This window comes from Sarcophilus harrisii, chromosome 4 (assembly GCF_902635505.1).
Source record: "Sarcophilus harrisii chromosome 4, mSarHar1.11, whole genome shotgun sequence".
In the NCBI taxonomy this organism is placed as follows: Eukaryota; Metazoa; Chordata; class Mammalia; order Dasyuromorphia; family Dasyuridae; genus Sarcophilus; species Sarcophilus harrisii.
Window position 1 is genome coordinate 429,770,033 of NC_045429.1, and position 288,358 is coordinate 430,058,390.

At 41.3% G+C, this 288,358-nt stretch overlaps 1 protein-coding gene and 1 pseudogene across 2 annotated transcripts; one reads left to right on the forward strand and one right to left on the reverse strand.

The window, feature by feature from the left end:
* Nucleotides 1-20,671: 20,671 nt before the first annotated feature.
* Nucleotides 20,672-140,491, reverse strand: TMEM132E (transmembrane protein 132E). 2 transcript variants are annotated; one of them, XM_031967599.1, is made up of 9 exons: nt 138,648-140,491; nt 35,330-36,275; nt 32,633-32,779; nt 31,979-32,174; nt 30,828-30,971; nt 27,531-27,736; nt 25,990-26,272; nt 25,494-25,685; nt 20,672-23,175 (listed from the first exon to the last, which is right to left on the reverse strand). In XM_031967599.1, the coding sequence occupies exons 1-9, from the start codon at nt 138,718-138,720 to the stop codon at nt 22,123-22,125; spliced, it is 3,240 nt and encodes a 1,079-aa protein (XP_031823459.1). In that variant the 5' UTR covers nt 138,721-140,491; the 3' UTR covers nt 20,672-22,122. The 2 variants fall into 2 exon arrangements, with proteins under 2 accessions (XP_031823459.1, XP_031823461.1); XM_031967601.1 differs by having other exon boundaries at nt 31,979-32,171; nt 138,648-140,490.
* Nucleotides 140,492-168,512: 28,021 nt separating this feature from the next.
* Nucleotides 168,513-174,004, forward strand: LOC100918649 (annotated as a pseudogene).
* Nucleotides 174,005-288,358: the final 114,354 nt, after the last annotated feature.

Sequence of the window (288,358 nt, forward strand, 5' to 3'; positions counted from 1 at the left end):
CAGTCTTCTCAGGCTTAGAACTCAAAGCAATTAGGGAAGGGTGGCTGATAATCAAGGAAAATAGGTTGGACCCTGTGCTGGGCAAGAAAGCAACGTAGTATAATGGAAAGAACTTTTTCAGAATACTAAGATTGGAATCCCAGCTAGGGCACCTAGGACCTGAGTGATTTTAGGTAAGCACTCTCCTTCTCTGGTCCCTAATTTCTTCATCTCTGAAGGTAGGGGAGGGGAGAGTTGGACTGTGTAATCTGTAAATCCTTCCATGATATGACTGTGTGGGATTCTGTGAGATGAAGGTCTGGGGTGTGAATGCAGCCTGCAATGTGGGTCAATTTTGAAATAAGTTTGGGGGAAATGCTTTGATCTGGTCCCATCTTATGTGGACCTGGTCATCTGGAGGATAGAGGGTAGAGTAGACCTGAAGTGAGTTTGGGGAAAGCTATTGGTCCCCACTTTCCCTCTCCCAGATCCTATGTCATGCTCAGATGGAACATGGCAGGACAGACTATGAAAAGTTGACAGTAGTAAGGTTTCCTGCTGGGGCAAAGAGGCTTGGGAAACAAAATCAGTATCATCTGGGAAATATGAGGATGCTGGCTGAATCCCCAGCAGCTCAGAGAGTTTTCTTTTTGGCAGAAGCTGTGTTTGTGGTTGGCCAGAGACATGTGGCAGAGAAGACCATGTGTGTAACAGACAAGAGCATTAAATATAAATCCTGAATGGATTTATTCATTCATCCAAAATTTACTAAGCACCCGCTGTCTACAGATTACTGTGCTATGAATGGAGGGGACATTGGGCTCAGCTGTTGCCTTTGCCTTCATAGAACTTACAGTCAAGTAAGGAGATATGATGCAAACACCAATCAGGGTAAGTGTTATTGCCTGAACTGGGAGAAAATAATCAGATCATATTGTTATTAGGAAACTTGGCAATGCAATGACTTTAAAATCTTCTGGAAATGAAAATCCATCTTCATTTATTAAGCACTTGCTATATGCTGGGTGGTTGATATTAATATTCTTTCAGAGATGCCATTTGGCTACAAGTCATGAAATCTTACAGCCACTAAACAATTGAAGCTGGGGTTCACCGAGGGAGAGGTACGTGGGGGACATACGCTTGCTGCCACATGTGAACAAACCACCTAAAGGATGCTATCAGGGAGACAAATGACTGATGGAGAGAGTGGGCACAGGAAGGTGTGATAACTGATGCGTGGCCTCTGAGTTCCAAAGGAATCCGCTGAAATGTAAAGAAAACTAATGGAAAGACCCCACATGTTAGATCCCCCCACCATGGGAGGATTTATGGGAAGATACAAATAAGAGCCATATGGGATTAAAGGATGTGAATGGGCTGTGAATTCGATTATTAAAAGGAGTTGGTTTGTCCTCCATTTTCAAAAAAGACCAACAATGACACCGCGGGGTGATGTCTTAACTCCTGTATGAATAGAATTTAAATGAGGCAAAATGGTACAAACTCTATCCTCTCCTTCAGAGTCATCAGAGCCCACTGTGAAGGTGAAACTCGGGGTGACTGGTGATGATCCAAGATGAAGTGGATGACCTTCATGAAAACTGAGCTGTGAGTCCTTCACAGTGTCTGCTTCAGCTGTTGGAACAAAGTGTTCTCATCTACTCATTCCACTGAGGGGAAATCTTCACAAGCTCGGGGGCGGACACCCCCTTAAATCACTGGGTTTGTGGTCTTTTGGTTGACTTTAATTTGATTTAAACCAACTGTCAAGATGGTTTACTGGGGTATGCCCATAACACACACTACATACAGCTTCTTGGAGCCATAGGTGAGAGTACAGTGACCAGGTGGCCACCAAAGGTGGATGAACAAATCTAAAAAGAGCTTGGCAAGCCCTTACACTAGTCCTCCCTGAATACCCACACACCCCATTAAATGGAGTATTCATATGGAGGAAATCAGAAAGCCAGTGCAGTGTCTTAACAAAGGACATGATCAATATGTTAGAGAGGTGTGAGATCCATGAGGTTTTATGGTTGTTAAAAGGCAATCGAGGAAGGCTTCCTGGAGATGACATTTCCATTGGACTTTAGTGGATATAGATAGAATATTGGACTTGGAGTCGGATGTGCATTCAAGTTCCTGACTCTGATCAAACTCTTTGGTTTCAGTTTATACCCCACCTTTCCTTTCCATTTTTGTGACCCATATCAGGTCATTCTAATTATCTCAGCCTAGGAAATCCAGGAGAAGATTTTCAGTGGATGAAAAGGAAAACACTCTACCAGGTGAAGCTGTCTAAGAGTTGACTGTACTACCTGAAGAGCTCAAATGGAAGCCAAGTGCCCACTCATGATGAATGGTGGAGAAGAAAAGCCTGTCTGTATAACAGGAAGGCTGTCCTCTTCCAATTATGAGATTCTATAATCAATGTCCTTCCTAAAGGAAGAGATAGCTTCCCCTTGCAATGTTGTTTCCCCCTGAAAAGTTGGGGATTTTTGCCTCCCTAAAGTCATACTTTGGGAAGGAGAATTAGGCTCTCTAATTTTTAGAGGACAGGGATTATAGAATTATTATTAATTGCCATATAGTATGTAATTATTAGTAATAATGAACATTTACATTGCACCTTAAGGGTTGAAAAGATCTTTACCTATATTATCTCATTTGATGCTCATGAAAATTATATGGGATAGGTATTCTTCTTATCATCCTCATATTACAAATGGAGAAACTGAGGCTGACATCAGCAGAAGAACATTATAATTCAACCTCCTCATTTTGAGGATGAGGAAACAGTCCCAAGAATGGCAAGAAATTTTTGCCAAGATGACACAAATAATAAGGGGCAGAGCCAAAATTAGAGTCCAATTCTCCTGACTTTGCCAAATTCTTTTATTATTGCTACCATATACCCCTCATCATCCTTGGAAGTGACTCTGACCAGGATAGGGTAGGGATGGCTCTAAGACCTGGTTCTCTGGAGTAAAGAGGAGCCTATTCCTCCAAATCCCCAGGGAACACCCCTCCCCCAGACCCCCTTTCTTTCCTTCATCCCTCCACCCCCATTCTCCCACCCCAAGCATCCAGCTTCATTACATACCCAGCCAAAAAGAAAAAAAAATCTCTCAGATGGGAAATTAGACTCTGCGAGAAACAGGAAATGAACCAGAGATAGGAGACAGCCCCTTTCTGAGCTACCTGTAAAGAGCTCAGGAGAGCCCCAGACGGAGAGGAAGATAAAGTCCTCTACCATTCAGGCTGAGCCTTATCTCTGCCCTACAGATACACATCTAACACATCCCGGCCAATGACAGGCTGCAACAAGCTCATAATAGCTGCCCCTCTCTTTTGCCAGTTCTGGGGAGTGTTAGACTGAAATGCATAGTGGACAAAGACCTCGCTGGGAAGCTGGGCCTCCCCTTGGCTTCCAGTTTAAGGTCTACATTTCTCCTGATTCAGCCCCTTACAGATTTCCTGTAGGTTTCACGTACCCAGTCAGTAGCGTGAGCCCTGTGGTCCAAGTGAGAATCATAAGCCTTTCTTTGCATCCTTGCATCCCTTTGAGGTTGGCTGGGTAGAAATTTGTTCCCGTTTGATGAAAAAAGAAAGGGGAAGAGGCTAACCTCAAGTCACACAATAAAATATGGCAGTCAAGAGTTCGACTTTGGCTTCCTAATTTCCCGTCTTTTCCACATTGTCCTTCTCTCTCACCTCAAGTTTCCAGATTGGTCTCTCTATGTGAATTCTCTCCTGCTCCAGCCAATCTCACCAAAGTGACCTTCCTTAAGCATGGATCTTATTCTCCTACTCAACGGAATCCAGTGGCTTGCTATTGCACTTCTTCCTTACTTTCATCTGACCAATCTCTCCAGCATCATTGGACATTACTGTCCCTCTATAATCCAGCCAAATAAATCTTTCTGTTGCTCATTCATGACAATCTCCTGCCTCCAAGCCTTTTCAGTGGCTCTGTCCCCTATGCCTAGAATGCCCTCCCTCTTTACCTCTCTACTTCACAGAGACCCTATTTTCAATTAAGATATTACTCAGACATTATCTCTGGGAAGAAAGATTTTCCCCAAATGCTCAACTACTGATTTGCATTTAAGTACTTTTTGTCTTTGCATGCATTTATTCACCTTGTATTTATGCTGTCTGTATTTTGATATGTACTTGTCCTCATGATTCAAATATAAGCTGCATGCAAGTAGGGATTGTATCACTCTTTGTATTCATATTCCTAGTGCCAGACACAGTTTCAGGCACATAGGAAAAGCTTTCCAAATACTATTGATTGATTGATTCAACCAGACTGTAATTAGGATCCAGAAAGGAAAAGGGAGGAGGTGGGCTTCCTCCCAAGAGTTTGCAGAGATAAAGAGACATTTCAGCCAAAGAAGAGGATTGGAGACCAGCTTTTCTCCTCATCAGTTCCTGGCTCTTCCCCTAATGCCATGAGGCTTACTATGAGTTGAAATGAATCATCTGAGAAGCATGGGGCTCTGATGGTCTCATAATTCTGCAGGCTGGTGATTGGCCAGAATGCTATGCTCTGCCCCGGTCTGGAGGATCCTACTCCCTGGCTAGAGACTCCTTGGCCATGGGATTTTTGGACTACACACCACTTACCACTATGGTCCTGAGCCTTAGCCATATGAAATATCTTCCCTGGACTGTACTTCTGATGAGAGATAAACAGGAGAATGTGGCCCAGAAGATACAGCTATGACTGAAAGTTGGAGGGAGATAAATATGAGTGATTTGAAGAGGAAAATGGCAGTTTGTGAAGAAACAAAAAGAGGGCAGATGTGGGGATGAGTTGGATGTGAATAAGTGAGAACGAGGTAGGGAGAAATCAGGGAACTGAGAAATAGGGTAGCTGTCACAGGAAAGAGATGGGGCACATATGAGTGGGAGCTTAGAAGTTGGGGAGGGGTGAGGAGATAGAAAAAAAGAGGGACAGGTGTAGAGAGAATAAAGAAGGGACAGAAAGATGGCTGGTATAGGGGACAGGAAAGAATAACTGTGAGAGGAAACAGGCAAAGATGGGAAATATGGGGCAGAAAAGAGGGAAAAGGTAAATTTGGGGGAGAACAGAGATGGGCTAAAGGTAGGAAGTACAGGGAAGGGATCATTGTAGGAGGAACTGAAAAAGGGGGGTGTGAGAAGAGAACAGGGAAAAGGACAGAAAGGAAGAAACAAAGAGGAGGAAACTAGCTGGGTCAATTCCAAATTTGTCTTTTGACTCCAGTATGTATGTGAGTGGTGGAGATAGGTAAAAGATAGTAGATTCTGGGGTTGCTAAGCAAAAATAAATCCCATTGAGTGGAAGGGGGCTCAGATGCACCAAAAGAAAGAGGGCAGAAATATGGTCAAAGTGTCACACAAAACCTCCTTTCTTCCCATTATTAGGACTTCCCTAACCTTTGTGTTACTGTTCAGTCATTTTTCAGTCACGTCTGACTCTTTGTGACATAATTTAGAGTTTTCTTGGCAAAGCCACTGGAGTGCTTTGCCATTTCCCTCTCCGGTTCATTTTACAGATGAGAAAACAGAAATAAATAAGGTTAAGTGACTTATCCAGGTGCAACTAGGAAGTATCTGGTTAGTTTTGAACTCATAAAGCTGAGTTTTCTTGATTCTAAGCTCTATCCCCCATGCCACCTAACTGCCCAACTTAACTTGGAGGGGTTTAAATTAAAGCTCTTTAATATTCATATAAGGCTCAAAACATGTGTCCCATTTTAGTCTCACCACAATCATGTTTGGTAACTATCATAGATTTTAATGCTCCCTTTTCATAGAGAAGAAGCAGAATCTCTGCAGGGGAAATCCCACAGTCACTTGGATAACACTAATAGTAATAACTAGCATTTAATAAAGCAGAGCATTTTTATGTACATTTTATATTATTTGTTCTTCACCAGAACTCTTTATGTGTTATTATTATCCTGATTTTATAAATTAGGAAATTAAGGCTGAGGAACTTGCCCAGCATCATAGTAAGTGCCCAAAGTAAAATTTGAATTAAGATCTTGACTCCCAAGTTCAGCATCCCATGCTCGATACCTCCTCCCTGGCCCTAGTTGATATCAGAGTAGAATATGGCCATTTCCTGTCTTTCCTGATTTCAGAATAGAAAATTTCCGAGTAGAAGGAACCTCAGAGACTAATTATTCCAACACATATCAGAAAAAAAAAGATCCTAACTACAATATGTCTACCATTTAATTCTCTAACTTTTGCTTGAAAACTTTCTCTGAAGGAGAGCTCATTCCCTCCTGAAGTATCCCACTTTTCTCTGCCCATTATACCACATTGCTTTTCCAAGTAACGATGGTTTTTACTGCAGATGGCAATTCAAAGAGAAATTAGAATGGGTTTTGGCTTTCCTGCTCTCCCCTGAAATAACACCGGCAGGCTGCCCCTACTCACCCTATATGAGATAGTAACCCATCTGTCTCTGTCTCTCTGCCTATCTCTTTCTGTCATAGAATCACAGGATTAGAGTTGGAGGGGACATTAAAGATGATGAGATTATAGGTTTGGAGATAGAAGGACTGAAAGGCCATCTTGCCCATGCCTCTCCTTTTGTAGATAACCCCTCTATTTCTTCAAATTGCCCCATTCCATCCAGTCCCCTCCAACACAATCACCACCCCGTCATTCTCATTCTTTCCCTTATTTTCAATCTCTCCTTCCCTACTGTCTACAAATTTGTCCAAAACTCCTTTATCCTTAAACCCTTATTTGCTCCTTCCATCTTATTGTCCTATTTCCCTTCCTAGCTAAATTTTTTGAGAAGATACCTATACTTTCTCTTTTTAATCCCTTATAATCTGGCTTCTGATCTTCTCATTCCACCAAAACTTTCTCCAAGATGACCAATGATTTCTTAGTTGCCAAATCCCCTGACCTTTTCTCAATCCTCATTCTGTAAAGCCTTTGCCCTGTGGGTCAAGAGCCTCCCTGACACTCTATTCTTTCTACATTTTGGGGATAATTCTCTCTACTGGTTTTCCTTCTACCTCTCTGACTACTCCTTCTCTGTCTTTTTTGGTGGATTTTACTCCAGATCATACCCTCTAACTGTGGTTTACCTCAGAGTTCTATCCTGGGTCATCTTCTCTCCCTCTGTACTACTTTGCTAGTTATTTCACCATGGATTTAATGACTATCTCCATGCTGATGATTTTCAAATCTACCTATCCTGCCCCAATTTCTTCTTCCAGTTATCTTTCAAATATCTCGAACTAGATATCCAGGAGACATCTTAAACCCAACATGTCCAAAATAGAATTTATCCCCCCCCACCCAAACTCTCTCCTGCCCCTATCATCCCTATTAATACAGACAGCAATTCCCTTCTCAGTTCTTTGGGCCCTTGACCCCTCGCCATCTCTCATCTTCCCATATCCAAACTCTTGCCAGGGTCTGAGATTTCATCTCTGCAACATCTTGTGAATATGTCCCCTTCTCTCTTCTGACTCTGACATCCCTCTGGTGCAGACTCTCATTATCTCATGCTGGTGGGGTTACCTGCTTCTAATCTCTCTTCTACTCCAATCTATCCTCAGCCACTAAAGTGATTTTCCTCCAATTCAAGTCTAATCAAATCACCTCCCTCCACTGCCTCATTACCCCCTGAGGCTCTCCATCACTTCTAAAATCAAATACAAGATTCTCAGTTTGGCATTCGAAGCCCTTCATAACCTACCCCCCCTTCTCCCTTTCCATATTACATATTACTCCCCGACATATACTGACCCAGTGACATTGTCTCCTGATGCTTTCAGGAGTGAGATGGTCCCTCTTTTAGCTCCAAACTCTGGCCATCCCCTCATGCCTGGAAGGCTTGCCTTTCTTTCCTCTGACTACTGACCTTCCTGGCTTCCTTTAAGTTCCAACTAGAATCCCAATTTTTTACTGGAAGCCTTCCCTGGGCCCTTAATGTTAATATTTTACCTCTTTAAATTATTTTCTAATTATCCTGCAAGTAGCTTGCTTTGTATCAGTTTGTTTATTTATTGCCTCTCCCATTAGACTGTAAGCTCCTTGAGAGCAGATTATCTTTTGCCTCTTTTTGTGTCCCTGGTGCTTAAGGCTATCACGTATTAGGAGCTTACTACTTTTTTATTGATTAAGTGTGAAGAAACTGAGAGTTAGAGAGATGAAGTGGTTTGGCCAAGGCTGAGCAACAAGGAAGTGGGAAAGCCACTGCAAATCCTACACATTTCCCCTGGAAAACTGTCTAACACCATTATTTTCAGTGGATGAAACAGAGGCCCCGAGAATAGAACTGAGATGGCAATTCACCTTTTTTGAGGACTCATTTTATTCATCTGTAAAGTTGAAGGCATTGGAGCAGATGTCCCTTTCAGTTCTGAATCTATTAAGTTCTGATCTCCTAAAGATGAAATTGTTATTGTTTGTTCTCCAGACACAGTTCTCTTTTTTACTGACCTGGAATCTATACTGTTGCTTTCTGTGAATCTGTTCTCTTACGTAGGAAAGGATAAATTTATTTCTAGCATGAATACGGTGCTGAAGTGTAACTAGGGAAGGGCCGTTGGAGTTTTGTATAAGGTTGAGAAATTTAAAAGGTGCTGTTGCCATGGTTTAGAGATGTCTCTTCTTTCTGTCCTGCTCAGAAAGTGGCTGGTGTGTGTGTGTGTGTGTGTGTGTGTGTGTGTGTGTGCTGGAACATACATCCCAGAGGTGTTTCCTTCTCTTTCAGTAGCTTAGAAATGTTGTGATGTCCTAGGGCACTGGTATCAAATTCAAATAAAAACGGGGCCACTAATCTGCACATAAGGATCCCTGTGGGCTACATATTGACTTAGTTTTAAAGTGTAATGTTATCTATTTTTATTGTATTTTTATTTATTTTGTTAAATATTTCCCAATTACTTTTAACCTGGTTTAGGGCCCCATCAGGGAACGTTACAGGCTGCTTGAAGCCGGCGGGCTACATGTGTAACAAGTCTATCCTATGGTTTGTTTTTCTCCTCTCTGCTTTCCAGTTAAACTAAATTTTCCTATACCTGCCCACTTTTCCCCTCTCCTTTCTATAACACACACGCACACACACACACACACACACACACACACACACACAAAATGTATACACATGAACACATGTACATATCCACACCCAGGTGCCCTCACTGCTGCTGTTTGCTCCAGGTGCAGAAATGGCTGGCTCTGTCTCTAAGTGTCTGGCCCCTGCTGGGATAGAATATGTAGCAGGTGGGGTCGATAGCCTCTCCCCAGCCCTTCAGCCCCCCACAATAACATGGTTAGGCCACCCCTGAGTGCATTAGGTCCCTCTGCTTAATGTATTCTGGCTGCAAATCTCCAGTCGGTGCCGTCTAGCCTTTCTGTTGCTCCTGCTCCAATGGCCTGGATGTGTGTGTGGCTCTCTGGGTCCCTAGATGCCTGAGTGTGCAGCAATTTAATCACCTGGCACGTTTGGTGTTTTGTTGTGTCTGTTCTTGAACAGGGTTTTCAGGGGAGGAGGATTGAAGGATAATGCTGGGGACTCTCTCTCTCTGTGTGTGTGTGTCTCTGTCTCTCTGTTTCTCCCTCTTTCTTGCTTTCTCTTTCTTTCTCTTTTTTTGACTCTCTCTTTCTCTGACTCTGTCTCTCTGTTTCTCTTTCTCTGTCTTTGTCTCTGTCTCTTTATCTTTGTCTTGTCTCTGTCTCTCTGTTTCCCTCCCTCTTTCTCTTTCTCTACTTCTCCCTCTTTCTCTCTCTCTACTTCTCTGATTCTTCTCTCTTTTCCTCTCCCTTTCTCCATCCTCCCCTGCTCTGTGTGTGTGTCTGTCTCTCTGTCTTTCTCTTTCTCTGACTCTTTTTTCTCTCTTTCTCTGTCTCTCTCTTTCTTTCTCTGCCTGTCTCTCTCTGTCTTTCTCTCTTCCTCTTTTTTCTCTCTCTCTGACTCTTCTCTCTCTCTCTTCCTCTTTTTTCTCTCTCTTTCTCTAACTCTTCTCTCTCTCTGAGATGATGTTACTTGTCATTTATAAGATAGTGAGAATCAAATGAGCTATAAATGTTGTGGGGGAGAGGGGAGTTGATCAGGACAGCCCTAGTCAGCTAATCCCCTCCTCCCACCATTGATGAAATGACAAGAATGTAAGGGGACAAATAGCAGAGCCAATAAGATATGGAGATGGTAAGCTAAATGGAAAGAAGTCTATTAGGCAAAGTGGGTGGAATTATAGGGGGCTTTTTGATGACTCCTTCAGGGGTCGTGAGCCAATCTTCAAACCAAGCCTGATGGAATGAGAAGATGGTAGTCATTGAATGAAAACACAAAAGAAATTTGCCCTTCGGTTTGGCGCTTCCCTCCCCGAGCCCAGCCCTTTAGGAAGGATCTCAGTCATGTCTCATCTCTCTTGGCCCTGGTCTCCTCCTCACCTGCTGCCTCTCCACCCAGCCTTACCCTTCCCTTATTTGTCATCTCCCCTCAAGCACTGGCTAATATGATAATAATGATATAACAAGGATCGTAATTACTAATGCTTTAAGGTTCTCAGAGCACTGTACATATATTGACTCATTTGAGCCTCACAACAACTCTGGTAAACAAGTGTTGTTATGATCCTTATTTTATGGATGAGGAAACTGAGACAGGGATGAAGTGACTTGCCTAGGGACACACAGCTTGGGTCTCTAAAGCTGGGTTTGAACTCAAGTCTTCCTTGGACAGCTAAGTGCTTCAAATCTGGTCTCAGATACTTACTGGCTGTGTAACCTTGAGCAAGACACTTAACTACCACTTTCTTCAGTTTCTTCATCTGTAAATTGGGGATAATAATATCTTCAGAGAATAATAGCTCCCAGGGTTGCTGTGAAGATCAAATAAGACAATTAGGAAGTGCTTAGCACCATATCTGTATCTAGTAGGTACTATAAAAATATTAATTATTATTAATTACAGTTCTGTATGAAACTATAGATTTAGTTAGCAAATCTACGTATATCTATAGTTACATGTAGATAAATATAGAGATGGATAGGTCAACTACATTTCAATATAATCATGTTCTTTTATAATCCTCTGTGTTTTATATTATTCATTTAAGAATGTCATTCTGAAAAAAGTTCTGTTAAATTTTACCAGCCTGCCCAAAAGGTTCAGGACACAAAAAAGTTTATGACCCCCTATTAGTGCTGTGTTCTCTAGGTCTATTATGATAAGAATGATGACAATAGGAGTTTTTTTGGGACATGACCTGTGATTTCATGTGCATAGGGAAGTCCCCTTGAGGAATGTTCTCCACTAAGGCAGAGAGATACTGTCTTTGTAATTTGCAGTCAGAGAAAATTGTCTGGGGGCACTGAGAGGGAGATTGATTGGTCCTGGGTCACACAGATGGCATGTGTCAGATGTAGATATCAAACTCAGCTCTTCTGACTGCATAGCCAGCTTTCCATCCATTGTTGTTATCTGTCCTTCATTTTTGAAAAGGAGCATGAGATCAAGAAGGTGGTGTCTTGACTTGCAAGTGGGTTGGATTTGAGTGAGAGATGATTGTGCAAAATCATCAACCTCATTCCTCTAGGACCATCTGGGGCCCCGGACAAGATACAGATCAGGTCTTGGAAAATCCTGGAAAGATTTACATGAACTGATGCTGAGTGAAGTGAGCAGAACCAAGAGAACATTGTATACAGTAACAAGAAGATAACATGATAATCTGTTGTGATGGACCTGCCTCTTCTCAACAATGCAGGGATTCAAGACAATTCCAATAGATTTGTAGTGGAGGGAGCCATCCACATCCAGAGAGAGAACTATAAAGACTAAATGTGGATTGAAACATTGTATTTCCGTCTTTTTCGTTGCTTGCTTATTTGTTTCCCTCTTTTGATCTGATTTTTCTTGCACAACATGGCAAATAGGGAAATATGTTTAAAATAATTGCAGATATTTAACCTATATCAGATTACTTGCTGTCTTGAGGAGGGAGAAGGAGGAAGGAAAGAAGGAGAAAAATTTGGAACACAAAGTCTTAAAAAATGAAGGTTGAAAACTATCTTTAAACGTATTTGGAAAAATGAAATACTTAAAATTTATAAAAAGATAGATCGGGATAGTGAACAAAGAAATTAATGTACATGTATTAATTGATGAGGGCAAATAAAGACTATTGCCTGATTACATCACTTTTGCAGAGCCCTTTTGGAGACAGTATACCCAGGTTCATCTGACCGTTTAGATCCCAATGGCAGAAATTTTTGGACACATAGGAGAAAAGGATGGGAAATGCTATTGCGTAATATGGCCATTAATTTTAAAATAATCTTATAATGGAGGAAGGATCAGATATGGTGTCCAAGGAGACTTGGGTTCAAATGCTGACTTCTTCATAGTCAGCAGATGAACTTCTTCCTCTCTCTGGGTCTGTTTCATCTTCTATTAAGAAAATAAGAGTAGTCTAGTGGACTGGATGATCACAAAAGTTGTCCTGAAGGTCCTTTATAGCACTAAATGCTGTAATTTCTGGGAAGAATTGTTGACATCTTGCATGTTCCTCTCCATGAAGCAGACAGGAGAGATGAAATGTTTTTGTCAAAGGACAGGAAAGAATACCTTCCCACACTTTGAGTATTTTTGCTTAATCCAGGAAGGACACTGCATCATGCTACTTTTTCCCAAAATAAATAGATCTCAGTGGATTTGTCAAGTCCAGTGGTCACTAGACTTCTAGGATTAAGCATGTCTAACTTAGATCAGATAATTATTGTACAACCCGACTTGGACCAGCTCTATTTCCCTTCCACTTCCTTCCTCTCTCTCCTTCTCCATTAGGAAATTTCTCTCTGGGCTTACTGACTTCCAGGGCTCCCTCCCCTGCCGAGGACGAAATACCAGATGCCAGCCAGGGGTGCTCCCAGCTCTCTTAGCTGGCTGACATCCCTTTCCTGTCTATAGCCCTGCCCACACAAGCTGTGTCCTCTCTGGAGGGATTCCAGTCTGGCAATCTAGTCCTGACCTGACTGACAGTCTCGCTTCTCTCAATTTTTTCTGGGACAGCAAGAATGTTTCTCACTAGCTTCATTGTCCACCTCAGCATAGTCCTTACACCCCTGTCCCACCCTCTCTTTCTCCTTCTACTCTAGTAGAGCAGGAGGAAAGAGGAAATGATGAAGGAGATAGCCTGAGGAACTGGAAATACTAGTTGACATCTTTTTTTTTTTTTTTTTTTGAAGAGCTCATTATCTCCTTTGTGAGTGGAAAGAGGTAGAGCTAATCTCCTGCCTCCAGATAGGGGATAATGGTAGTGGTCATGCCCTCCATAAGACATAGACTAGAAGAAACTGGGTTTGATTTTGGGGGGAAAAGAAGGGAGAGATGAAGTTCCAAAAATAAAATTAGGCTGATTGCTATGGGATTCTTTACTCTTACCTCACCTGGGGTTTGACATTTGGTTCTGGATGCCATGTTTAAAAGGTATGACAAGCACAAGCATCACTATAATGGTGAAGGAACTCAAATTTAAAAGAATCTGGGGTATTTAGCCTAGAGAAAACTTAATGTTCACTTGGGGAGGTGGACACCCAATTATTCTTTAAATACCAGGAAGGATTGTTATACAGAAAAGGGGTCAGACCTATTCAGTATGGTCCCAGAAAGCAAAGGAATTAGATTTTCATCAATAAAAGGAACTTTTAAACTGTTAGAACTTTTCAAGAACACAATGAGTCTATGTTGTATGGTTGTGGATTTCTCAAGTATATCTGATGACACGCTAGGAATATTTTGGAGAACAGTCTTAAATTGAATAGAGGATTGGACTATGATAGGTGTCTCCAAAGTTCATGCTATCTCTGGGATTCTATGAGTTGCTAGAATGGATTCTGAGGATTCTTAGGCTGAGGAAAATCCCTTGGGTTACCTGTTCCTCCTTCACATACTACACTCTCTGATTCCATCACTAAATCACCTTTATTGTCTAATCTTCCAAATCTCAGTCCTTCAGCTTTGTCCTTAAGGATCTTCTTTTTCTTTCCGAATGCTTTTTCAAGTTTTATCTCATTTTTATTTCCTAAAAGGACTCTTCAGATCCAGGCAAGTCCATCTCCCTATCTCTTCCTCCAACCCCACTCTGGCAAATCTTCCTTGTTCTTTCCATAGAGTTAGATTCATATATTTCACAGGGTTGGAAGGGATCTTAGTGGCCATCAGTAGTCCACTCCATGCCTGATCAAAAATTCCTTCTACTATATCCCAAGATATTGTCTTAACTTCTCTTGGATATGACAAATGAGGGTGTACCCACTATTTCTCAAGGAAGCCAATTTGGGAGTATCTTGATTAGAAACTTTTCTTTTATAGATAGATAGATATAGATATGTAGATAGATCTATATCTACATCTATATATATATTTAGATATATCTACATCTATATCTATTTAGATCTATCTATCTATATTTAAATCTATCTATATATTTATATCTATCTATCTATCTATTGACTTGGCTTATCTTTCTATCTATCTATCTATCTATCTATGTATCTATTTATATGTAGATACATCTCTATCTCTATCTATCTATCTATCTATCATGTCTCTCTGTGTGTATATGTATGAAAAATGTATGTATATGGGGTTGGACTGGAGCCCTTCCCAAAGAACTAGGGTTGCATTCAAGTCCCTTCCCGTGAGATGTGTGTTCTGTTCCCAGCTTTATGGGAAGGGTTGTGTTTTACAATCTTCTGTTAAACTTAATAGCAAACTTAAATATTTCCACCTTCCACCAATTTTTCTTAATTGTCCCCTCTTGAGTAGAGCAGGATAAATCTAGTCTTTCTTCCACAAAAGAGTCATTAAAATGCCTGAAGACAGCTATTATATCCTCTCTGAGTCTTTTCCAGGTTAAACAGCCCTGGTTAGCATTCGGATGGCATGGGTGCACTGGTATGACATAGCTCAACTGTAAGGGGACTTCACTATTGATTTTGCTTTATTTGGACAACAGCTTGTCAAATTAGTAGTACACAGAACTAAAAATAATTCACAAGCTAGCTCCTTATCCTGGGATACCTAATTGGTAGAGATGGCCTCTACTGGTCCTAAGAGCATTGGATTTAGTCAAAAGACTTGACTTCTCTGATATTTACTATGTGACCTTGGGAAAATATCAAATTTCTTTGGGTATCAGTTGCCTCATCTTTCACATGAGACAGAGATAGGAATGAGTATGTCTCAGATTCTATGGCTTCTGTCACTCTAAATCTATGATCTACCCCTCTTTCAGCTAAATAGGAAAATACTGAGGATATGCGAATTAGCTTAGCAGGTTGGAAAAGGTTAATGAGACTAAGCCTTCCAGGAAGAGGTGATTTTTGAAGGAAGCTCCCAGGACTATTGGACTCAAGGCTAAGGGGGTTGGGAGTGGGGTTTTTCTCCCCTCCCTCCTTCCCTCCTTCCCTCCCTGGCTCATAGCTCTTCATTAGCCAGAGTCCCCAACTTTCCAGGAAATCTCATTTTAGCAGCAGGTCTGATTCATGGGCTTAGTTTCCCAAGCGTTCCCAGAGCAGCTCTCTGTCAATAACAGTTCTTTACAAGGTCCCCTGATTCATTTTCAGGTTGAAGACAAATTTTTAAAGAGGAGTTCAATGTCGGAGCCATTCCAAAGGGGCTGTTAACTTAATGTCCCTCCTCATTCCCCACACTTACGCTCCCTCTCCAACTACAGGAGGGTCAGACCCTGCTGGTTTCCAGGAACTGTTTCTGCTTCTTTGTTAGGAAAGGGAAGAAAGGTGAAGGGAGAAAGAGAGGAGGTGAAGTGATCCAGGGCTGGAATTTGGGGACTCAATGGCTTTGCTTGTGAGACCTGACCACAAGCCCCTCACTGTCCCCTTGGTCCTTAACCTATTGCTTTGCAAGAATAGGTATGATCATTTAGCCCTTCCCCTTCTTCCATGCAGTCCTGCCCCTAAATCCCAAGTCCCCTTACAGTGGCATCCTATTTGGCATTTAAAACCCTCTACCTTCTGGCTCCCATCTACCTTCCCGGACTTTTTGTATATTCCTCTTTCTTGCATAATTTATGATAGCTAAACGGTCCCTCTGCTGCTCAGCCTTCCATCTCAGATCCCATGTCTTTGCACAGATTGTCTGGCCCCCCCACCTCTCACTCCCCATGCCTAAAATGCCCTTTCTCCTCATCTCCAGCTCCCTTCAAGGCTTAAATGCCATCTTTTCCATGAAGCCCATTCTGATCCCTCCAGTTTTCCTCACAGAGATTCCTCTGAATATATTTTGCCTTTTCTGTATTTGTGTTTTCTCCCCAGGAGAACCTAAAGTCTTGAAGGCAGGACTGTTTAAATTTTGGTCTCTCCGGTACCTGGCACATATTAGGGCCTTAATAAATGTTTGCTGAATAAATCAAATGAATGACTTTCTCTGTTCTCAGTCTTTGAAGAAGGCAACCCTTATTCCAAAATCTCATTCTTCTTATGGGGAAACTCTTCCAGAAATCATCCTGGCTTTTGCCGGAGCACGCCTGACACCGGGAAGATGGATGAGATAGTTAACTTGAGGCTGTTTGGGGAATAAAGTCCAAATTTCTCAGCCTGGCATCCAAAACTCCTGCAACCTGGCATTATTTCATATCACTACTGATGGGCAGCCCATTGTGCTGGGGTAAGGAGACTTGAGTCTGAATCCTCCATGGTTATGCACCAAAAAAGTGCCTTCCCCTTTCTAAGCCTTAATTTGATCCTCTATAAAGTGGAGATAATAATGCCCTCAGTGCTTACCTCACAGGGTTGCTGTGAGGTCAGTGCTTTGAGAAACCTTAAAGGGGAATTATTACTATGACACTCCAGCCAGACTGTTCACTATTGCCCAGATTCTTCCCTCATTTCCTAGGGAATGCCTCTCTTTGTGTACTCTTACTGTCCCCAGCATCCCAGCATGTTGAAACCCTAGCCTGTTTCCTAGGTATTCCTCCTCCATGCATCTTTCTCCAATTTCTTTAGCTTAATGTGACCCCTCCCTTTTCTGAATCTTTCTAATATTCTTACTTGAGCTCTGAGACAGTGCTTTGCACACAGAAGCAATTGATAAATGTTTGTTTCATTCATTCATTCATTCATTCTAATGTCTCAGCTAACTTTTATCCGAGCAACTGGAAAGGGAAGAGGAATTATTTCTTGGCCACTGGGTTTTGGTGGTATCAATAGGAAATGAGACTCAGGTCCTGAAAAATGGCAAAGAGAGGATGAACAAGATCAGAATGGCAGAGCCTGAAACATTCCCAGGATGAGAACCAGATGAAAATATTTAACAAAATCAATAATAGCACAATTGAAAATAGATGATGTTAATAGGTGATTTTTCTAAGTTAATATATAGCTGGTAGGGATCTTTACGTGTGGTTTTAGTGGTCCCTCTTTTTATTTGAGTTTAATACCACTAGTTGAGATGACCTCTTAGCTCTTTTTCATTAACTACAGACCCATGATCATTAGATTGATCATAGGGTTATATATTTGGTGGTGCTATAAAAACTCTTGAAGACCAACTCCTGAGTTGTTGAAGGATCATAAGATTACAGATTTAGACCCCTCTATTTTTATTTGAGTTTAATACTACTAGTTGGAATGGCTCTTAGCTCCTTTTCATTAGCTACAGACTTATAATCATTAGATTTACCACAGGATTATATATTGGGGAGGGGGGGCTGGAAGAACTCTTGAAGATGAAGTCCTGAGTTGTTGAAGGATCATAAGATTACAGATTTAGATCTGGAAAAGAACTTACAAACCATGTAGTTCAACTCTCTAATTTTATAGTGGAAGAGTACAAGTTTCAGAGAGGTCAATCAACTAACCTAGGGACATACAACTTGTTAGTGTTGGAGAAGGTGTCATGGGTACAAGTCCTGAGTTGTAGAGGAGCTATTGTTGTGATAGGGTGGAACAAGTGTCCATAATGATGGGTGCATATTATAGTGTTAAAGAAACATCTTTCCCAAGTTCCATGCATGTAATGGATTTGTCATCTCTGCTCCCTGCCATAGGTCTCCTTTCTACCTGTGCAAATTGTGACTCATTTACATTCTCTCATCCTGCACAGTTCCCTTTTATTCCTTTCTGGAAATCTTCTATGCATCTACTCATCATCTTTTTTATCCTTTAATATTTTATGGCAAGCAACAAACAGTCCAACACTTGGGCTATCTACTTGTTGACCCCCCTGCTCTCCACCTTTGATACATGAGTTTACTTTGGCTTTGGAATGTGTTTTTGCATTTATGTTGGCACACAGGAGTATCTGCCATCTTATGTAGCTCCCTTACGGATGGGTGAGGGGATTTTGACGTGAATTGTACAAGATGAAAAAGCATAAATGGATCGCAATCTACATTGGTGGAGGGAGTGCCTACCCAGGAATTTCAAGAATCACAGAAGTATCGGTATGTCTCCTGTTCTTCTAAACAACTTCCAATGAAATAATGAAACCGCCCCATGAAGATTTAAAGTTACCCTGAGATTAATCCTTTCCTGAAATTCAATCTACATTAAAAATGAAAACATCACCTCTAAAAATGATTCCACTCTACAATCTCATCGAAACTTCCTGCCTGGCTCACACCATCCCTGGACACTTAATTTTTTGGCTTAAAAGAATTGCCCCTGATACAAACTCCCTGATGGGGAGTGAGAGTAAACAATGATGAAGACAAAGTCAGTAGAAGCTTAAACTGGCAGAATAGATGGCTGTGTCAATAAGACTAATACATATTTTCCTGGCACAATTAATCACAAATGGAAAGTGGAATAACATCCCCATATGTGTGACAAAGCTGGCAACAAAACTATAATACCAAAGCAAAGTTTGTCCCCTTGAGGGTCTTTGGGTTTCTGCAGATGTTACTTTGATTTATTTATTTTCTTGATGATGTTACTTTAGACTCCTTCCAATGGGGGCTCAGAGCCCAGGAGAGAGAAAGTGCTAGGACATGTCTGTCTGTTTTAGTTGGGAATCAAACTGAACTATTTTGAAGTATGTGTCACAAGTTCATCTGTGCAAATTCACTAGTTCCTGGGATGTCTAGAATCACAGAATTGGAAGAAAACCTAGAGACCTTCTGGCCCACCTCTCCCCCATTCCTTTTCATTTTATCACAGAAATCAAGACTCAAAAAAAGGGAATGAGTTGTCTATGGTGTGATAAGTGACAGAGCTGAGAACTGAACCTAAACCTTAAAAAAAAGGGTTTCCATTCCAGAGATAATGTTGTACATCATAGGGCCAATCACTGTAGTCCTGTAGTCTCTCCTGTTTGTTCATAAACATGAGAGACCCTCATTGGCAATAGTTCTCGGACTCAGTTTTTCCAGTCAGCCTCTGGGGAAGACAGAGTTGATAACCAGACATCAGAAAATGGAATGGAATTATTTCCTAGCCCGTGGGTTTGATGGAGGGCAATAGGAAAAGTGACTTAGATCCTTTAGGAGCTCACCCAGAACCCTCCTCATTTCATCCCTTGGAAAGTAGATTGACTTATAAAGAGAAGACCAACTATTCTGTAGAGACCAGATTTCAAAGAGAATTGGTCATAGAATGAAGTTAATAAGACCTATACTGTCAATCTCTAGCAGTGGTTTTCAACTTGGAATCCTTAAACTTTTTTTTTGGCACTTTATTTCAAGATTTCCTTTGTAATCCTATGTATATTATTTTATAGTTAAATTATTCTTCTTAGATGGGATCCATAGGCTACCCATGGGTTTCATGACATCAAAAAGATGAAAACTCTGTTTTTCAGACTTGTTGCATGGAAGCTTGCCTCATGCCCTACCTCTTCAAATAATTTAAGAGAAAAACTCTTCTTCAATGCAGAATTAAGGGAAATCAGGAGAGGGAAGTCTGGCAGGTGGTCGGTGAAAGCAGCTTACTTTCTTAAGTTTTAATCAAATTGATAGGCAGTGGATATTGTCCTTTTTCTCAAAGAGGACCAAGATGGCATCCCTAGGTTGGGGTCAGAGAACAGTGTGTCCGACTGTGGCTGATCAGACCAAGAGGAGCTCTGGAGGTCGTGGGAGCATTTGGGGGTGGATTCTCTAACTTTGCACATGTCATGTTTCTTTTGAGCTGATTCAATTGTGTTTTGCTCACAGAGCCTGGAACCTTCTCTGACGAGCCCGCCATACTGGGTGTCCCGAGCCAGAGTTTCCCGTGTCACTCGATCGATTCCAAAGTTCTTAAGAGAGACCTTGAGAATGCCTTGTCTCTCTTTTTCTGACCACCATAAAAAGCATGATGGACAGCGAAGACAGCTCTGAGAACTTTGAGGCAGAATGGTTGGATTAAAATCTTCCCTCTGATACTTAACTATGTGATGGTGAGCAAGTCACTTAACCTGCTGAGGTCTCAGTCTTCTCATCTACAAAATGAGGGGGTTGGGCTACGTGGTCTCTGAAGCCCCTACCATCCCTGCTCTGTAATCCCTCTTTCTTTTTCCCCATTATCTGTGTCCAGTTGCACACTAGAAGAAGCATTAGTAAGTAGTGTCTGCTAACCTTCCCAATTATGTGTGTCTTTTCCCTTCCCCTCACCCCATTTCTAGTTGAGTTTCCTGTATCTGGGAGGAAGTGGGGGTTGTACATGATCACACGTGTGTGGGTGTCTATAGAACAAAACAGAACCAGGTGCGAGCACATCTGTTCTCCGGGTCCCTCTGCTCCAGCCCCATCCTGGTCTCTTCCATTTATTTATTTAAGAAAAATCAGACACAGTGGTGGGTTAGAAACCCAAATGGAGAAATCACATCTGAGAAGTCACATCATCCAAACCAGCTGTCCCGGGGAGGGAGGGGCGGGGATGCTGGTGCCCTCAGCTCCCACCCCTAAAGACAATGTGTCTCCTGGTGCCTTTGGACCCACCCCATGGGGGTCTCTGTTGGCAGAAGGGGAGAAAGGCAGTCTCTCCTAGCGCCTCGCTCACCCTCCCACCCCACCCTGGCCCACCCGGAAAGGGAATAAACAGCTGGCAAACCCATGACAAGTGGCTAAGGCGTGGTGAAGACCTAGCTGAGGAAATCACAGGGTTAGAAGAATTCGCTCCTAACTGGGAATTAGAGGGCGGTGAGTGCCCTTGGGCTGGGAGCAGGGGTGAGATGTTGTGGGGAAGCCACAAGAGCGTGGGCAGAAGGAGCTCCCCTTTTCTCTCTTCTCTGCCTTTTTCCTTCACCCTTTCTGGGTCAGTCTCAGTGCCAGCGCCTCCTCTCTGGGCAACAGATTTCCAGGGTGGAGGGGAATGGGTGTGGACAGAGCGGACACTGCCAACACACCAGTTCCCTGCCCCGGGCCTCCAGGAAGGAGGGTATGGGCAAGGCGAGGGTGCCGGAGTCGGACTCCAACCTTGACCCCCTTCTGCTGACCCTTGTGACCAAGAGCTCCCACGGGGACTCCCATAAGTAACCTAGGGAGGTTCCCAGCTCTGAGGAGGGACTCCCTAGGGATGGAGTCTCCCAGATTATCAGGGGCTATGAGTTCCCAACCCAGCCCCAATTCTTCAGCTCTGCAGCTCCATCCCTCAGGAGGGCTGGGGGGAGGCCCCTCGTCCCCATCCTCAGGACAGAAATCCCTGAATGTAGGTTTGAGAAAAGTCATTGTGCAGCTTGGGGAAAGGGAAGGAGGAGAAATGGGGGACATGGGAGGAGAGGGAAGCAGACCCCAAGGAAGGGATAACCCTGGGAACAGATGAAGCTTGGGAGGGGCACACAGGGCAAAGCCCATGGTTCTCTCTCCTTCTCCCAACTCGATTTTTGTCTCTCTTGTCTACACACTGCCTCCACTCTCTGGGGAAAAAAAGAAGCATTAGATTTTAAAAGGCAGTGGAGACACTGAGAGAGGGAAGATAGGACCTCTCCTCCAATCCCTTCCTCTGGGCTAGTCCCCCAGAGGGAGAACCGACTGCAAAGGGAAGGGGTCCAGGCTTCAGAGCCAGCCCTGACCCAATGCTGGGAGGTGGGGAGAGGTTAGGATTTATAAAACCCAATCCAACAAGGCCCAGAATAAGCCCGGGAGGCTGAGGCAGACTCTTCCCGGAAAAGCAGCTGAGTGGGGCCAGGGTGGAGGCTCGGGGTAGTTGTGGGAGGGGCACACACATCTAAGCAATCTCTTTGATTCTGCGGATGTAGTTGTGCAGGTCCTGGGGGGCAGCCAGCGTGCCCCCTGCCACATCTGGGCAGCCCCATCTCAGGTCCTCCTCCTCCTCCTCCTCCCCAGCGGGCACTGAGTCATACGCTAGCTCTTCAGAGGGCATTGTGGTGAAAGTGGTGAACTTGACCCTCTTGCGCTTGGATGTGGGAGAACTGGCCGGATCCTCAGCCTGGTCTCGGGCCGAGCCCCCTGAGCTGCCGTCCCCTCTCCCGTGGACTTGACTCTGGACACTGGTCTGGGAGCTGCCACTGCTGTGGTGGTCCCCATGGCAGCAGGCGGGCACGGCCTCCAGAGGGTTGCCGGCGGGGGGTGAGAGCTCACCCTGGGCCCTCAGAGGCTGTCCGTTACCCAGAAAGACCCAGTGATGGGAGTGGTCCATGCTGGTCTGGCCCTCAGGGGGGATCCTCTTGTGTCGGTATCGGAGTACAAATACAATGCAATTGATGAGGAAGACGAGGATGGCCAGGCAGAAGACCCCTAACAAGGCGTACATCCCGATCTCCAGATCCGTCAGCCCCCGGGGCATCTGGGTGAAGCCGGTGGGGATGGGGGGGAAATCCTCTGTCGGAGTCTGCGGGCTGGCGGTCCCCGGCGTGGGTGGCCCCTGAGGGGAAGCAGTGCCCGGGTAGCCGGCCCCCATAACCTGGTCCTCGCCATCTCCACCATCCCCTCCTGGACCAGGCTGGCTCGGGCCTGGGTAGTCATATGTGGGGTCCTCTTCCTCATTCCCAAAGTGGACTCGGAGCCCCACGGCTGCTGTGGCCAGGATGCTCTTCCTCTTGGATTTCTGACAGCTCTCTGCAATGGTGAGATCGGCCTGGAGCAGCAGGCCTTCGCCCTCAGCCTCGGCCACCACCAGGGGGAAGGCCCGGTCCTGGGTCACGGTGGCCACCCGCTCATCCCGGCTGCTGACCAGCAAGGAGTAGTCTCTCGGGCTGTACAGGGACAGTGGAGCCGTGGTTCCGTCGCTGTAGGACAGCCAGAGGCTCAGGAGGGCTTCCTGAAAGGGGGCAACCAAGGGAAAGGGAAGGCGTCATTATTATGGCATCTCTGTTTCTATCTATAATCTATATCTATATCTATCTATCTATAGATATGTCTATCTATCTAGATCTATCTTAATCTATATCTATTTATATATCTATAGATATGTCTATATATATAATCTATATCTATACATATAGCTATCTAAATATAGATATATTTACTTATCTAAATTTATATCTATCTTAATCTATATCTATAGATAAGTCTATCTATATCTATATCTGTCTATCTATAGCTATATCTATTTAGATATAGATATATTTACCTATCTAAATTTATATCTATCTTAATCTGTGTCTATTTATATATCAATATTTATAGACATGTCTATCTACCTATATCTATAATAAATATCTATATCTATACCCATATCTATATTTATCTATCTAGATATAGATATATCCACCTATCTAAATCTCTATTTTAATCTATATCTATTTATATATCTAGAGATATAGATATGTCTATCTATATCTATATCTATAATCTATATCTATATGTAATATATCTGGCAGCTAGGTGACTTGGAGGATAGAGCACTGGGCTTCTTCCTGAGTTCAAACATAGCCCCACCCAGTTACTACCTGTATGATCTTGCCCAAGTCACTTAACCATATTTACATTAATTTTCCCATCTGTCAAATGAGCAGGAGAAGGAGACGGCAAATCACTTCAGTATCTTTGCCAAGAAAACCCCAAATGGGCTCACGGAGGCGCTGCTAAAATGACTGAGCAATCACCCCCACCGCCATCTTTAGTGATCTGCCTTATCTCCAGTACCGCTGTGTGCCTTAATATGCTCAGACCCCCCGGTGTATCCTAAGGACTTCTGTGTCTTACAACTACAACCTTAGGATTTACAAGCCTTTCTATTGGCCCTGAGATTGAACTTTCTAATATGTTATTTCTTTGAATTGGAAGGCAAGCTCCTCGAAAGCAGGGACTGTCTCACACTTTCTGTTTTCGTACCCAGCAATTAGCACAGTGCTTGACTCACTGTAAGCAATTAATAAATGATTTTCCACTTGCCCATCCGTTCATTGAAAGCCTTCCCTCATCACATCCCTACCACCCCATTATCTTTGTGGAGTTCAACTCAAGTCTCTTGTGCTCCGAATCAGCCTCATATTTCTTTGTCTGGATTTGGAGAATTTGATAAAAAATCTGTTTTTACTTCCCCTTGACATGGGTAGGGGGCTCTTATTATCTCCTCTATTTTCTGGCCCGAGCCTTCCTTGGCCTTCTAGCCTACACCTAAATCACTGTGAACTCCATAGAGAAATCAGACCTAAAAGGGATTTTTTACTCTTTTAAAGAGTAGGAATTTGAGTCCCTCAAAGAATAATTCATTTGCTTAAAGTTGCACACCCCAAATAACTGTAAATTCCTTAGAGATATCAGACTTAAAGGGATTTTAGAAATAACTCAGCCCAACCTCCTCATTTTAAAGAGTAGGAAACTGAGTCCCTCAAAGAATAAGTCATTTGCCTAAAATTGCACATGAAGTCAATGCCAGGGGCAGCAGCAGAACTTGAATAACCTGAATCCATTGCCCAAAAGTTCTTCCTGTCTCACTAGCTGTGTGACTCACTTAAATTCTCTGAGCCTCAGTTTCCACATCTGTAAAATAGGGATGGTGGTCTTCACAACATCTGCCTGAGGTCTTTTCTTCTAAGTCAGTGGTCCTGAGATCCCCTACTTGATGCTAGAACTTGATTAGCTTTTCTGCATCAAATTTTGATTCCCCCTCCCTCTTTTTCTTTTTTCCTGTTGCTATTGGATAGGGAGAAGAGGGGAGCAGCTATACTTGGGGCTTAGGAGTTGGCTGGAATGAGGGAACCTGAGTGTCTGGTCCTCCAGAGACTTGGGGACTTATTTTTCAACTTTCCAGAAGTGCTCTCTAGTCAGTGGGTGCAGAAAGATGGATGGCTGGACTTTCCATAATTAAATCTTTTTTTTTTTCTTTTTTTCTGAGGCAACTGGGGGTAAGTGACTTGCCCAGGGTCAAACGGCCAGGAAATGTTAAGTGTCTGAAGTCTGATTTGAACTCAGGCCAGTGCTCTATCCACCATAATTAAGTTTTAAGCCAGCCAGGATACAGCAATGGGGTGAATAGGAGAGTAGTTCAGCTCCCCATGGTTGGGCCCCCTGGAGCCAGGAGGGAGCAGTAGGGGAAGGGTGAATAAAAAGCCACCTGTAGTTGCCCCAGTTGGCAGAGGCTGGGAACGGTGTTTCTCAACAGTCCTTCCCTTCCAATCATCTCTCATTCACCTGCTTGAGGAAGCTGAGGGTCTGCTGGGCTGCTGTAGTAGCCAAGATGGTGTGACTATTCCCAGGGCTAGGGCGGAGGGAGAGGGACAGGCTGGCCACCACCTGGCCTCGGAGCTCCGTGATGCTGACCTTCTCCTCTGTCACCGTCACCATCGTCTCTCCCAGGATGGCCTCCGTCAGAGGGGATACAACCTGGGGAGCAAATGGGATGCTGCATACTCAGAGGGCCCAGGGGAGTGGGGGGATGGGGCGGGTGACTCACAGCCCTCCCAGCTCCAGCCCTTTCCCTGATCTCCTATCTCTCCCCCCCCGCACCCCCCCCAAGAAGGCTCCTTCTGTTGGCTACAGGTCATGGCTTCAGAACCGTGAGTCAAGAACAGATATAACAGAGGGATGGAGGGAATGGGAACAATTAGGGCCCAGAGCATGGGGGCTGGAGGCAGCTTTGGGAGAGTTTAACATAGGAAGTTGGGGGAAAGTGGGAGCCAAGTCCTACCTTAAACGGAGTAGTCCCAGGCTCCAGGCCAGCCAAAGTGCTACTGTCCACCAGCTGGGCCACGCGGGGGTCGCCCACCCTCATGAAGTCACTGACCAGATCAGTCACCTCCACCAGCCAGTCCGGGCCCAGCATGGTGACCACTTGGTCAGTGCCCTCAGAGGACGTGGTGTGGAACTGGGTGAAGACCTGGAGGGTGGAGTGCTGGTACTGCAGTGTACAGCCCCGGTTCTGCCGCCTCTCTTCCTCTTCCTCCTCCTCGTCCTCACTCTCCCTAGCTGACCTGGGCATAAGCAGAGAGTGAGCAGGGTTAGGGTGGATCCTGGGCCTCCAGCCCTGTGTTTTATCTCTGTGCTACAAGAGGGCAAATGCACGTGTACATGTAGTGTGCACGTGTGTGCGTGTGCATGTGTTTGTGCTTGTGCACACGTGTGCAGGTGTCTAAGTGTGGTAAAGAGGAAAGGAAGCAAAAGGGGTAGGGGTCACTTGGGCTAACTCCCGTCCCATCAGACCCTCCACATCTTCTGTGATCTCACTTGCCTGAACTCTAGAGAAGTAGAACTTACTGTGTTAGGGGGTTGGGGGAGCTGGCCCCTCTCCCTCGGGCTCTCTGCTTCTCCCCTACTCAATGAAATATCCTACTTACGAAAATGTTTCCTTCGCCTCCCCCAGGCGTTTCCAGGGTTGGACAAAAGGGTTTCTGAGGCTCCTTCAGACTATAAATCTATAATCCCATGTTTCCCCTGCCCCTCCCAACCATACATCCTCTTCTCTTGTTTGTATTTGTTACTCCCTTTTTTCACCTAAATATTCCAGAAAAATACTCAAGCCAGCATCCTCTACTCCAGCCCCATTATCCGAGGAGCCCAGCATCTCTCTCAATAGTGTGAGACAGAGTAGAATCTTCCATTTGTAGTCAGGAGAACCAGGGTTCAAAGCCACTGACTAGTCACGTGGTCTTGGGCAATCACTCAACCTCCAATCAGTAAAAATGATAGGTTTGGGTTCATGTCCTGTGAATATTACTTTTTCTTTTCTTTTTCTGGCCCTCTTTCATGTTTCTCTCTCTCTCTCTCTCTCTCTCTCTCTCTCCCCCTATCTCTCTATTTGTCTCTCTCTGTCTGTCTCTCTTGCTCTGTCTCTCTTGCTCTCGTTCTCTCTGTCTCTCCTTGTCTCTCTTTCTGTCTTTCTCTCAGTCTCTGTCTCTGTTTGTCTCTCCCTCTTTCTCTCTGTCTCTCTGTTTTCCTCTCATCTTCCTTTCTTTTTTCTGTTACTTCTCTTCCATCATTCTCCTTTTTTCCAATCTTTCTTTTGAAGTTTTCCACCCAAAAAGTTCAAAGTGGGTATAGACAGATATGACCTTGAACATCAACATATGTGTAAGTGGAAGCACATGCTTGTTCCTGTGTATGTGCGGGAATGGTGTGTGTGTGTGTGTGTGTGTGTGTGTGTGTGCTGGTGAATATGCTGGAGGCTGAATATGGCACTCAACAAGGTCCACTTGGGAGTGGGAGCCTGTGTCCCCAGGCTCACACCTGTACCTTCTGTCTGGGAGAATGGGTACCCTCCAGCCCTTCACTTGGCTGAGTCGGGCATCGGAGAGCTCAATGTGTAAGGGTAGTTTGGGGACCCAGACGGTCATCTCCAGGGGGGCGCTCAAGATGTCATATCGGAAGGTCACCCGAGCATTCATGGAACCCCGCGACTCCTTCCCACTCACAAACACATAGTCACAGCTGCTGGACACCTGTAGGGAAGGGAAGTGAGGATGTGAGTTAGGAAACCTTGTTGGGCTGTAAAGATCCTGGACTGGGTCTTTGGACCCAGTCGGAAAGAACAGATGACTTGGTCGTGAGGAGGCTGGAGAAGGGGGCTGCTAGAGATAGAGGAGGGGGGCCGGAGAAGGGTTGAGGCAAAGAGGATCCTGGTGGAGAGGGGGCAGAGCCGAGGGCCTGGAAGGAGAAGTCCCTGCCTGGATAAGTTGATGTAGTATTCATAAATTGGAACGATTGGACTGGCCGGTCTCTGATAAACTAGATGGTCACTTCCAGTTCTAAAGGTTTAAAAGTGTGATCACTGCCTAGGAGCTTGAAATCACAAGAAACATTCCCTCAATATCTCCCACAGACCACGGGAAGAGTCAAGGGGACCCCCAGACATGCATAAGCACACACATGTTCTACGGTCCATACACATGAGCGGAGTGGGAAGGATGGGATGGCAGCACAAAGCAGGGAGAAAAAGATCGAATATTCTTCCAGGCTGCATTCAAGCCTGCTTCTGATTTCCAACTGGCTGGGTGACTTTGAGCAAGTCCAATACAATTAAACTGAAGAGAAGGTACTGATGTAGAAAGACTCTCCCCCTCTTAATGAAATCATAAGTGCAGTACCCTTCCCTACAAGTGCCTGGCACATAGAAGGGCCTGTATAGAAGTTCATTGAATTGAATTAAAACACACACACATAAAATTCATTGAATTAAAACATATACAAACATGCATCTAAACTTATATATATGTATGTATGTATAACACACACACACATACATAGAATGTGTTGGGGGAGGATGTGGGGAGGGTGGAAGAAGTGGGGAAGCTGTCTGGATTCCTCCTCCTAACTTCTCCCTTTCCCCCTCCCCTGCAATAGTGTAGGGGCTGTTAGCCCAGAGTCCCTAAAGATATAGATCATCATTGTCACAGTGGTTGGAAGAGGGATGCTAAAGTAGCACATTTCCCCATTAAAAGTCAGTGGACTAAATGTAATTTGAAGCATGGTATTTTCAGCTTTTTAATTTGTTTGCTTGCTTTTCTTTGTCGTTTTTTTCCATTTTGATCTGATTTTTCTTGTACAACATGACAAATATGGAAATATGTCTAAAAGGATTGTACATATTTAACTTGTATCGAATTTCTTGCTATCTTGAGGAGGGGAATGGTAAAGGAGGAAGGGAAAAAAATTGGAACTCAAAATCTTACATAAATGAGTGCTGAAAATTATTTTTAATGAAGTTGAAAAAATAAAATACTATTGAAGGAGGAGGGGAATGTCTGTGAAGAACCTTCCAGATCTGGGTGAATCACACTGTTAAAAAAAACTCACTCTATTCCCATCTCAGAGAACTGGATCCTTGGATTGCTTGCTGGAGGGGCTGGGGGCCAGGGGATTCTAGCCTCCAGGATCCAGGGGAATTAAGTGGTCTAATTACTTCTCTTCTGGGCTCTGTGGCCATGGATATCAGTCATCTCAAGAAATATCTCTTGGAGACAAAAATTCGGTTTCTGAGAGCATGAGGTTCTCTACATTTGAGGGGGTTTGAGGAAAGTTGGCAGTGTGATGGATAGTGCACTGAATCTGGAGTCAGTAAGTCCTCTGTCCAAACTGACCTCAGACACTATTGTATGATAAATTACTAAACTACTGTCTGCCTCAGTTTCCTCATCTATAATATGGCAGTGCTAATAGCACCTACTTCAGAGGATTATTAAGGATAAAATGAAAAAGTACTTGTAAAGTTATAAAATTTTAAAGTGTTATATAAAATATTAGTGATATGATCCTTCCTAGAGGCAGGAGTCTGTAGATGGCATGAATTACATAGAAAGAAATTACAAAGAAAGAAATAAAATACAAGGGAAAAGGGAGAGAAAGAGAGAGACAGAGACAGAGAGATAGACAGAGAGAGATAGAGAAAGGAAAAAAGAGAGAGAGAGAGACAGAGAGAGAGCAAGAGAGAGCAAGAGAGAGATAGCAAAGGCAGAGTGAGAAGGATGAAGAAGGAACAAAACCCCACAGCTCCCCCTTCTTCTGTTCTCCTTAATGCTGAATTATTTACAGGAACAGAAAACAGATCCAGCCATGTAATCTTTTGATTTATGGAGCCCGCCAGGAATCCTGACACTGTAATCATGGCTCTCTGGCTCCCCAGGTAAGAGGCCTATGCCAACTTCCCTCCCCTCCCTCTTCCTCCGTTTCTCCACTTCCCCATTTACTCCTTCCATTCCCCACTCCTTTCCCTGCTTGCCTCCAAGCCACTTTCCATACTGGGCAAGAAGGATAAATCAGGGGGCTCCCCTGGAGGGAGTCTGACAAATGATTTATCACAAGCTGGGCCTCCTACATTCCTGGAATGCTGAGGACAGGCTATATCGAAGATAGTTTTGTTTAAAGTAAGCAGTTTGAGGTATTTATGGCTGGATCAGGGATGGAGGGATGGGGAGATACAGATGATCACAGCTTTATAACTGGAAGGGACCTTAGGAGTCATTAAGTCTAACTCTCATTTTGCAGATAAAGAAACTGAGGCACAAAGAGATTGACTCTGGATTACACAGTTATTAAGGTATCTAAGGTGACTAGAATCAAGTCTTCTTGAGCCCACATCCTTTGTCCCATCTATTGTAATGTTGGTTTTATAAGTTAAGAAAGGAGAATTCTGTCCTTCTATATCTACAGTAAAAAGTTCTCTTCAATTATTCCCTGAATTGGTGCCAAGCCATCTCTCCCTTATTATTCACACATCTAAAAGGTCACCTCCTCCAGGTAGCTTTTCTAGACTCATCAGAACAAAAATACAGCACCAATCCTCCTCAAAACAAAACCAAACCCCAAAATAACAAAAACCAATAATTTCCCCCAACTTAAGACAGAGGACATGAAACTCTCCTCCTTCCATCCTTCCCTTTCCCCACTGTGATGCTGTTTGGGTCATCTGGTACCCCAGCCAACATAGGTTTGTCCCTGAGTATTAGTGTATGCTGATTTAACACCTTGTGGCTCAGGTCCCCTGCCATTGGGATAGCTGCTCCCTTGGGGGATCTTGAATGACACAGTACCCACCTTGATGATGTCCTCATTGTTGGACTCACACTCCACCAGGGCTGAAACATCCAGGACCACGCCCGTCACTTCAATAGCGATGACCTTGACGGGTATGGCCACTGTCCGGCCAGTCAGGATGGCCGTGTTGATGATCTCGGTGTCCTGTGGTGGGAAGAAGGGAAAGAGATAATGTTTTTTAAAAAAAACAGGTTGTTATGTTTCTATCAAGACCTCAACTTACTTCCTCTGTCATTCTTGGAAAAGTATCAGTCGTCCTCATCGTCCCTTTTAAGTCTTCTCCCTCACCTTCAATGCTCCTCCCTCCTATTCTTCACTCCAGACTGGCAGCAAATCAAGTGTGTCTACCCTTGCACCAACATGCAGGTCCAGATTCACAAGCAAACTCAGATACACACATCCACAGGTGCGCAATTCTCAGGTAAATTGTATCACTGAGGTATCCTTCTAACTGGCCTCCTGGATAATTGTTGAATTGAATTAATATTAAACATCACTCTCAGGTATTGTCTCACAAGTTCATTCAGTCACTCTGATCCTTAGTCCCTTAGTCTTTTACTTTCTTCCTCTTCATTTTACTTCTGTTTCTCTCTGTCTCCCACTTCCTCCTTTCTCTTTCTTACCTTTAAGGCTGTCTAGTTTTCTTCTTCTAATTTTATAAATGAGGAAATTTAGAACCAAAGATTAAACAACTTGCTCATCGTTAAAGAGGTTAGTAAGTGACTGAGTCAGAATTTGAACTCAGGTCCCTATCTCCAAATACTCTGCCCTTTCCACTGTACCACACTGCCCATTATGACATGTATGCACCATAGATACGTAATCATATGCACATGAATACACACAAACATTGGGGAGTGCGTATATGTGATTACACAATCATATAAGAACATTCACCGATCAATCAATTAATCAGCAAGCATTTATCAAATCCCCAGCACTATGATAGATGCTATGGATACAAAGGCAGAGATGAAACAGTCCTTGCTCTAATCATCAGGGAAAACAAAGCGGACATAGGCAATTGCGTATGAAACACGGCGGGGGACATTGGCAGCCCAGGGTCTCCATGGAGACCTCTATCATTTAGGAAAGGGCATTATATACACAAATTCCGTCACAGCCAGTCCGGCACTTGGGGTGTCTCTCACCATGGCCAGAGGCAGAATTGCCTGCACATCCCTCTGGATGACGGTCAGCTCAGTCACTGCCCTCTCTAGATCGGGCAAGGGACTCCTGCCTCGGTAGTCGATGTGCCACATGATCCGACGTTTCACGGACTGGCTGGTGAAGTTCTCCATCTCAAAGTCCAGCTGCAGGATCTCCAGGGGTCCCTCGCCCTCCCTGCTAGGGAGGTGCAGGATGATTGAGCAAGAAGGGACGGGTACCATTCTTCCTCGGGGGGATGGGGACCCCAGAGAGCAATGTCACTGCTAGCAATCTCCCTGACCCTTGACAAAGACTAAATAATTGGGACAGGGATCTCTCCCAATCCGGCTCCCCCACACCCCATCTCCAGTTCCTGGCTGTAAAACTTTCTCAGCTTTCTAATTTTCCAGGGTCTAAAGTATTCATGCGCACTGCTTCTTCCCTTCTAGTTTGTGTCAGAAACAGAAGCTTCTCTGTTGGCAACAAGGATCTCTGGTTTTGCCTTATCTGGGCTTAATTTTTTTTCCCTTCTAAAACTCCTTTCCCACTCCTGCCTGGCAATTCTTTCCTGCTCTCTTCTCTAACCTCCCCCCAGTAGTGGGTGCAGGAAGAGAAGGATAAGCAGAGGGACCACCCTCCAGGAGTTCAAGACTGACCTGGGGAGTAAGGGGGCACTTTGAATTCTGGACACATCCACGGTGGCGGTGGAATGCTTTCCCCCAGTGAGTAGCTCTGAAGTCACCTGCCACTGGCCACTTCGGGCCTTGGTGCCCAGTAAGGTTACTCCTTTCTTGGCCTTCACCCTGAGGACGAAGAGGGAAGAAGAAGAGGCTGGGGGTCAAGCTGGGGTCCAATGCTCCTTCCAATTCCAGAGATCACTAAGCAATACCATTTGCCAGGAAAACTTAGTCTAAGGCACGGTGATGAAGGCAGGATAAACTAACTCTCTCCTTTGAACTCAGAAGTGTTTTCTCTCTGCGTGGGGGAAGACAATGCAATTAGCTCCTTTGTGGAGGGGAAGCTCAGAGTATCTGGGGTACTCTCAGCTCCAAGGGTTCAGAGGACTCGCCTCCTTTACTCACCAGCCTGAGGCTGGTTCTGGTGAGCTTTCTCACTTTCTCACACTCAGGTGTTAGTGACTTGTTAAAGCTGACACTTCCCAGAGGGAGTCTTATTGGTAATTCAATTCAAACAATATCCGCTAATCACCTATCTAGTTCAAGGCTACTCTACCAGTTGGTTCAAGGATGAAGAGGGCTCATTTCTTACCCTCAAGGAGTTTATAATCCTATTAGGCTAAAAAGGAGACGGTAATGCTTGATCCAAAGATTGTGGTCCTTTGTCAAGAGGACAAGGGCATCAGGAAGAAAATGCCTTGACTTGAAGATGAATTGGATTTAAGGGAGGGAAGGCTGGGTAAAGTCAGCAGCCTCATTTTTTCCTCTAAAACCACCTGGGTGCAATGTCAGATGTAGATCAGGATGATTAGAGAGGGTCCTGGATGCAGTGGCAGTTGACCCAAAGGAGTGAATTACTATAGGTGGAGTCTCAGACAAAGAATTGGGTGAGGAGACACTTTTTGAGTGTTGGGAGAATGGAAAAGGAACTTCCCTTTGTTCCTAAATGTGTACTCTTCAGTGGAAAGATTGTTGATGCTGGAGAGAGAGAATGTGGGTTTAAATTCTAACTAATTGGTATTGTGCAGAAAGCTCCTGGCTTGGAGTCAGGAAGCATCAAATTAAAATAGAGCTTCAGAAATTTCCTAGCTAGGTGATCCTAGGCAAGTCACTGTTTGCCTCAGTTTCCTCAACTATAAAGTAAGGAACAGCGCTTACCTTTTGGGGTCATTGTGAGGATCACTTGAGATATTATTTGTGAAATACTCAGCCCAGTGTCTGACATATAGGAGTCACTTAATAAATACTTACTCTTGGCCACTTACTACCTATGGGATGTTAGGAAAATCACAATCTCAGTTTTCTTATCTACAAAACCGAGAGACTGAACTAATGCTTCCAATGTGTCTTCCAATTGTAATCTATGATCCTCTCACTTCATGTAAACATCCTTATGGGACTGTGATCTATTCATAAAGGCAGTTCTTATTGGGTTTTCCATTATCTGGAAGCTCAAATTTTAGGAAGTTATGATTTGATGGGACTATATTGACCTGCAATGCAAATGAAGCTGTTGAAGTGCGGATCATGCACCAACAGATCTTCAATTTGCTGAGATACTCCCTGGGAGAGCTGCTGAATCTCACTCTGGAAACTAAAGCTAACGGCTAAAATCTACTTATTCTCCCTTCTCCTTTAGGGACCAGGAGATTGTTGTGACCTTCCACTAGTCCACTCTGACAACAGAAGTCAATGTAATCAACCTCACAACTTCCCAATGGTGCTTAATGAATATGGAGAGAGGGTTTGACCTTGGCAGCTAATTCACCTATTGGAACCTGGGCGAGGCAAACACAGGGAATTTTCCAGACTTTCCCCGATCAACTTTACAGACCCCAACGCTCACCTCTCTGGCCTCCTCCAATTCCTCCATTAATAGGCAACTAGGAGACTCAGCAGATAAAATGTTGAACTTGAAAACCAGAATTCAATGTCAGCCTCTGACACTTATTAACTGTGTGACGGTGGGCAAGCCACTTACACTCTCTCTGGCTTAGTTTCTCCAGCAGTAGAATAAAAATAAAACATCACCCCCCTCACAGGGCTTTGTAAAGATCAAAAAAGGGAACATATATAATACTTTGAAAGCCTTAAAGTCCTATATTGGTTTATTATTATTATCATTATTATTAATTAGTGCTAACGTTTCTCACATTCCTCAATCTGGGTTTTCTTTCCTCAGCCCAAGCCTTCCCCCACTTTTTCTTTAGTAACCCTAAACAAAGGGGCAGGGGATGGTCAATGAGCTAAGTGGGAGGAGTAGGATAATTCCCATTATACAGATGAGTACACTGAAGTTCCAAGGGTGAATTGACTTGCCCAAAGTCAAATTAAGGGGTGAAGCAGGGACTGGAACTCAGCTCTTGAAAGGTCAAGCTCAGCCTTTCCTAAAGGTAACAGGAAGGAGGAGACATTTGGTGAGCTGGACCTCTGTTGGTTTCTACAACTCTCTGAGATCCATATTTTCTAAATCAAGAAGAGGACAGAAGGACTTACCTGTATTCAAATCCTGCTTCTGACACATTAAGTAGGTGACCCTGGGCAAGCCTCTTAACCTCTCTGAACCTCAGTTTCCTCATCTGTAAAATGAGGGATCTGGGCTAGTTGGCTTCCAGGGTGGCTAAATCTATGCCCCTAGGACTATGCCCTGAGACAGGGAGGCCGCATCCCTTGTACCTGAGGGTGAAATGTTCAACGCTGGGGCTGGAGGAGGAGGAGGAGGAGTTGGGTGCCAGATAGAGCAGGATGCTTAACACCTCCCCGGGTTTCAGGGGTCGGTCTGGGAGGCGGATGATCAGGTTACTGTCCAGCCGGTGTTCCTGGAGAGCCCGCTTGGGCGGAGGGCGGAAAAGACTGATGCTGCCGATTCGGAGCAGCGGGTACTGGGTGGGGCCCTCGGCCCGGGCTCCTCCCCCGCCCCGGCGGACCCCCTCCCCGCCACAGCCCCCGTTGGCGTCAGGGGAGTGCAGTCTATAGTAGAGCTCGGCCTGCTGGCTTTCCCCGCCGGGCTCGGGCTCCAGGCCTTCCGGAGCCTTGCGCCGGGCCGGGGGCGGTGCGGCCGGAGCGGGCGGTCCGAACCAGGCCAGGGGCAGCTCGGCCCGGACCAGGCAGGTGGCCAGGCCCCCGCTCAGGCGGCAGGAGCTCTTGACTTCGTGGGCGTTGCGGAAGGCGTGCAGGCGGACGCAGGGCAGTCTCTCGGTGGCCCCGAAGTCGTCCCAGTCCCGGCCGGCCACGTAGAACAAGACCTGGGCCACGGGCTGCGAGGCCGGCACGCGGGGGTGCACTATGAAGGCCCGCACCTTCCAGTTGACCGTCAGCCTCTCGGGGATGTCCAGAGTGCTGGCGGGTTGCAGCAGTTCCCGGGCCAGGACCTGGCTGGTGCTGAAGGGCCCCAGGGACACGTTGAGGATGGGCAGCTCCTTCGTCTGGAAAACTACGAAGGGCTCGGAGCGCTGGAGGGCCCCCCCGCCACTGCTGTTGGCTGTCGGCGGCGGCGGCGGCTGCACCTCTCGAAGGAAGAAGGCCAGGCGCGTGTGGGACAGGCGGTAGCTGACGGGCAGCACCGGGGCAGCGGGCGCTTCTGGGGGCATGGGTGTGGCCGGGTGGGCAGAGCGGCCGGAAGCTGGCAAGATAGAACAGGAGAAAGGCAATCAGCGAGCCGCACCCTCCCACCGTCGTCGGCCCCCTTCCCATCCCTCGCCCCCCATTCCCCGACAAATACGTCAAACAAGGTCCCGTCTCCTTGCCCCTGGAGGATCCAAAACAGACTCCGGGGTATTCTTTCAGTCACGAAAAGCATTAGGAGGGGGTGGTATAGCGCAGAGAAAGAGAAGCCGGGAGCCAGGAAAACCTGAATTCAAATGGTCTTTCTTGTACTGACCGGACAAATCATTGAATTTTTGCAAAGCTCTAGGCCAAAGCTGTCGCGACAGAATGTGGAGACTGCGCAAAATTTGGCCACAGTAAAAGGGATCAGATATCCCACCGAGATTTAATTCTTTAAGTAAAAAAACAAACAAGCACATCCATCTCATAAGTATGCAAATTTGTGCTGTCTTTAGCGAATAGTAAAATTATATGTACGCCCGAGAATTGTTTTAAAATACATTTCTTTATGATTTATTATCAGTAAATTTTGATTTGTATATCTGCTTTCTATGCCTATATATTCGGAATCGTGAAAAAATTTTCAAGTGAAAAGGGACCGTGAATGGAAAAAGTTTAAGGAACTATGTTCTAGGCAAGTTTTTTTTTTTTTAAATTTACTTATTTAAAGCTTTTTTATTTAAAATATATATTTATACATATGCATGGGTAATTTTTCAACATTGACCCTTGATAAAACCTTATGTTCCAAAATTTCCCCTCCTTTCCTTTATCCCCTCCCTTAGATGGCAGGCAGTCCAACACATATTAAATACGTTACAATATATCTTAAATCTAATATATGTATACATAGTTATAGTTATCTTGTTGCACAAGAAAAATCGAATCAAGAAAAAAAAACTGAAAAAAAACAAAAAACAAAATGCAAGCAAACAACAACAGAAAGAGTGAAAATGCTATGTTGTGATCCACACTCAGTTCCCACTCTCTGGGTGTAGATAGATGGCTCTCTTCATCACTGGACAATTGGAACTGGTTTGAATCATCTCATTGTTGAAGACAGTCATGTCCATCAGAATTGATCATCATATAGTCTTCTTGCTGCTCTGTATAATGGTCTCCTGGTTCTTAGGCAACCTTTTAAGACTAAATTTCAGAAAAGATGCTCACTTTCACTGGTAGAGCAAATCCCTTCATGGGGGGTGGGGGTGGAAGGTGGGGGGTCGGTTAGGTTGTTTGCCTGGACTAAAGAAATCCCAGAGCCACTCTCTGTCCTATGGAATTATTTTCACTCTAGTTAAACTAATCATTCTCACACCATCAAACTAAGCATACAAGAGATCCTGAGTAATCAGATCTGTGGTGCAAATAGCAGTGATTTAGAGGGTTTGGGTTCCAGTTTTGGCTCAGTCACTTATTCCTTGTGTGACCGAGCCAGATTCAGTGAAGGCTTGATTAATGTTTTCCAGAAATGGTGGAAGATAGCAGGATAAATCCCAGAGAAGCAAAAGAGATTGCCAACACCATGTTCACCGGGAGATTTACAAGAGAAGGTGGGAAGTATTGCTGAGAATGCTGCTTAAAGTATTTTCCAACTATTTACCCGGCATTTCTATTTTAAGTAAATCATCTCCTTTTGCAAGATTTACATAACATATGGCCTATAATTAATGTTATCTGGTTGGTGGGAGAGGTGTTCAGAGAGGGGGAAAATAGGGGTTTTTAAAACAAGTCTAAGAAGATCTGAACTCAAACTGGCCACAAATAGTGAGAGGTAACATAAAGGGGTGTTACACTTACAAATGAACAATTTCATTTTTTTATAAATCCTTCTCCTAAGACTCCAGAATCTTCCTCTCTTTCGGGGCTTCCAGCACTTGGACTTTAAAGCACTAAAAGAAGTGCTTACTTTTACTATCATTTAAGGACAGTGTGGGAAGGCCATTCCCCCATCCCCTCTCCTCCCACTCACTTCCAGCCAGGTAATTCTTAAAGTAGATAGATTTCAGTAGTTCAAATCAGAAAGACCCAAATTTAAGCTGTGAGACCCTGATCAAGTCTTTTAAGCTCTATATTTTATCTTTTATTCCCATTTTACAGCTTCTTCGTATATAAAATGGAGTATTTACTTTATGGGATCCTGAGATCAATTGAGTTAACACAGAAATTTGCAAATTTTAAAGCATTATACGCATGCATACATATGCCACCCAGTTTTTTTTTTCCTAGAATTTGGCCCTTTCACATGATCAGTTTAATGGCCTTTTCCCTTGAGTTGAGGCTTGGCTCTTTGGCAAGGTCAATGAGCATGGGTGGGCAGGAGCAAACGGAAAAGCAATGTTCTCTGAGATGAGAACAGTGGGCGTCCTCATATTTGGGATGACTTGGGAGAGTCTGGGGAAATGGACTTGAGTGGGGGGATCATGAAGGGCATGGAGCCCAATTAGGGACTGAGCCCTATATCCACTATGGCACTCAGCCCAGCGGGCTAAACATCCTGAACATTGGGGCATTTTGCATCAGAGCATGCTGTCTTAAAAACAGGACCTACAAACTAAATATAAAGCAAAGGAGTTGGACTGTGACCTCTTGACTTTAGATTCTAAACTCTAACATGTTCAGAAGAGATGTCTTCATTGTGAGAATAGATGCATCTGAAGCTGGAGTTAGTGTGAGTAGGTCGTGTGTGTGTGTGTGTGTGTGTGTGTGTGTGTGTGTACACAGCAGGTTAGGACAAATGGGGAAGGATATTAAAAAACTTCCAATCTAGGCTGCACTGATAGATGATTTCTTTGTTCAGCTTGACCCTTGTCTCTTGACTGCTACTTTTGGTAACATTTCCAAGGCTGAATTACTTGAATGAAAAACACGTATAAAAGACATGTTCTCTCATTAAATAATTCAACCAACTTTTATTAGTCACCCACTATATCCCTACCCCCAAGAGGCTTAAATCCAGATGAGGGACAGCAAGAACATAACACTTAATAGGATTAATAAATGAAAAATCATCTGTAGAACAAGGAGACATTCTGCTCTCCTCCCTAGTATCCTGATCTGATGCTCAAGTTAGGAACCATTGGGGCAGGACATAAGATTGTTTATCAGGAATGCAGTTCCTCACTACTCAGGTAACTATGATTTTTGCCACCATGGCCATACACACCTTTCCTTAAGTGTGATCTTCCCCCATTAGAAAGTAAGCTATTTGAAGGCAAGAACATTCCTGTCTCCTTGTACTTGTATTCCAAGTACTTAGCACACTGCCTAGAACTAAGGACTTAATACCGATTCTATCTACCTACATTGCTTTCCTTCTCTCTCTCTCTCTCTCTCTCTCTCTCTCTCTCTCTCTCTCTCTCTCTCTCTCTTTCTTCCCATCTATCTCCCTGTCTATCTATCTGTCTATTACAAAGAGTGGGAGTCATAACCTGAGGACCCACAAACCTAATCTCCTTGGGGGCTAAAGGGCACAGCTGTGTAACATAGCAGACACTTCCTGCACATTAGGGACCCTGACATCATACCTGGGGCGATAGAAAGTAGGAGAGAGGAAGTTGTCAGAATCAGTGACCCTTCCCCACTTCATCCACCCACAGGGGATCCTAGAGCTTGCTAAGTGGCACTTAGCTCTCCTTAGCCCCGTCCCCAGTTCCCAGAGCTCTAGTCTGACCATCTGGATGCCTGCCAGGGCCAGTTGAAGGGAGGGAGGAGATGGCCAGATGGAGTTAGATCAGCATGAAGGAAAAAGATGGATAAATATACCTGCTTTGCCCAAGGGTGGAGGAAGAGGTGGGGGATGGCAACACAGGGATGGACCTGAATCTGTGTGTGTGTGTGTGTGTTTGTGTGTGATATCACAGTAAAGAGCACAGGACTAGGAATGAAGAAGCCTAGGTTCAAGTCTCAACTCTTCTACTTACAAGTTGGGAAGGTAGGTGATAATTAGAGAACCTGGCCTAAAATCAAGAAAATGCAAGTTCAAATTTGATTCAGACATTTACAAGCTGTGTGATCCTAAGCAAGTCACTTTACCCTGTCTACCTCAGTTTTCTTATCTGTAAAATGAGCTGGAGAAGTAAAAAGCAAACCACTCCAGTATTCTTGCCAAGAAAAGCCCAAATGGGGTGACAAAGAGTCAGAGGTGACAACAGCCATCTTGGATTACAAAATCACCTTAGTTTCCACTGCATAACAAGGCACTTTCACTTATACTGTCATATTTGATCCTCTCAGCAAGTCTGTGAAGTAGTCGGGACAGATGTGATCATACCCATTGTACAGATAGAAAAACTGGAGGCCCATCATGTGGCATGATTTCACCTTGCTTCCCAAAGCCCTGTCCCAGAGAACAGCAGACTTCTAAATTTAGCCCTATTTATGCCCCCTGCACAGACTTTCAGCATGAAAAAGAGGACAAGACTGGACTGAACTCGGAATGAATAATTACTATTCATCTGCTCTGTACTAGACAGAGGGCTACATCCTGAGGGAAAGAGAAGGAAAACAAAACAATCCCTGCTGAGCTTACACTCTTGGAGGAATAGATGATATGTATACAGAGAATTAGAAAGCAAGCGAGAATGAAAAGGTCCCAATGAAACAGGCTAGGAAATTTCAAGGAGGAAGAGAACAGTTTTATTTGGGGGTGCGATAAAAGGTCCATGGAAGGATAATAGGGGATAAGTGCCTTAGAAGAAGAGGAAGATTTTGCCAAGAGAAAACGGAGGCGTGAAGGACAGATCTGGAGCTTCATGGCGAATGCTCAGGGCCAGGCGAGGCGCACTGATTCTGAGAACAGCTGGCGGGCTAACTTTGTTTATTTGTAGGGAGCATGGAGAGTCCCTCTGGCAGAGTGAATAGAGAACCGGCCTTGGAGCTGGTAAGACTGTCTCTGGCTGGGTGAGCCTGGCTCCATCTCTCTCCGTTCCCAAGGAGGCTGCCCTCACCCTGACTTCTGAGATCCCTGCCAGTTCTGGCTTTGTGACCCTGTCATCAGCCTCAGCCTAATTCACTGGGGATACCCCAATCTTCCTGCATCCAAGCTTGAAGGCGCTTCTCTGCTCCAAAAAATTCTCTTAACCTGTCTCCCTTCTCCATTGGAGCGGTTACCAGTCCCTTAGATTCTCCCTACAAAGGGTCTCTTCCTCCACACTCCCATAAACACTATCCCCATTCCGAGCTCCCCTTGCCCTTCTCAGGAACTGCCTCTTCACGTGGGAGAGGGAAGGGGGAGGAGAGATTGATATATGAAATAGATGGCCATTTCTGGAAAGAGAAATCACTAACAGCTGCCAGGAATCCATGTCTTGGAAGACGTGGCAGGGAAGAAGGAGAATATTCCGCTCATGGAGCAAAGGCTGGGTGATGGGAGAGGGAGGAACCAGTATGGGGAACAGTAGGTGAGTCTGGCTGGAAGGCACAGTCAGAGTCTATTAATTGACTTGCTTGAAGCCATTTGGCCAGATAGTGGTAAAATCAGGTCTTGCAAGTAACATCTTAGAGAAATGTGGTGTAACTGGTCTTGAAACTAAGATCCAAGTTCAAGTTCAGCCTTTCATCCAAAGGGGTTATGGGGCCCCGAGCAAGTCAATTAACCTCTCAATTTTGGAAGCCAGAGGTATCAAGCTCAAATAGAAAGGGAGCCATTAAGCACTTGATTGTTGATCCATATGTAAGGATCCCTGCAGCCACACACTGACTTAAAAATTACACAATAATACCTATTCAATTTTTGTTTATTTTGTTAAATATTTTCCAGTTATATTATAACTTGATTTAGGAGTAGTAGTGGGTGGGGTGAATTTGACAACTCTGCCCTAGACAAGTCTCTAAGACAATTAATGGCAGAGAAGATGCTGACCTTCATTGATAGTTTCCCAGTTTGGAATTCCCCATACTGGTGAAATAAATCACGGGTTCAAACTCTATCCTAAATATGTTTACACTAAGGCAGAAGCCTGAATTGTAAGAACTCTGGAGGTTTCTACCACTTTCTTGGGATAGTTTTGCACCAAACTGGGAAGAGAATCCGGGAATCCCAATTCCCGGCTAGGGCTTGCTAGACTGTTCATCAGCATCCTCGGGTAGAATGTGTGCATAAGCATGTCAGTGTACACTTCTGCGTAGAGTGCCTTGCACACAGTTGGGGCTCTATACAGTTTTTTTTAAATGAATGGAAGGATGAAAGAATGAATGAATAAATGTACACACGTATGTGTGTGTCAGGCTGCGCGCCACTGGGCCCACTCCCTGCATTTCTGCGTAGAACTTCATACAATTGTTCTCCAGTCATCAGGGTGCCTGGAAAGGGCAAAAAGGGAAAGAGCTGGGAAAGAAAAACTCTTTGAATGTTTCATAAGGTCAGATGCGGAGGAGGGAATCAGCCCAGACACAATGAGAGCAGCAGCTGAGAGCGTGTGGCTGCGTGCACCTCAGAGACGCTTGAACCTAGACACCTACAAACACAGAGATATAAACACTCTCTTATCTCTCTTCTCCTTCCATTCCTCTATCTCTGTCTGTCTGTCTCCCCTCTTTCCCTCCTTCTCTCTGTCCTTTCCTCATTTTTCTTTCCCTTCCCTCTGTCTTTCTCTCCCCACATCCTTACCTTTTCTCTTTTTTTCTCCTTTCTTCCTCCTTTCCTATTTTCCTCTCCCTCCCTTCTTTCCTTGATCTCTCTTACACACACACACACACACACACACACCCCACAGACACATTCAAATACACCTCCTTTAGATATAAGGATTACACAGAGAGACTATAATTTTCTTCTCTAGGAACCTTTAAAGATTATATAGTATATATTTAGAGCTGGAAAGGATTCTGAAACTATTTATTCTGACATTTCCTTTCCCCTCCCCCTATTTTATAGATAAAAAAATCCTGAAGTTGGGAGAGGTTGGATGGTTTCCCCATTATAGTCAAGGAAACTGTGGCACTTACAAGCGGGTGACTGGTCCAGGGCCACACAGCAATTAAACAAAATCCAGTTCGTCCTGATTCCAAATCTGCCCTAACCATCGTGCAATCATGCTGCATCTTTTTTGTGTGTGGGGTGGGGTGGGGTGGGGGGAAGAACATAAAGATTTTAATCCAGTTCTGATTCCCAATCCAGCACTATTTCTACAGTGGAGGAGATGCCTCTGATTTTTTTTTTCATCTTTCCCCTCAAGAAAAAGCCATTACCTTTTTCTTAGCACCTAAACTTAGAATAAATACAATCACTTCCTAATTTGAATGTTTTAAGTGTCTTCCTTCTCCAATTCATCCCACACATTGCTGCTAAAGTGATCTTCCAAAACGATCTTCCCACAGCACAAATCAGATGGCTATTCTTCTACTTAATAAACTCCAGTGGTTCCCTATTACCTTTAGAATTAAATACAGGTCCCTCTGTTTGCTCATTTTAAGTTATTCAAGAACTTGGCTTCAAATGACCTTTCAAGCCTCATTATACATTAACAGCATCCAAACTCTAAAGTCCAGCCAAAATGGCAAGAATACTGTTGTTGGTATGAGTTGTTCTATCTCCCCTTTATGTGCCTTCGTATCATCTGTCTCACAGTTCTTCTTCGATGCAATCTCTTCTTACCTCTAAATGCTAGAATCCTTATTTTCTTTCAAGACTCAGTTCATGTTCCAGCTCCTAAAAGCTTTTTTTGAGCCCCCCCAAAATGAGTACCTTCTCTGACGTTATCTTTATTATTTAATTTTTATATTTTATATAAACCTTGTGTCTCTCTTTTCTATCTCTTCATATATCTATAAAGTCTGTATCGATGTCTCTGTCTATATCTCTTTCCATGTCTATGTCTATGTCTATGTCTATGGCCATATCTCTACTTTTAAGCTCCTCGATAGCAGAATGTTTCATCTTAGTCTATTATTTCCAGCTCCTAGCACAGTGCTTAAAATGTAGTAGGTGCTTAGGAAAGGTTGTTTGATAAATTTAAATATGCTTTAGGAAAAAAAAAGAAAAAAATAAATATGCTTTAGGAGCAGTTCAGGTTAGAGACAGGAGGATGACCTTTGGTCCTTGGTAATTTTTGAATCAGAAGGAATTTGATAATTTCTAGATCTCTTTTTAGTTTCCTAAAAGAGTAAGATCATCATGTCACCTTTGTCTTTGACAGTGGTCTATAGCGATTAGTCATAATCAATATTTAAGTAGAAAAAAGGGTTCCCCTTAGGGGGCTTGCAGTTTTACATCAAGAGGCTCCTAGTCTAAAGGGGGAGCTCAGGGAGCTCCCAGTCTGACAGGTGCAGTCTGCCCTCAGGGAACTAACTCCAAGTCTTACAAGTGGACCCAGAGTTCCTTCCCTGTGAGTGTTCCCAGTGTGATAGAAACTGATGATCAATTTCCAGAAAAATGCTCAGACTAAGTGAGTACAAAAGACCACAAGCCTTTTGTTAAAAGTCACCCTAAAACCAAAGTCTTGAGAAAAGATTGGCAGATAAAGTAAAGAGACATGAAATCTTGTAGGGCTTTACTTTGAAAGATGGCTTGTACTAGTGGGTAGAGAGCTGTTCTCAGAACCAGGGTCCTGGGTTCAACCTCAGACACACAATGACTTTCTAATTTTCTCAGACTTTAGAAAGGTTCCAGCTTATATTTGTACAGGATTGGAGTTTGCTCTTCCAATGAAATCACCAATCTATTCTCTGTCCTCATCCCTGTCTCTTCTTTGCAAGAGAACCTTTGGATCAAGATTGGCTCATAGTCATCTTCATTGGACGGGTGATGGTGTGAGCTGATCTTGGTGCATAGATTATGGCTTGGATCAGAGGAGGTTTTGGTAGGGAAAGATTCCTCTAAGTGATTGAGACCATAAGATTGCAGGAAAGGTAATGTGAAAGGAGCTATCTTTTTTTTTCTTAAAACACACTTTATTTTTTTTTATTAAAACTTTTTATTTTTCATAACATATGCGTGGACAATTCTTCAACATTAGTCCTTCCAAAACTTTGTGTTCCAATTTCCTCCCTTTCCCCACACCCTCCCCTAGATGGCAAGTAGTCAAAAACATGTTAAACATGGTAAAAATATACGTTAAATGAAAGGAGCTATCTTTAATCAACAAGCATTTTTTGAGTACCTATTATATGCTAAGCACTGTACTAAATTCTGGGAGGGACACAAAGAATGAAATTCATAAAGGCTTCATATTGAATAGAATTCTTAACTTTTTTCTTTTTTTCCCATCTACTCTTGGTAGTGTCAGTCAATAGACACTTATTAAGCACCTACTACATGCCAGGCATTGTTCCAAGTGCTTAATAGTACTGTAATTTGTTGCCCACATTCCTAACTGAAGGACATGCTAAATTTCACTTAGAAGTTAGTCTCAATAAAAATGTAATTTTTCCCCATTTAAGTTCATGTACTTATCCAGTCTATGGACTTCAGCCTAAGAACCCTGATATGTGGCAACTAATCTGAGTTTTTCCTGATTATTGCCACTACACATATCCCGACCTCCCAAACCAGGTCCCTCTCTTTGGGTTGGCAGAGAATGGGCAGAGAGGAGTCTGCTTCTGGAAAGAATCATAGATTTAAACCATGGATCTAATTTATCCTAAATTCTTCATTTTACAGATGAAGAAACTGAGTCCCAGAGAAGTGAATAAATGTGAATAAAACTTAGCCAAGGTAACAAGGGGCAGAAGTGGTAGAATCTGGATTTGAACCTGTTTCTATATTTGTCTTTGGTGTTCATCACAGTGCCAGACCACATAGTAGGGACTTAAATTAAGTACAAGTGGAGTTGACTCTGCACTGTACTACTGGTACATATAAGTATATATATATATATATATATATATATATATATATATATATATATACTATATAATAGGTGCTTAATACATGCTTATGACTTAAAGCATGTATTAAGCACCTATTATATACCAGGCACTAGGCTAAGTACTAGGGATTCAAACAACAACCAAAACAGGCAACGGCTTCTGAGATGCTGGGGGTCAGATGCAAGCTTGGGAACGAAGGGGAAGAACTAACTAGCTCTGCACTGGGAGGAGAAAGATCCCCATCCCAGGATGAATCATCACTTCCACCAAACTCCACAAATCTCTCTCCAACTATCCCCCCCAACCCTCCTTCCTCCTGAGATCAGAGATGCTCCCTGTCCCAAACAACCCAGCTAACAGCCTGCTCCTCGCCGGGGAGGCTGTAACCTTAAATTATCTCCTCTAATCGCCTGCTATTCCGGCTAATATATTAACTACTTGGTCAAAGCACAGGTCGTCCTAATGTAAGAAGCTATCGGTGGAAGCAGAATTTGCATTCTGTGGCCTGCAGAGAAATCCACTAATTCTTCTAAATTGCCCAGTTCGGAGAAAAACCATCCCTCCACCCCTCCACCCACCTCTCTCCTTCGCCCGCTGACTGAGGAAGGGGGGGGGATGTAATGTTGGGAGAAAAGAGCCTTGATTTCTCAGTCTGATTTTCCGATGGGTTTCTCTAAGCCATCTATGTCCCCTGCTTGGGACTCCAGGTGGCACTGTGAAAAAACTAGCTTTAAGTAACAAGCATTTATTAAGCACCTATTATATGCCAGACACTAGGCTAAGTACTAGGGACTCAAAGAATAACCAAAACAGTTCCTTCCTGGAATGGGCTCTTGGATTTGATGTCTGATTCAAATCTACAACCTTATATTCCCTTTATGATTTTGGAAAGTAACTAGAGTCCCAGCTTTGAGGTTAGAAACCTGGATTCAAATCCTACCCTGTGCTGACCCTGGCTGAGTCACTACCTGAGAGAACCACAAGCCTCAGTCAAAAAATGTGGGAATTGGTCTAGATGGACCCATCTTGCTGCCCCTTTCAGCTCCAGACCAGATCTTTGCTTCCTCTTATAAAATGTCCCCATCCCACATAACCTGTTTATGAGGGGGAATAAGGGGAAGAGGGAAGTCATGAACCAGACTCCATTTTTCAGAGAGAAAATCCCTACTACTTCCTCATTTTCCCTAAACATCTCTCTCTCTCTCTCTCTCTCTCTCTCTCTCTCTCTCTCTCTCTCTCTCTCTCTCTCTCGTTTGTCTCTGTCTTTCTGTCTCCTAGCTTCTATCCTCTCAGTCTCTGTCTATCTGTGTTTCTGTATCTTCCTCTGTCTCTTCTCTCTCTGCTTCTCTCTCTCTCTCTCTCTCTCTCTCTCTCTCTCTCTCTCTCTCTCTCTCTTCTCCTCCTCCTCCTCCTCCTCCTCCTCCTCCTCCTCCTCCTCCTCCTCCTCCTCCTCCTCTCCTCCCTCCTCTTCCTCCTCCTCCTCTTTGTCTCTCTGTCTCTCTCTGCTTTTCTCTCTGTCTCTCTTCCCCTCTCTGTTTCTTTTCCTCTCTCTGTCTCTCCTCTGCCTCTCTCTCTGTCTCTATCTTCTATGTATGTATATATTTTCTTTCTTTTTCTTTTCTTTTAAAAAAGTTTTTATTCTCAACACCTAGTAAAGCACTCGACACATGAGAGGTGCTTTAAAATGCCTGCTTATTGATTGATTAGAGGTAGATCATGCAAATATTAGAACAGCCAGGGGACAAAGTGGATATAAAATGCTGGGTCTAGAGTCATCACGCTTAATCTTCCTGAATATAAATGTGACCTCAGACACTTCCTAGCTGTGTGACCCTAGACAAGTCATTCCATTCTGCCTCAGTTTCCTTATTTGTAAAATGAGCTGGAGAAAGAAACGGCAAATTCCTCCAATGTCATTACCAAGAAAACTTCAAATGGGGATAGAGAGTGGGATACTAACTGAACAACAATGCCAATATTATTATCCCCATTTTACAGAAGAGGAAAAGGAGAATCAGACAAAATGACAGACCTAAGATCACAGAGCTCTGAATTCTGCTGCCTCAAACATGAAGAGTGAGTCATTCTCATGGTATTGAGCAGTGGGACAAACCCCCTCTGCCTTCTGCCCTCCTAACTGTCCTGAATGAGAAGGGCTGGACTAGTGCTTTCTGGGAGGATGGGCAGCACACGCTGGCTGACTAGACAGAAGAGAAGGGTGGTTCTGTCCTTTTTAGGGGGCCCCATTGCGTGTATAGAGGCTCAGGCAGGGACCTGGAGATAGCCAATGTCTGGACAAGCTCATAGCTTTTGAGATGCTCGGTCACTGATCCACTAAGAATACCTCTTCTCTTCCCCGCCTCAGAATGAGAAATGGCCACTTCTCCATGAGCCAGATTCCAATGCAGACATTTGAGTAGTTGAGACCATAAACCTCCTTGTTTTAGAGACAATCCTGCGGTATTTATAGTTATTTGGCAGTGTTTGGTGTTGAGGGGTGGACCCAGTAGGGGATTAAAAATCTGTCAGGAGATTTCCTTTTTTTTAAGTGGGTACTCAAGATCCAGAACAGACAATTTACATATACACAAGATCCCTGAATTCAGATCTGTTGGGTAATCTTGGACAAGACATACACTCTCTCTGGTCTTCCCTTTCCTCCTCTTCCAAATAAAAGCAACAGATTAAATAGTCATTAAGTTCCCTTCAGTCTCTAATAGTCTGTTAGCCTAAGTAAGTCTATAATTTACTTCCCTTCCTGAGCTTCAGTTTACCTATCTATAAAATTGGGGAGGAGAGGAGATTGGTGGTGGTAAACCAACAAAGAGTTTTGGCCTTGGAGTTGGAAAGATCTGAGTTCACATACTATTTCAGATACTTACTAGCTATATGGGCCTGTGGAAGTCACTCGAATAAATGTCTCTTAGGATCTGTTTTCCCATCCATGAAAATGGGGAATTGAACTAACGAGCTCCAAGAAGCTTTGTGGTTTTATATCTGTGATCTTGTGGTTCTTCAGGTAGAGGAGGGGACAGGGGATGGGCTCGAGAGTCAGAACTCCCAGATTTCTATGCTGTTACTTCTACTGGCCAGTTTTGTAGATTATTTTCCAATCTACAACATGGGGGTATGACTTCATCAGATAAAGGGATGTGATATAACCCCCTCACTCTGATTACAGAACAGGAGGAGGATTCCACTTGCTTAGAATGCCCTCTTATTCTGCTTCTTCCACTTTGCCAAACTCTATCTAACCTTCAATGCTCTGCTAAAATCTCCTCTGCTTCATGATGCCAGTGGGATAGTTTTTTCATTTCATTTGAGACTTCCACCTGAAAACCCTTTGCTGCCAGTGGGCTGAGGCCACAGGCAGAGAGAGAAGGGAGAAGGAAAGGGGATGGCAGGAGTGTGAAAGAGAGAAGGGGAGGAAAGAAAAGGGGATGGCAGGAGTGTGAAAGAGAGGAAGGGAGGAAGGAAAAGGGGATGGTAGGAGTGGGAATCGCCCACTTTTATGAGTTCTAATGATGATCAGATGCTTTGTTTCTTTCCCACTAATTGCCCCCAAATTAAAACTAATCACTTGCAATTAAAAAAAATTCTCATTAGAGTTTTGTTTTGCTTGAAGGCAATCAGCACTGTAAGTGACCAAGGAAGGAGGTACAGGAGGGGAGGGTTGCCTAGGAAAGGGGTGTGTATTCAGGGGCAAGGGAGGATGTCAGGGGCTAACAAAGGAGGCACCAGAACTTTGCTTAATGTGCTTGGAGATCTTCAAGAGGATAGAGCAATAAAGCGTCTTGGGCATGTGATCAATAACACATAATAACAATGATCTATAGCATTAATGAGGATGATGGATATTAATGGTGGTGAGCAATAAGAATAAGATTGATGATAGATGATGGTAATGATAACAGTGATCAATGAAATGAGGCATAATGATGATATAGACTCAGTATTAGTATCTGATCAACAGCTTCCTCCTGTGTCTCCAGGGTCCTCCCTAGGAGGAGGAGGAGGGAGTTCAGGGATAAATATGCCCAGACATAGAAGAAACTAGGTGGCACAATGCCAGACCTGGAGTCAGGAAGCCCTGAGTTCAAACCCAGCCTTAGATACTTACTAGCTATGTGACGTTGGGCAAACCATTTAATTCAGTTTGCCTCAATTTCCTCATTTGTAAAATGAGCTGGAGAAGGAAATGGCAAACCACTCTAGTATCCCTTCCAAGAAAACCTCAACTGGGGTCACTGAAACTACTGAACAACAACAATGGCCAGACACAGTTATTAGTGGGGCAACTAAAGCAGAGAGGATATCATGACATTAAAGACATTAAAACTATAGGTTTAGTGCAGGAAGGGCTGCCTAGCCTAATTTCCTTACTTAACAGATGATGGTCCTGAGGTTAAAATACTTATCCAAGGTCACACTCATTCCTAGGTCCACAGGTTCAAGACCAAGTAATGTTTCCACTATATCTCATGGTATGGTAGAAAGGCCACTGACTTGGGAATCAAAATCTAGGTTCAAGTCTACTTCCAGCAGCTGTCACTGATATGTAGGTATAATCCTGGGATGGGTATTTTTTGAGGCAATTAGTGTTAAGGCTTGCTCAGGGTCACACAGCTAGTAAGTGCCTGAGGCCCCATTTGAGCTCAGATCCTCCTGATTCCAGGGCTGATACTCTATTCCAGTGTTCCTCAAACTTTTGTTCTCAATATCTTTATCCTATTAAAAATGATTGAGGATCTGTCCAAAGAGTTTTTGTTTATGTGGTTTATAGTTAGAGATATTGATCACATTAAAAATAAAAACTAATTATGAATTTGTAGACTCTCTGAAAGGATTTCAGAGATTCCCAGGATGCTCTGGACCAGACTTTGAGAACCACTGCTTATTCACTGAGCTACCTAGCTGCCTCTGGGATAGGTAACCTTGCAACTGTCCTATGACCAGCTCTGACTATAATCCTTCAGAGAAGTGAACTTGACTTTCAGAAGGTCCAAAGTCTCTGCTGAGCAAGAACGGAGCCCCCTTGATGGCCGCATCTACACATCTGGGCAGTCTAGCACCATGGCGACAGATGCCCGAGAAGCATCCAGGGGACAAGGGCGGGACATGCCCTACTGGGTTCCCTGACCAGAGGCAACAAGAACACAAGGATAAACATGTCGTGGAGAATGGCTTCTGCTGAGCCAATCCTATTTGACCCATGGAGTCTTTGAGGGTCTGTGTGGAACATGGAACAGTCCTGTCCGGCTCAGCCACAGAGAGGAAGAATCAGGAAGAAGAATCAGACTTGGAATGGATCTTATTGGTCAACGATTCCAATTCCCTCCATTTTATGGATGTGGAAACTGAGACCCAAATGGGGGAGATGAATTTCCTGTGGTCACATAGGTAGAAAGTGTCAGATTTAGGAACTGGACTCCTCATCTTTGAAATGGAGATAAATAATAGCCCCTCTCCCTACGAGGGTTGTTTTGAGGATCAAATGAGATAAGTAAAATAAAGTGCTTAGCAAAGTGCCCCCGGTGAGTGCTGTGCTATATAGCAAGCACCATATAAATGCTAGATATTAAGTTACAGTTATCTGAGAAAGAATTGGTTGGCTCAGGAGGAGGCGTGTAAGCTACGGCTAAAGGTCTTCAGGTGAAGACTGCATGATCATTTGTTTGGGAAGTTGTAGAAGGGATTTTAGGTCAATTTAATTCACTTCGAGGAGCGTTTATTATCATCAGATATCATTAGGGTCAGTGTTAGCCTTTGGTGTGTGTCAAGGACCCTGTTAGCTGTCTGATGAAGCTTAGAGACTCTTTCTCAAAGTCATGTTTTAAATGTGTGAAATGACTAAGTATGGGGATGCTCCACTGGAGCCCCAGCTAAGGGAAGGCTGAAGCTGTGGATCACCTAAACTGGGGAAGTCTCAGCCAAAGAGGGTTAAACTGATTGGGATTAAACCTGGAGCCTCTAGGCCACAGAGGGCGTGTGTCTGGGTGGGAGGCTGGCGCGGGAGGGACCACCTGGTAGGTTAGGGAAGGGCCAACCAGCTCAGATTGGAAATGACATAGATCGAAGCAGTGTGATCAGGCCTGCAAGTGGTCCATGTACCAACGCCTGTCAGGACTAGACAAGCTGATCAAGGAAAAACCTCCAAAAAATAAAAAGGCAAATAAATGAATGGATGAGTAAAATAAGTTACATAGAATTACAAAGGAAGAACAATTATAGTGAAATCCAGTTATCAAAACTTTCTTTAACTCTTTGTCTCTGTCTCTAACTCCTCTCCCCTCTGTCTCTGTTTCTTTGTCTCTGTGTTTCTCTCTCTCTTTGTCTGTCTGTCTGTCTCTCTTTTCTGTCTCTGTCTTTCTCTGTCTCTCTCTGCTCTGTCCTCTGTTTCTCTCTCTCTCTCTTTCCTCCCTCCCTCTGTCTCTCTGTGTGTCTCTGTCTCTGTCTCTTTATCTCCTTTCTATCTCTGTCTGTCTCCCTGTGTCTCTGTCTCTCTGTTGTTTCTCTCTCTGTCTCTGTCTCTCTCTTAAACCGTATTCACGGACAACTCCTGAAAAGGGAAGTTTCCTCTATCCCTTCCAGCTCTGACCTTGTATGTCTTGTGACTCCTTCCCCCTTGGCTTCTGGACACACACAATTCCTTCTAAGGGGCAGGTCTGGCAATCATCAGTAACGACCACATCTTTTTTCTTGATCAAGTATAATGACTTGATGGCATAGGTAGAAATAAAGTGTACAGAGAGTGGAGAGCGAGTGCTGATTTCTGATCAGGAGGACCTGGATTCAAATCCTGCTCAGATACTTACTAGCTTTATCACTCTGGGTAAGTCACTTTGGGCTCAGTTCCCTGACCTGTAAAATGAGGTGTTAAGCAAGGTTCCTTCCAGCTCTAAATCTCTGCTTCTTTCCCCCAAATTAAATTGAATCAGGCTCCCTTCCCAAGCCCATGATTCAGCTGGCTATATTGCCTTCTTTGCTGTGATAAGACCAACTCAACAATACTATCGATCCGCCCCTGCTCTCCAGGGGGAAAATAAAATATAACTGACATTTGATTGTCTAGCAGTGACATCCCCATCCAGACCTGAATCACCCCACCGGCTCACAAGGCACATGTTTAGGGACCACCAAGGTGAGCCAGAAGCAATTCAGTTAGCTTGGGTCTTCTCCTAGGTGGAGAAATGGGAAAGCAGGAAGCTGAGCAATTCTCCTTACTCTGCCGGTGTCCCGGAGGGCAGACTCATTCACCTGGAGCCTTTGGCCAAGGCATGGGATGGGAGCATAGTGAAGCAACAGCTATAATAGCTAAAATGGGGAGCTTGGTCCTTTGAATGCAGAACTCCCTAGGGGCTGGGCAGATACTCTGGCTCATTGTGGGAGCTTAGTCCTAACAAGGATGGCCGTGAGAAAGTGAGAAAGACTGGTCTGTATCCCTGGGGCCCATCCAAAAGGACTGGTGATTGAATCAGGAGGTCTCACTTGTCCAGGTTTAAGAAGAACAGAAAAGTTCCCTTTCTTTTTGGCTTCTGGCTGCTTTCCTCTGGAATTCCAGGGAGTTAGGGGACCCTCCCAAAGGATAATGGTAGAATGAAATAAGTGTTTATTGAGCACCTACTATATGTCAGGCCAAAAGAGGAATGGAATATGGGTTTCTTAAGCACCTACTATGTGTCGGAATAATGGTGGAATAGATTGTGTTCATTAAGCTCCTACTATGTGTCAGAATAACGGTGAAATAGAATAAATGTTTATTTATTAAGCACCTATTATGTGTACAGTGTTAAATCTTTTTCAAATATTATCTCACATGATCCTCACAACAACCTAGGGAGATAATTACTATTCATATCCCCATTTTCCACTTGAGGAAATTGAGGCAAATAGATGTTAAGTGACTTGATTAGTTACTAGGTATCTGAGATGGTATTTGAATTTAAGTTTTCCTGATTACAGGCTCAGTGCTCCGTCCACTGGGGCACCTAGCTGGTGGAAAGGGACAGAGAATAATAATCCACTTTCTTGACCCATCAGAGACCCTCCTGGGAATTTTGTAGGAATTGAAAAGCTTTCCTTATCTCAGGGTTCTTCCTGGTTATTTGAATCAAAGTGGAGGAATGAGACATACTACTACTGGGCAGAAAGGGAGAAACACAGGGTCCAGTTTAGAAGCAATAAGTTTCCCATCACTCATTCCCTTCCATTCCCTGATGGTCTCAGAGTTCCCCTTCTTAAGTATGAGCTCCATCCTTTCAAAGAATCCTGGGGAATATTCATCTGGGGAAATCTGAGGCCCAGAGACAGAAAGTCATTTTCCCAAGGTCATGCAGTGAATCGGCAGAGAAATTAATGAGGGTATGGAGCTGACTCTGGAAGACTTCTCTGCAGAGAAAGGAGGAGCTGCAATGAAGCAATTGGGCATATTGGAAAGAGCTGATTCAGGAGTCTCCGAGGACCTGGGTTCAAATGCCATCTCAGATATTTATCACTTGTGTGACCTTGACCATATCCCTTGAATGGGTCTCAGTTTAGTCATTTGTAAAATGGACTCCCTTTCTAGATCGGGGATCCAATACTTCAGGCTATGTATGATTCCTTTCCCACCTCATTCTTGGATGGATTTGGTGAGATGGAATCCATACCTTTTAGAATTTGGACAGGCTATATAGGAATGGTGGCAAAAGAAGGAACCTCCCCAAAATCTGAACCAATAGAGCATTAAGAAGATAATTTCCCCAATCCAAGACCTCTCCCCATTATCTTTCTGATGTTCCCACTGATGTTAGGAAAATTTCCCTTTAATTGGAAGCCTTCCCTGAAGATGTTTTTAAGAATATGAGGCAGCTGGGTGGTGCAGTGGGTTTGGAGTCAGGAACACTCATTTTCCTGAGTTCAAATCCAGTAGCAACATGACTTGCAGGACAAATCACTTCATCCCTATTTGCCTTAAATCCCCCAGAGGAGGGAATGGCAAACCACTCTAGTATCCTTGCCAAGAAAGCCCCTTGCCAGCGCTGACTAGCTGCGGCCGACTGAATAAAAACATCCCTTTGGGCTTGTGGACATGTTGTTCCCAAGTCAGTTCCGTGCATGCATTTGTCTGTGGGTCCCGCTTCAATCAATCAAACCCTGCATTTTGCTGGGCTCACGAGAGGCTTATGAAAGTGAAAACAGTTCCTGCCCTCAAGGAGCTTACAGTCATCTGGGAAAACCAAATTCACCTTTGAGGGAAATAGCTGCCATGGGGAGAGGGGTAGGGAAGCCCACTGAAGGAGAGTCTTGAGCTGAGTTCTGAAAGAAATCAGAAACTTCCGATAGTCTAAGGCCCAAAGTGATAGAGCTATTCGTCTCCTCCCACTGGGAATTTTCTAAGGACAGGGGCTGTCCCCCCACTCAGTGGGGAGCTCTTAGGAGACAAAGACTATCTCTCCATCTTGAGCTGCAGTTCCTCGAGGGCAGGGTCAGCTAGGTTTCCCCCCTTTCCACCCAGCCTCAGACTACTAGCTCCCCTCCCCTCCCTCACCCCCTTCCTACCTTTTAATACAATTCTCCCTTTGGTGGCCCCCACAATGCCCCACGGTTCCGTGCCAAGTTTATATATAGGCCTGCAGTATAGAAAGGTAGAGGAGGGAGGGAGCCAGCACTGGATATATCACACACAGGCTGCGTATAAATCCAAACGAGCCCGGCCCCATCCCACAGCTAGCAGCAAGGAAAATGAAATGGTGTTTCTTCCTAAAGGCCCAGAATGGCAGGAATAAAGCCGGGAGCCAGAGATCCCCAGGCCAGGGTCCCCCTCCCCCATGGCAGCATCATTCCCGAGCTGGCTTGGCAGGTCATAAATCCAGTAGATGCGACTTCCCGGCACCACAATCCCCTCCCCATCCCCCCATCCTGGACTATAAAATAAAATGCCGTAATCAGTTGACTGGGTGGTGAAATAATTCCCCTGGAAATTCTGAAGGATCTCAGGTTTCATCTGCAGGGGCACTCCCGCCACTCATGTGGCCAGAAACGCCTCCTGGACATGGCGACTCCCTACTGCAAGCATCCTGTCTAAAAGACAGAAGGTGGGGCAGGCTGAACCCCTTTCCCTCCCCAAGGGCCCCCTTTGCTCTATATGCAGTGGAAAGAGACGCAGATCAGGAGCCGGGGGAATTGCGTTCTGTTCCTGGTTTTGTCCTTGCTGCCCATTTGGATGAATCTGGGCAACTCGCTTCCCGGGGCTTTTAGAAAGAGATGGGACAAGATCAGGAGTTCTTAATCTGGTGGCTGAATTTTTTTTTAATAACTCTTTTAGCATCATGTTTTTTTTTTTTCTTGTAAATTTGTATTTTTTATGCATTGAAAAAGGCGATGAGCAGGGATTTGTGGATCCCATTAAACTGACATCATCTTTAATAAACACACATATATACATCATCATCATCATCAACAACAACAATGTTAAGGTTCCTGGTCCTACATGGTCTCTAGCAGTCTTTGGCCACTTTTCTAGGTCATCCACCTTGCCCATGTGAATGCTCACTGGCCCCTTCTCCTTCTGCTTTTTGGCAGGGATATTTCAATCTTATCTTCCTCCATGATACTGGGAGTTCTCCAAGGGCAAGAAGAATATTTCTTAGAATCATGGAACATTGGGGCAGCTAGGTGGTGCAATGGATAGAGCAGCAGCTTTGAAGTCAGAAGGACCTGAGTTTAAACCTGGTCTCAGACACTTAACATGTCCTAGCTGTGTGACTTATTCTTCTCACTTGCCCCAAAAGAGAGAGAGAGAAGAGGAAAGGAGAGGAGAGGAGAGGAGAGGAGAGGGAGAGGAGAGGGAGAGGACAAGAACATTACAAAGGAGGAATTTTGTATAATCCAATTATGTGTCAGATTAACAAACTCAGATCAGAGGGGGAAGAGACTTTGTCCTAAGTCATTCAAAAAATTAATACCTGGGCTAAAACCTGTATGGAATCAGGTTGAATGGGATGACTTCTGCCTGGCATGGGGAAGATGTAAGCGTCACCTGAAGTATTTCGAGCCCTGAAATGCAAGTGAATTGGATTTAGGTGAGGAAGGCTGTGCAAGGTCACCTGCCTCATCTGGGGCCAGTGGCCAGATAGAGATCAGGACACCTGGAGATGGCCCTGGACGAAAAGGGAGACTTTGGCCTTTTAAAGCTAAAATCTAAAAACAAGTCTCAATCTGACTGAGGTTGCACCCATTCAGTGATTAAGGCTAGGTAACAACTGAGGCAAAGAATCTCCTCTTTCACCTAAGAGTGAAATTCAGATTCAAAGAATCTGAATGAATGAATGAATAAATGAATCTGGGAGGGGAAGACCCTCAGGATTTCTGGCCAAAGCAGAAATGACTGCTATTTACATTCAGTCTGAGTCAATGGAAGAAGAATCATGGAGTAGTGGATAGGGAGAAGGTCTTGGTGTCCGGAATGCCAGCTGGATGTGCAATGGACAGAGTGACAGACTATGGAGTTAGAGACACCTGTGTTCAAATTCTTCCTCAGGTACTTACTAGCTGTATGACCTTGCACAAATAACTTCTGCTTGCCTCAGTATTCTCATATGCAAGGATAATAATAGCACCTATCAAATGAGATAAGATTTATAAAGTATTTAGTAAAACATAGTGATATAAAATTGCTAATTATCGCTGTAATTATATTAATCCTCCTTCTACTACTTCCTCCATCACTACTACCACTCTCCTCCTATTCCTTCAATTACTGTTATTTACTACTACTACTACTGCTACTGATATTTCTACTACGATTATTGCTACTACTACTACCACTATTACTATTACTATTACTGTTACTACTACTACTATTAATGCTACTACTACTATTGCTACTGCTTCTATTACTACTATTACTGCTACTACTACTACTATTACCACTATTACTGTTATTACTACTACTGCTACTACTACTATTACTACTACTATTGCTACTGCTGCTGCTATTACTACTACTATTGCTGTTATTATTATTACTGCTATTGTTACTACTACTGTTGCTACTGCCATTACTACTACTACTACTACTACTGCTGCTACTGCTACTACTGCCACTGTTATTACTGTTACTACTATTACTGCTGCTGCTACTATTACTGTTGCTACTGCTATTACTACTGTTGCTACTGCTATTACTACTACTATTATTATTACTTCTACTACTGCTACTAGTGCTGCTGCTGCTGCTACTGCTGCTGCTGCTACTACTGCTATTACTATTACTACTACTACTACTGCTATTACTATTACAACTACTACTGCTACTGTTACTACTACTACTATTACTGCTACTGCTATTGTTACTACTGTTACTACTATTACTGCTGCTACTACTATTATTACTATTACTACCACTGCTGCTGCTACTATTCCTATTCCTATTCCTACTGCTACTCCTACTCCTACTATTATTATTACTACTGCTACTACTATTACTGCTACTACCACTACTATTACTACTGCTGCTACTACCAGTCTATTATTACTATTACTACTACTTCTACTACTGCTACTACTATTACTGCTACTGCTATTACTATTACGACTATTATGGCTACTACTACTACTACTACTACTACTATTACTTCTCCTACTCCTACTGCTACTCCTAGTACTATTACTGCTACTCCTACTATTACTATTACTGCTACTATTACTACTACTACTGCTGCTGCTGCTGTTGCTGCTTCTACTACTGCTATTACTACTACTAATGCTACTGCTATTAGTACTACTACTGCTACTATTAATGCTACTGCTACTACTGCTATTACTACTACTACTACTACTGCTACTGCTACTGCTGCTACTATTACTACTACAATTACCACTGCTACTGTTACTACTACCCCTACTACTGTTACTACTACTACTATTACTGCTACTGCTATTACTACTACTACTACTATTGCTACTGGTATTACTACTACTACTACTATTACTGCCATTGCTATTACTACTACTACTGCTACTACTACTATCACTATTACTCCTACTGCTATTACTGCTACTGCTATTACTACTACTACTATTAATGCTACTACTGCCACTGTTATTATTGCTACTGCTATTACTACTACTATTACTGCTAGTACTACTACTATTACTACCACTACTGCTACTGCTACTGCTATTGCTACTATTACTATTACTATCACTACTACTATTATTACCATTGCTACTACTCTATTATTACTATTACTACTACTACTATTACCATTGCTACACTACTATTACTACTAATACTATTATTGCTATTACTACTACTACTACTACTATTACTACTACCACTACCACTACTGCTGCTGCTACTACTACTATTACTACTACTACTGCTACTGCTACTGCTACTGCTACTACTACTACCTGGGTTACCATACATAAGTCAATCAAGTGACTAAGACTTTTCAGTTACAGTTGAATTGTTTGTCTGTAACTGGGCGGAGACTCTTACCTTTATGAAATAACGGATTTTGACCCTCTCACTTAAACAAATTGAAACAATTCACAAAAGACCATAGGCTGTGTTTTGAGGGACACGGTGCCCAAAATGAGGGAAGTAGATGTTCTGGTTGGTCCATATCTATAGTATTTATTCAATTTGGGGCACCACACTTTAGGAGTGGCCTGACCAGCTGGAATAGGTCTAGAAGAACTCAATGATGATGACGAGAATGAAGGAGACCAGGTCATTTTAAGATCAGTTGAAACAATTGGGGAAGTTTATATCAAAGAGGTGGCTCTAAGGTGACGTGGCTATCTTTAGATAACTGAAAGACTATTGCCTGAATAAGGAATTAGATTTGTTCTGTTTGACCATAAAGGGCAGCAGTAGGGATAATCAATTCATCCATCTATCAATAAACATTAATTAAGCACCTACTGTGTGCCAAGTGTTTTGTTAAGCACTTTCTAAGCTATTTTATAATGGGGGAACTACTGCAGAGATGTGGAATGTAGGCTGTATGCAAGGAAAACCTCCCTAACAATTAGAGCTCTCTAAAAACATTGCTGTCTTGAGAAATAGTGGGTTCTCCCTCTGGGATTTTTGAGCAGAGGCTAGCTCAATCAATTGACATTTATTAAACACCTATTATGTGCCAGGCACTATGCTAAATGCTGGCTTTCTACCTTGGAAAGAATTATTAGTTAAATATGTTTTGGAGTAAACAGTCTCTAGAAATCCTTCTGGTTTGGAAGTGCTTGGGAATTTCTATCATTACACAATCTGATTTAGGGGGCTCATATCCCAGTCTTTTATTTAAAACCCCCTTTAGAATCATGAGTTCTAAAGACAGAAGTGATCTCAGAAACCTTCAGTTTTCAGATGAGATATAGAAATATTAAGCCTGGAGTCACACGGCTAGCACATATTTGTGATGGGATTTGAGCCCATGCCCCTCTTCCCTATACTACACTGCTTCTTCCAAGTAAGGAACTTGCAGCCTGTGGTTCAGGGCTCCTGCAAACCCCTTTCCAAAGCTATTGAAAGTTCTCTTCCTTCTCTCTTGCTCTCTCTCTGGCTCCCCACTTCATTCCCCCAGAGAAGTTGATAATTCTTTATTCTCAAGCTGTTCCTTGGCTTGGAGGATCAACATGGCCCAAGATTGTAGTACTCATGTTCAGGGAACCTTGGAATGCATCTTCTCCCTCCCACATTACCCGAAAAACATGGGAAGGTGGAGGAGGCTGGGCAGAAGGTGCCCCACCCACCTCCATTTGCTTTCATCCGGCAGTGAAGGGGAGGACTTGACCGTGACTCATAGCCTTTGGAAATGAGAAGAGAAGAAAGATGGGGAGAGGAGCACACATTCACATACAAAAAGAACTGGTAAGCCAAATATAAGACAGCCTTCACCTCCACGAGCCAACCGGTCCATCTCCAGACACCAGCTGAGCCCAGAACTCTAGGGAACAGTGTGCCTTCGTGGTTCAGGCTACCTGGGGTGCATGGTGGGGGAGATGGGGAGAGATGATGCAGAAGACTTAAAAGAGAAAGACTCACTGGTTCTATTTCTGCCCACTTCTACATGGGAGAATCTGGTCTAGGGAAGTACCTGTTTGAGGCAGCCCCGGGGGAGCATAATTAGCAAGGCCTTCATTAGTTAACAGGGGTGTTTCTTAGCAAATGATGCTGTCACTAGACTCACCTCTCACCTTGCTACTTCTTGTGGAAATGCTAATTAGCTTTTAAATAAGGAGCTGATGGAAGTGGGAAAGGAGGCAGAAGGGGATGGGGGAAGGGTTGCTTCTTCATGAATGGAAAGGCCAGATACATCTTCAAAATACCCAGTTATCTCAGGTCTGGACTTGGAGACTTGGAGTTCCGTTGGACTGGGTCCTGAGTCCCCTCAGGATCACCGGGGATGGAAGTTAGGTTACTCTGGGATTATGAGGAAGGCTTTTCCTTCAGAGGATGATGGTGGGGGGATGAGGTTGTAGGAGGGCTTTCAGCTACATCCGGTCTCTGAGATTCTCGCATGATGCATGAAAAGGAGGAAAGGGAGGCAGGAAAGAGAAGGAAGAAAAACCTTGTTTCTGACCTTAGGGAGCTCCCGGTTGGATGGGGAAGGCTTCTTGGATTGGCACATAAAGTCCCTGCCCTCCCAGTCTGAGGAGGCACTTCATTTCTTCCCTCATCTTGAGTAGAAATTAGTCCCTGCCTAGGAAGGTGGGCAATCTGAGCAGGGGATGCTGGACTCCGTCCTCAGGGCACTCTCAGTCTGATGGAGGGGGTAAGACTCAGTCACCAGCTTCAGTAGCCACATCTCCTCCACTATAGGTGTTGGCATTTCAGGCCAGGTCACTACTGAATGGCTGCAGACCTGGCCAGGGGCCATGACAGCGACAGTGGAAGCCCCTGTTCTGTGTAGTTCCTGCCCTATCTTTGCGGAGCAGGAAACAAACAGCAATGTTAGCGCAGGGAGAGGGTCTGAGCAAACGCTGATTGGCAGACGACTGAGGGGTCAGGGAGAATGATGCTGGCTGGGGGAGCGTGCCATCGCTGACAGACCAAGGCTGGAGAAAGGAAGAGCTGGTTCATCTAACCCCAAATAGCCAAGAGAGCAAGCTGCAAGGCATCCTCCCCTGCAGATCACACCTCAGGGTATAAGGGTTAGCAGCGGTCTCCATCTGTGCCTCATGTGGCTTCTTGGGACAGAAGCCCAATCTGTCCATTGGGCTCAGCCATTTTCCCTCCAGCTGAGCCTTTCTTCTCCAGCACCCCTTCCCCTTATCCTGTCTTCCTCTACCTGCCCAATCTCTGGGGGTGAGCAGAGGGTGGGTTCTAGGGCAGTAGAAGTAGATAACAGAGGAAATATAATTACTTATCCCAGCTTTCACACCCATCCACAAAGTCAAATTCCCCTCCACTGGAATTTCCCTGTCCTCCCCCCAAATACACAACCCTCACCTCCAATTAGCCATGGCTCCAGTTGACACTCACTGAAATATAACTGCGCAAGCTCATAGCCCTTGGATAGACATGTCCACCTCCCCCCAAATACAGAGCTCTACCTATATTCCCACTCCTGTTCCTGACCGTGGAGAATGATTTCCATATATACATACACTCCCACATGATGTTGGACAAATTATTATCCCCTTTCTGTTCTTCAGTTTCCATTTTGCTAAAAAGAGGGGGCTGGATTAGAGGAACTCTAAAGCTATAATCTTTTGCATCCTTCTCTTCTCACTATAACCAGGATCAGATTTCCCCCTTTCTGCCTCCCATGGGCGAGGGGTTGAGCGAGGGGTTGGGCGAGGGTGGGGAGCCGGTCGAGCTCCTTTTCCAGGGCCACACAATCCAGACACCAAGAAGCCCCGTCTGCCCTGTCTGGAGGCATCTGACTAGAGGGCTTGGTCAGGGAGAGGTGGGGGCTTGGAATTGAGGGTTCCAGGCAGCAGAGGTCTCAATCACAGGCTCACCCTGGCCCCCACCGCCTGCCCTCTCAGTGATTTGGAGCCGAGTTGTCTGGGTCGCTCCTGATGATGGAGAAAATGTACCAGGTGTCTGTCCAGCCTGCCCGGCCCCCCTCCCTTCTCCTCAGCCACTGGACTCTTGTCTTTGTCTCTGGCAAGTCCTTAATGTAGGTCAGAGGAAGGCAAGAGATTACCATTGCTTGACATCTTGTGTGTGTGTGTGTGTGTATGTGTGTGTGTGTGTGTCTGTTGCTCATCCCACAGCTGCTTTTGGGTTTAGTCCCTGATTAACTCTTTTTCATACAGGCTGTCTCCCAGGCTCAGGGGAGGGCTCCTGGCCGACGTTAGCTTCTAGGACAGGTGCCTATAGCAACCTCCCTGTGTCCCCCCTCACACCCAGCTGGGAAGCCTCCTCCACTGCTGGCACTAGAGCCCATTATCACAGCGCTTTACAGTTTACCATAAACCTGTGAGGTTATTGGACTACGAGATGTTCCCCAAACTCTACGTGACATCTCCCGCCTCCATGGATTCACAAACTGAGCCTTGTGCATGATAGACACTCCCTCCCCAGCTGCCTTCCTGGACCATAGTACTTTTCCTTCCAGGCTCAGTTTAGGTTCTGTCTCTTCTGGGAAGTCCCCCATGATTTCCCGCCCAATATCTCCTCGCCCCCAATTCCTCCAGCTCGCCCCCTCGTCCCTGTGTCCCACAGAAACCCTTGTCTTCTCTTTACATTGTCCCTTCTCCTCTCTCCTTGCTCTACATGTATTGGGATTCAGATCCTAACCTCTCATAGAACTTCAAGCTTCTTGAGGGTAGAGACTGTTGTTTTTTGCTTTTGTGTCCATATGGAGATGGGGATTTCACTGGTAGAGGGGTCACCCGAGTGAGGAAGCCCCCTCACAAAACAAGGGAGTCCCTTCCCTGCCACTTTTAACTTTAGAGAGCTGCCTGGGGCACTGAGAGACTTAAGTGACAGCGTTAATGTGGATTAGAAGGAACCTTGAATCCAGACCTGCTTAACTCAAAAACTGTCTACTGTCCACCTTCCTTTCATCTTACATCTAGATTTGTCCAATTGAATAAAATCATTACAGTCTGATTATATCCATTGTATAGACGAGGCAAGTGGAGGCTGGCACTCAGGTCTTCCATTTCCAAGGCCAGTGCCCTTTCTACCATAATGGATATAAAATTTGGAAGGGTTATAGGATCATGGATTTTGTGTTGGAAGGAACCTTTCAGAGGGCATCTAGATTATACTCCAGATTATACCACTATAAACATACAAGCCTGTCAGTTATATAAAGGGCAATGACTTGTCCAAGATTACACAGCAATTTAGTGATGGTAACAAGTAATAATAACCGCTCATTTATATACTTTAGTATGTGAAAACACTTCTTTGAACAGTTCTGTGGGACAAATCGCACTCTGTATTATCTTCATTTTACAGATGAAGAAATTAAGGTTTCTGAGATTTTAAATCACTTGTCCATTGTCATATCTATTTACTGAATATCTAAGGGAGGCTTCAAACTCAGGTCCTCCTGACTCTCCTGGTCTAACGCTGTCTCCACTAACTCTATCAGGCTATTTTTTGGGGAGCAAGGCTGGGGCTAGGGAGAAAGTCTTCTGTTTCCTTTTCTGTTTCTGTCTTTCTGTCTCTTGTCTCTCTATCAGTCTGCATCTTACTTTTCTTTTATTGCTTAGACATTGACTATTTAATATGTTAAGCCCTGAGGGAGATTTAAAGATAAAAAAGGCATGGTTCCTATCTGCAAGCAATTTACCATCAAATAGTGATAACATTTATATATTGTATTTAAAGTTTGTATATACATGAACTCATTAAAGATTCACAAATATATTCTAAGAAAGGAACTACTACTTGTTTAGTCATTTTTTTTTCAGTTGTGTCTGACTGTGATTTCATTTGGGATTTTCTTGGCAAAGATATTGGAGAGGTTTGCCATTTCCTTCTCCAGCTCATTTGGCAGAAACTGAGGCAAGCACAGTTAAGTGACTTACCCAGGGTCACACAACTAATGCATGAGTACTGAAGTTGGATTTGAACTCAGGATGATGAAGCTGAGCCCGGTACCCTATCCACTGCCCCACCTAACTGCCCACAGGTATTTGCATTTTAAAATGAGGAGGCTGAGCTCTAGAGGGATTAAATGAATTGCCTCAGGTCACACATTTAGGCAATGGGATTTGAACCCAAAATTCTTCATTTCGCCTCCCTATTGATTATTCCATGTTGACTCTATGGGTGAGAAGTTGGACAGAAATAAAATTTCATTTAGAATCTCACAAATTTGTAAGAATTCTAAAGGCCTATTAAACCATAGGAAAAGTGGCATGGAATGGTGGAGAGAGAGAGAGAGAGCCAGCAGAAAGATATGGATCCAAATCCTGCCTGTAACGCCATTCCATGCTCTCTAGCTAATGCTTAAGATTAAAAATGACAGAGGAAGTGCTGATCCATATTGAGAGTATGAGTTTTCCTCCCCTGGAACTGCCTACCCCTCAGTCTAGCCTCAATTCCTATAGAATAGGTGAAAGAGAATAAGAGGGGAAAGGTAGACCGGTACCATAGTGCAAAAGGTCGTAAATGCCATACCACTGAATTTGGTCTCTATTCTGTAGGCAACAGGGAGCCATTGAAGATTTTTGAGTAGGGGAATGACATCATTAGAACTATGTTTTAGGAAGATGGCTCAGAGACATGGATTATGGGAAGGATTAGGATGAAATGGAGGAGGGAAGGTGGGGGGTATGTATGGGGGGTCGGGTTTAGGACAGGGATCAAGGGGGAGAAAAGTGGAATACGTGGATTGGGTAGACATGGAAGGGTTCTAATCAAGGTTCCCCCAGCCCAAACCTCAGGAAAGTTCCCTTCCTGCCCAGGAGCAAAAGTCAGAGTATAGAGGTATGGCTATTGGCAGTGAAACTTCCACGGGATGCTACAGGGGTGTGCCATTTCCTTCTCTAGCCCATTTTACAAATGAGGAAACAGAGGCAATGAGGGTTAAGTGTCTGCTTACAGCTAGTAAATGTCAGAGACTGGATTTGAATTCTGTCTTTCTGTCTCTGTCTGTCTCTCTTTGTCTCTGTCTGTCTGTCTCTCTTTCACACACACACATACACACACATAGCCAGTGTACATACGGAGATGCATCATGCCCATCCACACTCCCCTTCTCTTTATACATGCCCCAGCCAGATGGACTCCTTCCTTGTCTTCACTCTCTCCCATTGGGTGGGAGGAAGAAGGCTCTCCTTCTGAACTTGTCCTTAATGGCCCAGGGTTCTCAGGCTGCCATCCCCTGACCCACCCAGCCAAGGATTTTGCCGCCATATTCTCTCCTCCTTGCCCTGATCTATCTCACACTGATGCAGTGTCTCATCTCTTCGGAACCAGTTCTTTGTCCTGACAAGGAAATCCGCAATGATGTAGCAGGAAGGATGGACCCAACAAGAGCCGAAGTGCTAGTTAGTAACCCCGAGTCCCACTGGCTGAATAACTCCACCCCTGGCTCCTGGACTGCTATGAGGTTGGTTCTGACTTTCTTCATCCCTCGCCCCGTACCCATCCTCCCCATCCCAAACAGACCCTTGGAGCTTTGTTAGTTCCTGGCTCCTGGTTCAGACAAATAAACTCTAGTCTGGGGCTCAGTGTTTTGAAGGAGTCGGCAGGAGACAGGCAGTCGTGAGAAGAGGTGGGAAGAGAGGTCAGGAAACTGAGAGGCAGATCCGAGCTCCAAGTATGGGGAGGGGAGAGGAAAAGAACAGAAAGGGAGTTGGAAAGAACCAGAGAGATAGCCGGGGCAGGCGAGGATGGAGAGATGAGGGAGGGAAAGGGAGAGAAGAGAAGAGAAGGCAGCTGAGAGAGAAAGGGAGCTAGAGGGAGACCCAGAGAGCTGGAGAGCGGAGGGAGCATTAGCAGGTGAGCCGAGACGTGAGCAAGGAGGGCGTCTGGGGGGCCGGGGGCTGCTTTTGGAGAGGGATCCATGTCCAACCTTGACTTCTTATCAGGGATGGAAATCAGGGGAATGGAGAGGAGCAAAGCGGGAGGGGAGAGGAAGGAGCAAGCGGAGGAGGGGGGCTGCTCTCTCTATACCCTAAATGAGTAATGTGCATTATCCTAATTATAGCAGAGGCAAGCTGAGCCTTCCCACTGGTGCAACTGCCTGAATCTCCTAATAAACAATTAGATGAAGGGAAAAAACCCTCACACACACACACACACACACACACACACACACATACACACCCTGAAAAATAACACCCAAACAAGCCAGTCTGGAGAAAGAAATCTGTGGGGCTGGAGTTCCAAAGTGGAGAAAGGGGGGGCTCTGGGGAGAGGTCATGGAGCTTCTCTTCCTCCCTTCTCTGGGGCAGAGTCTCTGACAGGGTCTACTGAGTATTTATGCTCCCTAATCTCACCTGGGCAGAGATGCTGCCAAGCAATCTTTTATTTCCCTCTGAAAGTTGTTCACATGACTAAGGAGCTTCCGGGTTTACAAAGTATTTTCTTCAAAAAAACCTCATGAGGAAGTGAGTACCCGTGTTATTAATACATTTAGAGTTTTTCACAACCTGACCTCAATCTATCTTTCCAACCTTATATTACAGTGTATTGTATTGCGATTGTAATAGTGAATCAAATACAGTTAAATTGTAACCTAAAGATCCTCCCTAAAAATCAGGGACTACCTTGTGTATTTCTTTTTCTTTCTTTCTTTCTTTCTTTCTTTCTTTCTTTCTTTCTTTCTTTCTTTCTTTCTTTCTTTCTTTCTTTCTTTCTTTCTTTCTTTCTTTTCTTTTCTTTTCTTTTCTTTTTTTCTTTCTTTTTTTTTTTTTTTTTTGGTATCCCTGTGTATCACTGTAATTAGCACAGTCCCTGGTGCATAGTAAGGTGCTTAATAATGTTGATTGATTGATTATCATACAAGATTCCCCTTCATGCACCTCTGGCAAAAGCACCCTTATTTAGACTCTGGCACCTTTACCTGCCTGTTCCCCATATTTGGAAAGCTGCTGCTTCCTAAAATCCCTAGTTTTCTTCATCTGTCTCTTCAAGAACCGCCACTTTCTGATCGTTCCCCTCTCCCTCCCAATCTGATTGATTGCCTTCCTTCCAAATCACCTTGTACTGTTGGGCATCTGCTCACATGTCACATAGCATCTCTTCCCGTTTACCCAGATAGTAGGCCCTGGGTATGTTGCACACTTGCCTTTGTCCCCAGTGCCTAGCTCATAGAAGGCCCCTGGCAAATGCTTGCTACCTGTGCTAAGGGCTCCTGACTCCCTTATTCCTGATTCTTTTTTTCTTAGTAGCTGTCTGCCTATTACATTTTCTAACTATTGAGTTCTCCAAGACATGGATTTTTCAGTGCGAGAGTATTTATTCTTTCAATGTAGTTATTTGTACATTATCTCATCATCTCTCCCAACATTTACCACAATCACCACCTCCAGAGGGTCAGCCTCTCTTCTGTTTTTTTTCTTTTTTTGTCTCTTTACCTTTGTATCCTAAGGGCCTTGAGTAAGTACAGTCATCAATAAAAAGAAAGGAAAGAAAGAAAAGAGGCAGGAAGGGAGGGAAAGAGAGAGAGAGAGAGAGAGAGAGAGAGAGAGAGAGAGAGAGAGAGAGAGAGAGAGAGAGAGAGAGAGAGAGAGAGAAGAAGAAGAAGAAGAAGAAGAAGAAGAAGAAGAAGAAGAAGAAGAAGAAGAAGAAGAAGAAGAAGTAGGAGGAGAAGGAGGAGGAGGAGGAGGAGGAGGAAGGAAGGAAGGAAGGAAGGAAGGAAGGAAGGAAGGAAGGAAGGAAGGAAGGGAGAGAGAGAGGGAGGGAGGAATGGAGGGGGGAGGAGAGGGTGAGGGAAGGGAGGGAGGGAGAGAGGGAGAAGGGAGGAAGAAAGAAAGAAGGAAGAAAAGAAAGAAGGAGGGAATAGAGGGAGGAAGGAAGGAAGGAAAGAAAAAAGGAAGGAAGAGAGAAAGGAAGGAAGAAAGAAAGGCAGAAGGTAGTAAGAAAGAAAAAAGGAAGGATGAAAAGAGGGAAGGGAAGGAGGGAGGAAGGAAGGAAGAAAGAAACCTTATCTATGATTTCATTAGCAAAGGAAACTCCCAGTGAAGAAATTCCCTCTGCCCAAGCATACTGGCATCTGCCTTATTCATTATAGTCTTAGAGAGTTGGGACATTGAGTTTCCTGCCCAAGGTAATATAGTCAGTATATATTTTTTTTAAAATGGCACTTGAATCTAGGTCTTCCTGACTCTGAGACCAGCTTTCTATCTACGAAGACCTGCTGTCTCAGTGCTAAATAAATGTCTCAATGGGATAGTTTGTCCTAAACTCTGTTTTTTCAGGGAATTAATTGGAATCTTTGTTTTCACCTCAACTTGGAAGTGATTTCACCTCCACTTGACTCAGACAACTGAAGCAAACCATTGTGAGCTCACTCATTTTACCTTCTCCCCACTTAATCTCTCCATCTCCTTCCTTTTGTTCTTAGAACATGGTGGGACATGACGGTTTTCTGGTTAAAAGAATATCCTTAATGCTGATGAAGGATTCAGTCTGTATGTTTTCCTGAATCTCCTTTCCCAGAGATTCTAGCTCCTTTTCAGAATGCCCTGGGGACCCCTGCCTTTGGTGCTGTCTTGCTACTTTCTAAACTTTTACTGATTGGTAACCTCCAACTGGTAGGGTTAAAGATATAACCCATCTTATAACATATACCTGGTTCCCTGAGTTCAGAGAGCTGTCTCACCAGGCTCAATAAGTGCCTTTTAAAAGCTCTCTTCTGCAAAGGTCATTGTAATTGGATGCCAGGTTATGGCATCTACTTCCCTTCCCAGACCATAAGGCTAGTTTTCTAGGGATTTATTTACGATGCAAAACAGGAGATATAGATTCATAAATATTATCTTTGGTATGGCAATTATAAATGTGCATTTTAAAGTTCCTGTGTTCCCAGACCTGAAAATCCCTAATCTTTCTTAGCTGTTATCTGGATTCAGGTCCTGGGGCTCTGTTCTAAACCTACAGTACCTAGCCCCAATTCTAGAACACAGAAAAGAATGATGATGCTCATTCTTGAAGGTCATTTAAAGTGTAGATGTATGTTCAAAGAGATCAGAGAAAGAGGAAAATGATCCATAAGCATAAATATTTATAGTTTTTTTTATAGCAGCAAAGAATTGAAAACCGGGGGGATGTAATGTTTTGGTCATGTATACTTATTGTGTATCTAAGTTATATTTTAATATATTTAATATCTACTGGTCATCCTGCCATCTAGGGGAGGGCGGGGGGGTAAGAGGTGAAAAATTGGAACAAGAGGTTTGGCAATTGTTAATGCTGTAAAGTTACCCATGTATATATCCTGTGAATAAAAGGCTATTAAATAAAAAAAAAAAAAAAAAAGAAAACCGGGGGGATGCTCATCAATTCAGGAATGGCTAAATATGATATATACATGTCATGGAATACGATCGTATTGGATTGAAATGATGAAGGAGATGGTTTCAGAAAAACCTGTGAAGATTTGTATGAACTGATGCAGAGTGAGAGTAGCAGAACCAGGAGAACATTGTACACAGTAACAGCAATGTTGTAAAGATATTCTACTGTGAACGACTTAGCAAATCAGATCAATAAAACAACCACAATTCCAAAAGATTCATATTGAAATACTCTACCCCACTTTGGATAGAGACAAGATGGCCTCAGAGTACAGAGGAAAGTATAATTCTCCTTTCTTTTATCTTGGGGAGAGGGAAGAACATGGCTAATTCAGAAATATTTTTTGCATGATTATGCATATTTGTAATGGATTCTGTTTTTCTTGCCTTCTCAAAGTAGAGGAGAGTTGAGGGGAGGAGAAAATTTGGAACAACAATAACAAAAAGAATAAAAGGAAAAAAGAAAGCTAAACAAATAAGCTAATTAAGGCCAAACAAATGAAGTATATGTTTATGGGGAATATAAAAAGAACTACCATGGGAATATGGATTTAGAGTTACAAGAGGTGTTGGGTAGGATTTTTTAATCTTTCTTGTATCCTATGCTCCTTTGATGGAAGTCTATGGATCCCTTCTCAGGGGAATGTTTTTAAAATGTATAAAATAAATTGCATGGAATTCCAAAAGAAATATATTATGTTGATATAAAAATTATCAAAATGTTTTTAAGAATAAAAATAAGATCAAGTTCATGTACCCAAGGTTAAGAAACTTTGCCTTACACTTAATGTAATCCTATTCCATCATTACAAAGAATGAAACTGAGGCCCAAGAAGATGTAGTGCAATGGTTTTCCAAGTATAGTTTGGGAAGTCCAGGAGATCCCTGAGATCCTTTCAGATGGTCCTGAAGCTCAAAACCATTTTCATAATAATACTAAGATAATTTAATATTAATGAATATTAATTTAATAGGTAGATGTTGATAGATATAGAACCTGATGGAGGTTGGACAGTGAGTGGGGTGATGAAGACACAGCAACAGCAAAAGCTACTTTTTTCTAGAGTTTTATATCAACGGGCAAGAAGATGAGTTGGGGGGGGGGATAATAATTTGAGGGTATAGCAGTGACTTTAATGATCAGATTAAGTAACTTGCCCAGCACAGCAAGTGTCAGAGGCAGGATCTGAATCAAATTCAATACCTTATCCACTATGCCATTGGTTCTTGAATATTTGGTCTCAAAACCCTTTAACACTCTTAAAAATTATTGATCCCCCAGTAGTTTTATTTATGTAGATAATATCTACACTCTCATTTTACTGAGGAGGAAACTGAGGTTCAAAGGAATGAAATGGCTTGGGTAGTCACAAAGTCACCCAGTTGATGGATCACAGGCAGAGTTGACAGGAGAAACATTAATATACCTCCAGGTATGGTGCTATTTCTACTGTGCCATGTTGCCCTCAAGCCCAAAACTTCCAGGCCCTTATCTTAAATTAAAAGGCTCTAGTCATTAGAGACCTTTGTGGGAGCTTGGGTGAGGAAGACTAGGGAGTCTTTTAGGGTTCCATTTCTCAGGTTCCTTTCTTTTATTCCTTAAAGAAGGGACAAGACTGAATTCCAAAAGGGTCAGGAATCAGATGACTAGAAAGGCAGCTGTTGGTGCAGTGAGTGGATAAAGCACCAGGCCAGAGTTAGGAAGAATTGAACTTAAATTCTGTCTTAAACATTTTCTACTTGTGCGATCCCTGGCAAGTCAGTTAACCTATCTCAATTCTTGTAAATTGAGGGAGATCAAAAGTCACTTCCATCCCTAAATTTATGATCCTTCAAGTCCCATTAAACACAAGCTCAGAGTTTGAGGTGTGGTGAGTTATATGGTACAAAGAGGAGGGGACAGAGACCCAACTTTGTCCCTTTGGACTTTGGTTCCCTGAATAAAGAGGGGGTGCACTTTGTGACTTCTAAAGTCCTTTCTAGATCTAATGACTTGTAAAGTGGAGAGAACCACCTATTTTCCAGACTCAAGAGGAGAGCCAGAGAGGCCAAACTTCTATTCAGAACAAGGCATAAACTGCTCCTGGAAAGCAAAGGAATGAAGGCCTTTTTCATTCTGCAGCTGTCTTCCCAAGAGCCTAAGTAACTCTCAGACAGTGGGTTACACCAGGAATTTCCAGATCAGTATCTATGAACTTTAAGCCAGTGAGAAGAAGCAGTCAGGCAAGCAGAAAGGATTAGAGAGAACAGAGAATGAGATGGTTATCTCTCCAGGCTATGGAGACCCGGGGGAGGGGCGGCGGCAAGGAAAAAGAACAACTGAGAGGTATTTTAAGGGAACCAATCCAAAGGGGAGGCGCAACGAGTACCCAACTGTCCCGTGCTCCAAACAGCTTGTGCATCATGCCCCCTTTCCCTCATCCAAGACAACTTCTTTTCTTCTGGCAGCCTTCCCAGATTACCAAGTATGATAATTTTTTACTTATTTTTGCATATCCATAGTACGGGAATAAACTTCCCCAATGTCATTTGCAGGGATCTCAATTACAATTTTTCAGAGAGTCATGGTATGTCAGAGCTACAGGGGGGATTTAAGAGCACCATCATTTTACAGAGAAGAATGAGGTTCAAAGTAGGGAAGTTACATATCTAAGACTGAACAGATGATTGGAGGCAGAGCCAAGTCTTGAACTCAGGTCTCCTGGTGCTCAATGTAGGGCTCAAATGTATCCTTCTTTCCCTCATTAGATTGGAAATTCATCAAGGACAGGAAATCTATATTCTTTTTCACCAGATTGGGCTCTCCCTGATGTAGAACTGTAAAATGAAGATGACAACAGGATCTGTCTCCCAGGGTTTCTGTGAGGATCAAATGAGATATCCTGAAGTAATTTACAATGCTGCTGTTATCATTATCACCACCAGCATCATCATCACCACCACTGCCACTACAGTCTCATTATCATCAAGATCATCATCAAGATCATCATCATCATCATCATCATCATCATCACATTATCATCACCATCACCACTGCCATTACTGCCCCATTATCATCACCATCATCATCATCATCATCACCATTACCACCACCACTACTACCATGACTGCCCCATTATCATCACCACCAACATCACCATCATCACCACCATCATCACCATCATCATCATCATCATCACTATAATCACCACTACTACCACTACCAACAACATCACCATCATCATCATCACTATCACCATCACCATTATTTCCCTTCCTAGACTGAAAGCCCTCTGTGGGTAAGGAACCTCTTAAAAAACTAGGAGCTCCTTGAAGGAAGGGATCGTATGCCTCCCCATAGGAGCTCCCTAAGAACAAACTCTGTGTTTTCCTCCCATCACACTGGGAGCTCTCTGAAGATGGGAAGGATATCTTTACCCTTTGATTAACAACAGTCCAAAAAAAACATAGAATACAGCCACGGTCACCTGGGGAAATAAGTGGGGACAACTAGTTTCCCAGGAGATATCAGTAAAGCGAGTAATTCATTTCCTGAACTTGATCTTAACAGTCCCACAGATCGCAGCAGTAAATGGATTTCATATTTCTGTGACGATGACTGCCTGTCTATCTCTTTCTGGCTGCATCTTTCAGCATCTTAATGTGAGAACAGTCCTCCCTGGGACTCTTAGCTCTCCCCCATTTTCCCTGCAGGAAGAAGAAGGGCACCCAGTATTGTTGGTGAGGGGAGAGGAGCTAAGTTTACAATATGATGGATGCCTTTGCCCATAGCCTCCAGGACCACAGTTAACTGATCAAGTGATATAGAAAGAGAGATGATGTGGAATAGCAGATGGAGAGTCAGAATGGGTTCAAGTACTGGCCGTGACCTACATATATGACCTTGGACATATTGATTCCTCTAGGCCTTATTTTATTCCTCTGTCCAATAAGAAGGTTGGACGAAAAAGCTTCTAAATCTTCTTTTACCCCAAAGGGCTCTTGGGAGAGTGGAACAAGTGGAATTGAGTTGCTTCATGTGTTCTAATTAGTTAGAGGACCATTTGCCAAGTCCAGTACAGGACTTGCTGTCTAGATATTGTTTTTTGGATCTTGCAAGGTGTAAGAATTGTGTTTGGTCCAGGGTCATTTTTTTAAATCTTTAAAGAAAGCCGTATTTCTATATCACTCTGGGTTAGACGTGCTGCTGGGATAAGACCAAAAAAAGATGAAAGAAAGGAAGGCAGTTGGGTGAGATGAAAAGAGCAGCGACAATGGGAAATCAAATTTGACTTTCATTTTGGTCTCAGAATTTGCAATACATAACTTGTAGAGGAGGCAGTGGGATTAGTGAAGTCTGCTGGCTTGGGAGTCAGGGAATTTGATAAAAATCTCAGGTCTGCTACTTACTAAGTGAACTTGGCCAAGTTACTTAATTTCTATTTCCTAATCTGTAAAATGGGGAAACTGGACTAGATAGTCTTGAGGCTTTTCTAGGTCTAAATTTAGGTGGTTGTATGTTGCTTCCCTTTGCTAGGCCTGTGCTTGTATCTGAGGCCAGTGGTGTCCAACCTTATTTTGGTACCCAAAGCCTTTGGATTTCAGTAAATTTAATTCTATTGTACTATTTTAGAATTCCCTTTTTATTGTGAAAGGAAATACATTCTAGAATTGATCATGCATAAGAAATGAGATTAATTTCCAAAGGATAATAAAATTATTTGCCAAGTATTCTCCATGTCCCTCATTAAGCTTCTTGTACCTATTTTGGGTACGTATACCGCCGATTTGGGAAAACTTATCACACACTATTTCTTATCCTTTCTTTGTAGAAACTTGTGAAAAAAAACACATGTATACCACATTTATCTATAGGTTTATCCTACTTCTTCCTCCTACTCCTGACATGTACATATGTATATCTCTTCTAAATACAGACCAACAATAGAGTCTTTAGGCAGGAAAGATATAAATATGGATAGTCCTTGAGCAAAAAAACAGGTCTTAACCTAAAGAAGAAGAGGGTAAGATAGAGGTTTTGGGGACTCTATCTCCCAGTTATCCTAGAATATTCTAGGATACAGTTTTCTTAGGTTGGAGAGTTCTTGAATTCCTTCCAATCACCATTTATAACCTTTTGGTTGGTTCTCGGGGATAAGAACAATCATTCTTGATTTTTAAAAAAATAATGTTTATTATTTATTTGGCAAGGCAATTAGGGTTATGTGACTTGCCCAAGATCACAAAGCTAGTAAATGTTAAGTGTCTGAGGTCAGATTTGAACTTGGGTCTTCCTGCCTTCAGGGCTAGGACTCTATCCACTGTATCATCTAGCTGCCCCCATCATTCATGATTTTTAAGCAGAAGACTTCTAGCCTTTCTCAGGTCTCCTTAAGCTAGATAAAGTAGTAGTAATAATAGTAGTACTACTAGTAATAGTGGTAGTAATGTAGTGATAATAGTAATTATATAGCAGTGGTAGTACTAATAGTAGTAATATAGTAGTACTAGTAGTAGTAATGGTAGTGGTGATAGTAGTAATAAGCAGTGGTAGTAGTTGTGATAGTACTAATGGTGATGATGTAGTAGTATTATATAGATACTACTAGTAGTAAATAGTGGTAGTAGTAGTGATAGTGGTAGTAGTAGTAGTGGTGGTGAGGGTAATAGTAGTAGTTGTAGTGAGAGTAACAGTAAATGATGATGATTAACATTCCCATGGAAATAAATATTTATATATAGCACCTACTAGGTACTAGACACTGTGCTAAATACTTATCTCTGTCGAGACTCACAACAACCCTGTGAAAGTGATCTTATATGCTTTTTACAGATAAGGAAACTGAGGTAAACAAAAATTAAGTTACTTTCCCAGAGTCACACAGCTAGTAAGTGTCTGAGGCCAGATTTGAATTCAGGTTTTCCTAACTCTAAGCCCAAGGGCCTATCCCTTGTACCACTTAGTTACTTCTTTTATAAAGTATTTTCTTTACTATTACTAATTTACTATTTACTAGTACTAGTACTAGTAGCAAAATCATGAGTGAATGAATGAATAAATAAAAATGCATTTATTCAGCCTTGCTTTGTCCTAATTGTTGTGCTAACAGATAAATAGAGCCTGATTTCAAGGAGTTCACACTAATCACTAAAAAAAAAAAAAAATGTACTTTCAAGGAAAATGGTATGAGCCAGGAACTTCCATTTTATAGATGAGGAATTTGAGGATTAGATATTTGTAATTTTCAAAGCCACTATGTGCTGAAGCCAGGATTCAAACCCAGCTCCAGCAAGCTGTCCAGATTATCTCCCTCAAAGGAGATGTCTCTTTACTCCAGGTTTGCAAAATAGGATAGTGAGGCTGGAAGCTGGGGAGATGGAAGTGTAAGAAGAATGCATCCCCTTGACTTTTCACCTCTCAGTGTTCCATATATTTTCTTGATCACAGACTCCCCAACCAGAAACTTGGAGACCCCTGAACTTCCTGGCCCTTGAGTCTACAAGATTCCTTGAGATCATCAGCCCTTCATGTTTTCTATCCTAAGGAAATCCCACTTTTGTGGCCCCATATATGAAGACTCTCCTAGAAAGGAGATAGAGATATATTTGTCTGCATCTGTCTCTATGCATCTGTGAGCAAACATTGGAAACCTAATTATTTGTTCCCTCTTCTGGGATGTGGCTCATTGAAAAGAGAAGTGGATCTGGGGCCAGAAATCCCAAGTTCAAATTTGGCCTCTAAAGCTTATTAGCTTTGCAGCCGTAGGCAAAACGTTGAATCTCGCTAGGTGGAGAACGTGACATATACTGTCAGACTTGTTGATGTGTGGATTTGTTTTGCTGAACTGCTTCTCTCTTTTTTATTTTTTAGCCTTTGTTACAAGAGATAACTCTCAGGGTAGGAATGGGGATAGAGGGATTATCAAGAAGGAAGGAAATATGAAAACAAGCTATAACAACAATTTTTAAAAGGATTTATAAAAGAAATAAGCTAGTAAGGCTGGGTAAAACCTAACCTCATATTTAAGTGGGGTTCTAAGGGTTTGGCTCGGCTCATTTTCTTTTTTTTTTTTTTTTTTGGCTCGGCTCATTTTCATTCTCCCTCCTACCAAAGGCCTGAACCTCTTGCCATTCTCTACTCCCAGAAGAACAGATAAGAATGGATGTTTTTTCTTCTAGTTGGGCTCATTGGATGGTGCTTACAGCTCCATGGTCCTAAGCCTGAGCTTACTCTCAGTCAATCAGAAAACTGTCAGACTTATGATGCTGCGAGGTTGGCTGTTAAGGTAATGACACCCTTCTCATTATGAAGAGAAAACCAAACAACATACAAATGATACAGACAGGATTCTTATCAATTCAAAACAGTCAGAAATCAACCACTAGCTAGTTCCAGAGTTCACATGAGATTCCTCAGCCTTTACAGTTATCGCCAAGTTTATGATTCAGAAAGCCTGGGATTCTTTTGTTTACATCTAACTGATGTTTTCTTTTTTAAATTATTTTTTTGTTGAGGCAATTGGGGTTAAGTGACTTGCCCAGGGTCACATAGCTAGGAAATATTAAGTGTCTGAGGTCGGATTTGAACTCAGGTCCTCCTGACTTCAGGGCCAGCACTCTATCCAACTGATGTTTTCAAGGCAGTGCCAAACAGCCAGAACCTCAGAGATGTCTTCTTCCCTCTTTCCCATCTCATCTCACTTCTAATCAACCATTCAGCAAGAATTTATAAAGTATCTGCTATCTACTTGTGGATAACTAGATGGCACAGGCCGGGCTAAAATCAGGAAAACTCATCTTCATGAGGACAAATCCATCCTCAGACACTTAGTAGCTGCATGACCCTGGGCCCCCTGTGACCTTGCTGGCCCCAGTCCCTCATCTATAAAATGGGCTAGAGAAGAAAATGTCAAATCGTTCCAGTATCTTTTTAAAAAAAATAATTATAACTTTTTATTGACAGAGCCCATGCCTGGGTAATTTTTTACAACCTTATTCCTTGCACTCATTTCTGTTCTGACTTTTCCCCTACCTCCCTTCACCCCCTCCCCCAGATGGCAAGCAGTCCTATATGTCACAGTATATCCTAGATGCAATATATGTGTGCAGAACTGAACAGTTTTCTTGTTGCACAGGGAGAATTGGATTCAGAAGGTAAAAATACTCGGGAAGAAAAAACAAAAATGGAAACAGTTTACATTCATTTCCCAGTGTTCTTTCATTGGGTGTAGCTACTTCTGTCCATCATTGATCAATTGTTGTTCCAGTATCTTTGCCAAGAAAGTCCCAAATTGGGTCACAAAGAGTCACACATGATGGAAATGACTCAACAATAACAAACATCTGGCACTGTGGTAGACCACCAGGGTTAAATGGCATTCTGGGTTCTACTACTAATAAGTGCCTGAAGCTGGATTTGAACCAGGTCCTCTTAACTTAATTATGTGATCTACCCACTGCTCTACCTCTTTGTCCTATCCCCATATTTTTTACAAAGCTTTCCCAGATTTGTCAAAGTAATAATCAAGGCTCCTCCTAGCTTGCACATGGCATTTTCTTAACTACTTTATATCCACTAGCCATTGACCCCCTCCATTAAAGGCTAAAAATGTCTTAGTCCTTGACTGGCATATGGTTCAAATACTTCCCTGTTAGACACTGGTATTGATTCCCTTAGGACACCATGTCCTGGTTTAGGGAACTACAGAACATGAGAGCCAGAGGGAACCACCATCTGGTCCAACATCCTCACTTAAGACATGCATTGATGAGAGAGAAGATCACAAGACTATAGATTTGGGGTGATCTCCTGGCCCAAACTTATCAATTTACAGATAAGAAAACTGAGGCTCAGACGAGTTAGTTAAAGAACTTGCCCAAGGGAGGATCTGAATGAATATCCTTTACCTCCAGAGTCAGGGCTCTGCCTGCTGGACCATCTTGCCTGTTATGGCCCACTGGGCTCCAGCATCAGGATTTAAAAAAGATCTGGCCTGATCCTCATGATGAGCCTAATTCCATTGACTCACGCAGTACTTCAAGGAATTGTGAGCTTTCTGGTGTGGCTATTCCCTCCACCATCACAAATCACAAGCCCTCCATGACTGTGGAGCTGCTCATCCCCCTACGGCCAACGAGGTGAGAAGGGCTTCTGAACCTGGCGAGGCTGGTCCCCAGAGGGGAGATGTACCATCCAGGTCCAAACTCAAAGCTCTCCTGACCTTGCAGGATCTGTCAGATGTAATGTTCTGCTGACACAGCCTAGAGCCCTTCAGGTCATCCCCTCCATGATAAAACATCAGAACAGAACCAGAATGGAAGAAGGTTAGATGTACAGGGATAAATGTCAGGTCTGACATTTAGATTTTAAAAGTCAACAGCACAACTTGAGGGATAGCAGGCTTAGAGAAGCAGTTTTATATGAAAAAGAAAGAGAGCTGGAATTGATCAAAAATTCAATGTGAGTCAACAGTGTGATTAGCTGTTTTAAAAAGCTAATGAGACCAGGCATGTGGACACATACATGTAATGTCTGCTGGGGGGAAAGCTGAAAGTGATGGATCATGTGAGCTCCGGAGTTCCGAGCTGATCAGGTGTCTGCTCTGACCCTTGCCCCAATGTGCTAAGCCCCCAGGAGTGGGGAACCATGAGTTTGCCTAAAGAGGGTCAGTTTACCTCAGATCAAAAGGTAGCAGGTCAAAACTTCTGGACCATTCAGTATTGGTTTTGGACCTGTGAGTGGCCATTTTAAGACATTGGGATGGGACTGAGGATTCGACCTATAATAATAATGGTATGAGGAACTCCCAGTATGAAAACTCCCTCTGTCAATGAAGATCAGCATCTGCTTTGTAATTTCCAGTTTCAGAGAATTATCCTGGAACACTGAAGCTTGCCCAAGGTAGCACAGCCAGAATGTATCAGAAGCAGGTCTTTATGACTCTGAGGATGCTATTCTGCACTTTCTTCTCTCAGTGAGATGGTAGTCAACATTACTAGCAGCACAGGGTCCAGCTGGACGGAGGTGAGAGTTTCATTGTATTCTACCTTGCTCAGATTATAGCAAAATGTCCCCTCCTTTTTGGACATCGTTACTTAGAAGGATTTCTACAAATCAAAGTGCCTTACAAATACAAGAATCATGAGAGGAAGGTGCTAGTAGTATCTCCATTTTTTTTTTTTTTTGGATGAGGAAAATGAGCTATTTAGAAGTTAAATGACTTATTCAAGGTCACACAGCTAGCAAATGCCTGAGGCTGGATTTGAAGTTAGATCTTCCTGACTCCTGGATGGCGATGGGCTTGGAATCATGGAAACTCATCTTCATGAGTTCAAATTCAGCCTCAGTTGTAGTGTGACTCTGGCTAAATCACTTAACCCTGTTTGTCTCAGTTTCCTCATCTGTCAAATGAGCTGGAGGAGAAAATGGCAAATCATTCCAGTGTTTTTTCCCCAAGAAAACCCCAAATGGTTCACAAAAAGTAGGACGTAACTGAATACTTCCTGGATCTAGGTCCAGTGCTCTGTCCACTGACTCATCCAGTTTCCTCTAGAAAGCCTAATTTAGCTTAGGGAAGTATAGAGGCTGGGAAGGGATATTGGGGTGTGGAGGACTACAGTCCAAAGTATTTTCATGCAGAAAAGGGATTAAGTCTCCCCTGTAGAGCTAGAATGAATGGGTAGAAACCAGGAGTGGGCTGCTTTTAGCTCTGGCGAAGGAGCAACTTTGTCTGGAGGAGAGTTGGTCCAACAGTGGGCAGAGCTGCATTGTGAGGCAGTGAACTCCTCGTCCCTGGAGGCGCCCACACAGAAACCAAATAACCACCTGCCACAGGAGAGGAGTCCTTTGATGGGGAAGGAGGTGGGACTGGCTGACCCCTAAGATCTCTTTCTACTAAGGTTCTCTTGTATTAATGTTTCTATATTTCTGAATGTACGTGGATATTCAGAGGAGGAAGAAAGAAGGGAGGAGTAAGATCCTTGATTTAGAGCTGTCTCAGAGACTCTCTAGCCCAACTCTTCATTTGACAGATAAGGAAACTGAGGCCCAAAGAAGGTAAGGGATGTGTGCAGGGTTACATTATAGTTTGGGGGGATGTGAATCCAGATCCTCTGACTCTGAAGCCAGTGCTCTTCCCACGGAACACTCTTGGGAGGAGGAAGAGGAGGAGAGGAGAAGGGGAGGAGGAGGACATGAACAGATGATTGGAGGGGCTGTAGCTGCCACTTGGATGGAGGTAGCAGCAAGGCAAGGAAGAGCAGATGGGATGCAAGTGTGGAAAAACCCAAACAGTGGCGCCTGTGATCATTAGAAGAAGCCGTGGGAACGAGGATGGCAAACATTCTCCCTGTTGCCTAGCCAAGCTAGGGCTCTCCCAGCCTCTGACTTAGCTGAGATGCAGTTGGAGATAGCACAGTGGCCTCAGGTCTGAGCAAACTCCCATCTCCCTGCACTTCCCCTTGCCCGCCTCTTAGGCACTCTGTCTGTCTCTGTGTCTGTCCATCTCTCTGTCTCTGTCTCTCTCCTTCTCTTTCTGTTTCGCTCTCTCTGTTTCTCTCTGTCTCTCTCTGTCTCTCTGTCTTTGTTTCTCTCTCTGTTTCTGTCTCTGTCTCTGTCTCTCTCTATCTCTCTCTCTCTCTCTCTCTCTCTCTCTCTTTCTCTCTCTCTCACACACACACGCACACACACACACACACACACACACACACACACACATTCTGAAAACCTCAGGTACTGTTATAGACACCTGGCAAGCGTGGGATCTTGCTTTAGTTATGGTAATAAACCTCCATGGAACAGTAGATTCAGAAAGGACCTTTGAAACTGTCTAATCCTAGAATGCTTAACCTGAGATCCCCTGACTCCTAGGGGGTCTGTAATAGATTTCGGGAAGCCTATGAACTAAAGGAAAACATTTCACTAATCTCTAATGGAAATTTAGCATTTCTTTCAATTATTAATATAGGCAACAACCCACAGTTCTATTAGGTTCCATTGGATTGCCCCAAGAATTCAGGACTGTGAAAAGATTAAGACCCTTTGATCTATTCCGACCCTTTTCTTTTTAGAGGAAGGGATGGATGCCCAGAGGGAGGGCATTTTCTGGTCCAAGGTTACAAAACCAGTTCTTGATTGGGCTGGCACCAGAATCTAGCTGTCCAGACCTCTTAGCTACATTATCCTGTCCTCCTGGAGATGAATGAATAAAAGTGAGACAGAGGAGAGACACTTTGAAGAGTCTCTTACCTATGCTGTCCTGGGATCTTTAGGGACCAGAATGGGAGAGAGCCTTAATTTTGTCCATCCCTCTGCCTAAGCCAGGGCTCGGCGAGAGCTTCCCTTCCCCCTCTTCCCGATATAGGAAGCACACTTCCAAGGGGGGAGGGGAGGAACAAGTCGTGCAGCTGATTATCTGTGGTGATTCACGGCATCCCACACCCAGCCTCCACACTGCTGATTCCAAGCCCAGCCAAGGAAAATCTTCGTTCTAGTAAAAGAACCTGTTGGGGGGCAGGAGGATGGGATCCAGGGAGAGCTTGCTATGGATGGCTTGAAGTACATTTTAGCAGGAGAGGAAAGCTCTCCTTCCCCTTCAAAAAAGCAGTGGGGGCTAGAAGTAGCAATGTATCAGACAGAACTCTGGTGGGGAGATTTGGGTTAGGGCTTCCTGACTCCAAGCACCGCATTCTGTTTCCCACGTCACTCCACCCCACTCTTCTGATCTTCAGTGTCCTTCTCTGTGAGAGGGGGGGAAATGATACCTATTGTATCACCTCAGCCCACGGGATGGTTAAGATCACATGAGATAATGAATTATGCACAGTGCTTTACAAACCTGGGAGTACATTACTAACATCAGTTATTGTTATTAATTCATGTCATTAGTCGCTGAAATTTTTTTGAAAAAAAATGTCATTTTGATCTTAAATAGAAAAGAGCATTTCCATACATAGAGCAGAATGCAAAATGAGGATGCCTTGTGATTGTGGAATGTGGATTTCCATTCCACATGGCTTTCTTGCTTTATATGTGCAGTTTCCATTAAGGGGATGAAGCAGCAATGGCCTGAGCCCCTGGAGCTCTTCTTCCAGTACCCTCTCTGGATGGTTTTGTAATCAGTGGTGGAAAGACATAACAAGCTTCAGACTTTGAAGGGCTATTTAGTCCAACTGCCTTATTTTACAGATGAGGAAACTGAGGCAAAGGAAGTATGATTAACAGAGCTGGATTAGAACTCCTGTCCTTTATCAGCCCAGCTTTCTTTCCACTGTACTCCCTAGGTTTGAGGTGAGGTGATGAACCTTAATTACCAAATTTAATGTCCTCTCCATTTGTCTTCCATTCACTGAAGTGACAAGCTAGGGTCCTTTGTCCGGCAGGGAAGGACAAATTGGCCAATCGGTTTGGGAAACTCTGGCTACTGTCCAAACTTCTGGCCCTATGAAGAACTTGAAGGAAGACAGCTGATTCTCACTTATCTGGGCCACCAAAGGGGACCCAGGATGCAGATAATCTCATGGAGCAGAAAAATAGTTGTTACTATTAAGCCTTGGGATGGAAAGCAGGGTGGTTTTTGTATTTCCCAGTAGACTTTCTTCTGCATGATGTGTGCTTCAGGCTGACAGGTCCATAAGTTTGCCTTCTCTGAACATATGCTTGGACTGAATGAAACAAGTCAGGAGACATTCTTAGGTTTGATTTTTCACTAAACAGACCAGATCTCATACAGAAGAGAAGCTACCTAGGAGGCCAGTCCCACAATGCTGCTGACAAATGGGTGAAATATGAGTTTCTAGAGGGCGAAGAAGATTTTGTCTTTGTCTCGGCATTTTCAGCTAGCAGCACCAATGCCTTGTGTATAGATTGGATGTTGATGATGGCGGCAATAGCAGCTTACATTTCTGCGACATTGTTTAAGTAAAAAAAAAAAACATAGGAGGCAGGTAATGCGAACACTCCTCAGACTCTTTTGGATGCATTGAGGACCAGTTTCTGTGTTCAGTTTCTGTGACATCATCCGTGATGGCTAAACTTTGTTTCTTGTGGATGGATTTTATCCAAAAGCCTTTGGAATCAAAATTTCAGAGTAATATGGGTAGTCAAGCTGGGGATTTACATGTTAGGCCAAAGGTAAAATGCAATTTTTGAAAAAAAAAAAGGGGGGATAGCTAGATGATAAAGTGGATAGAATACGAGCTCTGGATTAGGAGGGCCTGAGTCCAAATGTGGTCTCTGACACAACATTCACTAACTGTGTGAACTTAGGCAAGTCATTTAACGCCAATTGTCTCACCAAAAAAAAAAAAAGATATGATAAAATAATAACAAAATAACTAACTGATATTTAATTCTCTAATGTTTGCAAATCACTTTGTCTTATTTGATCTTCACAAATACCTTCTGAATTGGAGGACATGGGTTTTAGCATAGCCATTATATAAACGAATAAGCTGAGATACAGAGTTTAAGGGAATTCCTTGTGGAGCTAGCAATCAAAAAAGGCCAGCTTAAAATCCAGGTCTGATTTTCCTGTGGAAATTGGCTTTGAAGGAGGACATTTAGGTCAGTAGGCCTTTTAAGGATAAGGAGGGGGGGAAAAATGTGAGATGAAACTGAAAGAGTAGAGTCAAATCAGGCTGTGAAGTCTTAACTGCCAGACTCAGGAGTTTGGAGTTTGTCTTGCAGTGGTTCATTCTAACCTCCATGTCTTTGCACTGGCTGTGACCCGAATTCCTGGAATGCATGCCATTTCTTGTTTTCTTCAAGGTGACCATCTTTCTGACCCAATCTCCACAGATCCTAGTGCCTTCTTTCTCCAAATTGTTCAGTTGTGACGTGTTCTTTTTTTTTTTTTTTTTTTTTTTGACAAAGATACTAGATTGATTTGCCATTTCCTTCATCAGTGGATTAAGACAATCCCTTCCTTGCTCAAGGTCACATAGCTAATGTCTGAAGCTCGATTTGAACTCAGACCCAGTATTCCACTCATTGAGTCATCAAATTCCCCCAAAATGCTTTCAAAATTACCTTGTAGTAAGGTGTCTGCAGCTTGCAAATACTAATAAGAAATCACTTTCTTTGATAGACTATAAGCTTCCTGAAGGCAGGGACTGTTTCCACTTTTTTCTCTGTGTTTATGACTCACACAAGCCCTGGAATATCATAAATGCTTCCCAATTAGGAGCTGATTATCTAAGCAACATGTTCCATCCCCATGCCTTCAGGCTTATTTATGTCCAACCCAAACCAAACACATGGGAAAGATTTCCCCATAAGGTGATTCCACTCCCCCAATCTGTGCCTGGCTGTGAAATTTTATCATTTCCATCATATTATACTCAGATCTAACTCCCATCCGTCTTGCTGCAATCACTCCACTTTCTTCAGGTTTCTTTCCTACCTGATGGCCAGTTGGTGATGTTCAGATACCCTGCCCACACCTGTCCATATCTCCTGTCCATAAGACTTCATGCTTTCCAAGAGCTAAATTTACTTCCAACCCACACAGACCTGCTGTTCCTATCTTCCTTCTCTCCGTGTAAATGAGTCAGTTCACACAGGGGGGGACTGAGAAGCTGGGGTTAGCAATGATGGGGACGCTATTTCTGCCACAGTTGCTAATCTTTCCCCTGCTCTGCCTCCACAGTTTTATATAGGCTCCTTTCATGGGACATCCCCATCATTCCTCAGGAAACGCCACTCCCAGCACCCCAGGAGAAGGTAAATAGGTCAAGCTCCTATATTGCAATAGTATTTCTGATATATTTTGAGTGGAGAGGTTATGTAACCATAGGTAATAGGCAGGTGAGATTTTTATTCTTTCAGCTATAGGTCCTTGAGATATAGATAGGATGGGGCAGGATAGAGAGGATGAAATGGTCATTAAAAGCCTTTCCCAGGAAAGTGTTTCACCTCCTCAAATCTCCCTCACCGTGCAGACCGTTTCAAGGCAGAGGAGAGCTGAAGAATGCTGGGAAGGAAGAGAGGAATACATGTAGCAATCCTTTGATCAAATCATGGCAGCAGTACTGAAATCTCAGACAAAGATTCAGGATAAGATTAATTTAGATGAAGAACTTTAATGATAACTGGGCACCTTGATCAGTTAGCCCAAATTTCTTTTACCCTGAATCCTTACTAGGCTTTCATAATACTTCTCTCTCTCTCTCTCTCTCTCTCTCTCTCTCTCTCTCTCTCTCTCTCTTCTCTTCTCTCTTTCTCTCTCTCTCTCTCTCTCTCCTCTTTCTCTCTCTCTTCTCTCTTTCTCTTTCTCTCTTCTCTCTCTATTTCCCCTACCCTTTTCCCTCTCTCTTTTTCTCTTCTCTTTCTTCTCTCTCTCCTTTTCATCCCTCCCCTTCCCTTTCCTTCTTTTCCTCTCCTATTTCCTCCCTCTCCCCTTCTCTTTCTTTCCCTCCCTCTCTTATATACTATATCTTGCTCTCCGTAACTGTCCTTGGAACCTCTTCTCTCCTTTAAACTCTCTCCCTCACCAGCTTCCAGGGAGTCTATTATTATATCTATGTAGATGATTCCAGTTCTATGTATCTAGCACTAGACTCTCTCCTGCACTCTAGTCCTCCATCATCAACTACCTATTAGACATTTAGGAATAAAGTAGGTTATCCAGAGGCATCCAAACTTAACATTTCCCAAACTGAATTTATCTCTCTTCCCCAACCCACTCTATTGAGTTTCCCTATTTTGGGTAAGAACATTACCAAGATAGTTCAGATGAGAAGTAAAGGAAGGGCTATGAAACAAGGCCCCATAAAGCTTTTCCATCCCCAAGAGGTGGGGTATTCCTGCTGGATTCTTTCCCGGGCTTTCCCTTGCTGCAGACATAGCTCCAAGTGCATTGTGGCAAAGTGTCCCACTTTATGGCACAAAACCAAATTGCTCAAATTTGGACCTAAACCTTGAGATTAAGAATCAGGCATGTGAGTTTATACTGCCAGCTGTCTCATCAACACAAATCAGTCACAATGGAAACAGAAGTGGGACAGGGAACTGAGAAGAATACAAGCATTTAATAAGTGTCTACTATGTATCAGGCGCAATGCTTTACAATTATTTCGTTTAATCCTCACAACAATCCTGGAAGATAGTATTATTGCTATTTTACAGTTTGGGAAAGAGAGGCAGATGGAAGTTGTGACTTGCTCAGGATGATACAGTGAAAACATGTTTGAATCTGGGTTTGAACTTGGGTCTTCCAGAGCCAAGTATTCTATCTACAAGTCATCAAACTGCCTCCAACTTTGAATATGTCAGCTCTACTACTTTCTGACTAGGTGACTTTAGGAAAGTCACTTTCTCTCTGCTAAGTAATAATTTCCTTACCTGTAAAATCAGAATGATCCCCACTTCTAGAGAGGGCTGGGTGGTATTATATTCCTCCCCTACGTATGTATTCCTTCCCACCTTGTCAGTCCTGGAAGACGCATGACAGTCTATTCTGAAAGAGAGCTCCAGCAGCATAATATATTCTACAGTAGAAAGATGATCACTCATTGAGTCAGAGGCCTTGAGTTTGGGTCTTACTTCTGACACTACTTGTGTATAACCTTGGGCAAATTCAGGGATATGCTGGCAAATGTTGAACAATCAACTCTCTAGGAAAAAGAAATTAAAGTTTAATCTGAAATAGGAATGATAAAAAAGTGATGGATTTCTCTTAAGTCTAGATAATTAACAAAATAATAACTCAAATTCCAATGTGTAGCATTTGGTGATTTCTGACTTGTAAATGCTGTCACGAAAAAGTCAACAATCAGCTCTTGCTAGCCAGTTCATGCTGGCTCAGCACACTCTTGCAAATCTTGTATCTCCGTTCCTCCAAAGAGATTAGTTGGACTTTGAGGTCCCTTCTAGTCCTGAGTCTATGATCTTATGATCCCCCCCCCCCATTTAAAAAAAATCTATCTTTCAAATCACCTCAATCTCAAAAAGAGCTCTCCAATCTCAATCTTGGGGAAGGGGTTATTAAGCCTTTATGGTAGGAACAAATGTGTTTCATGGAAATGATTTTCTATGTGTTTTGTTGCAAACACATTCAAAGCTATTATCTTAAAGACCTGTCCCCTGCCACTCTCTAAGGTGTGATAGTCATGGATCTAATTTTAGCTTCTCACCAGAAGTTGACTTGATTTGAAGGATGGGGATGTTCTGTACCACTTAACGAAGACAGAGCGACAGTTCTGTATAGATTTCACAGAATCACATTTTCTGATAGGAGGGGACTTAAAAGCCAATTATCTGTTCTGACTCTACCATTTTGCTCTCTGGGAAGTCTGAACAAATTGGTCAGATACTTATTATGAGACTGGAAAAGTTCTGGTGCAGAACTTCCTGGGGTTAGGAAATGAGAAACTTTAAAAAATGGAGGTCCCTATTGCCTGCAAAGAAAGGGGAGCAAAGACACTTTTCCCAAAAAAGTTATGTTGTTGTTTTCAGTCTTGTCCAACTCTTTATGATTCCATTTGGGGTTTCTTGGCAAAGATACTAGAGTGGTTTGCCATTTCCTTCTCCAGCCCATTTTACAAATGAAGAAACTAAGGCACAGAGAGTTAAGTGGCTTGCGCAGCATTACTAGTAAGTGTCTGAAGTTGGATTTCAGCTCAGGAAGATGAGTCTTCCTGACTCCAGATCACCTAGATGCTCCCTAACAAGAAAGAGACCTGTTCAAATCCATGATGGGGATTTTCTTTTGTTTTGCATGTACTGAATCTGTACTGGCCAGCATCCCATAGCTACTAGGGTCTCACCATTCTGTATCTTACTACCATCCTAGGATTTCCTTAGGTTCTTTTGGACCCAACACAGACACCTTCTTTTCCCTCTATTTAATTTCTTCTAAAGGAAAAGTTGGGACATTTCCAAAAGGAATTTATTAGCATTTAATGGAATTAAGGTCAAATGAAACAAAGGACAGAAATGAATGACATAAAAGACCAGACACAGCTTTGTGGATGAACTTTATACCCTTCTGCCATTAATCTAGCATGTAGACTTCTTATATTTTCTTCTTGGCTTTACTTAAACCTGCATCCCCCAGTTCCCTTTCCATTTCCAAGCAGGTACCCCTTATGATTCTATTCAGTGACTTCTTGGATCGAGGCTTTCAGAATCATTAGCAAGGCTCAACCCAACAAAAATAATGCAGGAATGTTTTCTTCTATTTATAATATTGATTAATCCAAAGTCAGAGGATTTGGGTTCAAATCCCAACTCTATCACTTTCTCCTCAGTTAAGTCTCTTCTTCTACTTGTTTTCCTCATCTAAAAAGGAAATAAAATGAAAGGATTGACCTTTGATCTCTTCCAGCTCTAAATCTACAATCCTGTGATGCTGTTTGGAGGAAATCTTTAATTAGATTATAATTATGTTATTACTCTTATAATCACAGATTTAGAGCTGGTGGGAACCTCAAGGTTCATCTAATCTATTTCCCTTTTCCGGGCAAAAGACCCTAGAGATGAAATGGTTTCGTTGGAGGTGACACTGGCAGCCAGGACAAAAACTTTCATCCTCTGGTCCTAAAACCAGCGTTTTTGCATTGAAGTATACATTAGGTAAAGCAGTCATTTAACCCATCTGAGATCACCAAGAGAAAGAATATAGAAAAGAAGGTTTAGGATGGAGCCTTAGGGGAATACCCATAATTACCTACAAATACAGTTTTAGCCCAATCATCTAACCAAGAACTTCATCCTTCAATTAACAAGTCTCCAGTCTCACCCCATTCTAATCTAGCCTCTACCCTGTTACCAAGATTATGTTTCAAAAGTGTGGATCTGATCATGTCACCCCACCCAATTCAAAAAACTACAGAGGCTCCCTATTATTTCTGAGATCAAATAGAGAGTGCTGTGTTTGGCATTTAATATTCTCTGCACCCTGGTCCTTTCTGAGTTTTCCAGCCTTCTTTCTTTTCACTCCAAGCATTTCATTCCCCCCAAGCATTCTAGGATTCAACAACACTGGCTTACTTGTCAATCCTTAGACTTGACAGTGCATGCTCCCCATCTCTATGTATTTTTCTACATGTCCTCTCCCCTCATGCTTGGAATGCTCAAACTCCTTACCTCCCCATTTGGTTTCTTTAGCTTCCTTCAAGACAGCTCAGATCCCAACTTCTGGGAGAGACCTTTCCCATCACCCCTTCTCCTCCCCCTCCTTCCCTTCCCCTACTGCCTTCTTTCTGAGACTGACTTCCATCTGCTCAATATTTCTTATATGTAATCTTCTCTATTAGATTGTAAACTATGAAGGCAGGGACTAATTTTTCCTTTCTTTGTATTCTTACACTTGGCACAGTGTCTGGCCCACAGTAGGCACTTAATAAATGCTTGCCTTCCCTCTAAGACTCGAATTAATTAATTCTATCTATAGCTTGTTTGTCCATGTTTGTTTGCATGTTGTCTCCCCCATTTAGGCTGTGAATTCTCGAAGAGTAGAGACCTCTTTCTATCCCCGATGTTTAACACAGAATAAGTTCTTAGTAGCATACAGTAAATGTTTAATAAATGTTTTTTGTCTGACTATGTACTATGGGAAAAATATCTAAAGTGAGATAACTGGGGGAGTAGATTTCTCTGCCAAGTCTGGTTTTTATTTTTTTTATTTTTTGCTTATTCATTTTATTCATCATCTCTATGAAAGCCATACTTATTGGTTGGGTGAAGTTGGTGAGGGGAGATTCATGGGCAGACAGGGTGGAAAACAGAAGGAATTAAGAGCAGAAGTGATAGTTTCCCAACTTCCTCCTTCTCCTGGAGACCTCAGAAGGGGCTGGAGTCATTAGAGGGGAGGAACCTTAACTGACAGAGACAAATTGGCCTAATTGTGACCTAAATTAGCATCAGGGAGGTCTGAGAACCACCTTGGTCCTTAGCATCTTTAATCACTGTCATTCCTGTAGCCAAGAGCAGGAATGAACAGACCCCCCACTCTCATCCTTGTTTCCTTCCACTCCCCTGAGCCCCCTGGGGCCAGCTTCCCTATCACCTCTTATTCCACAAGTCCACGGGTCTATGTTTCTTTACCTTCTCTCCCAACACCAGGACTCATAGAAAAAAAAAAAACATTGGGTTTGGAGGCAGAAAGATCAGTATTCAAATATGGTCTCCAATACTTACTAGCTGTGTGATCCAGCTATACAATGGGGATAATAATAGCACCTCTCATAATCTTATGAGTTATGGGGATTGAATGAGATACGTCTGCAAAGCATTTGGCAAATCTAAAATAACTATATAATTGATAATTATTATTCAGTTCAGTGAACATTTATTAAGCACCTACTATATGCAACATATTGGGGATAGAGAGACAAAAAGGAAACAGTCCCAAGGAGGAATAAATAAATATTGATGGAGAAAGAAATGGAATAAAGGTCATGGGAAGCTCTTTCAGCCCCTCATCCCCAGACCAGGCCCTGAAATATGTAGGCCCATTCATTCCTCAAGAAGTCCAGACCACAGGACAGAATGGTTTCTTGGAACCCAGGATCTTTCTCAACACACACAAATACATACACTAAGAGGAAGTTTCAAAGATCAATTAAGCTACCTCCCTCACTTTACAGAAAGGGAAACTGAGGTCCAGGGTGCTGAACTGATATTCTCAAATCACACACGTAGTAGCAGACTCAGTCTATGTTTCCTTCCTTTCCCCCTAATCCCAGATCTTCTCCTGCCACCCCAGACACCATCCCAACCCCAGGACATCATCTCAATAGGTATATAGTTTCATGCCCTACCAGTAAAAGAACTCCCCACTACCTAAATGGAAGTGATGCTTGCCATGCATGGTAAAGAAGGATGCCTTCCACATGATTTTCTCTGTTGACATATATATTAATAATTTGACAAGTATGGCTATCTTGGGTACCCTGCGGGATTGAGTGGGTGTTATCTGAGAATCGAAAAGCCACAGAATATCTCAGCTGAAAGGGACTTCTACAGATCAGTTAGCCTTAACCCTTCATTTCACAAAGGAGGAAATTGAGACCTGTATTTCTGCAAGTGGCTTGTCCAAGGTCACACAGTGATTAAGCAGTGGATCCAGGCCTGAAACTCAGGCTTCCTAACTTCAGGATCATAAGCTGGTCCAAAGTCATCCCATCATCAAAGACTGAAAATCCGCCACTGAATCAAGCCATCCATTCACAAACTATTCTGTGCCAGCATCAAGGTCACAGTCCTCAAGGAGCTTCCATTCTATAGTCTGATCATGTGCATGAACCATATTCCCTAACCACTCTCCAGCTCTGTCTTATTCCCATTCTCAATGGTTCGATTCCTCTTCTTGACTTTTTTTTCTAGGGCAAACACCCCTGCCTTCCCACAATCACATAACTTTCTTGAATTAGATAGGATGGGAAGGGATAAATGACCCCTTGTTCTCTGGCATAAGATACAACATTTAACTCCAGGCACCAAGTACAAGAGGATGAGTAGGAACTCTGACCTTTTATTGGCGTGCCTCCCATCTCCCCCTTTCCTGATTCTCTTTTCCATCCCAGAGGAACCACTTTGCTTCAGCTCTTTAGATGTTGTTTGTCTATCAGGCTTAGGAATGAGGCTCTGCATTGCGGACAAACCAAGGCTCTTGCTCTGGGGGCAATGGCTGATCAAGGCCAGTATTTTTCTCCAGTTCTGTCCAGAGGGAGAGTAGAGCCTTGAGTAGGAATGCCAAATAAGAGAGACAGAAAAAAAGGAAAGGAGAGGAGAGGAAAGAGGAGGAAAAGGAAGGGAAAAGAGAAAAGGAAGGGGAAAGAAGAAAAAAGAAGGAAAGAAAAGAAAATGGAAGGGAAGGGAAAGGAAGAAGAGGGAAGAGAAGGGAAAGGCTGAAGAACCAAAAGACTCATCGATTGTGACTCAGGATATGAATTCTAGGACTGCCAGGTGTTTGATTTATATGCTCAATGTCTCTCAGACATCTGGATGTGCTAATAAACGAGAAACTTTGTGGAGCTACAGCAGACCTTCCATAACAGTATCAGCTGCTTTAGGGGCTTGGACTTGGGGGACTGAGCTCAGATCCTGACTGCTGATCACAACCTATGTGACCCTGGGGATGATGCAGTGAATAGAGAGCTGAGTTTGGAGTCTGGAAGATCTTAGTTAAAATCCAGCCTCAGACATTTACTAGCTGTAAAGTCACTTAACCATTGTCTTCCTCAATTTCCTCAAATGAAGAATAGGGATAGTAATAGCACCTACCTCCCAGGTTGTTGTGAGGATCAAATCAGTAATATTTGTTAAGCCCATGGTACAGTGCCTGTTATATAGTAGGTGTTTAATCAATGCTTGTTTCCTTCCTTTTATTTATAGAATGAGGCTGTTGGGTAAGATGAAAGCTGAGTTCCCATCTACCTCTAAATCTCTGATTCTGAGGTCCTGAGATTGCAGTTGTCCATCAGACAGTTTAGCTAATTAATGACTCATTGTTTTTTATCAGACAGTTTGTCTCACTTAGATGCCTGGGAAGAATGCTGGTGCTGAATGAGAACATGTATTAAAAATAGGGCCTCTCTGATGATTTACTCCCTGCTTGACCCTGCCCAAGTCACTTAAACTCGCTGGATCTCAGTTTCCTTATCCAACTTCATGTCTCTCTGTTTAAAAAATCCAGAGACCAAAGATAGCTTGCAAGATAGCTTAGAGAACAACTAGATAGATAGAAAGATATGTGGATAAACAGACAGACAGATAGATAGTCAGACAGATAGATAGATATGTAAATAAACAGTGAGATAGATATATATTCAGACAGACAGACAAACAGATAGATGTGTGGATAGACAGACAAATAGATATGTAGTCAGGTAGATAAATAAATAGATACATGTGTGGATAGATTGACAGATGGATATATATAGATTTATGTACAATTATCTGTATGTATACCTATATAATATACACACATCTCTTATCCCCCCTCTCATTTTCCTCCCTGCATGCTAATCTCCTAATCTTAATCAAAATGGGTAGATTGGATAGATAGACAGATAGATAGATAGATGGATGGATGTGTGGACAGACAGATGGATATAGATATAGATATAAATATATGTACATTTATCTGTATGTATATATATATATATATATAAAATATACATATATACCTCTTGTCCCCCCTCTCCTTTTCCTCTCTGTATGCTAAATTCTTAATCCTAATCCAAATGGGACAGGAAAAATGAGAATTTCTCTCTCTAATCTAAGGCCTAATTTATCTTTTTTGGGGGGAGAGGGGAATAATTGGCATTAAGTGACTTTCCAGGGTCACACAGCTAGTAAATGTCTGAGGCTGGATTTGAATTCAGGTACTCCTAACTCCATTACCAATGCTCTATCCATTGTGCCACCTAGTTAACCCAAACCTATTTTATCTTTGATCATTCTTTTCTTTTTAGTTTATTATGGACCAGACCTTTGTTTTCATGGATATCCCAAGTTTCCAATGAAGAAATTCCCTCTTCAAATGTAGATTTTTACCATGTACAGAGTTGGGAGAGTTGTCTGATAGTATGGAAAGTCTACGATATTTGCCAAGGGTGACAGGGACATATGGCTCAGGAAGGACTTGGGTGCTGGTTTTCTTGGACTCCAAAGCCAACCCTTGATTTATTCAGCCAAGATTCCTCTCTGCAAACTTAGGAAGGGCTTGTGTTCCAAGAGTCTGTGAGTAAGTCAGCTGGAATGCGATTTTGGAACACATGCTCAAAGAATTCTAGAAATTTAAATAGAGGAAAGACTTTAGGTTATCTAGTCTAACCATCCCTATTTCCTCCCAGGAACAATTTTATAAAGGATGATTAGGATCTCAGCAAAAGCATATTTAATCCAAAATATACAGTCCAGTAACCCTTACACTCACATCCTCCTCTGGTGCCTTGTTATGACATGGATATGATAACTTTGAGGTCTCCAAGGTTATTCAAAGAAAATGTAAGAGAGGATATGGTTGCTCAAGTTGGAAACCTTCAAGCACATGGATTGTTGTTCAAACATCAGCCCAGAGTTATGGGCAGAGAAATTTCACTCCGAGTTAGCTAAAGACCATGAAGCTTTGGGCTGTGGCAACTCTCTAGACTAAGTCATTGAGGGGTTGTAAGGTGTCTTGGAGGAGGTAGTGTCTGCACCAGTGAAATGATAGATTTTGATGTATGTTTCTTGAAGGAAAGCAGTACAGATTTATAGTATATGGTACTAATAGCACTTGCCTAATCTCTGAGCGTTATTGCAGCATCAGCTGAAGCTTGTCTGTTAGGAAAGGTTTTAAAGTACAATTAGGAAGAAGAAATGTCCTCCCCAGTCCCTGGATTCAGGGCTGTCCCATTCGGCACAATCTTGAAACAGGCAAAGTTCTTCTTTGAAACTTGCCTTTTTTGAGGACAAAGAAGTGATAATGGTAATTATCACTGTTAGGGAATGACAAATCACATTGTGGTACATCATTACAATGGGATGCTATTATGCTACATGAAATTACAAGTGGGGGATTATATATACATGCAATAATAACAACATTGCAAGGACAAACAACTTAGAGAGACTTAAGACTTCTGATCTATGTAGTGACCAACCATGATTCTAGGAGATTCGCAATGAAACTTTCTACCCAGCTCCTGCCAGAGAGATGCAAAATAAAACACACATTTTTGGACACAACCAGTATAGAAACCAAGCCTATTTGTTACAAGAATTATTATTTTTCTTTGTTTCCAATGCGGGGTGGAGGTGAGTGGGAAAAAGATTTTTATTAATTGAAAAAAAAATTAAAGAAGCTTGCGATTTCTGCATTTCACAATTATTTAGCAGCAGGGATCCGTAACTTAGAGTGTGAACTTTTAAAAAATGTAATAATTGTCTTTCAGTATAATTGATTTTCTTTGTAATCCTATACATTTTTTGCATGTAAAAATATTGCTCTGGGAAGCAGTCCGCAGCCTTCCCCAGACTGCCAAAGGAGTCCATAATTAAAAAAAAAAAAAAAAAAAAAAGAACCCCTGCACAGCATCCTTTTTCCCTAAACACAAAATGTCCTTGATTTGCCCTAAGCCCCAGGAAGAAGCATCTCTTATGGTAAAAAGTAGCAATTGGGGAGACAGAATTCTAGGTTTGGGAGTTAGTATGATGCCACTAACTCTGAAGTCAGAAGATCTGGTTTCAAATGCTACCCTTGAAACTTACTGGTTTGACTGTGCCTCAGTTTACTCATCTATAAATTGAAGGAGTTTGGACTAGATTGTCTCTGAGATCTCTTCCAACTCTAAGTCTGTTATTCTATGAAACTTCCTAGAAATCACTTCATCTACAGAATCCCAGGTTCCTTCCCTCTAAAACAAGGTGATTTGGAATAGGGGTTCCATAAGATTCCTTTCTGTAGTATAAATACTTATTTCTCTCTCTTGATAGCTAAACTATGAAACTTTACCCTGGCCTGTTCAAGTCCTACATTGTCCTATGGTCAAAATGACCTTCTTTTCCTCCCTCAATTATAGAAATTCCCATTTCCTCAGCATAGTTGATCTCAAAAGAAAATTATTGATTATATCAATTCATGTTAAAGTGTGAGAGATTGGTAACACATTTCCTCCTGTAGCAATTTACAAGAAGTGACTTATGAGCCCAAATAAATCTCCCACTGTAAGAAATTTAGATGGGGCAAAAAAGGGAAGGGAAAAAGTCTGATAATGTCAAGGGAGATGTTTTGGGCAGGTTGCCCACTCAGCAGGCATGCAGTTGAGCTCCGCCTAAGAATCAGCTTCTGCGATCAGCTTTCCTCAGCTGTTCCTACTTTTCAAAGCTTCTTTCTTTTCTCCATTCTTGATTTCTGAACTCCTGTTTCTCCTAAATGCTTGTCACAGTTGTTCTCAAGACAACAGTGTGAAGCTGCTGGAACGGGAGAGAAGAAAATTCCAGTAGTGGGAGTGCCAGTATTTGTATTCATGGGTCATTTATAAAAGAGGTATTCGTAAGTATGGAGTCTTGTTCTCTCTCAATCTCTATCGCTCTGTTTGTCTCTCCCTCTTTTTTTCTCTTCTTCTTCTCTCCTCCCTTGCCATTCCCTTCTCCTCCCCTAACTCCTCTTCCCTCCCCTTCCTCTTCCTCCTCCTCCCTCCTTCATCTTCATTTTCCCTCCTCCTCCTCTTCCTCCCTCCTCCTCCTTTCTCCTCTACTTATTCTCTTTCTTCCTCCTCCTCCTCTTTCTCCTCCTCCTCTCTTCTCCTTCTCCCCCTCTTCCTTCCCCCGTGCCATCCTTCTTCCCTCCTCCCCCTCTTCCCCCTCCTTCTCCTTCTCCTCCCTCTCTTTCTCCTCCCCTTTCCCCTCCTTTTCTTCCTCCTCCTCCTTCTCTCTGTCTCTGTCTCTCTTCCCACATCCATATTATCTATATATATGTATATATATATATTATATACCTACACACATATATATAATACATATACACATAATTCATACATACACACACACACACACATATATATATATATGCAGATCCAGAAAAAAACTATTGAGCCCAGTGGATCTGCTACTGGCTCCTAATAAGAACAGTCACCATCAGCTAAATAAACCAAGTATTACACTGAGAATCTGTGTGTTTTGATCCAAATGGTTAAGTTATATTAAGTCACTGGATACTTAGTCAGTTGATAGACTTTAGTCCCACTTACTGCCATCCTGTACTGTATATGGTGGATCTAGAAAGCCCCATATTGTGACTGTCTAATCTATTATCACTGTGTAAAGCCCTGCATGTGCTCATCCTCTTCTCTCTCCAGTCCCCAGTCTTTTCAGTCTACTGAGCATCTTGTTCTTTGACCCTTCCAGAATTTCTCAGCAATCCTAGGGTCTCCCCAGAAGGTTTCATTCTCCCAGGTTTAAACCATCTGGGCACATATCCCCGTGTCTCTTTCCTCAGGGATGCTCTAGACACCACATGGAGCTAAGGCAGGTGACTGGACAAGATGACCCTTGGATGGGAAGGTCTTGTGGGTTGGTTCATGGCTGGGGACAGAGGGAGGCAAGGTAACAGACAGAGGCAGAGCCAGGGCTGCCAAGATACCAGCCTTTGCACTAGTCTGCAGACTCAAAGCCAGAGGGAGTCTCATCAGCCAGCCGGGGAGGTAAGAGGAAGCAGGAGTGATGCTCTAGGCTCTACAGGCTCATTTTGAATGCAGACTTGGCAACTCATTTCCACAAGTTGGTGGAAGGTAATTTTACATTTGTAACAATTATTCACTTAATTGGGTTCCAATTAGATTGGAGGGGAAGCGAAGGGCTGTGTGTGGTTTCCCAACCCCTCTTCCTCCTTCCTCTCCTTTATATATCAAAGGGAATTCGAGTGACATGGTCTTTTTATCTCATTCAAAACAATTTCGAGCCCTTTTGTTAGGAAAGAAGGCTGGTGTCCCCCCCACACTGTGTATATCTCAAGCTTGCCTTCATTTATCTGTTGCTGGCCTCTCCCTAACGATCTGTGGGGTAGACTTATTAACTCAGTAGGTGGAAAGGATGTGGGTGGAATTGGTCCCAGATGAAGAAGGCAAAGGTAGCTGAACCATGTCCCTTACAGCCAGGGCAGTTTCAGTTGGGGGAAGAGACCCCCCAAGGAAGAGGGGCAAGGCAGAAGATCGAGCAAGGAGAAAGCTCTGATATAGATGGATGGGGGTCCTAAGATCACACACCCAGGGCTGGCACGAAGTTTAGAGATCAGTGAGATAAGAAATGTGGACCCTCCCGAATCTGAGCCTTTGAGTCTATGATCCATTTCGTACAACATTCTTATTATGTGATTAAGGAAAGGGAGACCCAGGGACCTTAAGTGACTTGTCCAATATTGTGTGGTAAGTATCAGAATTGGGATGCTGACTTCAGACTCCAGGTCCTTCCCAGTGAACCCTGCCCGGGATCCAGTGGGTATTATGGTAATCATAAGGGAAGCTCTTCTTTCTCCACTGACTCGGTTTTCTCATATATAAAATGGGGGCAACTAATAATGTTTGTTCTCTCCTTCTGTCTTCAGGGGTTACTGGTCAGTATGTTCTCTAGAGGTACTAATGAAAACAAGGTTGGCTTCCAGACTCCAGTATTTCTCTGTTATGCAGTGACAGAAATGTTCAGGGCTGTTATGACCTCGTTTGCCTCTATTTCCTCATTTGTCAAATGAGCTGGATAAGGAAATAGCCAACTACTCTGATATCTTTGCCAAGAAAATCCCAAACTGCAAAATGGTAGTTGTGTGACCCTGGGCAAGTCACTTCTCCTTGTGCACCTCAGTTTCCTCATCTATAAAATGAGCTGGAGAAGGAGATGGTGGCCCCCTCCAGTATCTGCCAAGAAAATCCTAAAGGAAGTCATAGAGAGTTGGACATGGCTGAACAACAACATGCTCTTCCATTGGGGTCAGGAGGTAAGGAGAAGCAGAAAGGCAAAATCAAAGGCAGGGGGTTCTGGAAGGGAAGAGGACCTTCCTCCAGGGAGTTTCTTGGTCTGTTCAGGGTTTGGGCAGGGGGCTGCCTTTTTTAACTATTCCCATTTCAGGAGGAAACAGAGGTAGGTTAGCATGCTAGAATGCTGGTTGGAAATGAAGTGGGGGAGTTGTTCAACCCCAGGAAAGGGAACAGGAGACCATTAGGCAGGAGTTACTCTCCATCCTATCAGTTCCAAGAATTGACAGGCCATGACTTAACCCTCTGTGTCTTAATTCAGGAATTACAGGAGGTCAAATGTTGAGTTCAAGAGAGACCAGGAAGCAGTGTGGCGTGTTGGGGTCATTCAATCAATGTGCCAGGCACCTTGCCAAGTGCTAGAAAACCATGGTCTTCGAGCTAAAGAGCCCAGGTTCCAATCCCATCTCTCTTGGTCTGTTTCCTCACCTACAAAATAAGGGGAGGGTTGAAATAGATGGCCTCTAAGATTGTTTCCAGCCCTAGATCTGTGATCTCTACTGTTCCCTAACTATATTTCATTCCCAATCAGTAAACCCAGGTCCTCTTCCTCTTGTTATCATCACAACCACATCCTTTACCCTGAGCTTGCTGGATAAGTGCTGAGCTGATGGAAGAGGGAGGAATCATGACCCATAGATGTATGTTCAATGTGTGACACAAGGTTTGGCAGAGTAGGTGTCCAATATACTTATTGATTGATTGATTAAATGACCCATGCAAACCCTAGAGGGCTGCCTGCCTTCTCTTCTGTGCTCTTATACCCTTTGTTTATGGATGGATATGCCCTCATTTCTCTTCTATTCTCCCCCGATGTTCCTCTTCTTCCCATAATCCCATTGGAAATGGTCACATTTAAGATCAATTTCTGGAATACTTTGGGATCATAGGAGAGCTAGTTTAGTTGGATATAATAGAGGGAAGAAAGAAGAGGTTTCCACTTACAAGACTAGTAGAGACTCCATGAGGAAAAAGACCCTATCTTAACTAAAGTTTCAAACCATACATACATATGTATATATAATATAGAATATAGAATTTACATATACAACTATATATGCACATATTCACACGTGTGTATATATGCATAATATATTATTTATACACACATGTATGTATATATACATATATTCATGCATGTATGTATTTTTATATACACATACACATATATGCATACATACTCATATATAGTCTTTGTGGATGTCACATGCAGGTACGTGGAAAATCACACGGCTGAGGTAACATATAACCTAACAGGTCTGGTAGGAAAAATGATATAAGACAAAGTACAGACACAGAAGTCAGGAGACCTGCCCTCGGTGTGATTCTGGGCAAGCAGCCTTGCTAGACCTGAGTGTCTTCAAGCATAAAATGAGAAATTTGGATGCAGTCCTAAGGTCCCTTCTAATTCTCCATATATAAATGAACTTTTGAACCAATGAGATATTTTAAAGAATAGAAGTAAAGGATGACGACAGACTTTGTATGAGAAGATGGACTGGTTTCATGATGAGGATAAGGGATGACTAGGGGACAGCTGGAGCAAACTCCGTGGTTACTCTCAGTGCCAAGAAAAATGGAGGGAAAGCCTCTGGCACAATAAGTGGCCCCTTTCTGATGAAATTATGATACAGGTGTGAATCACACATCTAGGAACAGACATGGATGGAGAGTTGGGCTGTGATCTGAATTGCTGAAAAGAACTTTCGCCATATCTATCTATGTAAGTATCCCCAGGGCTTACTTAGTGCATAGAGTAATTGCTTAATAAGTGCTTGGTGAATTGAATGGAATTCTTTTGGAATGTGAGGGAGGGAAAGAAGGAAGGAAATTAGAACAATATTTTCTGAATGTCTATCTACTTCTTGACCTTCTATGGAGATTAGCCTTTCCCATGAAGTATAGACTGTCTACTATTTTTTTTTTTATTGAGTTCTCAGTGCCAGGTACATACTGAAAGATTGATAGATGTGACAATAATCTCTTCCTTCTGGAGATTAATTTATTTTTTCTAAATTACTTTTCTATACATGATACTATTTGGTCCTCAATATCCCCATGAGATAGATTGTATAGATATTATTGTCCCAGGTTTTCTGACTTTCTGAACAAGAATCTTTCTATAAGTAACCTGCCTCTTAGAATCTTCACTGCTTCTCAGACTCATCCCTTCTGTAACACTGGAAATTAAGTTGCTCAAGAATTAGATTCGCTGAAAGGTGAATAACTGGACTAGAGAGGGGTTCTTTCCTATGACAACAATGTCGCTGAGTCTCTTCATAGTAGATAACAAGTGGAAGGATTTAAGGAAGATTTAGGAGAATGGGAGAGAGATGAAGTCCCTCCCTATTGTCTTCTTATTTACTAGGAACAAGGAAAACTATGGGTGTTTCTTGGAAGGACAAAGGAAACTGGAGGCAAAGGGTGGGTAGGACAAGAGATGTTTGATCCTTATTTTTTAAACACATTTTGATACTTTTTGCTTTCATATCACATTCATTTTCATATATAACTTTCCCTCTTTCTATGCAATAAGCCATCTCTTTATAGCAAAGATTAAAAAAAGAAAGAGGAATAAGGCATCTCAGTAAAACCAAATAATAAATCAACCATTGCTGACATTATGTACAGCATTCCACACTCCTAGGCCAAGGAAGATCCTTGAGGAGCAAGGAATGGGAAACCAATCTTCTAACCTAAGGCTAGGTTCCCCAAAGCCGGTTAAACCAATCCTAAGGATGTTAGCCCAGTGGATTTCCATTGTTTGGGGATGATAAGACTAATAGAGATCACCTCAGGAACATTTTTGCTGTCCCTTTCACCAAAGGAGATGATAATGATCTAGGTATCTATTTGAGAGGGACACAGTTCATAACTGGAATCCTTACATGCATAAAAGGATGTGTTTACACCTGGGCTACAAGTCTGATTATTCCTCAGGGGATGATCTGGATCTGAAGGTCTTTCTATTTCACTAAATTTTAAACAAAGCCTTGGCGTTAGGGTCTCAGAAGTTCTTGTGGGCCTGGGTCTTCTCAGAGGAGTGTGTGAACCCTAAGCCCTGAAGGAGGTGAAGAGAGAACAAGAACATATCCTTAGTTATGACCTGGGACATCGAGGTGATATGGTGGATAGATTGTTAGACTGCAGTCAGGAAGACCTGAGTGCAAATCTGGCCTCAGACACTTACCAGTTATGTGGCCCTAGGCAAGTCACATCACTGTGCCTCAGTTTCCCCATTTGTACAATGAGCTAGAGAAGGAAATGGCAAATGACTTCAGTATCTCTGCCAAGAAAACCCCAAATGGGTTCACAAAAAGTCAGGCACGGCTGAACAACAGCAATAGGGCAGTAACCCTGGATCTTTCACAAGCTATCTCTGTGATGTTAGTCAGGTATCCAGTACTTTCTCTCTATGGATTATGTGCAATTTATTATGTATGTAGCTTGTTTGCATGTTGTATCCCTCATTAAATTGTGAGGCCCTTAAAGATAGGGACTGCATTTTACATCTACATTTTCAGTGCTTAGCACAGTTCCAAGGCATATAGCTTAATAAATGTTTATTGATGTTTTGGTCATGTATACTTATTGTGTATCTAATGTATATTTTAATATATTTAACATCTACTGGTCATCCTGCCATCTAGGGGAGGGGGTGGGGGGTAAGAGGTGAAAAATTGGAACAAGAGGTTTGGCAATTGTTAATGCTGTAAAGTTACCCATGCATATATCCTGTAAATAAAAGGCTATTAAATAAAAAAAAAAGTTTATTGATTGACTCATTGACTGATGAAAAATTTCTCACATTTCTTTCCTGTAAAAAAAAAAAAAAATTGGGATAGCCTAGGGCTTCTTTTTTTTTTTTTTTTTAAATAAATTTACTATTGATTAGAAACATCCTTTTCTTTTTAAATTTTGATTTCCAAATTCTCTCCTCACTTCCCCCACCTACTGAGAAGGCAAGCAAAATGATATCAATTATAAATGTGAAATCATGCAAAACATATTTCCATATTAGCCATATTGCCAAAAAAAAGAAAAAAATAGCAAAAAAATAAAGAAAGCAAGATAATTATACTTCAATGTGCACTCAGAGTTCATCAGTTCTTTCTCTGGAGATGAATAGCATTTTTCATCATGAGTCTTTCAGAATTGTCTTGGATCACTGCATTGATGAGAGTAGCTAGATCTTTCACATTTCATCATCGTTTTTTTCTTTCCTTAGTTCCCCATATTTGGATTCCTATCCACTTCAGACCCTCCACAACCCACATCCTTCTCTGCCATCTGGTTTTAGTGTTACTCTAAGAAATCTCCATGTTACTATGAAGAAACTTCCCTTTATTTTGGATCTTTTCACTCCACACTTTCCTTTTCTTCTATTTACTTATTTTTGGCTTAGAATAATTTTTAAAAATAATTTTAAATTTCCCCAGTTACATGTAAAACAATTTTTTTACATTTGTTTTTTTTTAAACTTTGAGTTCTAGATTCTCTCTTCCTCCTCACCCTTACCCTCTATTACGAAGGCACATGTGAAATTATGCAAACCATTTCCATAAGAGTCATGTTGTGAAAGAAAATATTTTCTTCCAAAAGAAAAAAATGAAGTTAAAAAAACAAAGTATGTTTCAATCTGTATTCAGACACAAGCAGTTCCTTCTCTGCCTGTATTGCACAATGATCTCCCAATTCTTCTCACTTCACTTTGCATCAGTTCATATAGGTCTTGCCATTTTTTTTCCCCTGAAGCCACATCCTCCTTATCTTTTCTTATTGCACAATAATATTACATCACAATCAAATTCCACAGCTTGTTTGGCCAGTCCCAGTTCATGGACACTCCCTCAATTTCCAAATCTTTGCTTCCACAAAGAGCTGTTATACATATCTTTGCACATATAGGTCCTTTTCCTTTATTTTTGATTTCTAAGGCCATGGATTCTTTTTTAAGTGGAGATCTTGGATAGCAACTTTTAAAGCCTATGGACTCCTTTTCAGAATAATGCTAAATACATAAAACAAAAGACATAGAATTATGAAGGAAACCAAATACATAGAAACACAATTATTTTAAAAATTCCCAGACTCCAGGTTAAGAACCACCGACTAGATACCCTGAATGGCTCTCAAACTTCTTTTCAGTATCTTTATGCTATTAAAAATTATCATTGATCTGCCCCCAAATGTTTTGTTTATGTGGGTTATCTTTATCAAAATTAACCTTATTAGAAATAAAAACTACTTTTGAATTTGTAGCTCCTCTGAAAGGCTTTCAGAGACCCCCAGGATTTTCTGGATTACACTTTGAAAACCACCTCTCTAAATTGTAATCTCATGATTTTAAAGTCCCTCTGAGTTTGGACACTACTAGGATGGTAGAATACACACTTAAGAGCCCAGTTGGGGAGAATAGGATTTAGGACTAGAAGATAACTTAGAGAAGAAATAGTTCAATCCACTTATTTGACAAATTAAAAAAAAAAACAAAAAAACAAAACTGTGGCCCAGAAAGAAAATTTCTCTCAAGTCACAGAGCTAGTAAATAGAAGAGTAGAAATTTGAAAGTGAATCCTTCAATAACCAGTTCACAGTTCTAGTCTTACAATGTCTTTTTTTTCCCCCATACTAGGTAGGGTGTGAGGAGAAGGAGGCATACGAGTCACTGAAAGACTGCCTTTTACCCTGGGGACAGAGCTGATGAGCTCTGGGGATGAGTACCCTTTCTGGGTCAGAGCCTTATTAGCTGTAGGTGCCCCAGAAGGAAATCTGAGAAATTCCCTCAATGGAATAAAAATTCATACCCAAGGCTTTGCACTAGCAGTTGTTCAACACACACTAAATTGGTGGAATGAACAAAACAGAGGAACCCATCTCCTCAAGAAGCAAGAGAAGATACAGACAGAAATGAGACCCCAGATCTACATAAAGCCAGAGACTGAGAAAACCTCACCTGCTTCAGTCTGATGTATTTTTGTCCCCATGGACCTCCCCCTAAGTAAAGGTGACACACAGTCTCGAACCCTAGGAGAGCTGGAAATCACATGGGGATGAGGTAGATTTCCTGGCCTTAAGGTGCTTCATGAGACAGACCCCAATGCAAAACCGAATGCTTCCTGTTCCTTTTTTCTCAGACTTAAGACATTCCTAGGGAAGAGGAAGAGGGCCTGTGTAGCAGGAGGCAGCTCTATCGACATTCTGGTCAGGCTTGGAGACATTGAGTTATTATATATATATTTTTGAGCTACTTAGAGCAATTTACAGAAATCATTTAGGGGCCGTTTAGGGAAAGGAAAAAAGATGAGGACTTTTAAAAGCAAAACCCCGGGATGGTTTTATGCAGAAAAGCTTTGCCTAGAGATGGGTGAGTGAGTGTATGTGTGTAGGGAGTGTGTGCAGAATTCCAGGAAGGACTTGGAGAGAGAGAGAGCCTGAAGCACTATTCGGGCTGGAGAAATATGATGGGGGCCAAAGGAAGAGAATAGGGTGGTCCTGTCAAGACTATATGGGGCAGTGGGAAAAATGTTAGATTTGGATTCAGAAGCTCTGGCTTCAGATTCAGACTATTGAGTGTGGACAAATCACTTTCCTTCTCTGTAAAAATCCCTTTAAGATGACAATGTGAATCATCACAGATAAACTCCACCCAGCAAAGATCTTTAAAATGGGGATTATAATAACTCCTTCCTAGAAGAGTTTACAAGGTTAAAATGAGATATTTGTAAAGCACTTGGTAAACCTTAAAGCAATGTATAAATGCTAGCCATTATAATAAAAGCAATAGTAACTATTATTATTATTACTCTTTCAAAAAGAGGGCTGGATCAAATAATGATCCATCCAGAAATCCAAAAAGAGACTATAGTAAGCACTTTAATCTAGGAAGGCCTGTTTAAAAGGATTTAAAGATGCTTGAGGGCATTGGGAAAAGAAATCCAGTACAAAAACAGGCAAATAAATTGATTGCCTGCTATTAATGATCAGAGACACTCTAAGGGCTCCTGAAGCATGCAGAACTCTGAGAAGAAGAGGAAGAGATAAGGGAGGGGTTGGAACAGGGAAACCAGAATGTTCCAATGAGGAAGCTCCATTATAGTGCTTAGTCTATTCTACTGACAGATAAATAGTTAAGAGTCAGTAGCAACCAGAGTGAGTGTTTGGGGTGCTGGAAATTCTCAGCCTGCTTACCTAAGGGACTCCAGAAGTCCTTGAAAACCAAAGCTCTATAGACCAGGCTTACTTATCACCACTGGAACTCAGGAAATAAGTCAAGGTCAAACAAAACTTGACTATTCCATCCAAAAGGGTAGAAGGGAGCATAATCTGGCTCTGTCAAAAAATTCCAAATCAGGAAAAGGAGGAATAAACAGAAGACATTGAACACTACAAAGAAATCTTTTGAATTCAGAGATAATCCCAGGAAAAAAGAGAGAAATTCCACAGACAACTATAAGCAGAGATTTAGGGTTGAAAATGCCTTGACCACAAGGACTTGTAAGACTACCAGGAAGAAATGAAATAAAAAATTTAAAAGATCAGAGAATAGAAATCCTCACCAAAATAACAGAATCTCTGAAAATTAGAATGGAAGATACAGATCAATGTCTCTATGAATCAAGGAATGTTAGAACAAAATCAAAAAATTAGAGAAACAGGGAAAATGTGAATTATTTATTATTAAAAAAAAAGATTTGGAAAACAGTTAATGGAGAAATAATTAAACCATCATCAGACTCATTGAAGATTATGACCAAAAATCTTTGGATACTAATCATAATTCAAGAAGAAATATATCAATATTGTACAGGGATATTAGAATCAGAGGGCAAATTAAAATAGAAAGCACATATTGGTAATCATCTCCTAAAAGAAGCCTCAAAATGAAAACTCCCAGGAGTTGAAAATCCAGAATTTTCAAGGCAAAGGAAACTTATTGTAAACAACCAGAAAGACACAGTTCAAGTGCTAAGGTACCAGCATTAACCAAACAAGACTTGGCAGCTAGTATATAAAAAGGAGAAAATCTTGGAATAGAATATTCCCACAAGACAAAAGGTATGAATTCATAAGCAAATATATTTAATTATAATCAAGATATTTTTTGCAATATAATATATTCTGCAAAACAGTATATACTAGAATCTCAAATAGACCTGAGATTTTACTGGTTTAAGGAGCTTCTAGTGAGGAACTTCCTATACCAAAAAAGGTCAACACTTTCTCTGCAATTCATACCTAAACCCTAGAGAAAAATTAAGTGATTTCTTTCATCTATGTATGGTATTATTACAAAAAATGATCATGTGTTAGGGCATAAAAACATCACTAACAAATGCAAAAGAACAAAAATATTAAATACATGCATTACTGACCACAATGAAATAAAATTTATAATAAATTATGAGACTTTGAAGAAAGGATTCAAATTGAAATATGCTTATATAATGTAATCCTAAATGAAGTGGTGAGTCAAAGAACAAATCACAGAAGCAATAGACAATGTAATAGAAAAAAGAAAGGTGACAACAATGAGATTACAAATCAAAACTTTTGGGATGCAGCCAAATAAGTCCTTAGGGGAACATATGTAAACACTTTAACCAACAAAAGAAAGAACAAATCAAAGATTTGTTCATGAAAGTTACTTAATTAGAAAAGCAACAAAGCAAAAATCCCAACTAACCATAAAATAGACATTCTGAAAATCACAGATGAGATGGACAAATTTACAAGCAAAATACTTCATTAAATTGATAAATCAATCTTGAAGCTGCTATTAAAAACACCTAATAAACTAGATAAGCTATAAGCCATTCTGATTTGAAAATAAAGAAAACCATTTTCTGGTTCAAAAAATTTTAAAAAAAGAGAGAATGTTTAGTGACTTTTGTCCAATTATATGCTAAAAAAAAAAAAAAAACCCAAAAAACTCAACTTCTAATAAGTCAAACAAATCAATAATTTATACAAATAAAAAAATAAACAAAATGACAGAATAAAACCCAGAGAATTTAAACGACTTAATCTGAAAAATAAATTGAACTAACTATAAGTGAACTTCTAAAGAAAAAAAAAATTCAGGAACACATTTGATTTACAGTCAATTGTTCAAATAACAATTTAATTTCTTTTAAGGAAAAATGGTTTTGATGTTTACAGCAAAGAAAGACAAAGCAGAGAAGGAAAACATAGACCAAAATATCAAGTGATATTAATGCAAAAATATTGAATAAAATACTAACAGGTTCTAACTATATACACATATACATGTATGTAAGCATTCATGTTTAGGGATATGTACAGTTAGGAATATATATCATATACATTTATATTTAAATAATACACTATGACTAAATAGGACTTATGACAGGAATTCAGGGTTGCTTCAATATTGAGAAAATTATAAGCACAATAGACTATATGAAAAATAATACCATTAAAAACTACATCATTCTAGAAATGCATTTAGAAAAAATCTTTAGACAAAATGCAGCACTCATTTATGTTAAAAATATTAAAAGAACATTAAAAAGCAAAGAAATAACTGAATCTTTAATAAGGAAAAGATATCTATCTAAAATCAAAATCCAGAATTCTATAAAATGGGGAACACTAAAGGCCTTACCAATAAGATCAGTATAAGGCAAGGATGTCTTTTATCACCCCTACTATATACAGTTCCAGCAGTTTTAGATACAAAAATAAAATAAGAAAAAAATAATAAGTACAGAATAAATTATAGCTTTTTTTGCAAATAATATGATGGTCTATTTGGAGAACTCTAGAGATTCAATTAAAAATAAATTGAAGAAATAAATTCAGCAAAGTAGCAGGATATAAAATAAATCAGCTCAAATCATCAACTATTTGATATATCATCAACAAAAGCTCGGGGAGGCAGCAAGAGAAATAGACACACACAGTCACAGAGAAAGAGAGAGAGAGAGAGGACATACACAGAGAAAAAGAGAGAGAGATTGAGACAGACAGAAACAGAGACACAGAGAGAGGGGGAGAAAAGGATAGAAAGAGAGGAGAGTAGGAGGCAGAGGGAGAGAGCAAAGGAAGGAGAGAATGAGAACCAGGCACTGTGTGTTAAGAACTAGGGATACAAATAAATTCAAACAAAACCATTCCTGCCTTCAAGGAGCTGACATTCTAATAGAGAAGACTAAACAAAAAGAGAATCTGGAAAGCAAAGAGGAGGAAGTTACATCCAGGTAATAGCATGGTGTGGTTATGGTAAGGAAGTGAAACAGAGGCCCGATTCCTGCCAAGATAAAGAAAACTTGCTTGTCCAAGCAAGGAAACTTTGGAGCAGAGATCAAGGTAGTTTTGGGGAGAGGGAGTGGAGAGGAGATGAAGATGATGGTTAGAGTGTAGGTGCATTGTGAAGACCTGGCCAGGAAGAATACACTCAAAATAGTTACAAAATGTATAAAATCCTTGGAAGTTCACTTTCCAAAACATACTCAAAAATTATATTCAAATAACTAAAAAATACTCTTTACATAAAGACTGAAATAACTCAAGATATTAAATCCTCATTGTTTGGGCCTTGCCACTATAATTTTTAAAAATGACAGTGCCCCTAAATTAATTTAATTATTCAATACTAAACCAATCAAATTAGCAAAGGTTATCTCATAGAACTATTTTTAAGAATTCCTTTGGAAAAGGAATCAAGAATGTGAAGGGAAATAATGGGGAAAAATGGGAAGGAAAGGAGCCTCGTTGTAACAGATCTCAAGCTACTCTTCCAAGAAGTAATTGCTGAAACTATCTGGTACAGGATAAACCACAGAAATGTTGGCCAATGAAACAGATTACATACAGAACATGCAATGCAAATCAACATTTTAGCATAGTGTTTACTTAGTCTCAATACTAACTAATGGAGTAAGGATTCAATATCCGACAAAACTCTGTTGGGAAAATTAGAAAACAGTCTGTCAGAAATGGGATATAGACCTCCACATCATATAAAATTATACAATGAGTTCCAAATGGATATATATGAGCCAAACTTCATTAAAAAATTAGAGTAGGGAAGAAGATACCTTTGCATCTATGGGTAGAGAAAAATTTCTTGACCAAAAAAGAGATAAAAAAGATCACAAAGATTGAAAAACTTCTGTAAAAACAAAATCAATACAGCTAAAATTTGAAGGGAAATAATTAATTGGGAAAAATTCTTTGCAAAAAATTTCTCTGATAAGCATCTGATATTAAAAATACATAGGGAATTACTACAAATATATGAAAGAATATATAGATGTGTATGTTATCATAGTTCTACTGTTTATGCACATACATTGTCAGTACACACACACATATATAATGTAAATAGTTTTCAAGGCAAGAAATACAAATTATCAGCAATATTATAAAAATGCTACAAATAACGAATTAGAAGAGAAATGTGAATTCAAATTGATCTCCTATACCTCCATACCTATATATACCCTTTGACTTAGCAATACTGTTACTAACCTTTTAATGAAAAGAGATCAGAAAAATAGAGAAGGGACCCATGGGTACAAAAGTATTTATGGTAGTACATTTTATTGTACTGGAAACAAAATGATTTCTATCAATTGGGGAATACCAAGATAAATTATGTTATATGAAAGTAATGGAATAGTACTTCACCATATGAAATGATGAAAATGATATATTTAAAAAAACCGAGGAGGACTTGTGTAACCTGGTCCATAATGAAATGAGCAGAACCATGAGAGCAATTTATTCAATAACTATACATTGTAAGAAAAAACATCTGGGCAAAACTGTGGAACTGTGATGACTTATAGGAAAGACTTCAGAACACAATGACCAATTACAGCTCCAGAAGACTGATGATGAATCATGCTTCCCACCTCCTGGCAGAGCGGTGATGAACACAAGATGTTCAGAATGAGATACACATTTTCAGAAAGTCAATATGTGAATTTGTTTTGAGTTACTGTGTTTGTTTTGGGGTGGTTATAAGAAAGGGCTTTTCTTTTTCTTTTTTTTTTTTCAGGTAGGAGTAGAGTATAGAGGGGTTGGGAGACAATGATGGTAAATCTTTTGAAAAAGAAAGAAAAGAAATAGAATCAAAAAGTTACTAAAAATAAATTGAAGAGAGAAGAAGGCAGTTCAGAAGGGGAGACAGACAAATAGCTAGGGTGGTTTTGAAACCACTATAATAAATGTAAATTTTACACAAACTAAAACAAACCTAAAAAAGGCAACATAAACATAACTGGAGTTCATAATTTCATATATAATTCTCTTTTTCTGTCTATATTTAGTTGTTCAGGTTCATTTATATTTAAGTTTTAATTTTAAGAATTCTTATGAATTGATGTCTGAGAATTCAGTTCTTGAATTGTTCATGTCATAAGTGTCTTTTCACCTATTTGCCTGGTGATACAGCAGATAGAGTGAAAATGGATATAAAATACAGGTTCAGAAACTTATTAGCTCTGTGCCTCTGAATGTCTCCATCACTAATTGCCTCAGTTTCCTCATCTGTAAAATGGGAACAATAATGTTACCTATCCTCTGGAATTGCTGTGAAAATCAAATGAGATAATAGTTGTAAAATGTTTAGAACAATTCCTGGAACATAGTAGGCACTTAACAAATTCTTGTTTCTTTCCTCTTTCTCTCCCTTTTCCTCCCTCCCTCCCCTTTCCTCCCTTCCTCCTTCTGTTCCTCTTTCTTCTTTCCCTTCCCTCCTTCCTTTCTTCCTTTCCTCCTTCCTTCCTTTCTTTCCTCCTTCCTTTCCACCTTCCTTTCCTCCTTCCTTCCTTCCTTCCTTCCTTTCTTTCCTCCTTCCTTTCCACCTTCCTTTCCTCCTTCCTTCCTTCCTTCCTTCCTTCCTTCCTTCCTTCCTTCCTTCCTTCCTTCCTTCCTTCTTCTCCTTCCTTCCTCCTTCCTTCCTTCCTTCCTTCCTTCCTTCCTTCCTTCCTTCCTTCCTTCTTTCCTTCCTTCCTTTCCTCCTTCCTTTCCTCCTTCCTTCCTTCCTTCCTTCCTTCCTTCCTTCCGTCCTTCCTTCCTTCCTTCCTTCCTTCCCTCCTTCTTTCCTTCCTTCCTTTTCCCCACAGGCCTCTATGAATGCAGAGCAGTGAACCAAACTCTAAGTCTTGTGCTTAGGATTTGTCTTATAATCCTCTGTCACTGCAATGATTCTTTGGTGACAATCAGAACAAATCCTGTATTTCTACTTCAGAGGAAGCATCAGGTATGAACTCTGTTCTGTCATAAGAAGGAAGAGAGGAGAATGAAGATAGGAATGAGGATGGGATAGGAGACGCTACCATATGCACTTGCACTGACACTGAAAGAAAAAAGGCTGAAATTCATGAAATTCTACGTCTAAACTCCCAGAAGGTTACTCAGTGAAGGGACCCAAGTCACCAAACGCTATTACTCCAAACCATGAAGTTTGAGGAGGTCTTACAGACTAATTCCAGTATTTGTTCATTAGCAAAGCAATTGAGATTAAAAAAAAAAAAAAAAAGCAGTGGTGAATAATAATAATAATAAAGGTGAAACACCAAAAATATAAAACAAATCTTCAATATAAGTCTAACATACTAGTAGATAAATCAACAGAGAGGAACCTAAAAAGAGAAGGAATAAGAAGTAAAACTTTAAAAAAAGAATTCAAAATTCTTTAAGAAAATATTGTAATGTGAAAGAAAACAAATAAATAATTCTTAATGAAAAAAAAAACACAATCCTATAGACTCCCCAGAGAGGATGGAACAAGAAGATACTCTACAATAATTTGAAAGAGCATAAAAAAAACAAATTAGTGGTGAATATAGGTCAGAAATTAGAGTTCTTAGTGCAGAACTAAAAACATAATTAACAGACCATGGAAAATTAAATCCAAGAAAGAGAATCTCTCCAAACAAGTGAGCAATAGATAAACAGATGTAGAATGTTAAAAAAAAAAAACCCCAAAGTGGATGAAAATTTAGCAGAAGAAAACCAAAAATCTACTCTGCTAAAAGAACAAATGAATTCTACATGAGCCAAAGCAATTGACCTTGAAGACAGGCTGTTAGAGATGCTTTAAGAGTCACGGGTCTGGAAGAACATGACACATCAAAAAACGGGAATGTAATAATGCAAGAAATAATAATAAAAAAAAAACTGTCCAGAACCTCTGAAATATATAGGCAACAAAGCATCAGTTGAGAAAATTCTTTTATCAGGACTAGAAAACAAACAACAACCCCCTCCATGTTAGATTAAAAGAACAATAGGATTCTAAGAGGTCCCAAGAGGTCATCCAAGCCATTTTGCTATATAGGATTATATGTAATCAAATCATTCCAGAAAGATAATTATGTTTAGAAGCTATATTTTCCAGCACCTAGCACAATGTCTTAACAAATGATTGTTGAGTTATTGATTTATTCTTTAATAATACACAGTAATGGAGGGGAAAATGGTATGTGAAATATAAGACAAAAATAGAAAAAGTGGAGGTTGGTGCTGATATAATTATAGGAAGGAGGCTGTGGTAGTAAAGTGAGATCTCTTCTTATTCCTTGTGACCTCTCTATAGCTCCACACCATTGACCATTTTTTCCTTATTACTCTCGGCTCTCATGCCATTGTTCTCTCTTTTGATTTTCCTCTGATCTGTCAAATCCCTCTCAGTTACTTTTGCTGGATGTTCATCCATGTTATACCCACTGACCATCAGTGCTGTTCAAGGATCTTCAGCCCCCTTTTCTCTCTATCTTGTCTCACTTAATCTCACCAGCTCTCATAGGTTTAATTATCATCAATTAACTTAATTATTTAATTAATTTAAACAAAAAAAAATTAATTATTAATTCATGTTGATTTCCAGATCTATATATTCAGTCCCCAGCTCCAATCTCCCATCACTACTTTCTATTGGATATTTAGAATTAAATGTTATGTAATCATTTCAAACTCAACATGTCCATAGCAGAATTCATTCTGTCTCTTCTCACTCTTCTTCTGAACTTCTCTGAACTGTTGAGAGCATCACCATTCTCCCACTCCCACTAGGTTCGTGACGTGGGTATGATTTTCAATTTCTCATTTTCTCCTGTGCATAAGTTGGAAATCAGTTGACAAATCTTGTCATTACTACCTTGCCAAAATTTCTCACATAAATCTCCTTTTCTCTACTTACACAGCTTCTGCTTCATTTCAGGTCCTCTTTGCTTCTTGTCTGGAGACAATTACATTGCCCTGGATTTCTAATGGTCTCTTTGCCTCAAAGGTCTCTCCATATTCTTCCTCCATTCAAATGCCTGAGTGATTTTCCTAAAGCACTGATCTGATCATGTCAACCTCACTCAATAAATTCCAGAGACAACTGGTGGAGCCATAGCTCAAGAGCTCAGTTCCGAACCTCAGACAATCATTAGCTGTGTGACCCTGAGCAAATCACTTTTGTTTGTCTCAGTTTCCTCAACTGTAAAATGGGACACTGATGACCTCTAACTCAAAGGGTTATTGTGACAGTCAAATAAGAAAATATTTGTAAAAATAACTTGGCACAGTGTCTGGCACATAGTAGGTATTATATAAATGACAATTCCTTTTCCTCAGAGACTCTTTCACATTTTTACTATAAAATATAACACTTTGAAACCTGGCTCTTCAGGCATTCTACGATCCAATCGAGCTGGCTGACTCGCTGTTTCTCACACATGAACCTCCAACTCCAGTCTCTATTCCTTTGCACCTTATGCTTCTCACACCTAGAATTCTCTTCATCCCAACTGTTATCTCTTAAAAGTCCTGGCTTCCTTCAACACAGCTCAGATGTTACTTCTGCAGACGGCCTTTCTCCCAGGTGCTAGAACTTTCCTGTCTAAGGTTACCTTCCACCTACTTATTTACACATTGTCTCTCCCATTAGAATCATTTCTTCCTTTGCTTTCCCAGTGCTTAATAATTCAGAGTCTGGCACAATTATTAAACATAAAAATGCTTCATAAATTTTTCTTGATTGATTGAGAGACTCTGTTCTTTTTTCTTCATGAAATGGGGAGAGAGTATGGGGTAGGGAATGTGCTACCTGCTGCTCTTCTCATAAGTCACCCTGAGTCACTCTGCCATCCCCTCCTCACTTAGGGCCTTCCATGAGATGTGATTCTGACACCTGCCTCTCAGTTACCTTTATTCTTCTGGATGCAATTCCTGAACTGACTGGATGGGCAAGAACATCTCTTTTCCCAGGGCATGTGACTCCTGGTGTCTGTGTGTGTGTGTGTGTGTGTGTGTGTGTGTGTGTGTGTGGTGTGTGTGTGTGTGTGTGTGTGTGTGTGGCGAGTTGAGGAATGAGAGATTAAAAAAAGCCTTACATTTAGCAACAGTTCCAATTTCATGCTGTTTGGTGATGTGATTATAGAAGATGAAATCAAGTTACTTTGTGTAAACACTAGGTTGGTGACGCCCCGTATGATGATGACTGCATTAACAGAAAAGGAGAAAAGATGGGAAGGAGAAAGAAACAGAAAGGAGAGATGAAAAGGTACAGCTAACCCTGAGGGACCATTGGCAAAGCTCTATCCCCCCATTTATCTTCCCCCACACCCTTCATCTCCTACCTCCATGACCTTTTCCTCCTCTTTTTTCATTTTCCTAAAACCCCAATGAAAGGAGCAATTGGGCAAGAAGACAATTCTGCTTCTGACCAGCAGGGCAATTTCAGGCAAAAGAGCTCCCTTCTTCCAACCTGTCTTTTCCCTTATAAAATGAGAGCTGAAATAGCTGCTCATGTTATTCAGTCATTTTTCAGTCACATTTGACACTCCATGCCTCCATTTCTTGGCAGAGATATTAGAGTGGTTTGCCATTTTCTTCTCCAGATCATTTTACAAATGAGAAAACTGAGACAAACAGGGTTAAGTGACTTGCCCAGGATCACACAGCTAGGAAATATCTGAAGGCAGTTTTGAACTCAGGATGATGAGTGTAGAAAGACTCAGCACTCTGCTGTATCATCTCCCTGCAGAAAGCTTGTCATAGATCATAGATCACACATGAAGATCACAGGTCTTGAAGCAGAAGGCATCTCAGAGGCCATTTAGTCCAACACCCTCATTTTTCAGATAAAAAAATTCAGACTCATAGGTTAAAGTACTTGTCCAAGGTCACACAATGTGCTGGAGGTAAATTTTGGGTCCACATCCACTAACTTCAGAGTCAGTGTGCTTTCAATTGGAACAAAGCTTCAGTTCTAACAGCCTCTCATTTTAAGCCTCTTTCTTCCCTTCCCACCATTCCCCACCAAAAACTTGACAGTGTTGATGCTCCAATTTAGCTGTTCCACGCAGGCCCCCATTTTCAGGGCTTTATCATCCTCCCAGTTCAGGAAGCATAGAATGGAACTGGGAAGCCATCTAGCCCCCAGCTTGTTAAACCCTGAAAAGGAACTTTGAAAGTCTAACCTAATGCCCCATTTTACAGATAAAGAAAATGTGGTCCAGAGAAATGAAACAACTTGTTCCAAGTCACACCGGTGATGAGAGATGAAGCCAGGATTTGAATCTAGCTAGACCTTTTGACTCCAGATGAAAACCTCTTTCCTCTATCCCTTGCTACTCTGGGAGGAACAGATTCCTCATAGGAGAGAACCAAAGCCCAGAGAGGGGGAACTTATCCAGGGTCACCCACCAAGTCAGTGACAAAGACAAAGGCAAGAACATCCACATTTATTTCTACATACTCTTTATAATTTTTCTGTATAACAACAGCTAAGTTTTATATATCACTTTAAGGTTTGCAAAGAAGTTTATAAACATTATTATCTCATTTTATTCTCCTAGCAATCCTGGAAAATAGGTGCTATTACCAGCCCACTCTACAGATGAGGAAACTGAATTAGACAGAGACTGTCAGTCAAAAAATAATTAAGTGCCTACTAAGTGCCAGACCTGGTGCTAAAAGTGCTAAAACTCTCTGACTTTTTTTTTCTGACACTCTCTCTTTATCTGTGTGTATGTGTGTGTGTGAGGCACACACACATATGTAGGTAGGCACACACACACACACACACACACACACATACACACACACAGGATGAGGGGCAAAGAGAAAGTACTCAGTAGTGGCAGTAAGAAATTAAGGGTGATTTGCCCAGGGTTCTAAAAGCTTAGCCCCTCCCCAAAAGAAATATGACACTTTCCCTTGCTCCTTTGCAGAAGTGGATGTCCCCAGGCATGGAACATAGCATTTATTGTTTTTTCAATGTATTGATCCATTTTGTTGACTTTATTTTTCTCATATTTAAAAAAAAATTCTATAAAGATGAGCTCTCCAGGAGAGCATAGAGAAAGAGATACACCGGAAATTTCTATGATATAAAAATGAAAAATAGCCATAAAAATTTGTTTTAAACATAAATGCTTGTTGATTGATTGATAAGAATGTTGCTCTGAGAAAGCATTGAATCCTTTGTTGAGGCTTCAGGAGACAGAGAGCTTTGTATTTCAGACCCAGAGCTAGTTGAGAGTGAGATAGGGGGTAAGGGTTAGCCCTTTTCTTTGGCTAGTAATTTGGGGCTGGTCATTCTAGAAGCATCTCATTCACAAACTATAATTCAGAACCCCAAAGTGCGCCAGTTAAAAATGAAATTTGCAGTGTGCTGGTTGGTTATATTTATGTTGTTCTGGTATATGGGAAGGTCCAGGGCTGCACCACAAGTATTCCCTTCCCATCAGACTCCTATCTCCAAAATGTCTTTCCAGCCCTATTTCTCTTCTCTCTCTTCTCTCTCTCTCTCTCTCTCTCTCTCTCTCTCTCTCTCTCTCTCTCTCTCTCTCTTCCTCCCTCCCCCTCCTCTCTCTCTGTCCATTGCTCCTACTGTCTCTAGGGATCTGAGAATAGAGAGCTTCAGAGGGGATTGCATGAATGATAGAAAGAAACGGCTTTAATAGTGAGATATGGGCTGCTTGCCGCATCCTTTGGGGGAGTAGGGGCAGGGGAGGGATGTTGTTATAGATGATACTGTCTATTTCATCAGCCTGGCATTCTGATATATTGGGGGGGGGGAGTGTCAAGCCAGAGTCATTCCTAGATGAACCATGTGGGGACTACTCCCCAGGGATTTCAAGCACAAATAGTTCATTTCTCCCATCAGCCTTCACTGTGGCTGCCCTCTCAACTACACATTCTACCCTTTGCTCCCAGTCTCATCCCTGGAAAGGACAGCAGAGCATGTAGGAGGAGAAGGATGGAGGCAGTGATGCTGGCTCAGTTGCAATGATGAATGGGACTTAGGTAGGTTGTAAGACTGGTTCTCTCCTAGCAGCATTTGCTAAATTAACAAGACAGACATCCCCAAAATGAATCATCTGAAGACAAAAGGCAGAGCCAAAGAGGTTTCAAATATGGCTGGGAGTTTCCAGAGATAGTACAGAGGAGGGCAGAGAGGTGAGTTGTGGTGGCAGTACCTCCCTTAACTGCTGCTTTCCACCCCCAGCTTTTAATCCCCCTCCCCCTTTCTCTTCATAGACACTGAAAAAAATCGCAGAATCACTCTAGTGGAGCATCTCTAAAAGAACTACAGGATGTTAAGAGCTGGGAAAGGCCTTAGCAATCAGGCAATCCAACTCTCCTCATTTTATATAGGAAAAAACAGAGACCCAGGGAAAGGATGTGATATTCAAGGTGAAGCAGCAAATTAGCGGCAGAATTCCCCTTCCTATACATCTTTGGAAACCTGGTTCTTGCAAACATTGTTCATGTCACCAATTGGACCGTGTCTTAAGTTTTAAAAAGCACTTGTTTCATTTCAGCTTTGTGAGGGAGATAGTCCAAGTATTCTGTCCCCATTTCACAGATGAAAACACCGAGGGGCAGAAAAGACAACTGGCTTGCCTAAAATCCTGCTGTTAGTGTTAGTGGCAGGATTTGTACCAGTGCTGCTGACTTCACATCCGGCCTTTTTTCTCACTTGACCAAGATATCTCTCTGGGTCCAGATGTTTAATCGTTGGTGATTTTTCCTTCTTTTGAATTCTTAGGGCACTCACTACCTGAAAGGCACATTTGACTATGTATCTACACTCTCTTTTACACTTACGTCACTCTTCATATGTATGTCTTGTTTCCCCAGCAAAGTTATGTCTCCTTGAAGGCAGAGACCATAATTGTTGTAGTACTCAGTGATTCTAAATAGAGTAGGTTCTTAACTGGTGAGATTATTGATTAATTGGTTGAACTAAATTTGAGAAAGAAGTTTTCTCTGAACGAGAAGGAGGCTTAAATAGAATGTAAGCACCTTGAAGGAAGAACTTGTTCTGCTTTTATTTTTGAAATCCCCTCCTTCCCTTTTAATACTGGAACTGGTATGTAATAATAATAACTGGCACTTATAGAGAGCCTCTAGGATTTGCAAATATGCCATTTGCTATCTTATAGGGAAGAATCATTTAATAAGTGTTTGTTGATTTGATTGATTAAACCATCTCAGGGAGAAGACAATTGAAAGAAATCTAGGCCTTGTGAGATAGAGCAGGTAGCAGATATCTGGTCACTGCTTAGAGAGAGATGGAGCAGGGATGATGAAGCCCTCTTTACAAGCTTTTAAAGTCGTAAGGTCTTGGGAGTCACATAGACCAAAGATGAGGCTGAGAAGTGAAGTGACTTAGCACTAGAGATCAGGAGGGGACCATATATGCCATTTAGTCTGGGCCCTTTGGTTTTACAAATAAATAAATGGAAGGTAAGATAATCTAGCTAATAAGTAATTGAGGTGGGACTTAAATCCAGGTCTTCTGAATTTAAAGTCAGTGCCCTTTCCACAATACCACAATGGTGAGGAATCTGGGAGACAAATATCAGGGTGCAGGTCCATCTAACAGTGCCTTAGGGAAATGACTTCTGTAGAAAAAGCTGGAAATGAGAGGGGAAAATGGTTCTGGATAGGGACCAGTGGGGAAGGGGTGAAGCAAAAAAGTCAAAAAGATCTTGTATGGGATTAATACAAAAGGAGCAGCAATTTATCCCAGCTTTCTTCCTTCCTGGCTACAAGTTTGTTTTTCTGCCAGCTTCATGGGCTCTTGACCAGCTTTGGGAATATTTATTTCCATCATTTGTAATATGAATGGTTCACGCATAATTGTACCCAAGGCTAGCCCATCTCTCATTCTATTCTCTCTCTGCCCAGGCCACTTCAGCTTCAGGGGCAAGGAAAGCAAATAGAGTTGGGGATTCCATAGAAGTAACCTGGAAAGACTATAAATCAAGCTGGCTATGGCAGCATCTATCCCATTCTAGACCATGGTTTTCCATTTTCCATTTCAAAGAACACTATTGACTTTCCTTCCAGAAGGCTCTTACTGAACTTATGGGAAGTACAGCTGGATGGTTCCATGCTCAAAAAAGAAAACACACACATACATATGCAGACATACATATTCATAGTGATTACCTTTGGAAAAGCTAATTGTGAGGAGGAAAAAAGGGAAAAGTTTTGCTCAGCTATTCTGGGACAATGTACTTGATTAATATTTTTGTATTGTTTGTATTTGATTTATTTAATATTTTCCTCCAGTTATATTTACAACAATTTTTAAATATTTGTTTTTAAAAATTTTGAGTTCTATGTTCTCTTCCTTATCCCCACCCCCAATTAAGAAACCACATGTGAAGTTATGCAAAACATTTTGCATTGTTTGAACTAATGATTGTACTCCTATCCATGAAGCTGGATAACTGTGTAGCTTAGAGAAGTGGGAAAATTGTCTAGCTTAAGGTCACAAAGCTGATAGGCAACAGAAGGAAAATCCCACTCCAGGTTTTTCTGACTCCAATTCAAAACCAAATCTCTATGTAGTAGGTCATATTACATTTCATCATCATCATCACCACCACTACCACCACCATCATCATCTTATCATCCTCCTCCTCTTCATCACCACCACCACCATCATCATCATCATCCTCCCCACCACTATCACCACCATCCTCCTCCTCTTCACCATCACTACCACCATCACCACCACCACCATCATCCTCCTCACCACCATCATCACCATCCTTACTATCTTTACAACTGAGGTCAAGGGCTCAGAGACTTGACCAGAATTCCAGAGTTCCTTAAGTATCATCATCATCATCACTATTATAATTGTTCATTATATCATTAATTATAATTCATATATTTTATAACATTTATTATAATATTAAATATTATTATTAATAATAATAAATGGTCCAGACCTGTGAGTTCATTAAAATAAGGAATTCTGTCCAAGCAAGTCCCTTTGCCAATGCAAATCAGCTACTTCTAGCTTTAGTGAGTTCCCTGAAGGTAAAAGGATGTTAAGCCACTGGCTCGGGGTCACACAGAATGTTAGGCCTTGAACCAAAGTCTTCATGATTCAGAAATTCAGTATCTACTACTCCATGCTGATAGCAGTAATAACAGCTCCCATTTATATAGGCTTTAAAACTTTCAAAGGTCTTTCCACTTTCCCATTTAATCCTCACAACAACCCTGTCAGACACAGGCTATTATTATCCCCACTTTATGGATGAGGAAACTGGGGCTCAGAGAGAATTGGCCAGGGTCCCATAGCCTCCTAACTGTCCGAAGCAGGGCTTGGCCCCAAGTCTTCCAGGCTGCAAAAAGTAGCCTCTCTGAACTCCTGACAGGCTGCCTGTCTGTCTTGTCATTCTTCCTGACATATTGTGAACTGGACATTTGAGGACAGGGGGTGCAAGCCTGCAAGACAACTTCTCTTTGTGGAGGAAGATACAGATCCAAGAGCAACTCAGGCTGATTGGTGCAAAGCATCTGACTAATCCTGGTGTCCATCTAGGCACTGGGGACACACATTAAAAAAATGAAATAACCCTTAGTCTCAAGAATCTTACATTTACATCTTTACAAAGTTTCCTTAAGCTTTCAGTTTACTATGGAGAGAGAGATGATGTACAGGAATGGATTACAAGTAGGCATTGTGTGAGGTCAGAGGATCTGGATTAAAATCCTTAATCTGATGATTACTCCCTGTGTGACCCTGGATAAGTCACTTCCCCATGACTTTAGGCTTTTTATTTACAAAATTAGAAAAGTTCTAGATACATAATCCCAAATATATAATTAATTATCAATTATTTATTCGACTCTATTATTTGCTGGGCATTGTACTATGCATTTAGGATACAAGAACAGGAATTACAAGAGCTGTAGAAACATTTCCTGATCTCCAGGAGTTATATTCTTTTAGGGAAGACACTCTGTAAATAATTACATTCAAATACATACAAAGTAGATAGAAGATAACATTAGAAGAGGAGGAGCTGGAGAGACCAGAAAAGGACTCTTGCATAGGTGAGATCTGAACTGAGGAGTGAAGGAAGCCAGAGATTTAAAGAGGTAGGGCTAAGGAAGGAGAGAATTCTGCATATGGAGAGGGAGGAGAGCACACAATTCAAAATCATGGAAGAGGGAAACGAGTGCCTTGGGTTAGAGGCAATAAGTACATCAGTGTGCCTAGATCACAGTATGTGGAGGTTCTGAACTAGAGATGACAATGGAAATGGAGAGGAGAGTTGGGTGCCAGAAATGCTGCAAAGTAGAAAAGGACTGATAGACATGGCAACTAATTAGATGAAAGAAGTATTAATGAAGAACAAGAATCAAAGATGACTGTGAGTTTCCAAGGCTACATGACCAGTGGCGCCATCAGCAAGAACTATCATCATCAAAGCAAGAACAAAGACCATATCTTGCCCATGAGACAAGGCTTTCCCTTAGGGGGAGAGAATTATGCTTTATCTATAATTTACATGAGGCTGGCATTTGCTATTTAACTAATACTAAGAATATCAAAACAGTTTTGGGGAGTTAGAGTGAAAATGACATAGATATGACTCGGAAGTGGGGCTTTTGTATTCTAGGTTAAGCTACTACTAAATAGTTGTGTGACATTAAATGAGGTCCTCCTCTAATATTTAATTTCAACATCTGTAAAATGGGAATGACTACAGGCTTGAGGGCGAAATGAGATAATGGATGTGAAACTGTTCTGAAAAGTGTAACATGGTGATTTTAAAGTACTTAGTCAGCAAGCTTTCTCATCCTTTAGTCAGATTATGTGATGTCATATTCATCAATAACTACAATAATAACATCATTGTCATTTCCAAATCTCAAATCCTAACTGACATTTGAGGCAGTTTGTCATCCTGGGAAAATTAATTAGTCTCTTTGAGCCTCAGTTTCCTCATCTGTAAAAAAGAAGTAATGGCAGCACTTACTGCATAGGGTTTTTGTAAGGGTTTCATGAAGTAATGTATATCAAGTGCATCGCAAAGTTTAAAAATATCAGTATAAATGTGGACTATTATTTGATAACTACCATCATCATAATCAAGACCATTATCATTATTACCGCCATCATGATCACTCTTATTATCATGTCCATGTCCTCCTTTATCACTGCCAGATCACCATCACTATCACTACCGCCATCATCATTGCCACCATCATATCCCCGTCAACCTCAATCAACATTGCCATTGTCATAACTAACGCTCACTGACATCATCATCACGTCCATCACCATAAATGCCATTACATTTTCATAAACACTATTATCTAGATTTATGTCAACATCATCACTACCACTTTTATTATCACTATTATAATCATCATTGATGTCACTCTCATCAGCTTACCCCTGCATTGTGACAACTACCACCACCATCACTATTATCATTCCCATCACTCCACTGACATCATTATCACGATCATTTTTATCACTACCATCATCATCCATCAAATAGCTACTAGGTACTTACCCGATTAAGGAGCAGTACTAGATACTAAGATCACATAAAGGTATGGGGCACTGACTCTAGCAGAAGTACATATATAGAACAATTGAGGCTTGATTTACTCTCAGGATTGAGTTATAATCCCATCTCTGCTTCTAAAACTGGGCAACTGAGGACAAGTCCTTCCTCTTTTGTGGTTCTGTGTTTCTAACCCAATGAGGTTGTATGATTCAGGCCACATGGTCAGGAAGCTTATCATCTAGTTGAAGGGATAAAAACAATGATGGGTGATAACTGCCCAATGGATAATGTAGCTCCCAAAACATTCCAACGAGTTGGATGATCAGGAAAGACTCCTCTGGTCAAAAGATCCACATTCAATGGCTCAGGCACCAAAGCTGACATTTACACTGTCATTTTACATCCTTTATCTCATTTGATCCTTACAACAACTTTGTGAGATAGTTAATGTAGTTCATTTTGTAAAAGAAGAAACTGAGGCAAAAAGGCATTAAGTAACTGGTCCTAAGTGACACAGGTCACAGACCGAGGGAACAGATTTCCATAAAAGAGGAGATAAAACATTGAACCCTCAGACCACTGATTCCAGGGGATAAAATAAGTCATGATAACTCCAGATTACTTCCTAGGTCTTCTGAGAAAGAAGAAAAGAAAATATTTGTCTTCTTTGCCGCCCCCACATACCCTAGCCCAAAATTTCTTTCCTTTTAGCCAGCTAGGGGTGAGTTTCTGATTGAGGAGGAGATTAGGGGAGAGCTGTGGGATATTTATTCTGTTGTGCAATCTCCTGGTGAGAAATCACTGAAAATTGGGCTCATTTACACCATGTAGAAGGCTGAGAAAATGACAAACCCCTGATGTCTGCTCTTCCCAACTTGCACTTTCTCTCCAGGGAGCAAAGGCCCAATAAGCCAATCTTTCTGGGAAAGAAGGAGCTGTAGAAGAAGATGTGGAAAGTATTGGGGGTGGGGTGGTTACCTTACTAGAGTAAGATAAGCCATAAAAACTTGTAATGGCAAACAGAACACCTGGGTTCAGTACTGATTCCTACATTTACTTATTGTATGACCTTGGGCAAGAACTTCATTTTCTGAGCCTCAATTTCATTTTTAAAAAATCCCATCACATGGTTGTTGGGAGGAAAGCGCTCCATAAATCTTAAAGCTATAAAAAATATTATTTGAATAATATTGGCCATATTATGTTTAATAATACTTATTTATTAATATTACATTTAATAACATATGCATAAATATTATATAATGATATATGTATGGATGTGTATTATTTCCAATAATATTTATCAATAAATTTTATATTTAATAAATTTTCTTGTGTTTAATGGTATTTATTAATAAATATTTTATTATTAATATTATTTTTTAAGGATCTAGAGCTGTAGGAGGTTTAAAGATTATCTTGTATAAGCCTTTCATTTTATAATGGAGCAACTTCCCTCTACATGCACAATTACAATCACTTGCAAAATCTTTTTTTTCCTCCACAGCAACTCTCATTGACCTTAGTTCTGGCCCTCATCTTCTTTTGTCCAGAGTACTGAAACAGCTGCTAGTCTCTCTGCCACCATTCTTTTTTTTCTCTAATACACTCTCCATATAGATGTCAAAATAATCTCCATAAAACACCAGTTTAACCATGCCAGTTCCCGATTCAAGGACCGTCAATGCTTCACTATTGCTTCCAGGTGGAAGTACAAATTACTTAGCTTGGCATTTAAAGACCTTCCCAATCTGGCTCCAGTCTTTCTTTCTAGGTTGTTTTAATCTTATTCCACTTCACATTTTCTATATTCCAGGAAAACTGGCCTTTTTTGCTGTTCACTAGACTTGGATTGCATCTCCTACCTAAGTGCCCTTGCATGAGCTTTGAATGTACTTTTCTGCTTGCTTCCCTCCTCCAGTCTTAGAATGATAGGATTATGGGATTGAGAGTAAGAGCAGGAGGGAACCTCGAGTCTTCTTCTAAGAAGAAGAAAAAACATCTTCTTTTTACATATGAGGAAACTGAGTCAGAGAAATTATGTGCCTCAGGTCACACAGTCTTAAATGTCTGAAGCAGAATTTGAAACTAGATTTTTCTGTATCCAGGTCCAGAGCTCTAGTATGAACCTTTGAGTTTGGAACCCTCCATACATAGTATGCTGCCTTTCTAATACCTAGTTTCCAGGAATTGCTCATATGTCATCTCTAAGGCAAGCCTTTGCTGATACCCCCTCACTGTTAATGCTTTCTCCTTCCCACTCAAATTATCAAGCAGACATCGATCTGCTTACATGTTATTCTTGTTACCCTCACCCCTAGTAGGACACAGGTATCTTTGTTACTAGAACCTCGGACAGTTCCTTGCAGAGAACATTGGTAATACTTTTTGAATTGGATTGAACAGAGGATTTGGGATTATTTGTTTAGAATATCACAGCTAGGAAATAGCAGAACCAAGATGGAAATCTCTCATTCCAATTCTAGTTCCTCTTCTTTAGTGGTAGATTTCCCTTTTCTTCTTCGTGCCATTGGGTTGACAGAAAAATATGTATGAATTCCCCAATCCAATAAATCAAGGTCCACAGATAGATTTCAGGGGAGCCATGAATTCAACAAAATATTTTATAACAATTCCAATGTAATTGGTTTCCTTTGAAATCTCATGTATTTTATTTTATTTATAAAAAAACATGATTCTGAGAAGGGTTCCATAGGCTTCGTTAAACTGTGCCTGAAGAGGTCCAGGACACAAAAACGTTGCAGTGGACTGCTGGAATGTATGGGGGTGTGTGTAGAACCTGCCCAAAGACCCTCCAAATCTGTCACATCAGGGAAGCAGATAATACACAAACCCAGAAAACTAGAATTGACCATATTTTCAAGTGTATGAGTTTGAGGACAAATGGAGTGCATTACGGTACCTAACTACTTATTTCCTCCTTGCTCCTCTTTCTAATATCTTATGATAATTACCAAGTTTGGATTATGGGAAGGTGGGGAGGAAAATAATTTTGGGGTGAGGAGAGAGATGGGAGAGGAGAGCAGTTCCCACACACTGGCCTTCCAAGCATTTGTTTCTACTTGATAGTTAACCTGGACTAGGGCACTGGGAGGGTTAATCTGGGAGAAATACTAAAGACTAATAATGGTAGGAGGAATAAAGAATACTCTCCAAGCAGCCTCGAGGAGAACAGCCACCTATTGCTACCATTAGCAGATGTCAATTATTGGGAACCTTGCCAGTCTGACAATTAGGGGCTGGAAAGGAATGTGTGTGTGTGTGTGTGTGTGTGTGTGTGTGTGTTCATGTACCTGTGCAAACATGCATGTCTCTAGATTCATGTGGATGTGTGAGTGAACATAGGTGTGTCCAAATAAGACTGTATGTGTATTGCAACTCCCCACTGTCATTATCTTCTCTGCTAGTGACAGGTCTGCTGCAGAACCTGAACTATGCAGCCAAAAATAAACACAATTCCGTCACTTAGCTGAGCTTGACACTGTGGCCGAGGAGGTTAGGGATGTGCTATTCAAGGTCCTCAAGACCACTAAAGAGTGGTGGGTCCCCAGAGCTCAGAAACAGCTAAGTAATTTCCTCTGGACTGTTGGTGAGGAGACCTGGGGTAGGGTCAGTTTGCACTAAATTACAAAAGAATAGTGTCCGTTGTGGTCTTTAAGAGTTTTCTTAACATCTCTTAATGCACTGGGAATCCATAAAGGTTTCTCTCCTATCGAATTGGGAGTTAAAGGTGGTAGAAATAGTTCTGAGTTCCCAGTGCAGATTTAGCTGAGCAGATTATTCACCTGAATTCAATAACAGCTCCCCACTTGGGGAAAAATCTCAGAGGGCATATTTTTTCCTCATTTCTGAGAGACTTGCTCCAATAGTCTCTAGGTGTTTTAGTTTGAACCAGTTCAAATCATGTCTCTGCCACTTAATTCCTGTGTGACCTTGGTCCATCCATTTCATATTGATAGGCCTTAGTTCCCTCAATTGTAAAATTGTACAGCACGGACTACTTCGCTTCTAAGGTTGCTTCCAGATAAGCAAGTCAGCAGCATTTATTAAATAACTACTATGTACCAGGTGTAGCACAACTAAGGGGCTCAATAGATGGTTAGAACAGTGCAGATGGCCTGGAGTCTTCCCCAAGTTTAAATTACAGTTTCTAGCTGTGTAACTCTGGGCAAGTCACTTAAATCTGTTTGCCTTGGTTTCCTCCTCTGTAAAATGAGCTGGAGAAGGAAATGGCGAATCACTCCAGTATTTTTGCCAAGAAAACCTCCAATGGGTGAGAGTCAGCTGAAAAATCACAGAAGAACTATATCAGGCACTTTATTATATTCTGGGGCTCCAAAGAATGCTACTTCCCTATCCTGCCAATCAAGATTTCATGTCTCCTTCCTCTGCTTCTTCCTTTCAGTAGAGGACACTCAGTTATGAATGGTTAGCTTCTCATCAATGAATAACACACCTAGGGGATATGGAGCAGGCCCCTTAAGGACCTTGAGGACATTTGTCCTGCATGTTCTTTCCTAAGAGGGTTGGAGTTTGCTACCAGATCTTAGCTAACTCTAGAAATCCCTGTGGCTCCTCCAGGGGATATCTCGAACGTTGCTAATAATAATAGCTGTAGGCACAGAAGTTGGAATTTCATAGCACTCCCCTCTTCCAATGTAGGTGAACACCTTTTTTGAACCTTACGAGTTCAGAGTAGAAGTGACTTGTCCAAGGTCACATGGCTAGCCTGTGACACTCAGACATGAATCCATTCCTTTCTTGTTTGGGTCTTACCTCTCGTACAATAAAAAAATAACATTTATAACACACTTTAAAATTTGTGTTATGTTATTTGGGCATCACAACAACATTATGAAAAAGAACTACTGCCATAATGTCTGTTTTACAGATAGGGAAACTGAGGCCCAATGAAATTAAGTGACTTATCCCGAGATACTTGGCTTATAAGCATATTGGAGACAATTCAAACCTAGGTATTGTTTATATTTAATAGACTGCTCCCCCTTTAGCTGAGAAACAGAAAATGGAGGCTCTTTTGGGGGTTCCTCATCCTAAGAGCTAGTGTTTATATAATGCATTAAAGTTTGTTAATCACTTTTTAGACATTTCATCTGAGCCTCAGCATAATTTTGGGAGGTATTTATTATTGTCATCTATTTTACACTGAAGCGTCGGGGACTTGCCAAATCATTGGGCACACAACGCCCCATCCTCTGCCTAATTACTTAGTGTCAGTAGGAGAGGGACCTGGGAGCTGGGCTCAGAAATGACAAGTTACCAAGGTGATCTGGGCAAAAAGGATCATTTTTTTTGGGGGGGGGTTCTCCTACAGACTGAGAAGGGCCAAGTGTGCGTGCTACTGTATGAAAGATGGAAGTGTGATAAAAAGAAGAACTTTCTTAATCAAAGTCAGCATAATTATCAGGACAACCCAGGCACAAACCCAAAGAGATTGCTTCAATTACTACCCCCTATCTGAATTATTCATTCCCACATTCATTTATTCATGCAACAAGCATTGAATTATCCAGGTAATTGCCTCAATTTTCCACTCCACCCTGCTGGGGACCCAGCCAGTCAGCTAGGGAAGGAGAGAGGGAGTGCTTGTTGAATGCCTGCCTGAAAGGGTCACAGAAACAGAGGAAGGAACGAGATGATCTCTCAGAGGTCATCCCTACTCCCAAGCCCTTCGAGGTCACCCCGCTTCTCTCTTGTTCCCAGTTTCCCTAAATCCCCCTCTTCTCTATCTGGTACCCATGAAGCCTCCTCAGGCTGGGCTATGTGACTGTGGCACACAGGATGCCCACCAGAACCCTGGCACTCCTCAGCATCCCTATTACCTACTCTTTCCCCAAAAGCTGCTGAAGCACAGCACAACACGATATCCAGCTTCCTTGGCAGCCGCAGACGCTTTTCATTTTGTTTAAAGAAAGGAAAATTGTTTTCTTTTTCTTTTTTTAAAAATTGGGCTCATTAATCTCTTATTCAAATTGCTGTTTGTTAAGGGCCAAAAAAGAAGGGGGTGGGGGAAAGGGAGCCAAGACAGGAGGGGGAAAATTCTCTAAAGGAGAGAAGGGGAAGAGCTGGTGTGTCCTTCTGCTCCCAGGATGAGTACTCTCCTAATCACTCTGTACTGGCATGGCATGGCCTGCCTCCTCTATAATTGAGTTTCCAGGAGCCAAGTCCCTGGGGCTGAGGGGGATGAGTGGAGGGCATAGAAGAGGAAGATAAATCAAGGTGATCTCTTAGTTATCATAAAAACAGCATGTCAATTCTAGAAGAGATCTCAGAGACCATCTATCTAGTTTAACCCTCTCATTTTTTCAGAGAGGGAAACTGAGGACCAGAGAGGACGATTTGCCCAAGCATGGATACTTGGATACTTGAACTTCCCCCAATTCCTATGGCATTTATCCTCCTCCTCCACACCTGTGATGTGACCAACTTAGGGGAAGGGGAAGGGAAAAAAAAATTACATAGTACCTACTGTGTGCCAGGCATTGCGCTAAGCACTTAACAACTATTCTCTCATTTGATCCTCACAACAACCTTGCAAGGCAGGTGGTGTTATTATCCCCATTTTACAGCTGAGGAAACTGAAGTTAAGTGACTTGCCCATGATCACAAAAGAGGCTGAATTTGAACTCAGGTTTTCCAGATTCCAAGCTCAGTTCTCTATCTGCTGCACCACTCATTGCCTCAGGATCATACAAGTAACATTTGTCAGAGGCCAGACATGAATCTTGGCCCTGTTATCTCCAGCTAGCTCTCTATGCTCTCCAATTTTCTATTTTAATTACTTGTGGACACTCATCCATAACCTTCATGAAAGCAGGAACAGTTTCTGGGACAATTATACATTTCCCCTAACCCTAAGTACAACACCTACCCCATAAGATGGGCTCAAGAAGCATTTGGTGAATTAATGAAAAAATGGTAAAAGACCAGGAATTGTCTCTTGCCACTCATTTGGGAGGGTGAACATGGGTATGGACAGGACAGATAGAAGAGGTTGAACCTGCTGATAAAATGACCAATACAATTGACAGCTCAATGGCATCTTGGAAAGATTATTGGCCTTGGAATCAGGAAGACTGGCTTCAAAGATTGCCTAGATATTTGCTAACTGGGTATCTTTGGGCAATTCACACCTTCAATTCCTCATCTATAAAATAGAGAAAATAATCTCACCTAAATAGTGAAAGGACCAATTGAAAAATATATGTAAGGCTCTTTGAAGACCTTAATGTGCCATGTAATGCCTACTGTTAGTATTATTAATAACAATAATACTTTGTTATTATATTCGATGACAGAATATTCCTGTATTATTCCAGGATATGATTTTCTTCTAAATTTCTTTCTAAATTTTCCGAGGATCTCAAAGCATCTAAAACTAACCCTCCCATGGCTTCTGCTGTGGCATCTCACTTGTGGCTTCCTGTCCTTGGAGCAGACCTCCATTTCCAATCTTCTATCTTCTTACTCACTGTATCCCACTCCCACTGAGGATACCACCCTCCTCTCCAACATGATTCTTTTTCTGTGTCTTCTGGTCATCACCAATCTTGAAGTCATGGAATTAAGACAAACGTTAATTGAATGACTCCTCCATGTTCCCACCTTAAGGAGTGGGAAAAGAAAGACACCTCGGAAAGGGGAGAGAGATTATACGGTTGCTGGATTGAGGAATATTTAACCCCAATGGGATGAACTTCCCAAAAGTGAACTGTTATATACAATTTAAACCTAAGAGACAGATGCCTTATCCACTCTTTAAAAAGCCAATCAAATCTTCACTTCACATGGGAAATACTTAGGTCCTTGACCCAAACTCCATTTCTATTCCCTGTTTTACAGATAAGGAAACTGAGGCTCAGAGAAGAAAGGGAACATATAAGGCTCAGTGACATATTGCCAAGATTTGAATCCAGATCACCTAATGCTTAATTCAGCGCTTTCTACTGTTGCCATAGAAGGACATACAGACACACTTCAAACCAATGTTGAAACCATTAAACAAAAAAAAAAAAGAAACCCACCCTAAGATTTATATACAATTTAAAGTTTGTGAAATGTTTTGTATAGATTAATTCATTTGATCCTTGCAACGTGGTGAAGTAGGTACCCATTTTAAACCCACTTTACAGATGACGAATTGAAGAAACAGGTTAAGGGAGGTTATGACTTGTTCATGTTTACACAGCTAGTAAGTGTGCATGGTAGGATTTGTTGTATTCACTCTGCCAGAGCACCATTCAGATTCCTCCATTACCTCTGAAATGCCACAGCACTAGGTGATGGTACTCCATACGTGAGACTTATGCAATTTTTTCTATCTTGCCAACTAGCCAGGAAGGCCCTCTGGTACAAGAACCACCCCAAATTCTCTCCTCCTGTTTGCTTAGCGCCTAGAGAAGGGCCATCCCCTTTCTTCCTCCCTCCTTCCCAAGCTTACACTTCTCTAGAGCTTGCAGATGATGAGAGCCTGATTGTGTGAATATCAGGTTAGCTTGAAGAGGTTACTATCATTGGTAATCTTGAGACTGTCTGGCTTGGACCATTTCTGGGTCAGGACCTTTGGTATCTAGCACAACAATGAGGTATTTAGCTTCTTGTATCTTCCCTCCATTCCCATCTCAGTGGTTCAGCCCAACAAAGCCTATGTAGGTGAGTCCTACCTACTCCTGTTGTGGGTTTAGTTCAAGTCTCTCCTCTTTACTGATTTTACTTTCCAGCTAAGCTGGGCTGCTGTTTTCAAGGCAACAGGAAACCTTACATTTCCTAGGGTTCTTTCTATTTGAAATGGACCTCTCCCACCATCATTTTTGACCTTTCAGAATTGTTATCTCTCTTCAATCTCACCTTTTCCATTGAGGCTTCTTGGATCTTCCACTGATTTTCCTAGAACATAATGCCTGGGTCTCTTTACCCCATCACAACCTACCTCATAGTGTATTGATTTAGATACTTCCCCCCCCCCCCGCCATACTCAGTAGAATATCATCTCTCTGAGGGCAGAGTGGGTGTCATTTAAAAAAAATCCTTAGTAATAAATGCTTATTTAATTGAATTGGAGAAGAAAGAAAAGGATTTCTTCACATTTAGACATCCATGTTCATGCTTAGATATCCCTGTGGTCTCCAACAGCCAGGTAAGATAGCTAAAGAAACCCTTAAAAAGTGCTTTGGAGGAAACCAAATATTTGAGGGGAATGTTCCTAGACCCCATTTTAGAGTCTGGGACCCTGGGTGCTGAATGATTTGTCATTGTTCTCTCTGTGCCTCAGTTTCTTTAGCAGTATATATACATAAACGCCTTTCATCTGTCGACCTCTGGAGTTGAGTTCTGTAAATTCATCCTATAGAGGATGCTTCCCAGGTATTACAAAGGGGTTCCCATTTTCTTTAGCCTCTCCTAACTCTAAACTACCTCCATCAGCAGCCACATACTAATCTATGCTCACAGTGGCATAAACCTCATTTTTTTTTTTGTCAGCAAGTTTATAGCACAACTCCACCTACTGGTCTTAAACATAACTAGGCTGCTACACGGAGATCTTCTCCCAGGGAAAGAAAAAAGAAATGGGCCTGGGGTTGGGATTCAGTGCAGAGAATTAACCGTGTAGCAACCTGGGACAAAGGTGTGTTCCTTCTCCCTCACCAGCCCAGGCCATAGACCAGAGAGCTCAGGCTGAAAGGTCTAAAAGCAGTTATAAAGAGAAATCTAAGATTGGCCAGACCAAGGCAAAGGGAGAGAGCATCTTTTCTCCTCTCATCTGGAAGCCATCAGGTCATGAATGGCACAGGCCACAGCATACACTATCATGTGTATCCATCCAAAGAGAGGGAGGATATCCTAGTGGGTAGAACATTGTCCTCTAAGTCAAGCAGACTCAGATTCTAATCTCCTTTCAGATGCACCAGTTGAGTGATCTTTGATAAGTCACTTAACCTTTTAATGCCTCTAAGACCCTCTGTAAGACTCCGAGAGATCTATTTGGATAGAAGAAATTCTTCATTGAAATCTAGTTTGAAAAGTCCACATGAGGCCATAAAGTTACATATTTCACATAAAAATCTATGGATTTAGCCATATGCTTCTGATATCTACTGAGGACTTGGCTTGGAGTTTAAACAGAGAATTGAATTCAATTCCACAGCAAAGCACTGAGAATATTAGGAGAATAAAAAGCATTCTCTACCCTCCATGTACTTATATTCTACAGGGACTGCAACATGTACACAAGGAGGTAGAATCCAAAAAAGATTGAGGAGAAAGAGAGTATTGGAAACCGATAGGGCTCAGGGAAGGCTTCCAGGGTGCTAGAGGCAAGTCTTAAAGGAAGACTAAGAATGAAATATGAATGAGGAAATGCATTGAATGTTTCAGGAATGGATGTTTGTGAGAGGCAAATGCATGGAGGTGGGAAATGACACGCTCAGTTTTGAGAATGGCTTATAAGTCTCTTGGTCAATGTTGGGAAGAGAAAGAGCAGCTGTTGCCAGGTCCTTGAACTTCATCCTTGCTCTCTGTGCCTTATTTTCTCTCCTCTCCTACTCCCTAGAGTGTTTCTGTGAATCAGGGGGAATCTCGTATTTGGAGAAGACCCTTCAATGTATCAAACAGGCACCTTTGGTCAAGAGAGTGATGCTTCCTGTCACCCTCTTTATGACCATTTTAATAGATTATTTTTCATGGAATATCAGAGGCTAGAGCCAATACCAAAACAAGAGGAAATACGACCATTCCCACACTAATTATATACCGTTCCCCCACCACTATGACCAAGGATGATACAATGAAACATGCTGGATGGAATACAGTGTCAGAGGACCTACTATCTGTATGAATTTATATAAACCTCTGGGTCTCAGTTTCCACGTCTGTAAAATGACTATATGAGTGATCATTAAGGTAAACTAATCTCTGATTCTTTGATCATGTGCCTCAGGGAGTACTGTTCTCCCAGGTCACCCCCACTCATCCACATACTACCACCACCAATCATCTGGAATAATGCCATCTGTTTGTACAGGTGCCATTCTATACATTGGATTTACATGCAGTAGTCACAAAGAGTTTGGGAATAGAAAGAAGGGATACCAAGAGGCATTCCTCTTCCTCTTTATGCACAGGGAAGTAGAGACAGATAAACAGAGAGGGGGAGGAGGGGAGACTGTCATCAAGCCAAGGTCATTCCTCAAGTTTAGCACCCAAGTCAGAAATGGAACTCAGATTTCTTGACTCCCAGGCAGGATCTTTGAGCAGACATATCATATCCCCCTACCCCTTTTGAAGATGTTAGACTTGGTCTCAGATAAAAATGGCTGCAGGCTTACACACATTCCCTTGCTCCATCTCTTTCTAAACCCAACTAGAACTCAATCCATCCATCCTGCTTTGTGATTGACAGGTCCTCCCTTTCCCATACCTCTAGTAGGAATGAAGAAAGGAGCTTTGGTCTGGAAGTCTGGGAGGTAGAAGAGGGGAATAAGAGTTTGGGTGTTTCTGGCAAAGGGAGATTTTTTAAAAACTAAATGCTCTGATGTCAAGATGTACCTTTCCTTTGGGTAGGGAAACCTAGGCTGAGCATGAGGAGACTGATCTCAGAACAAGAGGAAATAAGCTGAGGAAAGGGCCTAGGCACTCTCCGGTATAAAGAGAATGTCTGTCTTATTCCTCTAGGGATTTTCCCCACTCCTCCTTTAAATAGCTCCTTCTAGTCTAAACCCTGAAGCAACTGTTTCCTCTTGGAAATTGCTAACTCCCAGCTTTCCCCTTCTCCATCCTTTTAATCTCCAGACTATTAAGGAGAGACACTAGAAACTGATGTCCAACAGAGAAATCATCCTGACCCAAGCTTCTCGGCCCTGCTGTAGACATACAGGCAGTCTCCCCACACCCATTTTTCCTCATCTCAGGGGGAGGGGGGACAGACCAGAGCTCTCAGGGTCCATTTCCAGCCCCCTCTCTTGAATAACATTCCAGACAAGGAACCTCTGAGGTCAGTTCTCAGGCAGTGAGGGAAGTCCCTTCCTGGCTTGCCTAGTGCCCATTTTCCCACCTTACACATGGATCTGCCTTACAAAGGGGCCTAGGATTGTTTCTGGAGAGTATGGAAATCCAACTCAATATATCTGCTTGACCAATAAGACCATTTTGAAAAACCTTCTGTCTTCTGCCTACCCTCCAAGAGATTTTATCCTTTCTCTTGGTGATTGTATTTATCTCTCCCCCCTTCCTGCCCCCCCCCTCAAGTTCTGGGTAGTTCTATGACTCCTACTGATTTAATAATTCTCGGTTTCCTCCCACTCCCGCTCCCCGCCCCCTCCCCCCACAGGTAAAAGGGGAGAGGCACCGAGAGGCACAGAACCTGGAAGCCTTGAACAATTCTAAGGAGTCTTAGGGCATGGATCTTATTACTAGGAGACTGCAGGGGCTACGTATACAGTTCAGGGTCCTGGGTACAAAGGGACTGAACTGATGACCTCACGATCCAGAGCCTGACCAGTTCTGGCTCATCATGTCCCTGAGGAGGGGAAGTAGTGGGTCCCTCTACGCTCTTGCTGGGCTGGCTGTCCTTTTGTGGGGTCTTCTCTTCGAAAACATACAATTTCAGCCTAGGGACAGTGACAGGTTTGGGGTGAGGGGTCAGATTGGCTGGGACTGATAAACTATGTACCCAAGATCTGGCGGGTGAAGCTTCTCCCCTTCCAGTTTCAGACCTCCTAGGAACTGCCCTTCCCTTGCCCCCAGAAGCCCCTAAGCAACAGTGGGAAAAGGACTGTGAGGGCTCCACCCTTAGCAAGGTTGGTGGCTGAGAGCCTGTGCTAAAGGTAGGCAGAGCCCTCAGCATCTGGGCAGAGCCCCCACCCAGGGCGCACCCTGAGATTCCAGAGGCACACTTCTCTCACTCTTCTCCCTCCCCCACGCTGTCCCAATGCCAAAGCTCTCTTTCTCTCTCCTCCCCCCCCCCCCCCATTAGCAATGGAAGCACACTGTCTGGCTGGGGGAGGGGGCAGAGAAGACGCAACAGATTACACTAGCGGAGGGAGCTCACGAGCCGGGAGGAACCCTCAACCGCAGGCTGGCTTTGCACCTCCGAACCCCGGGCCTCTGCCCCTGCCGGACTCTCCCCAGTCCCTGAGCACGCGCCCCCGCCCAGTCCAGGCTAAAACAGCGATTTGAATGCAGCTCAGGAGAGCGGGCGTGCATGCAGCCTGCTGCTCCGCTGGGCATTTTCCCCCCTTTCCCTCCCTTCCAGAGGACTGCAGGAAGAGCGATCCAGCCACAGGCAGCCAGCCCCCCACACCGCCACTACTACTCTGCCGGCCCCAAACCAGCAGCCCGTCCCCTGCCTCAGCCCCAGTCCCAGGCTCAGCCCCGCTATCTCTGGGGCCCCACTGCTGCGGGGAGAGGCACGACCCTGGGGGAGGATAGGGCCCGACCAGTCCACATCCCGGCTCCAGACTGGAAGATACGCCCCTGGGGGCTTGGTTGAAATCCCCCCTCCCCGCCCCCTACGCCCTTCCCTTTCTCCGGGAACGGCCCGGACCGGATGGGGCAGAGGGAAGTCCTCTCGTTCCCGGGGAGTCGGAGGGCGCCCCGCCAGCGAGCTCAGGTTCTTTGCCTCTCCCCACCCCCTATCTCCAGTATCCCCAACCCTCCACGGGCCGCGGCGCCGAGCCGGGGTGGGCAGAGGCGCGGGAGCAGCCCCATATCAGCGGGCAGCGATGCAGAGTGGGCTAGGGGAGAACTACGTGTCCCGGGGGGGGGGAGAGACTCCCCTCTTTCTTACCCTCCCTCCCCATCCCCGCCCGCACGGTCTACAACGGCATCCGCCGGGTCTCCTCCCCGCGTGTCCGCGCCGCGATACTTACCGTGGGCGAGCAGCGTGGAGAGGCAGCAGCAGAGGAGGGCGGCGGGGCCGCGGCCCGGCATCCCGGGGGCCATGGTAGAGGCCGTAAAGCTGGAGGGAGGAGGACCCGTGATCGGTTACTTCGCCCCGGGCTAGGACTGGAGGGGACGTAGTTCTAAGGACTGGTCAGACCCAACCTCCGGCAGGCAGAGCACCGAACTGTCACCTCTGCGTGTGTGTGTGTGTGCGTGCGTGTGTGTTTGTGTGTGTGTGTGTGTGTGTGTATGTGTGTGTGTGTGTGGGGGGGCACAGAGACCAATCGGGGGCCACTTTGTATCTGTGGAGAGGGGGAGGGAGGTCCGGAATTCAAGCTTCTTGCAGTCCCCACCTCCTTAGAGGTTCAACCCGGCCGGGGCTACTGACAGCGTCGGGGGCCCCCTGGGGACTGGAATCCCTCTCTCCACCTGGGGCCCGGGGGAGGTGGATCCAGGATTGGGTGGAAGAGCGCTTGCCCCCACCTCCCCCTTCGAGAGAGCCCCAGCAGGTTCTCGGATGCTGGGGAGAGCAGAGCAGCGCGTGCAGTCTTGGAGAGAAACCTGCGGCCTCGGGCTCCAGAGATGCGAGGGCTAGGTCCACTCTCCCCGCCCCCTCCCCCAGCTCCCCTCCCGGCCCTGATTAAATCCGAAATCGGTCGAGGACTCCCATTTCCAATTCCGGGAACAATTTCGGAGACGTCTGTAGGATTCTAGGCGAGCTGAGTTCTGCTGGTTTTCGTCGACCTGCAGCCCCGGTAGAAAATCCTCCGTCAGGGGCACACGAATCAAAATTGATAATGATATTAAAAAGAAATCCAGGCAACTTTAATCCATCCGGAGGATGAAAAGTTTCGGTGCAAAAGCTCACGCAGGCGACGCTGAGGCGACTCCCACCCCACCCCCACACTCTCTGGAGCGCCCGGGCGGAATGCACTTAGGCAAGGGGGCAGAGTTTCTTCTCCTTGTTTTCCTCGCGCGCGCTCTCTCTCTCCTCCTCCTCCTCCACCTCCTCCTCCTTCGCCGCCGCCTCCTCCCAGCTCCAGCTCTCCCCAGAGCATCCGCCAGGGCTCCGGCTGGCTCCGTGCAGTCCGGTTTTAGCGCCACTTCCCCCGGCAGCTGCCGGGCTCCGGCTGCCGAATCGAGTCCGACGCGGCTGGGACGGAATCTGCCATGGAGACGGTGCCCAAGAATAGGGAAAGTCGAAGAAGAGCCGAGCCCCTCCGCTTGGCTCTGAGCTCTTCTTTGCCAAAGCGCAGACCCGAAAGTCCCCGGTGTTAGGCGTTGCAGAAAGGGAGGGTGGCTGTCACCAAACTAGGGAGTGCTTCCAGTTGCCCACACCTACTTCACCGTCGCCGTCACGTCCCCTCAGGGGAGAGATAAATGGGCCGCGCTTATTTGGTTTTTCCCTTGTGTAGAGAAAATGCTTTCTCGGGAAAATACACAAATCTTGAACTTTTCCAGGGACGTCTCAGGTGTTTCCTTCCTTCCCATAAGGACCCCCACTCATGCCACCTCCGACCCTGTCTTGCCTTACGTCCTCCCCACTCTCTCCCACCTCCCACCCCCAGACACCCGCACGATTCCTTTTTGCAGACCACCCCTCCGGGCGCAGTCAACTGGGGCTGTCAGTCACTCCAGATCTGCTTGGAGTCAATTTCCAAGAGAGGACCACGGCTGGCTGCAGGCTGGGAATGGAGGGAGCCGCGTCAGTGGCTGGAGCATCCTGCACTCTCCCTGCCAGGGGCCGAGAAGGCAGCAGTTGGTGCATACATTGCAAAAGAAGAGAGGCGATGCGGGGGGGGGGGGGGGGGGGGTCTCCCCTGGGAGCTGGGGGGGGAGGTGGGGGGAGGAAGAGAAGAATCAGCTACAGGGTTAGGAGAGGGGGAAGAACACAGTTGCACGGAGCAACCTCTTCCTCCTTCGTGTTCTCGCCGGCTCCACCGTCAAAGACCAGAGAGAGACACACACGCACTCACACGCTCGAGCCCTCCTCTCAGGCTGGGCTTCAGCACCACCCGGAGCAGCAGCGGCAGCGGCCGCGGCAGCAGCAGAAGCAACAGCAGCAGCAACAGCATCCGCGGCGGCGGCAGCCTAGCGCTCTCCCCACCTCCACTCCCCTGCCCTCCCAGATTTCCCCCGGATCACGTGGCCGAGAAGCGCGCCGCCCCGAGCTCGCGCCCGTTGGAGACCCCCAGCCTTCTCCCCCTCCTCCTTTCTCTCCCTCCCCCCCTCCACGTGTCCATTCCGCATTCCCAGCCCGGAGGCGCGCACCGCCCCATCCCTCTTTCCCCCCCCCCCACCCATCTCCCCCCCTCCCCCAGCACACACACACACACACACACACACACACACACACACACACACAGCGGAGGGCAAGAGCTCCCTAGCCTCTCGGGCTCCTTTTGGAGACTGAATCTCGGTCCGAGTTCGAGTTTCCTTCCCCTCCCTTCCCCCTTTTCCCTAGGCAGGTTAGTACTCGGGCTTGAATGGGGCTGACAGGTGGCGCTTCTCCTCTCCCGAGCGGGCGAGAGAGTGCAGGCGCCGGGGAAAGGATGCACGCGCCCCGCCCGGCGCGGGAGGGGAGGCGGAGAGCGAGCCGCACCGCTGGAATTTGCAGCCCTTTTCTCTCCGAGAGACGCGAGGCGGCCGCTGCGCGCTCCCCTCCCCCCTCCCCCCACTTAGTCCCGGGAGCAGAGGGTTTGCGTTGGACGCGCGGAGGAAGGGAGGGAGGCCGTGGGGACTGTTAAGAGGTAGGCACATCATCCTGAGCTTCCCAGCCCCATCCTCGAAGGGAAGAGGGAATTGAAGAGAGCAGGGACGCGCAGAGCTGCGGCTATTTGGCAGCTTGCGGAGATGCACCCACGGGCAGAAGGGCTGGCTCTAGCACCTGGCAGGAGAGGGGAAGCGGGGTCGGCAGAAACTACATCTTGTTCAGGACCATCGGGGAAGGACCTATGGGGAGGGGACGCGGGTGAAAGGGAAAAAGGATTATCTGCTTACAGGTTGATTCCTCGGCTGTTAAAAGGGCACCCAGCTGAACTCTTGCCATTTTACAAAGTATATCTTTTCTCTCTCTCCCCACCCCGAGAGCCTCCAAAACAAACTTGTTGGGGGGGGGGGAGGCGAATAGAGAATGGAGTGAAGGGAGGGAAGGTCGCCCTTCTTTACCCCTTCCCATTCTGTATCTTCCTGACTGTTTGTGGAGTGAAGCCATGGGGCAGGGCATGGAATCAAAGCAATCACAATTCAAGGCTTTCTCCATCTCAGTGCTCCCCACTAGCCTCGAGTTCGATTCAGCAAAGGTTACAAGATTTAGGCTGTGAAAAGTGCAATTTGATTTTTTTCATCGGAAGCTCCTCGTGTTGCTGTTGCTGCTGCTGCTGCTGCTGCTACCACCTTTCCAAGCTCTTCTGCTGGGCCCTGGGGCCTGGAAGAGAGCGAGCAAAAGAGCACTTCCCCACCCCCCTCCCCTACTTCACACATCTGTCTGGAGTGTAGAGAGCGCGTTCTCAGCGCGGCGAGTTAGCAGATCTCCTTCTCGGGGAATAGAAGGTGCTAGAACCTACCTTCAAGGAAGAATATTCTCATTGGTACCTCATGGCAATTAATGGCACCCAAGGGCTTATTAATGAAGCGATAGCTATTGCAGCCGCTAATCAGCCTCCAAAGGGAGAAGGAAAAGGTGTGACTATACAAACTAAAGAGAAGGAAAAGCTGTGTCTATAGAACAATCTAAAGAGAAGGAAGAGTTGTGTCTGTAACAGTTTAAAGAGAAGGAAAAGGTGTGTCTATAGTGGTCTAAAGAGGGGACGAGAGGTCTGTGAAAAGTCCTGTCTGGCATTGGCTTTGTCTCTCTGACTTAAAGGATCTTGGGGTCAGGGTCCATCAAGAGAGAGGCCGTCTCCTTTCTTTTCAGAGGCAGTGTGAGATACTGAATGTCAAACAGATGATATCAAATAACCTTCTCCCAAAGTTTTAAATTTTGCTTTTGTTTTTATGAGGCAATTGGGGTTAATTGATTTTCCCAGTGTCACACAGTTAGTCAAGCGTCTGAGGTCGCATTTGAACTCAGGATTTCCTGACTCCAGGGCCGGGATTCTATCCACCGCGCCACCTAGCTGCCTCGCCAATTGTTTTCAACAGTCACTTCTCTCCTCTCTCCCCACTCCCCTCACCTCCCAGATTAGAAAATAACTTCTTTGCCCCAAACTTCCCTGAGAGGATAATAAATAGCCTTAATACCTCATATTTATCCATTTTTTTCACCTTCAGACTATATATATATATATATATATATATATATATATATAATAGTTTAGGTTAAAATACTTATCTAAATCCCTTTTCTCTTTCTAAAGGTAGCTAAGTGTCACTAAGTGTCACATTAGAATACTGCATTTCAAATCAAGAAGATTCATTTTGAGTTCAAATCGGACCTCAGACTAACTTTGGGACGTTGAGCAAGTTACTTAACCTGTCTGCCCCAGTTTCCTCATCCCTAAAATGAGGGAGAGAAGGGAATGGCAAACCACTCCACAAGGTGCCGAGAAAATCCCAAACGGGGTAACGAAGAGTTAGATATGATTGAGCAACAACAAATTTTTCTTTGTAGAGCTAGGTGCAGAGAGACTGTGGGTATGTATTGTTGTTTATACTGTTAGACTTATTTGCTATGTTAGTTAGATTTGCTTGATTATTTTTTCCCTTCGTTTAAAAAAATTCTTTGTTGTGAATCCCTCAGGCATGGAAGAGATATATTTGGAAATGGATATAGCTTGAAAACAATAAAAATGACAATTAAAAAATTTTAAAATATTTCCCAAGCAACAGCCAGTACAAGTTATTGTATTTATCTCTATCTTATTAGTTAGAAAACTGAATTTTACTTTAAATGATTCCTCTATCACAGAAATAACAAGAGTTGGGGTGTCTGTCCAGGCCCTCCCAATTCCACTTAATCTGGGTTCTTATTTTGAATTTTTTGCTTTCTCAGTGGATGATTATAAGAAAATGAAGCTTCCTCTTTCTCCACCCAGCTTGCAGTCTCAATTTTCCTGTCTAAACAATGGGGGCAAGGTATATAAACAATCTCTTTTAAAATATCAAAAGCTAACATTTATATAGCACCTTAAAGCTAACAAACACTTTTCATCAGAATCTGTGAAATAATTACCAGAAGAATTGATATCCTTGTTTTAGGGAAAGGATTTGGGAGGGACTGGATCTGTGATTGCACTGGCATAGTGAAGTTACAGAGAAAACTTACTCTATCACAACTAGTAGTTTTAGTTCCCTAGGCCACTAAAAGGTTAAGTGACTTGTCTAAGATCATTTCAGCCAATATATGTCAGAGGCAGAAGAGAACTTAGGTCTTTCTTTTTCTAAGAGAGTGACAGAGAAAAGCAAATTGGAGCAGAATGTATCAGTCATTCAATAAACAGTTACTAAGTATTGTTATTGAGTTACTGTATTGTACATAAGTTACTAAGTACTATGGGTCAACATTAAGGATACAAACAGAGGAAAAAGGCGTACCCTATCCCCTAAGAGTTCTCTGTCTAATGAGACAATGTTCAAACAAATATATACAAAGTAAGAAAGCTATAGACAGAATAATTAGGAAATTAAAGAAGGAAAGCAATGGATTTAAGAGGGGCTGGGAATTCTTTCAATATAAGATGGGATTTGAGGTGGGACTTGAAGGAAGCTGGGGAAGTCAGTAGTCTGAGCAGAGAAGGGTGAGCATTCTCTCTATGGAGGACAGCTAGACAAAATGTCGATGAAATGAGCTATCTGTGGCAATCAGGAAGCTGGTGTCCCTGGATCGAAGAGTTTATGACAAGGAGGAAGGTGTAAGAAGACTAGAAAGAGAGGAGAAGGCTGGGTTAAGAGGAGCTTTGAATGTATATTATAAGGAGTGTTATGTTATATGTAATAAGACTGGAAATATAGTTTGGATTCAGAATATGAAGTTTTAAATGCCAGACAGAGCTGTTTGTGTTTTACTCTGGAGGCAATACAGAGCTATTGGAGCTTCTTCAGCCCTTTCGGTCCTGCTGAGCGCTACTCTGGCAGAATTGCAGATTTGGCCTCAGGACCCCTTAACTGGATTGAAAGGCCCCCCAAAGGCAAAGTTCCATTTACAGAAAGCTAGAATCTCAAGTTACAGTCTAAAATGTGTGTTTCTCTATTTCCTATGAGGGAAATAAATTACACTTCTCCTTCCCAGGAGAGTTACCTCCCTATGTCCAAACCTGATCTGGCTTCAACCACCTTTTGGAAAAACAGATGAAAAACATCTACTTGTGAGTAGGTTTCATCATGAGCTGAAGAATTTCATTATGACTAGTCAGGAAGGAGTGCCTGGGAATACTCCCTGCAGTGGTTCCTGGACAGAGAGATGACAAGGGCCTAGTTAGGGATAGGACAGACCAGTGACATGGAGCTCAGAGTAGGCAGAGTCACAAGGAATTTCACTGATGATTGACCCAATAAAAATGATCATGCTAATGTCTTATTAATTAACTTTACTGCAGATATCTCCTTTCTGCTATTTTAATTTTGTTTAGGGCTTAATGAGTTTTTAGAGACACTGGAGTGTCTATAATCACTAGGTGGTTCTCAGTGCTGGCCTCCCTATACCAGTCTAGTGATTAGGCTGCTCATTTTCCACATTTCCCTAGGTGGTGATGGGCCATGTAAAAGAAAGATTCTGGCTTCCTACCTTGCAGTCTTTAGAACTGTGGGATGGATGGATACTGTCTCAGACCCTGAAACTCAGAATAACTGCTACCTATGACCTTTAGACCAGGAAAGAAATCAGGAGAGCAAATATCCAGTGGAGCCTTCTCACATTCATCCTCCCATCAGGTTGCTCGTAAAAAACTTTGAAGATAAGACACAGTGGAGAAAGGGCTGACCTTTTGATCTAGGAAGACCTCAAAATTTTTATTGCTAAAATGAGAAAGTTAAACTCACTGGCTTCTAAAAATCTGTCATTCAAGGATGCTAAGACCTGGATTCTAATTTTGTCTCCAATACTTATTCAGTATGTGACTGTAATTTAGTCACTGAGCCTTCTAATAGGATTGCTTAGCTAAGAGGCTGATGAAACCTTGATTTACCACTCCATCCCTCTTCTTTCCCAAGTCAGAATGTGGTTAAAGAATTGAGCGTGAAGTTAAGAACATGGGTTCAAATCCTACCTCATATGTTTCCTAGCCTTGTGACCTCATGTGAGAAAATTATTTATTCTCTCTGTACTTCCATCGAACTTATCATGAGGGAGTTGGACTAAGTTCTCTCTAACTTTAAATGTATTATCCTACTATCCTTAGACCTAGACTCAAATCCTGCCCAAACACATACCAGCTATGAAACTCTGGCCAAGCCACCCAGTTAGTGGGTGACTTCATCACAAAATGAAGGTGTTAGACTCCAGCTTTTAAGTCTTCCTTCAGCTTAAAAATCTATGACCCCATGGTAAGGATGCTGGCGAGGGAGTATTAGACTTATTTCAAAAGGACTCTGAAGCAGAGGCATCATTGGATCATTGATCTAGATTAGCTTAACCTCATTTTACAGATGAAGAAACTGAGGCCCAAATTGCTTAAGTGACTCCCCAGAGTCTTCATGGCAAAGCTGGGATTAGGGTCCAGGTAGCCTTACTCCCCAAACAATGTCCTTCTCAGTATACCAGGAAGTCCCTCATACCTTGTTGCTTCCCATATTTGGTTATATTTTCCTCCAAAGTTCAAATCTTACAAGCAGTATCCCAACTTCTCTATTTAATAGTCTTACTTTTAACCAGCCAATTAATTTTTCTGAATCTCAGTTTTGTCATCTTTAAAATGGGGGTATTTATCTACCACTACTCAGAAATGTTCTATTTCTTTAGAATAGAAAGCAATATTGTTCAGCTTTGTGACCCTGACAAGTCGCTTAACCCTGTTTGCCTAAAAAATGGAAAGGAAAAAAAAGAAAAGAAAAAAAGAAAGCAATGTTTTTGGTGGACATAGCAATATAACTATAGCTACTTTAGGGAAGGTTGAAATCAGTGTCATCTTCATCATGGCCTGGCATAAAATTACTCAATAAAAGAACAATAAGTCCATCAAATTGTGTTAATTATTCATGGGACTCAGATCCTTGATGCTATCTCAGAATTTAACCTATTGTGTTTTGAGAACAAAACTACAGCCAAAGACTCCTGTGGAGTATGGAGTTTTAATCATTAGTATATCTGCAAGAATATTATACTTGTACAGAAATTTTCCCATAAAGGCAGATGTTTACAAATAAATTCATATATAGTTATGTGGATACACATACACATACAAACATATATGTGTGTATTAGGCTCCAACCTCAGACAATAGCTGAGTGACTCTGGGTAAGTTACTTCACTTGTTTGCTTTAATCCATTGAAAAAAGAAATGGCAAAGCATTCCAGCATCTTTGCCAAGAAAACCTCATGGATAGTATGGTCCATGGGGTTGTAAAGAGTCAGACATGACTAGTGACTGAAAAATGACAGCACTTATGTATTTATATGCAGTAACACTTTGTTGCTCTTTTGATGGGGGGGTCTCACTTTACAAGATTTCTGCCCTTTAGAATTATGCAATAATGGCCATTTCTAGGACCATTCAAAGAGGCTGTCCTCCTTCCTCTGCCTGAGATGAATTTGCAAGACTAACCACAAGCCAGGCCAACTTTAATGCCCTAAAACCCCAAAGGCATAGATTTAGAATCAGAGGCAAGACATAACACCTTGTGTCATCAAAAATGAAAAAGCTAGAAAGTCCAAAGAGGAGATTGAGACATCAAAGATAATACACTAGAAAGGGAGGGGGGCAGGGTGGGCCAAATATAAAATCAAGAAAGGCTGAGTCATTCTATGAATGTCATTCTCTGTGGATACCCTGTCCTTCATCTAGCTGGGGGACTGCATAGACCCTGGGCAGCCATACCCTCTGAGGAGAAAGGAAAAAGCACGTATCAGAGGCCCAAAGACAGCCACATCTTACCTTAATTAAGGACTCGGAGGCGTGTATCCTTGATGTGTTGTTGAATTAAGGTAAATGAAGGACTGAGAAGTGTGTGTGGATGAGTATGTGTATGTGTGTGTGTGTTTCTGCTTTATTTTCCTAGTGAAGAGAACTTAACTTTTCAGTGAGGTGCAAATTTCAGCCATGGGAATGATCAATCCCCCCACTCACCTTGACAGAGACTGAAGAAAGGAGGACTTTGCTTCCTTACAGTAACCTCTTGCTCAGTGTTACCCCTGTTTCATCCTTTTAGGATGAGGAATCCTGTCCAGATCCCATCTTTTGCCCTTTAAGTTAGCATACTTCAGTCTGCTTAGCCTCCCATCTGAATGAATCGAGCCATTCACCCAAATTCATATTCCTTATGTGTAGTCAGAGAATTTAGGCTCACTCACCAATTTTGTCATCTACTAGCTGTGTGACCTTGGAAAAGTCAGAAGGAGACCTCTTTGGATTTCAGTTACAGCCTCCAAAATAGAGGGCTGGGGAGGGAGATTTCTTCCATCTCTAAATCTCTGTGTTCTTATGATCCAACCACCTTTGATCCTTCTAAGCTCCTGCTTGATCAGTAAATAAACTTTTCTTCTTTCCTGGGAGGAAGAAGAAAGGAAGGGAATGAATACTTATTAAATACCCAGTCTGTGCCTGGTTACTTTACAATGATCTCATTTGATCCTCATGATAGGGAGGTCAGTGTAATTATTTTCCTTATTTTCTAGTAGAGAAAACATAGGCAGATGAAGATCAAGGGACTTGCACAGCTAATTTCTGAGAACAGTGAGAATAGGCCTTCCTGACTTCAGGTTCAGGACTCTAGTTGCATTGCTGACCTGGGAGGCAATATATACAATACATACTTATACAATACTAACAGAGTTATTTATTTATAGGATAATAGTGTAGAGTTCAATGAGGGAGATACCCAGAGGTCAAAGAAGGACCTGAGGGGAATGGCGATCAAATGTAGGAATAGATATGAAAGCATGGATGTAAGCAACCATTATTCAAGTATTTTTAAAAGTAAATTGGGATTTTCTTGCTATTCTCCGAGATGATAAAGTAAAAGCAGAGACTTATCCGAGCTCTCCCTGAGATCCCTCCAAAGACTTCTAAATAATGACTCTAAACAAATTCTAGAATTTGCAGAACCTACAAAAGGTGGAGTGAAACATTTTTTCCAATCCAAGATAATTTAGAACTTTGACAGAAAGGTCTATTGCACGAAGATGAGAGAGGAATGTAGTCCAGCACAGACTGGGTCCCAGCAAACCAGGATTAGGCCTTGGAGTAACTTAATCAGTGGCAATAGTGGTAGTTTCCAGACTTCAGTCCACAGATGATAAGACAATAGGCCAAGAGCCTTAACTAGGGTCCCTCTGCTGACTGTTGCACTGCCTATACTTAAATTTGGATTGCAATTTTGGGTCTTAAGCCCAATATGATGGGGGGGGGGGCATTAACATAGCAGAGGTTCAGCCAGAATGTAGCAGGAACCCTCATCACAGTTCCAAAATTCAAAAGAGTGCTTTGTGGTTACTCACAAACTAGTACACAATGCAGAAAAGTAGCAAACACATCATTCCCTATCTACCTTGGAAAGGTCAAAAATTTATAAGTCTCCAGAATTACCTCCAAAAACAGCTGCATAAAAAACCCAAAGTTTGGGATAGTGCTCCCTCTACTTTAGAAACAAAGGCCCACTTTCTCATAGAATTAAAAGTCAAGAAACAGGCTAGAAAATGAGCAAATAACAGAAATAATTGATCATGGAAAGTGACAAGGAAATGATTATAGTGACAATGAAGATCAAAACATACACTCAGAAGAAGACAACAAAGTCAAAATTCCTTCCTCCAAAGCCTCAGAGAAAAATATGACTTGTATCAGTTCATGGAAGAGCTCAAAAAGGATTTTTTAAAAGTAAAAGAAGTAGAAGGAAAAATGAAAAGAGAAATGAGAGTGATGCAAGAAAATAGTAAAAAAAAAAGTTAATACCTTGGGAAAGAAGGCACAAAAATACTGAAGAAAATAACACATTAAAAAACAGAATAGGTCAAATGGTTTTAAAAAAGGCACAAAAATCTAATGAAGAGAAGAATGCCTTGAAAAGTAGAACTGTCCAAATGGGAAAAGATATACAAAATTCACTGAAGAAAAAAGCTCCTTAAAAATTGAATTGGTCAAATGGAAAAGGAGGTACAAAAGCTCACTGAAGAAAATACCTTAAAAGTTGGGCAAAGGGAAGCTAATGTCATTATGAGACATAAAGAAACCATTAAACAAAATCAATAAAAATACAAAATAGAACAAAGTGTGAAATGTTTCATTGAAAAAAACAAATGACCTGGAAAATATATCCAGGATAGGTGATTTAAGAATCATTGAACAACCTGAAAGTCATGACCAAAAAACAGTCTAGAAACCATCTTTCTTTTCTTTTCTTTTTCTTTTTCTTTTTTTTTTTTTCTTTTTTTTTTCTTTTTGTTTCCCAGGGTCATTTATCTTTATTTATTTATTTATTATTATTATAGCTTTTTATTTACAAATTATATGCATGGGTAATTTTGCAGCATTGACAATTGCCAAACCTTTTGTTCCAATTTTTCCTCTCCTTCCCCCATCCCCTCCTCCCAGCAGGTTGACCAATACATGTTAAGTATGATAAAGTATAAATTAAATACAATATAAGCATACATGTCCTAACAGTTATTTTGCTGTACAAAAAGAATCGGAGTTTGAAATAGTGTACTATTAGCCTGTGAAGGAAATAAAAAATGCAGACGGACAAAAATATTGGGAATTCTATATAATGGTTCATAGTCATCTCCCAGAGTTCTTCGCTGGGTGTAGCTGGTTCAATTCATTACTGCTCCATTGGAACTTATTTGGTTCATCTCATTGTTGAAGAGGGCCACGTCCATCAGAATTGATCATCATATAGTGTTGTTGTTGAAGTATATAATGATCTCCTGGCCCTGCCCATTTTACTCAGCATCAGTTTATGTAAGTCTCTCCAGGCCTTTCTGAAATCATCCTGCTGGTCATTTCTTACTGAACAATAATATTCATATACCACAGTTTATTCAGCCATTCTCCAATTCATGGGCATCCACTCAGTTTCCAGTTTCTGGCCACTACAAAGAAACCTGCCACAAACATTCCTGCACATACAGGTCCCTTTCCCTTCTTTAAGATCTCTTTGGGGTATAAGTCCAGTAGAAACACTGCTGGATCAAAGGGTATGCATAATTTGATAACTTTTTGAACATAGTTCCAAATTGTTCTCCAGAATGGCTGGTAGATACCGTCTTTCAAGAGATTATCAAGGAAAACTTCCCTGTTATTCTAGAACCAGAGAGTAAAATAGAAACAGAAATAAAAATAGTCTATTGATCATTTCCTGAAAGAAGTCCCAAAATGAAAACTCCCAGAAATATTATAGTCAAATTCCAGACCTCTCAGATGAAGGAGAAAATACTGCCAACAGCCAAAAAAAGAAACAATTCAAATATCATGGAGCCACAAGATTTAACAGTTTATACATTAAAGAACTGGAAGACTTGGAATATGATATTCTGGAGGCCAAGAAAGCTGGGATTATAACTAAGAATCACCCATCAAGAAAAACTGAGTGTAATTCTTCAGGGAAAAAAATAGGATATGCTATGAAATAGAGTACTTTCAAACATTCCTGATGGAATCATCAGAGCTAAATAGGAAATTTGACTTTCAAATACAAGATGCAAACAAAGCATAAAAAGGTAAGCAGGAAAGAGAATCTATTAGGAATTTGACAAGATTAAACTATTTATATTTCTACATGGGAAAAATAAAATATTAAACAAGAAGAAAATAGAGAAATTTATCAATGGCACAGATTATGTAAACATACATATTCTATATAGCCAATGAAAGAATTTTGATTTGTTTAATTATAAAATAAAGACATGAGGATGTTAAAACAAACAAACAAAACAAAATTCAACCAAAACTGCTTTAGACTATTTTTTCTTAAAAACCTCTTCAATAGCACCCAAAAGAGTTCTGGGTACACATTCAAGTAAAACATGAAAGCTTGTTAATTGACTTCTTGTCCAGGCATCACACAAAGCCTATCTACATCCATATTATTCCCTCCAACATAGTATAACACATGTACAAAGACATGCTCACAGAGGCACATACAAATTAACTTACATACAAGTGCCAATGGCATCTTTGGAATACATATGATATGTGATATGTAGAAACACCAGCTCATAAAAATGTGCAGGTAATCATAAGTCATAGAGGTAAAAAGGGACCCAGAGACCATCTAACCATTCCTCTCATTTTACAAATGAGAAAACTGAGGCCCTCCTTATCCCCCTCCCATCCATCTGTTCCACTTACAGATACAAAAGGGAGGAGCAAGATTGCATAAGAAGCAGTGACTCACCTCCTGAGGGGTTATCTTCTGGGTTCAGAATTCAAATTCAGAGTTCCTGAATCCAGTATGGAATGTCTTTTTTTTTTTCACCCAATTCTTGGAATCATGAAGTTATCTTTGTAAAGTATTTAACATAGAACTTGGCATATAGTAAAAATGCTTAAGAAATAAATGCTTGTTTTCTCACCCCACCTTGGAATCTCTTACTTGACCCTTTCATGATATCCTGGTAGAGGTATTGGAGTGGCTTGCCCATTTCCTTTTCCAGCTCATTATACAATTGAGGAGCTGAGGCAAACAGAGTTAAACCCAGTGTCACGTAGCTAGGAAACTAGCTGGGTTTGAGACTGGATTTGAACTCAGAAAGAGGAGTTTTTCTGACTTTAGGCCCAGTACTCTATGCACTGTGGGGGGCCTAGTTGCCCTTGGAATCTCTACTTGTTTCCAAACTCACTTCAAATATCTCTGACATGGGGCCTTTCCTGACTCACCAGCTCACCTGTCTCTCCAGAACGCCTTCTCTTTCATCAATGAAACTGAATTTATTTTGTAGAAATTGATGTGTGCAAGCATTGTTTCCCTGATAGAATATAAGCTTCTGGAGGGTAGGAACTGTTTCATTTTCATCTCTTTAAGCCCCTTACCAAGTGTCTAGAATAGTACCTAGCATACAGTAAGTGCTTGATAAGTGCTTTTTGTTTGATTGGGAACTCAGAGAGACCTCCAAGATGATTTAGTCTAAATCTCTCATTTTATTTTATTTTAAAACAAATTATTGACACCATTAGTCTTTTACATAATATTTGAACCCAAACAGAAGAAAGAAAAAGAGTGACTGTATTGGATTGCATAGGCAGCATCACGTACCCATGATTCTCCATTTCTTTACTGATCTGAGGGAGGTATGTTTTATCATCTGTTCCCTAGTACGTAGAAGTAGAGTAGGAAAAAAACTACTGATATTGAGAGCCAGAGAACTTGTGTTCCAATCCCACTTCGGATGGTTTGTGTATGACTGTAGATAAGTCACTTAATTTCTCCATTTCCTAAGCTATAAAATGAGGGGGTTGGATCAGATGGTCTCTGAAGTTTCCTCCAGCTCTATAAGGGCATTCTCTGTCCAGATGATCCCATAGGTACCTTCAGACCCAAGAGTATTGAATTTTTTCTTCTTATTGAAGAAGAAACTGAACCTGTAGCTTACCTAAAGGAGTGAATATCAGATTTTGGATTTGAATCCAGGTTTTGTGGTGAATTCTAGTGTTCTTTCCTCCACATCAGGCAGTCCTCTAAGCGTGCCCCTCCCATTTCTACTCCCCTGCCCCCACCTTCCGGCTTGAATTTTAAAATGAGCTGGTTGGACTGGATAGCTAATCTCTTTCTGCATTAATATTATTTGTTTCAGTGATTCTATGACCTCTTCTTTTCCATAGCACCAGCAGCAAAATTGTGAGTGCCCAACTGTCAGGGAGAGAAAGATGGACAAAATAACAAAGAGTTGGGGGTGGGGAAGGGGAAAAAAGAGAGAGAGAGACAAAAAACAGAGACAGAGATACAGATAGGGATAAAGATAGAGATAGAAATACACAGAGATAGAGACAGACAGAGACAGAGATAGAAAGAAAAGGAAACACAGAGAAAAAGACAGAGAAAGAGACAGACTTAGAGAGGGAGAGAGATAGCAGAGAGACAGAGAGAGACACAAACAGAGACAGAGAGACAAAAAGAGAAAGACAGACAGAAACAGAGGGAGAGACAGACACAGGGACAGGGAGAGAAACAAAGAGACAGAGAGAAATAGAAAGATACAGAAAGAGAGGGAGAAACAGAGAAATTCACACAGAGACAGAGAGAGAGACACAGAGATAGAGAGATACCCACAAGCACACACAGAGAGACAAAGAGAGGATGGAGCTATCTTTGCTACAGTCTTTTGCAGCTAAATGGCATTGAACTACAGAGTTTGTTATGACTTACTCAACATCCCCTTTGTTAGCCAACTTGGCTGATGGATAAAGCAGGGAGAAGGAGAGTCATAACAACGAGATAATGAGCCAAGCCTTTTCCCCAGTGCAAGCATCTGGAGCTGCCTGTGGCTTCAGAGATGTGGCCAGGACAAATGGTATCCAGTTAGCAACAAGCCAGGTCATGAGAAGGTTTCCAGGGTTGTTAATACCCAAGATTCCTTTGGGGAGTAGATAGGGATGAGGCTGTTGGGTAGGAAGGGTCGGAGTTAGCAAAGACTTTTTTTTTTTTTTTTACTTATTTTTTTTTTATTTAATAGCCTTTTATTTACAGGTTATATGTATGGGTAACTTTACAGCATTGACAATTGCCAAACCTCTTGTTCCAATTTTTCACCTCTTACCCCCCACCCCCTCCCCCAGATGGCAGGATGACCAGTAGATGTTAAATATATTAAAATATAAATTAGATACACAATAAGTATACATGACCAAACCGTTATTTTGCTGTACAAAAACAATAAGTATACATGACCAAACCGTTATTTTGCTGTACAAAAAGAATCAGACTCTGAAATATTGTACAATTAGCTTGTGAAGGAAATCAAAAATGCAGGTGGGCATAAATACAGGGATTGGGAATTCAATGTAATGGTTTTTAGTCATCTCCCAGAGTTCTTTCTCTGGGCGTAGCTGGTTCAGTTCATTACTGCTCCATTAGAACTGATTAGGTTGATCTCATTGCTGAGGATGGCCAGGTCCATCAGAACTGGTCATCATATAGTATTGTTGTTGAAGTATATAATGATCTCCTGGTCCTGCTCATTTCACTCAGCATCAGTTCGTGTAAGTCTCTCCAGGCCTTTCTGAAATCATCCTGTTGGTCATTTCTTACAGAACAGTAATATTCCATAATATTCATATACCACAATTTATTCAGCCATTCTCCAACTGATGGGTTAGCAAAGACTTAAGACAGTAAAGAATAAAGATGGGAGGTAGAACCTCCCAGCAGCAGGTCACATGGAGAAATAAATAGACCCAGCAACTTTTGAGAAGTGCATAGAGGTCTCATGTATCTTGAAATATAAATGATGAATCTAGAAAACCCATTTTAGGATAAGTTGTAAGAGCAGGTGAAAAATTAATCAGTTTCTCCCCATCACCTTCTCATAATAGATGGATATTTAGATATAGAAATTAATGTCAATAGGTGTTAGATAGATATCAATATAGATAGATGGTAGGTGAATAGAGATAGGTAGAATCAGAGAGAAAAGCTGTATTTTCTCAAGAAGGTCCCAAGTTCTGGACTCATGCTAATCCAACTAAGACCAGGATTGCAAGCCTTCCATTCATAGAAAGAAACTCAGTTTTGTCCCAGAGCACGAGTAGGGAATTTTTTTTCCTGACAAGGACCATAAGGTCCAGGACCTTATAACATTTATAAGATAACATATAAATATAACATTTATAACAGACCATACAAAATTTTCAACTTATAGAGCCCAAGCAGTGGGAGGTTGTTGTACCTGACTAGCTTTCAGCTCATCATCGCTTACATAGCTTTTAACAAATTATTTTGTGGACCTTCAATGGCCTGTGGGCCAGAGGTTCCCTCCCTCTCTCCTAGAGATTTTCTTTTCCCCTCCCATGGACTCTATCCCTGAGGTTGTCTCTGAAATCTGCTTCTCTGAGATACAACCATCAGAAATCCCCTTCTAACATTCTATGCTTTCTGTAGTCCCAAACTACTTATTGGTTCTCATCCTAACTCTGCCACAGATTCCCTGAGTGACCTTGGACACCTCAATTGCTCCTTCTGGGCCTCAGTTTTCTCTTCTGGATCAGCTGGTCCCCCATATCCTTTATAATTCAGACATTCTGTGACTTTGTAATAGATAAGCCCATGAACCAAGCAATGCCTGTAATTATGAACAAATGGATCAGTTGCTTTGTGCCTCACTTTCCTTACTTGTAAAATGGGAATAATGATGTTGGTACTATCTATCTCATGATGTTATTGTAAGGATCAAGAGAGAACAAGAGATGGAAATTCTTTTTTATAAAGTTTAAAGCATGATGTTGTCAACAATTTTAATAATCATTGCAAGGACCTCCAATTTCTCCCGTGCCTGTCACTCCCAATTCGGCGTCACATTGCTGTCTCACCTTAGATAGATCTTTTGAGCATCATCTGTAAGGCATAAAAACAGAACTTAGTTCTCTGAAGATCTGAGGAAAACTCTATTAAGGTGACTTTTTCAATGATAAATGTTTAATAATAACTACAAATTCAGTCAAATTATTATGAATAAATGCCCACTTTTTTTGGTATGGCAACAGCTCTCTCTTTTTCCCAGAGAGTGCAAAACTACAATATTCAAATCCATTCAAAAGAATAATTACAGGGAAAATAAAATCCCCAAACTGTGCCCATCCCCAAAATCTTTAGAGGTGGAGGTAGCTGTTCAATTTCTTTATGCTTCTGTGGAAATAAATTACAAGGTTTTATTCAGAACCCTTGAGTTCCCTCTTCTTGTGTTTGCCATTGATTCTGAGATCATGGAACTTCAAACTCTCCTATCAGGTCTGCTTAATTCAAAGCAATTAAATTAAAAACAATTATTAACTACCAGTTAATTGTAGAACATGGTATCACTTTCTGGGAAACAGATGAAGTTTAGATATTTCTCTTTATGGAACTTAAAGTCAAAACAATAGTAACTCAGATCTGCTTTAAGTTTTGAAAAGCATTTAAAGTATGGACTCATTATATTTTCACACCAACCCTATGTTTTCATTATCTCCATGTGACCCATTTCCCCTAGAAGTCTAAGCTTACACTGACCAAGTTACATCATTTCTTTTCTTTGGGTCATTTCCTGAATATCTAATTTAAAGTTTAAGTATAGCTCATATCTAGTTTTTCTCCAAAGTGGGTAACATGGCCACCAATATCTATATGGACATTCATTGTACAATAATGAGCATTGGATATGTGGCAGCTGCTATTCCATGTCCCGGAAAATGCACACGGTACTAAGGACGTATAGGAACCCGTGAACAAAAGCTTTCAAATAGCCCATTAGACTTCCCTCAAAAGGTAATGACATTGTGGGAAAGTTACTGTTCAAGAAAAATCTTTCCTTTCATCTCAGACTTATACTTAGCAATCAACTTCCAGCAATAACAGGGTTGATAAGGCCCAGATCTCTTGTTCAAGCTCCTAGCTTCTTTCTTTCTTCTCTTCCACACACTCATGGCTTTGATCTTTTAGCTGCAGACTAACTTTCTTTTGCTCTTCCTCCTCCAAGAAACACAATTCTGAGGAAATCTTTTACCTCTAGGAAGCTAATGCTGGTCTCTTGAACTTAGGAACTCTCAGTATCTTGGGAACTGTGAAGCTTACAAAGAAAGTCCATTCTTAGAACTGCTTGTCTCTGACCTGTGCTCAGAAAAAGGAAACAAGAAGATAATCAGGAATTGAAGGCCCACATACTCCCTTCTCAGATAGTTTGGATAAACACTGGCAACATGCCATGGGCTTCAGACAAGCTACCATCTTCCATGTCAAAAGATGAATGGAAAAGGGACAAATACTCCATTCCTTCTACCAATTGACATTTTTGTTACAGGATCATGGATGATATGTTTAGAATAAGGAGAGATCTTAGAAGCCATCTGATCAATATTCTTCTTTTTATTGAAAAGAAATTGAGGCCCAGAAAGTTTGAAAAACTCCAAAGCCCATAAGTACTCTTCCCACTGTATTATCTTGAAATCCAAAGGCGAGAGAGAGAGTACTTTTTCCCCCACAAAAGGCTGAGATGACATCTGAACTTAATTTAATATACCATAGTGGGGGAAAAGAAGTTTTTTCCCTTCCAAAACACTCTTCCTTTTATGCTTCTCAATCATCAGTTATCTTGGAGACAGACCCAGTCACTGATTGTCAGTCTAATAAAACTCTTTATTTGTTTACATTCGATCAGCAGCTATTGTATCCATTGGATGAATGAGAATAGAAAGATACACAGAAATCTAAGGGCCTGCCCAGTATTACAGAGAGTTATCTTAACTGGAATTTGAACAGAGATCTTCCAGACACCAAATACAGTACTCAATTCCATACAGAGACAATATATAATAACCCATAATAGGTGCAAAACAGAGGCAGCTGTGAGCGAGTCTAGCCAGAAAGAGCCAAGAATTGAGTCCACATGAACATATGCAGATGACTAACCATTCATCCCTGAGGAGTGTTGTTCTTTCTAACTTTGAAAGTGTGATTAAATGATTATGACAAGGATTTTGTCTTCCTCATCAGGGCTGGAGATCTCTGAGAAAGTGAATAAAATGATAGACTAGAAATCAGAGACTTGGATGCAGATCTTAGATTTGTACTTACGTGTCTCTATGCAAGTCATTAAATTCGTTGGGTCACAGTTTTCTCCTTGGTGAAATGAGAAGATTAAAGCACATGGTCTCAAAGAGTGTTTCCAGTTGTAAGTCTATGATCCAGTTATCAAATTGAACTCACCTTCCAGCACTGACAATTCCCACTCTTAAACACACACATGCATATACAACTGCACACTAGTCCATGACTTTCTACCTCCGTGCTTTTGTACAGTTTTCCATGCCTGAAAAAACCTTCTCACTTTTTTTTGCCTTTTGAAATCCTACCTTTCCAAAGAAATTTACAGGACAATTGAAATCCTACATCCTGGAATGACCCCCGGGTTCAACTCTCTTATTTTGTGACTTAAGAATATATGGCCCAGAGAGGTTGGTGCTTTGCCTAGTGATTGCCTCAGGCAGATTTGAGCTCAGTTTTTCCTGACTTCATGCCCAGTACTCTTTCTAAGATACCACCTTCATAGAATTTAGAACTAGAAGGGAATTTAGAAATCATTTAGTCCCACCCTCTAACCTTACAAATGAGAAAACTGAGGTTCAGAGAAGGTAAATGACTTGCCCATAGTCATGCAGCTAAGAAGTAGCAGAGTCTGGATTCAAGTACAAGTCTTTAGGCTTTAAATCCTGTATCATTTAAAGCTCAACACAAATTCCACTTCCTCTAAGAAGCCTTCCTTTTAAGTCATGACCTTGGACTGAACAGAAACACTTTAAGGTACCATGTTAATACCATATATCATAAATACACCTGTTTTTGTTTCATCCCTTTACTATCATAGATACTCCCTAAGGATAGGGAATGAGCATTTCTTATGTCTTTTATGTCCTCCACACCCCCTAGCCCTCACTTTATGCTTAATAGTGCTTTGCACATAGCAGGTGCTTAATAAGTATTTGTTGAAGGAAAGTTAAAAAAGATAGGCTATTGGATTTGTATTCTCTATCATTTCCCTGTCGTTCCCCTCCCAGAACAAGGCTCTAAGCACAGCACTCTGTCAGTGCTGTGGACTGCCTGACTAACTGGAAGGGCAGGGAGGGTAAATGCCTTGACTCTTCTTGGCAGAGAATGAGAGTTGTTTTTCTCCTCCTGCAGATGGATGTGTTGTCCCTGAGAGAGCTTGCAGTTTTCCTTTCTGGGAAAGTCTGAAGTTCCTCTCAGTGGACCTGTGATTGAAATGTGTCCCTGTCTTGTTGGGGGCCAATGCCTGGGGTGGGCAGCTGAACATTGGGGAAAGATGGATGCTATTATTTTAAGCTGAGATGATGCAACCAAGGTCAAAATAAAATGTTTAATTAGAATGTCAGGGGCCTGGTCCCAGCCTTACCAGGAGTGATTGATTTCAAAGCAGTGCATGTCAAAATCACAGGCCATCATTGGCCAGGAGACGTTCAGAGACACCCAGAGAGGAAGGAGGAAGTGGGTGAATTGGGGCCACTTATCATCCCTCATCACCCTTAATAAAGATCCAGAATGAGACTAGATGTCTGTCAGAAGCCTTATGAGAAGGCTATAGACCTTAGGACTTATAGCTCAAAGAGACCTTGAGTTTCTCTAATTTTGTCAGTCTCTTCATTTTACAGATTCAAAGAAGGACCTCAGCTATTTGTCCAAGGTTCACACAGGTAGTAAGTTATAGAGCTGATTTTCAAGCTCTAGTCGTCTGCCTCCAATTCCAATGCCCTTCCCTCTACACTTAATGCCTCATCATTCCACAAGAGGGAAAACTGAGGTACAAGGCCAGGACCAGAGTCATTAATGAATAGATAGCTCTGGAATCCTGAGCCCTAGATCAAGATTCTATCTTTCAGTTGAGTTTTGTTTCCCTTTCTCTCCACCCCCATCTCAGAAAAACTTAATAATGAGTTCCCCTCTTGAGAAATAAACACAATGGAAGGGAAATGATGAACTAATATGGTGAGAGAGGACACTAAGTATCCCATTAGGAGGTCATAACGTGGAGACATTGTGGTATTCTGGGTGTGAGGGAACACAGGAAGTCAAAAGCTCTTCTGTTCTGAGATCTTCCCACGGAAGGCTGTGCGGGGGTGGGGGTGGGGGTGGGGGTTCTAAGCCCTGTCCAGGGTCCTGACTCCATCCTAATCCCTAGAGACCCAGAATTCAGGGATCTCTGTGTATGTGTGTGTGTGTGTGTGTGTGTGTGTGTGTGTCTGCTCATGCATGCACATGCATGTGTACCCACGTGTACTCGCATCTGTATTTGTACTCCCTTTCAGCGAATATCAGGGAAACTGAGGCAGGGAATTGAGCCTTGTTCTGGGGGAAAAAAAAACTCAGTAGTCACCTATCCACAGTGTTCTGGGGAGAGGAAGAAGGCAATTTCTCCCTGGTGTGTGTGTGTGTGTGTGCGTGTGTGTGTGTGCGTGTGTGTGTGTGTGTAGGGGCATGCAAGGAGAGTTGAGGAGACCTGGGCTTCTGCCAGAGAGACTGCCGGACTAGGAGAAAAAGCCTGGTGCTGACGTCCATTTTGTCTTCTCTTTTAGTAGGATGGACTACTTTGCTGCGCTTGGTGGAAGGACGCCAAGGTATAAAGAAGCTTGAGGTGTCTTTGGGTATAAATAGCTATGGAGAGTGCGATCATTCTCTCTGCCTGGGCTCTGGAATCTGGAGATAGAATGGGGATGAGGCAGGGAAGAAAACATTAAAGCTGAAGAGAGATAATGCTGATCAACAACTCCATCCTAGCACAGAGGCATGGGGATGGCTAAAGATTAAGAGAGAGGAGGCAATTCTTATTTTGGGATGGTGTGAAACAAGGGCAAAGGAGGAAGGTCAGAACCTCCCAAATCTAACCCCTGACTCAAAGACAAGAATGTTATCTATAGGGGCAAAGGAAATATAGTATAGGAGCCCAGGTTAGTAAGTGAGGGGCTGGGTCTAAATAAAGTCAAGAGGGAGGACAAGTCACAGAGGACTAGAGACCTGAGTCTGGTGAAGGGCAGGACCTCAGAGAAAGAGACAAGGCCAGTCATTGCTTAGATCTGAAAAATAACACGGATTCTAAGAGGTCATTTAATCCAATTTCCTGCCTTCTGGTAGGCAAAATATATTTTTTTAAAATTCTGCTTTAAAAATTAATCAATATCTTTTTAAAAAAACATAACCTATATTTTGGATGTCCCAAAAGTCTTAGTAGAGTTTTAAGCTATTAAAGCTTAAGAAGATGCCTTCTTGAATCTCTTCTTTGAGATTAACCTTGGTCATTATAATTTCATTGCATTTAGTTTTGATAATTTTGTAGGATTTTTCATTAACATTGTGGTTTTGATTGTGTATATTTTTTCTGGGTTTTGCTTAATTTATCTAACATGAGTAGGTAAGCTATTATTAACCCTATTTGCAAACTCTTCATCCTCAGATACAAAGCTCTCTACAGCCTGGTCCCAGTTTATGTCTTCTAGCTTGTGTCTTCCTCTCCTTTCCCTCCCCAACATGAACATTTTTTTCAAGCCAGACTGATCTATTCATTACTGTCCTTCCAGTCCCCACTCAACTCCCTTCTTCCTGCCTCCATGCCCTTGCTTCTGATCCTTCTTCCATGTCAGATTTCTTTTTCATAGAGCACTGGGAGTTTCTATTTCTCAAAACAAGCATAGTTTTGTGGTTCAAGGTGATTATATCATTTGAATGAGGTTACCTCCTTGTCTCTATCTCTCCTACTTGGAAATCTTAAAATGATAAAGAAATACTCATTATCACCATTACTATTATTACTCCAAATCCTACTCAGCCTTACAATAAAAGTCCAGCTTCAAATCTGATGTCTTCCTTAAAACCTTCAATCCATACTGAACTTTCTCTCCTCTGATAGCATGACATAAGAAACCCACAATGATATATTTTCCATCCAAATTTCCAGAGCACTTCATAGGTTCTTAGGATGTAGGGTTGGAAATCAGCCTAGGAGATTATGCAGTCCAACTTTTTTTTTCAACTTTTTTCATTTTACAAAAGACAATATTAAGACTTAGAGAGATCAAGTGATGGATCCAAGGTCACAAGAGACAGAATGATCTTTACTTAAAGCCCTGCATCCACCATCACCATTATCATCGTTTTCTTTTTCTCATTTTTCTTCTTCTTCCCATCATCCTCTTTCTCCTCTCCTTTTTCCTCTGCTCCCCCTCCTCCTCTCCTTTGTTCTGAACTCCCCCTTCTCTTCTTCCTCTTTCTCTTTGTCCTCTTCATCAGTATTGTTACCAACATTGCCATATTAATGATGTAGTAAAAAGAATGCTTCTGCATCTGCTGTCAATCAGTCTCAGTTTCAATCCCAGCTCTGCTGCTTACTTCATTTGGGACCTTAGCCAAGTCTTCTCTCTCTAGGCTTCCTCTGTAAACATTCAGATTGGCCAGATGATCTCTCAGGTCTCTTTCAGTCCTGGCAATCTGTGATCATTATCATTTTCTGATTTAGTTGCCCAAGTCTTTTAACAGACACTATCTCTTCTGGTCTCCACCCCTTTATAGAGGAGAGAAGCATCATGTAAGAAAAGGCAAATGACTTGACCAAAGTTGTAAAGTTCAATGATGACAGAGATGGAGCTAGAAGTCAGGTCTACCACACCATACTGCTTCATCTATCAACTTCCTCATCAGGATCAATCAGGACTAGGAGGTGTTTGAGGTTCTCTGCAGCTTTAATGTCCTCATGAAATATTAGACATACTCCCACTAATACTATTGTAGGATGAGCTAATAATCATTGTTCTAGTCAAAGCTGGAAGGGTGTGTGTGTGTGTGTGTGTGTGTGTGTGTGTGTGTGTGTGTGTGAAGAGAAAAATATCTTCTCAATTTAACTACCTTCTCTGTTTCCTCATTCTCTTATCCCTCAGTGCTTTGTGTTCCCAGTCCTGTACTAGGTGAAGTTATCTTATATCTCTCTGGCTCCTCAGATCTTGGTACCCTTAGGTCCCTTAGACCCTTTCTTGGAAAGAGTCTCCTTTGGAACTGAGCTGAAGACTCTTGTTACATCCCCAAGTGCTCAGCAGACAGGCTGGTTAATACCTCTCTAGTGAGAGCTTATTTTCCCAGCCCAGAGATGGAGGATTTAATAGGAAAACAGTCCAGAAAGAAATGGGGGAGGGAAAACCCTTAGAGTAAGGCTGAATGCTAGGTACAGGACAAGCCATAATATATTCTCTCTCTCTCTCTCTCTCTCTCTCTCTCTCTCTCTCTCTCTCTCTCTCTCTCTCTCTCTCTCTCCCTCCCTCCCTCCCTTTTCCCCTCATTCTATTTTTCTTTTTTTCTTCCTCCATCCTCCTTTCTCTCTTTTCACTTTCCTTAATTGTCTCTCTCCCCATCTCCATTCCCCACATGTTTATCTGGGTGAAATAATCAGGCTAAAAGGAAAGTCCAGAGCAACCTAGAAGAGAGAATAAAGAGTTACAAAATGGGGGAGGGGAAAAGAGGGGTCTTTTGTTGCCAAGCAGCCAATTTCATCCCTTTCCTCCTCCCCCTCTCTTTTCCCTCCCCCCAAACATGCTGATGTTTTACATCTATATGCAGTGTCATTTTTAGCAACAGGTGGGGATTGAGAGACCACCAGGGAGCCCACTCCCCCCTCAGAAAATTAAAACACTTATGTGCTGCAGTGTGGTTGTCCTGGCATACCTGAAAGGACAGAAGGAAATGGAACAAGAAGACATCATTTCATTTCTATAAATTCCTTGTAATCATTTCAGAAATAAGCTATTTTTTGGTATATTAAAGGAATGAGAAATTTTTGGGGAAAAGGTGGATTTTTTCTCTTTTTATAAATGACTTTGAAATTTTAGTATAGATATATTTTGTTTTACCTTATCCTTTATCTTCTTTCTTTCTTTCTTTCCTTCCTTCCTTCCTTCCTTTTTCTCTTTCTTTCTTTCTTTCTTTCTCTCTTCCTTCCTTCCTTTTTCTTTTTCTTTCTTTCTTTCTTTCTTTCTTTCTTTCTTTCTTTCTTTCTTTCTTTCTTTCTTTCTTTCTTTCTTTCTTTCTTTCTTTCTTTCTTTCTCTCTTCCTTCCTTCCTTTTTCTTTTTCTTTTTCTTTCTTTCTTTCTTTCTTTCTTTCTTTCTTTCTTTCTTTCTTTCTTTCTTTCTTTCTTTCTTTCTTCTAATATAATATGCAGTGTTCCACAACTGGATCTCCACCTCCAAAAAGGGAAAGGACCAAATTTATTTGCAACATTCATGTTGGATTCATTTTTTGTTGCTTTTTCCATTTACATTATTTTAATATTCTTTTTCTGTACATGCATTTTGGCTCTAGTTATTTAATTTTATATCAGTTCATATAAGTCTTTCCATGCTTCTCTATATCCACCTGGTTCATTATTTCTTATAGCCCAGTAAGATTTCATTATATTCATGTTGTACAATTAGTTGAACCATTCTCTAATTGATGAGAATCTGCTGTGTTTCCTGTTCTTTTCTGCCACAAAAAGTGCTGCTATAAATATTTTGGTATCTATGGAGCTTTCCTTTTTCTTTTTCTGTCAATAACCTCCTTGGCAAGGATATACACCTAACAGTGGATTCTTTGTATCAAAAAAATATGTCCATTTTAGTCTATTTACTTAATTCCAAATTGCTTTCTGGAATTGTCATACCAAATCACAGTTCCACCAACAATGCATTAGGGTCATTTTCCTCCCTCTCCCCCCAGTTCCCTTGAACTCAACCTTCTTAGGATGCTTTTGATGAGATTTTTTTGCCTTGGTGAATGGTATAATGTTGATAGTGGGAATTCTCATTCTTTTCCAGTGAGGAGGGAAGGGCATTTTCTCCATTAATCTCTCCTCTCCTGGCCTGAACCCAACTCCTAGCTGACACACATAGATGCTTTGGGACACTGGACTTGAATTCAAAAGACCTGGTGTTTAGGGCCAGCTATGCCATTAATTCACTGCATGACCTTTCCCAAGTTACTTCTCGTTCTGTAAAAACTGAAGAGGTCAATCTACATGGAAGTTTCTAGAGTGTCTTTAATTTTTAACATTCTGCATTTACCTGGGGGTAGGAGGGGAAGATAAATTAATCTTTCCCATCAATACAAATCTATGTATATCCCTTGCATTGTGCAGTAGGGGTGTCTGAAAAGCACCATATAACCCTCCCACCGATTTCAACTGGTATTAGTTTTGCAATCAAGAAAGGGAAGAGCACCTTTTGCTTCAGAACTCAGAATTTTAACTCTTACCTATGTACTTGTCATCAAATGGGAAATACTCCAAAACCTGCAATTTGCTGTCACTTCACTTAGTGGTCAAGGTTCAAATATTAAGAAGACTGAATGACTGCTTTCTTCACAAACCCTTCCCTGATTGTCTTGAACAGTTCTAAAAGATCTGTGGAAGCATGATGATGAAACGCAAATCTTAAGATTAGACAAGACTATTTTCTTTTCCTCTTATTGACGCTGAATAGAAAAAAAAATCCATTGATTTTTAACTAACAAACATTTATTTTCTCTTTCTCCCTGCCTCTTCCCTCACTGAAACAAAACAAAGAAAAAAATATTTTTACTGAGGCAGTTGGGGTTAAGTGACTTGCCCAGGGTCACACAGCTAGGAAGTGTGAAATGTCTGAGGCCAAATTTGAACTCAGAACCTCCTGACTTCAGGGCCGGCGCTCTATCCACTAACTGTCCCCCAAAATAAAAATTTAAAGAAATATAATAAGCAAAATAAATTCCTGAACTGGTTTTGTTAAAATGTATTTATTATTCTCCATCATGAGCCCATTTGTCTGTCACATCTATCAGCTAGCTAGAGCACAGCATATTTCATCATAGGCCTTCTATATTTGTGATTGGTCCTTGGATTGATTGGAGCTCTTAAGTCTTTCTAAGCTCTCTGCCTTCACAATATTATTGTCTTCATATACATTGTCCTGGTCCTATTCACTTCACTCTGCATCAGTTTGTGCAAGTCTTACCAGATTTCTATGAGACCTTTGCCTTCATCCTTTCTTGTGGCACAAGCATATCTTAATATATTTATATATCAGAATCTTATTAAGTTTCATTTACATAGCATTTTGAAATCTGTAATTTCTTTCCAGCAATCCCTTAAGGTGTCATGCAAATATTAACATTTTACAGATTGTAAAACAGAGGCTCAGAAAGCTTAAATCAGTTATTCACAGAGTGAATAGGCCATGGGATTTGAAAAAAACTTGAGTTCAAATCCCACTGTAAACACTTAGTAGTTATGTGACTACAGGAAGATTCTTTGATTTCTCTGTGCCCATTTTCTCATTTTTAAAATGGGAAAGATGGTGCATTTAAATCAGATTGCCATGGCCCATTCTATGTTTCAATCAATCAAAGAAACTATATTCCTATGACCCATGTATCTTGAATTTAGATCAAGTACCTGTTTCTAGATCAATTACTATATCAATCCTGTCTCTACCCAGAGGCAGTTGCATTTCTCTCGTGGAATCTGGAGTGTCTATCTATATAGCCTGTAACATCCCATTCATAATACTTTGCTTTCTTATTGGCTAGTCAGTGTTTGAGGTTGGTTTTGAATTCATGAATATGGAGTCTTCCTGATATCAAGCCCAATGCTCTATGTACTGTGTCACCTAGCTGCCATTCTAATCTAATTTTCTTATTTTGCCATTGAAGAAATTGAAGCCCAGAGAGTGACTTGCCCAGGGCCATACAACCATCAAGTGTATGAGACTTAGATGCTGCAATCATGATTGTCACACTGTAGAGGCTGCCTATCTGTATGTGCAGAAATAGGTGTGATGATGTTCAATATGTGTGGATACATATGTGTGGCAGTGTGGGAATTGTCCATGGGGATACATGTGTGAAAAAGTCTAGATTGGCCTGTGTGAGTCCACAAATACAACTACTACCATATTGGGTGCTAAGTGAGCTGAAGGGGGAGCTATGTGTGACTTGGAACATTGAATGAGGCAAGATTGGCCGGGCCCAATCCCAGCACTTAACCTCCAAGCCTCTGCAAATAGTACTCAGTACACTCTGGTGAAAATAACACATTAAATATTTACCAGACCCTGCCTGTTGAATGTACTAGATATTCTACAACAGTCAGGGGAACAGTATCTCCCTGTCTCAGCCATCCTGCCAACTTAGGGGCCCCTCCTATTTACCAGACATGGCTGAACATCCCAGCTGAGGGACTAGAAAAAGTGCAAAATGGTGGAAGCAGTCTGGGATTTGGAATTAGAGGACCTTTGTTCAAATCTCACTTCTGTCATGGGCAAAGCATCTAAAAGTTCTACATTTGGAGGCAGTGTGATCTACATTCAAATTTCCATTCTGCTGCTTACTATTTATGTAGTCTTGGGGAGGCTATTTAAGAATTGGAATTGGGGTCAGAAACCTTGGATTCAAATCTTGGCTTTGTTATGTATTGTCTTTGTGACTTGGACAAGTTACTATCTTGTTCTCCATCTCTGTCTGTCTGTCTATCTATTTTTCTATCTGTCTGTCTGTCTGTCTATCTATTCATCTATCCATATACTCATCCATCCATCTATTTATCCATCTACCTATCTCTCCTTCCTTCCTTCCTTCCTTCCTTCCTTCCTTCCTTCCTTCCTTCCTTCCTTCCTTCCATCCATCCATTTCTCTATTTATTGATATAGCCACCTTATCGATCTCATTTATTTTATCTATCTCATATATATCATTTCTATCCATCTATCTTTATATATCATTTTTATTTCTATGTGTGGGTGTTGAGGAGGACTAGTACCTCTGATGTGACAGCTTGCCAAACCCTTTCCAGGGCTGCTCATCCACCTTTAGTGTCCACCTGGCACTCGACTCTCACCTGTGGTGCCAGGGAGCTTTAGGATGCATAGCAGCCCCACTCTGGTAAGCTGTCTTGGCAGATGGGGTAAAGCATATTAAAGCCTCAAATTCATTGGTGAATGAGTGGGGTGTTTCTCCCCAGCATGTAAAGCCTTCCTCCACCGGAATAAGAGGATGAGAACAATTTATTGCAATGGCCAAGAAGGTGGCCGAAGCAGGCTCTGAGGAGTGCTTAGAGCTTCGTCAGACACTGATGATGCCAAGGTCATGAACCACATCCCAGGTTATCACCATTCTTTCCACTGGACTCTGATGATTCTGGAAGAGAGACCGAAGCTGGTGATGTTGTACAATTCTGTCTCACTTAAATCCAATTCATGCATGAGTCAAGAATATTATCCTGTGATATCACTGGTCCTTTCTGAAAACAAAGGACAAATGACCTCTATGAATCATTCAGCTCTATCATTTATCTATCCATCATTATCTATCCATATCTATCTATCTATCTGCCTGTCTGTGTCTGTCTATCTATCATCTATATATGCCTGTCTGTCTATCTATCATCTATCTATTTCTGTTCACAAATTTATAAAGGTGTATCTATCTATCGGTCCATACATCTAAGTCTGCCTGTCTGTCTGTCTATCAATCTACACATCTATGTCTGTATCTATGTATTTATCTATCTGTTCACATATATATCTGTCTACTATCTACCTATCTGTCTGTCTGTCTTTATGTTCTTTCTGTCTGTCTCTGTCTCACTCTGTCTCTTTTTTCCTGGTTTCTATCTTTTTCTCTCCACCCATCCACACCCTGACCTTTTGTTTCATCAGTGTAGGGAATGTCTGGTGTGGCAACTCCCAGAATTCATATCATTGCAGTCCTCCAATTCATTTATAACTTATAGTTTTAGACAGCTACCTTAAGATCTGAGCTTAAGGGAGAGAAAGTATGTGTCAGAGGCGAGACTCAGTCATAGCTTTCTGATTTTAAGATGACCAACCTTTCCATCCATCAGAACAATTTTGTCAAACAAATAGGAATGGGGACCACTAATCCATACCCAGGGATTCTTATAGGCTGCATATTGACTTAGTTTTAAAATGTGATATTATTTATCCTTTATCATATTTTAATTTACAAATTAACATTTTAATTTGGTTTTGTCTCACTTTGGTATATTATGGGCTGCAGGCAACTTATGTACCCTGTATTGACGCCTCTGCCTTAGAACATGCTACTCTGTGCCTCTTAATACTCACATATATAAACATATTAATATGTTGCTTTGTCAAACCTTTTTTCACATGTATATATTCATCTCATTGAGTGCGGCAGTAATCTTCTCCCATTAGATTAGAAGCTCCTCATTAAACTAACGTAGGGCCTATGTCTGTCCCATCAAACTGGAAGTCCCCTGAAGCCAGAGTATCGCCCTTCTCCATTAAATGAGAAGTCTCCTGGGCTTGGGCACCATGTATTCTTGCTTTCACTTGCCCAATATTCACCACTGGTCTCTCTATATGAAAGATGCTAATACAGGAAGATGTACCCCAAAGCCTTTTTTTTTTATATATCTTCCAACTCAGAGGCATGAGTCATGGGGATTTGAGGGAGGGAGCTCAGGCATGAAAATCAGCATCCCTTCATTCTGTACCTAATTCTCTGCTCCTTGCTACGACATCAGAAAATTTCAGAGATTCAATGTAAAGAAATCTAGCTCTACATCAGGAAAAACTTTCTATCAATTGGAGGGGCTCTTCCTTGTAAGACCATTCATGGGGTATATAACAATAGACTAGCTAGCCTCCTGGATTCTTTTCACATCTCAGATTTAGTCATTTCAGCCACTTACTAAAATGACAGGTCAAAATTGGCATCCATGGAAGCACCCACACTGATGAAATCACAGGTTCTAGAAACATACAAGTTTTGAAGGACAAGATGCCTTGAATTTTGTGGCTGCTTTGTTACAATATTAATACAAGTTGAGCTAGAGGTCCACTAAGCCCTGTAGATCTCTAAAAAAACGAGGAATTATTTTATCTTTATGCCTTCCCCCATGCTGTATATGTTTGGATAACACTTTAGATCTAAATAGAAGACTTTGCATTTATTCCTAATATATAAGATTACAAAGGAAACCACTTCTGTTGAAATCTATTTATCAATGTATATAAACAAATATACAGATCCCAAAGGTAATAATCCTTGAGTTAATTTATACGACTATTTTTAGCATTTTGAAATCTTTTAGGATACTTGATTTTGTTACCTAACATGTTAGCTATTCATCACAGCTTTACTTTATTTACAAATTTGATAAACATATCATCAGTGCCTTCATCTAAGTCTCTGATTAAAATGTTGAATAGAATAAAGAGTAGGGCGGAGTCCCACGGTACTCCACAGCAGACATCACATCAGGTTGATATTGATCTATTTTTCACTATTATTTCTGAATCTACCCTACTCCCTTATTTTCCCATCACATCCACAAAAATAATGGTGGAATCTGTATAAATACCTAGATGAAGAACAGACTTGTTATATTTTACACAAGTACCTGAGCTAACAGTGTCATAACCTTATCAAAAAAAAAAAAAAAAAGAAAAGAAAATGAATTTAGTCTGGTATAATTTGTTCTTTATATATCTATGCTATCTTATATTCTGTATACTTACTGTCCATCTCAAGTCATCTTTTTATGTGTGTGTTTGGGAGGTAATTGGAATAAATTCAGTTGGTACAATTCAGCTGGGCAATGCTAGAACACAGCCCCATCATCACTAATTTACCCTACTCTGGGGTATGATGTATGTAAATGTCCTCATATATCAGTGACTATACAGATAAAAGAGACTCAGGACCATAGTCTGCAGATTCTGAAGCTAGGCTGCTCCCCCTACATTAATTAGTCTCTCTCTTTTTTTTTTTTTTTTTTTTTTTTTTTTTTGCTCCTGATGCTACTTCTTACTATAGACTCAAGTACAGGCTGGTTGGATATAAGAATACACCAATTTTTTTCCCCATTATCTGGCTCTCTTCAATACTCCAGTGGAAATGCCCATCAATCAGCTGCCACTCGAATCAGCTATTTTCCTGGGCCCTCACTTTGGGGGAATATCCCAGAGGAATTTGCAAGCACAAAGTCTTTGTTCTCTCTCCTATCTCTGTGCCCTATTCTATGCAGATAGCTTCTAGTGATCACTGCTTCCCTTTCTAAGTGCTCACAAATCATCCCTTTAATGATGCTTTCTTGAATTTTCCAGAAATCAAAGTCATTCTCACTGGCTTAGAGTTTGAAGAACCTATTTTCTTCCCCATTTTGAAAATCAAGATACCTTTTATTCATCACCACTTGCATGACACTTTCGCTACCCTCCCTCATTTTCCCCCCAAAGATCACTGAGAATGGCTCAGCAATAATACCTGCTTTTTCTTTCAGTACTCTGGATTAAAATTTATCAGGCACTGGTAACTGGAATTCAGTGAGAAAAGCTTGGTGGTCCTTTTGTTATTGTTCAGTCATGTCTAACCCTCCATGACCACATAGACCCTAACATGCCAATGTAGTTCATGGGTTTTTCTTAGAGTAGTTTACCACTCTAGTAATTGTTTCCTTCTCCAGTAGATTCAGCAAACTTAAATTAAATTAAAAAAATTAAAATGTTAAGTGACTTGCCCAGGGCCACACAGCTAATAAATAACTGAGGCTGGATTTCAACTCCAGTCTTCCTGACTTCAGGTCCAGTGCTTTACCTACTGAGTCATTTAGCTGCCTCCAGATAATCCCTTATCATTGCTTTATTTATCTTCTCTTTCTTAGTTATTCTTCTTGATAAAGGAAGAAAAGAGAAGCAGGTTGCTATATTTGTTAGAATGTCCAATTTGGAGTTAGGAAGGCCTGGGTTCAAATTTTGCTTGTGACAGTTATTAGCTGTGTGATCACAGGCAAGTCACTTAATCTCTCTCCATAGAAACCTCAAATTAAAAGTGGTTGTGAGCTCTAAGACTATAAGTTATAAATGCATAGTGACATGTCATGGTATGACACCCTTAAGGCATTGAGATAATGAAAACTTCAGCAAATAACAATTATGCAATTAATCCATTGCCACCCAGAATACTGATCCCACTCCTTTAATCTTCTCATATTCATAACAGTCCTTTGTATTTTCCTTAGAATTCACTGCAAGCCTCAGCTCATTCTAGGATTTAGCATTCCTGGCGTTTTTCTTACAGGATGTACCTTTCTTTTGAATTTGTTCTCAATTACTTGCCCTGACTTCCATCTTCTGTATATGTCTTTGAAAAAAGATACAATAGCTAATGAGTTTCCTGTGCATTCCCTTCAGTCTTTTTAGATAGATCCCACCTTTCCCCCTTGTGCAATCATCTTTGTTTGTGCCATAGGAATTTTGTTCTTGAGAGTATCTTATCCATTTTGTGCCAACTTCCCCTGTAGAAATTTAAGCTATTGAAATTTTACCTTTCCTTACTCTGTATGCTTAGAAACCAGTTCTCCCCAAATCTAGAGTGTGCTTGTCAACTCTTCTGAAACCTGAGGGAGTGTTCCTCCCATGCTCCTTGTCATCTCTTCTTGGACATCTGGTTCCTTCTTCTTTGTCAAAATTAGGTTCAGAAGACTATCTTATGTCAATTACATCTTCTGAAGGATGAATTTTCTAGCAATGCAAATGCAGAACTCTTCAGTTATCTTGATTTTTTTTACAAGCAAAAAAAATCTCTAATAGATACCTGCATAATTTAATTCCCTTTAAGTACTACTATATCATACATTTGAGTCTTCATTGTGATTTGTTTCTATAATATACCATGCATTAACTCCTTCTGTCCAAGAAAGCATTGAGTAGTTTTTCACCTCAATTTTCTTTCCATTTCTCCTTCAAATGATCTTCATTCACAAATTTTTCATTACAAAGCCACCATCTAGAGAGATGATTTCCTTATAGGAGTGTATCTCCTTAATAAATGATATTAATCCATTGCTTCTTTAATCTAAAAAAAATATTTCTGAAAAGAGTACTTATCCATTTCTTCTCAGCCCTGGTGAGGTTAGTTTCAGTCCTACACAAAAGTACAATCACATCTATATCTTAAGCTCTGGTCCATAAATCCAAACCTCTTTATGAGCCTCCTCCTCCTCCTCCTCCTCTTCCTCCTCTTCCTCCTCCTCCTCCTTCTCCTCCTTCTTTTCCTCCTCCTTTTTCCTTCTCTTCTTCTTCCTCTTCCTCTTTCTCCTCTTCCTTCTCTTTCTCTTCCTCCTCTTCCTTCTTTTTTTTCCTTAGTGAAGACGATCCTGGTGCCTCTTTTATGAAGTGGTAGCTGAGGAGAACCACTCCCCCTCCCAGCCAACACTTTCTTCACATTTGCCATGGGAAGAAGACTAAGGAAGGAGTTGAGACTGAAAATCATGACTGCATTCATTTGAAGGTGGCAGGGCAAGATGTCTTGGTGCAGTTTAAGATTAAGAGGCACACACCACTTAGTAAACCAATGAAAGCCTATTGTGAACGACAGGGATTGTTAATGAAGCAGATCAGATTCTGATTTGATGGGCAGCCAATCAATGAAAAAGACATACCTGCACAATTGGAACTGGATGGGTAAGATCTAATTGATGTATTCTAGCAGCAGATAGGAGGTATTTACTAAAAAGAGAACTTGCAACTCTCCTTCAAAAATGTGCTATAAAATAAAACAATATACAAGTAGTAAACCAACTTTGGTTCATCCACATCCTGAGCACTGCAGCATAATTTTCTCTCTTCTTTGATTCTCTTCCACCATTTATATATATATATATATATATATATATATATATATATATATATATATATATATATAAAACAACTAGTGTACATGCATAGACATAATACATATTAAAAAAAAAACTAAATGGCAAAAAACCCCAAAATGGCCAATGGGATATTTTAATCAACATCAAATGGAGATGGGAAAGGAAAAAACAAACTGGTTCTGTGAAAATATTCTTTTTTTTTTCCATTAGTGTCATATTTATTCAACTTTTATTTATGTATTCCAGTAACTTATATTGTTCTTATTGTTTAACAACATCAGCAACACAATACAAAAAATCCTCACATAACTTGTTTGATTGAATAATTTCAATATTTTTCTTTTAACACTGTAAAACCAAGGATCATTTTACAATTTTTTTTTTTTTTTTTTTGTACATAGCAGTTACATATAGGAAAATCTCTCAGCAGGGAGAGTTATAAAGAAGGTAATACTAGATAGTTTTCCTTAAAATCAAACATCTTACTGTTTAATAAACTTCTTGTTTAAAACAAATTAAGAAGAAACAAGAAATAGATTAGACTTGGAATCAGGAAGATCTAGCTCCAAATCCTTCTTTTGACACATACTAGCTGTGTGATTACAGGCAAATTGCTTTACTTTAATGAGCCTCAGTTTCCTAATCTGTAAAAAGGAGTAAAAATACTTATAGAACCAATTTCACAATCTTACTGTTGTGAGAACCAAATGAGATTATTATGTAAAGAGCTTTGCAAATCTAAAAGTACTACATAATATTAGTTGTTATTGCTGTTATCACCACAGTCAATCAATGACTATCTATTAAGTACTTGTTGGATGCAAGGTTTTGCGGGGATACAATGAAAAGTGAAAAAAAATACTATGCCTTTTCCTTTAGAAGCTTACTCTTTAATGGGGGAATTAAGATAATTAATAATGAATTATTTTATAATAGGTTACATAAATAATAGATAATAAATAATAGATTATTAATAAATAATAAAAACTTGGTTTTAAATAGTACTTTAAAGCTTGCAAAATACTTAATATAATTTCTCATTTAATATTATTGCTATCTCTACTTTACAAATAAAGAAACTGATTAGTATCTAAGGCAAGATTTGAATTCAGGCCTTCCTGACTTCATATCCTATGCTCTATCCATTAGCCGCCTTCATAACACTTATGTGAGGTATATAAAGTATAAATCTGAACCTCTATCTGTAATGAGTAACCTCAAGGCAAGGATCTCAAAATCAAAAGGATTTCAGAAAGATTTCCGCATAGGGATTTGAATTAAGTCATCTCAGAGTAAAACAAAGAAAAAAGGGAATTATCTAAGTAATGACATCTAGAATGAACTTCCAAAAGTTTGTGTCTATTTTTCTCCTCTTCCCCCCTGCCCCCCGCCAGATTTTTTCCTCATCTCTGACCATTAGGAAACTCTTACCTAAGCTCCTGTAAGAAACCCAGTGAAATTCTGAGTTTAGGGGGAATGAGATCAAAATGTTATTAACCAGATCCATGAGAGATAAGCCTTCTGGGAGAATAAGGACATGGGCAAAATCAGGGATGGAGAGGAGAAACAGCATGCTATGCCGGGTTGAATCAGGATTGGTGGTAGCAACAGATTTATAGACTTATCTGGACAGATATCTTGAAGGAGTTCATACATCACTCAGGCAGGCAAGCAGCCTTTGGTTTTTCTGGAAAATTTGTCTTCTATGTTAGATATATAATGGTCCCACATCCATGGGATCTGATCTACTGTGGGCCAAGATACAGTCATCCAGCCTCTGTCCATCTCACATCTCCATTGCCTTCCATCGGAGATCCCTTCCATGCACTAACTACAACTCTTACATGTCCATAGATAGATCTCTCTCCATCAGAAAGTGAGCTTATTGAGGGAAAGAATCCCCCTCTTTTTTGTTATCTTCATCATCCCAGAGCCTGGCACTCAGTAAGAGCTTAATAAATAAATTGTTGATTTGACTTGAAACAAGAAGTGGGCATTAAGAGAGGAAAATGGGGGGAAAATCAACTCTTATTTAGTAATAAGCCAGTTCGATTGCTTTATGACTTTGGAACTGAGGCAACCTGGTGGTGTAGTCTCCCTGTTTTGACTTGACATGAAAGGTCAAGAAGTCTGAAAAAACCAGAGGCACTAAGAAACAGGCCTGGTGTTTCCACTCTGAGCGGTCCATCTTGACATGCTTGAGTTAAATGCCTCTATCTCAAGGCTTTCAGATAAGGTTGGGATTTCCATAGAGGGTTGGGATTCAAGGCTAAGCTTGGCGATATGGGCAGCTGAGACCTGTGAAGTTTGCACATCGAGCTGGCTGTCATTAAAGTCCTGCTTCATGCTTCCCTCACTAAGTCACATTGTTCTAGGGTTACCAACTCCCTTTTATTAAGTCTGTGGCTGAGGGCACTGGGATCCCTTGGTATGAGAGGGGAGACTGATGCTGACTTAAGTCCTCATCAGCGGAGGCTCAGTTTCCCCGGAGAGTGACTATAAGAACACTTATACCTGGTGGGAGTTACAGTTTACATCATTTTCAGGTTTTCAAAATGTTTTGTAGACATCATCTCACTCTTCATAAGAATTCATTGAAGCCCATGTTATTATCAACCCCATTTTACAGATGAAATCCAGAGAGATGAAGCAATTTACCTAGGGTTACCGGGTCACAAAAAGGTCTTCTTAACTACAGAAGGAAATGAGTAAAAAAAGAAAACAGACAAAAGATCTCAAAACCCTGGCTTTGGAGTCAGATGACCACATTTTAAATCTGATCTCTGACACATTATTCACATAGCTTTGAACAAGCAGTTTAATTTCGGCCTCAGTTTCCTCACTGTATAAAGAAGGATTTGGTCAAAACAGTTCCTGATGGCTTTTTAAACTGTGGATCAATAGTACTGTGACCCCAAGATCGCCATTCTATTTACTGTATCATGCTGCCTCTAATAATATGGCCATTACTGATGATAACACTCGCAAGTGTCTCAAAGTTAATAAAATTCAGCTAAGCTGCACCTACATCTCAGTAAGGAGGAGGGGAGAGATGGGCAGTAGGCTATAGAGTGATATCTCTTCTCTTCACACTTCTCTACTTTTTACCCCACAACAAACACTTTCTACCAATTCTAGTATTCATCCTTATACAGCTAAAAAATACCTGCTATATTTTCAGTTCTCTTCCCTTTCTCCTTGCTTCCTCTCTCTCTCTGTTGTCCTTTTGCTCCTCCCCCCATTTCTTCTTCTCCTTCTCCTCTCCTTCCCTTTTCTTCCTCTGTCTTTTCTCTCCCCCTCTGCTCTCCTTTCCCCTCTTCCCCTTTTCCCATGCCCCCTCCCCCTTTCCCTCCTCCATTCCTCTTTCCCTTTCTCTTCCTTTCTTGCACTCTGATCAGCTCCTTGTTCTTTTGGCCTCTTGAGAATAAAATAGCAAAATAGCTTGATTCTTCTCTCTTTCTGTCTTCCTGTCTGTCTCTATCTGTCTGTCCCAGTCTATTCTACTCCCAAACTTGTTATTCTATACCCCAACCCCACAGTTCTGGGCAAGCCCTGATTTCCCAACCAGACCAAAGTAGAGAAGCTGAGACAAGGTAGCTGCTAGAGTTGATTAGATTTTCTGTGGGTACCATCACTGGATTGTTTATTATCAATAAGACTTATGTTTAGCTTTATGTAGTGTTTGTCCATATCTCAAGCTGGATGAATTAGATTAGCTGTGAAATGCTTTATATACATCATTTCCTTGGAGTATTACAGTAACTCGGGGTTGGGGGAGGTAGGTACTGTGTGATTATGCTTATCTGACAGATGTGGGGACTGAGGTTCTGAGGTTAAGTGGCCCGCCCTGACATTATCCTGGCAGCACAAGGGTCATTATATCTCCCCCCCACCTTGATAGATGAGGAAACAGAGATTTGCCAATTAAATGATCATCCCTACATTATCTGGGCACTTTGAGGATTATTATGCTCACTTGACAGAGAAAGGGGGTGTATATCTTGGATGTTATTAGGGACTTGCTTAGGGTCATACTGCAAGCTCTGGCTCTAAGTACCAATGGACTTTCTAAGGTTTCATCCACGACAAGAGCATGAGAACCACTGTTCTGTCTCACTTGGGTTGTGAAAAGAGTTTCTGGCTCTGGTTGGAGGGAACTATTACTAATGGGGCATAGAAGAGGGCAGATTCTGAATTACTGAGGCATTGGGACTGGACTGAAAGCTCTGGCTAATGGCTGTGTTTATAGCTCACAGCATTATTAGCTCTTAAGGCTGCTCGGCCCTCCTCTGTTGTCAACAGCTGAGTTTATTGATGGACTGGCTCCATTGATGTTTGCTTATTAAAGGCCAGGCGCATCACTGGATTGGAGCTGATCGGAGTGGGGGAAGGGAGGAATAGGAAAAATGGGATGGGGAGGGGAAGGAGGAATATGGAAGAAGGAGGGAAAGAGGGGGAGGAGAAAGAGAGGAAAGGACAGAGGAAGGAAAGGGAAGAAGAGAAGAAAGGGGAAGAGGAGCAGGAGGAAAACAGAGTGGGCTAAGGAAAAAGGGAAAGGGACTGAGAATCTGAGGAAAGGAGAAAAGGGAGAAGGGAAGTGAGACAACTGAACAGGAACATGCAGGAAGGACAGAGAACAGAGAAGCATTTGAAAGGAGGGAGGAAGAGAAAGAAGACAGAAGAAGTGGGGGAGGAAAAGGAGAACAAGTGAAGGGGGTAGATGAATGAAGGAGGCAAAGGAGAAGAGGGGGGAGGGAGGAGAAGAGGTGAGAGCAGAAGGTTGAGATGAGGGAAGGGAAAGAAAGGAAGGGAAGGAGGATAGAGAAGAGGCAGAAAGAAAAAGAGCATTTATTAAGCACCTACTTTGTGCCAGGCAACATGCCAAGTATTTTACAAAAATTATCTTATTTGATCCTCATAACAATCATAATATAGTTACTATTATTATTTCCATTTTAACAGTTGAATAAACTGAGACAGTCAGAAGTGAGTGACTAGTTTAGGATCACCCAGCTAATAAGTGTCATGGGATGGAAAACTCATATGGTGTGTATGTGGAGGAGTGTTTACATGCATGTGTGTGTATTTGCACACAGAATCCTGAAGTCTATGGTTGGGACTGTAACCCTAAGGGCAGAGCACTCGAAATGGCAAAACAGAGAAAGGAAAAAACTTGAAGGTCCCTAATAAAGGACAGAGCACTTGAAGGGACCTTTAAGGTCATTTGGTTATTGATCCTAGACTGAAAGCTGGAAAAGAGCCTATATGTCACCAATAAATATCTTTCTTTCTCTCTCTCTTTCTCTCTCTCTCTCTCTCTCTCTCTCTCTCTCTCTCTCTGTCTCTTTCTCTCTCTCTGTCTGTCTCTTTCTCTCTCTGTCTCCTCTCTTTCTCCCTCTCTTTTTCTCCACATTTTAGATATGTATATGAATATATTGTATTTGTATATGTATATTTTTATATGTATGTATTTTGTATTTGTATGTGTTTATATATGTGTTTCATATATAATAAATATTTCAGTGTTTTAGAATCATATAGAGGCATCAGGGGGATAGTGTCTAGAGGGTTAGCCTTGGAGTAGGGAAGAGTTTGAGTTCTGTGACATGTGTGATCAGAGACAAGGCTCTTACCCTTGCAGGGGCTGAGCAATTCTCTAAGCAACTCAAAAGTGCCATAGTGCATGGAGTGTCAGACCTGGACTCGACAAGATCCGAGTTCAACCTTATTAGCTGTGTGACTCTGAACAACTCACTTAAGCTTCATTTGCATTAGTTTCCCCATCTGCAAAATGGGGATAAAAATAGCTCCTATCTCCCTGGGGTGTTGTAAGGACTAAGTGAGATAATATATGGAAAGAATTTAATATAATGCTTGGTACATAGTAAGCACTATATAAATGTTATATATTAGTATTATGAATCCTACACTTTACACATGAGTAATATTTGCCATTGTGGAGGGAGTTTTCGTAGTAGAAATTCCCTACACCAGGAAAATTTAAGGTCCAGATCCAAACCCTAAATCAAAAAGAAACAAAAAATATCTGACCCAGAAAACTTCCTCAATTTGCTCACATAAATCTCTCTCTCTTTCACTCTGTCTCTCTGTGTCTCTCTATCTTGATCTGCTCTCTCTCCCTCCTTCTCTCTCTCTCTCTCTCTCTCTCTCTCTCTCTTTCACTCTCACTCTTGCTCTGTTGTGTGTGTGTGTGTGTGTGTGTGTGTGTGTGTGTGTGTCTGTTTGTCTGTCTCTGTCTCTCTTTCTTTGTCTCTATCTCTCTGTTTCACCAGGAATCTGAACTGAGGTTTTTCTAACTCCAAGTTTGGTGCTCCTTTCCATTAACTACATAGTAAAAATGCCACCCTTGAGGGTGGATGCCATCTGGGTTGTGACTGAATACATATATTTATGCTTCAGAGACAGTGTGATTTATTATAAAGAGCCTTGGCTTCCAAGTTAAGAAGTCTTGATCAAGTCTTTTCCTCTATTTTGAGGATTTAATACCCCCCCCTCTGTAAAATGAGGGGCTTGGATGAGATGATCTCCCAGGGTCCCCTCCAATTCTCCCACATGATGAAGTTTGTGAATCTATATGTAAGATTAACCCACATTTTATAATTTCCCCAGCATTTTCACAAACATCATATTTGGTTTTAGATCCATGGGCTAAAGAATACAAGTATTATTAGCTTATCGATAAGAGACCTGAACATCTGAGTAGTTAACTCAATAAGAGGAGCATAGGGGTCAAGTCCAAGCCTTAGATTAAGAGCTAAAAGGGAATTTAGCCATTATCTAGCCCAGCTCCTCCTACTTGAGTGTCCCAGAGGGAGAGGACTGAGACACTTGCTGGACCAAAGAGTAGAGAATGTCAGAGCCGTTAAACCAAGGGGTTTAAGTGACCACTGGGTCTAATGCCCACCTTTTACAGGTGAGGAAACTGAGGCAGAAAGAGAGAAAGTAATTTGCCCAAGGACCCTCGGGTAATGAATAGCAAAGCTGTGATCTGAGGCTGATGTGGGTGGAGTCTGAACTTCTGGGTGAGCATGTTCATCCTAGGTTTGCACAGCCCTGGAGGGACAGACTTCAAGTGCATTTTCTCTGTGCTTGTTCATCGAAGAGGATTCTATGAGGGATGGAAGAGTGAATGTGGGTCAGCACGTTCCTAGCATGTTAACAGGATCTCTACATGCATAAGCACACATGGGATGGTCCAGACTCTCCTGGGCTTTGAAACTGGCTGCCTCTTCTGGGCTTTTACAGCTAATGGGGGAAACCCATTTTAATCCTGATAACGAGATGGATCCATTAAAAGAATAAATTAACTGCAGACCAATAGATTATGCTTGTTCTGCCCATGCTTGGCAAATGGCTGCCTGACAGAGGGCTTCATTTGTTAAATTAATTCTTCCTTAGCATACTCAGTCTCTTAATATTTGGAGACCAGGGGGAACGGAGAGAAAAGGGAGGCCGAGTCTCTATCTGCAGGGAGGTGGTGTGGTGTCAAGTGGAAACTGGAGCCATGGGCCTGAGCTGGGCCAGATCCATGTTGGCTTAACTTCTCTGGGTCTCCACTGACTCTTTGGCTCAATGGCCCCTGAGATGTCTTCTACCTCCAAATCCATGATCCTTTAATCTTTGGCTGGGGAGGCTACTCCTTCCTCCTGGAACAAAGGAGGACTGAAGAAGTCTTCATCCATTAAGGAAAACTGGGAAAATAGGTTTTTTGGTTGTTTTTAGACTTGACTGGGGCCTTAGAGATCATCGAGGTCACCTGCCACATTTTACAGATAAGGAAACTGAGGCAGAGAAAGTTAAAGGACTTGCCAAAAGTTATACAGTAGAGGTTATCTGCCTCAACTCCCTCAATTTCATAGATGTCCAAGGTCATCAAGGGAGTAAGTAACAAAGGTAAAATTTAAACTCGGGTCTTCTGAACTCACATCTCATTCCTCTCTACTACATTGTGAAATCTTTCTAGAACAGAGGTTCTTAACCTAGTATCCATGAACCACCAGTCTGTGGATGGATTACAGGAGTCCTTGAACTTGAATGAGGGGGAAAAAGACCTCCTTATTGTTTTCTACTTCTAATGAAAGTTACCATTTCTTTCAATTACAAAAAACCTTATTCTGAGGTGAGTTCCCTAGATTAAAAGCAATTCCTCCTCCTCTTACCTCCCTTCCTGCCTCCATCACCATTGCCTCTAGCAGCAGCAGCACCACTGTTACCACTATCACTACTACTCTTGCTCCTACACCTATTCCTACTTCTACTACTGCTCACACCCCCACTCCTCCTTTTCTTCCTCCTACCTATAACTACTACTAGTACCATCACCATCACCACTACCACCACTGCTATGATTACAAGTTCCTACTTACTCTTAGTTACTTCTATTCCTACACCTACTCCTACTTCTACTATTCTACTGCTACTACTATTACTATTACTACTACTACTACTACTATTACTATTTAATTACTATTACTATCACTACTAAAACTGCTATTACTACTGCTGCTACTACTACTTCTACTATTACTATAACTGCTGCTACAACTGCTACTACTACTACTACTACCACTAGCTAGATAACATTCATATAGCACCTATTATGTTCCAAGCATTGTATTAAGTGCTTTAAAAACATTGCCTCATTTGATCCTCACTATAGCCCTCAGGAAACTAAAGCAAACATATTTGCCCAGGATAGTGAAGCTATTAAGTATTTGAGGTTGAATTTCAATTCTTTCAGACTTCTGGTTCATTTTTATCCACTGTACCAATTGGATGCCTCTAAGGCATCTCCTTGACCTGGAAAAGGTGACAACCCCCAACTCCATAAGGTGGTAGGTTCAGATTTTGATGAGATCTTACAGATCATAGGACCATGGCTTTCTGAAGTAATTTTTAGAGGAGAAAACTGATCCCCCGATGGGGAAAGCAATTTTCCCTAAAGTCATATGGATAAATAAGAATAAATATAAATACAGATTCCTTTTTGGAATTTCAGACTCTTTCCACCATGGCTCAATCCTACCTTGCCAAGTGTTTTGCACGTTATTCCTCTTCATATCTTCTGTAGTCCGTACTGCTTCATTCGCTATTCCTCATGGGCAGCACACCATTGCTTTTCTCCAAGTCTTTGCAAGTCAAGGCATGGAGACTGATGTCTAAAATGCCCCCTCCCTCACCTCTGCTTCTTGGAATACTTGTTGTTGTTCAGCTATTTGGTCATGTCTGACTTGTCATGATCCCATTTGCAAATTTCTCAGTAAAGATACTGGAGGGGTTTGCCATTTCCTTCTCCAACTCATTTTACAGATGAGGAAATTGAGGCAAACAGGGGGAAATGACTTGTTTAAGGTTTCTCAGCTAGTTGGTGTCTGAAGCTGAATTTGAACTCAGGAACTCTACCCATTCTACCCACTGTGCCACCCAGCTGCCCTGGCTGAGTTACATCTTCTACATACAGTCTTTCCTGCTTCCTTCAGGAGGACTGCCAGTGTCTGCCTTACCCCCAAACATCTTTATATTCATTCATTTTGTATGCATTTCATGCATACTTAGATACATCTGTGTTGGTTCCCCCACTAGAATGTATCTATCTTGAGGGCAGAGCTGGTTTTACTTTTTGCCTTGGTGCCCTTAGTGCCCGGCACTGGGCCCGGCACACAGCAGTTACTGAATCAATGCTTGTTGTTTAGCTGATGAGCAGAGGAGGGCTTCAAATCCAGGTGCACCATTTTTTCCATATCTCAGCCTTTCCTCAGCTGCAATAGCCAATCGGAGACTGTTTAACAGCATGCCCAGTGGGCTGGGGGGCTTCAGATGCTGACAGTCCACCTGTTTGACCAGACAAAAGCAGAAAATTGTGGCAAAGAGGTGGATAATTGAGGGCAAAGGGAGAAAAACATTTGCCTTTGGTTGGAGTGACCCACTGTGGCCCCACTGCATTTCTGTTTGGTATGCTTCCGATGGAGGCCTGCTGTTGCTCTCCCAGGGGAAGGGTCGCATTCTGGAGGATGGATGGCTTAGGCATTGGAGGCTGGAGCCAGAAGCCACAGGGGAGGAAGTCCTCGGAGGCAGAACATCTACTTAGTCACTGGCACATTAACCCCAAGAGAGAGAAACAAATAATCCCCTTCTCCCTCTCCCCCCTCCCCTTGCAGACTTCTCTGCCCTGCCCTCCCTCTTGGCAATACATCATTGGGAGCTGAGATCTCATCAACAAAGCATCTGTTTGAGCCCCCAACTGACTGACTCAAGAGATGGAGGCTTTCTCCTGTGATGGAAGCAGCCCAGAAGCGAGACTCGGAGAACTCGGGAGCGTTCCCTGGCTCTGCTGCTTATTGCTTAATAATAATCATTAATATTTATGTAGACCTTTAAGTTTCGCAAGATGCTTTGCATATATTACCCCACATGTTTCACATCATAACCTCACAAGATAGGTGCTATCATTGCTCCCCTTTTCACAGGTGAGGTAACTGAGGCTGAGGGAGATTTCCCTGATCTTCCCCAGGACTAGTGTCTGATGGGTCAGTTCCCAGTGACTTTGGGTAAGTCACCAAGGAGGCATCATGGTAAATTGGGAGGAGATTGGATTTTGAACCAGAGAATCTATATTGGAATCCCAGCTCCCTAGGAGGTCTTGGATAAGTCACTTCCCTTGCAGGGAGGTAGCCTTCTCATATGTAAATCAAAGAAGTTGGACTCTTTTTCCTGTAAATTCTATGATTCCGGCTTCAGGCTCCTGACAAATGTGAGTTTCTAGTCTGGGAGCTCCAGAAGCCTCAGAAAGTTAGAATGAATAAGAGGAGGCTCAGCTTTGGGTTCCTCAGTAGGTCCAGCCCAATGGCTTTTAATTAGTAATAGTTCAGGAGTAAATAAAGGAGTCCCAGCTCCCTTTGATTCTAGGATCAAAATATAATTGATGTTTCCATAGCTCTTTAGTACATCAGTTCTATGAGGGAATGCAGGAGTCATTATTCCCATTTTCAGAGAAAAAAACTGAGACTTAAGTATCAGAGCCAGGATTTAAGCTAAGCCTTTTGACCTAAGTGCTCTGTTTACTAAGACGTATTGCCTCTAATCATAGGATTTAGAATTGGAAGAAATTTTAAAAAGGAACAAAAATAACCAGGGTATCAATTGTGTCTAATATACACAGTATTTTGTATCCATAGTCTCCCCCCCCCCCCCCCGGGCCCACCACCTCTAGGACTAGGAGCTAGGACCTGGAAGCTGAAAGGGATATTATTGATCAGGTCATCTGATCCTATCATTTTACAAATGAGGAAACAGTCCTAGAAAGGTGAAATGCTTTCACCACAGTCACTCGGGCTTAAGCCAGGATTCTAACCCAGATCTGTTGAGTCCCAAACTAGTATTCTTTTTTTTTCTTTTTCTTCTTTTTCCTCCAACTCTCTGCCCATTTATGAGGAAATGAACCTGCCCTCAGCAGGGTTTCCAATTGACTTTTGACTCCACAAAGGTCAGAAATATAAGAAAATGGTCTGGAAATACAATAGGATGGACTTGTCAGAAAAAAAGAGTTTTCTTCATTTACAGGTGGCTAAGCTGTGACTAAATGAGTTATTTTCAACAAGCTTTACAAAGAGAAGAGAGAACTATCTGTCTATCTTGTCTGTCTGTGTTCTGGGAATGAGTTAGCGAAAATTCTTTGTTGGGGCAGGGGACGTGGACGGATTGCTTCCTTTCTGGGCTGAGATTCTGGATCATGGGTCTAAAGCTTCCCATTCCTAAGCTCCCCCCCCCCCCAGTCCTAAATCATCAGAAAGGGCTTATGTTGGGTGTGTGGGAGTAAGAGTTTGTCCTCATACATGGGCAGCCATCCCTGAGCACAGGGATAGGGAGGGAACACTTCTTCTCTTCCTCTTCCTCCTCATTGTCCTCCCCCTCCACTATTCTTACAACTTCCAATGAGTAGCTTAAGTTAGGCCTCCCCGATGGGCTTTTAATTTGGATTTATTGCAGACCATGATTGTATGTTAAACAAACTCCAGGCGATTATTAAAAACATGATTCTGGAGCTTTATTGTCTCAGCTCAGCCTTCCACACGACTCTCCCTGCCGTCTCTGCTGCAGTTCTTTGGAGGTGGGATGGGGGACAGTAGAGACCCCACAAAGAATTTCTCATTTGTCCATTCATGATCTTATCTCCCATAACCCTCAGGGAAATAGAAGCTAGAAAACAGGCTAAAGGAATCAGTGTGACATAATAGGGTTGCTTCCAGTGCAATAGAAAGACCCTGGGATGAGGATTATGGTTTACTTTGGAACAAGGGAGAAAGCTTAAGGTCTCAGTCCTATCTTTTCATTTTACAGAGAAGGAAACTGAGGTCCAGAGGAAGGGAAATAATAAAGGTAATATATAGCAGATTTGGGATTTGAACTTGTTATTTGATTCTCTGACTGTTTGTCTATTCGTCCACCTGTCTATCTGTCTGTCTGTCAGTCTGTTTGTCCATCCATCCTTCCATCCATCCGTCTGAGTGTTTGTTGCTTTGCCTAGAATATAGTGGTGAAAATCCCAGTGATATTTTTCAAGATATAATCTCACCTCCTTGATATTGTAGAAAAGAGTATGGGATGTTTCTGTCCCCAGCTAAGTCTACACTAGCTGGGTGATATTGGGTAAGCCAGTTATTCTCATTGAGCCTCAGTTTCCCTTTCTGTAAAATAGAGAGTCCCTTGATGCTTTAATAATATACGAATTACGGTGATTGTAATGGGTCCCTAAAAATTGATAGGGGAATACCCTGGGTCTGGAGCAAGCCTCTTTCCCCAAAGGTATTTAAGCATATCCAGACACATGTACACACACACACACACACACACACACACACACACCCAGCTTCTAGCTGCCTCTCTCACTGGGCACATGTTTTGCTACCTCCTCGGGCAAACAGCTTTGCCAGTCCCCAGCCTCAATGAATTTTTGATGAATTACAAGGGTAGACTTTTTTTAATTCAGAAAGAAATGGAGGTGGTAGAGCTGAGGGGAGCCAAGCATCCCTTCTGTTGATGTTCTGCAGATGAAGCCCAGGGGAAGCCAGTTGTGGGGGACTAAAGATAGAGGAATGACGATGGAGTGAAATGTGGCTATTTTTGTAGAGAAGACATCTTCCTTCCTCTTGCTGGAAGCCAAGGGGATGCCCACTCCGGCACCTGAGATAGAACTATCCCTTTCAAGAAAAAAAAATCTTCCATATCATCTAAAGATACTATAGGATTCTAGCATCATAGAACTAGTGCTGGAAAAAATGATAGTGGCCATTTAGTCTCTCATTTAACAGATGAAGAAATTGAGTTCTGCAAGGTCCCTGACAAATGACTAGTTCAGTGATCCTGGGCAAATCACTTAACCTGTCTGTGACTTAGTTTCTTTAACTCTTTCCCTTGGAAAACAAAAGAAATTCAGGGATTTAAAACTGGGATTTTGGAAAAATCCAATTCATCATTGCAAGGCAGCCTGATAGAGTGGAAAAAAACACTGGCTCTAGAATGAGAGACCCTCACATCTGATGTTGGCTATCCCTGTGACTTTGAGTAAGTCATTTAACCTCTGTCAGACTCCCTCAGATGGAAGGATAATATGGATATTATGGAATAAAGGAGATGAAATAGGCACAGTGTAACAGCTCTGATTCTCTATCAAATGATTAAGCACCTACTGTGTGCTAGAAACATCTCTGCCCCCAAGGAGTTTACTTTCTACTGACTGGTCAAATAGCCCAAGCCTGTCTGCTATTTGCTCTAGTTCTGTGAGTATTTCTGGACTTTCCAGAAATACTGGTTGGATTCCCATAATGCGAGCTTCAGCTTTCCAAACGATTCTACTCCTCACGTCCAGACTGTGCAGACCTGTTCTGATTTCAAAACACGTAGGATTCCAGAGACACTTTTTTTCTTTGCTCTGTTTCAATTCCACGTTCATTGGGCTTGTAAATATATAAAAAAAAAAAAGGCCCATAAAGTGGTCTGTGCCAGGTAACAGCCTAAAAACAATACACTTTTATATCTGGGGCTTATGAGAAACTTTAAAATAATGCACCTGGATTTACATCACAATTCTCCAAATCAAAGGTAAAACTTACAGCCATCCCCCAGAAGGGGCATTAAAATTCAGAGATCCATTTCAGCCCTGCCCACTTCCCCATGAAGCCATCAGTTGACAGCTCTTTCATCCCAAGGCAGAAATCCCCCTTTCCACTTCTCTCCAGGGATCCAATGGCATCGAGTTGGCAAAGGTGTCCTAGTTGAAGGAAGCAGGTCTTCTGTATTATAGACCTGTGATTTTCTTTGCTTGGGAATTCCCTTCACTCCCTTAGAAAAGTCAGAGAAATTAAATGATTTGCTTGTGGTCAGAAAACACCAAATATGGTCTTATTATCTGCAAATCTCTTGTCAGATAGGTTCTGGGAATATAATTATCCCCATTTTAGAGGTGAGGAAAAATGAGTCTAGGGTTTGAATCATAGATTCAGAACAAAGACCGTTAGATCTGGGAGAGGCCTGTGATACAACATTCAATATCAGTGCTGAATGGATCCTTAGAAATATAAATGAAAAATATAAATATAAAAATGTCAGATCTGAAAGGGCCAGTTCTCTTCATTTCAGAGATGAGAAAACTGAGACCCAGAGAGACTACAAGTGATTTGTCTAAGATTTGAGGTCTAATGTTTCCCACTAAATCACACTCTTTTTCTAAGAAAGAGGAAGAGGAAAACTTCTCAGAAACAAAGGATTTGATTTTGCTACAACCCACCACCTTTCTTACGGAGATTAGTTGTTAGTCTTTCCTGGAAGGATGTCCCTAGAAGAGATGATATCTTTGAAAACAAAAATTGAAACACAGCTATGGGTGATTCTCCTACATCATGGATGTCATGGGTGGGTCAGGATTAGAATTCTTCGGGACACTGATTTATTGAAGGTCCTGCAGGAAATAAGGAATCAGTAGAGTCAAAGAAGGAAGTCACCTTGTTTCCACTTCAGAAAAAGTCCTGGATTTGTAGCCAGAAGTCTTGAGTTCAAATCATAGCTCTGCCAATTCTTACTTTGGTAGTGCTAGATAAGTCCCTTCACCTCAAGTCAGATCAATAAGCATTTGTTAAGTACCTATACTGTGCTAAGAACTTAGTGATATAAAGAAAGATTTACCCTATTTCCACCCCCCCCCCAGTTCCTTCCCTTAAGGTGCTCACAGTCTAAAGGGTTTCTATAAAAGGAGAGAGTCAGATCTCTTTCAACTCCAAAACTTAAGACCTGGGTGCTATAAACCATTCAAATCCTAGTTCTTAGTCCACAAATTACCCCTGGGGCCAAGAGAAGAAACCAGCTCAGGGAATGACGAAACCAGGGCAGAGGAGATGACTCCCTGGAAATTACTTAGATTCTCTCTTCCAGGGTCACCTTGGAGCAGTCATCCTTCTTCCTTGTCTTGCTCACCTTCCTTTATCCTTTCTGACCAGGACCTCTCGCAGATGCAAGGTCACCTGGACATGCAAAGGAGAAAAGTAAAGGGAAGGAAGTGAAGAGCAGGAAGAGATAATGGGACAAGCAAAGGAGGTGACAGGGGGACATTTGCTCTGAGTTGCCTTTTGTTTTCTTGGCTCATCCGGCATCTATCTCTCTCTCCTTCCTTTCTCTCTCTCTTCATCTAGCCTTTCTTTCCTCTCTCTGTGACTTTCTTTCTCTGGGTCTGTCTATGTGTCTCTCTATTTCTATCTTTGTCTCTTTCTCTTCTCTATCCAAATATGCTCCTGGGAAGGGCTCTGATGTCAGTCATTTAATTTTAAGGTGAGCTAAGTTTCTCTGTTTTTTCTCCCAGGGGTATTTGCATATTAAGACTCATCTTTTCTTGTGGAATAAAAGGCTAAGTCCCTTTCCTCTTAAAATAGAGAAATTTTTTCTCTTACAGAATTCTAAGGAATTATCAAGCATTGAAGGTGGGACAAGTAGTCAGGAAGCCAGAGGCTCTTCTGGTCTGTCTAAAATCATAAGCCAACTTAGTGGGGCCTTCGCTCCCTAAGAAACTGAGGCAGATTACACTGTATCCTCAGCACTCCTTCCTATGCCTGCCTTTTTGTTGATAGCCACAGATACTTCTTATGGCACTTTTATCTGCTTTGCCCCTTCTCTGGCTGAATCTTCAGCTGAGATTCTGCCTCTTCCCCCAAAGAAAAAGAGAAGTGGGATTTGTCATGTCTTTGAGCTTAGAGCTCTGAGATCTCATTAAGCTTCTCCTTGAAAAGCTGGTCTATGGTAGATGCTTCTACTTTCTCTCCTCTCATTCTCTTTTTAACCTCTTCCAAGCCAGCTTCTAATCTCATCATTTCATTGAAACTGCTCTCTACAAAGTTACCCACTATCCCTGAAGTGCTAAATCCAATGGACTCTTCTCAACCCTCATTCTTCTTGATTCCCCTGCAGCCCTCGACACTCTTGAACACCTTTGTTGAAAGGAAAATTCTCATTTGGGTTTTTCACCCTGATTTATGAGACCAAACCCAGGACAAAGAGAATGAAAAGGAGTTTATTACAAATCTCTCCAGGTACAATGCATCGACAGGCTGATCACTGGAGAGCAGCAATGGCTTCAAGGTGGGGCCAGCTTCCCAAAGTAACCTTAATATAATTCAGTATGACATGAGGTCCACTTCAGCAAAGGCTGTTGGACTCTTGCATCTTTGTTCCTTCCCAAGTTCTGCAAAAAATCACAGATTTGGGGTCTCCTTTCTCATCAGGACCTCCCCCCAACACTGGTTGTGCAGTGGAATATTGAGTCAACATCGTTTTCAATACCTCCTTCTTTCAAATACTCTTTTTCTTTAGATTTTCATGCCACCACTTTCTCCTGGTTCTCCTCCCACCTATAAGACTGCTCCTTCTCAATCCCCTTTGCTGGATTTTCATCCAGGTTATGCTTTGTCACAGTAGGTCTCCCGAAGGATTCTTTTCTTTTCCCTTGATACTACTTAATCTCATCAATTCTCAAGGATTTAATGATCATTTCTATGGTGATGATTTTCAGATGTATTTATCCCACCCTAACTTTTCTCTTGCCCTCCAGTCTCTCTCACCTTTAACTATCTTTTCAACATCTTGAACTGGATGGATCCAAATACAGTCCAGAGATTGATAAATGGCAGGTTAAGTCCAAGAAGGTCGTGTATCGGATCCAGAAATAGAACCCAGGCCTTCTGGCTCCCCAGTTCATGTTTATTAATACTAACACACCAGGGATGCTGAGTGGAGCTGCCCTGGGTGGAGAATTCCCTCTCCCCTTCTGGAAACAAGGATGCAGCAGCTCAGGGAATGTCTAACAGTGTTTACATTTCTCCTGGCGAGACTGCCTAGCAGGAGGCCTCCTTGTCACAAGAAGCTTTAAAACCTGCTCAGGGGGTGTGACTGAATGACAGATGAACAAGCCAGCTTAGTCTTATTATTAATGTCCCAGGCTCCACTCGGTGAAGTCAGCTTCCCCAAGGGTGACGGAGAGTGGAGAGACAGAGAACGTGTCCCCTTTGAGAGCCTGTAGTCGGTTAGAAAACCAAAAGAGTCTCACCTGGAGAAGAAGTTCTAAGGAGAAGCCAGCTGGCTGCATTCCTTCAGCTAAGGGGAGAGAGGTTGGAAGCCAGCTAAGGGAATACCCAACTGGGAAGTGGGGGACCTGAATGTTATTGGGGGCTTGCTGTGTGGCTCGGGGCAAACTCTCTGATTGACATTTGTGAAATAATAAAGACTTTAATTCAGATCCCATTTCTGACACTACCTCTGGGACTTTGATGTTCCCGTGCCTCAGTTTCTCATTTGGAAAAAAAAGGAAGGGATTGGACCAGATTTTCCAGCCCTGGAACTATAATCCTATTATAAAACCACCTAGAGAGGTAAGTGCTGTTATTAGCCTCATTTTGCTGATGAAGAAACTGAAGCTGAGAGAGGTTAAATGACGTTCCCAGGACCACAAGCTAGTAATCGGGCTTGATGGGAGATTCAGACTCACCTTTCTGACTATCTCCTATACCTCCTAATGGATGCTTAATAAATGAGGAACAACCTTGAGAATAAAGTATGTAGGAGTCAAAAGGGTGAACCTTTTCTCACAGTTTTCAAGGCTCTGGGAATAAGGTTGTTTTGGGGGCCCATTGCATGACTCCTTTTGTTCGTGGAGATGGTAGAGTCAAATAAACCTTGATATACATGCAGAAAAAGCTGGTTTGGTATGAGCCAAGGAGAGGAGGGTGTGGGCTGGCTGGCAGAAAAGCTATGCTCTGAGATTGAGACAAGAGGGCACCCAGGACAGATGGAGGGACCTGGGTTAGATAAGAAATATCAGCCAGCAGCAGTCTCAGAGTGGCAGTTAGAGCTAGGAGAACCTCGGGGGATTTTTAACCAACGGAGAGAAAAGTCTTTGGCTATATAGAATGACAAATTTGAACAATTCAGAGAAATATGGGAGGACTCATGGGAAGTGATGCAGAGAGAAGAAAGATGAGCCCAAAGAACAATGAGCTGACTACCGCTGTGGAAATAAAGATAGCATTAAAGGACCACAAAATTCAGGTCAGATTTAATGGATCATGATGGTATTATTGTCTTTCCCCCTAGAATAGCCCCATGATTTCATTGGTACATATAGTACATACTTGACAAAGGCTTTCTCATTCATAGAGGCAACTGGTGACACTGGGGATAGTGTCAGGAAGATCTGAATTCAAATTCTCCTCAGATATTTGCTAGTTCTATGACTCTATCCAAGTCACATCTTCTCTCTGCCTCTCTTTCCTCATCTGTAAAATGGGGATAATAACAGCATTTATTTTTTCAGGGTTGTTGTAAGAACTGATGAGGTAATATTTTGTAATGTGCTTAGTACATAGTACTTGCTCAGCAAATGCTTGTTTCCTTCCTTATGTACTTGCTCTGAAACCTCTAGTCTTAGGCTTTTCTTAGGGCACCAAAATTTAAATGATTTACCCAGGCGACAGAGTACTGAGTCTAGAGTCAGGAAAATTCATCTTTATGAGTTCGATTTCACCCTCAGACACTTACCAGCTGTGTAATTCTGGTCAAGTCATTTTACCTAGGTTGCCTCAGTTTCTTCATCTGTCAGGTGAGCTGGAGAAGTACCTTTGCTAAGAAAACCCCAAATAGTATCATGGAGGGTTGGATATGAAGATTGAGCAACAACTCAGAGTCAAAGAGCCAAGTATATGTAAGAACTTGAACTTGAAGTGCTCCAAGGACCAATGAATTCTTTATCCATTATATCCATATTTTGATGACTCTTCTCTTTTGGGGACTCACTAATTGAAGTTCAAATCAATATCCTCCTATTCTATTAACATATAAATTCCAGAAGCCAATGCTTTTGGTAGCATGGGGTAGAGGATAGAAGGCTAGTTTTAAATGGAGCCAAAGGAGATGGGTTCAAATTTTGATTCTTGTTACTTACTGTTACTATTACTGTGGATGACATTGGATAAGTCACAACTTCCTTGAAGGTCAATTTCCTAAATGAGGGGATTGGCTTAATATGATGGCTAAGGTCCCAGTTCTAAACTTCTAAGGATGAATTTAAGCTGTCAGTAGCCCAGGCATCTCTCTAGGAGCACAGTGATAAGACAAAAGATCCGGGGTTCTAATTCTGGATTCTGCCACCTACTAGCAGTTTATGATCTTGGGCAGTTACCTAACCTCTCCTGGCTTATTTACTCACTTTTAAAAAAATATGCTGGACCAATTAAAGGTTGATTGGATTACTCATGCCGATCCTTCATTTAGTTATTTTGCTAAGCTATTTTCAGAGAATATGTTAGTACATATGTTTATTTAGATTTGTTTGGTAAGATAAAAACAATACCTTCCTCCTCCCATTGGGAAAAAAGAACACTAGTCAGACAAGGGAAACCTGATTTTATCAAGTGAAATCTCATTCAGAGTAAGAGAGACAGACTAAGTGAAATCATTTTTTTTCTTTTAAAATTTTATTGATATTTTTAGTTGCTGTATTACAGTCATTCCTAAACATGCCTTTTCCTAACCCCTTTTCAATGAGTCATCCCTGGTGACAATGGAAACAATAAAAAAAAAATTAAAGGAAGAGAAAAATAGCAATTAAGTAAAACCAGACAACACATCCACTGACTATTGAGTATTCATGTTTGTATGTGCACGTGCGTACACCTGCCCAATGTCCTGTCCACATAGTTCTTGATCTTTGGACTTCAAAATTATGATATCATAGAGAATGGGTTTGGAGTCAAAAGGAGCAGTTAAAATTCAGCTTCAAGTGTGTGAACTTGAACAAGTCATTTAACCACTGCCTGCCTCCAGTTTCTTCACCAGACAATAACAGTTCCTACCTCCCAGAGATGTGAAAATCAAGTAATATTTGTGAAGCTCTTAGCTACAATAGCAGCCTCTACCTCCCAGAGATGTTGTGAAAATCAACTGAGATAAGATTCATCAAGTGCTTGGTTCAGTGCCTGGCACATAACAGATGCCATATAAATGCAATGATGATGATGAAGATAAAGTTATTAAGGATGCAGCCTCTCATTCTTTCTTAGAGATTATAAACTCCTGGAGCACTGGGACTGTGCAGTATCTTACACACGATTGTGGTTCTCCTGTATAGTAAACTATCATTAACTTCTCTCCAAATACAGAGCAAGGTCCCTTTCCCAGCTTCCCTTTCAGACTGGCTTCCATCTGTTCTTTATATACCTACTGCAGTATTGTCTATGTCCTCTTTATATTAGAATTTGTGCTCCTCGAGGGCAGAGCTGTGTTTGCTTCTCTTTGTATCCTGAGAGTTTAGCACAGTGCCTGCCACTGTATAAGGGTTTAAAAAATAAATATTGACTGACTAGCTTTCAGTCTTGTGAAGCTCCAGTTATAGTTTTAAGGATTAGATGGCCTTTGAGAGTCATTTTCATCTATCAACATCTCTATCTCCTAAGAAATAAAGCAAACTAGTATCATTACCATCATTATTATTGTTATTTTAATTGTTAAGAAGGGGAGGGAGGTGGGAGAGGGCCAAGGTCTCTGAATTTCCAGGCAACAGATGGACAATAGCTGGACTCATCCCGGCTGAAGAAACAGCTGCTTCCTCCTGATGAGCAAGCTTAGGAAAGGGCCAATTAACTCCTAGTCTTTAGCCTTCTTCAGGGTAACTTGACCTCCTGAGCAGCCAACCGCCAAGCTGATGATGCTCAGTGCCAATGGGAAGATTCTGGGCTCATCAGTGCTGAGCAAATCCTAGGCTGGTAAATTAATAAATTCGGGTTGTCTGGAAGAGGGAGTGAACCAAAGGGTCAGGTGTGGAGGCAGAGAAATGGTGGCACTGGGGTAGAGTCTTTACCCATTTACCTACAACTAGGATGGATGTAGGATCAACTATTTGATTCAGTTGTGTCTGGTCTGGCTTTTGAAGGCAAAGGCTTTTGAGTCCAAGTGGGATAGAAGTGAAGGTGCTAATATTGCTGCTTCTTCCTGGAGCTGGCTAAATGGTATGGTGGACAGACAAAAGAAACCTTGTGCCACAAAGTCCTTAAGTACAAATCCATCTTCAGATACTTAGTAGCTGGGAAAGTCATAAAATCTTCCCCATCTGTAAAATGGGTATAACAATAGCACTTGCCTCTCAGGAATCTTGTGACGATAAAATCAATTAAGAGGTTTTAGAGTATTTTTCAGATCTTAAAGCACAAAATTCTTGCTACTACTACTACCATCATCACTACTACCACTACTACTTCTTCTACTACTACCATTACTTCTATTACTATGATTGTTGTGGTAGTTGTAGTAGTAGTAGTAGTAGCAGCAGCAGCAGCAGCAGCAGCAGCAGTAGTAGTAGTGGTGGTGTTATAGTAGTGATAATAATAGTGATAGTGGTAGGAGTAGAAATAGAAGTATCAGTAGTGGTAGTAGTAATAGTATTATTACTATTAGTAGTAGTAATAGTGGTAATAGTAATGGTGATTATAGTAATAGTAGTCATAGTAGTACTAATAGAAGTGTTATTCTGGGAGGGAGGTGTCTCAAGTAGATTGCAGGCTCAATACAAATAGGACAGTCAAAAACAAGCACAAATTGTAGTTTGTTAATATACGCATGGCAGCTTCCAGGTGCTCTATTGTGCATAGAAGCAGGGACCAGTGCATTAAGGGCTGGCTGCCAAATCAGGATGACCAGTATTTAGGATCCCTAAAACATGATTATATAACCTTAGTCAAGTCACTTCTCTCTCAGGGCCAGAGGCAGCTTTCTAAGACTATAAGTTACCATAGGAGGTGCTGACCTGAATTAGTGTTATTCATCGAGAAGATCCTTAATCAATCAACCTACAAGTATTTATTTGATACTTACTATGTGCCATGTACTGTGCTAGGTTTTGGAAACAAGAAAGAGAAAGTGAGATTGGTTTCTAATTTCAAAGAACTTACAATACAATCTTGAGTCTTGACCAGTAAAAAGAAATCTTTTATATGAGAGGTGAAATCCCACTGTTTTGAATCCTTAGTTAAATTTCCTTCTGTGTCTATTTCTAGGTGTCATCTTTAGGAAGATTAACAAGCTGGAATATACCTACAAAATGGAAAAGGGAATTAGAAGCTGTGCTAGGTGAAGGAGCCGGAGAATAGAATGTTGAGGGGATTTAATTGTTGTCTTCAAGGCTATGATGTGAAAGGGGAATAAGAAATGGTCTGCTTGGTCCCAAGGGGCAGAACCAGGAATGATTGGGGGGTTTGGAGTGGGGACAGGAGAAGGTTTCAGTTTGATGAAAGGAAAGGAAAAGATTTCAAATCATTAGAGTTATCCCAAACTGCATGGACCGTCTGACTGAGGAGGTAATGAATGGGTTTCTCATGCTGAAGATCTTCAAGCAGACTCTGGATGGCCCCTTGTCAGGACACTGGAGAGGGGATGTTTGGTCTGGTGAAAATTAGATTAGACGGACTCTGATGTCTCTTGTGAATCTAAGACCGGGTCTCAGTGAATTCCTTCCTCTGGCACTTGTAAGAACATTAACTGCTAAAATTTTTCAGTTCAGGTTCTTTCTCACTAGACCCAGATTTCTGGGAAAGAAAAAAATTTCATTCTGATTTGAAGACTTGGTCACCACGATATCTTTCACTTGAATTATTATTTTTTGTAGGTTTATTTGCTTCTTATTTTTAGTATGGGGGACAGAGCAATGAATGCACTTGAAGTAAAATTCTGTTTCAGACACTTATGAACTAGATGAGTCACTTAACTTCTCTCACCTTCATTTTTCTTATCTATAAAATGAGGATAAAAATAGAATTTACTCCTCAGGATTGTTGTGAACATCAAATGAGATATAAGAATAAAGCATTTTGTAAATCTTACAGAGCTATATAAATGTGAGTGAATATTATTTGATGGGGGGAGGGGGGACTGAGATAGTGCATTGGATAGGACATGTGGCCTGGAGTCACGAAGACTCATCTTCCTGAGTTCAAATCTAGTCTAGTCTCAGACACTTAGTAGCTGCATGATCCTGGGAAAATCACTTCACCCTGTTTGCATCGGTTTTCTCAACTGTCTAATGAGCTGAAGAAGGAAATGGCAACTCCTTCCAGTATCTTTACTAAGAAATCCCCAAATGAGGTCACAGATAGTTGGATATGACTGAAACATGATAGAATACCTAAATTTTATAGATAATTGTCTTAATTTTCTCTTCTTTTCTCATCAGACCTACTAAAAGGAAAGTCTATGATCCAGTGGCTCTGTGAGATGGAATAATGAATCAGCTCTTCGCCCACCAACAGATGATTACTCACTGACTTAGATGATAGGATTAGCTCTACACTAACCTTTACCCTCAAAGAATTTTAGTGTTTCTACAGAATCCCTTAAAAAAAGAGGGATTTTTATAGATACTAGAGTGGATATTGCTAGAGAAAAAAGGGGAAAAGTGGAAAAAGTGCACTGAATTTGCATTCAGAAGACCTGGTTTCAAGTCTCAGCTTTGTTGAAGACAACATAATGGGCCTCAGTTCCTCCTTTGTAAAATGAGGGCTTTGGGAATATCCATTTTTCGCAATTGTATGCATTCTTGTATATATTCATGTGCATACATACTGACTCCCAGATAATATGTAAACTTCCTGATGGGCAGGGCAGTCTTTTCTATCCTCAGCTCTGAGTTCCTGGCATGATACACAATAGGGGCTTAATAAATGTTTTCAAATTGACCAGCCCTGTTCCTCTGGTCTTATTACTTCAGTAGAGCATAGCAAGGACATTTCCATTTTTTTTTTTGTCTTTGAATTTAATCTTTCAAAACTTTATAGAGTGACTTTTTATTGCTGTTTTTGACTGTAATTTGATATTTTCTTGGGTTTTCTTTGGTTTAGGGAATTCCAGGTGAAGCAGCTTACTTACTCAAGGCAGTTAAGCAACTGTCTCCCACTTCTAGTGAAATGCCATGTAACTTACTCAGAGTCACACAAGTAGTACCTATCAGAAGCAGGACTTGAAAGGCAGCTAGTACTTGTAGGACTGGGAGTTTGGAAGTTCCCGAGTTCAAATCTTACCTCTGATACTAGCTGGGTTGAGTCATACATTGATTAAAGGCTTACAATGTACTAAGTTGGGAATACAAATACAAGAAGAAAGAAAGAGGATCCCTGCTTTCAGAGAGCTTACCTTTTAATGGGGAAGCTAATACACGTAAAAAAAAAAAAAACCTAAAGGTGGAAGAGGGGCAGGAATAGTGTCTGGAGAGGAATTGTCTTGGGTTGTCTTGGGTACTTCCTTAAAGTGGATATGCTGGAAGGAATCCAGCCATCAAAAGATGGTATACAAGGCAGAATGTAATTCCAGTATAAGAAACCAAGGCTGGAGAGAACTTTTAAAGTGAGGAGGCTTCCAAATTATGGTAGAAAACGTCTAGAGAGTCAAACGATATGATGCTGGGCAAGAAACTTGAGAAAAATGACTTTGGTGATCTGGAGGGTCCCTTCCAATTCTCTGGTCCTAGAGACCCAGGTCTTCCGATTCCAAGATTGCCCCTTTACTTAGTGGCCAAGATGCTTCCATTTCTTACATGCAGTGGATGCTTAACAAATATGTGTTGAATTCAAGGCCATGTAGCTGACTATTTCATTTTCCAGAGAAGGAAAATGAGGTCCAGAGAAGAGAAATTCTCTTCCCAGTTCTCATTTTCAAGCTCTGACTCCAACTCTGGGTGCATTGGAGAAAGTCTCATTGGGGGGAGGGGAAAGTAGAGCAAAAATGATGCCTACAAAGGCTTTTGCAGCTTGGAAGCTTTATTTTTAAAGCACAATAATAATTTAACTGATAAACACGGAAAACGGTGTCAAGATGGCAGGAAATTGCCTCACTATCAAACTAGTCCTTTGTACAGTGCTCAAAAGAAACTAATTAAAGGGATTTTTCTTTAAAGCCTGTTTGACCCAGACATTTCATAATGGCCTTGGGAACCAATTCTAAAACTCAAACTGAAAACTTTGCTTGAAGCCTGAATTATTAACGTGTGCATGAAATATGATATTGAATATTTAGCCTCAGAACGCTGGGGTGGGTGGGTGGGTGGGAATTCATCTCTCTGGGGCTTGTCCAGAAAGCACCAGGAATCTGGGTTTCTTTTTCTTTCTTTTTTTTTTTTTTGGAATCAGCGTAAAACATACATCACAAAATTTGATGTTTAATCTGAACTCCAGTGCATAGATGGCAAAGACAGATTTTAAAGAGAATTTTTCACAGCTAATACATAAAATATGATCCCTGCTGTCTCCCTCTTTAAACAGCTTTGTTAAATAGTTGGTCAAATGATGTCTCCTGTGCTGCCATGAAATCGTTAGGGACTAGTCATGTTTATATAGGGAATTTTACAGGATGATCTCCAACCTCTTCACACATATCAATCCATTCTGCCTTCTAGTGCCATTAAGGCAAGAAAACATTGATGGAGTAGGAAAAAAAAAGAGGGAGAATAAAAATACATGTGTTGTTCCAGCACCAGTTCTGCCTCTAATTCATTCTGCTGCATCACTGCTCCCTTATCTTTCCCTCAGTCTTCTCCTCTATCAAACAATAACTAGCATAAATGTTTGCTATTTGATCAGCATTTATAGAGCACTTAAAAACTTGCAAAGCCTTGCACCTTTGTTTCTTTTACTTGACCCTTCCAACAATCCTGGAAGGTAGGAACTATTATTATCCATATTTTACAAATAAGGGAACAGGTAAGTTAAAGGAAATGATTTCTTCAGAAACATAGAATAAGTATCTATATCAAGATTTGAACTCAGATATCCCCGACCTTACATCTAAAGCTTATTTCTAGCTGAGACAATTGGTTGAATCACTCTCTAAGTTCCCATGCAACATTGAATGTGTATGGTTCTGTGTTTTAGGTTTCACAAATAAAATAAAAATAGTCTCTGCACTCAAAGAGCTTGTATGCTACAAGAAGAAGCAATACATAGACAGATAAATAAATTACAGGCATGAAAGTTATTGGGAGGGAGACACTAGCCACTGGAAGAATGAGGAAAAGATCTTTCTTTGCGGAAGGTTATTCTCAAATTGAATCCTGAAGGGATCCAGAATTTTAGGAACCAGGAGACAAGTCTGGTTGAGAAAAAGCATAGAAAGACATGGAGATGGGAGATAAGAGATCTCATACAAGGAGCATGGAATAGGCCAAGTTAGTTAAAATATAGAATGTTTGAGGAAGAATAAACTATAATTAACCTGAAAAGATAAGATGGAAGCCTAATTGTTCTGGTTATGACTCTCAAACTCTATGAAAAGAGTACTTAGTAGAACCAGCTACATAAGCTACTTTCTACTATATAAGTAGAAAAATAAGAAAGCTAAATTCTGTGTCAGCATCGAGGGCTGATGCCATCCACTGCCTGACTCTTGCTTGCTATTGTTTTTCGTCCTTTATTTTCAAAGAGGACCAATGACATCATATGGTGATGTCTTGACTCCTGGGTAAATTGGATTTAAGTGAGACAGAACTGCACAAAGTTATCAGATTCACTCTCTCTTCCAGAGTCATCAAAGTCCAATGCCAAGACAAAAGTCAGAATGACTGGCAGTGGCCCAGGATGCAGTGGATCACCTTGGCTTCTTCCATGGCTGACCAAGCTCTAAGCATTCCATAGCCCCTACTTCAGCTAGTTTCATGGCCATTGGAACAAATTGTTCTCAATCCTTCATTCTAGTGGGGAAAGTCTTTATATTCTTGGGGTAGTCAATCACCTATTTTATAAGATCTGAAACCTATTATTTACCCTCAACCTGGTTTAGTTCTCTGTCTAGATGCTTTTCCTTGGGGGTAGTCACTGTGCATACTACAGCTTCTTGGAGGTGAGAATTGGGTGAAGGTGAATACCAAAGGTGGATGAGCTGCCCTGACAAGAATTTGGCAGTCCTGACAACAGAGGTGCAAATCCTCCCTGACCACCTCACACACCTCAATACTATATGGGTTGCTAGGGTTCAAAACAAAGGCTGAGAGTGTGGGGATGATCCAGCATAAGCCTATCTACACAAACAACTGACAACTCGGTTTTAACCTATGTTGATGGTAGGAACTTCCTCATAAAAAGAAATAGTTAAAACATATCCCAGAGCCTAGATGAACTGCTCTAGCTGGAGAAAAATGAGAGAGGGAGTACCACTCACTTATGAATGATCTTTTCTTATGTCTCAATGTGTTCTTGGAACTGAACTCCCAAACTGCATTATTGTGGAGATAGTATCATGGTGCTCAAAGGTCATAGTAGCTATTCCTATCAACCCAGAATAGCACTAAGCATGAGTTTTGGAAGGCACCACATATTTGGCGTTTGAGGACCAGCCTAGTTCACCTCAGAAAAGCTCATCACCAAAATGACAATATCCAGTTATGAAATTTTTTTAATGGCAACGATTAATCAATCAGAATTTATCCCTTAAGCTTGAGCTATATCTCAAACACTTGAGATAGAAAGACAAAGAAAACAAATAAAGAATAAGTGATTCTGTTGATGGAGACTTACCCATAGAAGTGTATTTAAAATTGATGCAATAAGTACAAAGTGATTTGGAGCCTGGAGGCACTAGCAGCTGGGACTGGGGAGAAAGGGAGTGAATCAGGAAGTCCCATGTGAGAGATGATGTTAGAATTGAGCTTTGAAGGAACTAGAGACTCTAAAGAGAAGTGAGGATGGATGAACTCTGTTCAATGTGAAATAACAGCCTGTGTGAAAGCATGAAAGGCTTTCAATTTGCATCAATCCATGCAATTCTGTAAATACTATGAAACACTTTCTATGTGCAAAGTCCTAAAGTGGATACTGGGGATACAGAAGCAGAAAGGAAATAGTCATTGTTCTCCAGGACCCTATATAGCCATGGAGAAGTAAATATAAGATGATTTGAAGAAAGATAACAAATGAGAAGGAGATTGGAATAGGGAAGGCTTCTGAGGAAGGAGATGCCCTGAGCTGACCTTTGAAGAAAGATACACATGTTGAAATATGGAGTTGAGTAGTCAGTGTATTTCAGGCATGGGGAATGACTTCTATGAAGGCACAGCCAGAGATAGCATGTCAAGCTTGAGAAGGCAACAGTTGTATGAGGTCAGAGGATTAGGGTTTAAACCTTTCCTTCTACCCTTTTTATCTCTCTGATTTTAGAAGGTCTCAACCTCTTTGGGTCTTAGTTTGTCTGTCTTTAAAATGAAGAAGCAGCTCTAGATGGCATCTGAAATACCAGCCTACCTTTTCATGAAGAGGAATAACTTGAAATAAAGTTATAAAAATAGATAATCACTGTAGAGGACCTTACAACAGCAGGCAGAATTAGGATTTTATCTCAGAAACAACTTCAGGGAACCCTGAAGACATTTGAGCCGAGAAGTGACAATGGTTGACCAACCCCATCCTTTCAGAAGATCATTTCCGAAGTCTTTTGGAGAATAGATGGGAAGTAGGAAGACCAATTAGGAATCTATGCCAGTAGTCCAGAACTGACAATGGAGAATGCATAGCAAGAAAGCCATTTGATCCTCTGAAGTATTTGAAAGTCGGAAGATTGTCTCTGGAAATCTCATTTCTACATTGGGATCATTGGTGAAGTTAACTGATCATTCATGCTTCACACCAACCTCATGAAGCTAACCTACATTCCTTCCTTCGTTCCTTTCTTCATTCCTTCCTTTGTTCCTTCATTCCTTCGTTCCTTCCTTTTTCTTCCTTCTGTAATGTTCTTCTCTAAAATTTAATGTTCTCTGTGAGCAGGTTTCTTGTGTGTGTGTGGGCTTCTGGAGGCAGCCTTAGTTTCAGTTCAATAATTCAGTTCAGATTCAATAATCACCTCAAATGCAGTCAGGAGTTAAAGTCCAAATCTTTTGTCATCTCCTTTTCTGCAGCTCGGTTAGCTTTCTGGAGGCCTATCTCTCTCCTTGGTTCTGAGAGACCTTCTGTAGTCTTGGTTTCGAGAGCTTAAGCTGCCTTCTCTGACTTGTGAATCTCAACTGAATCCTGGCTGAGGTTCTGAACTTCTAGTGGGCTTGTCCTTTAGTGGGCTTGTCCTTTAGTGGGCTTGTCCTACTGGCTCTGACAGCTCCTCCTTATATGTTTCATACTGAGTATACACCAATCATTATATCGCTAGGAAACCATTATTTGTTGTAGGATTAAACCAATCCTAAACTAGATTTAACCACTGTCTCCTCAATTCCACTTAGTACCTTGTTTCAAGTTCTGGTCCATAACATCTCCTTGTAGGATGAAATCAATCATACTGAACCATGCTAAATTAGATAATTATTGTCTCTATCTATCCCACTGACTTAGTACCTTGTAAGAATCCTTCCTTCCTTCCTACCTTCCTTCCTTGAGAAACAGCAGCGATTATGTTCTGCCACATTTCTCTGTTCAAACATAGAATCACAAGACTACAGGCAGATGTTCTTTGTCACCATTAGAAAGGAGTGGGCAAGGTGTGGAGACAGGAAAAACAGGAGCTCAGGTGGCTTCCTTCAGATATAGAAAAAGAACAGCCTTGAAAGCAAGAATAATCAGAACAATATAATCAAGGTCATGAAAACATGAGGGGTGGTCCTACCTTGTATAAGCAACACCTGAATTATATGCTAATCTCAGTGCAAAAGATGAGAAAACAGGAAATCAGAATTGGTGGTTGAAAGATACAGTAATCTGCTATTCTCTAAAGAGAAGGAAGCTGGTGTTCATACCGAGATCATAAATCCCAAATTTAGCACTGGAAGATACCTCAGAAGCTATCCAGCTCACACCCTTGATTTTGTAGAGGGGGAAACCAAGACCCAGAGCAATTAAGAGACTTTCCTATGGTCATAAAATTAGTAAATGGCCTAGCCGAGATTTGAAGCCAGGTCTTTTGACATCTAACTCAGGGATCCTGGTATAGAATAGCTTGCTCAGGGGGCTAGAGACCAGGAGTCTGGCCAGAGCTAATTAGTCCCTGAATTGCAGCGGGGCTGGAGGCCAGATTTTCTGACTGTCAATTTTTCGATGGGCTTTTTCCCCACTGGTGTCAGGCTCTGAGATGGGCCCCTTCAGGGAAGAGAGGTATGGGATTGGGAGAGCAAAAGCTTTTATCAGATCGAACAATTAACTAGTCCCTAGGGAAATCAGAGCAAAAGGGAGGCCAGAGGCACATAGTAGGAACTCAGTAAATACTTGTTGATTGATTAATTGATCAACAGATGGTTCATTCGGTCTTCCTCCAGGCCTGGCTCTCACTCTATTCTTCTCTGAGAAGGAGTGGGAGGATGCTCCTTTTGGTTCTTTTAGAATTGGCTTGTCTAATTGTACAATATTTCAGAGTCTGATTCTTTTTGTACAGCAAAATAACGTTTTGGTCAAGTATACTTGTGTATCTAATTTATATTTTAATATATTTAACATCTACTGGTCATCCTGCCATCCAGGGGAGGGGGTTGGGGGGTAAGAGGTAAAAAATTAGAACAAGAGGTTTGGCAATTGTTAATGCTGTAAAGTTACCCATGCATATATCCTGTAAATAAAAGGCTATTAAATAAAAACCAAAAAAAAAAAAAAATAGAATTGGCTTGTGAATCATCCCTTAAATCTTTCAAAGAAGTTGAGAAGGAGAGGAGTGTTCTGGGCAGCCCCACTTAGCTTGCCTTTCTATATCCCAATTCTATTTCATTTCTGTTGATGTCTCAGGCCTCAGTTCTTTTAATGTTTTCATCCCAGTCAGTGAAGGATAATGGAAGGATAACTAAATTTATATTCGGAGGCCTGGGACTTAAATCTCAGCTTTGCTGCTTACTAGCTGTGTGTTGTTGTTTAATCATTTCGACTGCGTCCAACATTTTCTGATGCCACTTGGGATTTTCTTGGCAAAGATATTAGTTTGCCACTTCCTTCTCCAGGTCATTTTACAAATGAGGAATCTGAGGTAAAACAGAGTTAAGTGACTTACCCAGGCTCACACAGCCTGTATGCATCTGAGGTTGGATTTAAACTTAGGGTCTCCTGACTCTAGCTGCTCTATCTACTATGTCGCCTAGGTGCCCCATTATCTGTGTGCCACTGGACAAATCAGGAACCTTTCTGGTCTTCAGTTTCCTCATTTATAAAATTTAGGTGGGAGTTCTATTAATTCTATTCTATTAATAGAATCACAGCTTTAGAACTAGACAGGACCTTTCAAAGTTCTTTGGTGAAATGATCTAATTTGCTAAAGACAAGATTACAAAAAGTCCAAACAGGATTTGAAATCAGATCTTTAATTCTTCCTGAGCTCTAAAGTTGAGCTAAAATGGCCTTCTTAATCTTCCTCATATAGGGCATTCCTCTGCTAGATTTTGTGCCTTAGTGTTGGCCATCCACTATATCTGGGAATGCACCCTCTCTTCCTTCATCTCTACCTCTGGGAGTCAGAAGCACTTTTTACAGGTGCTTACCTTTTTAGCTTCAAGTCTTTGCCCTCTCTATCTGTATTTAGCCCACTTACATGTCTTAATTTTGTGTTAATATGTGTGTATTTATTTCATATATGTTGTTTCCTTTACAGAATATTCATTTCAATTTCAGAGAATTCTGGGTAGTTTGAACTGCTACAGGGTGAAGTGGGCAGAACTGGGAAAACCATTTATATAAGGACAGAAAGATAGTGAAGACCAAAAAGACTTGAAAATCTTAGGAACTCTCATCAGTGCAGTTAATCATGACTGCAGACCATTAAAGATGAAGTTTGCTCCCCACAGCCTTTCAGACATGGGATGGACTCAGGATGTAGAAAGAAGCAGATATTTTTGGACATGGCTGCTGTGGTCAGTGGCTGGGGCTCCAGTGAGATTTTGTTTTGATCTGATTTATGTTCTTTTTCTTAATTTAGCCACAAGACCAAGTGAAAAAGGAAAGATTTGCAACAGGAATGTCTCAAATAAAGGAACCATTGCAATATTTTAGAAGAGAAGAGAACAGAGGGAAGCACAGACAAGGTGCGTAGTTTTGAAAGCATTGTATAGAATTGATTGTACATTTAGGGAAAAAAAGCAAGGGATAAGAAAAGGAAATCTCATAGAATATTTGCATTTGATATTCTGCAATGTTTATGAAAATGTGCTTTTTTGGTGTTGATGATAAAAAAGAATCTAATAATAATGTAAGTTCCTTGAGAGCAAGCATTTTTTCTTTTGCCTGTCTTTCCTCCTTCCTTCCTTTCTTCTTTCCTTTCTTCCCTCCTTCCTCCCTTCTTGCCTCCCATCCTTTCCTCCCTCCCTCCCTTCCTTCCTTTTTTCCTTCCTTCCATCCTTCCTTCCTTTTTTCTTCCTCTTTTCCTTCCTCCCTCCCTTCCTTCCTTCCTTCCTTCCCTCCTTTCCTTTTTTACTTCTTTCCTTTCTTCCTTTCTCTCTCACTCTGTCTCTCTCTGTTTTTTTCTGCTTTTGTCTCTCTCTCTTTGTATGTCTGCCTGTCTGCTGTCTCTGTTTCTCTGTCTCTCTCTTCTTCCTTCCTTTCCCTTCCTGCCTGTCTGTGTAGCATCTAGTCCAATGTAGGACTTAATAAATGCTTATTGATGAATCCATTGATTGACTGGTTCTGATTTCACCTTTAAGGCTCTTGCCACTGCACCAAAACTAAATGATGTCTGTGCTGTTTTTCAGCTATCAATCCTGAGGCATTCTCACCTGAGAGTCTTTTGCTAAGAAGGATGTTGTCCCAAAGACATTATTCATGGTACTCTACCACCACTGCCCTCACTTTCATCTCCCCAATTTTCTCTTTTAACCTTTAAACAAAGAGGCTGCATGATATAGTGGACAGAGAGATCATTGAACTTAGAATTGGGATAAGAAGAGAAGGAGAGTTCCAGACTCAGTTTTTCTACTAGCTAGATGTGCAGCATTGGGCAAATCTTTTTCTCTCTCTGGCTCTATAAAAAGAGATAGTTATGTTTTAAAGTCCCTTTTATCTCTAAATAGTCTGTGTTCCACCTGGGTCTTCATTTTCTCACCTGGGAAATGGGAGTGATAAAAACCCATATTACTTATCTCACAGGGTTATGGCAAGCAAAAGCACTTTAAATATTTTAAATTCATGAAGTTCACATTGAAGTTTAAAACCATGTCAGTGTGAATTATTATCCAGTGCATTTTCTCTTCTCTTTGTGCAGATGTGGATTTTCCAGGAGGAAGTTATTTCCTTTAAAGTGTCCCCCTTCTCCCCATTATAGCTTTACTCTTTTGCCAACACCATTCCTAGCCCGTTCTGCCTACTTCAGGCTGTATCCATTCATCCAAATCTTCTCAGATTTCTCTGAAATTATTTCCCTCATCATCGGTTACAGTATAATCATTTTCCATTACATTCATATATGGCAATTTTTTCAGCTGTTCCTCAGTTGAGAGACATCCCCTTTGTTTCCAAATATTTGCCAATACAAAATATATTTAGTACATGTGGGTCCTTTTCCACCTTCTTTCATTTCTTTGAAGTATAAGCCTAGTTCCAATAGTCTTGTGATGAAAAAAAAAAAACAAAAACCATCTGTACCCAGAGAGAGGGCAGTGGGAACTGAACGTGAATCACAACATTACATTTTCACTCCTTTGGTTGTTGTTTGCTTGCATTTTGTTTTCTTTCTCATTTTTTTTCCCCTTTTTGATCTGATTTTTCTTGTGCAGCATGATAAATATGGAAATGTGTATAGAAGAATCGCATATGTTTAACATATTTTGGATCACTTGCTGTCTAGGGGAGGGAGTGGGGGAATGGAGGGGAAAATTAGAACACAAGGTTTTATAACTGTAAACACTGAAAATTATCCATGTATATATTGAAAATAAAAAGCTTTAATGTATAAAAAAGTATAGGCCTAATATTAGCAGCTCCAGATCAAAGGATAAGCACACTGACAGGCTTATTTTACAAAAGACTTGGAAGAGCTCAACCAAACTTATCTTCCTGCAGGAATTTATTGGTAGCCTCATGAAGACAAAGTCATTGTTTTTTAGGCACTTTGCTTATTGTACATGAGAGTGTTAACAAACTCTGGTTGCTCACAAGGCTAGTTGTTTTTTCCTCTCTCTTTTCTCCCTTGGCCAGTGGAAGATTTTCTAAGCCTTTTTCTTCCCTTTTCCTCTTTTCTCATGCCTTCTCTGCATTTCCCCCAGGAAAGTCTGATTTTCAGAATGTCGGCCCTATCAGAGCTACTGGAAAATGTTTCTCCTTCCCAGCCCCCTCCTGTCTTTTTTTTCCCTCCTGTTTTTATTAGCAGGCAGCTTGGTTTGTGCCCCGCTAGCTTTGAAAAGGTCCTTTCCTGGCATTATCTCTCTCTCCCTGTTGGTTGTCCTTTATCTTGCTCCCCGCAAGCTCCGACTGTTCCAGCATATCCTTGTTTAGTTCCCAACACAGATTACTCCTTATTATTAGTGTAATCCTTGTCTTCATCTAGAGCCCTGCTTGGAAGAGCTCAAAGTGCTTTATAGGCGTTATCTCACTCTTCCTCAAACCTGCTTTGTGTGGTAGTAATTGAGTGGATTTAGGGAAGAGTAGAAGAAGGGAATTTATCTCCCTTTAAAAATGAGGAAACTGAGGCCCAGAAAGTACATGGAGACAGGCCAAGGTCAATGGAAATCAAGGAGTTGGACCCAATCATCCAGGCTTGTCCAGCTTTGGATAGCCCACTTGGTTTCCATTAAAAAAGTTCCTACTCTTATTTCTCAATATGATCAAAGAAAAAAGTAATGTCTTGGAAAGAGTATCAGATATAAAATTATAGTACTTTATCCTTTCCTTGACCAAGTATTATTTTAGTCTCTCAATCTTAGCAACCCTGGCATTATTTTTTCTATTTCCCTTTTCTTTCTATCCTGTGTCCAAATTCAGCCTTTTTAGTTTCCAGGGATCATAAAAAATGGTGGGTGGGTAGGAAGGATGCCTTTATCCAGAAGTTCTCACCACAGTAAATAGAGCCATTCCTAAATTCCCATCTCCACCCCCAGCTGCTGGCCCTTCCATGACAGGGGATAGATAGTTGGAGGAAGAGTCAGGAGATTCAGAGTTCAAATCTAACAGCAGACACTTTCTAGCTAATGGCAAGTCATTTAAACTTCAATTTCCTTATCCATAAAATAGGGGATCTCTGGTGATGATTGTGAGAATAAGACAATAAACATCTGTAAAGTAAACATGCAAAGGTTTGCAAAACTTAAAATGCTATATTCTTAAAATGCTAATTATTCATATTGGACTTTTTGTCTTTATACGCATTATATCTGTTCACATTATTTCCTCTGATAAAACATAATCTCCTTGAGGTCAGGACAGGGAATTTTTGTCTTTTGTATTTCTAGTACCTGGGATATGACAAGTGCCTGATAAATGTCTCTTGATTTATTGAGAGGGTTCCTTTACTTAAGTGTATTTCTTAATAGACAGTGGAGGAAAATATTTCGTGCGTGAATTAAATCATATTTTAAGTATAGCAGGAGACTGCGCTATTTAAAGGAACTTGTGGTAAATCCCTTCACAAAATGATATGTTTTCTATAGTGCAAATAACCACTTGCATAATTTATTGGTTTTGTATAATTGGACTATCATAGATCGGGTTTTTTGTTTGCTTGTATGTTTTTTGGTGGGGGAGGAGAGAAATCAGGGCACAATTCAATTATATTCTTTTTTCCATTTTAGAGATGGGGAAATCAAGACTCAGAGGTCTCAAGACTTCTCAGTTCCTCTATTGACTTTTAAGTCACTGACCATGTGGTGACAGAGTCTTAGAGTGGCAGTAGTTAAGTACTCTTGAATCTAAGCTTCCCTAAACCTTTCCCACAGGTAAATAATCCCTTTTTCAGCATCCCTAACAGATAGCCACTCCCAATCTTTGCAAAGATTCCTAGCTCACTACCTCACAAAATGAGCAAATACTTTCTGGGCAAGTGTAATTTTTTGTACAAACAGTTTTGTAGGAATCAGAAGGGACCTTAGAAATCATCTAGCCCCCCACCTTTCCTTTTATAAATGGAGAAACTGAGGGAAATGATCTGCTCAAGATCATGCAGTTAGTAGGTGGCAAAACTCACATTTGAAGTCAGATTATAAAATCAGTGTTGTCATTGCATTGCTGCCTTAGTAGATGGTACCTTCCTTTTTAAAATTGAAACCAGCTTCTCTGTAATTTTCACTGGGACACACTCCTTTTGGGAAAGAGTTGTAGTCAGTAGGCTGGCTTGCCCATGTTACCCTGGCCCATGCATTTGAGTCTGGTGGTTTCCCAAATAGGAAACAGACAGCATGCTTTTTCTTCTGTTACTGATTTTTCTCTTAATCAGGACTTTGCAGCCCCTCCCTCTGTGACTGGCTACTTTTTTATGGTCTTGGCTCATCATTTAAAAACTCCTTTCTCCAAGAACACTTTATTATTTTTTTTTCTGGGGGATATTACCCCAATTTTCCCCAGAAAGTCTGTTCCAAACAGCTTGCCATGAATCCCCCAAGACTTGGAGTCCATTGATTTCTGCATCAGACTCTGCTGCATCTTTCTTGACTCTTCCCCCCTTCCAGTGCCTTTCTCTGCCTCTCATAGTTGAACGATCAAGAGGGTTTTTTTTTAATCTCCTCTGGCAGCAACAGGGGCCTAGTCCACACTGCCAAGAGACAAGTTAGAACCTGGACAGAGGGTGATACTTAGGCCGTCTAGCTTGAAGAGGCAGGGAGCTGGTGGCTGAGCTAAGGCTGTATCCACCAAGGATGCTCAGGAGGAAACCAACTCTCCTGGGGTTATTTGATGGATCAGCTGCATAATTGCAGCTTAATCCTCACTGCAAAGCCTTTCTTTGGAACTCGGCAGCCTTCCTAGCCCAGAGAAAATGGTGGTACAAGGAGTGGCTGCTACATCCCCAACCTGAATTTATGGGGCTGTCCTTGAATATGAAATCGCTGCCAGAGATATATCTCCCAGGCTATCTGCAGGGAGTGGGTATAGCTGATTAATCTGGGCAGCGCCTGAAACAACTCTGCCCAGAAAGCAGACCCAGAGATCTATTGCCTTCTTTCTACCCGGGAAATTCTTCTAGCCTGCCTCCAATCTCTGGCCAGTGTCAACCACTTAGTGTAGAAAGAGGCGCCATGACCCATTCAGGCCATGGGCAGTAATAACACTTGGCATTTATTGAGTACCATCCTCCTGAAATTCTCTCTCCAAAGGGCTTTGTTTAAGCTGATCTCATTGAGGGTAAGGGACAGCAGTGGGTTGGGGGAGGCAGGGAAAGATGGAGATCGGCTTGCTCCTTCAACCATGGCTACCATTCAGTCCTAGAGCCTGCAGTCACTCTGAATTCTTTGCTGAAAACTTAGGTCTTCTGGTCTCTCTTGTGTCTCTGAAGGCAAATACAAGCATCAGGGAGCAGACATCAGATAGAGCTGTGGGTTTGCCCAAGACGGTTTTATTTGCTAGAAAGCTGACTTTCAGGGTCCTAACCTTGGCTGATCTGGACCATTTGCCCTTGTCACTTCCCATTGTGATCTGTTAACCTCCATATCCCCTCAGCCCTCCCCAGGCCTGTTTGTTATAGTGGGCACAGGAGGGAAGAATGGAATTTTTATGACGTTGTATTGCTGGGAGTGACACTAAAGTCTCTGGGTGATTTATCTCTCCCAAGGGGCTTTCCCTTCCCAATCTGAGTCTGTCTCCTTCTTGCTTGATACACTAGCCTAGCCTGAGACTTACTGTAAAGGCACTTTGAGCGTGGAAGCCCTAGGGAGCGTGAGGGAGGGAGAAAGTGTGAGAGAGATTTATGTCCAGAGCCGAATCAGAGACTTCAATGGCACTATTATTTGGGAAGCTGTACCTGTCAGCTGATGATGACCAGGCAGATAGAGACAGAGCAGATGCAGCTAGCTAGCTCACAGTTAAGGGAGATAATTGGGCCTCTGGGTAGATCACTCTTGGTCCGGCTGTCATCACAGCTACATACTCATCTCTTTTTGAATGGAAAGCCAAATCTTCATTTGATTCCCACCCCCAGCTCTCCTCCCCAACCCAGACAGTTTTTCTATCAGGGCGGCCAGAGCCAATTAGGTCCCAGGATAGTCTGAGATTATAGACAGGAAGGAGTTCTGGGTAGGTGAAAAGGATTCAGTGACCTTTTCCATCCTTCCAGGAATAATGACTTTTGTGCTAATTCACTGTGTGACCTTGGATAAATAACTTCTCCTTCCATATTTCAGTTCTCTCATCTGTGAAATGAAAGATTTAAACCAGATCAGAGGTTCTTGAAGTGCTATAGATTTCATGAGGGGGAGGGGTGTGAATGGGGATGGGAAAATTGCTTCTTCATTTTCACTAATCTTTGGCTTCCCTTGTAAACTTATTTATTTTAAAGGTATTTAAAGACATTATTCTGAGAAGGGGCCCACAGACTTTATGAGATTGACTCCCGAAGGGATCCATGCCGTAAACAAACAAACAAAACCCCAGACTCTGGGCTAGCAGTCTCTAAGGGCTCTTTCAATTTTAGATCCTATGAACTATGAACATCAAATCTGCTTCAATGAGAAACAGCTCAGATGGAGAGAGGGCTTTAGAAGCACGGGCTGGAATTCATGATCTACCCTCAGATTCAGAACAACAGCCATTCCCAGGGTCCTTCTCACCTTGTCCCAGTCTACTCCCAGCCAGAAAAATGGCCTCATGAGAATCTCCTCCTGGGACATGATATGTACACCCAGCTTATCCCAACAGAGGGAGCTATTGGACAGACTTTCTAGGTCCACCCACCCCAACTTAAGAACCCTGTTTCCACTGGGATGTAGACCTTAAATACTTAAATTAAATCCTTATTTATTCATTTTCTATGTTTTAACTGTTCTTTTAATATTATGACTTCAGTTTCCTTAGATGTAAATGACAGGGTTAGGTGGAATCAGGAGTTAATTTGGAATATGTGGATAGTTAAAACAGTTTCACAATTGTATTTCAATATAATTGGTTTCATTTGTAACTGGATGTATTTAATTTTAAGCATTTAAAAACTTTATTCAGAAAAGGGGTCTACGAGCTTCACTAGATACTGTCTCAGGAGTCCATGTCACAGAGACATTAAGAACTATTGAACTAGATAAATGGAAAGTGCTCTGGGTCCTGTAGAGGGCTGGCCTTGGAATCAGAAAGAATTGAACTCGGGCCCTTCCACTAACACTCACTGTATGTGGAACCCTGGCCAAGACACTTCACTTCTAAATGTTCCAAATGTGGGTCTGCATCTGTGAAAGGAGGAAATCCCCACATCAGGTATTTTCATTGAGATAAATTCTCTTTTCTGGACTATACCCTCCAAAAAATTCTTGGCACAGACTATCTCAGAACACTGTCTTAAGCAAAGTGTTCTATAGTCCTACTTAAATGTGTTTAAAGACTTACTTTCCAGGCTTATTATATATTTTTAAAGAGGTTATATTTCTTTTAAAAATTAAATAAAATTTATTTTTGTTGCATTTTAAGGCGTGAACTGTCTGCCTCCCTCTCCTTGCCTATACCACACTAGAGGAGGCCAGAATTTGACACAGATTATCTATCTATCTATCTATCCATCCATCTATCTCTCAAATAGTGGTTTTACATAGATAGATAAGTAGACAGATAGATAGATAGATAGACAGACGTTCAGATAGATGTAAAACCATGCTAAGTATACTTCTATTTATCAATTCTTTCTCTGGAAATGAATAGCATCATCCTACATAAGTTCTTTGTAGTTGATTCCAGTATTTATAATTCTCAGAGTCACAGTCATTTTTTGAATAACATTGCTATATGTACCATTCTCCTAATTCTTCTCATTTCATTCTTCATTATTTCATGAAAGTATTCCCATGTTTTTCTAAAAACCAATCTGCTCATCATTTCCTTTAACACAGTACTATTCCATCACAAAATATACCTCACCTCATTCTCCAATTGATGGTTAGCCCCTCAGTTTGTAATTCTTTGCCACCACAAAGAGAACTGCCATGAATATTTTAGAACATAGATGTTCTTCTTCTTTTCCCTTAATCACCTTGGGAATAGCCTTAATATTGATATTGCTGGTTCAAAGAGTATATACAGTTTTATAACTCTTTGGACATAATTCCAGATTATTCTCTAGAATGGTTGTTTATTATACCTTATTCATCTTCATACATTCTTCCATCCTATCAAACAGGTCTTTTTGCTGCTCTTTACACATAACAATCCATGTCCCATTTATGAGTGTGGCCCATAGCTCCAGAACTCCAGCCTCTTAGAATTTCTAGTTTCCTTCAAGGTGAAATGCTACCTCCTCCAAGAAGTTTTTTCTGATTCTCATATTGCTAGTACTTCTCACCCAAAACTACTTTGTATTTTCCTGGTATATAATATACACACATATACATATGGATGTATATACATATACATACACACATCTGTGTGTGTATATAAAATACGTATACAAATTGTCTACCTTCTTAAAGTTTCTTTAAGGAAGAGGCTGTTTCACATTTATATAGATATTATACTAAGTGTTTTACAAATATTATCTCTTGATTCTCAAAAAAAAAAACCATGGAAGTTTAATGCTATTATTATCCCCATTTTACAGTTGAGTGAACTGAGATAGACAGAGGTCAAATGTTTTGTCCAAGGTGACCCTTATAGCTGGTAAGTGCCTGATATGCATTGGGTCAGGTCTTCCTGACTCCAGGCCAAGCATTCTACCCTCAGAGTCACCTTAAGCCCCCTAGTTCTAGCTTTGGTGTTCAGTGGAAAGGTAAGATGTCCCTGACATTGGGTATCACTCCAAATCTGATTCAGACTCTTATTTCCTACTTTTTCTAAGGCAAGTCTAGGGAAGTAGGTGTGGCTACTGAGAATAACTTGTTCTAGGACTAGATTTCCTGATACAGCCTGAAGGGTTTACGGTTTACAGACTGATAGGAGCAAGAGAAAAAAGAAAGGCACAAAAAAGGAAAGGCACACACACACACAAAAGGGTGTAATTCAGACATAGCTTTTATTATTAATACTCATAATTTGGAGACCAATGGACATGGCAGAATCCTAGGACCTAGACTTAAGCACTGACAGGCTAGAGAGCCTCTGCTATACATCTTGCTTTAGCCAGATCAGATATTTGTGGGAGATATCAATGATTCACCAGACCGAGGATGGAGTGTATTGGCTTGCCTTTGGGACTTCTAGATTATTTAAGGTGACTTGGTATTCTAGGAGTGAGCAAGTGATGGATCTGCCAACTAGGGGTGCTTACCTAATGGTGAAGTTCATCCCCAATCCCATGAGATTGATGCAGGTTACAGTTTTGTTATTTTTTTTCTTAATAAGAAATTTTCCCTTGAATGGATGATAGGGGTTGGAGGCAGGGAGATTAGGAATGGTTTGCACAGCTTGGTTTGCCCATATCAATGCTGGATCATCAGGATTTCAAAGACTGTTGATGGGCTTTCAAAGTATTATTTTTAGGTTTTTGTTTAATATGAACTTTATGAACATTTCTATGTAAAATGAATAACAAAAGAAGATTGCATATGAAATTGTGAATCTTTAACATAGTTGTTGTTGAGCCATTTTTCATGGTTCCATTTGGGATTTTCTTGGTAGATATTGGAGTGGTTTGCATTTCCTTCTCCAGCTCATTTTACAAATGAGGAAACTGAGGCAAACTGAGTTAAGTGAGTTGTCCAGGGAGACCTCCAGCTAGCAAGTGTCTAAGGCCAGATTTGAACTCATGAAGATGAGTCTTCCTATCTGTAGGCCTGGTGCTCTATCCAGTGTGTCATCTCACTGCCCAAATCCTGTACATTCAGCATTTTTTTTTATTAAAGCTTTTTATTTTTCAAAATATATCCATAGATAATTCTGCAGCATTTGCTTTTGCAAAACCTTGTGTTCCAGTTTTCCCCCCCTTCTCCCACCCCAATCCTAGATGACAGGTAGTCCAATTATATGTTAAACATGGTAGAAATATATGCCGAATCCAGCATATGCATACATATTTATACTATTATCTTGCTGTACAAGAAAAATCAAATCAAACCAGAAAAGAAAATGATGAAGAAAATAAAATTCAAGCAAATAACAACAGAGTGAGAATGCTATGTTGTGAACCACATTCAGTTCCCAGAGTCCTGCCTCTGGGTGTAGTAGCTCTTTTGATCACAAATACATTTTTTTAAGGATTGAATTGAACTATAGTTCTATAGTATTATAACTGCCCTATTTGTCTCTATCCCCCTTTTGTATCTTCTATTGCTCTCTTTTGTGTATTTTATAAATATTTCACTGACCTTCCTTTTTTTTTTTCTCATTACTCTCCCTTCCCCAGTTTTCCCCACTGGCTATCTCTCTTATAACAATTAAGCATTGTCAAACAAAACTAAGGAACATATTGGGTTTTGTCTGGAAATGTAAACTTCATTCTGTACAGCTAGCCATTACCTCTCTACGAATGAATGGGAAGCTTGTTTCATCCTCAGTCATTTGTCTTTTTGCTTGATTGCTTCATTGATCAGTTTTAAAGTCTTTCAAATTTATTTTCCTTTGCAATAATATTTCATTTCATAAAATATTCTCCTGGTTCTGCTCCTTTCACTTTGTATCAACTCATGAGTCTTCCTGGGTTTCTTTCATTCTGTGATCCAATTTTATATTCCATTCAGCTCTTCACCAATTAATGAGCCTTTCTTAATTTCCTGTTCTTTGTTACAAAAAAAGTCCTGCCCTAAATGGCCCTAGATAGTTGGTATCTTGTCTTTTTTCTTTGACCCCCTTCAGCATATATACACCTCCTCGTGGCATTCCTACATCAAATATTATGCACAATGAAGTGATATTTCCTTTTATGAAAATACTGGACCAATTCTTTCATGGAATTTAGTGGTAGAAGGGACTATAGAGGCCATCTACAATAATACCTATGCTTTAAAAGCTCAGGAAATTAGATTCAGGGAAAGGAAACACTTTGCCCAGATCACATATGAAATGAGATTTAATTCAATTCAATGAGTAGTTATTAAGAGCCCACTATATGACCCTGGCACATTGCATGACCCTGGGCAAGGAATTTAACCTCCTAATGCAAACTAATATAGACATCTTTCTGTTGGGGGAAGGGAGAAGAAATCCTTAGGTACTAAATGGTTTGATTGAGATTTGAACCCTAGTCCTCTGAATTTAATTCCAATCTACTTTCCAGTCCCCCTAGGGATGGCTCTGGGCCCCATAACTCTTTACAAATTGTGTTGGGAGGAACTGCTGTCTAAAAAAGGATTCCTCCTGCCAAGTTTCTCTAGCTGTCATGAATTGGTCAGTAAGAGATCCTGATTAGAAAGAGTAGAAACTGTGGAGAGTCAAGAAGCTTGTGACTATCCTATTATGTTTTTTCTTACTGTACAACTCAGTGACACTGCTGTTCCTTACAAAGAATACTCCAGTTCCGGACTCTGGGCATTTTCTCTGGGCCATTCCTCATACCTGGAATACTCTCTTTCCTGACTTCTGCCTCTGGAGTCCTTACTTCCTTCAAATTTCCCAGTTAAAACTTTACCTCTGCAAGAAGCTTTTCCTGAAGTTCCTTAATGCCCTTGTTGATTGTTTCCAGTTCTTGTTTGTATATAGTTGTTTTCATGTTATTTCCCCACTTTGACTGTGAGCTTCTCAAGAACAAGCCTTTTGACTTTTTTTGTATCTCCCATATTTAATGAAGTGCCTGGCACATAGTAGGCACTTTATAAATATTTGTTGACAGACTATATTCTTCTCAAGTGTCAAAAATGGTGTAGTCAAACCATGCAAATGAACATTGGAGGGAAATCTCATAGCACCACAGTTTTGGGTGGAAGAGAAACCATCCACTCAATGGACGCCAAGTACTCTGAATTATTTCCTGGCATGAATGCCAAGGAGACCTCTGGGATTTTCTGGGCAAATTTTCTAGGCAGAGGCAAATAATTCCCCCTGAGGAAGAGCTGAGGCCCCACGACTCTGAAATCATGGAAGCTTTTTTTATTCTGAATCCCCAGAAGAGGTGTTGGGATGCTGGCAAAGTGCCTCTCGAGCTTGCCTCTGGTGACAAAATGGTCTGTGTATTGGAGGCTCTTTGGAGTAAGAAAGGAGGGAGGGATAGAGATGTAGAAGAGTTTTGTAGAAAAGCCATCAAATCTTAGCATTCATTGAAAAAGATGGACCTTCAGAGGTCACTTAATGCAACCTCTTAACTAATGCTGACACTTCTCTATAGCATCTCTTATAGGGAATCATCCAGATACTCCTTGGAGGCTACATGCTGATGTTAGGGAAAGGGTGTTAGATTCACAGTCAGAGGACTTCTGTTTTTGCAACAGCTTCACTTAAAGATGTCTTTTCCCATCTCTACCTTTCTAAGGAGTTCAACAAAACTAACCAACATATCAACCAAGACTCATAGTGTATGCTATATTCTAACCCATAGTCCTTTGCCTTTTCAAGAAAAAGGGGAAATACACACATATTAAAAGAAACATTTTGAATTTCACCAACTCACATACAACCATTTCCAGAAACAAACAAAACAAAAAAGATGAATTAGATGTGACACTTCAAATCTCTATTATGTAGCTCTATATATGTATGTATATATATATGTATACATCTTCCCCCCTTTTCCTCCCCCTCCCTTTCTTTTTATCCATCAAATTCTACATAATAGATACTAGTGTGTGTATGTATGTATGTTTATGTACATTCCATTATTCCAGACTGTCACTTTCTTTGTGTTTACACACATGTGTGTGAATATATGTATTTCAACATATATTCAAAACTACCCTACCTGTCTCAGTTTCCATGTGCATTTTTTTTTAATACCTGAAAATATTACTTTCCATGACATTTATTTTGTAGCAAATCAAATCAAATGTTAAGGTGCGGACTCAAGTCTTCAGGGGACAGACAGAACCCCCAGGGAGAGGAAGGGAATGATTTGCACATTTGCACATTTGTCTCAGCTCTGCGATATGCATGTGCTGTGTCCTGAGCCTTAGTTGTCTTATGGGTGAGATGGGACTCATAACATTTAGCTGGCCTGGTTAGTACCAGATGCTAGTCTGGGACGAGATGCCTGAACTCCAGCTTGGGCATCAGGTGGAAACATAAGGTGTCCCTGCTGTTGGATCATGAGTGTCACTTCTTACATTCTATAAAACAGGACTTTGGAAGAAGTGGAGGCTACCAAGAAGATCTGGTCAAGTTATAGGCAGCAGGTGATGGTGTAAGGCAAGATTTCTGACCCAGGCTGGGTTTGGTGACAAGTAGGAGCAGAATAATAAAAAAAGCACAGAGAGCAGGGAGCAGGATTGTAAATAAAGAATTTATTAGAAATACTCACAGTTTGAGTTCTCATTGAGTCTTGGGCTTTTCCTTTTCTTCTTGTTCATTAGACTTGCATTATTCTCTTCCTTCCTTATTTTCTTTGCTCCCTTTCTTTACCATCTTTGTTTTCTTCATTCTTCTTCATCTTTGTTTTCCTGTCTTTTATCTTTTGTTTTCTTCTCATTGATTTCTTTGTCTTCATACTTTCCTTCATTCTTATTCCTCTTTCATCTTTTTCCCCTTCTTTCCTTTTTTATCATTGTCTTTATCATCAGATTTCTTCATCTTCAATATCATCATCATATGCTCCTCCTTTTTTCTTTTTCTTCATCTTCCTCTTTTTTCTCTTCTTCCTTCCCTCCCTCTCTCCTTCCCTCCCTCTTTCCCTCCCTCCTTCACTCCCTCCTTTCCTTCCTTTCTTCCTTCCTTCCTTCCTTCCTCTCCCTCTCTTCCTTCCTTCCTTCCCTCCCTCTCTTCTTTCCTCCCTTCCTTCCTCCCTCCCTCCCTTCCTCCCTCCCTCCCTCCCTCTCTTCCTTCCTCTCTTCCTTCCTTCCTTCCTTCCTTCCTTCCTTCCTTCCTTCCTTCCTTCCTTCCTTCCTTCCTTCCTTCCTTCTTTCCTTCTTTCCTAAACCCTGCTAAGGAGAGAAACAGCAGCGATTATGTTTTGCCACATTTCTCTGTTCAAAGACAGAATCACAAGAGCACAGGCAGATGTTCTTTGTCACCATTAGAAAGGAGTGGGCAAGGTGTGGAGACATGAAAAACAGGAGCTCAGGTGGCTTCCTTCAGAATTTTTGTCCCTTTTCCCTCTTCGTAGACAGTCCCTCCCTTGTCCCTCTCTGATACCCTCTTGGGGGTGCTTCTAGCTTCTATTCAATAATTATAACAACAAAGGTGATGATGATGGTGATGATGATAACAGCAATAAAATAGCCAGTATTTTTACAAGCTCTTAAAGTTCACAAAACTCTTTGCATATATTATTTCACATGATTCTCAGAACAACCTAGTGAGATAGATGATTACTATTATCTTTATTTTTGGCTAGGAGGCTAGAAGAAATTAAAAAGACTTCTCTAATCAAATAATTCATCAATTCCTGAGGCAGGATTTGAACTAAGGTTTTCCTGGCTTCAAGCTCAGTGCTCTAACCACAGTTTACCTGGTTACCTCAGACTTTTGTTTTATAGCTGAGTGTACAGTAGTCTTCTCTCTGTGTGCTTAAGGGAGATTTTCCCCTTTCTAAAATGCTTACTAAGTATTTAGTAATACTGAGTAGTTTATATGTGAATATTATTTACTATTATTTACTCAGTGTTTAATAATTTTGTTTGGGAATGAATAACTGAAATCTTAGGACTTCTAAAAGTTCGAAGGGGTCTCATAGGATTTCCAGTCAATTCTCCTCCCTTTTCCAGGAGGAAAAACTGATTTCTAAAGAAGACAAAAGAATTTCCTAAAACAATGTACTAAGGGATGGACTTGGAATTCAAATTCAAGTCTGATGATTTACAATTTCATGTTGTTCACCATGTGCTACTCTGCTCTGATTTCCCGCTCTCTGATTACAATTGTTTTTGAGAATTCTTGGAGAACCTTTTTCTCTCCTTGTGTATTTTTATTCCCCTAAACCCACACCATGCCCATTTTCCTTTTCTTCTTGTTCATTAAATTTGTAGGTATTTCAGATTCTAGGTATATCACATCAAATGTACTCCATAGCAGGCAGGTAAAGTTGCTTCTTGCAAGAATTGATCTTTTCCATGTACTTGCACTGAAAACTTCCCAGTGAGATCCAGCTAAACTGCAAGGCTTCTGTTGTTGGGGTGAGGGAGAAGAAAGACTCTCTAGGACTTTTGAAAAGAATCCATCCATGGTTCAATTACAATAGTTTTTGAAACCAATAACTAGCTGTGTGACCCTTGGGTCAGCAATTTTCCTTCACTGTGCTTCTGTTATTCCCTGTAAGAAGCTCATCTTAGAAGGACTGATTTTCTAATGTCGCTTCCAGTTCTCATATTATGTGACTCTGGGTTTGGATGTAGGTTTTCTTCAGCCTGAAGGAAGCACCACGAAATCTTCCTTTTTTTTTTTTTTTTTTTTTTTTTTTTTTTGCTTAATTTGCTTTGTAGTGGGTTCAGCAGAGGACAATGTATAAGACATTTAATTGTACTAATATGACAAAGACAGAGTGATTGAGCTCCAGAGAGTCCCAAGAAGAAGATGGAAGAGAAAGGGGATGGAGAGATTCCAAGTGGAAGACCACCACCCAGAAGAAGAAATAGATTCCTTTCAAAAGTTAACTGGATCTATTTTCACTTTTGCAACAAAATTCCCCCAATGTCTGACCTCTGAAGAGTTTGCCTCTTTTGTTATTGGGGCTTATCTCCTCTTTATTATAAGAAGGTGAAAGAAACATGGTAGGAAGAGGGAGGGAAGAGAACAAATATTTATTAAGCACTTATGTGCCAAGTAATGGGCTAATCATTTTAGAAATAATATCTCATTTGATTCTTGGGATGTAGATGCTATTATTATCCCCATTTTATAAGTTAAAAAATCAAGGCAGGCAGAGTTAAGTGATTTGTCCAAGATCACACAACTAATAAGTGGGGAGACGCTGCATTAGAACTCAGGTTCTCCTGTTTCTGGGTCTAATGTTCCATACACTTTAATGCTACCTCGCTGCTTTGTAGAATAAGAAAATCAAGGTTCAGATTTTGCCTCTGATTTTCACTGGTGTGTGACTTAGAGCAGAGTTATCAGTAGGGTGATATGATAGAGTGCTGAGCCTAGAGTTAGGAAGATATGAATTCAAATCCATATTCAAATCTTTAATAGTTGTGTGACCCTGAGCAGCTCAATTAAATCCCTGTTTTCCTCAGTTTCCTTGATCATAAAATAGGGTTCCTCAATCATAAAACATATCCCAGGGTTCACATGAATGAAACGAGATAATATTTGCAAAGTGCTTTGTAAAACCTGAAGTATCATATAGATGTTTATTATTATTATTATTATTTAGAGTGACCAAGTTTTGACCTGATGCTGACAACTGGAGGCAGGTGTGCTTATTTTCTGAGGCAGTGCTTTTGGTGGTCAACACCAGATTTTTCCACATCTCCATTGGTTTTGTGCTATGTTTTCCCACCCTTGAAGGTTCTGCCTCTCTCCCTGGGACCACCTTTCCCCATTGCTATGTTTTCTATCTTCTCATTCCTTTTTCTAATGTCTCCAAACAAGAGTTACAGGATGAGGACCAGGTTTGGGAAAAAATGGGGATGAATGGATTGCCTCTTCCTCTGGGGCAACTGGACTAATTGTATGTTGTCAGTCTCCCTTCCCAACTGAATTTGGATTGGGTGCTTTATTAGAGTAATTTCCCTTGGGGGATATATCTTCAAAATGGGGATTCAGAATTTTCTAACTCCTGCCCTCCTAGAAAGGAGGAGATGCTTTAAAGATCTGTAATTTTATCATTGTCTCTAGCTTTTCTTTGAGAGTAACTATGGCCAAAAAAGTTCACTATCTGATGGTGGGCCTCTCTCTGAGCTTAACTAAGTTGTTCCTTAGGAAAGAAACATAAAGTTCATGATGGAATCCTATTGTGAGGAAGTAACACCCATCCGCCCCCTCCCCCCCACCTAGCTATTAGGCCTGTTCAAGCTGAACTGAATTGCTCTTCCTCCAAGGATGTTTCTGGCCAAAGAGCAAACTCTCTCTGACATTTATGGTTCTTGTTACCATCAGCTGCTCAGAAGGGGATGGACAACTGACAAACTAACTGGACAGGGTAGAAGTGAAGGGGTGGCTAGGAAGGGGGCAGAATGGCAGGATTATGAGGGGACCTTGGAGAGAAGAGGAAAAATTTGGAAGTGGGGTGGGGAGGCCTGCAGGTTGGAACCGAGATCCTTGAAGAGAACTAGCCAAGCATGGGATGAAATGACCCTTCTTTTACCGTTAGTGAAAATTGTATGCTATTATTATCGCATGCTTTAAGTATTTGTGCTATCTAAAAATTGTATGGTCAGCTTAGCACAGGGCCCTTGAATGGTGCAGGCACATTGATAAATGTGCATTGAATTGAATTGGCTACAACTCTGAGGGGCAGGAGCCAATCTGGAAGTCACCTTGAGAACTGGGAACAAGATGGAGATGAGAAGCTGGCCTGGGACAAATAGAAAATGTTTATGGAACCTGGAGAGCACCACTGTTAGACCTGCAGAAGGGCCTGCTCAGAACCACTTGCCAGGCTTCCCCCTTACCTGTCCCGTTTGGTTGAACCTCAGCTTTATCCTAAAATAGCAGAGCTGCAGAGGTAGGTGGAGGGGGGAAGCAGGAGGGGGTTCCTCTTACACTTCATTCCTTCTATCTCCCAAATGTCAGTCCTGATCACAGCTGAAGCTGAGCAATTAGGACAACATTAAGTGGAAACATTCTCTGTGCTTTTGCAAATCCAAACATTTTAAACTTCTGTCTCTTCATTCATTTCTATTTGCTTAAAAAAATTCTTCAATAACTCTTTGCTCTCTCCCACACTCATATTCAATTAGTTGTTAAGTTCTGACATTCCCACCCACAAAACCATCTCTTGTATATGACCACTTTTTTCCTCTAACACCATAATCACCCTGGTGTGGGTCTTCATCAATAGCAATCAAGGCAATGGCCCGCTGTTGTATCTCTCCCTCACCCCTTCCCATCCCCTACTCAGCTGTCAAGCTTATCACCCTCAAACTCAGAGCTGATCATTCCCATATACCTCCTTTAATAAACTCTGGTGGCTCTCTATTACCTCCAGGATCAAATAGAAAATAATCTGACTTTGAAAGCCCTTTCTAGTGTTCTTACACCTAACACCTCACCATATACTCTGGTCCAGTGATACTGACTTCCATGCTATTTCTCCCACATGACATTCCAAACTCCAAATGGGCTCTCCCCTTTCATCTCTACCTCCTGGCTTCCTTCAAATCCCAGCTAAAATCAAACCCTCTTTCCCTGTCCCCCTTAATTTTAATAACCTCCCACTTGATTATTTCTAATTTGATATGTCTATAACTTATTTGTACAGAGTTGCTAGCTTGCTGTCTCTCTCATTAGACTGTGGGCTTAAGAACAGGACTGGTTTCCCCCACCTCTTTACTTGTATCCATAACACTTAGCACTTAGCCTGGCACATAAAGGGGCCAATTAATAAATGAAAATTGATGAATGACTGAATAAAATGTTCGATCCCAACTGAGCATGGATTGAATCATAGAATGGATGATCATAGACTTAACTCTGGAGAGACAAGATTTAGACAATTGGACCAATCCCTTCATTTTACAGGTGAAGAAACTGAGTCCTTGGGAAATTAAGTCACTTAATTTCACATTAGGTCACACAGCCCAGGTATTCTCTAATCCTCTATCTATTAATCACCTTGTCTAGATTAGGGATTTTCTTCCAAATTTAGGTCCATAAGATTGGAAGAAAACAATTATTGAAGAGATTAGGCAAAGACAGTGACAGTGAATTCAGAGAGGTCATCAATTCAACAACTTAAGATTTAGCATATTGTTGAAAAAATCCTCAAGAAAAGAAAAGAAAAGGATTCTGAGGTTCTGTTGTGCCTGCTGATGTGTTTTCTGCCTGAGGTATTTATCAACTAGTCCCACCCCTCTTCATACAGCATGATTCAGTGGGAAGCATCTTGGTTTGGGTCTCAGGAGACCTAGACTTTGGCTTCAGTTTTTCACTGATTCCTTGTGTTACCTTCGGAAAAGCTGCTTCATGTGTCTTAGTCAGTTTCCTCATGAATAATCCGAAAAAGGAAGATTAAATGCAAGGTAGAACTGGCAGATAAGTGCTATGTAATGGAAAGTGAACAGGGTTTCTCTGATTAACTTAACGAGTCCTCAAAGCAACCTGATATGATTGTAAATATGATTATAAGATTTGGACCCAAATCTTCCCTTTCTTAGATGGGAGGGTGGCCTTGAATTTTCTTCTCAAGCAGAGCTCTAGGTACGTGCCTGCCATTGCCACATGCTGCTGTTGGAAGTCACCATTGCTCCTCCTGTTTCTGTGGTAGTGGTGAGAGCAATCTCTTCCCCCTCCTTCTTTTCTGCATTCTGATACACAAGTCCAGGCTACAGAAAATGCCTGTAAAGTGTCCCAGGAGTGAGTTGTTCCTTAACTCACTCTTGTAGACCACAGAGAGTGTGACTATTCCAACAAGAATCCATCCTCGTGAGCCTGTCAAGAAATTATCAGGATGTTACCCTGGTAACTAGGGACCAATGAGAGAAGTTTCCTGTTTCCTCTTGGTGAGTGGTTACGTTAACATGTCTCTCTCATCTAGAGTCCCTGACATACTTGGAACTCCATGGAAAGTGCTGCTTTCCATCACTTGAGAGATGATCTACTGGTCATCTCTCGCCTCCCCCATTTCAGTTAGGTAACTTGGAATAAGAGGATGGGTGTTCAAATCTGGCTCTGTTACTTATTCACTTTATTAATTTAGACAAGGCATTTTCCCACTTAGAGCTTCAGTTTCCTTTTCTGTAAATAGAGAAAGGAAGTAGATCAGATGACCTCTAAAATCCCCCTCAGCTCTAATATTCTCTGCAATCTATACCCTCATCCCATGATTCCCTCAAACCCACCTGTTTTTCCCCACTTTAGCCCATCCTTAGTCTAGTTTTTTCCCTTGATCATTCTCAGGAGAAGTCTCTAATTTTCAAAGGGAATCCAAACAGTATGATTTTCGCCTTGTGTATATCAGTACATCAGAATGGGTTACTCAGCAGCAGCACAAGCCAAGAGCCAGACTTGGAGCCTTTAAGACAAAGACGTTAAAAAAAAATTGTCAGCAGTAATCATCCTTCTTCCACTGGGGGCCAGGCTTGCCTCACAGGGAGATAATTTACCTCTAAGAGACTTTATGGCTCCCTTGGCTCAACAGAGTCTGCTGCACAGGTGCCTATAGCTTTAACTGGGGCCCTCTGTGTCCCTCCCTTTACCTCCCACTGGCCCTGCTTCTCCAGTTTGGTAATCATCCTTTAGGGACAAGCATCTCCAACAAAAGGCAAATTTTACATCTTTCTTTTTCTGTCCTTGTCTCTCTGGGTCACCAGCATTTAGAGCTGTAAGGGACGTGAGAGATTCCAAGTCCAGAGCTTTCATTTAACAAATGGGGACTTAGAAAGAAAGATCTGGGGAGTAAATGGTTCAAAGGCATTCCAGGGACCAGGTTGCAGAGACAGGCTTGAACCTGGGCTCTCTCATTCCATACCTGAGGCTTCTTTTCAGTGTACCTCACTGCCTTTGCCTCTGTCTTTGTCTCTCTCTTTCGGTCTCTCTGTCTCTGCTTGTCTGCCTGGGTCTCCCTCTCATCAATTCTCTTGTTCTTGCTTTTCCTCTCTCCCTTGTTCTCCATCATTCTCTCTCTTCCTTTTTCTCTCATTCTCTTTCTCTCTTGTTCTCTTTTACTTGTTTTTTCTCTTGTTCTCCCTTTCTCTCTTCCTTCTTTTCTTCCTTCTTCCCTCTCTCCTTCCCACCCTCTTTTCTTCTTTTGTTTTCTCCATCTCTATCTCTTTGTCTCTGTTTCTTTCTCTATGTCTCACAATTTCTCCCTCTCTGACTATCTCATTCCTGCTGCTTCAAAGGCATTTGCTCTTCTTTCTCCTATTCTTTTTTGTACTTCTCCTCCTCCTCTTCTTCCTCTTCCTCCTCCTCCTTTTCCTCCTCCTCTTCTTCCTCTTCCTCTTCCTTCTCTTCCCACTCCTCCTCATTCTTTCTTCTTTTTCTTCTTTCTTCTCCTCCTTCCCTCCTCTGAGGCACTTGGTCCAGGCAGAGGAAAAAAAAATCCAATCTAAGAAGATCCAGGTCATTTGGGTCAACTGGTTGGTTATTAGCCTGCTGAACCCTCTTTTCCATCTTTCTCTTCTCTTCTCTTTGGGTCAATATTTTATTTTGTTTTTCAGGACTATAGGAGAGTCCCTGAAATCTTCTCCTTGGGAGAAGAAAACATGGCACAATTTCTGGGCTCAGATGTCAGTGAAGTAGATGGTCACCATGACTTTTTTTTTAACTCTTGAAAAAGAAAATTCCAAAATGCTTGTTTACTCTCAAATACATTTGAATGGAATAAGATCTCCTCATTTTAGGAGTTTCTCCAGTGCAGATTACAACCCACCCATGTCTTCCATACTAGCTATTCTTCTCCATAAATTCACTCAGGGGGTTCACTGAAATCTGTTGGAGGCATTCTTTGCCTTCTGCTGACAATGACATTCTGCTGACCCAGAGGACTCTGACAGTTCTTCTGTCTTTCTTTCTGTACAACAGAGACAATCATTTAATTTCTTGATAACATCTTTTAGTTCAAATCTTTGGAGTTCTTAATCGGTAAAATGTTGCTCTTCTCCGTTGCTCTCTGTGTGATACCCACCTTCTTTGGACATGATATGTCTCACTGCCTTTTAGTCACACTGGTAAAATGTATTGAAGAGACAGGCCTCTGCTTTCATGGGAAGCTTGGGGTTCATAAAAGAGCTTTATGAGTTCCTGAAAGCAATCCAGGCTCTTATTCAGCTCTAAGCCCAGCTCTTTGTAAATATGTCCTATCTGTCCTAAATTATTTGACAAGTTCTACAGTGTCCAAAATCCAAAATGCATGTTGACTCTAGGCCAGACTCTCTTAACTACTGTATTACCTAGCTCCCTCAATAAACTATAGTGGCTCCCTATTACCTCCAGGATCAAACATACAATTATCTGTTTGGCTTTGGAGCCTTTTGTAACCTTATCCCTTTCTACCTTTCCAACCTCATACCCAACTCCATACTCTTCATCTGGTGACACTGGCCTCCTTGATGATCCTCAAACAAGATCTTCAATCTCTAGCTCCAAGTATTTCTCTGGATGTTCTCCAGTATGGAATTTGCTCCCTTTTCATCAACTACTCCTGCCCTTTTGGCTTCCTTTAAGTCCAAGTTAAAATTCTACTTTCTCCAAGAAGCTCCTCCTCATCTGATTTATCCCCTTCTGTGTTTGTACATATGTGTTTGCATGTCATTTTCCCCATTTGGTTTTGAGATCCTTGGGAACAGACACTATTTTGTGCTTTTCTTTGCAACCCCAATTCATAGTGCAGTGCCTGGCACATAGTAGCCACTTAATAAATGATTGTTGACTGACTGACATACTTACAGCCCAGTCTCTCTACCCCCAACACATATATTTTCTTGATTTCTATTTCCTTCCAGCATCCCCAAGAGCATGGTTCTTGTAGATGAGCCTGCTATTCTCCATTCCCCGAAAATCTAAAGGAAAGGAAAAATGCTAAAGGAAAATCTAAAGGAAAAAAAAATTCCTTCTCATATCCTTACTTTATGCAATCTCCAGATAGAGTAGTGGGCCTGGGTTCATTAAGTCCTGAATTCAAATCTGGTCTCAGAAATTTACTAGCTGTGTGACTTGGCCAAATCACTCAATCTCTCTCTCAGTTTTTTTTCAATTGTAAAATTGGGGTAATAATAGCATCTACCTCCCAGAGTTGTTGTGAAGATCAAACGAGATAATATTTGTAAAAAAGCTCTTAGCACAATGCCTGGAATAGGGTAGGTCTCTCTAGGTACTTATTATCTTTCCTTCCCCAGGAGAGCACCTGGGGAATCTTATAAAGCTTCTAGTCCAGTACTCCTTATAATGGTGTGTGTGTGTGTGTGTGTGTGTGTGTGTGTGTGTGTGTTATATGTATATAGATAGATAAGTATAGATATATATTGTGTATGAATGTATATATATATTACATAGAGTATATGTATATATGTATATATACACACACAAACACCTTTAAGGTTTGCAAAACACTTCGTGTTTTATTTCATTTGTACTATAAATTAGGAAAGTGATATTCAGAGAGAAAAAGAATTGAGATCCCCCAGCAAATTCCTGGCAAAATGGTCTTAGAATGTGGGATTTCTGAATCTCCTCCTCATAACCTTTGCATTCACTCTGCTGCCCAACTCAGCAGCAGATATGATGGTCTCTTTTGTGGGTGGGCAGCTCCTAGCCAAAGGCAGGGGAGTGAATGCTTCATTAGCAGGAGGAGGCAGAAGCAGGACTTCTTCCTCTTCTTCCTTTTCACCTGGCATCCTGCCAACTTCAAATCCACCTGCTGGGGAACTCCCCCCTCTAGAGCTCACCCATCCAGAACCTTGGGTTGCTGCTAAATTAACTTCAAACAGAGACAGAGGGCAGCCTGCAGGTGGGAGCTCATTCAAACCATTTCAGCGATGGTTCAATTCAACCCCTGCTGATCAGAGGAACATCCCTATAGGCTGGTACACCTGGAGAGGCAACTCCTGACCACGTTTGGAGTCTGTTGGTTTCACTTCCCCTTCCCCTTCCCCTACTCTTCCCTTTCTTTTCTCCCTCCCATTTTCTCCCTTCTTTCCTTCCTCCCTCCCTTCCTTCCTTCCTTCCTTCCTTCCTTCCTTCCTTCCTTCCTTCCTTCCTTCTTTCCTTCCTTCCTTCCTTCCTTCCTTCCTTCCTTCCTTCCTTCCTTCCTTCCTTCCTTCCTTCCTCCATTCTTCCCTCCCTTTCTCTCTCCTTCCTTCCTTCCTTCCTCCCTTTGTTCCTTCCTCTCTCCCTCCCTCCCTCCCTTTCTCTCCCTCCCTCTCTCCTTTTCTCCCTCTCTTCCTTCCTTCCTTTCTTTCTTCCTTCTTTCCTTCCTTCTTTCTTCCTTTCCTTTCTTCTTTCCTTCTTCCTTCCTTCCTTCCTCCTTTCCTTTCCTTCCTTCCTTCCTTCCTTCCTTCCATACATCCTTCCTTCCTTCCTTCCATACATCCTTCCTTCCTTCCTTCTTTTCTTTCTTTCCCTCCTTATCTCCCTCTCTCTCTTTCTGTTCTTTCTCCCATTTCCCTCCAAATCCTTCTTCTCCTCCCTCAGAGAGCCATTCCATATAATAAAGAATAAAAAAAAATAAAAATAATCCACCAAACCAATCAACACATCAACATAATCTAAGACTATATGCAACCATTGCAAAGGATTGTGTGTCAGATTTTTTTCATCCTGCTCATCTGGTGATAGATAAACATTTTGTATTTCTGAACACAGAGTGAGAAATCTTTACTCAAGTACCAATCCAGACAAGGATTGTTCTTCTATTCCTAGTCAAATGTTTACTGGGTTGTATTGTATTTGCGTTGTTTTGTGTTGTATTGTGTATTGCATTACATTATGTTGTGCTGATGTGGTTCATTGGCAGATCTCTGGACTTGGCTTCAGAGGACATGGATTTGAAAGCTGATTGATGATCTTTAAGATTCATTTCAACATTTTGATTTTTTTTTTGGTCATTTTGGTGAAGATTCGTGGAATTAGGAAATAAAAGACTTTCAATATATATAATTCCTTCCAGATTCGAAGTGGCCTAGCTTCACATCTTGGCTGTGATATTTATTGGCTTACTTCAGGCAAATCACTTAATATCTCTGGGCCTGTTTCCTAAATGGTAGAAATAGGGGTTAGAAATCCAGATCTCAGGGTTATCCTCAGGACATGGTATAACTATGTGAGTAAGAATTAGAGAAATGTCCCTGGGAAGGTTATTATGTATAGGTGAAGAAAATGAGGCTCATAAGGCCTCCTCTTACTAAAGAGGAAATCAACTGTGCCTTTGGAATGGCAGAAAGAATCCCAATTTCAGTTTCAAAGGTCCTGGTTTTAAAACCCAGATTTTTTTTTATTTTTTTAGTTTTAGCCTTCTTCTGTAAGATGAAGGAACTACAATGGATGACTTATAAAACATTTTCATGACTCAATTTCCTTTTGTGTAAGATGAAGGAGCTAAAGCATTTCCATGACTCAGTTTCCTCCTCTGTAGAATAAAAGAACCTTAAAATCTAATGTTGCTATAAATTGACCTTCAGAAAGAAGTGATTTTAGTAGGATTTGAACCAAATTCCTTTGACTCCCAAACTACCCTTTCATAAACGAAGAGCTTTCATCTCAGTTCTCCTTCTGGGACCTTGCTTCCATCCTTCTCTTCATTGGTCCTTTGGCAGGCATATTCTGAGTTCCCTGCCTGAACTTGTTACCTTGTCTCCTGAAGCTTCTTTCTTCTTCCCCATCCTTCTCTCTGTCCCTGATACTTCCCATTCTGCTCCAGTGCTTAAGTCAAGTTGGATGAATGATAAAGCATTTGCTAATATCTTACTATTCTCCGTGCTAATTGCACATGCACACATACACGATATATATAATATATATACACACACACCAAAACCAAACAACAGAACAGTCTTTGCCTTCAAGTAGCTTAAATTCTGATAGAAGATAAACATGTAAGGGAATGGTGGCCAAGGAGGAATAATCTGACCTGGGAAGTCACAAGGATGCTTAGTTGAGCAATTGTTTAGCCTGTCCCTTCTGGGAATGGTGGGATTGATTTACTTAGAGCTAGGGCAGGAAAGGTTGGGTGGGAAGGTGAGCATCCCTGAGGCATAAATATGGCCAGATGAATTATATGGAGAACTCTGGTTTGTCAAGAGCAATGATATCAATTCTCGTCCTTCGGAGTTACTTCCCATCCTTTGTTTAAGGGGCCTCTGGGTCTTAGAATCTTAGTGAAATGAGAGGGATAGGCTGGAGGATGTCTAAGGTCCCTTCCAGACCTAACACTCTCTGCTTCTATCTTTTTCCTCCTTGGAGAAGGGAGTCTGAGAAATGGCACTCCTGTGCCCTGGAGAAAGGAAATGGTGTCTTATTCTTCTTGATATCTCCCCATAGTACCTAGCTTTGTGTTGGGTCTATTTTAGGTGCTCAGTGAAGGCATGTTGCTTCATGAATGGATGAGAGGTAGCAGCATCTCTTCTCAAGCCCTCTCTCTCTGATCTCACTGCTCTGAACTCCTCCAACATTGAGCACATGAATCACTCAATTTAGGATCTAAATATATTCTGCCTTGTTGGAAAGGCAGAACATTGAAGTGGCTAGGGCACTGTACTTGGAGTCAGCAAGACCTGGATGCAAATCTTAGACAATGATTAACAAGGAAGGCAAACTCAAAGTTTCTAAAGTCCCTTATGGCTAGAAATCTTTGATCCCAGAGAGGCAACTTAACAACAAGGAAAGAGCCATGGTCTGGAAATAAGAGCCTTGTCTTCATCAGACACTGACTAGCCTGTGACTGTCAAGAACCAAGGTCCTTTCTGGGTCTCAATTTATAACAAAGTTTGAAGGGTCTTTGGAGCTCAAAACTGATAATGTCTGGAGAGCTCTTCTTGAACATGAAAACATGATATAATATTATCTTATCATCGTCATCATGCAGTATAGCTTCTTCATAGGAAAGAGCAAGAAACTGAGTCCCAAGCTAGTAAGTGACAAAACTGAGTCTCAAACACAGAATTCTCATAAGAAATCTAGGGCTCCTTCCACTATTCTGAGCCGCTCAGCTCATCCGTCAAATGAGGAAATTGGATCAGATCTCTGAGTTCCTTCTAGTTAGAATAAAAGGCATTTTGTATGTGCTGGTCTTGTCTCTTGTGCTCTGGAGGGTGGAGATGACGTCTCATTCTTTTTGACATCCCCCCGTGGTGCCTAACTTAGTGCCGTGTCTATTCTAGGTGCTCAGCAAGGGCTTGTTGATTGATTGATGAAGGGGTGAGAGCTGTAGCATCTCTTCTTTTCTTCCTCCTTCATTAACCCCCCCACTTCTGCCTTCCCTCCCATCTTGTAGCTCCCGATGGTGTTCCCGTCTATCTTTTGCTCTTTCAATTCATTTAATAATTGTATTGATTTGTCATTTATCATCTAGAATAGGTTCATGTCTCAACTCCCAAAATATACTGGGGGGAAAAGTAAATACTAATAAATAAAATAATAAGCACAGTGTATGCAGGGGCTAATGGACTTATTTACTTCTCCCCCTTTAATGTGATATATAGACAAGCTGTCCAGTTTAACATGAATCACCCTGGTTGGGAAGGAAGTTCAAGTGTATTGGTATGAACCCCCATCATTTCCTCACTGTGCACAATTCTTCCTCTCCCCAGAATATCAATGTTTGATTTGGAATTGAGTAATTTTCTACTTAGAATCTTTTCACTGCAGATTTTAACAGACAAAAAATATTCCTTTATTTCTCCGGCAATTTTTTTTTGATGCTTTAAAGAAAAATTACAATTCTTTCCTTTTCCAATAGCCTTCCCCACACACTGCTAATAGAGCTTTCCCTGGTAAACAAGAAATACTGGTAAAGAAAATGAACAGACAGGTTGCTTATTTAAAAATTAATATTCCATTCTCTAGCTTCCACTTCTCTACCAAGAAAGATTTGGAGTTAGAAGAATCAGCTTTGACACTATCTCTTTAAATTGCTGTAAGGCACTTAGCCTCTCTGAACCTCAGTTTCTTCAAAGTGTAAAATAGGAATGTGAATTAGATGACCTTTAATGGATGACTCATTTCATTTCTAAAGTTATGGTTTTATATTCATGATCAGTCCTCTTAATCACTCTAGGCTTTCAAAACATATTAGAATATGCCTTTTTAATCCTTTCAGGTTATAATGCTGAGGAAAAGAGTAAGTTTTGTCCTTCCCCCTCCCTCATCCACCACCTCTAATCCTAGTTCATATGATCATTGGAAGATAAAGGAAGGAGATCTAAACACTAGCCTCACAGAGGCTTATACACACACACACACACACACACACACACACACACACACACATTTCATAGCTCATCGGTTAATTAAATTCAGTGCAATAATCATTTATTAAGTGCCTACTATGTGCAAGGCTCAATATTTATGACTTCTTTTCCTTTTGCTTTCAGGCTCTTCTAATTCTCAGCAATCTGGTTCCCAACAAAATCACTCAATGGAAACTGTTGTCTCCAAGCTTGGTTGTTATTCAGTCATGTCTGACTCTTCATGATGTCATTTGGGGTTTTCTTGGCAGAGATCCTAGATGGGTTTGCCAGTTCCTTCTCCAGATCATTTGACAGATGAGAACTGAGGCAAATAGGGTGAAGTGACTAGCCCAGAGTTATACAGCTAAAAAGTGTCTGAGGCTGGATTTGAACTCAGGAAGATGAGTCTTCCTGACTCCTGGCCCATTGCTCTAGCCACTATGGCATTCCCTAGTTGCTCCTCTCTCCAAGTCACCATGATTTTTTCCCCCTTCTATTAGATCACAAAATGTTAGGATCATATGTTTAGAGTTTGAAGACATTTTAGAGACTTTTAAAATCCAGCTCTTTTATTTTACAAATGAGGAAACCAAGGCTCAAAACAGTTAAATGTCTTGTTTAGAGTTTTGCAGTCACTAAGTGTCTAAGGTAGAATTTAAATGTAGGTCTTCTTGACTCCAGGTATAGCAAAGTGGCTTGGCTATGCCATCATTGGCTCTGATGCCAATGCCCCTTCTCAGTTATCATTCTTCTTGACCTTTTTTATGCTTTGAAATGGTTCAAAGCTATTGACCACCTCCACATTCTCCTATTACACTCTCTTCTCTATTAGCTTCCATGTCACTTACTGTTCTTGCTCCTTCTCAGTCTCCCATGCTGGATAATAGTCCAGGTGGTAGAGAGTCAGATAGACTTGTTTTCCCGAGTTTAAAATCCAGCTGTGTGACCCTGGTTAAGTCACTTAATCACTTGTAAAATGAGTTAGAGAGGAAAATGGCAAAAATACTCCAGCATCTCTGCCAAAAAAAAAAAAAAAACAAAAAAAACAAATGGGGTCACAAAGAGTAGAAATTTCAGTAGACACTACTGAAATGAAATGCTGGATAATTATTCATTTTTTATCCATAAAACATGGACATCCCTTAAGACTGTGTCCTGTCCTTCCTTGTCCTTTTTTTACATTCCATCTCATTGATTTAATTGGTGCCTATAGATTCAAGTATGGTCTCTATCTTGGCTGTAGTCTTGTTTCTTTTTTATTTTAATATATTTTAGATTTATTTATCCAATTAACAAGTATTTAACTTCTCTTTCTCTTACCTCATTCCTCCTCCATTCAAAGATGGAGAGAAGTCATTGTCACAAATTCTTTAGTCTTTTTCCAAGTTATATTGGGGCAAATCCTGTTCATTAGTGGCTCCTCAAATATAACAAAAGTTCAATGACTTTCACTGGTACAGTGGGAAGAACACTGACTCTCGGTAAGAGAACCTAGGCTCAAATCCAAGGTCATTCACAATCTGTGTAACTTTGAATCTCAGTTTCCCTTTCTGCAAAATCCAAGAATAGTAGTAGATTTATGATACCATGATCCAAAGTAGTGTTATTTCCATTGGTATAAATGGCATAGCCTGGGAAACTGTTTCCTATGCCTTCCCATAACTGTTTGCCTCAGGAGCTGGACTCAGTATCCTTTATCTTCTCTTGCATGGAGAATATGGTCTTTCCTTTGGCAATCACATACTTTTATACTTAATGCCCCTTTCCTCTTCTTCATCCTACATTTCTGTGACAACTTTCATTCTCGTCCTCCACTCTCATTGCTTGTTTAGTAGGTGTTGCAGTCAGCTCACACCCATCATGCACCTCTCCATTGCCTTCTTGTTGATGCTTATTTTCAATTTTTCAGAGATTGTCATGTTCTGTGATTGCAGCCATGGAACAGCATTGGTAGGAAAGGGCTATTAAAAAAGATGAGCATTGAAATAAAAATGTTCAAATGTTTTACCTGCTGCCTCAGCTTCTGAGCAACTCCTTTGCAAGGGGTGGAGGAGGGAAAGAGGAAGGGGAGTGAGAAAGAGAGGGAAAGAGAGGGAGAGAGAAAGAGGGAAAGATGGAAAGATGGGGAGAGACAGAGACAGAGAGATAAAGACAGAAAAAGACAGACACACAGAGACACACAGATAGAAGAAAAGAAAGGGAGACAGAGATAGACAGAGAGAAAAAGACAGACCCACAGAGACAGAGAGACAGAGAGAGACAGAGAGGGAGATGCAGTTTTTTGTGAGTCTCTGAATATACATATGCTTTTTTGAAGGACAGAAGATAGTCTGTGACCACTTATACATATATATATATATATATATTTCCTAATCATCCTTATTCCTTTCCCTTCTCCCTCCCAATTCAAGTATCTTCTCTCTGAAGTTAACTTTAATTTGTACTATACAGATCTTTATGTACAGTTTTTTGTATGTTGTCTCCCTCTTCCCTTCTTTCCGTTAGAATATAAGCTCCTTGAGGTCAGCATCTGTGTTTTCCCCTTTATTTCTATATCCAGCACTTAACACAGTGCATCATACATAGTAATTTTTTGATATGTGTATTGACTGATAGTTAATGCCAGTGTATAAGGGTGACCTTGGATATATAAGGCTACACATATTGTTCAGTTATGTTCAACTCTTCATGACCCCATTTGGAGTTTTCTTGGCAAAGATACTGGAGAGGTTTGCCATTTCCTTCTCCAGCTCATTTTCCAGATAAGGAAACTGAAGTAAACAGGATTAAGTGAATTGTCCAGGGTCACATAGTAAGTGTCTGAGGCCAGATTTGAACTCGGGAAGATGGGTCCTCTTGATTCCAATCCAGGTGATCATAATGGTAATGGTTCTGGACACCATGTTATATAAAAACTAATTGAAAGAATTGAGGATGTTTAGCAAAGAGAGAACTGAGGATAGGTGGATGGAGAGATATAGACCCATACACTTACAACTCTAGAGGACTTCAGAGGTCATGTAGTCCATCTTCCTCATTTGACATATCAGGAACCTAAAGGACCCCCAGGGATTGGATATGACTTCCCTAAAGACATCCAGGATGTAAGGGGCAGAACTGGGATTCTAACCCAGATCCTTTGACTGGAAATGTGGGGCTTATATTGTAGGGTTGTCACCTATAAAAAGAGAAGGGGTAGACTTATTTTCCTTACCACCATCCCCCTTCAGAGAAGTAGAACCAGTGAGTAGACATAGAAAGGGGCTGGTTTTGTCTTTACATTATAAAAAGCTTCCCAACAATTGGAGTTATTATCTTTGGAACAGCTGAAGACTCCTGGAGAAATAAGGATTGCTTCTTTTTTTTGTTATTGCTAGCACTTGAGAGATAAGGAGAACTGATCTGTACCTCTCTTACCCTGCCAAGATCTAGGTTCAAGTCCTGCCTCTGACACATAGCAAGTCACTTAACCTCCCAGTGGTCTAGGTAATTCTCTAAGATCAGTGGCAGAAGGGATGCCTCCCTGCTTTGATAGAGGGAGTTTCCTTCCCTGGGAGTTCCCTATACAATGAAATCAGATGCTGTCTCTACCCCCAATGCCTAATATAGCATCTGCAATAGATAAACACTTAATGAACCTCTACTGATTGATTAATAGTGGGTTCCCTGTTACCAGAGCTGTTCAATCAGAGAACTAATGACTGCTGGTCAGAAAAGCAGGAGGAGGATTAATGCTTTGAGGAGGGGAATAGATGATCTCTACAGTTATTTCCTTTCTAGAGCAGATATGGTTGGGCCAAAGGAATGCTGAATAGGATTTAGGGTAAGTGGAATCTAGACTCAAACTCCACTTTGGACATTTCTTCCCTGTGTGATCTTGGGCAAATCACTTCAGCTGTCTAGTTCTCAGTTTCTTTATCTGTAAAATTAAGGTCTTGAACTTTAAAGCCTCTTCCAGCCCCAAATATATGGTCCTATGAACTCTGAAATGGTGCACTTCTATGACTATCTGCCCCCATTTCCTTTCTTTTGGGGCTGAGGGGGCCAGGCCTCTCCTCACTGCCATGGACCTGGGCCTTCAGGAGTCCGCATCCACCAAGCAGGCCCTCCACGTTGATTCCAGTTGAAATCAATAGCTGCCGAGAAGAATGCATCTTAATTTCAGCTGTGGCCTCTCCCCAGCAAGGACCACTTAAGAATCAGCCTCCCAACCGCAGACTTAATGTGGCCTAGTTCCGTTGTTTAGTAAAGCTTGCTGGAGAGAGGGAAAGCCATTAGCTAGCTGGAAGACAGAGAGCCAGATAGGGAGGGGACCCCAGCAGCAGAGAGGTACCTTACAGCCTAAAGGATGGAGGGTGAGAGGGAGTCAGACGATGCTGATTGGTCATTTTGCCATTGCGGGAAGTTGGAAGGAAAGGGGAGGGTGTCATTGATGGAAAGGAGAGGAAGTGGAAAGAGAACCCTTCTCCTAGTGCCTGGGGAATTGTTTTCTAATTGCTGAATGTCCCATTCTAAATCTACAAGGAGGCTATCGATTTTCTTTTCAGCAGCGCTGGGCGAATGCAATCATTTACTCGGGGAACATCAGGTCTGCACAGATCCCGGGAAACGTATGAGGTCACTCTGATTACATCTTTCCCTGACAGCCTGTGATGACTCCAAATGGCTCTTCTGGCCTGGAATGGAAAATCCATGAATTAGGATGTTTTCAGAATGCATCAGGATCTCCTGGTCTCTTCACCCCCAACTCTGTTTTTTCTAATTCTTTTAGGTCATTGGGCCTAGAAGGAAGGACTCCTAGGGTCCTAATTCAGAGTACCCTATCCTGGGCCATGAGAATTCTTACTGATTTTTTCTAGACAGTTTTCTCTCTCTTAGAATGAACAGAAAATTATTTCCTCCTCAAAGAAGATGTTTAAGAGGGAAAGGGAGAGGGAAGTACCCATAGAATCCACAGTTAGACCTCAGAGGTCACCTCATGTAAACACTTCACTTTATAGCAGAGGAGACTAAGATCCAGAGAAAGCCATTTAGTACTCAAAAACACACTGAATAGGAAATGGAGGGGCATGAGTTCAGATCTTCTCTCTGATGCTAATTATCTGTGTAATCTTGGGTAAATCATTTAATTTTTCTGAACCTTGATTTCTCCATATATTAAATAAAGGAGTTGGACCAGATAATCTTTGGGGTTCCTTCCAGGTCCATGATCCTATGAGAGGTGTGAAGTCATTTGGCCAAGGTCAACTCATGGCAGCTGACTTCCATTCTTCTTATGACTTCATATGAAAGAATGCTGGATTAGGAGTAGGAAGAGCTGGGTTCTAGTTCTAGATCATAGATTGTTGAAGTTGGAAAGCATTCTAGATAGACATTAGTCTGAAATCCTTATTAGTCCTAGTTTTGTTTGGCATTGGGCACATCACTTAACTTCTTGGAGTCTCAGACTAGTGGAATGGGAAGTCTTTGAGGGTAGGAGGAGATTGTATTTGATTTTTGTTGTTCTAACACTTAGGTTTCAGCTCAGTGCTTGGCACATGGCAATCTATGGTCTTTTATATCCTTTCTCTCTCGCTCCTCCTCTATTGTATGTACAAGATTTGGGCATCAGGATGGCACACTTCCTTCCTTCCTTCCTTCTTTCCTTCCTTCCTTCCTCTCTCCCTTCCATTCTCCCTCCCTTCCTTCTTTCCTTTCTTTTTCCTTTCTTTCTTTCCTTCTTTTTTTACCTTCCCCTCTTTCCTTCCATCCTCCCTTCCATCTTCCCTACCTTCCTCCTTGCCTATCTTTCTACCTTCCATTCTTCCTTCCTTCCATTCTTCTTCCCTTCTATTCTTCCTTCCTTCCTTCCTTCTACCATTTGTACAATGGGGATGATGATTTCTGTCCTGGTTATTGTAACAATCATATGAAATCATAGAATTGAAATCATATTAAACCCATGAAAGACTTTATGAGGATGAAAGATTATTATTATAATGAACTTTTAATTCCTTCTTTTCCACCCTAGTTCTAAACTCTTTCACACAGCAGTTTGGAACTGGCAGACCAGGCCAGGTAGGGGGAAGGCAAGGTATTTTTACCTCGTATTATTTTTATTAAATGTCACAATGGCTTGGGAGCACTTGGGATCTGAGGGAACAAATCAATGAAAATAATTATAGTGAACATCACTTCCCTCCTTACACCTTCCCCTCCCAATACACTTCTGGATTAACAAAGCTTCTCCCTCTAATGCACCCTAGCAGTCTGTCAGCCCCAGGAGATTCAGGGCCTTTTCTCCTACCCCATCCCCCACTCATCCTGCCATTTCTGTTTCTTTCTGCCTTTCTTCCTTTTTTTCTCTCTTCCTCCCTCCCCCCTCTCTCCTTCTCTTCTCTTATCTCCTTTCTTTTTCTTTCTCTCTCTGTGTCTCTGTCTTCTTCTATTTATCATGCTTTTTCTCTTCCCTCTCTTGTCATTCTCTTTGTTTTATGTCTCTTTTATCTTTTCTGTCTTCCCCCTATCTGTCTCCATATGCTTTCCCCCCCACTTTGGGATCTCATTTTCATTCCCTTTCTCTCCCTGCCTTCCCTTCCCCTCTCCCTTCCATCAAAATCTTCTTTTCCTTTTTTCATATCTTTTCCTTTGCCTCTCCTTTGTTCCTTCTTTCCCCTCCCCTCTTTCTTATTCCTCTCTTTCTCTTCTCCTTATCTCTCTCTGTGTGCCTATCTATCCTCTATCTCTCTCTCTCTCCCTCTATCTGATTTTCCCTCTGGTACTCTTTATCTCAGTCTATTACTGTCTTTCTCTTTCTGTCCTTTTCTCTCTCTTTTTCTATGTTTCTTTCTCTTTCCCTCTGTCTACAGTTTATCTCCCCCCCCCATCTATCTCTCTTTTTCTCACTGTGCCTCAATTTCTGTCTCTGCCTCTTTCTGTCTCTGTCTTTCATTGTCTGTCTCCTTGTATCTTTCTGTCTCTGTTTCTCTTTCTCTTTTTCTCTAGTCTGTCCCTCTGTCTGTTTCTGTATTTGTCTCTTTCTTGCTGTCTTCCCGTCTCACTCCTGCTTCCAGTAGTACTGGGCTAGAGGCAATTCTGTTTTGCTGGGACTTTGGAACAGCAGCAGTGGGAAGAGGCCAGGAGTCCAACCACTCCCCCAGGGTAACAGCAACCAGGAAGGGGTCTTGGCCACTTAATTCTTATTGCCCATTTATGCCTTAGTGAGGACTTGCTCCCTACTGAGCTGGCTCAGCACCTCCTTCCTGAGACTAGGACATAGCCAGAAAGAATGAACAAGGCTGTGTCCACCAAAGCTGGTGACTTTTTTTCTGGGGAAATCACTTAGCTATTGCTTTCCTCTCCCACCTCCTCCATATGACCCTTCTTCCCCACTACTTGGGACATGTAGCTCTATGCCATTAGCCGGGCACAGTGGTCAGGAAACAGAGCAAAGTCTGGTTTGCAGTAGGCGCACATGTGCAGTGACCTATTGAATGGGATAGCCAGGAACTGGCTGAGGGAACTGGAATAGGTAAAAAGGAGAAAAAAACAAAGCCAGTGTCCCTCCTAGAGGCGAAGTCCTTCCCTCCTTGTCCCCCAGGCCTCACATGATTAATGGCAAGACATGGCAAAGTGGTCCAAATCCCCTTTGACTGAGTGTATTAGAGGCTTTGTGACTGGGGCAGCTTGTGGTGGAAGGTGCCTCAGGCTGGGCTGCTAAATGAGAATCAGTTTCTTTCTGACGAACTGGGAGGTAGCAGCTACTATAGGTCTGGGCAAATTTTCCTGGGCAGAGCTACCAATGATTTCCCTGACTCTATGGAAAGGGGAGCTGTGCATATTGATCAGCCCAACTAATTAGACTCAATCCTGCCATAGGATTTTTGAGAAACAATATAGGATTGAGAAACAACAGCATAAAAATTATAGCTAGACTTGAACACAGAACCTCGACAAAAATATGGAAAAATATACCTTAAAAGATAATAGTTTTAAGATCTGGAAAGGACTGCATTCCCCCTTCCTTTTCTAGGAGCAAATCTCAATGACTGGGCTTAGAATCAGAAAAACTCATTTCTGTGAGTTCATATCTGGTCTCAGACATTTACTAGATGTATGGGCAAGTCGCTTCACTCTATTTGCCTCAGTTTCTTCACCTATAAAATGAGTTAAAGCAGGAAATAGCAAATTTACCCCTCTAGTATCTTTGCTAAGAAAGCCCTCAAATGAGGTCACACATCTGAAATGATTGAATAGCAGCCAATCTTCAAGAGATAGCAACAAGAACACTTGATTGAGACAGAGGAGCTGAGTTCTAATCATAGAATCATAGATTAAGTGACTTTCTCAGGGTCATAATACTATGTATCCAGATCTAGAAAGGACCTAGGACAACCATTTTATTTCCCAGATAAAGAAACCAGGGCAAGAATGGTCAGTTGAAGTGATTTTTCCCAAGATCTTCCATTTTGTCTCATTGAGACTTTGTCAAAGTAATTTCAATTTCCTTCTGTGACACCTCCTGACTGTGTGACCCTGAATAAACCACTTAACTTTTTAGTACTATAGACCAAAGGTTCTTCAATTATGGGTCATGACTCCATATGGGTTCATGTAATTGAATGTGGGGATTGTGAGGAATTCAGCAACAGTAAAAGGTTTCTGAACATGCAACGACTAAAAATTCATTCAGAATTAAATGTGTAATGAATTTGAAGTGCTGGTAGCACTTTCCCATATTGCCTCATGTGGCTTCATTGCAGTCTTGGTTCTGAACATACAGCACTAGCGCTTTGCACTATGCAAGCCATCATGTTGTGCAGCACCAACAAAGTGTTAGAAACTCCTTGGGGCATATTCGAGATTATTGTATGTTATGAATTGCAATTTTTTTTATTGTACATACAAAGTTTTCTGCTCTTACAGAAACATGATACTTTTTATTTATTTATTAATTCATTCATTTATTCATTTGATTGATTTGTTTTGCTGAGGCAGTTGGGGTTAAGTGACTTGCCCAGAGTCACACAGCTAGGAAGTGTTAAGTGTCTGAGACCACCTTTGAACTCAGGTCCTCCTGACTTCAGGGCTGGTGCTCTATCCACTGTGCCACCTAGCTGCTCCAGAAACTTAATAATTTAATTACAGAAAATAAAGACTTCTAATATTTTCATACCATCATTCTTCAGCATGTAACTATCAAATATCTATAACTTTGTATTGTACTAGAATGTTTGATTTTAAAAATTGCTGGTATCTCTTCTTACAGAAACAAGTATTAAAAAAAAGACAGTACAGAAACAAGTATTTAATTTTAGCAAATAAAGGTAAAAGTCCCTTAATAATATTTTCCTACCATCACCAAGGTATATGTATGTAAGTGTGAACATCATTTTTCCATTAAAAACAAATATAATTTCATAAACTAAAGCTAGTATTTATTTGAGAAATATTATCAATATTTATATTATAGGATAATATATTATGAACAGGTGGCTAAATTTAGACAGAAGAGGTAAATATACTGATGATAATATGGCAGAGTCTTTACTATTGGGTCATAGTACACCTAAATTGACTAAATCTCTCTCTCTCTCTCTCTCTCTCTCTCTCTCTCTCTCTCTCTCTCTCTCTCTCTGTATGTCTATATATCACTCAAATCATTTTTGCCATATGGATTAATGTCTAATAATGATGATGACATGGAAAAATCACTTTGCTTAATTTGTAATGAAGTTTTGGCTTCAGAGAGCATGAAACCAGCCAAACTCAAATGACATCTTAATGCCAACCATGCAGTGTGCTGCAAAAACCAATGAAGTATTTTGAACAAGTTAAAAATCTCCACATAAAGAAAAATAATGTTTTGAAAAATGTGTTATTGTCAGTGAAAAATATTTACTTGCATCTTATGAAAGCTCTTATTTAATTGACAAACTAAAAAGCCCTACTCAGTAGAAGAAGATCTTGTGTTACCTGCTGCTGTTAAAATGTCAGAAATAGTTCATGGGAAAAAGTATGGGCATGAAATTTGTAAGATTCCTTTATCAAATGATTAGTCTTTCCAAAATAATTTCTGAAATTAATAATAACAAATTCCAAAAGTTTATTACCATCTTTAAGGGCAGCCCAAAGTCTGCAATTCAATGAGATAAAACAACTGACATTTCTCCACGTGGCACAATTTTCACTTTATGTAAGATATGTTTATGAAGGAAGCATATATGAGGAATTCTTGTTTTGCCACTCTTTGGAAGGGCACGCAAGAAGAAAAGACTCATGTCTTAAAGTCAATGAATTTTTCACAAATGAAGATTTACAGTGGAAAAATTGCATTCGGAGTCTGTACAAATGGTGCTGGAACAATGATGAGTGAGAATATTGAATTTGTAGCAAAAAATTGAAGCTAATGGCAACCAACGTATCACTTTTATTCACTGCATGATCTATTGAGAGGCACTCATAAGCCAAAAAGAAGAGTCACCCGAGTTAGATGTTATGCTTCTTTACACTATCAAAGTCATTAACTGCATTAAAAGCCATGCCTTTAATAATCATTTGTTTTCAAACCTTTGCAAAGATATAGACTCTGATTATAAAAACTAATTACTATATGCAAAGATAAGGTGACTTTCAAGAGGGTGAAGTTTAAATAGACTGTTGAAATTGAAAGCTGAAGTTGTTATATTTTTGACCGAGCAGAAATCCAATGACTTATGGCTTTCAAAACTGTTATTTTACAGATAGTTTCAAGAAACAGTGACTTAAATGTGTCACTTTAAGGAAAAATTGTAACATTTATGTTAAAAGTTAACTACTAAGTACTAAAAAGTTAACATGTAGAAGAATAGAGTGGAAAATGGTTCTTCAGAAATGTTTACAGCTACAGATGATTTTATAATTGAAAATAACCTTCCCACAGGTTTAATTGCAAGAATTATAATTAATCGTCTGAAGTGCTTGAAGACACAGTTTCAGAAATACCTCTCTTCAAATTTTGATTCTAAAAGACTAAGTTGGGTTCATAAACTCTATTCAATTGAAATCAAAAGCGCCAATCATCTGGCATTAAAAGTTCAAGAAGAATTTTTAAAGTAATTTTTAAGTAATCAACACAGATTTAAAACTCAAATTTCCTTAAAAAATCATTAAATAAATCTTGGCTTGGAATTAGGACAGAATTTCCAAAAATTTCTGAAATGGCCATAAAAACACTTCTGCCATTTTGTATTATGTATTTATATGAAGTAGCATTCTCAGTGCTGACAATTATAAAATCAAAATATTGATCAACTCTGAAAAATGTTGAAGATGCTCTACATCTTGCTGCATCAACTATTATGCCAAGATTTTATTCTTTGTGTAAAAATAAACATGCACGGTTTGGCAAATGGAAATTTTCTTTCATCTTTAATAAATGGTAAAATATGTATATCAAAGAATTATTTTAAAATATTTTTTATGATTTATTATCAGCAAATGTTTGATTTGAATGCCTATTTCATATAGCTATATACCTGTGGTTATGTAAACATTTCTTGGACAAAAAGGGGTCACAAATTCTCCAAACCAAAAGAGGGACTTTCTTTGCTAGGAAATCTTCTACAACAGTGAAATCATACCAAAAAAAAAAAAAGCTCTTTATGCTTTCATACTTATGTATGTATTTCAGCTTCAGTAAAATACATGCTCTTTAAAGGCAAGATTTATATCTTTTTTTCCCTCCTTGTCTTTATGTTCTGAGTACATAACACAGTTTTGCAGATAGATATTTAAAAACAATGATGCTGCTATTCAATTGTTTCACTTACACCAGCCTTTTAATGACCCCCATTTAGGTTTTCTTGGCAAAGATACTGAAGTGGTTTGCCATTTCCTTCTCCAGTTCATTTGACAGATAAGGAAACTGAGGCAAATAGAGTTAAGAGACTTGTCCAGGATCACACAGCTAGGAAGTGTCTGAAGCCAAATTGGAACTTCCCATTTCTAAGCTCAGTGCTTTCTCTATCCCTTAATTACAACAACTTTAATGTTTTACAAAGTACTTTACAAATATTAACTCATCTTATATTCTGCAATAACTTGAGGAGGTGGGTGCTATTATTACTCCCATTTTATAGATGAGAAAATTGAGGCTGAGAGAAGTTTTCCCAAGGTCACAAAGACAGTAAATGTCTGAAGTCAAATTTGAGCTTAAGTTCTCTTGACACCGAGTCCAGCACCCTATTCTACCACCTAGATACCTCTTTAAAAAGGATTTGTTAAGTAAATGAAATCACCTTTTCCCATCTTGTTCATAATTCTCTAGCTTCTCTACTTGCCCCCAGTTGCTATAATTTTTTTCCTGGGCTTTAAATTTGAACCTATGGCCAATCAACTCTGCCTCAATTCCACAATTACAAATAGATAAGACCATGGCTTTAGAACTCACAGGGATTTCCCATGTTAACTAGTGCAATTTCTTTTCCTTTTCCTCCTCTTCCTTTCTTCTCCTTCTTCTTCTCCTTCTCCTTCTCCCTTCCTCCTTCCTCCTTCCTCCTTCTCCCTTCCTCCTTTTTCCTTCCTCCTTCCTCCTTCTCCTCCTTCCTCCTTCTCCTCCTTCCTCCTTCTCCTCCTTCCTCCTTCTCCTCCTTCCTCCTTCTCCTCATCCCTCCTTCTCCTCATCCCTCCTTCTCCTCATCCCTCCTTCTCATCCCTCCTTCTCCCTCCTCATTCCTCCTTCTCATTCCTCCTCCTCCTTCTTCTCATTCCTCCTCCTCCTTTTTCTTTCTTCTTTCCTCCTCCTCCTCTTCCTTCTTCTTCTTTCAAAAAAGGAAAGCCAAAGTCCCAGAGGTTGGAAGTGATTTGTTCAAAATCAAAGCCAGTAGGTAAACTAAGTCTAGATTTGAACAAAGATACTCTAGATGTTAGAGTTAGCATATTTTCCAATACCAAGTGCAAGACTAGAAGACTGGCCCATGGTAGCCCACAGACCACACATATAATCACTGCTTGCATGTGCATGCATATAGTTTAAAATATATATTGAATTAGTACAAATCTATATAAAGGTGCTTCTTTACTCTGAAATTTTCAATTTTCAAGATTTTTTTGCATGATATAGGTGTTTTATTAAAAAAATCCTTACAGAGTGAATTCATTTTACTACTTCTATTTCAAATAAAATAATGTATGTAAAGCACTTTACACACCTTCAAGGCTTATTTAAATGTCAGCTATTATTATTATTTGCTAAACTACTGGGATTCCTTCTTTGACCCAGATTTAGTCTGTGATGGCAGGGGGAAAGAAGTAGAAATTAAAAACAGACTTAAGGAATCTGCTGAATCTGATTCAGTGTAGGTCAGCAGTAGTTTAGTCCTTAGAAGTTCCTGGAGTGGAGGAGATTGGCAAGAAGCTCCAAGCAAAGCAGAGACTTCAGACTTAAATTATGAACGAGGCCCCAAAACAAAGGCAGCTTTTCAGTGAAACATAGCATGATAAAACTGTATGGGACCTTAGAGAACTTTCACCTCATTTTTTAAGGGATGGTAAGACCTACAGAAGGAAAGTAACTTGTGCAAGGTCGCCCAACATAAAAGCAGGCTGATCAGAAACAAATCAACTCAACAATCCAGTTTTTGCTTGATAAAGTGAAGAAAATAAATTACTTGGAGGAAGAATTCCATATTTGGAAAGAATTGCTGGAAAACTGGAAAGCAATTTGGCAGAAATTAGGTTTAGACCATTACTCACATCATATAGCTCAATAAGCTCAAAAGGGATTTGTGACCTACATATTAAAAGGACATCATATCAGAAAAAATAATTAGAAGAGGACAAGATCAGGTACCTTTCATGGCTCTGGCTAAGGGGGAAGAGATCTTAACTGCATGAAAAATAGAAGTGATCACAAAAGGTAAAATAGATAAAGTCAATTACATGAAGTTAAAAAGCTTTTTTTTTTTTTTTACAAACAAAATCGATGCACCTAGGATTAGAAGAAACCCAGCAATTCCACTTCTAGACATATATACCAAAGATAGAAAGGTTCCTATATATACTAAAATATTTATAGCAGCACTTTCTGTGGTGGCAAATAACTGGAAACAATGGAAATACCACGTGATTGGAAAAAATAATGAATGAATCAATGAATAAAAATATTAAAATTTTACCATGGGTTAAGCACTGTGCTAAAACTTCAGGATACAAGGAAAAATGCAAAGCCAAATTTTACCTTAAAGGAACTCCTATTCTATTTGGGGGTGGGGGACAATATATATAGGTAGTGGAAACGGAAGGACACTTTGGTTCAGAAAGCTATAGGGGATGGTAAGTGGGGTGATGCGGGAGTAAAGTAACATATCATATCCAGGAATAGTGGCAAGAGTTGATGTGATCATGGTTCATGCTTCCATAACCGAGGGATGGGAGAAAGCAGAAATAAAGGGCTATGAGGTATTTGATAAAGAAGCCATGGAGGAAAGGGTTGGAAACTGGGAAAGAAGGGAAGCAGGGTTGGGGCTTTCTTTAAAAAGTATTCTGGAATAGCAGAGCCCGATAGCAAGGTGTCTGGTGTTAGCAGTGATGGGGTGGAGAAGAAGGCTTTGAAGGAGTTAGATATTTGATTTCTCCATTATTAGAAATTGTGACTATGAAGAAATCAGAGAAACATGGAAAGACTTATATGAGCTGATGCAGAATTAAGTAAACATAATAAGGAATATAATATACAAAAGAGCTACAACAAGGCAAATGGAAAAAAAAAGAATACAAAGTTGAATTATAATGACAAAGCTTATTCTCAAATAGATGAAAAAAATACATTCCTACTTTTGCCAGAGGTGTATCTGTGTCATCCTCCCCTTTGTTTTTCTCTTCTTCCTCCTCCTCCTCCTCCTTCTTCCTCTCTTTCCTTAGGTCTTCTCCTTCTTCTCTTTCCTTCTTCTCTTCTTCTTTTCTCATTTTTCATCTCTCTCCTCTTTTCTCTCTTCTCCTTTTTTCTTTATTTCTCTTTTTCTTCTCTCTCCTTTTCTTTTCTCTCTCCTTATTCTCTCTATCCTTCCATACTTCTTTTCCTTCTTCTCCTCCCTCCCCCTACCTCTCTTTCTTCCTCATTTAATTTTCCCCCCTCAATCTTCTCTTCTCTTCCAACTTCCCTGTTTCTGTAGAAATAATATCAGTTCTTAATTCCTGATGTACATAACCTTCAGAATTAGCCTTGACTACTCATCCTCACTCACCCCATGAATCCAATCAATTGCTACAATCCTCACATCTCACATTTGTCTTCCATCTTTCTGTTCACATAACTGCTCCACATCTCCTCTCACCTAGATCACTATCATAGTTTCCTAATTGGTCTCCTCTGGAGTCTCTCCTCATTCCAATCCATTCTTCAAATCCTGTCACTCATTAATCATTAACCCCCATTGACTCCATATTCTAGTACTAGATATCACTTGGTTTAGCTCATAAAGCCTCTCACAACCTTACTTCCAACTTCCAATATTCACCTTAGTGAATATTATTTCCCTTCTTGCACTCTTTGATTCAGACAGACTAGTTTTCTTGCTTTTCCCCTAACATGAAATCCCATTTTTCATCTCCTTGCCTTTGCACTGGCAATCCCATGACTGGAATACATCTTTCTCACCCTCTGCCTCATAGAATGAATCCCTTTTTTCCTTCCTGAAGTAGATCAAGTACCACCTTCTAAATGAAGTCTCCCTTGATCTCTTCAGTGTCTAGTTTCTTCTCTTCCCAATTGCATTGTACTTATCAAATATGTATTTATTTGCATTTATTCTCACATATTAATTTCTATCCTTATTGTCTACCCCATAGAGTAGAAATACTTTCTGAGGAAGACTTATTTCATCCTTTGTATTTATATCTGTATTTGGCCATACTACTAACACAGTGTCTGGTATATAGTAGGTAATTAGTAAATATTTGATGAGTATTGTTTGGTTATTTTTTCTTCTCTTTTTCATTTGTTACAAAGGATGAGTTGCTGAAGAGGGAAAGGAGAAAGCATATAATTGGAAATGAAGGTGATGTAAAGACATCAATAACAATTAAAAATTAAAAAGTGCTTGTTTCTGGGGTTGAAATAATAATGATTCTTTAAGGATCTTTCTTGGAGTAAACTGCCTCCTCTATATATACAGCATAAGTCTCAGCTGAGCCCTAATGATGCAAATAGCTTGTGGGTACTCTGGGACTAAGGATGTGAGAAAATCTGGGCCATATGGGTTATTTGCTTATATATAATGTCACCATGCTTATATATAATATTATCCTGTTGAAATAAAGCAAGAGGGATTTGAGGCTGGGCCTGGAGCTAGATGGGGTTTTGTTGATAGGTACATTATGGTATTGGGAAAGATGGTAGGGGGTGAGTTAGGACCCATCTTTAGTTTTATTTCTCCCACTTATAGTCTGTGCCTCAGAGGCAGTGGGTGATACAGTGGACAGAGTGCTGGATAAGGAGTCAAGAAGTCCTGAATTCAAATGTGACCTCAGACATATAAGCTTTTTCAGCCTGGACAAGTCACTTAATCTCTCTCAGTTTCAGTTAATAGCACTTGCCTTGTAGGGTTTTTGTGAGGATCAAATGAAATAGTAATGTTTGTTCTTAGCACAATTATAAAAATGATTACCAGCACTAAAGTGTTTATTTCCTGCCTTTTCCCTTTCCTCAGTTTTTCATCTGCAAAATGAGAAGTCTAGATATCATCTATGAATCCATTTTGCTAATAATCTATAACCCTTCTGTTTCCCTATGATCTCCCCCTCTGTCTCTCTCTTCTCTGTCTGAGTCTATCTATCTATCTCTATTTCTCTGTCTCTATCTCTCTCTCAGTGGTGCAGCCACAGTAATAGCACAGAATAGAATAGCATAAGAATGCTTGAGGGAAAAGAACACTGGCCTTCAAATCTATTGGTGTGGGTTCAAATACAGCTACTGCCACTTAAGTGCTGTATGACTTAGGTACCTTACCAATTAGTTTTCTGTTTATAAAACTAAAAGGTTGAATCAGATACCCTCTCAGGTTCATTCCAGTCAAATCCTACTATCTTAAGGTATTATTTCTCTTAACCTCAGAGTCATAACTAGGATGAGACAGTTGGACTTTTGTTCTTGGATGCTGAAATTTGAGAGTGGTGGCAGCACTTACACAACTTCAGCAGTGCAGAAACATTTGAACTTAGTTAATAAGAGAAATGTGTTAAGAAAAAGCTGCCATCTTTTTGTAGTATCTAGAACCTGGAAATTGAATGGATGCCCATCAATTAGAGAATGGCTGAGTAAATTGTGGTATCTAAATGTTATGGAATATTATTGTTCTGTAAGAAACGACCAGCAGGATGACTACAGAGAGGCCTGGAGAGACTTATATGAACTGATGCTGAGTGAGATGAGCAGAACCAGGAGATCATTATACACTTCAACAACAATATGGTATCAGGATGTATTCTGATGGAAGGGGCTCTCTTCCACAATGAGAGGATCCAAATCAATTCCAATTGATCAATGATGGACAGAATCAGCTACACCCAGAGAAGGAACACTGGGAAATGAATGTGGACTACTTGAATTCTTGTTTTTTTTCTCCAGGTTATTTTTACCTTCCAAATCTGATTGTTCTTGTGCAATAAGAGAATGGTATGGATCTGCGCACATATATTGTATCTAAGATATACTTTAACATTTTTAACATGTATGAGACTGCCTGCCATTTAGGGGAGGGGGTAAAGGGAGGGAAGGGAAAAGTTGGAACAGAAGTGAGTGCAAGGGCCAGTGTTGAAAAATTACCCATGGATATGTTCTGTTAACAAGAAGCTATAATAAAAAAAAATTTTGGAACTGATATCATAAAAAAAGAAGAAGCTGCCAGACACCCAGGTGGGTTTTAGTCCATCCTAGTCCTATTCCCCTTGTTGTGGCACCTCCTGGGGATTTTATCTCTACTGAGTTTGCCTAAAGAATTTGAATTGTGAGAACATCTTATAGTGATTGCCCATGACAGCTCTGCAACTCAACACTGCAACCCTCAGTGTATAACCCTCCCCTTCAGCCCATCAGTCAAGGGGCAGCATAATTGCCTGCTCATTTTTTGGTACATATTAGAGACTCTGAATCAATGTCTGTGTCTCAGGAAAACTTGAGTGGGAACATAGCTCTATAAATAGGCAGATGCTCTAACTACCTCCTGATCTTTAAACTAGTCTGATCCATGATATTTACTGGTGGTATGACTTTGAGCAACTCATTGTAGAAAGCTCCCTATGGGCTGGATGTCTATGGAAAGAGGGTTGGATTTGTAGCCAGAAAATTTGTTTTCACCTGGCTCTTATAGGATCATAATTCTAAATCTGGACGAGAGTTCAAAGACCATCCAATCCAACTGTCTCATTTTACATATGGGGAGACTGAGGTCCAGGGAAATTAAGCAATTTGTCCAAGGTCACAGAAGTAGCAATCATCAGGTGTTGGATTAGAATTCAGGTCTCCTGATTCCAGAACCAGTAATTCAAGGGGTATATCTTACCTCCCCAAAGGATCTGTGCCTATCTTTCAGGGTAATTTGTGAATTTGAATGGTTACAAATAAAAATATCCTGATTTCAACATAATTGCTTTTCTTTGCAATCTTATTTTATTTTATGGTTTTAAAAAATTATTTGGATAATAGGTCCATAGGCATTATCAAACTGCTAAAGAAATCCATGCCATAAAAAGGTTCAGAACCTCTGTTTGATGTCATTCTTCAACCTTGCATGGTCTTTGTTTTCTCATCTGCTAAATAAGAAGAAGGAGGAATAACCAGATCCTCTCTCAGGCTTTTTCTAGCTCTAAGTCTTGCTAATTCCAACTTTGGGCAACTAAGGCATGTGCCCCAGACTACGTCTACCTCTTTAGAGGGTCTAGACTGAATGATAACACTGGGCCTGCCCTTGATCTAAAATCTGCAGGGGTCTTCCCTTCTACCATCCACTACTCAGGGATCCCTGGATCAGAGATGCCTTTGTGGCCCAGGCAGACATCCTCGTTTTCTTCCCAAGTCTAGGATTTACTTATTGCTATTTTGTTCTTTCTCAGACTCTGATTTGGAGAATGACTTAAGATGATCCAGAGGGGAGGTTGTTAGCATCCTTCTTCCTTTTGTCAAAGGGAGAGTCTGCAGAAAGACCAACAGGTCGATACTATTCAATAACAACATTAGGGGGAAAGATGCCCTTGTATTGGATTCAAGCTAACAAGGGGGATAGTAAAAGAATCTCTCTCTCTCTCTCTCTCTCTCTCTCTCTCTCTGTCTCTCTCTCTCTCTCTCTCTCTCTCGTTCTTGCTCTCTCTTTCTCTTTCTCTTTCAACATAGAAATAGAAGGCAGAGTAGTTAGTAGGATGTTTTTGATAGACGCTCTTTTACTGGATAGAACTGGGGAGAGGCAAGAGGTGCCATTTGGAAAGATGTAGCTTGTAGTAGTATTGACACTGTATCTAACAAGTATTTCTAAGTGATGAATAACTAATACTGGTTACAATAAGAACCTAACAAGATCTGTGGCTGTAAGTATCTTTTTTTCTATTCTGTGAGATGAGAGATTTGCTCTAATGCTATTCAGACTCTTCATCACCACATTTGGATTTTCTTGGCAAAGATAGTGGAGTGGTTTGATATTCCCTTCTCCAGCTCATTTGACAGATGAGGAAATTGAGATAAACGGGGTTAAGTGATTTGCTTAGGATCACACAACTAGTAAGTGTCTGAGGCTGGATTTTAATCCAGGTCTTCCTCCAGGCCTAGAGTTCATTATGTCATCTACTAAAAGACTTCACATCAATGAGGAATCAACCACTTTCATTGCTTTAGAAAACTCCCAATTGATGTAACTCCCTTGTCCAAGAAAGTTTGGCATCTCCCTTGCAATCTAGAGAGTTGCCTAGAACACTGAAAGATTGACAGACTTGCCCAGAATCACAAAGCCAATAGATAACAGAAAACTAAACTTTCTTGCTCCCCATACTAATACTCTTCCCTTATAGCTCACATATTCTATGACTCTACTCAATTTAGTAAACATGTATTAAGCTCTGGCTGTATACAAGGACTCAGGTGAAGCCTGAGGGCTAAAAAAAAAAACAAATAAAAAAGAAAACTCCCACCACTTCATAGACCCTTTTTATACACACGGGTTTTATCAGTTTTCTCTCTTCATTCTGGAGAAAGAGATGCATGACTGCAGCAATGTACTAATAAATGTTTAACAATCGGATTTTTTTTTAAAAAGTGCTACTGACACTCAATTAAACTTAATCTATATTAACATTTTCTCCATCACTTTCTTAAGGCTAGAAATCAGCAAAGCTATACACCAAGCCCTGGTGTGTATCCTTTGTGGATTTTCAAAGTACAAGTGCTCACACCGAAAATTTAACAATAGGCTCCGTGAGCCAGGTCTGAGCTGGCTCCAGCATGCCCTTAGATGTAGTTCAGGGCTAGATAATGAGATAAATAGAGCACCCAAGAAGGCAAGGGAGTGCTTTATAATGTAGAAGATAGCAGGGCTAGACCAAGAGACAGTTTTGACTGGCCTCTGAGGGATATCTGCCTCCAGCATCTGCCAGCCTGTGCATGCTGCCAGGGTGGGATGGACCTTTTTGATTTGATTGCCTTATTTTGGTATTGAAAGAGAGACAAGAGCTTTGAGAGTCCTTCTGGAGGAGCCTGGTGATTTTCTCTTTTCTGTCAAGAATCATAGAATTATGGCCTCTTAGGATGTTGGAGCAGGAAGGGTCCTCAAAGCTCACCCAGTCTGGCCCCCTTAATTTACACAGAAAGAAACTGAGGCTCATTGAAGTAGAAAAGTTTGCCCAGGATCACACATGGTTAATGGAAGAACTGAAACTAGAACCCAAGCTTCCATTATACTGAGCTTCTTCCAGGTCTGCCTGTGTAGAATTTAATTCAGTAGTATCCATCTATGCAATGCCTTCTACACAATGTGTATTGGGATACAAAAGTGGGGATACAATGAATCAGTCTCCACTTTTAAGAAGTGAGGAGGAATAAATAAGCACAAAATATACAGGAAATAAATGCAAAGTAATTGGAGATACCTAAGTGAAACATTGCTAAGTGGAGGAATCAGGGAAGGTTTCTTGGAGAAGGTAGTACTTGAAGTGAGTCACAAAGAGGGAGAACATACCAGGTGTAAAGAACAGGCTGTGCAAAAGCATGGAGGTGGGAGGAGTTGTGTCTATGGGATAAGAACAGGGAATGAACATATGATTTTATTGGTATAGAGAATTCCCAGGTGAGGAACGTAAAACTACTGATATAGGCCAAGGACTTTCTTTGAAACATTTAGGCTTAGAGACCTGTCTAAAATTCTCAGCAGTTAAATGACTTTCTTAGAGGTACACAGCCAGTGTCAATCAATCTAATATTTATTAATTTATTAACATTTTACTTATTTTCTTTTTAATTTATGGGATAAATATTTCCAGAACAAATATAATAATAATTATAAAGACTGCACATGAAACCACAAATCTTGCTGTGTAATTTGCTTATATAACTTGCAATTCCATTTAAATATATTATATATATAATAAAAGTATCATGTAGATGTCTTTTTTTCTTTTTTTTTATTCTCCTCCCCCATGGCTACCATTAGACACACACATATGTGTGTGTATGTGTGTGTATATATGCAAAATTATTCTATACATATTTCCATTTATCAGTTCTTTCTTTGGATGCAAATAGTATCTTCCTTCATATATCTTTTGTAGTTAACTTGGTATTTATAATAGTCATTTGTAACAAACTATTATAAATACCCAAATTAACTATAATTTAGTATTTATTAAGAGCCTGTTAATGTTCTGAGCAATGTGTTGGGTCTGGAATACAAAAAAATGAAACAATTCCTATTCATGAGGAGTTTACATTTTAATGATATTAAGCATCAGAAGTGGTACTCAATCCCAGGACTTCTTGATTTCAAGGTTGGCTCTCTAACCACTACACTTAACTGTAAATATGATTTGGAGTCAGATTGTAAAGAGCTTTAAAAGCCAAATGATGGAGTTTGTATTTCATCCCAAGAGGCAATAGGGAGCCACTGAGGATTTTTGAATGAGAAAGGAGCATGATCACTGTGCTTTAACAATTTGGCAGCTGTATGAAAGATGGATTGGAGATGAAGGACAATCTTTGCTAGGACAGAAAAGTCAGCGAAGCCATTTTTTTTAGATCTCTTAAAGCCAAGATTCTCTAGGCATCCTATGAGGGAAGGAAAACAAATGATCCGAACATAGTTCTGGCTACAAGTCACTGGAAAGCAGTGTTTGTCATATAAAGTCATGGTGCTCTATAGACCCTGTTAATTAAGCAACCATAAGAAAATTGTTCGTTCTTTGGAAACCAAAACATGTAAAATGTAGAAGGATAAAAAATGCAGTGTTGTCGATGCATATTAAGTATATGTGATCCTGCAAAGAGTATTTTTTTCTTAATGCCAGGCAACTTGTTAGCTTCCTAATATGTGTATTTTGGGATGTTTGCAAATATGTTTAAAGCTCTGCAAACAGCATCTAGTTATGCTTGAGATACCACTTCCATTTTAAGCTGATACTATCCTTCCCTTTTAACTCCCTTCCTTCCCATGAACCTCAGGCTGCACTGCAGGGTCTGTCCTCAGCCCAGGAGCCTGTGTTACTATCACTGCTTGTTCAGTTTTCTGGGGTTAGAGAACAGCTGGTTCCTGAGACTTTGTGTGTATAGCTTACAGGCTAAAGAGACTCTGCTATGGCTCCTCATCCTTCTCCCCTCCCTTCATGCATACAACTTCTGCCCTCACTTAGGTGTCCTTGGGGGCAGGCTTTTTTGAGACTATACCAGTAAACTGAATGGATGCCCATCAATCAGTTGGAGAATGGCTGAATAAATTGTGGTATATGAATATTATGGAATATTATTGTTCGGTAAGAAATGATCAACAGGATGATTTCAGAAAGGCCTGGAGAGACTTACACGAACTGATGCTGAGTGAAATGAGCAGGACCAGGAGATCATTATATACTTCAACAACAATACTATATGATGACCAGTTTTGATGGACCTGGCCATCCTCAGCAACGAGATCAACCAAATCATTTCCAATGGAGCAGTAATGAACTGAACCAGCTACACCCAGAGAAAGAACTCTGGGTGATGACTAAAAGCCATTACATTGAACTCCCAATCCCTATATTTATGTCCACCTGCATTTTTGATTTCCTTCACAAGCTAATTGTACAATATGTCAGAGTCTGATTCTTTTTGTACAGCAAAATAACAGTTTGGTCATGTATATGTATTATGTATCTAATTTATATTTTAATATATTTAACATCTACTGGTCATCCTGCCATCTGGGGGGGGTGGGGTAAGAGGTGAAAAATTGGAACAAGAGGTTTGGCAATTGTTAATGCTGTAAAGTTACCCATACATATAACCTGTAAATAAAAGGCTATTAAATAATAAAAAAAAGAGACTATACCAGTGATTTCTGCCCACCTAGGTGTCCCTTCTTCATCAAGAGCAGTTCAAAATGTATCTCCCTCAGGGAGGTTTCCCTGATGAATGAATCCTACTTGCTTCTTAGCATATTGCATTCTCTTTTCTTCTTCCCTCCTTCCCTTTTCTTTTTCTTTCTTTCTTTCTTTCTTTCTTTCTTTCTTTCTTTCTTTCTTTCTTTCTTTCTTTCTTTCTTTCTTTCTTTCTTTCTTTCTTTCCTTCCTTCCTTCCTTCCTTCCTTCCTTCCTTCCTTCCTTCTTTCTTTCTTTCTTTTTCTTTCTTTCTTTCTTTCTTTCTTTCTTTCTTTCTTTCTTTCTTTCTTTTCCCCCTTCCCTTTCTTTCACCTCTTTTTTCTTTTTAGCTTTTTCTCTTTAATTTTCTCTTTTTCTTTCTTTCTCATTCCTCTCTTCATTTTTCTTGCTTTCCTTCTTTCTTTTTGCATTTTCATATATATATGTGAGTGTGTGTTTGTATATATTTATATATGCATTCTGTATCTCTTTATATCTATCAATACAAAGAGATAGAGACAGACAGAGGAGGGAAAGTCAGAATGTGAAAGAGAGTGATACAGAGAGAGATTGACAGAAACATAGAGTAAAGAGATAAAGAGTAAGTAAATGAGATAAAGAAAAAGAAAGCCATGGAACAAATTAGGCAGAGCAGCAACACATATGAATCTGGAAATTCAGAGTAGAGGGAAAGAATGGTTCTAGCAGCAGAGAGAACCAGGAAAGGATTCCTAGAAGAGAAGTTGGTTGAGTTGGGTGATGAAAAGGAAGGACTTCTAGGCATGAAGAACAGATATTACAAAGCTATAGAGATGAAAAATGGCCTACTGTGTTTCAAGATAGAAAGTCAGCCAATAAGGTTGTAGAATATAAGAAGTTTAGAAAACTAGGAAGGGGACAGATTGTGATTTGCTTTCAATGCGAGACAAAGGGACTTTAATCTTGGTGGCAATAAGGAACTCATGGAATTTTTCAAGCAGGGGAGTGATTCATTCAATAACCATTTCTTAAATCATTTACTATGTGTTAGGGAAGATCCAAAGATATATGATAGAGTTATAGCTCTAGAATAGGAAAAGATTTCAGAGGTCTTATACTGAATCCTTACTTCTTCATTTTACAAATAAATAAATAAAGATAGGTGACTTGCTTCAGATCACGAAGAACCCAGGTGTTCCTGACTACAGAGCTCTGTGCCCTTTTCATTCTACCAAATGATCTTCCTCTATCCAGGCTAAATTCTCTCTCATTTTACATTACATGTTTTTGTCCTTGGAGAAATATGTGACTTGGAAAAAAGATGGGCTGCTTAAGTAATAAGAATGGTACAGCCCATAACATGTTCAGACAATTTGGAGAAGGTGCCCAGAATTTGGGAATAGACCCTCCCAGGACAAATTCATAGGGGTCAGATTATAAGTGAAATTCACTCAAGATGGATTGGAGGGAATCTCCATATAGATAAGATTGCAGTTCCACTTGACCCTGGAGTATAATGTTTGTTACAAAGGGGCTATTCCTAATTATTTGGAAAAAGCTCTGAGACCAGCAACTAGGTATATCTTTGATATCACCTCTCAGCATCAACAAAAAATCCACAGCTTATAGAGTATTCATGATTAGAGAGACAGATTGACCTCAGAACCAAAATATGATCTATCTATCTACAATTCTAGAATTCTAGTTATCACTATCACATTTAATTAGTGCCAGAGGTTAGGATTTCCAGAAGAGATTAAAGATAGCCTGGCTCTTTCCCTATGTGTATTTCCACAGGAAGGCTACAGGGGATCTTGGGCAGAAGAGAAGCAATAGTTGAGGCCCTTGGGGCTATACTCAGTGTGTTGAGTTCCAAAGGGGATATTCCTACAAATGGCAGGAAAGGCAGTGGAAGCTTAAACCATTACTTCTCTAGGAGTCTCCCGGGGAGACGGCTGATATCTGGGGATTCATTGTAGGATTGTAATATATTCAGTTGGCAGGGCCTGGCTGAGTTTGTCTGGGCCAGCCCTTTTTCAGTCACAGGAGAAGAAGGGACATGTAGATAGAGATAGCTAGAAGGACTGATGAGCATTCATGACTAGAGTTCGTGACTCCAGAGGAACTCTCTCCACCCTGTGCATTTAATTTCATCTGAAGTACTTAAATAAGATGGATAGAATTGGAAGAGGCACCAGGTACCTTTGTCTTTCTTTGTATAAAATTGTAAAGTCTCTAATGGTCTTCAGTCATCCTATCATCAGGTTATATCTATAGAGAGTCGACTATTTGGGATTAGTTATGTGTGGGGCTTTATTTTCCTGAGTTAGATGAGATAGTGACCCCCAGAACATGAGTCTTCTTGAGCTGTTCCAGCCTGAGTGAGCATGACTACCCAGTTCCAATCAGCCCTGTAGTTAGAACGCCCGAAGGGAGACTGTGTATCTTGGAATCCCAGATCTGAGTAGGGATGACTTTAGGGATCATCTAATTCTTATTTTACAAATGGAAAAACTGAAGCTTGCTCAGGGGACTAAGATCCCAGAGCTAATGTAGAAAACCTCTTGGATTTGAACCATGGTCTTTTAACTCCCAATCCGATGTTTTTTCTAGAGTCTCTTGCTGAGAATTCATGGATATCTCCTAGGATGCACTGAAACAATGGAAATTTCAACTTTCCTTTTTATTCCTCCCAGTATCTTATCTAAGGGAAGAATTAATAGAGCCATCAGTTACTTGCCATAGTAGGAATATTTCGATATGAACCATGGACTAGGAGTTCAATTTGAACCACATGTTACCCTTACCCTTCCTCTCTCTCACGGCTTCCTAACCCTCTAACCAATGAGGAAGTAGAGTTATGATTTCTCTCAGAGAAAAGGCAATCCACAGTTAATTCCATTTCAATAATATACTCCCTTCCCCCACACCATTTTGCCTGGGAAGCCTGGGTAGGCATTTTAATTTTCTGCTAAGCTTTTAGATTTTCTTAATCAGATAAGGAGATCTGTATGTGTGCCTCTGTGTACTTGTGTGTGTATGAGTGCCCTTTATATGTATTTCCCATTCTTCTCTTATAAATGATTCTCTTCTTCTTCTCCTCATCCAGTAAGTCTAATGGGGTCTAGAATAAAGCCAAGAGTCTGTCTCCAAAGAGCTTTTCACAGCTCAGTCTACTTCATTTGGGGGTCCCCTTTTAGAAGAGGTGCCTTGGGTCCATTTCTCTCTCTCTCTCTCTCTCTCTCTCTCTCTCTCTCTCTCTCTCTCTCTCTCTCTCCTTTCCATTTCTCTGTCTCTCATTTCTCCCCTTGAAAGAATACTTAAAAAAATAAAGAATACTTTTGCTGTTCCGTTCTTTAGCTCCTCACATAACCTAACAGAGCAGTTTCTGGCTGAGGAAAACTGAATGTAGGAAAAAGCATAATTGGATAAAGAGTTATTTCTGTGGCTGGCAGGAGCTGCAGCAATGCCTGAGGAGGTACAAAGCATCTGGGGGAGAGAAACAAATAAGCCTCTAATATCTTATCTTTTAATACTTGTTGTTGGGATGAGAAGAAGAAGAAGAAGAAGAAGAAGAAGAAGAAGAAGAAGAAGAAGAAGAAGAAGAAGAAGAAGAAGAAGAAGAAGAAGAAGAAGAAGAAGAAGAAGAAGAAGAAGAAGAAGAAGAAGAAGAAGAAGAAGAAGAAGAAGAAGAAGAAGAAGAAGAAGAAGAAGAAGAAGAAGAAGAAGAAGAAGAAGAAGAAGAAGAAGAAGAAGAAGAAGAAGAAGAAGAAGAAGAAGAAGAAGAAGAAGGAAGAAGAGGAAGAAGAAGAGGAAGAAGAAGAAGAAGAAGAAGAAGAGGAAGAAGAGGAGGAAGAAGAGGAGGAAGAAGAAGAGGAAGAAGAGGAGGAGGAGGAGGAAGAAGAAGAAGAAGAAGAAGAAGGAAGAAGAGGAAGAAGAAGAGGAAGAAGAAGAAGAAGAAGAAGAAGAAGAGGAAGAAGAGGAGGAAGAAGAGGAGGAAGAAGAAGAGGAAGAAGAGGAGGAGGAGGAGGAGGAAGAAGAAGAAGAAGAAGAAGAAGAAGAAGAAGAAGAAGAAGAAGAAGAAGAAGAAGAGCCATTTTTCTTGATCTGTAAATCTGGATTGGAATGGGGTAGACTTTGACCATAGATTTTTGTCTCAGTTTAGGGAAACCTTCCTTCCTAGGGCTCACTCAGATAGGAAAATCTGAAGGATTATGAGTTCCAGAACTTCTCTTTAACAGGATCATAGATTTTACAAATGAGGAAACTGAGACTTATAGAGGTTAAGTGACTTGGCAGTATTCAGATTTAGAGCTAAGAAAGACTTAGGAAGCCATTAAACACAATTCTCTCATTTTACAAATGAGGCCCAAAGAGAACAAATTAATTCAAAAGATCAAAGATTTGGAGTTGGAAAGTATCATTAAACCTGTCATTTTACATATTAGGAAGCTGACTCCCCAAAAAGGTAAATGACTTCAATTTAGATTTAGAGATGGCAGGGATCTTAACAACCATTGAGTCCAATCTCCTCATATTATAGATAAGGACACAGAGATTTGCCCAAAGTCACACAAGTAGTAAAAGACAGTCACAATTTGTACCCAGGTTCTTTAATTCCAAAAGCAGAAATTTCCCCTCTGTAATTTGCAATCTCTGTCTCTCTGTCTCTGTCTGTCTCTCTGTCTGCCTCTCTCTCTCTCTCTCTCTCTCTCTCTCTCTCTCTCTCTCTTCCCTAGACCCTCTTGTTTTCAGAGGCGTGAGAAAAATTAAAGACACCTTACAGCAATAAGAAGGCTAGATCTAAAATCAGGAAAATAGTGTTAAACCACAGTTTTGCTATTGTGTGACTTTGAGAAAGCCAATTACCCCCTCCAATCTTCAATATCCTTCCTTGTCATATGAGAAATTTGGACTAAATCATCTACAAGTTTTCTCCCAGCTCTGACTTCCCATGATTCTAAGTGTATCTGTGTCTGAGACCTTAAGGAAGAGAGTATTTAGTGTATACTTTTCTTCACTGTAAAAATCCTGCCTGGAATGCTAAGGGACTAGCTTAGATGCTCATCTCTCTTCCTTAGCACCTCTCATTCCACATTCCGTAGCCACCCCTTTGCTGACTTTCCACCTTTCATTCACTTAGCCCCAGGTCTATACATCATTTAAAAAAAAAACCAGGAGTGGAGGTGGAAGAGAGATAATTATATCTTCCCTGCCTAAAGGAAAGAGACTGGACCATATGATTTCTTCAGGTGTCTTCCAGCTCTAAGATCTACGATTCTATGAATATTTATTGGGTACCTACTACGGTCAAGTCGTGGTGCTGGGTGCTGTGAGAGAAAACAAAGATGAAATACACACAGTCCTTACGCTTATGTAAGTAGCTTACGAGCAGGTGATGTATAAGATGAGATTGGTATTGAGCAGGATCTGTGATTTCATTGGCATAGGGGATGCCAAATGAGGAAGCTATTCTTGCTGATGTGGAACAGTGCCTGCTGCATAATTTATAGGCTTAGAGGTTTGCCTTGATCACCTATGGGCTTGCCTAGGGTCACACAGTCTGTGTATGTCAGAGGAAAGACTTGAAAGTCTTGAATCTTCCTGACTCTTAGACTGACTCTCTCTCTCTCTCTCTCTCTCATATATATATATATATATATATATATATGTGTGTGTGTGTGTGTGTGTGTGTGTGTGTATACATACATATATATATTTCTCTCTTTTCTCTTATGCTATCCTGCTCCTAAAGGCAAATTATATACCTATGGATAGAAAACTAACAGCATAGGGCAGGATCTAAGGATCCAATGAAGGGTATACATGTAGAGCACCATAGAAAGTGCCATGCATTTTGAATCCTGGCTCTGACACTTACTATCTGTGTGACCTTGGGCAAAGACACTTCATGTCCTTGGGCCATATTGTCTATAAAATGACTTCCTAAAGTTCTTAATGAATCTAAATGTATGATTCTATTGGTAAGATAGTTGACTTGGGTCCCAATATCTCCAGACCAAGTCTGCTGTATTTTTTTCTCTCTCAGGTCCCCTAGGCGCCTGAAGAGGTGAAGAGTCTCTCTTCTGTCACCTAGTCTTAGGGCTAACTTGACAGCTCTCCTGAAATACAGCATATAAGAGTTCAGATCTGCTCTGCTTGCCTGGCACCAGAGGGCAGAATGAGAAAAAACAGTATATATTGCAGAGAAAGAGATTTTAGTTGTGTGTAAATAAAAACTCCCTAACTATTGGATTTGTATCAAGTCAACAAGTCTGTATTAAGTGCCAACTATGTGCCTGGCATCATGTTGAACCCTGGAGAGAGAAAGGGGGGCAAAACGCAATCTTTGTTCTCAAGGGGACCCAGAATCTACCAGGGGACCAACATGCCAATAGCCAAATGTTCAAAGAAAGTATGTAATACATTGAAGAGAAACAATAGAAGGAAATGACTGGGACTAAGGGGAATGGGGACTGGCTTCCTATGGAAGGTGGGATTTTTCACTGGAAGTCAAGAAGCAGAACTGGGATGGGCTACCATGAAACAGTCTGGATGAGCATTCATTGGGATGTCCTTGAATGGATTCCTGTCTGGAGATGGGTTGGATAGATGGGCCCTTTTTCAGCTCTGAGATGATGTGCATCTTATCTCTTTGTTCTTTCCACTACAAAGCCACTGTCTCCCTGTAGATGCCGGAACAGATGAGGGGGGCCAAGAGAGAATTGAGACAGTGATGAGGAATCAGAGGATCAGAAATCTGGTGGTAAGAGAGACCTCAGAGATCATCTAGGCAGTCATGTTTCCTCTCTATCCCCCCTGAATAGCCCAGTGCTGAGCATGTAGCAGATGCTTAATTAAAAATGCCTCCACATTAGCAACACACAGTAGAAATAACATAGTGTCCTAACTCAGGAAGCTTGGGCCCCAATTCCACCTCTGATGCTTACTTTCTGAGGGACTTAGGGGAATGGATCTACTTTTTTTGGTTCCTCGTCCTCAAAATGAGGAGGTTGGGCTATATGACCTTTAGGTCTCTTCCAGTTCTACAGTTATGAATCACCTGTTTGTCCTGCAGGAAAAGGCCAAGAGGAGGGACTGGGAGTCCAAGGTGATTGATTAGCTCTGTATGTCCCATAAGGAGAAAAAAAGCAAGAAAAGTAGAACAGGGAAGGTACTTGTGGCAGGTCAGTGGGATGAATTAGGGTCTTTGGTTTTATCTGTCCCTTAGGCTTGATGGAAAGAATTCACTGGAGAACTCTAGGGTCGGGATCCAGCATCTGGGCTGGGGGCCCCTGAAGCTTTAAGGCCCAGTTGAGAAAGCAGAGGTTCCTAACAGTAATTAGCTTTCTTGGTCCCATTAGCACAGCCTGACACCATCCTTCCTTTCCCTCCCCCAACCCATCAGTCATTCTGCCTCCATTACCACCAGTTGGAGTGGAAAATCCCTCCCTCTTAAGGGAATCAGAGCATCTCTCTACTGCTCCTTCCCCGCTAATGGAGCTGGCAGCTGTGCCCAAGTGGTGTCTGTGGGGTTGGAATTGGCCAGAGAAAAAAGAGAGGTGGGGTTTTGCTATCTCTGTCCACTCTCACCCCCCCCACACTCCCTGCAGCTTGGTTTACAATCATCTTGGGATCATCAGGCCAGGAGACTGACTCTGGGAGGGGCTTAAAAGAAACTCTTAGTATCATAGGTTCAGAGCTGGAAGGGATCTTAAAGGTCATCAAGTCCAACTACCTCCTTTTGCACATTAGGAAACTGACCTCTCTTCAGGGAAAGGGACTTGTCCAAGGACATACAGATAGTTGGAGGAGATTTTGACTCAGCTTCTCCTTTGATGCCAGAGTCAGTGTCATTTCTGCTCTGTGTAAACTATCTCTTGTCAGGAGTACTTTCCTGCCTGTCAGAGAATAGCTTAACTGGGCCACAGATCTCAGTGGTTCTAATCTGCCTTCTTGTGTCTCCTTCCTTACTCATGGCCACAGAATCAGAAGGCAGCAGAGCAGAAAGGGGTGGATCTTGGGGATCCTCAAGGTCCTTTCCTGTGCCCCCAGCATGTTTCATCTGGCCTGAAGCTCTGTAATATGGTTTAAAAATAATCATTTCTGGTAATTATTTAAGCTTGGTGGGAGATAAGAAGATAGAGGGGATCAGAGAAAGTGTGGCTATTTTTCTCTTGAGCATCTCGGTAGTAATAATTCCACTTTAATGATATTCATTGTCATGGGACTTATTTTCAAGGACACTCAAATGTCTTACTTTCTATGAGCAAAGAAATATGATCTCTCCCCTGATTCTCATTCCTAAAAGAGCCAAGACCCATCCTCAACCCACTAGAATTACTTGATCAATCAATAAGCATTTTGTTGTTGTTGTTTTTTAGTCAATTAGTCACGTCTGACTCTTTGTGACCACATTTAGTAAAGATACTGTAGGGGTTTACCATTTCCTTCTTCAGCCCATTTGACAGGTGAGGAAACTGAGGCAAAGTTAAGTGACTGTGCCAAGAAAAACAGCTATAAGTGCCTGAGACTGGATTCGAATTCAGGAAGATGGGTCTGGCACTCTATGCACTACGGCACTACTTAGCTGTCCACCCTCCTGCATCAAAGCTCTTCATTATGCTAGTTGCCCTTCTCTGAATTCACTTCAGCTTATCAGTGTTTTTCTTAAACAGTGCTATCGACATTTGAACACAGATTAGTCTGATGAGAGCAGAGTCTATAAGGGCCATCACATCATCCCTACTTCTTATACCTCTGCTTCTCTCAATGCAGCTAAGATATCATTAGTTTTTTTTTTCCCTTATCATATCATGCTGTCAATTTATATTGAGTTTATATCCATTAAAACTTAAAGATACTTTTCAGAAGAACTGCTGTCTCTCCATACCTTTTCCATATTGTACAAAATAAGTATGTGAAAACATATTCAAAACCAATAGAAGGTAAATTGGTAAGGGGTGAGAGAGAGGATCCAGGAGCTGGGCGCACCCAGGAAGACTTCATATCGAAGATGAAGCTTGTCCTGCAGAAAACAGGACACTGAGCCACTTGGCTTCAAACCTGCCTGGGAAGCTACTTTCCAGGAAGCCCAGCCCTTTCTCCAATCATCAATCCATCCTTTCTTTCCAAGCTGCTTCAAAAATATTTTATACGTGTGTGTTTGTATGCATGCATTTACATATATTAGCTATAGATATATTGGAATATATATGTGTATATCTATCTCTCCACACATCAATTTTAAAATCAGGTTGATACACACACACACACATACATATATATAATTTTAAGGAAACACATATGTTGATGGATATTATACATATGTTTATGTATGCATATATTTTTATATATGCCAGCAATAACCTGCTAATCCAGGTTAATAAGGTGCATTCTACCTCCAAAGGTCCTGAATTCTGGACTCACAATGGCTGGGTCTAGTCCTGGGGAAGCCTGATCTTGAAGAAAAGAGTCAGATTCCTCTGAAATTCCACCTTATTAAGAAATTATGCCAGGATACAATTCTGGGGACAATATCTTAAATGAACTTAGGGTTGGCTGATGTCCAGCTTCTCCCCAAAAGGGATCAGCAGGATGTCCTACAGAAAAATACTCCATTCACCAAGCAAATCAGGTATAATATAGTCATCCATTTCCTCCTCCACAAAAGAAATTATTAAAACCCTAAAGGCTCATAATACATTGACAAATACTTAAAATATGAATCAGTAACCCATAACTGCTATTATTCTGTCCCTAGAGGATGCTACTTAAAACATTAAGTATTTCATAGGCCTGTTGAACAGGTTCACTTTCATTTAAGCTCTTCTTTCTTAGTTACTGGACTGTTTGTTCTAACAGTGATCATCTTTTCTTTCGAGAAATTGCTTTGGTTTTATGCTTCATCTGCTGCTGGACAGCCAGCACCATGACCCAGGAGTGGCTGACCTCTTGAACTCATAAAGTTGCCTTTAAGGCCAGGAACATTCATCTCAAGATCACTTTTCAGTCTCCCATGTTTAGAAAAGAACACACAAAGCAGAAGAACTGAAAGCCCGGTCTCAGGTTTACCTTGAAAAGAACAGTCTCCTTGCTGTTGGATCCAGATACTATAATTTCGAAGATGTAGAAGGTAGATGTTGTTGGGATCCCAAGCCACCTGGTCAGAAAAAAGGAAGAAGAGAGAGGGAAGAGTTCCCTCACTACTGAATGAACAGCTTTTGCTCATCAGATGCCCATCTTCTTTGACACAGATCCTCATCACCAGGCAGTGGAGTGTCTCTTGGGGACCAATCTCTTCTAAAGAAGTCTCTGTTGTGCCCAAGGTCAAAACACACACACACACACAATAGAAATAGTCAGAATAAGTATCTGTATTAGAAATGCTCCATGGGATGGCCCCCAACTACGTCCCTAATTGAACCTTTCCCTACAACAGGGAAGACCTGAGGACTGCCAGTGGATTGATAGATAGATGGTCCTAGTCTGACCCCTGGCCTTTCTTTCTTTATCTAGGATTATATAATTTTGAATATATAATAATATATGATTATATAATATATAGGATTATATAATTATGTAACATATATATATAATTCCAAATTATATAATTTGGAAATCAATATTGAAGATTATTTAGTTCAGATCATTTAGTCCAGTTCTCTAACTTTTTCCTGTATGATGCCCTATATATATTTCTGTAGATATGTCTTTTTATTATGATTTTATTGTGCTTCATTTTTTCAAACTTTAAATAATTTTAGCTTTATCCATCTCCCAGAGATAGCAGGAAAATTAATGTTGACTGGTATTCTGATATTCATACAATCACATGGTTATAGATTTATGTCTGGAAGGGACTGCAGCTATCTACCATATGATCCAATTCATTCATTTTACAGAAGTAAAAACTCAGGCCCAATGAGATTATTGGAGAAAAAACCAGAAGTCCAGATGAAGCCAATGGAGATGGATAAAAACCACTTCCATTTCTGACACTCCATGGTTTTAAGAATCATCAGCACTACTCTCCCATCACAAGCATCTTCTTGTGGTTGTGTGGCCTGGGGTAGGGTTAAGTAGGGTTACCATTTCCATCTCTGCACCACAGTTCCCTGTCCATCACACCCTTGATTCTCTACTGCTTTGAACCAATGTCCTAGGCTCTTGAGAAGCCCTAGACTCTTTTGGGGACTGGAGAAGATGAGTATTCTGTTTGAATGTTCTAATGTGATTGGTTGTTTTCATATCTTCCTACTGTTTCTCTCAGCAAGAATGTTGGATTTGGAGTCAGAGGCTAACAACAATGGTAGCACATCATTCGCTTTTCCATTTCATTTTATAGATGAGGAAACTGAGGTAAACGGAATTAAAAGACTTACAACCAGTAAGTGACTAAGGTGAATGTGAACTCAGATATTCCGATACTTTAGCCACTGTGCCACCTAGGAGTCAGAGGATCTGGATTCAAATTTCATCTCTTCTACTACTTGTGTGAATTTAGACTACCTCTGGGTCTCAGTTTCTAGCCAGAGGTTATCACTTGAGATGGCAGCACTGGAAAACATGTTAATCTAATTCATTCAGTCTTATCACTTGAACCTCTTTTATCCTTAGTAGCTTCTTTTGCCTCAGTTTCTCCTTATTGATTTCACTGAGACTCATTTTTCTCCTCTTTGAAATGAAGGAGTTGAATTCCAAAACCTCTTCAAGATCTAAATCTCTGATTGTATGACAATCAATTGCTTAGTTAACATGAATTGTCTTTGTGTTTATTTTTAGGGGAGGAAATAGATTCCAGAGAGCTAAGGTGAGTGACTAGCTCAAGATTATGCCAATAGTCAGTGTCAGATCTGAGCTCCAGAGCAAGATCTCTTGAAGTCAAGAAGTTCTTCCATCTGTACTATATTTTCTTGACAAAACCAAACTGGGTATTGTCCCCCAGACAGTGGATACAGCAGTGAGCCTAGAGTCAGCTCAAATCTGGCTTTAGACACTAACTAGCTGGGAAAGTCAGTCAAATTTTGCTTGCCTCAGTTTCCTCAATTATAAAATAGAGATCCTAATAGCACCTGCCTCACAAGGTTGTGAGGGTCAAATGAGATATTTTTTGTAAAAAGCACCAGGCACATAATAAATGTTTGTTGACTGACTTGCCCACACAGTAAATACAAGTTAAGAATAGGCTCATTGAATCTATGACAGGACTTTGTGCTCCCTTTCCTAGGCTCTTGTCCTCCCAGCCTGACTGACATCTGGGTCAGGTAAAAGTCTAGAGGAGAAAGCTATGGATTTGGGGAAAGCAGGTGTTCCTCCCTGTTTAAAACATCTGTCTCCATTCTGATCAGATTACTCTAGCCATCTCTCTCCTGGCAGGGCTTCCCCTCCTTAGTTAAACTTCACCTTTATTTCCTGGGCTTATGGGATGGAGGATGGAGAATAGGATGGCATGGGAAGCATGGTAAAGAGATAAGGAGAGAAATAGGAAAATGAGCACCTGTGAGACAAAATAAGTTCCTAGTTTTAGAACTGGAAAGGAATTCAGAAGTTATATCATCCAACCTCTGTGTTATATAGAGAGGAAATCAAGAGATTAAGTGATTGACTAATAAAAAGAGAGCCAGAGTTTGAAATTAGGACCTTTAACATTGTTATTAAATTCAGTGAGTAGTTTTTTGCTTCTTCTTTGATGTGGACTCAGAGAATCACAGAGTTAGAGCTAGAACGGACCTAATATAATCCAACCCTCTCATTTAGAACCAGGAAAGAAAAGTGACTCGCCTACAGTCATATGGGTGAGCTGAAGTTGAAACCAATGTCTTCTGTCTGTAAATCCAATGCTTGTAAGCCACAGGTAGCAACATGTTCTGATGTGAAATATTTAACATTGCCTCTAAGCAATAATTTACATTTCTCCAAAGCTTTCCTTTTTTCCCCTTTTCTTTTTTTTCTTTTTGAGGAAATTGGGGTTAAGTGACTTGCCCTGGGTCACACAGCAAGAAAGTGTTGAATATCTGAGACTGCATTTGAATTCTTCTCACTCCAAGACCATCTAACTGCCCCTCTTCAATGCTTTCATACATTTTTTTTCTTAACACAGTGCAAATATTTCTGCCCCATTTTTACAGATAAGGAAATAGAAGCCCAAAGAGATGAGGCAGCTCACCCAATGTTACTTAGCTATTTATTAGTGTTAGATTATATCTCTGCAGCTAGAAGTGATTTCAGAAATCATCTAAGCTCACCTTCCCCACCCAACTATTTTTCATATGAGGAAATGGAAATCCAAATTTGTGCAGGAAATGTCAGATCTAGAATTCGAACTCAAATCTTCTGACCCCAACACCAATCTATTTTCCATGTCACCATTTCTATCTGTAAAACATAAGGTACGAATATCGCCCAATTCTGTTTCCTCTCCCTGAAATGTTAAGTCAAGGGCACCAGGCAGTGCTGATGGGGTCAGCACTAATATCAGTCTTCCTTGGCCAGGAGAAAGACTCATTGGATGCAATGCCTTCTAAGGCTTAAGAATCAAAAATCAGTATTCTTTCTACTGCACATGTCATAAGGAAACTGGGCTCTGAGGGATGGGGAATGAACATAGCTAGGTAATACCCAGGTATAATGAAGCATGGATGAAGGGTCTTGGTGACCAGGAGACATGGAAGGATGTGAGGATCAGAGATTTAGGGATCATCTGTTCCAACCCCTTCATTTCATAAAGGAAAAAACGGAAGCATGAAATGGTTAAGTGATTCATCACAACACAGTCAACAAATGGTAAAGTTTGGATTTCAATCTGGAACTTCCAACTTCAAATCTGGGACTTTCTCCTCTGTATTCAATGACTATTGCTTGATTTTTCTCCTCTCCCTACAGGGCCTTGGTCAATCCAGCAGGATACTTAGATTCTGACTTCATCTTTCTAATGGGTGGTTATAAAAGAGATCCAGGCTTCCCTCCCCCCACTGTCATATAGAAACCTCCCTGTTGGGGAAGGAGTAGCTCAATATGGAGAGTTTGTCTTTCTGGATGGGACCCAACTTAATCCACCTCATGATGTCAATATTCCCAGCAACAGCAGACTTGGTGTCCTTGGGGAAAACCCAGGAGTGATTCCATACCAGCTTGAGGAATACACTGCAATCTATCAGTCAGCAAGTATTTACTGAGCATCCGTGAAGAGCCCAGTGGGGTGGGGATAGCAGAACAAGGAAGAGCTCACCTTCTTCCCTGATGAGTCTCTCTTCTGGGCTTGGGCCAAAGATGAATTGGACTCACCTTCAACGGGTGCTGCCCCAAAAGGACAGCCGATGGCGTTATCTTATTCCCGCCCTGATAAAGGAAAGAATGAATATAGCTCTGGCTAGGACAGCATAGCAGGGAACCTACCTTCTGGTCCCCACTCTCCTTAAATGACTTAAATCAAGTGATTGAATCTCTCTGAGCTCAGTCTTCTTCTTTGAAAAATAAAGGGGTTGGATTAAATTGATTCTAAAGTCACTTTCTAGCTCAGTGAATAGAGGCTTGCCCAAGAGTGGGGCAGAGTCATAGGAATTCTGCCACAGAGACAAAAATCAATTGTCTGAGGCATAGAGATGGGAGTTTTCAACCCCTTATGCTCTTTCCTAAATGTTTGGACTTTGATTCCACAAGAGTTTGGGAGGAAAGGAATGGGATTTGTCCTGGTTTAATTGTAGTTGTAGTAATAAGGAGAGAAGAGGAAGCCTTCTCCCTCTTCCCTCAGTAATTCTGTCTTAGAGTCTAACTCTGCTCCTCCAAAGTCATTAAGGGGCACAAGACAGGAGAGGCTTGGGAGGAATTCAGTCTCTGGACCAAAGTGAGAAGGAAACTCATTTTTCTAAGGTATTAGTGCCTGGTGCAAAATCTTAGCTGTCCTGCCCTAGTTATGGTTCTGGACAGAAATGCAGATGAATTGATCTGTGCCAGCCCCTTCAAGACTGGGGGTTTGTGTTAGGGGAGAAAACTCTCGCTAGAGTATAAAGAAATATTATGGAGTGTGTGTATGTGGGGGGGGAAGGTAAGGGGCTGTTTTTTCAGCAAATTGGATTTACTTTTTAAATGGGCCGATGAACAGCCCCACTAATTCAGGGAACTGCAGAGACAGCAGCATCTGTTAGCTCCACCAGCAAAACAATCAGGAATCAAAATGCTAACCAACAAAGGCAGGAGCTGACTCACTCTATCATGAGGACCAAGAATAACCCAGCCTTGGTAAGTGGGGCCGCCACTTTGGCACAGAGGCAGAAGTAGCAGATCTGGGTGCTCTCACCTTAGCCCTTTCCTTCCCTCCCAGGGGGGAGTCAGCTCTTCAATGAGCTTTCCATACGATATACAGGTGAGATGGGAGGGTGAGGGATGGGCCAGGCAATGGAGGGAGGAAGGCCTGTGATTCCAACTTTGCCAGGGAACTACTGTGACATCTCAGAGTAGACCTGAGTTCCTCTGGGTCATATTTTTTTTTAATCGACATTAAGTCAATCAATCAATGGTTACTTGGTAAGGGACTACCTTTTGTCAGATAGAAATTCCATTCTCCAAAATGGAATGAGAGGACCCTCGTTGGATCAGAGGATGTTGGATTTTTGAACTAGCAGAGACTTTAGAGGTTTAATTCAATTTTTATAGCGAAAAACCTAGTCCTAGAGAGGGGAAGTCCCTTTTATAAAGTCACAAAGTAATGAGAGAAACAGGATTTAAACCCTTGGTCTTTCTACTATAGGGATTAAAACTGGATTTGGAATTTTATTTTTTAGGGAATCTCCAGGTGAGGAAACTCTCCACCAGTACAGGCCAGCACTTTCTCTGCCATTTAGAATTCTGAGACCTCTGGGGAAGTTGAGTTAGTGACCTATCCAGGATCCCTCATCCGATATGTAACAGAAGTGAGACTAGTGACTTTGAGACCAGCTTAGAATCTGAATTCTGCCAGTGAGGTCCTTTGCCCTTGGGGATACCTGGTAACCCCCCAAGACTGAAGGATGTGTGAGGTTCAATATTTGACTAGACTGGGAGGCTACATGGGTTATAATAATAACTCACCCTATTTAGACAGCCCTTCCCCCTCAGGAGAGTCTAGCCCTTCAGGAGCATTAGTGGGTGGCAAAAATCATTTATTTATTACCCAGCACTTAGGCAGCTCTCTGGGTTGCTAGCCAGTGCTCAGAGCCCTCCCCTGCTTTCCCTGGCAGAGATCCATGAGGCCCTGAGCTACATCATGGCTTGGAGCAGTAGAGGAAGGAGAGGTCAGGAGGAGTGAGCAGTTAATGCTATCCTAGGCTATAGGGAGAGATCCAGTACCACAAAGGGAGAGTGGCCTCTGTCCTAGTTAGAGCACATCTGGGACATGGATTCGATGCAGGACCTCATAGTTTGGAAAGGACAATGGTAGCTGAAGCTTCTCCAGAAGAAGAGGAAGGGCAGGCTGGTAGTGTGCTATGTGATGATTAGCTGAAGGAACCGGGGATGTCTGTACTGTGGAAGAGGAGTAGGTGGTGGTGGTGATGGAAGAAGGGGTGTGTATATCATGGCTATCGTCAACTATCTGAAGAGCTGTTATGTGGAAGAGGGTTAAGTTTGTCCTGCCTTGTCCCAGAAAGCGGAATTGAGATCATGATTGTAGAATCTCTACAATCTCCCAGATCTAGATCTGAGAGAAAGCCATTTAGCTCAGACTTCTCACTTTACAGATAAGGAGAATGAGGGTGGTGATGTGACTTTTCCAACATCATGATGCAGAGATTGTTAAGTGTTTGTTATGTATGGGGCACTGTGCTAAGGCCTGGGGATACACAGACAAGTGAACAAGAGAGTCCCTCACCTGAAGGGATCAGCAAGGCTTGTTTTGCCTGGTCCCAGCAGGCAGAACTCGCATCACAGATTAGGCTGATGGAGACCAAAGGGTTTGTGCAAAACCATATGTGTGATTGCTTGATTGGTGAGAGAGAGAGAGAGAGAGAAAGAGAGAGAGAGAGAGAGAGCAAGACAGAGATAGGAGAGAGAAAGAACAGATAGATGATATGGTAGACATACATATGATAGAGATAGAGAGACAGGGACAGATTGGTAGTTAGAAAGATAGATACAAATAGAGAGATAAAAGATAGATTCAGACAGACAGACTGACAGACAATGAAAGACAGAGACAAAGAGCTAAATAGACAGAGACAGATACAGACAGATGGATAGACATAGTCATAGAGAGATGGATAGTTAGACAGACAAAGACAGAAACAAAGAGGTGGCCAGATAGAGACAGAGAAATAGAGAGAAGAGACAGGCAAATGGGTAGAGACACACAGAGAGAGAGAGAGACAGAGACAGAGAGAGACAGAGAGACAGAGATGGAAAAGAGAGATAAATATAAAGGGAAATAGGTCCAACCTTTATCATTTAGTATGTGGCAGGCTCTGTGCTGAGCTTTGAGGATACTGAAACAAATAAGTAAAACAGTTTCTGCCCTCAAGGACCTTAGATTGGAAGTGACATAGTTGGAATAAGAACTTAGATTCCTGGACTTCATGGGGCAGCAGAAAAATTTGTGTCTCTTTCTGTTGTTCCACATGGCCTCCCTAGGAACAATAAATGGAAATTTCAGAGAGGCAAGTCTAGGCTGGACAAAAGAGGGAGCAGATTGTGCATTATTGGAGGTTGAACAACCAACCCTGTCTTAAAGCAAATTGTAGGAGGGAGAGTTGGAGGTCAGTTCAACTTGGTAGCTTCTGAGGTCACTTCTAGCTCCAAGATTCTGTGAGAGGCCAAGGAGGCCCATGCCCAGAGGAGAAGCTTCAGGCTAAGGCAGGCAGCAGATCAAATGCAGTGATGGCTGACAGGCCTCAGGTTTAGAGGTTCCTCTAGACAGCGACAGTCCTCTGTGAACCCCTTTCCTAATGGCAGGGAGCCTGAGAGGAGCCCCTTTGACCTTTCTACTGGGGAATGCTCTCAGAGGTCCTCACCATTCCATCTTGTATTGTAGCACCCAGAGGATGGGATGGGCATTCTAAGGACCTTGGCAACCTCACCCTAAATTAGTACCTGTGGGTTTTAGGAATTGAAGGACACAGAGATCGGTGAGCGAAACCTCCTCATTTTATACAGGAAAAAAATAGGCTCAGGAAGGTTGTTACTTCTCTGAGGTCACAGAGCTATTAAATGGCAGAGCAGAATTTGCAGCCAGGCCTTTAGACCCCGTCTTTATTCATTACTTTACTCCACTTTTCCACATCTGCATTTATGTGTGTACATATGCACACACAAACACACATGCATACATGTATGTATACATGTGTGTTTATATACACATATGTATATATTTTACACACATTTTTACATTATCTTCAGTTGTGATTTTATCCATTTCTTCTACTCAACCCAGTCAGCCATCAAAAAAAAAAAACAAAAACAAAAACAAAGAATTAAAAAAAAAAAAGGAACAAATGACAAAGAATAAAAAAGAAAAGGGGGGAAAATTCAGCAAAAACAATTAGTATATTGTCTGGAATCATAAGATCAGAGTTCAAATTCTACTTTTGACACTTAATACTAATGTGATCTTGTATAAATGGCAGCTTTTTCTGCCTGTAGTTTTCTCATTTATAAAATGAAGGGGTAGGAGTAGATGGCCTGTGAGATCCCTTCCAGCTCAAGAGCTACAATCAATGGATTCTGACAGGAGAACTAATACTATTTCACACTCTTAGTCTTCCACTTCTATAAAGAAAGGGGGGTTTCTCTCCTCTTTTTCTATCTTCTCCTCTTTCTTCTCTCTTTTTTTAAAAAGTGACAATTGTGAATCATTTACATTTACATAGTTTTTGTACCTTATCTCTCTAGAAAGGGAAATCAAAAACTTCTTGACTGCACTGGGATGCTGGATTTATACCTTTTGATTCATTCATTCTATGTCATTTTATTGGAAGTGACTTCCCTTCTCAGTATGTCAGTGTCCTTGCTTGTGAGTGGGGAAAAGCAAATCCTCTGTCCTGCCTCCCAACTCTTCCTGTCTCCAGGATGTGGTGAGAATGGAAGAGCCCATGTTGACCTATGAAGCAGAAGGAGAAATTCTCTGAGAGATTTTGTCCTTCCCCTTAAAAAACAACTCACCAAAGCTTGTGTGATAGTTCAGAAAACTCTGTGGGAGTGGGGATGGGAGTTGCAGTGCTGTTCTGCCTCTGTATTTCACTTGGCCTTCCCTTCCTATCTCAGGGAGTTGTCCTATTGTGCAGCTAGACTCAGAGTGGGCCAGGCTGGATTGCATCCTTCTGCTGGGTCACATCTGGGGCCTTCTTTCTTTCTCTTTCCTTGCAAAGAAGACCATGGCATCGGTCTTCATTGGGACCTCCCTCTTCCTTCCACCACTGCTAACTGAGACTCAATTATAGCCTCCTCTCTTTGACAAGAGAGCCTGAGTTTGCTCTGAATCCATCATCCACTGATCCTCTTTCCTCCACTTTTCTTGCCCCTAGATGTCCCATGTTAGCACTTAAGCCTCTTTGTGACAATTAAAACATGGTATAATTAAAAATCTGTTACTTTAAGCATCTGACTAGTCTGACTTTTGCAGAAATTTCCTTAACTATAGAAAGGGACTGAGGCAACTTCCTTGATTTGCAGATGAGGAAAGGAAGCACAAGAGAGTGGAGTTCACTTTTTTCAGTACTCCTTATTTGGAATTTTGTGATGGATATCTTCCTTCAAGTAGTGCTTGAGCCAAATGTCCTCTGGGGTCCCTTACAACTCAACAAATCTATGTGATTCTAGAATGAATGGTGCATGTAAGAAAATATAGGATCATATCCAGAGCTAGAAGAGACCCCAGAGACCACTTAATACAATATCATTTTACAGATGAGGAAACTGAGACTTTGAATGGTAAAATGACTTAACCATAACTACACAGTTAGGATGTGTAAAGATTATCATTCAGCTTAGGTCTTTCTTATTCAAGTCAGTAATAAACATCTTATGCACTATCCCATATGGATCTGTCGTTCAGTCATTTTAGTCCTGGCTGACTCTTTGTGACCTCGTTTGAGGTTTTCTTGGCAGAGATACTAGAATGATTTGCCATTTTATTCTCCAGTCTATTTCACAGATGCCAGCAGGATTAAGTGACTTGCCCAAGATCACACAGATATTAAATGTCTGAAGCCAAATTTGAACTCGGGAAGATGAGGTTTCCTGACTCCAGACCTAGCACTCTAACTGCACAACCCAGCTGCCTTATACCGTATGTATAGAATGACACAATAGGTAAAGCCAGCTCATATTAGCACTAGAAGCAATTGTTAAATTTTCAGTGTGAGCATTCATATCTCAGAAATCAGAAAATGCTACAAATCAGGGCTTGAGTTACTGTTTTGTTGACAGTATAGTTTTAGGAAAGTGATAAAGAAAACCATAATAATAGATTACACATAAAACTGTGTCTTGTGTACATTTTTCTCCCAGAAACCTGGTTGCTAACCATTTACAACTGTACTCCTGGATATGATGCTTATGTGGATGGGGACTCTTGAAGCTGAGGACATAGTCAAGAGGTGTCGTGCTCTAGGATGGCTTGTGATGAGACTAGGAAGCTTTTCAAATCCTCATAATGAATTCAAACTATAACCAATGTAAAATAAGACAAGTAGGGACTGGATTTGTCAGAACATCTCGGAAGTTATTCTGGCTTCACAAGAGGGGGACAGCTACACGGAGTCTAGGGGAAAGACAGCAGAAGAGGGAGAATTTCCCAAGTTTCTTTAGCACTCTTCAAGGGAGAGACACATTATTTGGCTGCTACAAGTATTCCATTCACGAGAAGGGTTTACCGTTGTCTCTAGTAGTCCAGAAGTGCTTCTTCAGGCGCCAGCCTTGATGAAATAGCTTTCAGATTCATCTATCTCCCTTTGAACTTATCCTGAGCTCACCAAGCAACTGGATACAATTTCCCAGGTGCCTTGATTCCAGGAAGAAGGCATACTGAATAGTGAACAAGAATATTCTAGTGATTTTCCACCCTCACTGTCAAGGCATAAATTGTAAGTCAGCTGGGCTTGCATGACCCATTATGGTACAGTAGAGAATACTTCACTTGGGGGTCAGAGGTTGTGGATTTAAATCCTGGTCTGACCACTCACTAAAATGGTGACCTAAAACATGTCATCTTTTTTTTCTGTGCCTCTCTTTCCTCATCTGTAAAAGAAAGAGGTTGGTCAGTGTAAACTAGATCTCTTCCAGTTTTAAATCTATGATCCTCCAACCTGCTTGTTGAAGGGATAAGATTAACTTCTTGAATCTATCAAGCTGAGACCAAACTCTAGATTGTGTTTATACACACCAAAGACATCTAGCTCCCTTGTGAAATACTGCAACGGCCTGCCAGTCTTTGCATCTTTTAACCCCATCTTCTCTATCCCAGAAGGTTTTGAATTCACTCATGGGGAGTGTAATCCAGGCTTGGAACCCATATTTTGCTTCATTGTCTCTAGTAGCTCTCTGCCTGAGAACTCATATTAAGGGGATGAGATGGGGAGGGTTGCTATTTTCATATCCAATTCAATTCAATAAACATTTATTAAGTGCCTATTGTGTGCCAGAAGCAAATGGATAGTGACCCCAAAGTCTTCCTGACTGGTTGTTATGCCTTCATTGAGTGTTATCACTTTCCAGATGGCTGCTTCATCTCAAAGTACTATAGGGGAGTAAACAGAGTTGCAGATTTTTGAGTAGGAAGACCCAAGTTCAAGTGCCATTGCTGACATTTGCTAGTTGTGTGACCATGGGCAAACCTCTTAACCTCTCTGAGCTTTCATTTCCTTCTTTGAAAAATGAGGATAATGAAACTTGTAGCATCTCCTTCATAGGGTATTCTTGAGCATCAATAGATTATTGATTTGCAGCTAGTCCAGCTCCTTTATTTTACAAATGGATAAACTGAGAACAAGTGCAATCAATAACTTGTCTAGTAACCTAGTTAGTAAGAAACTGAGCAGGGATACAAAATTAGTTCCATTGGTCCTTTTTCTTCTTTTCACTACATCATTCTTGTTGGAAAGTACCTAACAAAGCATAAGAGACCACATAAATAAAAACAATAAATGTCAATGATCGTTATCATCATTATTGTTTTTATTATCATCCTGGGGGATTTGGACTAGATGATCTTTAAATGTTCTGATATTTCTTCCTCGAAAACCCCCTTAACATAACATATATTCTTTAAAAAAACATCCTGTGGGGGGTCAGTAGTGGGTTCTGGGCTTATTGACTCTTGCCACCCCAGGATTGGCTTGTGGTGACATCAGACTTGCCAAATTGCCTTTCTCCATCCCCCCACCCCAGCCTGCATCAGCAATTGCTGGGACTGAATAATTTACTGATCTCGTTTATTCCTCCCTTCCCAGCTTTTAGTGCCTCTCAAAGCCCCACCGCAGTCCATTCCTCACTCCCCAATAGCCTTGGACACTGTCCTCCCTTCTGCTTTGGCCTCCCGAAAACTGCTTTAGGGTTATGGGAGGTGGCTCAATGGGTCATCAATTATTCAGATGCTGGCAGACCTTGGTCGGGGCCAGGACAGATGTGGGGGGTTGGCCTGGTTGAGGGGCTAGGTTTATCTCAGCTCGGGGTTCTTAGAGTGAGGATGTGAATATATCTACATCTCTGTTAGCAGCTGACATTCAGGTTTCTGTTTGACCAAGAGATGCTCAAATAGAGAATCGGAATCTCATAGTTGGAATGAATCTCAGATGCCATTAAGAATAACCTGTTCCTGAAATGTGAAGCACCTATTTAAAATACTCTAACGATTTTATTTACATTTTAAAGTATAATATTAGGGCAAATGCATTCTACCTTCAACTACTGTTTTTCAGAGTCAAGTCCCTAATTAGGTGATTCAATTATAAGCCCCTTGAGGGGCAAGTGCTGTGTCTTGCACTTCCTTGTATATCCTTTCTAGTGCCTGATGGGTGTGGGAGCACAGTTATAGGGCTTGCCTCATATCTCTAATCAGTAGAAAAGCTAGGTTTTGAACGCACTTGTGTTTAATAAGTGATTGTACCTGATGGTGAGCAGGGCAGTGTGAAAGGGTGAGGGAGGGGGTGAGGAGTTCTAATGCTCTGGTTTTAGATAAGGCAATAGTTAAGCCAATTCCATCTCTCCAAGACCAATGAGTTTTTTTTTTTTTTCCCTCCCTTTAGGAATGATCTAAAAAACTCCATTTTGTTGGATTTGGGTACTGCCCATGGTGCTGAACCGTACACTCTTGACTCCTTGATGAGTGACCTGCTTTTTATTGGGATGATAAAGAGAATCCTTGCTTAAATCTCAGTGACTGGGGCCTATCTTAAAGATGACTTATGACTGAGAGTCAGGAGAGATAGACTCTTGTCTGGAGTCTCCCTCTCCCTTGAAGGTGAGTGGGAAAGCTCCTTCTCATTCCCAGGAGTCAAGTAGAACCCAACAATAGACTCTCCTCTTCCTATATGAGGAGTTCTTAACCTGGAATTTCAGGAGATTTATAAACTTAGATGAGAAAAAAATAATCTGAATTTCAATATAATTTGTTTCCATTCATAATTCTATGTATATTATTATTTTGTTTTTTAAAACATGATTCTTGGTAGGAATCCATAAGCTTTACAAGAGTGCCTAAGTCCAGGGCACAAAAAATGTTAATAACATCCACCTTATATCCTTAAAGTCAGTGTGGTGTAACGAACAGAAATCTGACCTTGGTGGTAGGAAGCCCTGGTTCAATACCTATCTTTGACTCATAATGGCTGTGGGACTCTCAACAAATTATTTCACAACTCAGAGCTTGAAGCAACTCTTTAAGATTTAAGTTGCTTAGAAGGTGCTAACTTCTTGCTAGAGGGAGTTTCCTCATTGGCAGTATCCTCTAGTTCTTAATCATAGCCCTTACCTAGCTTGTGTTGGTCTTCCTTCTAGGAGAAGGCAGGTCTGTCCAGGGCAAAAGACAACTGGACTTTGGGAATCAAGTTTGATTCAGGGTAGCATTGGAGAGCAGGAATACATTGCTCTTTGCAATTCCCCAAGAGTCAGTTGAGGTGAGCTGTTAAGATGTTTTGCCCGAATCCTTCATCTCCTGAAAGATTCCTTTCCAGATTCAAGACCAGGTGGTAGCAGGCTTTTTTTGAGATACTAATTAATAATTTAATTCCATTCAAACATAATTCTATCTCCCTGTAGCTTGTAGATTATTATTTTCCCATCCATCCGGCAAATTGTGCATCTTCCACTCAGTGGGTTTTAGCTGATGTCTGTCACAATCCTGCACTGGGAAAATTTCCCTGTAAACCAAGGGTTTCGGGGAAAACATGATAGATAGGATGTTCTATAAGGGCTATGAGACATCTAGGAAACGTTACCTAGAGGATGCTATAGAAGAAGACAAGGGAATGAATAACTTTCTGGGATGACTTAAACACAGTCTATCTGAAAGCAGGGAGAGACACTACAAAACCTCTAGAGGATCTTTCAGCACTTGGGCAATCAGTCTTATTGTGGAAAAAACTGGCAATTAATCATAAATGAATTGATTTTAAAACAATTCTTTGGTACAAAGATAATTTCACCATTTACTAAAGAAGAAAGCAAATTTGCATTTTAATGAGATGTGTTGCTTTTTATTTTTATATAAAAATTAAATCTTGGTGGTATATTTGATACCTTTTACTGCTGCCAAATTTTTCATGATCTCCACATTCGGTTACATGACCCCATATGGGGTTGTGACCCACAGTTTAAGAAATTTTGCCCCAGTTGACTGAACTGATTTCATAATAAATTCTTGGGGGACAGGGTCAGAGAGAGAAGATATAGAAAAGTAGAATGAGGCTACTTTCTTCCTCTTCTCCTTAACAACTTCTTAGTCTCTTATCTAAGACTATGTTCTGGGTCCCCCTTCCCTTCCCTGAAAGATCATGGACCGGCAGACTCTCTCCATATTTTCTCCTACCATCTTCCATAGGCTGCTGTCATAAACTTAGTCCACCTTGGCCAGTGCCCATGCTAATGAGTTGCTAATATAGGCAAATCATATCAGCTGCATAACAAAGGCATTTGGGGCATGGTCCAGCAGTTTGAGGCTGCTCCCCTTCACTTGCTTTGGCTGTAATCAGTGCTGTGTGACTTGAGATTTTTCCTGTCACTTCTCATTATAGCCAATGCCCCAAGTGCCTGCCAAAGGTTTGTGAGGAATGACAGGTCATTGTCTTCTCTTGGGAATCTCAGGGGAGGCTCTAGTCCAGGTGTTCAGAACAGGAACACAACACAACACAAAGATCTTGTTGTTGACCTGTGTTGAGGCAGGTGGGGATGCAGGAATTCTAGACTCTAAGCAGAAAGGTTTTGCCTCATTTATTCTCCATCTCCTTTGAATAAGCTTGGGGATAAAGGACTTCTGGGAACAACCCTGATCTGTTACCCAAAGTCCATGACAATTGAGTTTCTCTGAGACTTGGTTACTTTTGTCAAATGATGAGGCAATCTGGTACAGTATAAATAGAAGTGGTCTTGGAATCAGAAAATCTGGGTTTAAAAATCAAGCTCTTACTAGACATTTGACTGGGACTCAGTTTCCTCATTGGTAAAATGAGTGGAATTGCCCTTGATGACTTCTACGAATAAATCTATGAGCGAATAACCTCTAAGTTTTTTCCAAGCCTAATATTTTATGACCTTTGCAAGCATTGAATATACTGTAAAGATTTAACAATCTGTTCTTCAGAAAAAAATAAGGTACTCACCTTCTCCATTACTTTTTCAAGTCTAGACAATCCACAAAATAATAAAACAAGCCCTGGTTTATAGAATTTGCTGATTTCTAAGGTGTGAACTCACACCCTGCAAATATAACTATTGGCTCTGAAGTATTGATTTAGTCTGGCTCCAGAACACCCCTGTTCACAGGAAGGTATGGGTTCAGATCAGCTGTAATAATGCCCCTCTTTGGGGGACACCCACAGAGGAGGAAAAAGGGATAAGAAATAGGTTCCATTTTACCATTGCGGGACTTCAGGCTTGGTTTTCTTTGTTATGCTGTATTCAGGCAAAGTATAGAACCTTTACAGAGTATCTGTAGGGCTGTGATAAAGACAGAAAAGGCAGCAGTCTCACCCCTTGGAGTGAAACGGTCATAGGATTATAGATTCAGAATTGGAAGGATTCCCAGAGGTCATCCTGTCATTTGACAGATGAGGAAATTGAATGAATGACAATTTATTAGGTACCAGATACGTGCAGATCACTGGGTTAAGTGCTAAGGAGCCAAGTAAAAAAATGAGATAACCTTTTCTCTCAAGGAACTCACATCTTGTCTTTAGGCAAGGAAGGTAACACATAGAGGAGACTTTGACTACAGGTCCTATGGAAAGGTTCTATGGTTCTTAGGAACTCCAAAGGTATGGAAGCGTGGAAAGATCCAAATTCCAGATTGGAAAGAACCTCAAGGATTATCTAGTCAAACACCTTTCTTTTGCAGATGGGAAACTGAGGCATAAAGAGATTAATTGATTTTTCTCTAGGGCACACAAGTAGTAGGAAGTAGAGTCAACTTCAAGTCTAACAATCATTCTACTAAACCAAGATGGCTCTTCTTTGGGTCAAGAGGTAATAACAACTGAGATATGAACCTAATTTCTGACTCCTGGGTTAGGGATCTTTAGAATTGCTCCATGAAGCCCACGGCTACCACCAAACGCATGAAATGAAACTGGGCAAAGGCTGACCGTATCATCAGAGACAGAAGGGGTTGTGAGCTCCTCAGCTCTTGAGAGCAGGCCCATTGGAAGAGAGACAAGGAAAAGGCCTGGGATTTGGCTACCAATACTGGCCCCTTTCCCGCCTGGGGCTGTATCTTAACCCATACTTCCAGAGAAGTCAGAAGCCAGAATGGAGATGCAATATACCCTCTCATCAAAAGGAAGCCACAATGAAATTAATCACCAGACTAAGCTGCTGTCATTTGGCTCAAACACTCCCAGACCCTGAGATTTCAATCTATGTCCTCCTGCTTGGTTTGTGCTGGCAACAGTTCCTCCCAGTGCCAGCTGCCCCTGACCTTCTCTATTCCAGCTGCCTCTCCCCTTTCACTTGGCAACATCCTCCCTGATATCGGTCCTCCGCTGCCAAGAGTGAAGGAGGTAGTATTGTCCAGTGCTAGGAATTATAGGTAAGAAGAGGCTGAACTGCTGTGTGACCTTGGATGAGTCATGGGATGGGGGGAATGATATTTGTCCTTTTCCCACACACCTTCGGTGTAGGGAAGATGGCTTTGATCATGTTTTTACAGTATTCTACAGCCCTAGCACAGAGGCTGGGTGAAAGAAGTGGGAGGTAGCATACAATCATAGAAGAACATGGCATTGACAGTGTCAAGAAACCAGGGTACTAATTTGGCTGCCTCATTAAATGCTCTCTGTCACCTTGAGCTAGTCCCCTAGCTTCTCAAGAGCTTTGATTTCCTTCAAGAAGTCAAATGCAATGATGTCTAAGGTCCCATCTAGCCCTGACATTCTGTAGCCTTTGATTTTGTTTTCTATTCACAGCCTAGTTTGACATTGCTAAATGGTGTTGTCATGCTCCCTCCACACCTTTCCCACCTCCAGGTCTTGTACTGGATTAGACTGCTGACTAGCTTTTGCTAAATACAATGTGACTTAATAGAAAATACATTAAAAACAAAGAAGACCTGGAGGGGCCAGTTCTGGGTCCCAGAGTATTGAGATAATGTCATTCCCTCCTCCCAAAGAACCATCTGTGGCTCCCTATTACCCATCCTATCAAATACAAATTCCCCAGGCTGGCCCTTGAGATCCTTCCTCAATTAATTTCTCCTTAGCCTGTTTCCCTTCTCCCTCCTCCCGAGTTATCTGTCTTTTATGAAGTCCCAATCTAGAGTTGCTGCTGTCACTTCACTAATCTGCTTCTGTCTCCTCAGCTTGCTTACTCACACATCTGATTCTCAGCATTTCACATATTTTTGGCTTGACATGTACTCCCTCCTTTTGATTGTATTGTCCTCTCCTTCCTTCCCTTTTTTGCCCTTTCTCTCTGCTCCCCTTTTTTCTTATTTCTTTCCCTCCTTTCTTCTCTCCCTCCTCTCCCATCCCCTGCTTCTCTCACTCCTTCCTCCTTTTCCCTCCCCTCTTCTTCCTCTTTCCCTCTTCCTCTTCCCTTTTGCCTTTCTTCTCTCCCTCCTCTCCTTTATCATCCTCTCTCCTCCCAACCTCTCTATTCCCCTCCCCTCCCTTCTCTTCTCTCTGCTCCCCTTTTTTCTCTTTCTTCTCTCCTTCCTCTCCCCTTCCTTTCTTCTCTCACTCCTCCCCCCTTTCCCTCCCTTCTTCTTCTTCTATCCCTCCTCTCTTCCCTTTTTCTTTTCTTCTCTCCCCTCTCCTTCCTTATCATTCTCTCTCCTCCCATTCTCTCTTCTCTCTTTCTCTCTCTTCCCCTCACTTTCTCTTCCTTCCCTTCCCTTCTCCTCCTTTCCCTTCCTTCCTTTCTTCTTTTCTCCCCTCCCCTCCCATTCATTCCCTTCTCTTCCTGGAATAACTCCTACCTATGTCTTTACTTAGCATATATTATCCAGCTCATTTGTGCAGTGGATAGTGTTCTGGGCCTGAAATCAGGAAGACTCATCTTCCTAAGTTCAAATGCAGTCTCAGACATTTATTAGCTGTATGACACTGGGGGAGTCTCTTAACCCCATTTGCCTCAGTTTTCTTCATCTGTACAAAGAGCTGGAGGAGAAAATGACAAACCACTCCAGTATCTTTGCCAAGAAAACCCCAAGTTGGATTATCAATTATTCTGAGCGTATCATGTATCCTTTTGTATCTCCACGGGGAATGTTTAAACAAGAAAAGTGAAGACCTGGGGGAGAGGCAGAGAAAGGGGGTAGGAGTAGAGAGATCTTGATTGATTGGTTTCTTCAAGTATTTAAAGGGCTGACAAGTAGAAGGAAAAAGAAGAATTTGGACTGCTTGGCTCCAAAATAATGGGTGGAATCTGCAAAAAGACAGATTTTTGACTCAGAAATGGCAAAATCTTCTCATAATTAGTGGTATCCTAAAGTAAAATGGACTATCTCTAGAAATGTAAAGAGATCTTCCAGTGGATGGATGCTGCTGAATGGCACTGAATGATCTCCTTCCTTTCCTGGGTCTCAGTTTCCTTCATGGGAGAAACTAACTAAAAAAAATAGCCAAGGCAGGACATTTTGGAGTTGAAGGGGGAATAAGAAGCTCCCCAAGCTCCTGAATCTTTATTCTGGGTTAATTAGGGTCTGGTCCCTATTGCCCTTGCTGACCCCATGTTAATGACTGACTGCTCTAGTGGGAATCTGTAGGTGGGGGGATTCATTTTTCAGGCTTAGGTTGGCTTGTCTGGGATCTCAGTGTGAGGACTGTCCTCCAATCTAGAATCAAAACAGCCACCACGAGAATGAGGTTTAATGGGGGCAGAGGGAAGGAGATTAGCTGTTTCTTGCCCTCTGCTCTCCTTGGGGAAAAGATTCCCAGGACTGCAGTTCAGAGAGAAGCATTATTGAAAAGACCCATTAAAGATTTAGTAATGGAGGGGAGAGGGCAAGGATGGAATGGGAGGAGACAGTGGGGATAGAAGGATGTGATAGCATTGGTAGTTTAGCTCTTTTTTTTCCTCCTGACATGATTGGATCAAAGGCCCAGGGGATTGGGGTCAAGGGCTGGCAGAAAGAGGTTTCATTAAAGTGACCAGAGGAGACCCTGTGATCCTGAAAGAGAACTTTTAGACAAGGGCTATGAAGTTTAGAAGCCTTGGCAGCCCAGTCCATTCCTCCCACTGCCTGCCCTATCCCCAAATCCTAGTGATCTTCTGCAATCTATAATTCCACTATTCTCTCCATAGGATCTTCCCAAGCCCAAGCCACTGGGTGGCAAGGAATACCCCTCATAGTGAGGCAGCAGGTTCAGTGGAAAGAGAGTGAATCTGGAGTTAGAAAATGGGCTAAAATATTTTCTCTGTCATTTAT

Bases quoted from the DNA above. Each gene is read 5' to 3' on its own strand.
- TMEM132E (XM_031967599.1), bottom strand. From the start codon at position 138,720: ATGGCCCCCGGGATGCCGGGCCGCGGCCCCGCCGCCCTCCTCTGCTGC. The intron at 26,273-27,530 runs GTACAGGTGTGA...GCTTATGCCCAG, and splicing joins CCCATTCTCCCAGACAGAAG to GTCAGCTAGGGAGAGTGAGG. The intron at 25,686-25,989 runs GTAGGACTTGGC...TTTGCTCCCCAG, and splicing joins CTGGGACTACTCCGTTTAAG to GTTGTATCCCCTCTGACGGA.